At 38.3% G+C, this 288,358-nt stretch overlaps 1 protein-coding gene and 4 long non-coding RNA genes across 5 annotated transcripts; 1 reads left to right on the top strand and 4 right to left on the bottom strand.

Annotated features, from left to right (window-relative positions):
• Positions 1-6,800: 6,800 nt before the first annotated feature.
• LOC113997871 lies at positions 6,801-10,469 on the bottom strand. Its single transcript, XR_005562344.1, has 4 exons — positions 10,391-10,469; positions 9,504-9,549; positions 9,118-9,223; positions 6,801-6,926 (listed from the first exon to the last, which is right to left on the bottom strand). It is a non-coding gene; the product is annotated as an uncharacterized LOC113997871 (long non-coding RNA).
• A 35,830-nt stretch (positions 10,470-46,299) lies between these two features.
• Positions 46,300-190,051, bottom strand: GBE1 (1,4-alpha-glucan branching enzyme 1). Its single transcript, XM_027740075.2, has 16 exons — positions 189,931-190,051; positions 156,485-156,654; positions 147,765-147,880; positions 130,598-130,723; positions 128,513-128,648; positions 125,945-126,035; positions 124,965-125,174; positions 101,850-101,965; positions 100,177-100,304; positions 96,404-96,502; positions 93,738-93,848; positions 90,663-90,834; positions 63,805-63,989; positions 62,576-62,706; positions 56,577-56,694; positions 46,300-48,304 (listed from the first exon to the last, which is right to left on the bottom strand). Exons 1-16 carry the CDS (start codon positions 190,020-190,022, stop codon positions 48,248-48,250), a joined length of 2,058 nt encoding a protein of 685 aa, XP_027595876.1. The 5' UTR covers positions 190,023-190,051; the 3' UTR covers positions 46,300-48,247.
• On the top strand, positions 189,787-200,982 carry LOC113997870. The gene is made up of 3 exons (XR_003544243.2): positions 189,787-189,962; positions 199,413-199,544; positions 200,774-200,982. It is a non-coding gene; the product is annotated as an uncharacterized LOC113997870 (long non-coding RNA).
• Positions 200,983-218,659: 17,677 nt separating this feature from the next.
• LOC120322570 lies at positions 218,660-232,803 on the bottom strand. Its single transcript, XR_005562346.1, has 3 exons — positions 232,729-232,803; positions 229,623-229,709; positions 218,660-221,073 (listed from the first exon to the last, which is right to left on the bottom strand). It is a non-coding gene; the product is annotated as an uncharacterized LOC120322570 (long non-coding RNA).
• A 1,188-nt stretch (positions 232,804-233,991) lies between these two features.
• LOC120322569 lies at positions 233,992-253,368 on the bottom strand. The gene is made up of 3 exons (XR_005562345.1): positions 253,176-253,368; positions 238,780-239,035; positions 233,992-234,111 (listed from the first exon to the last, which is right to left on the bottom strand). It is a non-coding gene; the product is annotated as an uncharacterized LOC120322569 (long non-coding RNA).
• Positions 253,369-288,358: the final 34,990 nt, after the last annotated feature.

Here is a 288,358-nt window from a genome sequence, read left to right as displayed (position 1 = left end):
TCGACCCCTGTGTGTGCACCAGAGAGATGTGATTTTTACTACAGGGCCACGATTGGGCAGGTCACACACACTCTGCAAATTCCTCCATGACCACAGGAAGAGAAGTCTCTGCAAAGGCAGGTAATTATAAAGCTACATAAAGCTCTGTGTGGAGTCCTACAGTCCTTACCATCCACAAAGGGAACAGAAGCTAACAAAAAGAATGATTAGAAGTGAGAAAGAGTAGACCCAGCTAAGAAACAAAAAATCCTATGAAGTTTTATCCCCCTTTAGTCATTCTGCATGCAAGAATCACAGTAGAATGAGTACCTATAATGTCAGATTCAGGGGTATTTCATATTCAGCCTTTCAGTGTGCAGGGATTTACATGTAGATCTATAGGAGTGAAAATCAGGACAAGAACGACTATTCAGACCTTGTGTGGAAGCCAGCCAAATGTAATTATAAATGGAATTAAGAAGAGTCATCTACTTCTACCCATCTATTCTAGGATTTTTTTTGGTGGAAAAAATGGTCCAGAATATAACAAGCATGCTGAGAATCTGTTAGGCATTTCTACACATCTTCTACTCTGTACTAGATTTTTTTAAAAGCTTTTCTTTCAATACTGCCTATCTGAAAGAACAAATTTTTTCTATCTTTCTTTTTAAAAACAACAGTGTATAGTTAGTTCTCAAAGGGTTAGAAAAGTCAAACCAGAAATTATAGGGAAATGAACTATTTACTACAATGTAGCAATTAGAAGGCTGAGGTTTCTCCTTCTTGCCACTCTGCACACATATGGGGATCCCAAATGATCAGCCTGTATTTTCAAAAGCCACACAAAGTGAATTTCCAGCAGGGCTGTAAAAAGACTGGGAAAAATCACTTTGCAAGTCAGTTCACTTTATTTTTGAAAGCTCACCAAGGTCACAGGCCCAAGGAAAGCTTAATTAAAGTCGATGGAAGATGCAGAAGCGAGGCAGAAAGAATAAGATGGCAAGAAAAATCATTTTTTAAAACATATTAGATTATGTGAAGCCAGAGAGGCTTGACACCATCGATTTCAGAAATGGGTTAAAGATAAGGAACCAAGTATTGTAGGAATTACAATGAGGCAAAGCAGGCTGGGAACATCTGCTGCACACATCCACTTTCTCATTCCAAGGGATACAATAAAGGCTAACACTTAAGGGTGTGTAAACCCAAAAGACTTTCATTTGGAGCCACATAATTAACTCACAGGGCTACAAGGAGAAAAAAAACCAGGCCAGTCGTGTTGCTGAGCAAATATTTTAGTTTAGTCTCTTGTTGATTGCTAGGAAAACCCACAATATTTTTCCCCCATACATCTATATTTTACACAGCCCATTTTACCCACACCACCATTACTCCTGGGAAGCGTGTAATCTGAAACATTTCCTGTTCAAGACAACAAACAGCTTTCCAGCAAGCTGAGAAGCTGCCTCAGTAAAGAACAGAAAATGAAACAACCCACAAAGCTCAGCTAGCACTTATTATGCATAAAAATATTGGCAACACACGATTCTTTCATGCAGCTTCTCCTCCTCCTCGTTGTTTAACAACCGAAAACCTCTCCACAGGTAATATGGAGTTACGTATAAAGCACTTTTATACAACTGCATCTTGTACTGAGTTGAAAGACATAAGGTCAATGCTTGAAGGTGTAATCCCTGTCAACAGAGTAATTTTCACTATCTGGGTGAAGAGTTTGCATCTTAACCTCTAAGACACTTGACTCCTCTCAGCACTCACTGTCCCCCAGTGTGCTCTGCTGCAGGGAGCAACACCACGGAGGTGAAAAGCCACATGCAAAATAAGGAATGGAAGCTCCCTCCACGCCGTGTGCCAGCCACAGGCAACGAGGCCAATTACAAACTTCAGAAACCAGCACAAGGAAAAGCTTTCTGAGGGTCTGTGCAGAAACACAGAGGTGTATGGGAGCCCGAGTGCCACTGAACCCAATGGTCAGGGGCACTGCAGAATCAAGATGGGGAAGGGTCCTCATTCAAGGAACTTCCCAAAATCTCCTAGGAAGTTTTTAGCTGAAAAATTAATATGATTATTCCCTTGCTTTTTAAATAGAAAAATAGTGATCTTTTTGCAAAGCATTTGAAAATACATTGAACTGTTTTATAATGCAGAGCTAGAGTCCCTTTGTGAAGCAGAAGAGCTGTCTGATTTTAATATGATAAATGCTTTTTAGCACGAGGCAGTGGTGGCTACAGTAATATTAGATTTGTAATCAATTTTACTAGCCCCGTGTTGTTTTCATACATGTTTATTGATTATTAGTTTCAAACAGTAATATTTAGTCTGAATAAAACATAAGTAGTCAAGAATCACACAAAGATTTAATTATTAAAAAAGAAAAACAACAAAGGATAAGTTAAATGGCTGTATGTATACCAACAACTACCATACCTTGACATACCATGTTGCTTCCCTTCCTGAGAATGTGATGATTGCTCAGTGGTCAGATGAAATAAATGAAGAAACCACATCCACCTAAAAATTCTAGAGGATTCTGGAGTTGCCTGATTGCTCTTGGAATTACCTATCTGATTGCTAGCCAAGAAAAGAATCTGACCAAATACCAATGTTGTAATATGTTCAATATTACTACATTTATGAAACCCATTTTCCCTGCTAATTTGACCACACTCTCTTCTCTTGTGCACCATCAGTCAAGGTACTGTCATTACTACTGAAGGAAACCATTGCCTATTAAGTAACACATGAACTATACATCTGCCTCTGCCATTTGTCCTATTTATAATCTATGTAGAACAAATAAATGAATTTATTGTTCACAAAGATACTTTCACTTTTCTGAATACTGTTGCAGTCTGTAATTATTTGGAGATCTTATGTCAGCAACATTTGCCCAATGACATGCTTGAAAATTCTGTTTAGAGAATTAATATTGCTGTTTGTAGTAGGTAACCTTGGGATATGTTTCTGCTCTTCCCTTTTCTTGATGGTACACTTCATTATATTTAAACACATTCATGGAGGAGACAGACTGAAGCAAAGGCAGTTATGGGAAGACAGGTTAACAGATTAAAAAGTTTGAGTGTTTGGGAGTTTTCTTTTTAACATATTGCAAAACTTGTGCGTTTCTGAGCACCTCTAAATAACTCTGGCCAGATATTTTGGATCATTTTAAGAAAGTTAGCTACAAAACCTAATGGCCAGACTTTCCCTCATGGCTGTGTGCCATGGAATCCAGCCTGCCTCAAAGGTTTCTGGTTCAGCTGTCCTCCTCGCAGACCCCTCTGTCAGCATAGTTCTTTGCTTGCTTACGAAGAGCAGGCATGAATATTTTGGTCTTCATAATCCTACTGTTAGCACTACAAGAATAATATCTTCTTGCTGAACCTTTGGAAGAGTGTGTTTCAGCAAAGATTTGCTTGTTTCAAAGAAGTCTCAGTACATCTTCCTAATTCAGTGGCAGATATCACCTGCACAGAGGTGAGAGACAACAGCAAGGGCAGCAGGATGTGCAGGAAGAAGGAGGAAATTCCTTTGATCAGGTCTCCCTAGATTTTGTTTAGAACTTCAAGGACAAGATTCAAATTGTTTTCAAAAGCATGTCCTTCTCAGGGTGGTTCTAATTAGGAAGAAGTGTATAACTGATTGGGAAGAAGTTTGTAGCGGACAGACAGAAAGAGAGAGAAAAAACCAATTCAGATAGAGCAACAGTCACCCCAGGGTGAGGTATAAAAGAATGTTTACAATGTGGCTGTTAAAGATTATTCTATCGTGATTCTAAAAAGCAAAATATTACAGAGTTTCATTATTGGAGATACTGAATTGTTCTACTGAGTGTTGAATTTGTATTTGGAGCTAGATAACAGCAGCACCTGGGACAGCAAGGAACTGGGTCATTTAGAGTCATAGAATCATTTAGGTTGAAAAAGACCTCTAAGACCACTGAGTCAAACCATTAACCCATCACTACAAAGTTCACCTCTAAATCATGATACTAAACTAAGTGTCATGCCTATACATCTTTTAAATACCTCCAGGGATGGTGATTCCATCGCTTTCCTGACCACCCTTTCGGTGGAGGCATGTTTTCTGATATCATGAGCCATTCCTACTCTGAGTGCTTCCTAGGGAAGAGAGAGGGGAAAAGGGGAGAGAGAAAAAAGAGCCTTCTGACAAATTTAAAACCAGAAATCTATTACTTTCACTTTGACCTGAAATGGATTTGGTATACTACCAAACTGATTTCAGCCTACAACCTGAAAGTCTATTTCTCAAACTTTGGTACAAATAAAATTTCACTCACATGAATACAAATATTTCTGGAGAGATGAACATAAAAATCAATAGGACATGGTCAGGTGTTTCCCTTTCAACATAAATCCAAATATTTTTGATTTATTTTTTCCTATTATTTGCCCAGCTTTAAGTTGAACCTAAAGCCTAACTATTCACAGCCTTTAGGGGAAAACCCAAGAGTTCTCTTCAGGTGGGATACAGCAGTGCTCTGTCTACTTGGAAAAAAAAATAGAAATTATACCATTTAGTTTGTTGAGCTTTAAATCCTTACTCTACTCTAAACACTGCACCTTCACTAAAACACATAACCTTTTAAAAGTCACCTTAATTTTTCTTCTAAATATTCAGCTGGCCGAGTAGATAGAAAACTTTGGCTTTTTATATTTTTCATGGGACAGTATTTAAAATGTCCTATGTCAGGCTTTGGCAGTCCTCACAGTATTTCAAAATGTGGAAATTTGCCACTGGACACTGCCCTTACTACTGTAACTCTTAATGGTGGTGATTAAATGAGAGGGAAAAGCCACTTCTACTTTGTCTTTAGTTTTCAAAGGATAATGGCTACAGTGCAATCTTAGTGTAAACCAGAGATGCAAAGAAAGGTTTGACCCTGAAAGTGCTGGAAATGGATGCTTTTTGGAATAATGCCCAGTGAACTGCAACTTTCACAAAGTGAAGAGACTGTCCTATTAAATCTAAAAAGTTGGTTTGACTAGTATACAATAGATATAGATAGTAAATAGATAGATAGTAAAGTCAAAGAACAAAAGTCAGATTGACTTGCTGAGGCATTTCTCTGCTGGAATGATAATCCACCTTTCACCATGTTCTGCTAAACTACCACAGTCCTAATCAAACCTTTATGCCCATAGAGGTATGTGAGCAACACAAGGCAAATGTCAAGTGTCAACCCTGAGATCCTAAGGCACATGACAGAATTATTGACACCTATTTTTCCCCTTTTAAGAAAAAAAGGGGCATATATTGTTTAAACACTTGACAGGAATATCCTTTTCTTTCCAGGACTGATATTTTTGCTGCGTGACCTGTTCCTCTCTCTTATATGAAGCTTCCTGCTCTGTTATCCGTGGGGATTCATGGGGAAGAAGGCAGGACACGGTCTGAATTCTACCAAAACTCAAGATATACTTCCATAAAGAGAGGAAATGAGTTGTTATGAAACAAGTTACCGGTTTTTGAGCGACTGCTCAGGGCTCAGTCTCTTAGCAGAAACCCCACCAATAATGCTGTTTCTCTGCATTCTGATGGCTAAGTCTAAAGGGGCTTTGTTTGCCCCAAATAAGAAGCTTGACTCTAGAACATCCTAACTCTCTTCTGAGGAAAGAAGCCAAATGCTTTCTCTCCCTACCCCTTGTGTTTCTACCTGACAACTTGCAAACAGGACAAGAGCCGCATAACAGCTGAGCTGGTGACAGAAAGCTCAGGTTGCACCGGGGAGTGTGCTCAAAGCTCATATTAAACAAAAATTATTGGACTTGATCTTCTTCTCTCCACTAAACACACGTGGCTAGCATCTCACAGAACTAATGGTTGCAGAGCCAGGTATTGCCCTTACTTGTAGTCAGCACAGAATGCTGTCGTGTGATTTCACAGATATGCTTGAGGTGCCACTTAGCCAACTCCATCATCATTTCCCTTCAGCCTCAGGCTGAAAATGAGAATGAAACTGAAACAGGAAATTAGCCCTTTGGTCACAAGTACGAACATGTGAATGGGACCTGTGTCACCAGTGCAAATGGCTTATTTCTGCTCTTCCTTGGAAACAGGCAGGAAAAGCAGTGTCAGACTCCAAAACCCTGTTCTCAGTTTTAATGAGCATGAGAGAATAACACTGAGAGGACTCACATGTTTCAAGCTGCAATATATCAGGCTGTCAAAAACACTGGGATGCTACACATTGTAATCTTTTCTCACTCACCGTTGCACAGTCAGTACAATTATCTTGTTGTGGCAAATTGGGGGGAAAAAAGTATCAAGAGTAAATTAGTGTTTAAAAGCTATGAAATCTGTATTGCAGGTTTTCCCACTTCCTATTAAAAATAAACAGAGGAATATTATGAAAGCATTAAATCAGGATGTGTTTTTTTTTTTAACAAGCTTATTTCTCCTTTCCACAGCATTGCAAATACTTTTGGTGCCCAGTCATGACACAATCTTTAATACTATTGGTGACAATGAAAAAAAAATTAAAACTGGACGAGACGTGTAATTTTAGAAGCAATACATAACAGCGAACAAATCTGATGGAAAATGCCATGAGTAGTAATTGTTGGCTTGCAAAAATATGAAGGTCAGGAACAACACCGGATAAAGTTTAAAAGATAAGAATACATCGTGGGAGAAAACAAGAAATTGTTTTTCATGCAGATGCTTTTCTCAGTCAGCATAAGATTTTCATTGCATCTTTAAAATGCTAAGTGTACTCTTCACTAAAAAATAATTAATGGTAAATAATTTGAAAAACTTTACCTCTTTTCAGGTTCCTGGTGTTTATTGCACTTCAAAACTGCCAGGATGAATTATCCACCTCTGCTTGCTCACAGAAGTTCAAAAACCACATGCAGTACTTGGATACTCCATCACCAAAATTCCCATATCACATCAGAGGTACAGACCTAAAAGGGCCATGGACAAACAGAAATAAATGAGGTAATACCCTATCTGGTCTTATTATTATTAAGAGAAGAAAAGTAAGAAGAAAATATTAGAAAAATCAGGTTGAGATTACATATTTGAAATTCGTCAATTGTGAAAAAATAAATAGGCTTCCTTTTGTCAGCAATGGAATATTATTTTGGAAGCTGTGAGGTGTGTATGTCTGCTTCACAACTGGGCTCTTAGGGGGTGTTGCAATACATAAATATTCCAAAACATGTATTGCCAAGGAATGATCCCTAAATTCAGTTGTCCCAAGTTTCTATCTCGGAAAAGTTTTGGAATTTGTTTTCATTTTGGTCCTGAAGGACTTTGCAGTGAGCAATGAATGCTGAGCTCCTAATGATCCTCCAAGGCTGCAGCCTGGTGCAGCTCTGCAATAGATGATACAGTTAATGCCTCTAAACATATTGGTCTTCACTGTTGCCTTGTTTTGGACTCTGGTTGTACTTCTAGTCAGTCCAGTGGACTTCCAGTAAATACACATTAACTAATTCTATTGTAAAAACTAACCTCCTGATGGTGCTTTTGCAGCTGCAGTGATTAAAGGATGCAAGATAGATGGATTTTTTTAGGATTAATATTATCCCTCTTTGGTCCAATCAAGTAATCTACACACCATTATTTCCTCCAGCACCATTTTTCCATAGAGAAGCTGGTGTGAAACTGGCATTATCAACTTTGTGTTTCTCCTTGGTGTAAAGTCAGAGGACTCTTGAGTAAATCACACTTTTTTTTTTTTTTTTTCTTGGCTGGATGTTGAGCTGTCACAGACTACTGTGGCTGAGGCACATAACAGGAGGCACAGGACATCTCGATGCCATGTTGTTGTTTCCCAACTCTACAGGCAAGTTTATGTGGATAAGTTATGCACAGAGAGGCATTTCTCTACTGTGGTAATGGGAGCCATAAAAGACCTAAAACCATTTGCTTCTGTAATTAAATCATCCATCTCAGGACAACCAAGAAAAAAACCTGCAAATGGAGACTTTTCAAATTAAGAAAAAAATATGTGGGAAATAAATGTTTAAAAACCACACAGGTTAAATGGGTTTTCCTCTAATAGACTGAATATCTTGTTGTTATAAAAACACCCAAACCAAAAAGAAACAACCACCACAATAACCCATGAAAGCTGAAGTTATTCACTAAGTACTCACTTGGTCTATTCTGTCTGACTTAGAATATGAAGTTAAGGGATTTCAAAACAGATTTGAATGGGGTTTTTAAATTATTACTGATCAGTTTTCTTCTATCTTATGAAAGCCCACCAACAGATGAATGACAAGTAGCCATTTCATATTTAGAGCTGTTGGTACATGTTCTATACATTCTATACATGTATAGAAAATTTAACAGTTGTTTGTTGTTGTTCTTGCCCTTTTAAAGAAGTCTAAAGGGGTTTTTGTTACTTCGCCCTGGTACCCTCCTTCACTTGAAAACATCTTTTCCATTTAGATAAGGCTTCATTTTTTATTTTTTTTTTAATATGCCATCACACCACTGTGCAGATTAAGGGAGACATTTGATTATATTGGTGAACCCTGCACAAGGGGCTGCCTTCAATATCAGCGTTTAATCGATTTTATAGACACAAACAATGAAGCCCTTGAAAACCAAATTCATACTTGAAGTGGCTAAGCCTTTTCTGTACATCCCTCTAACTCCAGCATTCAATTCTAGCTAAGAAAGATCACATTCTTCCTGAAGTATTTTTCTCCACACATTTTTTGGTGATTAGCAATAGAAAGGAGTAAAATGCCTGATGTACCACATTAAGAAGGATGCTAAGCGGTTTACAAATCTCAGTAATTAATGACTATTTTTATCACAGAGAATATAGACGACTTTCTTATATCTATCTGAAACTCAATATAAGCCTCTATAAGCCTCCAGGCTGCATAATTGGTGCAATAGAGCTGAAAATGAGATGGAGGATATAATACAGCTCAAGTAATCCTGCCTTTAGCTGAAATGGAACAGTGGAGGCTCTGAGCATCCAGAAATGTTGTTTCCACTAAGATTTAAAGCCAGCCAGCTGTCGGCTGCTGCAGTGAAAATTGTAGTGTTATTTACTTTCTTTAGTATACTTCGAATATTTAAAGTGACACAACCATATTTATGGGTATTTTTTTATCTCTAGCAACTTACACAATGTGTATGTTCACATTTTTTCTTGTTCGGGGACAAATGAGTGTGTATTCTTCACAGAAGTTTCAATTCAAGCACTCTGGATATTATCTCAAGTTACAGCACCCTGGAAAAGAAAAATTTGGTTTTACCTCCACTATGCAGTAGCTGTGAGGAATAAAATCTTTTTAAAATTATAATGGTTTTATAAAAGGTTTAGAGAACGGGAGGGAACATAGAAAAGGTTTATGCAGCGGTGACATTTAAAGATTGAAAAAGAGTGCTTGTTATACAGAGACCTGTCTAAATCTGTCAGGTTGGGATTTACTGTTTAGCACATTCACCTCAGATGTGAAATAGAAAAAAGTTTAAAAAAGTAAAATTAAAAAATCCCACATCAATCTCACCTTCTCTTTCGTTTACAGTTTGCCTCGGAGAGAAGATCTGAATGGACTGATGACAATAAGGACAAAATCATTAGTATAAGTTCCTGTGATTTGTTATGTAACTTATTAGTAAATTATCTCCTTTTTGTGTGAGAGCACTGGAAAAACTCCCTAAATGCAGTGTCCTGGCTGAAATACACCTATCAGTTTAGTTATTTTTTTAAAATTTTTTTCCCCATGGAAATCCTTGTTATTTTAAAGTTATAACAGATGAAATGCAGTCTATAACCTTAGGTTTTGGTTAAGGATTATGCCTTTTTTTAATTGTGTGCAAGGAGCCTAGCAGAACAGAGCCCTGAGGCACTGCTGTATGACAATCATTAAATAACATTAAGCCTGTGGCAGGGGAGGAGGAATCAGTACAATCATTGTACATCATTCCTCCCAGATCCACTCTCAGCCTGGAGTGTAGTCCTTGGTCTGCTGGAAATGCCATCTTTTGATTACCACAGAAAAATCCCATTAAAGTTTCTGCCATTACCCCAGTCCTACTGCGTTTGTCCTTGTGACAGACACATTACCACGTTCTGCCTCATCATCTGCATCACTAAAATAAGGACACTGATTTTCTGTCTCAGGGATACGTCGTGGATCTTGACACTGCTGGACTGAAAATGATGTGGAACAGCAGAACGTTGTTATTACTGCTTAATAATGTTGAACAATACTTGGGAGCTTCTTCAGACTCCCAAGTCCTGCTCAGAAAGTGCAGCCACCTCTCAGAAGAGAGGACTGGTAGGCAGTCACTAGGCACTGTGCTCCATCCAGATAGGCAATGGAAATAACCTCTTGTAACACTTCTGTGGGAACTGCTCTTGTGCTACAAACCATCCCCCACCATCACTTACTGAACACTGGAAACACTGGGACTGTGAGCAGAGACTGTTGGAAGGAGAAGCTTGAAGAGCTGGTGGTACATGGTCAGTCATTATCACCTCCCTACAAGAGAACACAGACACTTCTCAGTGCCTTTAACCCAAGAATGGATAGGTTAATAAGAACTTGTTCATCCCAGAGACCTTGAAATTCTGTGTTCTGTTGATCGTGGCCCAGCCAAAGCATCACTTAGAGTGACAAGAATTTAATTTCAAAACTGCAAGGATGAGGCATTCTGGCTTTTGTGGGTGGACAGAAGTTATTTGAATGTGCTTCCCCACATGGCACAGCTTGGAGCTCAAAAGGAAATCTATGCCCTCAATTTATTTTTCTTTGTACTGCATCTTTTATGTATTATTTTGCCTTAATGGATCACACTGCCAAAGATCTGCTAGGTATTATGCAAAGAGATAATATAGAATGTTATGCTAAAAACTGCTTTATCACACTTACTTTAAGCCAGTGTTATCAAATATGTTTTGGTATTCACCGTGGCATATAGAAATGCTTCTCCCTTTTTTATGTTAAACTTTCACACTTTTACCAGCATCAGATTTGAACAGCTTTGCCTGACTGATTTCTTGGAAAACTGGGTAAACGAGGAGGAGGGGGGAAATACATTAAGCTGGAGATGTTGTGAACCTCACATTATTTTTTTTGGTCCCCAAAGAAAGACTGTATGAGCACTTACTCCAGGAATATAAGGCCACTCTTTCTGAGAGGCAACTCCACCATTAAGAGACAGGCTTATGGGCCACAGAAAGTTTTGATGATGTTTCTGGAGCTATACACATGACCAAGGCAACAGTGGGTTGGTTGAAAAGTTTGCAATATTGCCAGAGAAAAAACTTCAACTAAAAGAAAAAAAAAGCGAGGAAGCAGGACTGAAAATTCACTCTAATAGAAAAAGTAAGAGCTGTCCTTATGAGGATCACGTTCTCTATTCATGTCTCGAAAGAACTAATCAAAGTTTTGATTTTACTGCTCAAATCTCCTCTATTTTTTTCCACAGGTTTTCATATGTTTCAAATTTGCATTTGCAAATACAATCATTACCTTTCTAGTCCCACCTCTTTCTGTGGTCTGCTCATGAACACTATCTTAGAATCACACAATTCATTTTTCTGTTTCCTTCTCAGTGTTTTCCCTTTCATTCCTCACCATATTGACCCATTTTTCAGGAACAGTTTCTCATATTGTCAGAGTTTGAATCCAGCAGGATACACATTAGAATTAAGTTTTAAAAATCAACCTACAGGGTAAAGGGACACAAACCCTCTACCTGTCACACTTTCCCTTCCCTGCAACAACAGCTCAAGATGACAATATTGCTGTCTGGGTATACACACACACACAGAGATTGCCCAAAGTCTAACAGACTTGTGTCACAGGGCAGATGTTCTGTTAACAGCAACTTTTAAAGTTTAGTTTATAGAATTTAGTCTTGCAGATAAATCCAGTGTGGTTCCTAAGCCTCAATAATACTGGATAGCACAACGAGTTATCTACTTCTTAATGCTACAGGAACACTAAAGTTGAAAATTGTGCCACTTACCTAAAGACAATGTGTAGCCTAAACTTTTGAAGCAGACTGCTTGCAAACCTCCATCACCAAAGACATATTTAACACATCAGGGCGGATGTAGGAAGAGGAATAAAAAAAAAAGAAAAAGAAAAAATATCTATCTGCAGTTGGGAAATAATTATGGGAGGATAGTTATGATATATTATATAATATATTATTAAAGCCATAGAATTGTTGTCTGCTGAGCCTTCTGGGATTTAGGTGCCATATAAACTGTGAAAGGGTGGCAGTCCAGGCACAGTGTGAATAATCTGACCAGGTAGCTGAGGGAAGCCAATCCAAGAGGCTCAAAAAAGTGGAAGGCTTTTGGGAGAAAAAAAAAGAATTTGTTTTCCTGTAAGATTATCATCAGGTCCAGCTTGGTGCATTAAATCTCCTGGGATCCCATAAAATCCCTCTATCATACTGAAGGACAAGAAGCTCTCACACTGCATGCAGAAGCCCAAAGAGGAGTGTTTATATCTCCCCTCATTTGACCTTGATACGTCCACGGTATCAAACCTGACCTGTGGGAATGGCAGTCTGCATCTGCCTAACGTGGCCATCCCCCACTGCCACGAGCCCTGTCCAGGGCCATCCCCCACTGACAGCTCTGTTCTCCCTCCCCTGGGAATAAACTGGTGACACAGAACCCATCGGGGAGCTAATGTGCACTGCCCAGGGAGCAGGCAACTTTCAGTCCAGTGGGGCTGCAGCCCCATAGGCCAAGGGAAGAAAGCTGACAAGTTTGTGCTGTTTCCCAAATCAGTTCTGTCAGTCTAGCACTATATACATATGTGTATATATGTATATATATGTGCATACATGTGTAAAGGGACATGGTGCATCTGTGTGTGTGCATCTGCACAGCAGACTAGTGCAGAGGAGCTGGGGCCAGCTCTGCCATTACAGCACTGCATAGCTCAGGAACAGCCATTTAAACTCCAGCCCTGTTGTTAAGGAACCTTCCCAGTGTGACCATCCCCGAGACTCTCAGGCAGTCACACTCCAAGCACCACAGACTTTCACTGCTGGGACTGAGGTCCTTTCACAGCAGTGGCTCCAGTGACCCAACAGGTCCCCTCTTGACTCCCTGCACACCCCACTTACACAGTTCTCCTTGGTTCCTCATCAGTTTGACTACGAGCTTCCCATATTAGTGTGTCAGACGACTCATTCCATAAAGCAATTTATTCATGGTGCAGTAACACAGAAACAGCTCGAGTTGGTGCCTCTGAGGAGGGTCTCTGAACAAAGGAATCCCTGGGCTTTTTTTCTCTCCTAGTCCAGGTATGTCAGACTCGCTCTTCTTCCCGAGTCATGGGCTCCTGCCTTGTCTCTGGGTGCCCCTCACCTGGCTGTGCCACAGGTGGTCCCTGTGCCTTTTGTCATGCAAAGGGTTGGCAGTTCACAGCCTCTTGTCTTGGGCTCCCACCCAGAGCTCAACATGCACCCCTGAGCCACCTGCACTGAATGTATTCCTCAGCACTGTCATCACATCCCCGGGGGAATACAGCACCTGGGACATCTCCACAGAGCTCTGGAAGGACATACTGTGACATCCAAGTTCAGCTCTGACCCCGCTTGGTGCATCAGCTGAGCCCCAAGCTTCCCTTCAGCCGCTCGGGGACCGCGGTGCTGTCTTTGTGGGTTTGCTCAAGAAGGATGTTTCTGTATAGCCTGAACTGGACATAATAACTTCTCCTTTGCTGTCTGAGGTTTAAAACAGAAGTAAACAGAGCTTTGATGAGCGTGAGGGATGAATTGTGAAACAGGTAATGAGCAATCCTCTCTCAAAGGGAGAGAACTGAGCTCTCTCCTCCTCTCTCTGTGGATGCCGTGAGGAGCCTGGTTGCACTTACCATGGCTGCTGAGCAGCAGGCCTAGTCACTGTCTGCACACTGACAGGAAAAAAGTAAGCCAAAAAAGTAAACAACTAGTATTTATTTGTGTAATTAAAGATGACTAAAATATGATAGAAATATCTAATCACCACAAGAAATCCTGTAACCAATTTCCAACGTGATTAAACTCCCATTGTTGCAAAATAAAGTAATCTAATCAACAGCCTGTGTTCTAATTACATCTACCTGATCTCGAAACATTTCTGAGCTTGTTTATATCCCCAAGCCTTTTTATCTTGACGTACTGTAAAATCGTTTCTAAAATGAATCAAGTAATGTGTTTTTCTTTCCGCGGCAGGTACAGCAGTGTGAGCACGGGGAGGTTCAGGGAACACTGCCATGAAGTGATGATTGAAAATCTCAGGCAAGTGGGGGGAGCAACGGAGAGAGAAATGAGAGTGCTCAAGGGGAAGAAACTGCTGGAAAAGGGAGGAAAATACCCTGTATACAAATGAGGGTTATAACAGACCAACAAGGGTGAGAAGAAACTAAACAGAGAAGGAAAAGAAGGGAGAGCAGAGAGATGAAGGCAGGGTGACCAGAGGCACTTAGAAGTAGGATGGAGGAAGCGGAGAGAATTCAAGACTTTAAATTACCATCAATTAAGTTTTAAAATTTCATATTTCTACCTCTTTCTCACATTTATTCATCTAAGCATTTCCTCAAACCTGATCTTTGCTCTTGTAACCACAGGAGTTCAAACAGTTGATGATGGTTGGTGGAGGAGGAGACAGATGGATGGAAGGTGATACATATATATACATATGCACATAGCTAAATAGTTAATATTGTAAGAAATATATTAAGTTACCTCCAAAAGATGGCGAAGGATAGGGACTTTGGAGACTGGAAAAATGATGTCTTCCTGTTTTGCTGTACAGTAAAGTGCATTAAGAGGTTTTGATCATGTTATTTGCTTCTGGATGCTACAGCAACAAGTAGAATTAAAAAGCACGGCATGGCAGGGGGAAAAGGCAACATGCTCACAATTAGAAAGACTAGAGATAGGAGCATAAATACTTTTAGCAGCAGACTAACCACACAAATGATGAAGAGGGAAAAAGAAACTTTAAAGGTTTTATTTTCTATTATAAATTCTTTCACTACTCAAACTACTCGAAAAACCTTTCCCCCCCACACATACACATTTTACTTCCAGTGTTATGATTTAAATCAAGCTTGCTGAAAATCAAAAGGACATGTAGCACACAGGCAGAGTCCCAATTAAAAAAACTCCAGAGAAAACACTGCACAGTGTTGCCCCTCAATTCTCTGACAATGGGGACTTACCTTGGTTAGTTACTTTCAATCTATGTGACAACAGTAAGACCATTTGGACAGGGGAAAAGGCAGAGGAGACAACTTTCAAATAAGCAATATTCAACTCTTATAGAAAGAGGAAAAATTATGGTGCTCCTTTAACATTCCTGAAGAATTCAGGGCTTTGGTGTGAAACATCAGCTCTCCTGCTTTCTTGCTTCTGTGGGTAACCAGAAGGATACAATAATTCAGAAGAATAACGAAGAGGATAAAATAATTCCTTGTTTAACATACATGGAGTAAAATTTGCCATGTGAAAGCTTTTTGCTTCTCATCTTTTTCATTTTAGATCCCTGAGATTTAATGCCTTTCCCATTGTTAGTCACTATTAATGAAAAAACTCTATTATGGAGCTCAGTGTCTGAGAGATACTGAGGTCTGTCCTCTTTGAGAAACAGCAGGGTCGTGAAATTTTAGCAGGCTTCCTCTGAAGCACATCTAGAGACCCCTCAGTGCAAACAGGTACTCAAAGAGGCAGCACCTGGAAAACTGAAGAGATAATTAATATTTTGATAATGACCTCCATATCCAAATTAAAAAAAAAAAAGAATAGAAACCTGACAAGAGCTGTCACCAGAAAATGTCATGGATGCAGCTTCAGATTCAGAAGAGAGGATAAGCTTGGTTCAGACTTTCACATTTACTTTGTACAAGACAGGACCATGCAGTAAGGTTAAAACAATTTTTCTCTATGGAGAAATTGGCTTTGTTGAGAACCCAGTGTGTGACACGTGTCCCAGAGGAGATTTTTCCCAAGATCTGAAGGGTCTTGGGTGCCCAGTCCAAAGGCAAAGCAAGGAAGGGGCTTGGAGAACAATTTATTGCAGGGGAATGCCAGCAGATCAAACACTCCTCAACAAGTAAGAGGTAGAACAAAAATGAGAGCAAACCAAAACACGCAACAACAGCAACAACAACAAAATTGCCTAGGTTAAAAAAATAAAAAAACCCCACAAATTCAGAACAAGGTTAGCAATTCCCACAAGTCCTCACAAAACCTACATGGCTTTTGTTCAGCTATACCAGTGCCTATAATACACCACAGAGACACTCAGGCCACTTTATAATAGGGCAGGACTGGTTGTAGGGAAAACCCTAACTTATTTTTTTTTCTCACCTTTTCTCCTCTGGCTGCAATGTTTATATTACTTAAAGTGCTCAAGTTTCACTTATTTGTGTACTCCCCCTTTAAGAAGGCTTCTGAGCTTCTGGGGCTTTACTGTTCCTCCTAAAACAGAGAGACAAAGAGGAAAATTATAGACTTCCAATTATGCAAAAAGTTAGTGTAGTTGCTGATGATTTATACTTTGTTTCATCTTTTATAGGTCATCTTAAAAGTTAACATTTAAATTATTTGAGAAATTCTGACTCTTAAATTGCCTGTTTCAATAACATTATTGCTGCTGGTTCCCTCGAGTGCTTGTGCTCTTAGTTTCCTGATTTTAATTATTAATCCACCACCACATGTTGTGTTTTTCTCTGTAGCAGCAGAAAGGTTAATATTCATAACCAGTGTTTAAGGCTATTTTCAAAGGTAGGTTAGGAACAGCGCAGGGGAAGACGGAGGAGGAAATCAAGTTTTAATTACTTGTTAATATCCGTATCTAGGTTGTGGAGCTGATTGCAGCTCTGCTCCTTCCCAGGCCCTTTCCATGCACTTCCAGAAGCACAATTCCATCCAAGGGTGACCATCACTCCCTGCCCCTCTGGCATTACCTCTGTGCCAGCTGCTTTCGGGAACCTCTGACCATCAGCTTTTGTAATGCTGATCTGCTGAAATGAGGGAGAAATATTAGAGAACTTTTCATAAAACCAGAAAGCCTGTGCACACATGTAATCTCCTCCACCCTCATGCTGCACTGCAATCCAAATAACACATATTGGCTTCTTTCTTTGGTTAGGAAGGACCAAACCCAACTGGATACCTGAGCTTCTCTCTGCCTTATTCCTCAGTGTCTCAGACTGCTTTTTCTCCTGACAGAAGTCTAGATTGAAACAACCATCACAATTTATTCCCTGCTGCCTATTTCTGAGACTCCCGAAAGCGTAAAATCTTCTTTTCTTTTTTTTTTTTTTTTCCTCTACAAAGCCACCCTCAGAAATCTTCTTTTATATCAGCTAGGATTTCTATCACAGACTCGACTCCACTTTTATTATCAGAATGCAATATTTGATCCCTTCTCAATAACGGGTGCACTCAACTACATCATTTAGATTGAAGCCAAAGTGAGAAAGAAAAGAGGAAATGAAGAAAATCCTTTCATAATCAATCTTCTCCCCATTTCTATTCCTCATGAGAAGGTGAAAGCAGTTCACAATTAGTCACCTCAAACTTGAATCAAAGCTCAGAACTGCCCAAGACAGATTTCTACATGTCCCTGCATAACATCTCTGTGTTGGAACAGGGAGGGTCCTGCTGGGATTACTTGCTTCAATTCTACCCTAAAAATAAAGATTAAAATGGACCAAATTTCTGCCTTACAGTCTTTTAAACATAAAAAGGAAATTGAGACACACACCCTTTTGTGCCATTTTAAATTCTCAGCCCATTCAATAGAGAACCAGAGGTCCCTTCCTTCCATTTCCCAGTCTCTCCTTCTCTTCCTCTCAGAAATGAACCATCAGGAGTTACAAGGTATAAATTCAAGTCTTCCCAGAAAATGGAATTTTCCCCCCATGTGTTCTCATCAGAAAACTTCAATTTAAAAGGCAGCCCAGCAGATACTTATGGAAGACAGAGTAGGATACATGCTATAATATTCATTTTCCCCCTCTCACCCAGAGGTTCAGGATTGTCTTTGTAACAGGAAACCCCTGGATCAACAGCATTAGTGAGTTCAAACCCAAAAGATAATGTTTACTTGACACTCCTCCTCTTTCTGATCCTGTGAAACGTGTTCCAAAGCCCATTTTCCCAGGTTCTAAGGCAGTAACACAACTACAGTGCTGCCACATAAATTAAATGCCAAAGACATAAATGACAAAGACCTCACATATTTAACTGACGAAGAATTAAATTAAGGATTATATATATTTTAGTGGAAAGTAAAAAAAAAGTGGACTTGACCATGTTTTTTCTTGTAGGGTTGTTACAGAATGAACCTCATGGACACTATTAATGCTACTCTATTTTTTTTTGTTTTCTTTGCTTTCAAAATTACGATGCTTTGTTTCACTGCTTGTTAAGACACAGGCAGGCCTAGGAACAAAAATCATTCCTCACGTTTTAGATAGTTTCACTCATCTATATTCACTAGAAGACATTTACCTATTCCTCCTTACTGTAAAGATGATGCAAATATTTACTATGCACCACCACTTGAAAAGCCTTTTTTATGTTCTACGTCAAAAAGATGAAGTGAATGAAAACTGAAAGTCTTGCTGCATACAGAGAAGATAAAAATTCTAACCTCTTAAGTGCACACCATTTTAAATTGCTTTTTCTCATCAAAAAAATGATGAGACTAACCTCAGTTCATTCCCTGTCACCAGCACACCTGCCCATGGTTTCATGCAGAAAGCTGAGTTTTAACTAAGATTATGCACAGTTAAGGCAAAATACTTACAGAGATACTGTATTGATGTTTCTCTGAAGACACTGAAGTGTTATTTCTGCTCTGCCAAAGTCCTCTAGATGGCATCCTTTGGTAAACTTTAATGATTGTGCACATTTTGGCCTCAGTGCAATTTACAGTGTTTTCACTAATGTTTTTAAGTTAATCTGTTGTAATGATTGTCAATTTAATGAGTTATTAGAAGACATTCGTGCTTTTTTAGTGCAAAGTGTAAGAAAAATAGAATAAATAACATCTAATTTATTACAAGATATCATAGAATAAAATATATTTTTGTCTGCAATGTGTTGCAGGCTATAGGGAAAATAAAAGAAACAGTATTTTCAAGCAATAAAATATCTTCTGGAACAGAACATGTGCCTGCAAATAGTGTAGTAACCCATCTTCCTCCTGAAGTAAGGTCTTTAAAAATGAGAACTTCACTAAGTTTGAAGAGGTTATCTGGTAGGGATTTTCTGAAGGCAAGAACAGTTTTACAAGCAGAGCACCTGGTGAATAGAATGAAAACCTGCTGCTGGGTTCCCTGCTTAGCCTTACCTCGGGATGCTGCATTCATTTGTAGCAGACCCACAAGTGTCAGTCTCTGGATAGCACAAGCCCTCTGTTACTGCTGCATGGAGCCCCATAACTTTGCAGAAGTAGATCCCCAGCCCTAAGGCAATCTGTCTGGAAAAGGACAAGTCAAGGAGATGCCGACTGTCAGTGCCAGCAAACAAGGTGATAATGTCCCACTGTGGATACAGACACACACGTGAACTGAGACCCTTCCACGCCGAGTCAGCACACAAAAACTGGACCCAAACAGTGTGGTTACTGAACAGTTCACTTCCCTTTTATCCAAGGCTATGAGCTACCTGAGGAATCCTGACTCACAGAAAATCAGCGCTAGCACAGGCTCTCCAGGGCATGGAGTGGGCACATCCTTGTGCCCACTCAGATTCCCTGCTGAGCAGTGCCAGCTGTGTGCTGGGTCCCTGGACTGAGGGCTGCAGGCAACAACGTGCTGACTGTTCCCAGACCACCACTGCACAACTTGCCTTCTCCGTGGACACCTGCTGCTTTCTCACCTCCACTTGATTTAGGGCCCCTTCCCGAGTCACCTCTTGCACTCCTTTCTTTCAGCTGCCACGCTCCTCCCGTCCTCTTCTTTTCCTTCCTCTTCTTGCCCGGGTCCTAAATGCTTGGAAAAAAGTACAACAGAGAAAGCCTTTCCACCTCCCTCCCAGGCAGCACCCGAATATTGAGCTGGATTATAGATCCTGATCCACACAAAGCTACCTAGAAATAATTGCTCTGGGGCACGTCTGCAACCCTACATTCTTTGATAGGGAATGTAGGTGTTTCAAGCAGACTTGAGAACCTAAACTCTAAACCTGAATCATTAGTCACTTATGTTTAATTCAATAAGTACATAGGTGTTTCATTTACTTTTTTAACACCCCAAATTAAGCCATATATTCCCTCTTGTCTGTATGGCAGCAGGTGGACACTACTGCTTGCCTTATGCAGAATACCATAGGAAAAAAAGAGATGAATAAATGCTATACAAAACAAGCCCAAGCCAAAAATACCCTGAGGTTACTTCAAATACCAGCAGAATTTTGCAGTTGTTCTGGACTTCAACAGCACTGTGAGACTTTTTCATTCATGTTCTGCTGGCTTCCTGGAAAACAACACTGATGTGAATATCCAATCTATAGGAAAAAAAGCCCAATGTACATTTCAAAAAGAGAACTGGCCTTATATCCCAAGGATTATTACAGAGCTGTGTTCATAAACTGTGCCTAGGCATCTCAGGCATGTTGATCTATTCAAGCATAGACAGAGCCAAAATTATTTATAGTTCTATTGTGTCATATTGGATGTTGCAATTGGACAAATAATAGGGCCCAAGGTGACATACTTTAACATTAATAGAGGAGCAGAGTGGGAAATTACAAAACTGAAGAGCTTGGATACCTACAACCTATAGCAAGAACAGACAATGTCATAAGAAAGTCATTCCTGACTAAGACCACATGGATTCAGGTTCCTTTTGATCATTTTGTCTAGTTGTGTACTCTGTTTTATGATGGTTTAATTGTAGCTGTACTTCAAATGCAGTGCTCTGATGGGGGACAGCATGGGAGCATTAGGCATAAAATTTAACTGCAAAGCTCAATGCAATCCTAATTATTGTGCTGCTGTGACACCTCCATAATTACTCATTCTTATCCACTGGCTCTACTAAAATAATTCACAAGAAAAAAAAGCAAGCCGAGAATGCCAGCATTGTCACTGCAGCCAGGACTAAAACATGGTGATGCTTGGCTTTTTGACACCCACATCCCTCCACAGAATTTAAAGAAGCCCTATTTTAAGCACTCAGTTTCTGTATAATTCAGAGATCATCTTAACTAACCAGTAGGAAATGTGAAAAAGTGCATAAAATTTCATGTTCCTCAGGTGTCTCTACGCAATCAGTGTTAGTTGTTTTTATTCAGTCAGGATCCACAGCCCTGCAGGACTCAGAAACACTTTTAACACAGGCAGACAACTTACACTTTCCTTTAAAAACATAGAAACTTGTCGAAATAGAAGTGGAAGTTTTTGCTGCTATTTTTCTTCTTATAACAACCTCGGAGCAGTGCATTTCATTCATGGACAAAGCAAATAAGCATTGCCATGCCTTTGTCCCTCTCTACACCAGGAATGCAGTGACAGGACTGACATCCTCAACTTGCTTCTTGTCTCGTGAAACACTGAGTGGAGAGAGTGGAGAGGGAAGAGTGATGATAAATGTGTCATAGCAGAGTAGTAATTAGGATTCCACTGGGTTTTGCACTTGATACGGGGAGCATGGATCAATCTCCAGCCCTCTCCTTGCCCAGGGAATGCCCTTATCATGGGATTACAGGGACAATCCTTCACTCTTTTTAAAGACTGGCCAATCCAGCCTCCAGCTTTACAATTAGGATACTTTGATGGGAAAAGACAAGCAAGGGTCTGCATTTTCAGTTAGAGAATTAATTAAAACTTGGACCCTCACAGGGGATATGTTTTGGGTCTGGGGAACCCCCTTCCATTTCCTCCAGACATGTTTATAATGCAGTGGAAGCTAAATCAAGACTAGACAAATAAATACTTTTTCAAAAAGATAGAGATCCTGGCTACACTATTGAAAAAAACCTCAATTTTAGCCACCCTGACTAGTCCACTAAAATAATACAGGTATTACACAGGTATTCATAGTCCTTTCAGTATCAAGAGAGTTGTTCTGTACCCTGCACTCTTGTACTTGTGCCCCATTTTACATGCTTTATTTTTTTATACTATATGTCTCAAAGTCTCATCAGAGCTGGAGGAGCTACATAACTCCTGATAACCTGTGACACACACTCTGGGATGTGCAAAACAACAGGAACCTCTTCTGTCACAAAAAGGTGAAAGAGCACCTGTTTTGGCTGTGCAGGAAAGGTTGAGGACAATAACCAAAACTCTCCTTGCTGCATTTCAGTGTTTCTGTCCTCTAATTTTAAAGCAGCATAAGCTGGGTAAAAAAATCATTTATTGGATCATGACAGAAGAGTTCTTTAAATTTTCAGAAGGCTAACAACAGAGATACAGGTTTCCTCTAGTGCTAATAAGTTCAAGTCGTATATAAAAAAATTCAAACGCTTTGAAATAAAAAGCTTTGGAGATCTTTTGAAACAGTGGACAAACAAGCCATTGTTTTAAGTTTTTCCCTTTAAAAGTGAACACTAAAACAAACAAAACCAGATAAAACCACAAACACAAAAACCCCCTCCAAAACAAACCTAAACACAGGTTCTGTAACAACATAAAAGTCTGAAACTAAAATAGGACACCACTTACTGCAAGAACTTCGAATAAGCAGTGACTTTGCAACACTGTCCCAGCTCAGCTCATTCATTTACTGAGTGCAAGGTCGGCTGATAGGTACTGACAACAAATGTTAGATCAACTTCCCAATCTGCTGGAGGTGTTTAAAGGATTACTACCAAGGGACTTAATAGTATTGAAACTACTCGATTCTCTCTGCTGTTCCAGGCTATAATAGGGAGCTTCTTCCCTCTGCCTACACCACAGGAAAATGTCTAATCAAAGGTAAAATCAGGTACATTTTTTCCTTTCCTGGTTATTCCGTGGCCGATTTCTGAAGACTGAGACCCATTTCACTGAATCAAACTTGTGAAGCAACGTGTACTCATAAGGCACAACAGCCCATCCAGATATTTGAGGCTTAGGGTAACAAAACCAGAATGTGTGTTGTTGACTATAAAAGTGAACTATGTGTTTGTTTCACAGTGATCGTGTTTAAAGTGACCAAAATATTCTTTCCTACCTCAAATTTTTGCTTAGAAACCATCTAGACCCGTGCTTCTGTTATATCAGAATATACATATGTATACACACAAATACATGCATGTAATGAGACACCATTAGTGTCCCCTGAATTGTTTTCTAAATGTAACTCGAAATTCAAAGCTTTCTCTTCATGCACACTGACAAAGCAAGGGAAAGGAAGTTTCAGTGCTTCGCTCCCCTGGAATCAGATTAGGAGTCATCTGCCTGCCTACCAAAAATGCATCTATAATGTAGATGGAAATGTGAGTGTACAGACTTTTATTATAGTCGGCACAGAAATGGAGGTTTATTCAGAGTGTGCCTGATTGCACCTGAAGGTAAAGGTCTAGGTGAGACTAGAGGTCTAAAAATCTGGTGAGATTTTAGCCCATTTGCTGATCCATTCCAGAGTATGAAAAATAACAGCAGATTTCCATTACAGGAAACAATTAAAAATCAAACGTCTTCAGAACACGTACCTAAAAAATGCTCTGGATTCAAATCCAACTTGCTTTTTTCTTAGCATCTAAAAATCAAATACTACATCATCCATTAAATTGCATATTTGCAGCTCTTCTGATTCAAAACATATAGAGAAACCGAAGCTAACTAAATTTTCTTTAATCTCAGAAATATAATTTCGGATCTGAAGCCTAACATGGAACTTGGCAAACCAGAAGGGACCTGGCTGAGGAAGCTGTGGAAAATTTAGGTGAGAATGGTTAATGAAACACAGTCCTAAATACAGTCATACTGCATCAGCACAATATGAACATTTCAAAACCAAAGATATCACGAAGGAGGATTTCAAAAATATACATATTTATAATGGAAAAATTTCCAAAGACACATATTATACATGAATTATTTTCCTTTCCCCACCCAGAGCAGTCTGGAAAATATCCACCTAGTGCCTGTTATCTCTTGTAAGCCTAGCTGGGAAGGAGTGGATAAGCGAACACACCTTGCAAATGGGATTGCAAGGGAGAGGTTACAGATTCAGGAATTAAAAAGATAGGAAAGGTTTTTTCCACAAAATGAATGACATCCGTGTTTCCTGTAAAGTGTTCTTTTTCACTATTAGTCATTCACAAAGAAAAGGTAAAGTGCACATGAGAAAACTGTTAAATCTGAGTTGTTTTGGTAATACAGAGCAGAAACACGTGTCTAAATCTCTGTATGTCATTTCTTTAGTGGAACAAATCTTCCTTCCTACTGTGAATATGCTCATATATACATATAGGAAAATGGGTAATTATGGTGGTGACCTCTGTTATTCATTTAAGAAAATTAGATGCACAATAAAAAAGTACATTTTGTCTTTTCTGTAGGAACAAATCATCCTTCTTAGCCTGTAACAATTCATCACAACTTTTTTGCCACAAGCTCAAACCACCAGCTGAGAGGATTTTGCTAATTAACTACAAGTTGCGTGGTACAAAATCCATCCATCAGTTTGTTTCTTCTTCTTCTAAAAAATAACATATTCAGAACATTCAAATGCTCCTGTTGGCTTTATCTTATATTCTTAAGTCAAACAGAGTTATTTAAGAACTAGAATAAATATTAAGACTATTAACTAGTAAAAGCTAATGGATGATAGAGGTCCCACGATGCTAAAAGTGAATGCCAAAATGCTCCAGCAAACTAGGCCATTAGATTTTCCACCCACTAGGCTGCCAATAAGGCAAATACAATGATTTCATTTATCTAAATAACTGCTGCTAGTCACAGATAATGGCAGCTTAAGCTACTCAGTGTGCAGGAGGCCACTTGGAGAAGCCAAACAAAAATAAAGCAGGCTGCAGAGGACTAAAACAACCCTGCAGTTGCGTGCCTAGGCTTTTATGGGGAGTGCCCATTATTTGTGGTTAGCAGAGGGAGCACACAGGTGACCAGATAACTGCTCGGATAGACAAATGTTCACAGCACAACTCAGACACCGCAAAACTGGCCCGCAGACCAAACGTGCACGACCTTGAGCATAAGTAGCCTCTTCTTTTTTTTTTTTTCCTCTCTTTATCATGCCTGCATGTACCAGATAAACTCGCACTACTCACAGCCAGCCACCAGAACAAATGAGCTCCTTCAAAGTGGTGTTGTGAGGCGCTCTCTCACCGCACAACCAAGGGCCATTTTTCCTTTGCGCGCTCAGTGCCATCCCTAATCCAAAGCAATTGCCCTGAGGTGCCAGACACATACAGAATGAGGCAGCCAGGAACACCAAGCAGCATTAATCTGTCTCCTCCAGATACTAAATGCTGCTGGACAGAAAGCTCATGCTCCATTCTGCATGTGCCCACCATTCCAGGAGAAGTCGTAATAATCTCAGCTGCTGCCCCTCAAATCACCGCAGTAATTCTGTAACGAATGTGCCACTGAGGAGAGAAAAGCCATATAAATTCATTCAGCAAAGAATACAAAGAGGGGGGTTTAATTACAAGCAGGATGTTTTATTTTTGGACAGTTCACAGTTATTTTTTTTTTACCCTGCCGTCGCAGCAAAGATGTTTTAGCTGATAAGCAAGCAGACCTTGAACAGCCATTATTCAGAGAACTTCAGTGTAAATTGAAGAAGTTGCTGATTTATGCCCCTGCAGCTGAGGCAGTAACTTCCTCAGCTACATTATGCAAGGCTTCCCATGGTCATGTAGAAACCCTGGGGATGAAGTTAAAAGAAGTGTCTAGAGAGATTATCAATAAACATTTCTAGAATCAATTGTTTGCCAGAAGATGGTGTAACTCATATGCCATGCTTTGAAGTGGGCAGAAAAATTAAAAAACCAGTGAATGAACTGGATTTTTTTTTTTTCTCAGTCTGCATGTCAAAGGACTCTGAAGCCTCACTAGTACTTCCCTTCTCTAGAGAAATTAAACATTACCAAAAATTCAAACATGTTACAGCAGAAAAAACTGAGGCAAGAAAAATGGCTTATTGGTAGCTTGAACCACCTTTGATGAGCAGGTACTCTGGCCTCCAGAAAATGTAAGATGAACCTTGGATATTCTCTCAAAGAGCTCTCAATAGGCTCTTTTTTTTAATCTCTTCCTGGGACGCTGATATTGTCAGTGATACAGCGAATGAAATTAAAATTAAGAAGCCTGTTGAAGAAAAATTAGCATTTAGGATTATCGGTATTCCCATAACATAAGGCTTAGGAGGACAATGGTAAAACACAAAATTATCAGACAACTATTCTGTGCTACTGAGGAAATACCATTTCACCAGAAGAAGCCACCACACAAGACCAATGAAGCATTTTCCACTCTCTGAAACAGGATGGTTTTCTCCCAACAGTAGCAGCGTAAAGATAATTTAGATTAAGTAACTGGAGAGAATTTTTTTTTTTTTTTTGTAATAGAAAGCCAATTAAGAAAGGACTGTTCCTCTAAAGGCCAAAGTGCAGCTGAACAGAGCCCTTGTAACTGCTGTTTGTTGGAGGGTCAGGAGCACCCAGGCGTGGAGGGAGGCCACCACCAGGGCCCACATCCTGGGCTTCTACCTGATAGCAGGAAAATCCTCTCTCATCCCATCAGCAACTTTGGGACCTGAGTATCAGCTCATGGAAGAAACATCGGTGCAGTTTCACTGATTGCTCTGAATTTATCTCAGGAAAGGTGTTCTGCCCAAATCTTGTACTTTTTTGAAGCAGAAGAGGCCGTGACCAGCTCTGCTGCCACGCCAGCAAAGTGCTGAAGGGCTCACCTGTGCTTAACACAGGAGGGACCAGAAATCAGCATCAGTGGGCGAGACCAAAGCAGAGCTGCCTTTTTCTTCCAAAAAAGCACCTGATTTCAGTCATCAATTTGATCTCTGCCATTAGCTGTGACTTTGAAAATGTCACTCGTTCCCTTCCCTCCTTTGCCTTCCCACCTGTAAAGCATCTTGAGAGCTGCTGCTTATAGAAGGCTTAGGGTTGGAAGGGACCTTAAAGATATAGTAATGTTTTATGTACTGGTGTAATCTAAAACCTGCAAATCATTCTTTTAACCTGTAATTTGTCATAATTAAATTTGATGGATTCAATTTTGATTCAAACCCCCGTATTTTACATCTTTCACATATTTCAGTAGAAGTATAGCTCTTATTTTTTTTTCAAGAAACACTTGACTTTTTTGTTATTAACTGTACAAGATGTATCTGTTCCCCACTAATATCTCTATAACGTAGAATTTAATTTACTTTCCACCATTTTAGCTTTAATTACTGCAAGACTCCCAAGCAATAAACTGAAGCAACATATTGATGGGACAAGCCTTTTAAATGATGAGGCGTAATAATTATTAATTACAACTTAAAAGTCCCTAGCAGCATTTTTTTGCTATAAATACTGGCTGGCTTCAAAAGCTGGAAAAGACTAGTATTGTGCAACAGTCAATTAATTAGATATACTGCAGATACCTTTGTTAATGAATTTGATTATTAATAGCACAACTCTCAGATTGAAATATTGACTCAAGTATTCGCAGCCATACATTTTTTCCAAGGAGAAATATATTAGCATGCACGGGCCACCTAATTTAATTGCAAATTATTTTCTCTACTATCGTGGACTGTGTAGTGTCTTTGGAGTTCACATTATTACACTTATTCAAACGACTGTGTTTGGTGGCAAAACTTTTAAATCATCCATAAAGACAAACAATCTCTTTGCATTTCTTTGTTCTGTTACTTTGTGTGGAACACGACTGAATTTTATTGTTAGCTTGAATAAGGGAACAGCATTGTAAAATTGCATGCCTGTCACAAGTAAATCAAGAGTGTCCCTCTTAAAGATATGAATATGCTTAGCAAGTTTGTTTTAATCCCAGGCATGTCTGGGAACTGGTAATTTCTTTTCAGAAGGTATGTCTCCACAGGAAGGGAAGTCACTTTGTCAGTTCTGTGGAAGAGCTTTTAATTACCTGCGTTTAATTGAGTCTTATACATACACATTGGGAAACAATTTATGAGGTTTTCTGAGTCTACAGCATAGCTCACATAACAAATCATTCCTTTCCGTGTTTACTTACCCCACACCTCCTCTCTTTGAGACATGGCTTGTTTTTGTTTTGGGTTTTTATCTTTTCAAGGAAAATGAAAAGCACAGAGAAACGGTCTTTTGGTGCCAGTAGAAGTGGCATGGGCCAGGGTTTAGCAGAACAGGATAACTCAGTTTTCTTCTCAGCTGTGCCAGTTAAAACACGAGGAGACTGGACAAGCCACGTCACCCTCAGTCTGGCATTTGCATCGGTGTGGAGACAAGTATTTTTCCCCATTTCTGTTGCAGTTCTTTTGAGAACTGAAAATTCCCCCACAGGAATAAAATACCCTGTGACTGCTTTGTGGAAGACCAAACACCAACTCATGCTAGGATAAAATTAAGCACGCATTTTCTAATTTCTTTCTATTTGCAAATTGGATTAACTTAAGCAAAATCCAGTAATTTCTGATGGTGGTCACAACTTCCTGCAAAGGTAATGGGAAGAAAGATGACTAATTGCTTGACAAAAAATCCAAATATTTGAATGGCAGCAGGACCCAGAAGTCCCAGGTAATACCAGCCTCTGTTCTGACGTGCTCCTCTCAGGGATAGGATGGGGGAAAGGAGTAGCTCTAGTATTATTTAGCTAATTAGTATCTTAGTTTGCTCTTTGTTTTACACAAGACATGGAAGATTTTCTGTGGACGAGTCAGACCACAGAACACACTAAGAAGAAAGTGTTAAACACACAAACAACCTGACTGCACTGGCTGCTACTGTGGGCTCCAATATTTTCATAACTGAGAAGAGTGACCCTGCAGTGAGGAACACTTTGGTTGCATTATGTTCGTGAAGAGAAATGTCACTCAGAAGTACATGTGATGCTAAAAGCAAAATGACATGGTAATATCCATTTCTGCATGCAAAGCCATGGCAAACATTGACCACATACCCTTGACAGATCCTTCCCCCTGTTCCTTAGCTCTTGGCCCTGTGAAATTTTGATACAAAGATTAAAACAAGTATATATAACAAATGATGGAAAAAAGTTCACAAAGCTGATAGAAGAGTGTGGTACTAACTGTAAAGGTAATATCAATCTCCTGAATAACTGTATTTTAAAAGTGTCTTTAACTCCTTATGAAAATTTTATGGCATTCTCCTTGGGAAAAAAAATCCTATTGAGACAGAGAGACTCCTAATCATATTTTGTCTAAGTTCTTCTCCCTAGTCCTAATCAGCTGGAGATATTTGCACTGAAACAATCTCTTTTTCTCCTTCATTCATTTGATCAACTGCTTATCCCTCACCTGGAGCCATAATCTCTTGTCTGTAGCTTCATAATCTTCTGCACTGCTGAAAGGATTAGGTATCCAGGTGAAGCAGGAACAGATGATCACACAGGAAACAAGCACTGCTCTGATTTTTTCAGATGCCACTTTTCCCCTCTGGTAATTAGGCAAAAAGAAACCCTAACCATCACCACCTCTTGGAAAGCAAAGAAAGAACCCAGCAAACAAAGAGAAGGAAAAAAATCCCCGACCCAAACCTTAAGCCTTAGGTTTTTAAATAACATTTCCCCAAATTAAAACGGCACGAAACTACAAAATGAGTATCATTAAAAGTGAATAAGCAGATTGAACAAAAGAAAAAAAAGGGAGAGATTATTCTGATGCTTTAACAAAATTGTTGCAATTTTTACAATGCAAATATTTTGCACTCTGAACCCAGATGTCATTTTCTCTGGGCTTCCTGAAACACTGACGGAGCTGAACTGGGGGTGGGAAGATTACATTTTCCGTCTCTGGTTTTCACTGGGGAAGACTGAGTCTGCCTCTTTACAGCCCATGCTCACAGGCCTTTTTCTTTCATAAAGTTATAGGGCATTTCTTGCATCTGACTTGTCTTAAAGCCAGAACATCTATTGAAGTAAAGCACATAAAGTGTAAAAGGCTAAAGTGTTGCCATGATCTTCTACCGTGAGTGCAAATCATTCTGATTACCCGTGCTCATTAAAAATGTGTGAGAGAAAATTTTGTAAAATTCAACATGCTTTCCAGAACTGTAAGATCTAAATCCACCCAACTCATACCCTTTTTGACACGCCCGATATTTCAATGTTTTCTTTTGTTATTTACCATTTCGCTCTTTTCCAACTAGATTTCTAACATTAAAGGCAAATATGGCCCTCACTAACACACTGTACAACTGGAAAATCTCCAGTAACTACTTTGATTGTCTAAAGTTGTGAGAAAAGAAAAAATTATTTTGATGTGCATTAAGCTCTTCCATTAAGTCCGGGTATACAATAAGTGTTACAGAAACCAAACAATGGCAAATGAATACAACTTTTTTGATTATTCAGCTGTGTTTGTATGTGGGAATTGTATAGCCTCTCCCAGAAGCTGCCAGCATCACCTGGAAAATGAAGCCACCGGAGAAGCAAAAAGGAAAATGCTATTAAAGCTATTAAAAAACATATATATCTTCATACTCCCCTCTCCAGTTAAAGTTACAAGGTGCTCCTACTTAATTATTTACCAATATTGTCCAAAGCCTAACAAAGTGTTGGTTCCTTCCCTCACAGTTTAATGAGCAATAGATCTGCTCCTCTCCATCACCAGCCTACGGAGATTTACAGTAAGTAAAGCAAGCAAGCCAAAGCCCATTCCCAACAAGTGAACAATCCCTTTCATCAATTAGAATAGATTTCAGCAAGCCAGTGGATGTAATAGATGAGGCACGAGGTTGTAAAGGTTGCTGGAGATCTGCACAAATTCCAGTCAAATACAGATTGAGTTAACACAGTCCTACTGATCGAGCCGGTCCCTCCTGAACTCCTGCTGACAGCACACAGGCAGCACCTGGAGAGCTGGCAAAGGGCTGAGCAGACAAAAATGCACACCTGAGCCTGGGGAGCTGATATTTGCCTATGCCTACATCTCTTCTGAACAGTTATTCAAAGCCTCATCACTTAGCAAACCCCACTGAAATGTAACAGCCAAACAAATTCAAACGCCACAGACAACTGCACGCCCTCGTAAAGCTCAGTCCAGAACAAAAATGCAACACACTAAGTTGAATCGAACTATGAAAAGAATGCAAAAGGGTGATCACCGGGGGATTTTTTTTTTTTGCCTTTCCCCCCCCCCCCCTGTGAAAACACTACAAGTTTTCCAGGACGTGCATCACTGAGTGGAAGTTTACAGGAAAAGTTACCCCGTTTAAGCTGTTTGCTGTGATCTGAAAAGCCCCTCTCAGCTCCAGCTGTGGTCAGAGGCACAGGGACAGCTGTGAATAGGGTTTGCCACACAGGCAGCCACAGTGCTGGGCTCGTTCCCCTCATTCCCCTGAGCAGCCTCAGGCCATTGACCTTCCAGAGAAGGCTGCAAGGCTCGTCTCTTCCCTTGCCTCATGGAAGTGGAAAAATGACTTAAAAGGCAAGAGCTGAGACTAAAAAAAGCTGTGATATGGAACAGGCTGATTTTTTTTTTTCCTCCTTCACATTTATATTCATTACTTTAATCACAGTATACACTAGAAAAGCCTAGAATCTAGGACAGGTGCTTTAAATGCCACATACAACTCCAAACCACTAAATATCTCAGAAAATTGGAATATCATCAGTGATTGCTCAGGAACTAATTAACAAGGAAGGACAAAAAAAAAATCACTGAAAATGTGCTATTTGGCCAAGAATTGACTAAAATAGGTATATGTTAATGGAATAGGCAACATTTAAAGGCTACAGGTACCTAAGGAGGAGGAAAATTTATACTTTCTCAGACAGCCCTAAATAAAAATAAAAGCTACACAAATTTAGAGTTCATTATTAAATTATGATTAAAAAAAAAAATCACTCTTATTTTGAGTAGGAAAGCTTTAAAAATATTTGTATATAAACACCAAAGAGTTAAGGTGTGATTACGGAAGAAAGAATTTTAAGTAGTGCTTTTTACTAAATATTAATTGTTCAAAACTAAATTCACCATCTATGCTACTCAACCAAAAAAATGTTAGAGAAGGATATGTCAGATATGTGACTTGAAAAGTGCTGTTGCCCAAGCACTTGTAAGTTGCTGAGCATAAGGATCTTCTACAGGTTGAACACATCTTTACATTTTTTGAGCACATATACAATTCTCTTAATGCTAACCTACAACATTTAACAGCCACATAAGGTTTACAAACATAGCAAACAGTAAAAACAGAACAGGCAGTCCTTAACAAAAGTTTAATAACTTATTAGTTGGAATATAACAAAGAAAAAAAAATAGAATACACTAAGGAAAAAATGAAACTATAGTGTGACAATTTGACTTTGATATTGAACACCTGCACAAGATAAATTTACTGAAAGCTATCAGATTTATGTTTTTAGAGAGTGGATATTTGGTACTATCCTGATTGTTGAACATCAAGTAATCTTTCTTAGTAAAGAAGAAAGAAACAGTGTTCTTATTGAATCCCAATTGATTTGTGCTATGTTGCTGCCAACACAGGCAAACACAAGAGGTTAGTAAAGGGGAAAGTGCTTATTTTATATATATATATCAGGATAAAATGTGATCTATCATCCATGAAAGCAGACATTGTGTATCTCAGCTAAAACTGCTCCTTGCAGCCGTCTGGCCCAGACTATGACCTGCTCAGTCTGGGCAGGTTTGGTGCCTCAGCAGGTTTTCTGATGCCTTTTAAGTGCTGTTTGGGAATTGCCTGGCTTTGTTTTGGTGCACAGTCAGGGAAACTTGGCTCAGACACAGGTGGAAACAGAGAAATGTGTATGCACGAGGCTGCACGAGGGGGAGAATAGGGTGGCTGAAAGCAATGTGAGAAAAAACAACACAGGCACTGGGGAAAGCAGCAGGAATTCTTCAGGGTATGGAGTCACAATCCTTCCTCTTTCAAGAACTCCAGATGATCTGCCCAAGTTTATTTAGCCCTGTCCTCAGGTGTTTTTTGGGTTTTGTGTGGTTATTTTTTAATTTTTACAAACAATACGATAGAAGATTTTTACCTTTAACTTCGGTAAGTTTTATACCCGACTTGTCGCTAGTTCAGAAAGAATCCTCCTTTCCTTTTTCTGATTCATTCACAGTCCTAAGTGCAGTCCAGAGTTTCATCAACATTTTTGTAGCCAGGGTTAAGCCAGTTTGTCTTCAGCTCCTACCATTTTCCACCAGCATTCATTGTGCTGGAGTGCTTTGAACGTCCACGTGTGTTCCAGGTGTGAGCTCATGGGGAAGGGATCATGATCTGAGCTGAAGCACTTGCCTTTCAAAACACAGGCCTAGGTTCAGTTCAGGGGCTCAGTACCAGGGAAATTTTAATATTTCCAATCACTCTATTGGTTTTTTTTCCTTTCCTTTGCCTTTTCTTTTTTTTTTTTTACTCTAATTGCTCTGCATTTGCTGCAAGCTGCATGTTAGGTTCTCATTGCAGCTGTAAAAGTAATATCTTAACTCTACACTAAATAATATAACTGCCCTACAAGGATTGTTAACTCTGACCTAGCCTAGTTTATTCTGAGAGCACAACAACAGGCTGAAAGTGAGATAAAAACATGCACTGAGAACGCCTTTGTTGAGATGTAACAACATTGATAAGTTTGCATAGAACTAATATTTTATGAGGATTGAGGAAGATACAATGGTAAGATTTGAAGAAAGAACTAAACAGCTCAGGGGAAAAAAAAAAAGAAATGCACTGAGAAATGTGCCAGGAAATAGAGGCTGAAATAGCCAAAAACCTTCCTGTCAACAACAGAACCTTGAGCCTGTAAATAGTAACTCAAGGGAAAGGCCTACCAGCAACAGTTCATGTCTACTCTAGATGGAGTAGGTGAACCAAATACTCAATTTCCAGCATTTTAAATCAAGGCACTGGAAAGCTGAATTTCTAGTTTATTATATGAAGGTTATATCGCTTGTTAGTTCAAGTGTTTAAGCTCTTTTTATTTTTAGTTCAAAAATGCTAACTTTTGTAGTCCATCAATCCAACCATCTCAGAGCTGTTACTGGAGCTAGAAAACCTCAGAAGAGAAAAAAATTAAAAACAAATTAATGTGGGGAGATAAATCAAGTAGTGAAGTCAAGAGTAAATTATCAAAAGATCTTTTATCGAATATGAATAAGTTTTTCTACTTCAAGTGTAACCCATTAATTTTATTCCCCCACTCCATCCCTTAGCATGATTGTAGTTCAAGCAGCATAATATAAAAATAGGCTTATTAAGATATGAAATGTGTTTAACTCTCATCATAAGCACCACAGCCCTTCAAAATTTAATTTAAAAATATATATAAATCTGGAGAGCATAAAAGCGTTTGCACTTGACAATAATTAAGGGGGAAAAAAGCATTTATAATTGACAAATGATAAGCAAAAGGGAGCCAGAAAATAAATGGCATGGTTTGGATTTGGCAACCACTAACAGTACTGTGAGTGCTTTCATTGACCTTAAATGAGTTTTGCAGCATTCCCTACAGAGTAATTCCATTTTTTTTTCCCAGAAGCAAAATGTGGGAAGTCCAGCGTGATTTAATGTAAATCAGAGTGATTTCTTGCATATATGTATCTCAGTTCTACATGATACTGAGGTCTCCAGACCAGAAATAAAAAGAGCACAAAACGAGAACCATACCACATGTAACTCAGCTTTAAGGGTTTTATCTCACCAGCACCCCTCAGTCAAGCAGATGCTTAAATTGCTGTCTAGACTGGCCAAAGAGAATAAAGACTTCTTCATTTGGTTCATTCCCTTCTGCATGATCCTGTGCATCCCTCTCCCCATTCCTCTCATGGAGTAATTCCCAGGTGAGAAAGCACGATGTACAGATGTATACATCAGGAACTGTAGGAACCCAAATTCTGTTTCATAATTCATATGCAGCCTGATTAAGCAGGCAGAATTTTAATGCTATTTTTTACAATATTAAAACACCCCTGCAAATTTAGTATGCTCAGCCTGGAATCCTACCTTCCACTTCATGTCATTCTGACCCTGAGGTATCAGTTGTAACTGCATCTCTGTGTTACAAAGACAAAACCACAGCTTTAAGGAGGAAATACAATAATTCCCACCAACAAAGAGTTTGTGATCCCAGAACTTTCCCGATGGACTCCTTTCACTTGCTTAAGTGAAGCCAGTTCAGTGAAAGATTCAAAGAGAAGTACTGAACAAACAGCTTTGAAGCTACTTAATCAAGAGCATTCAGGATTACACAGACGCCAAGGCTGCTTTAGCAAGTTGTCAGGACAACAGTTTCACTTAATATTTAAATAAATATACTTAACGTGAAAGAAATATACAGGCACGTGGTATTTGCCTGTCTGTGTATTTTCCTTAATGAGTGCAGAGCCTATAAAAAAAAAAAAGGCTTATTAGCAGAATTCCACAAGAGAAAGATGAGACTTTTCATCCTGTTCCTGAAAAAAACCCAACTTTGTAAATGATCAGTCTGATGGCACGTTAAGAAAGTTTTCATTATCTATTTGTTAGGCAGAAATTTCTGGGAATTTCTTAAGTAAACTGAAGCTTTGGTGTTAGGTTTGTTCAGGTACACAAACATAAGCTGTTCCTGACCCTGAAAAGGACGAAATCTAATAAGTAGCAATGCAATTTGCAGTCAAATAGAAAAATTAGAGATACATATTTGTGTGCACATACATATGCCACACATACATTCATGTACGTGGGTTCACACGACATTAACACCAAGAACTCTAAAAATGGTGATTGAACACACGTGAAGTGTTTCAAGTATTACAGAACACTGTGTTTCGCCTCGGTAACAAAAGAAAAAAAATCTGTTAATATTTGTACCTTAAATAAAATCCTTTGATATTTGTACCTTATTGGTGTGCTGAAAAAAACCCCAATAAATTAAGTTATTCACCCAAAGAGACACTGAGATTAGATGGAGAAATCCATTTTAGTTATTGCTGGATTCTTATGGAAACTGAAAGATGAATTTTCCTGGAGGACTGAAATACTTGAATAGTTTTGCTTAGCCCTCTTAAAAATTTTTCAAGATGATTTTTTTTAAGCTCTAATGGAAGTTAAACTGCATTTATAAATAATTTTTGCTTTCTATGATATCAAATGAATACATAAACAGGGATTACTCAATAAGCAACAAATCTATTTGAAGTTAGTATTTCTCAACTTCTATGCTGCAATCTATACTCAGCAAGGCCAGAACCTGACACTATATTGGACAATTTTGTGCCTGGGATTCCTCACAACAACCACAAACATGAATTACTGCACGGCTGTTATTGAGCCAGGGTCCCTCTATAAGCATCAGATTCATTGGAGCACTGTAACTACCACAGTACTGATGCCTGTGTGAGGTTTTCCAGTGAAAAATAAGACTAATGTTTCCTCCTGTAGGTCCTTCCATAATCTTGATTTTAGTCCCTGGCACAGAGCTACAACCACCAAAAAAAAAAAAAAAAAAAAAAAAAGAGACATTTGAATAATCTTAATGATTTAATTTATAATTAAATTAATTTTTGCTTATATTGACTACTATTTGGAAATAAAGGTATATTTGGTTTCAGGACAGTGCATGGATGTCTTCAGTAGGCACATTGAGTGTAGTTACCTAGAAAAAAAATGTTAATTTAAGGGAAATCAAACAAGGTCTCATATGCAGAGCCAGGGAACAGTAGCTATACACCCCAGTGTATACAGCAAACACATCCTTTGAATAGGATATTTACTTATATATACACATATATATGAGCTTTTTTCCTTACTGCAATTAAATAAAGAAGAATTTAGTAAGAGAAATGCATTGCAAGGTCTGAAAGCAGTGAATCCTCGTACGAGCAAATACTGCAATGAATATCCTGAAATACATCCTTTATGTGACAGATCCTTATCTGTCAGCTGGGCCTATATCACTTTTACTTCTCCCGAGCTTTTGTTGAGGATGCAAATCATCCCCCACAATCCCTTATGCGAACAGAATCTGGAGGGGTTTGGGTTGGAAGGGACCTTAAAGATCACCCAGTTCTAACCCCCCTGCCATGGGCAGGGACACCTTCCACTAGCCCAGGGTGCTCAGAGCCCCATCCAACCTGGCCTTGGACACTGCCAGGGATCCAGGGGCAGCCACAGCTTCTCTGGGCAACCTGTGCCAGGGCCTCCCCACCCTCACAGTAAAGAACATTTTTTCTAATATCTAATACAAACCTCCTCTCTTCCAGTTTAAAGCCATCCCCCCTTGTCCTGTCACTACCTGCTCCTGTAAAAAGTCCCTCTCCATCTTTCTCGTAGGTTCCCTTCAGGTAGTGTTTGTGGCACGAGGAAGCACAAAACCCAACAAAACTGAGAACCAATTCCTGATTTGGAACTTATGGCCAATACCAATGGGAATGGAAACCCTCAGGTGCAGCAGACTGCAAATCAAAGAGGGGACTTAACTGTTTTAACTGAATTAACTGTTTCACCGTGTGCTGGTAAATAAATTAAAAACCACCTCACATAAAAACTGCAACATAAAACTTGTTAAGTTTTAAAAATCTTCTGGCACACGAAGACAAATTAGTCTCAGCTAAAAAAACCTCCCAAACCAAATTACAGCTGCCATCCAAATATCCTGTTGGTAATGATTTTGTTCACTGAAATATTACATATACTACTTCAATTTATAAATCTGCATTTCAGATGAAAAAGTGCAAAGTAAGGTCTAGGAAATTAGATATTAAAGATTTTGCTACTGCCTGCAGTTTCTGTTGCATTAGACAAGGACATTATTTGCCTTAGCAGGCAGAAAAACAATGACTTAAAGCTTTTATTACGCCATAACAGCTACATTAAGATAACTGTAAAAATAATTGTAGATTCACAACATCAGTTCTGTGTAAACATTTCCAGAAACAATTCTGTACCCTTAATTTGGTTTTCAGCATTACATAAAGAACAGGGCTTAAGCAAAGGAATATGGATTGACAATAGTGAAGTCCTGCAAATTTAGAAATTAGGTTATTATGCTCCTTCTATATTAGCAAATATTTTAGGACCGGGTCAAAGTGGCTGCTGAGCTCCTCACACTTCTATTCCATGTGTTTGGGGCAGTATACTGTGGATTAGAGGTGCTCTTATCTCCTGTGTTGAAGATTCCTGACAGGAAGAGTTATTAGATGCACATGGGAAGTCCTTGCAGTTTACAGAGGCCAGGCATGGAAATATCGGGGGTCGAAGCAAAACACACCAGGGGATGTTCAGAGTGCCTTTGGAGAAGAGGCCGTTGTTTATCTCCACCTCTGAAAAATCTTCATTTTTTTGGCCCCAGACCCCTCTGGGAACTGAGTTAGCACACGGTAAGTGGAGGCCATCAGGGGACTCACTTCAAAAGTGCACATTCACCTCTCTGATCTGGACCAGACTTGCAGAGCTACCAAACCATTTGCAGCACATTTATCATTCTGAACTCTACTGCCACTCTTCTGTTATCACTTTAAGAGGTTCAGGCCTTTTAGGTAACACTTCTAGAAAAATGTCATGTAGTATTATTACACATCACTTGGTTAATTAAGCAGTGTAATTTGCAGAAATATTGTGCAACAGTAGGTTACTGTTGCTAATGATGCAACTCAGAAATGCAAAAAGAAACAGAAGTGGGTACAAAATACAGCAGGATGTGTATTTAAAAAATAAGGCCCAATTACTCATGTTTCTGTGAGATATATCAACAGGAGATTTAAAACAGAAACATATCAGAGATATCTAGATATTTAGTCCCTCCCTGTTCTACAAAGATTCCTCTATCATGGGCCCTTCATCCCCAGAAAAACCTGCTTTCCCCAGAAGCTGGATTATCACATAGATACCTGCTGCTGGCTGCTTGTGTCTTTTCACAGCAGCAGTCACTGTGAAAGACGAGACAAGCACAGGATCAATTCTAGTAAGGACTGGAAGAGAGTTAACAAACAGTAAACTCTGGGTGTATGTGTTGTGTGCTTGAGGTTTCATATCCTTGTCTGCCTTGGTCATGCTGTCATCTGACTTCTTGACACTGTGCCTCTAATCCCTACACACTGGTATGGATATGACCAAGCCCCCTGCAGGAGATGGGAAGAGGGTGGATTTGATTGTACCAATCCAGCACTTTGCAGCAGGATTCACATCAAGTCTGACTCATACTCTGGGCATCAGAGCAACCTCAGCAGGTGATGTGTCATCACAAGCCCCTCACATCTTCCTACTTTGCTTTGCTTCCCCCAGTGCAAAAGGCCGTACCTGGTGAGTTTTGGAGCAATTCTCTCACATTCTGGGCAAGTCACCTGCCACATATTGGCTTTTCAGAGCTAACATGTGGGGCACAAAGGAAATGGACTTGCTCAGACTTACAGTTTTTCCTCATGGGGAGAATTCCCAAACCATAACACGCAAACATTGCTCAGCAGATGACACGAAGGAATAAATTTAAGAAGCTGAAGATGGTTCATTTGCACATCTCTGATTGCAGCTTACATCTGTGCTGTTATAGTAATTGCTGTGAAAGCAACAGCTGAAACACTATTAACTGATCCTGAAAGGTCAGGGACAGCCCTGAAAAGGGGCCCCCAGACCAGAGTGACACAACCTGTAAAATCTGGGGAAGTTAGGAGTTAGAAGCTGGGCCTCTCGTGACCAAAGGATAAAGTAGAACATCGGCCAACACATTTATTCCTGCTGCAGTCCCCTTTGTCTCCAAGCACCTGAGAGATTTGGCCTTAATAAATCTGCTGATGGGCACAAACCCTTGCAAGTACCTGCACATCAACATACTCAGCCTGCTGGGAGGGAGACAGAGAAATAGGAAGGGATAAGGACACAAAGGCTGCTCAGAAGATCCATATGGCTGGATGCAGTAGACTGTAAATAGCTAGAGGCATGTAGGGCTCACCATGGCATAGTCCTGCGAGGAGTCAGGACTCTGTAGAGAGCACAAGCACACCAGACACCTGCTAACATCATCCAAAATAAACAGGAAGGTTCACAAGCTCTGTTCAGAAAAAAAAAAAATTAAAAGCAGACAAGACAAGTTGAAAGCTTTGCCTGGCAAAGCATACCATGGGTTGAAAACCATCAAAGATGTCAACACTAAAGGTCAGTGTATTTAATTAGTCACAGGAATGCCTACCTGTGAGTTGCTGCCAATGAAAAATCAGCAATTACCTTTCATGTTTAAACAACCTTGCACAGTGTTTTACATAACAAGGTGTGTATCACCACTCAAGTTTAAATGGGACTATTACAATCAACCACTATAATAAGCAGCAGTGCAAGGCAAGAAATTCCTGATTAGAACTTCCATAGCAGATGCATAACTCCAGGATATTTGCTCCCTTCACGTTTTGTACCAGCTCTACTCAGTGAGGCAAACCACGTTCAACTTGTTTTAAATACTTAATCAACCTACTCAATGATTCCTTGGGGAATCACTGCCATGAAGGACATGTGTCCACTGTGTTAATCCATGAATACGGGGTATTGTATTGCACTTGTCTGATAAGTTTGAGGAATAGGGGGTGGTATATCCAGAAGGTTATTGAAAAACAGAAGGAAGAGTTATTTCTGTTTAATAGCCAGCTTTTACACAGCACAACTAGAACAAACACACATATTGGATGCAGCAATGCAGTGGTCCCCATTGATAAGCTGCAGGAAGACTGAGATCTCTCAGCTGTAAAGAGTCCATTTTCCTTCTAAAGCTACATGTCTTGGCAGCTTATGCCGCTAAAGAGAGCTACATTTCCCCAAAATCACTTTTCCAGTCCAGTTCATCACGTGGCATCACCAGCATTTGTGCCAGGACCACCACCAGGACAGAAAGAAGATGCCAAGGCAGCAGCCTGGCCAAACCACTGCCTGCCAAGCCTACCCAACAGGCACCAGGACGAAGTTACCTAGCTGATCTGAACTTTAGAAGCCCAAGGAGGCCTGTGGAAAGCCAACCCAACAGCCCCATCACTTTACACACTCATTAAAAACTAAGTCACTTATCTTCAGAAGGATGGTGCAGGAATTCACTCACACAATGAATTTAATGAAAGCCCCTCCATGCAGCCACTTACACCAACAGTGTTAGAGCTGTGAGTGTCCATGCTTTGCCTACTGTGTAAGCACTGATGTTGCTTTGTATTCTTACTTTCATAGAACTGTTCTAGGAGAGTTTTTGACAAATATAATTCTAGGAAAATGCTCACTTGTAATAATCCAACATTTTTCATGGAAAAAAAATATAACATTTTAAATATTGGAATATTTTTTTACCTTCAGAAAGCAGGTTTTGCACAAAAAGCTATTCTCTGTGCCATACAGTCTACTGCTTCATTTCATGAAGTGATCAACACTAGGTCCTTTAGATAAACAAACGTGAACAGAAAAACACATTTCATTTTCACGATGTGTTTACATAATTGGCTTTCTTATGCTAGTCTAAAGACATGATTTTTTTGGTGCTGGACAGGGCTAGCTGTTTTCTGACAAAAAACTTGCCATAGTCAAAGACTTAAAATGATTAGTGGAATTGCAAAGGCAGGAATTTAAGTGGCATTTAAAAAAAGGCAATACACATCTTCAGCTTCCCCTCTTACCCTAGAAACCCCCAAACCAAAGCTAACCCCAGCTTATGACTGAAAACTGTGATTGCCTCAAACATTCATGAGTATGAATTTGTTCATACTTGAATTTGTACATAACCTTGTTACACAGGTTTCAGAACCCAGAAAGACTCAAAGTGCTGCATTTGGTCTGATACCACTGTTATGAACAAAGGAAGAAAAAAACAACAAACAGAATAGCAGTCAATACCTGAAAGGAGTTTTGTGCAAAAACAATAGTAAAAATGCCATATATTCTAAAGTTCAGGTTTTTATTAAAGTTAATTTTCTGTATCTTTACTGTACCAGAGGGTAGTCTTTTGATAGAAGCTTCTCCTCCTCTCCTCTTTTAATAGTGAATGAACTTTTATAAAGGATTTTACATTAGAAAGCACTTATATTCTGAAGTAGAGAAGTATTTTTATACTTTTCTACAGGGATAATCATGTGCTTCTACTGCAAATGAACAGGTCTGAGAAATTTTAGCATGTAATATACTGAATACATAGACTTTGTCTGTTCCTTCACACAGGTGATACTTTAACAGCAGGAAAATTAACCTACTCCATTTATCTTACTCTATAACACAAGACACACACTCAATGTTTTGTGAAAGGCAACTAAGGAAGGTTGGGATTTATCCCCTATCTTTTCCCTTCAAAGGACTTTCAGGTGACTTCACCAACTTTCATCTTGACAGCCAAGTTCCTTCTGAGGTGAAGAGCTCACTCGTTTTTTGCTGGAGGTGGTGGGTTGATCCCAGTAAACAGATAAAACACCCTCACAAGTTGCTCTCCCACTCCTCCCTCCCTCCAGGTCGGGGAAGAAACAGAAGTGAGGGAAGAAGATTTGTGGATGAAGATAATACTTTAACAGGGAGAGCAAGAGGTGCACGTGCAAGCAAAGTAGAAGTACGAATTTGTTCATGACTTCCCATCATCAGGAAGATGTCCAGCCACTTCCTGGGTCAGAGTAGGGGATAGAAAGCCTTCACACTGTGCAAGTACCATTCAGCACCAGCCAAAATGCTTGTGTTTTATCAACACACTATTTTAGGCACAAACCTACACCACCAGACCCAGTACCCCAGGACAGCTGCTTGCCCCCCAGTCGCTCTGTGCTGGGCTTGGCTGGGGTAGAGACCATTTTCTTCAAAGTGGCTGGTAAGGGGTTGTGTTCTAGATTTGTGCTGAACACAGGGTTGATAATATAGAGATGTTTTTGTTATTGCAGAGCAGGGCTTACACAGAGCCAAGGGCTTTCCTGCTTTTCTAACTGCCATGCTGGTGAGGAGGCTGGGAGTGCCTGGGGAACTGGGAGGAGACACAGCTGGGACAGGTGACCCCAGCTGAGCAAAGGGATATTCCAGACTGTATGACATCACACTCAGTAAATAAAGTGGGGAAGGAAGAAGGAGGAAGGGGGGGACATTTGGAATCATCTCGGTGGTCTTCCCAAGTCACTGCTACACACGTGATGGGGCCCTGCTTTCCTGGAGGTGGCTCAGCACCTACCTCCCTGTGGGAGGCAGTGAACAAATTCCTTGCTTTGCTTGTGTGCATGGCTTTTGCTTTCCCTATTAAACTGTCTCTATCTCAACCACAAGTTTTCTCACTTTTACCCTAAGCTGATTCTCTCCCCTCAATCCTGCTGGTGGGGGAGTGAGTGTCTGTGTGGGGCTTGGCTGCTGGCGGGGGTTAAACACTCTCTCTCCAGTAGAGAACAGAAAACAGACCAGAGTTGGTTTCTTTTTTATAAAAGACTAAGACTGCTACTGGAAAGTAGCACAACAAAAAAATGACCACGGGGAAAATGCTACAACATTACAGCATTTGCATCTTAGTGTTTGCAGTTCAGTGTTTGAAGACATTGCAGACAGACTTTCTTTCTAAGAAGGGAAGAGGGTTTTTTGTCATAAACCTCGTATCATTAGCAGAGATTGAATATTCCATGCATTAAATTTCCATCATTCTGTCACAGACTGTCCTTGTTCTACACATTAAAATTATAATCTGCAAGGCATAGTCAGAAGAAACAAGTAAGTTTAGAGAGAGTTCCCTCTTAGCTTTTAACAATGCTGAAGATTATCTCGGAGTCAAATGGTATGGGTGATTAGTGCTGCATCCATCTCCTAATATTGAGAAAGCACTGTGTTTGTCTTACCTTTACAAGACAGTTTTCAGGCCTAGTTCAATTAAACACTTAAGTCTTTTTTCAGTGTTCAGAATAGCTATGTAAATGTGCAAAAACATCAGCGGAGACTTACTTCAGTACATACCTGTTCTTACATTTTCTCCTTATTTTTTTTAGGCTTTACTTTATCATGAATATCCAAGACCTATTTATATTTACAGGGTATATATTGTACTCACAGGCATGAAAAATACAATTTGTCTCATCCAGTGAGTCACCATTAGCTTTTGTTTTTACCTTTCTATAAGCGGATATTTTTAACGTAATCAACGGGAGTTATTTTTACCCAACAATTTATGTAATTGTTTTTAATAAGATCACTCATATGTCAGACCATCACTATTACTAAAGTTTATTTTCAGATAAATCAAAAATGGAAAAGCCTACATAAAGGAAACACTGCATGAAGAAGAAAATACTTCTCTCCATATAAGGGCAAAATGACCAAAACTTTTGCATTTTCTCTTTTTTTTTTTTTTTTCTCCCAATGCTCATGAGGCTTTCAGAAAGATGCTGCTTTTCTCCTAAAGAATTTAAAACCAACTCTGCATAATCTGGAAACTTAAACAGAATTAAAAAATAAGTTTGGTAAAAAAGCCAGTGCTCCATCAGAGCAAAAAACCCTCACCCTCAACCCCTTCAGAAGACTTGCACCATATACTATGAGGCTTGAACACACACACATCCTTGGTAAAAAAACTTCTAATTAATTGTTACAAAGATGCCACTTGTAGGCTGATTTTTATGAAATTCAGATCTTAGATAGGGTATGATGTATGAAAATATGTAAAATACTGGTTCGTCTCTGTAGCAGTACTTCAATGATGACAACACGCCCAGTTTGGAAACATCAGTCAAAGATAAAACTCTTAAATGCTGAATACTTAAATTCCTCAGAAAGGGAGTAATTTATGAAACAGAAGACAGACAAATCATACACCTTTAACCATTATTGAGCCATTAAGTTCTTCCTTTAACCATTATTGAGCCATTAAGAACCTGGAGTCATAAAAAAAAAGAAAAGGGAAAACCAGAACTATTTCAAGCTGCTTAAAACATCATTTGAAAGCAGAACTGTGACTGACAGATTAACACAGAAAAATATCACCTTCCATTGTCTGCTTACCCAGTTTGTTGTCTTACAGCTAGTCTCCTTTTGGCAGAGTATCAGATACACCCCATTCCTGTCTTTCAGAGCACATAGTTAACAAACTTCTCACTAAATTTAATATAAAAAGCAGGAAAAATTTCCTAGGGAAAAAAAAAACAAACCCAGAAAGCTCAAACAGGTTTTTTTCCACTAAAATCGGTTTTCCTGAAGTACTCACCAAGCTGAAATAACCACTTCATTCTTCATCTTCAAAATAAACCCCAGGATAGTAAGGCTTGAATTGTGGGAGGAGGAGAAAACAGCAGGGAAATCAAAACTTATTGCTCACAGAATACACCAGTCTAGTGGGTGCCTTCCTGTTATCTCAATAACCACCTGGTTCAGAGAATAACTTGAATTATTAAGTACAAAGAACCATTCAGCACACACAAAGCAAGATGGAAGGAAGGTCAGCCTGAATCTTCAGATAAACTGGCAGGTGGAGACGAGCTTGAGCTCTCATTGACTGTGAGAGAGACTGTGGAGCAACAACTTCTGGGGACAGAGCTACCAAGTATTACCAGTACTCTTACAGGTGACAGGGAAGTACATATCTCTAAATGTTGAATTATAAATCCTTACCAGCCTTTTCAACCAAGAGAGGCTAACTTTAAAGGGGATTCTTTCATTACATCGAAATATCCGTGGAGAGTGTTGTACCCTGGGATATATCACCATGGGCCACTTAATTTACTCCTGTGACACAGCCAAAGAGGACTGATTTGAGGTGTACCCAAGCAGATAAAGCTCTGGAGCTCATGTGCTTCTCAGAAGGAATCTGAGGCTTCAACCAGTCATGGTGACAGGCAGCTACAAACCTCAGTGCATGATGGCAAGGAAGGACCTTGGTTGCAATCTGAGTGGCACCAGACACAAGGTGAAAGCTGAATTTTTCTTCGTAATCCATCAAAATTCAAAGAGCAGGAGCAAGAAATTGGCTTTCCGTGGGTATTACAAGGAAAAATATTCCAGTCTTGCAAGACAGGCAGGAGTACTCTCACCACTGAAATGTAGAGGTGGATTCCAAAAAAGCCCTAATTATTATATTTCTTTTATTTACATGTTCAGCTTACACATTTTGTAGTTTGCTTTCATTAATCTATCACTATATCAAAGAAAATGAGCACAGGACAAATATTCTACCAGTTTCAGAGTATTTATGGCCAGGATAAGTTCCTGATTTCAAGACAGAGTAAAATCTAATCTGTCTTCCAGTGTTAAGACTACTGTACAATTGTTTTACAATACAAGCAATGAAACCGTATATGAATTTATTTTCTCCTCCTCAGAGTTTATTTTGCATGTAATTTTACAGTTTATACTTCACATCATACATTTATTCCTTCTCTTGAAAAAAGGTTTGACACAGACGCTTGCCTTGCATTACATTTTGAAACCTGGAACTGGTGCCAGTAAAAAAAACAAACCACCCCATAAAACATATTAGATCAATACAATGTAAATATAACATGTATTAGAAGTTGCTCGTTATTTCACTACAAGGAAAACAATCTGGGGGAAAAAAAAACCCAAAGATAATCAGTTCCAGTTGCTAAAACAGTTCTGTATATTTTATTTAAAGTCATAGCGTAACAGGAATGCTTTTATTAGCCCACAACCAAACAATGATCAAACTGGTGTAGAGGAAAATGAAGCACGATCCTATGGTACTCAACTGCAAGATAAGATTCTCTGTCACACAGAACATATCAGACTGGGGATGTTCACAAAGTCCTTTCAGTGTGAACTCTGCAAAAGACTGTTTTCCATCATGCTGCATTATTCCATCCCTTATTTTGCTTAAGAAGTAAGCCACAAGTAAGCATTCCAAGAACTGTGGATAGATTTTCAGTGTTGGCACAACTATTCAGTAATTTACACAATGGTTCACAAAGGAAACTGGGTAAAATTATGACTGGGAAATGGTCACGGACATCTTCCTCTTTGGCTATTTTAAAAGTTAGAAAATTCAGATTTGTACAAAAGACATTCATTTCAGAACCAATTCAAATTTTTAAATTAATGGAACAAAATAAAGCGTGTCTCGTTAATTTGGTATTAATTTTCCAGAATACTCTGCAACATTTTCAAATATACAAAATCTTACTCTTTACAAAAAAAGTTGTAGCTCATGAAGGAACTCACTTGAATTATCTTAGCAGCACTCCAATAATTAACTATCTTAATTTTAATCAAAAAAACACCTTAATTTGATCACTGTATTTTGAGACTGCTTCTTCATGAGAAGCAATGTTTCAAAAGTCATAAAAGTGCAAGAACATCATCATGTTCCAAGCTGAAAGGCAGCTTCTGGAAGCAGTGAAATCAGTGTTGCAAGGTCCTGATGTCAGTGGAATAAACCCAGTGGGAAGAACTACACTTTAAATACATCTTCCAGTGCGGTATCATTGCAGTAAGAACAAAACACACTTCTCACTGAACATTTAAGTGATCTAAATGAAATAGTTGTGTGAATTTTTGTCCAGCTGTAGCAAGTGAGATGGACAAACTAAGTGATTTCAGTGGGAGCAAATAAGCAACACACACAAGAGCATCAGCCGGGTCGCCAGTCGATCGGCCGGCTCGTTTTGCTGTTCAGCATTATTTGTGCATTTTTAATTACATAAAAAATGGCAAAGTACGATACTCTCAGAGGACCTTCTCATCCATTTGGATAAACGTTTCTAATTCCATGCTGGACCTCATTGAAGAAGAGGAGCCTCAAATTAGGTCCCACAAACCATTAAGGCTGCCTTTTAGCCAAAAACTTCTGTTTTATTTAAGCAAACTACTTACTTTTAGTAAGAAGAATTCATATATAATGAACATTTGAATTCACTATCAAAATGAGGATCACAAGAAATTACCAACTTTGGAGCAGGATCACTCTTATTATTCCTGATAAAATTCTGTAAACAACAGTTTAATTGAGAATACCTGCTGCTCTGCAACACCTTAAGTGTAATTTTGTACTACTAGAACTACAAACCCAACATTTTCCTTTCTGCCTCTTTGTAGAGTTTCCTCAAAAGAGGATCTAGCAAGTCAAGAGCTCTGCAATTATATGTGAATATTAATCTTACATTTTAAACACCTAATATTACTATACTCAGTTTCAGAAAGCCTCCTTAGAGCAAGTTTTGTTATACTTAGTACTAGCACAGTGTTTCAGCACTTCTATGACTTGCTTCTTCAGTGGTAGTTACAGAGAACTTCATTTTGGGATATCCATATTCTGAAGCACAAGAGCCACTCTGCTTGGAATGTACACCTGGTGAAAATATGACAAGAACAAGAATAGCTGAAAAAAGCATAAACCTTTACAGGAGACAACTTCGAAATAACAGTTTGTTTAAAAAAAAATAAAATTAACTGCTCAAAATCTGTCATTTGTGCAGTGTTGTGGGTCATCACATTTTTAAAGAACGACTGCTTAGTCCCCAGCAGTTGAATTACACAAGATAACCTAAAAATTTAAAAGACAGCTTGATTGCAACCTCTTTTCCTTTTTTTTTTTTTTTTAAATGCACGTATTTTACCTCGATCTATTTTAGGTGGCTACCAGTAGAGGGCCTCATTGACTCACAATGACCAGTTTCAAAAACCCGAGGACGTGTGGGTCAATAGACCGTACGATGACAAATGACAAAAGTTTCACAACACCCTTCTGCTGTGAATTAAAGCTGCCCCAAGGTCTGTGATGTCATTTCATACAGGTAAATACCAGCAACATGACACAGCAGCATATTCTTCTCACTCTTGGCACCTATGGAATGTCAGGGTCCGAGCAATAAAACTCACTTTCAAGACCGGACAGAATCAAAATTAACCATTTAAATTATCACATTTTCTTGCCCTTTTTCCTGGATACCGTGAAGAAAACCCAAACACATATAATCAAAAAACTCCTCATAGATCACACAGAAGAACTTGTGGCAATATATTTTACATGACATTCCTTCCAAGCAGAGTAGAGTCACAATCTGCAAACAAGACCGATATGTACTATCTCCCAATTACCTTGATATATGGTACTCCATCAATTGTCAAGTCTATGAATGTGTTCTCTGAATAAGTCAATAAAAATGCAATTATAAAAGGTAACACAAGATTGAAGATTATTGGTTTCATTCTGACAACGTCCTCTTTCAGGCTACCCTTCATCCCTGTGGAATGCCTAATATTCTGCAATTCCAGCTATGTTATCTGCTAACTAGAGCCTGATGGCATGAAAGGCTTTCATTGTTTTCAAAACAGAATAAAGCAATGAAGCAAAAAGCTTTAGGAAAAGGAGAAAAAGGAAAAGAACAGCTGATCTTCATTGAACCAGACAGAGCTACGGCCAGTGCTTCTTGAAAGGCAGAGAACATAATGATTTCCCCCTATGGTTTCAGTGATAAATAGCTTCTATAAATCTGTGCAGGAGAGGAAATACTTAATGAAGTCAACTACCTCAAAACATATAGATAAAGGAGAGATTTTGAAATTGTGTACTGAGAAATTCAGCGCTCTGGGTTTGGATAATGAAGGGAGAAGGAACAAACAGAAATAAGTTTTCTAACGGAGAATTTGCAAAATGTTACTTCAGTTAAGGGAATAAAAATTAACATTAATACAGGACACAGCAATTCTCAATTATATTCTGGTCAATAATATGTCAGATCTTCGGAGGAGTAAATTAGCCCAGCTCCTTTAAAGTCAATTTACATCAGCTGAGAGAGAATCTGGGAGCAGTGTGGAAGCATCCCACTCCAACCACTTCACTGCCAATCAGAATTTTAAGACTGGCTTAAGCACAATTTCAGAACTTGTGCAGATGACTGTATTTAGACTAACGACAGATATGTTTTCCATTTGCCATGAAGGTATGTATCTGCCAGCTTATTACTTTAGTCACCTGTTTCTTCCTGACCTAGGCAAATTCAATATGCATTTTAGTGTCTTTTTTTGTCTTGGTGGTCCTCCTTGCTAAATCATAGAATAGCTACATATGGCACTATCTCCTAATCTCAACTTATTTCGTTGATCAGTGCAACCATCTCCAAGGCTGTTTACTACAAAAAGCAACAATTAAGGCATGAACAATGAATAAACATTAATTATTGATTAATAATCACAAATAAGATGATTAATTATTCATTACACTGGTGTAAATTTTTTTAGAAAGGAAAAATACTACACAAGTATTTGGTAATTCCTGTTACAAATATATAGGTAGTATTTCTCCTTCCCAGCCCACTGGTATTTCAAGAAATACAACAGTGAATGTGCTCTGGGCTTTATTATTTATTTGAACAGACAGAACTCAGAACATTTGTGTAATGGACTGAGGGAGATACAGATCTATCTATAAATAGATTAGTAAAAGTATATAGAGGTGTCCTGATTAAAACCATTATAGGAAATCTCAGTATTCATCAGCAAGAGACATTATGAGAGATGTGCAATTTTTGACTTCTCCCATACCCTGGGAAGAGGGTCTCAGAAGTTCATTTTGTTGCTGAATTATATACTTTCAATTACCTGCTTCAGTTCTATTGATTTCTGCTCTTCTAACCTGCTGCTTCTGATCACAAGGTTTTTCTCATTCACGTCTCCTTCACCACTTCACAAGGCTCACTTGATGAACGTGGACAGAAGTGAAAGCCCAAAGAACAGAGTACTAAAGAGAATGTAATCTCAACTAACCCATGTCTTGACTATCATTCAATCAAACCACCCTCACAGTCTCTCTTCTGTTTCAAGCTGTCAGTGCATCTTGAACATCCTTCTCAGTGCTTTCCTCCCCTTCAGGCTCACCCATGCTGGAAAGAGCTTCAGGAGGCCCAGATTCCTTGAGCTCTGAAGTCAAACCAGGTTATTCAGGGCTTGAGATATCTCAGTGAATCATCTCTCTGCTTTCTGTACCGATTGCTTAATTATTACCTCAAGTCCTCTAAGGTGTTACGTAAAATCTGCTATTTTAGGAAGCCATAAAGACATCTAAAACCACACATATGAAGCCTCATAAGGCCTTTTCTGATAGGGGACTAGAATATGGAGACTGGAAAACATCAGGTCTGTTTGGGACAGTTAGGATGACTCAGCTTTAAAGATGAAGTTTTTGACAAAGTTAACGTTCAAACATTTAGCCATCAAATAATATTGAAATATTCTTTTTTCCTCAATGGAATATTTGGCAGGAATGAAGTAGAGTAACTGTGGTTGACTTCACCAGCAGATGTGCTGCCAGAGAGGATGGTGGAGGAGAGGAATCTTGTTTATAAGTCAAATACAAAACTGTTTTTTGTTATCCCCTTTGACCTTTTTTTATACTGCATGTCCATTTAGGCTATAGGTAAGTTACACTGTCTGAAACTAGGCAAACCCCACAAAGATTAAGGCTTCTGGCACCAAAATAGCATAGCCACATACAGAGGCAAAACAAAAAAAAACCAAAAAGAGGTTTATTATAATCAACCTGTTTTCCACCAACACACATATGGAGTTCTATTAAGATCATAGTCTATTCATGATGGCTAATTCAAAAACAGGGAAAAAAACCTGCTACTACTACTGGCCAGAAAAATAAGATGCTTTTCAGCCAAATGATTACTTATATTTTTTTTCCCTATGAATATCCAGATAATTTCAAGAAAAAAAAGCAATTAGAAAAGCTAAGAAGAATGCAGGAACACCACGTGTAGGGAGCACTTGTGAACAGCAGCGACTAGAAGCAGAAACCTCACCTTACATATTCTAGGAGAGGACTAAAAGACACAGCAATGTCCAAATGTATCTAAAACCCCACGAGCAAGAGGTTCTGCAAACGACAATTGCAACTTTCAGATCTGTCAGACTAATTCAGGACCAGCTGCAAGCACAACTGAAACTGGCTGGAACTCCAACGAACTCCTCTTCACCCTACTTTCAGGACTGGAAAACACCAAGTCCTAAAAATAATTTCAAGGTCATTTTGTAACAGATGGGAGAATTACTAGAACTCAGAGCTAGATCAGGCACTGCAGAAAAGTATTTGATAGCACATATTGCAGCTGGTAGATGCAGAAGGCAATGTCACAAGAGTCTGTGCCAACACTATTCCAAACTTTTTAATTAAAATGAGGGCTTTAGATAATCTCATGTCTCTGTATCACTACTAATTGTCAGACACTGACACTATTCTGAGAATATAATTAACCATCAATGAATAAAATAGACGGTAGCTTTTGCTTTTTGACTATAATTTACTATACAAAACCTCAGACATTTTGGTTATCATTTTGCTAGGTATTGCACATGACAAAGGAGGTATGCTTAAAATAAGGTAAAGTTCTGCCTTTCAATTTGTTTTTTCAATTTTACAGCTGAGCAGAATGAATATGCAGAAAATAATTTCTTAGACTGTCTTGCTTCATTTATGTAAAAGAAGACCATATACTGCACAGGCTTCATCTCAGAATTTCTCCTCTATTATCTTCTGCACTCTTTTTCCAGTTTATGAAAGGGTACTTTAAAAAAGAGAAGGAAAACCCCTGACAAACGAGTGGACTGAAAAATAAGATAGGATGAAACAAAATCACCAACAGAGTAACTTTGGAATCATTGCATTTGCTGGTGGTTTTAAGAAGCCAAACGATCAATGAAGATGAGCAAATGAATCTATAAGTCTTAATCATCAAGAGGTAAAAAATAACAAAAGACCTTTCTGGTAATAAAGTCTTGCTGATTCCCTCAGTTAGAACAGTTAAGTTTCTAGCTACAAACATTCTTTCATTTAATCTGTATATCTGTGCATGGCAGGGGAGAAAACAGTTAAAGATTACATCAGTCCCTTAAAATTCAATACATAAATCCTTATCATGAAAGTTATTCAAATGAGTTTTCAAAGCTAAGGTCACTAAAAGCTTTTAGATCATTTCACTCTATGTGAGTACTTTAATCTGTCAATAGACTCAAGGAAGCAGGAAGTTGCACTTTGACCTTGAATAGTATACATTAAAGTCAAGGTTAAAAACCCAACCCTGTAATAAAGATACTCTTAAAATAAACTATATAATTTCAATTTCATTTAATGTGATAAGATTATATCAGTGAATTCCAAAAATAATCAGAAAAAAGACAGCACTGGAGACAGGAGAAAAAGAATACTTTGACCATCTATTTGTTTTTTTAACTAATTGAAATGAACGACAGAAAAAGTAAACCTAAAAGTTGAACTATGTTAAACAATTATATTTCTTGATAAACCATATACTACTTTTCCAATGACAAACATACTCTGTAATATTCCATTTAATCTGCTTATTACTCAAGTCTGTTGGTCCATGAAGTACAAACCTCACTATTTTCACATAAATCCTAACTTCTGGTGTGATCCAAAAAAAAATTTACTAGGACACACATTGATATCTAGTTCTTTTTTACAGCAAAATTCAGTCAAGTTGGAGACTTCAGAAAAAAACAACAAAATATTTGGAATGACATGTGTTATAAAAAATTATTACTTTTCATCCCCCTGCCCCAAATCTAAGTTTCACATCCAACTATAAAAGCAAAGTAACTAAACAAATTACTTCATCCCTAAAGGGGCATTAGGATCTGACTGGAGTTGAAATGTGTGTGCAGCACTTAATCTACATCTTACAAAGAGATGATAAGACATAAAAAACAGAAGCCTTGAAAAAAGCACACATCTTTTATAAAACGTACCCCAAAAAGCTATTATGAGAATAACACAGTGGACATGTAAACAGAAATAAAGCTGTGCTAAAAAGAATCTATTCTTACAGTGACAAAATGGTTCACAGCTTATTAGAAAGTTTGATAATGTGGAAAGTTATGCACATTTCATACATTTGTTAATAACCAAGAACAGAACAAGCAGTGAAATGGAAAAAAAATTATAATAATTATTTACATAAGTCATATAACAAAGAACTTTTTCATGCGTTTTTCTATGCAGTTTTCAAGGTTTGTCTGATGACTTTGAAATCTGGCCCTTTAGAGTTTCACTAAAGAAGCCTGAAAATTGTACAGAGAAAGGCCTAGCAGTGCTTACAAAGCTTCCTCTTCATCCAGGGTTCTTTGCACCGAGAATTTCACATCTCTCTTTTCTGATTTTGCTATGTCACCTTGAATATTTCTTTTATTAGGTGATGTTTCCAGAATGAATCCTGTCACATTTCATCTTCTATTTTCGTAACACATTTGTGTGCTATTTAAGCTTGACTTGAGAAGCAGAATTATTGCGTGTGATTTCATTTTGTCACAACCCTCTGGGCATGTTTTGCTGACAGTGTTTACTTACACACCTTAAGGGAGGTGTATCTGGCATTAAAAAATTACTTCTTTGAAGTTTGTGGTAGAGGAAGAACTAGAATTTTTGAAGCAATAAACTAAAGTCTCATGTATTGTGTAAAGAGAATAAAATAATTGTTAAACAGCAGGAAAAGAACTCCTATGAGTTTATTGGGGTGGCATCATATGCTTTTTGAAAAGAAATTGGAAGGGAAGACTTCTACTTGGATTTTAGAAACTGCTATTAAGACTAAAGCAACTCCCAAGCAGGACAAATTACCCAAGAACTCGGATGCAAATAGCTATTTAAAATAAAACATCTCTGTTTTACTGCAAAGCAGCTGCTGGAGGCATTTACTGTAACCTTTGCTCTCTCTTAGTTGAAGATCTATCCTGCTGAATTTAGCCCAGTTTTCCAGATTTTTTTCAACTCGCTTACTTTTACTCTGTGTCCTTTTGTGAGTATTTTACCTTTATTTGGTGCCATCCTCTGGGGGGGTCGCTGGAGGTGGTCTGTGAATTGAATTGCTGAAGGACACAAGAGAAAGTTTACCTGACCCACACTGCTGGCTTTCTTTCTAACCTACAGGTTGCCATTGCCATGCCACAGCTTATGCTGCAAAAGTGCATTTGCTGCTTTGTCTGTCACATGCCTCATCTTCCACATGCTCCTGGCAAACTGCATCTTCACATTTGTTTTTTCCCCCTGTCTTCAACGACTTGCACTCACCATCTAACAGACTAAATGTGAAATGAACATTCCAAATTCCGGTTAATTGGCTGGCAAAAGTTCAGTTAGTGGTAGATAATTAAGATGCTCTCCAACCACCAAGGCAAGGTATTTGAATTGGACACATGAAGCAAGAACTCTGGAGGCATTAATTTGCTGCATAACCTCACGTTTCTTTGCCTGCAAATTAGCACAAATACTTACCCACACTTTGAGGGCATTGTCACATGCATACACTTGAAAAAAAAGAACAAACACCCCAAAATATTCCCAAGATCCTTTACACCAAGCACAACGAAAGCACAAGAATTCTTTCATGTAATGAAACTATATTTTAAATCAAGCAAATGAAAGAAATGCCAATATTCTGAATGCAATGAAAGAAAGAGAGAGATTAAAAGTGACAATAATTCTCAGGAGTTTAGATCTTATGAGAAACGTTAAGAAGTGACACTAGAAATTCATGTCTCCATTCTGTCATGGAAGAGGAGTGGCTCTCACAAATCATTTTTGTAGGCTAAGATTACAAGTGTAAGTTATTTATAAGTGTTTATATGTATCAATATACCCATGCATGGAGACACACACCCCTTTACTCATATATATGTTTTAGACATAAACATTTTCTCAGTGATATATGCATTTTCAGAATATTTTCACTGATCTCTTGCCTTAATTCACAGCCTTTTTGCATCTTATTTTCTTGTGCATGTGAACATACAACCACATACACATATGTGAGAACTTATAAAGAGTGGGAAAGACGTGCATATATGTATGCATATATAAAGAATAGGAAAAAAGACATTTTAAAATTGTTAATTGCGGTGATTGATTTCAAGAGTAGTTAAGAAAGGTGGAGTTTTATTAGTGATCATCTCAGCTAACAGAAATTGTATGCAAGGATGTGCTTCCCACTCCACCTCAAGTGATTTGTGGGAAAGTCTTTATCCATTATTCATATCACTTTAGGACTGGAAAGTCTTAAAATTCTTGATGTGAACCAAGAAATCCCGTTTCATTTTGCAAGGTTTTTCTGTAAACTGAGGAGGAGAAATGCATGATTTGCTCAAACTTGTATTTGTGGAGTTAAGAACATGACTTTAAGAAAGCCAAGCAAGATTCAGTTTCTACAGAGCTTTAAATCAAAAGCAAGCATGAAGATGGAGTTTCTTAGGCATGAAAATAAAGCAAATTATAATAATAAAAATGGCAACTCAAAAGCATATCAGTAGGCTTCCATGCATGTTGGTAAGGAGCACTGTGTGCCAGACACTAAAAGAGTGCACAGAAATTTAAAAGTAGTGTTGAAAAAGAAAAATCAGTTAACAGTGTTAGTTATAATCAAACCATAACATTGTTATCTCTCCTGTATTTACACAAAGGTTGACTTCAGAAAATAAATTAAAACTACAGCCCCCCCCAAAATACTAGAATAGACTCCATATTCGTGAAAAACAAACAAACAAACAAACAAAAAAGCAAAACTTACACAGGTGAAAGTAGAACTAAAAAAAAAATAAATCTTGCTTACCATAATTGAATGAGGTCGATAATTGTGAGGAAATTCTTCAGAGAAGTACTCTGTATTGTGGTCCAGCCTTTGATGCCCTCCATATTCTCCAGCATCAGAATCCAGAAGGATTTTATACTTAAAAAAAAACTGTTAAGGAACTATGCCAAGTTACTTTAAATTGGGAAGGAAATCAAAGCAAAAAATCTAGAAGAACTGCAGTAACTAATATAACTAATATACTCAATATAAAGCATAAACAATAATAAAATTTAAGAAAAGAGTGGAAAACAAAAAAAAAAATATAGAAGTTGTATCACATTTTGTCCTGAAAATTTAATTTTAGTATAGTAACTCATATTAAAGAAAGTACCTTCCAGTCTCTTCTGCAATCTGCCATTACAGCAGCTCTGCCCAGCACTTCAGGTGAAGAACTAGACAAAAAATGTTCCATTAAACAAAACGATGCATTTGAGTTGCATTTAAGAAGCAACATAATTGTGACTGGATTCAGCAACGTTTTATGGTCTGTCAGAATCTGATCAATGAGAAAAACATAATTTTACATAAGAAAACCCCATAACTCCTTTGAGAGTTTTCTGGAAAAGAGTTTGAGTTCTTATAGCACAGAGGAACAAAAAGAAAGTATATTTAATAGAAGACTTTTTAAGAGATAAACATTCTGACTGCAGTTGTTACAATGGTGTGAACTATTTAACAAAGTGTAACAGTGAGTTGAAATATCTGTACAGATACTTAAAAGGATTCAAACAGATTTAGCAAATAATAAAAGATAAAGTTGAAAGAATAAAATCAGAAAGCGTAAGGGAATAAATGAGGAGACAAAGAGCTAACTCACATTCAAAAGTGAATTTCTTCTTATTTAGAACAACAACAAATAGAATATTTCAATTTTACGATTATTTCAGTGCCTTTTAGTTTCTTGATTGGGCATAATTAAAGCATCCTTTTCCCTCCTGAAGTTACAACAGAAAGCAATCTCTACTCCCCACCACCCAAAAAAGAGAGGGAAATAACAGTGCTCCAAAATCCACAATCTGCTTCCTCAATTCTAAGCCATGGAAGAATCTTATTTTCCTACAGCTTGTATTTAATAGGATTAGGCATGAAGGAAGGAACAGTCCTTTAAAGTCAGTGGTTCTTAAACTGCTCTTGCCCTTCTGCGTTTGCTCAACCTGATTGAACATAGGCCTGCTCAAAACTGTGATATTAACAGAATTGTTTTTCAGTCTTTTTACACAACTCACTCTCAGATGAGCTGGGAAATTTCCCAGCCACCAGCCTTACTGACTGAAATCTCCAGTGACAAGGGAGACTGAAGCATGACATAACACAAAAGTAACTGCAAATTTACTCTGAGACACTTGAGTATAAAAGATTGCACAGGTTTTGCTGACAAAGGCAACAAAGAAAAACAGATGCACAGGAGGGAAAAAAGCAAAGCTGTCAATTAGCTACCAGATCACTAATGGTAACTAATCCCTTCCCCACAAGTGTTTGCAGCACAATGAGAGAAGGGTCCAAAACTGCTAAGTTAGTTTCTGATTTCTACAGGGCAGGTGCCCAAAGATCACCACATTCTCTGGCAAAATCTTCATGATTGTTACCTTTTTTAAAAAAAAAAAAACAACATAAGTTAGGAAAATTCTACTCTGCCAATGGCTTTTTTAGATGCACTTCTGCCCTCTATTTTATAAACACATTCAAATTACCATTCATTTTGTTGTAATGCACAACATAGAAAACCACAAGCTACAACTTCTAGTCACTCTCTTCAGTGTCCTTTTAACATCAGCAATGTCTGCTACTATTCCTATATATATTTAAAATGATATTCTGTATATTTTATTAACATGGCAAGAGAATATCTCTGTCAAGCATTTCACTCCTTGCTTCTGTGACCGACACTGTACATTAAATTTAATAATTTATCAATGTTGCAGATAGCCCTGACATGTTTAATGATTCCCTTAAAACTAGTTACAGCAAATGCCATTGTTATGGCTACAGTATTTTAAAAACAATTTATAAAATTGTGTCTGTATTTCTAGAGAGCTGAAGTTAATATCACTGTGTCTTCACACATGTATAGCATATTTCGTGTAAATACTGTTAACCAGATCCTGAACAGAGGATTTTAAGATCCTCACAAATTGGGTATTTTGCTGGAAAAAGAATTAACTAGTTTGGTAAACATGCCCATTTGCCTTCCAACTTAAAACCTCACAAAAAAGTCACTTTTCACATTTCAGAATTTTACAAGCATCTGGTTTTCTGAAGACTACTTTCACTAAAACATTAAACAATAGTTGTGCATTTTAATTAAGCACATAATAAAAGTATTTCCTTTTGCAGTGAGCTCTCTTGTTTTAGTGACAGACTGTTGGAAATACTAACCTGTGTTCTCATTGGAAAAAAAAAAAAAGCCTGATTTGTGTTCAGTTTGGTGCTCCAACTAAATTTATTGCCCAATACAGGGGAGGAGAGCAGCAAAATCCATGAACTCTTGTATGGATAGAGCTGCAAACAGAAAAGCTGACACATTATCTACCATATTACTTACTAAATTATTATGCTTTTACAATATTTTGAAATAAATATTTCAGTGTAATTTTAACGTAACCTTATGCATGTTTAATAACATATTTGCAGGGTAAATGCAAATCACGAAATAGGGTAATTTGGATTTTGTTCCTCAATCCTTATATTTATAAAACAATCCAAGTGCTATTTGAGGGGGTGATGGTTCAGCTTCATTTAAAGCTTTGCAAAAAAGGAGGTAAGAATTTCTACTGACCAGCTGCAAAATGATGTAAGGTTTATTGACTATTTATAGAGAAACTCCTCATTTCTCTACAGTCTGGTTTGGCTTACCCAAACATCTATCACAAATCAAATACATTCAAATAATATTAAATAGATTGGGTCCTCTGTATTATATGCAACTGCCCTGTTACAGAGATTATCCATCAGCTTAGAAAGCCTGGGCACAACTGAGCAGGACTTAGGAAGATATTAAAAAAGACTACAGGTGATCTTGATTGTTTCATGTCCAGCCTTTCATAATCTGTTTTAAAATCAGGATTAGGAACTGCTGTATATTGTACAATGACATGTGTTGCCTAAATAAGCATCCATATTTCTGTCTTTCTGTGCTTTCCAGACGTGCAACTAGAGCATGGCTGTGTATGTAAATATTTATTTTCTTTTAAATTCACATGTAAATCAGCTCTCATTTTCTCACTGCACTTCAATATACAAAAGATTGCCTAATTAAGATTTCATCTTTATCTCTTGCTACCATTGCTTGGCTAAAAGCAAAGGATATGGTTCTGGCAACAGAGATGGGATGAAGATAAAAGTACAGAGCAAAAAAAGATAAAAAACTGTGCTGAAACATTTAATACAGAAGCTAAAAGGACAAAATGTATGCATTAAGACACATTAAGCAAAGTAAGAACTTGGTCATTAAATGCCCCATAAACACAGGGAAAATGAAGAAAAAGGCACTTTCAAGTAGGACTGTAAAGAGTCCAAAATGGTTAGGCCATTTTGTTTTTAATAATTCTTGAATTTCACTGAAAAAACCCCCAGCATAATTAATTTCAAGACGAAGGGCACCTCTGTTTCTCCTCTCCACACACTGCTAATTTTGGAGAAGACTAATTGACAGAAAGCATTTGAGGATATTTGGCTGAATTTTGCAGTGAAATTAAACACCTTGTCCTGATGAAATTCAGCTCAGAACATTTAGAAGAACTATTTAGCACTCAACTCATGAACATGTACTGAGGAGAAAGGGGGTACTGTAGCTTTTTTCTTCAACAAAATACGGATGCCCTTTGCTTAAACCAAATGCAAATTTAGAGATATGTAAATCCATATTGGTTAGTAATCAAACATGAAATGCAGATTTATTTTTGTGCCAAGATAACAAACCTTGCTTAAAAAGGGGGGAGATATATACATAGAGACTTCCAACAGAGCACAAAAAATGTTCAAGAAAAAACAGTGTGGGACCTTAAGGAAGGAAAAGGAGTAATTTCTGAAGACTTTAAGCCTCTTTCCTGTTCTTTCTCCATCCTTTCAGCCACGTTCCTTTTTAACAGAGGAAAGAAAGTATCCATATTGAATTTTTACTGCAGACTGGCCTTGGAACCCAACCACTACCCTACAGAAAGGCCCTAGTCAGTATTAAAAACATAAAACTGGAAAGTTATGAATGGTTTTCCTTTTAACATTCAAAGTTTTATCTGCAATCAGAGAACTAGACACAGCTGACCTAGATGCTGATTATTCATCTACCTCAAAACTGAAGCAAATTAGGCCAAAATAATTTGTTAGTTCAAGCTGCCTGTTTCTCGTGAAAAGGCTTCTGAAAGAGCATAATTTATGAAGGAAAATTCCAGCACAAGCACAGAAATGTTTTCCTTTTGCCTTCACATAAGGACACAGAAACTGGGCAATAGAAGATGCCACTCTAACATTAGTTACACCGACTCACAGTGCTGCAAACCTGTGCCTTTTCCCGTGCAGATCAAAGATTCATTCCCACATTAGTATGCTGTATTTCTCATTCACACCTATTAACCTTAGGTATCAACTACCTTGATAGAATTTAGCATTTGACTGATCCTAAATTAAGGGGTTTTTTTGTCTCAACGTGCCAGATACCCCCTGAATTCTAACAGGCAGGGACAGTTCCACAACTGCACTTCAAAGCAGTCTGTGAAGCAGCTTCTCTGCCTTCAGCAATTGCACGCCAGTGACTCATTTAAGTGACCTTACGTGCTCATTAGGAGCTCTAGGTGCATGTTGTAAATGTCAGAGAGCCTGAATTAATGTGTGGTGGGTTTTTTTTTTCCTTAAGTATGTTTTTGCTGCATTTTGATGACAGTATTTGTGATACCCCAAGCCTCGCCTGGCTATTTGCTTATGGACAACTCTGACCTCAAATTATGGAATCAGAATATGGTGAGTTGGAAGAGACCCACGAGGATCAAAGTCCAACTTCTGGCCTTGCACAGGACATCCCAAGAATCACACTGTGTGCCTGAAAGTATTGTCCAAATGCTTGAACTCTGCCAGGCTTAGTGCTGTGATCACTTCCCTGGGGAGTCTGTTCCAGTGTCCAACTTTTTCCTAACCTTTTCCTAATATCTAACCAAGCCTCCCCTTACACAGCTTCACAGTATTCCCTCGGGTCCTGACACTGGTCATTAGAGAGGAAAGATCACTGCCTGAATGTTCTTAAGCACCCTAAATTCAGGGCACTCTGGAGTTCGTTCTCTCTAGGATTAAAATGCTTTGATATGTTACACTATGCAAAAATGGCAATGTGTAACACAAAGAAACCACTTTTCCCCATGACTTTTTTTCTTGCTTTACCAGTATATGACAGGAGTTGGCCTCGATGATCCTTGTGGGTCCCTTCCAATTCAGCATATTCTGTAATTCTGTGAAACAAAATTCTTCCAGCAAATTGGCATTAATTTTTTGAATCTCCCTCAATGCTGAGAATTTGGACACAAATGCAAACCCAGACAATTACTTAAGAGTAATCATTTACTGCTTAGTTGATCCAAGAGCAAATTTTCAGTCCACCCAGTCTTAAAACAGAAACTGTGCAACCTTCCTGATGAAGGTTTACACTGCTGCATTTTCCTGTGTGACTGCGTGTACAGCATCACCTTACTGTGCTCACTCTCTGCACTTCATTTAAGTTTACTTGCTTTTTCATGCCTCAACACAATTCCAGGAAGCAAGGAATCACAAGTCTTCAAACTGCAATTTTTTTACTCATGCTATCTTCAAAAGTATCTCTTATTAAAAAAGATAAATTTCTAAATTACTTTTTTGCTGTAAACAATTAAAGCAAGATTATACTGACAAGTAATTTCTTACCTTTTCACTACAGTTTGCATTAGAAAACAGAAATAAAACCAGCTTTCAACTTCTAAAACTTTTCTGCACGAGCAAAATGGTAAAGAAAAGGATATTTTCCTGGAGTTTCAATACCCACTCTGTAGTCCACGTAACTTTGATATGGATGGAAGTTAAAAATAAAAACAAGCTTTGCTCTCTCAAATGCTATGACCTTATTGCCTTCATGCTTTTCACTCACATAGGCCTGGGAAAGAAAGGAGAAAAAAAAAATAAAACGACAAACCAAACAAAAAAAGTTTAAAATATTTAATTTCTAACAGAATTAACAACAACAAGAACTCCCACTATTTCCATATCTCATTTCAATAACGCACTTAAAGATTCTAAAAACAAAGATATGGATGTTAACACGCAAACCAAAATTGTTTACCTATGCAATGTTGTCTAAAGTTTTTAATTACTCAAGTGTAGCTGACAGTTTTTATAAGGTAATAAAAAATTAGAGGTAGATACCTGGCTGGCATAGAACACTTGACAAATTCTTGCTCAAAGTTCATAACATGGTCTTTTTATCACACTCTCCTTCAGTAACAAAATGGATTCCTTTTATCAAATGAAATATTCAACCTACTTGTTATGGGGATCTGCACCCCACCTACTGTTATTAACTTAGAAAATGAAGGGGTTCTGTTTGTTTTTTTTAGAAATCTGTCAGAAATAGCTTTGCTAAGCCACATTAAACTGCTGCACATACCATCTTTTTTCTATTTCCTAAAGCCATTATTAAATAACTAAATATCAATTTAAAAAAATTATTTAAAGTGGATTATGTGTAATATGAAATAATTAAACACTGAGAAATTACAATAATTGAGTTTCTTTCATAAAAGTTACAGCGTACACTTAAATAAAAAATGCAAATACAAAAAAGGCAAGTTGAAGAGCGGGAGACTATTATTGAAAGTCTTTTCTCAGAACCAGAGTAATTATTTTTATAAAGTGTATTGTCAGAACAACTTACACTTTCCCAAAGCAACACTTGGATTGGATTATGGACAATTTCATTGTCTGCTTTATCCAATCCACAGTTACTAAACAAACACAGGAAAAATAATAGGAAAAGACCTTGCTATGAAGCTAAGAGGAGACTGTTTCACATTTCTATTATCTGTGGAAGATATTTCAGTGCCATGTTTTGACAACTTGAAATACATGGTGAGGCCTTAAGCAACGCATAATGAAGTGCTGTTTAAAACTTCTGCATGCAAATTTGGTATTGCTGTTATTCTGAACATGTACCCAAATGGTGACTAGAACTTATCATGCAGTCAATACAGCTTACCTGGGGAGATGCAAGCCAGCCAAATCTTTCCTCCAATCTATTCATATCTCTATCAAAGGCATTTAGGAATTTATAGCGAAGAAGATCATCCTCAGTAAGATTAAACTGCCTCCTGGCATAGTGGTAGCTCTCATTATTCCCTATTCTGGGGAAGTCAAGCCATTCTGGATGTCCAAATTCGTTACCTGTATTTAAAAATATTAAGGATCTGTGAAATTACACACTAAAAATACACTAAGCCCGCAGAAGTAAAATATATTAATGTATAACTTTCCACAAGTTAGAAATTCCAAACAATATGTTTCTTTATATAAACCGATAATTTTATTATTAATATGTCTCTCAGAACTCGCACATTTGTTAGCAGATTTGTCTTGGCCAGAGCAAAATATCCATGGACTCCAGGGGAAGTAAAAAGTAATGAATAAACTATAAATTCCATGCTATCATGCCATGCTTAAAAATTTCCCATTCCCATCCCTCAACAGAGGCAAGACAAATTCAGTCATTTGGGATACAAATTTTACAGTCACTGTGAAACCTAAACCCATCACTTTAATAGTAAAAATCTGTTGGTTTAGAGTCCAGTTCTGGGCTCCTGAGTACGAGAAAGACATGGAGCTCCTGGAGCAGGTCCAGGGGAGGGCAACAGAGATGATTGAGGGACTGGAGCATCTCTCTCACGGGGAAAGGCTGAGGGAGCTGGGCCTGTTCAGCCTCGAGAAGAGATGACTGAGAAGGGACCTCCCCAAAGGGAGAGTGGCAAGAGGATGGATCAGGCTCTGTTTGGTGGCACTAAGGAATAGAATGAGAGATAACAGCAAAAAACTGAGGCACAGGAAGTTTCATCTGAACATGAGGAAGAACTTCTTGACTGTGCAAGTGAGCACTCACTGGAACAGACTGCCCAGAGAGGGTGTGGAGCCTCCTTTCTGGAGATATTCAGGAACCATCTGGATGCAAACCTGTGCCATGTGCTCTGGGATGACCCTGCTTGAGCAGGGAGGTTGGACCAGATGACCCACTGAGGTCCTTTCCAACCTGACCCATTCCATGATTCTGTGAAATCAGAGCTGCCATTCACATAACCATTGAGAGAGAAACCTCCCACTTTATCCATTGAACTCCAAACAATCAAAAGACCAGTTGCATGCACTTTGACCACCTTTTCAAGACTTTTTATCTTGGCAATGAATCCTTTCATTATATTTTCCAGTGATATAAAAAGTAACTATTAAAAAAGATGACCTGAATCTCAGTTCCTGGCTTTCTAGAAAAATTCAAGAAGACATTCCAGTTCAAGCAGCAGCCTAGGTAGCAGACAGTAAAGCACAATGCTTCACGATGATGCATTTAGTATTTGATACTGAAAACCAGTGACTGAAGGGGTGTGACAATTTGGGGATCCAAGAGTATGTCTCAATTCAGCAACCTTACAAGAGCAGCTCCTTTTCCAAACATAACACACTGCCACGAGCACCAGAGACACATTTCAGGCTGTGATGAGGGATGTTTGAGTGCTGTGTCCCTCTGTGTGCCTATCAGTTAAGGTCCCTTTGCACATGTGTAAATGCCATTATATTTCAATTTGGTTTTTTACAGCACTATGCTTCATAAGTCTCATCCTGATTATCTTGCCCATGCTACTGAGCAGACTTCACTTGAAGACAAAGGTTCATTCAGGCTTGGATTACACTCCTTTAAAAAAGAAGGAAAAAGATTGTCATTTAATCAAGAAAAAGATTAGCTTTTCTTACATAGAACCTCCAAAGCAAATCTCAGCTGTCAAAGCTAAGGATTCACAGCAAGACCTCATTTGGGACTCAGTATTTGAGTGATTTTCATGTATCCAAACTTTTCTTGGTTTATATATTGCCATTATTAAATCTGAGATAAATTCAAATGGATTTGATGATCCTAACTCATGCTGTAACCCGCTGCCTAGCAGACCCTCAGTCATTTTGGACAATTCATTTTACACAGGATCAAAATATGTCAAGTACTTTGAAAGTTAAACGCTCGTTTCAAAACCTATGAACAGCTGGTTCACGAAAACCATTTTGGAGATTACACAACACCTCCTCACCATAAAACAGAGACAATAATGGTGTACCCGGAAACATATGTAAGGAAAAACATTTCTACAAGCTGTTCCTCAAGTTTTATCAACGAACTGGAGGTTTGTGGACCGACAAAGGGCAGGGATGCTGGGGGAAGGCAAGTGTGTCCTGGATGGATACCCTGCATGTGCAGCCCCAATGCTTCTGCTGTCTCACCCAGCCTGCACTGCCTGGAGGGCCTGGAGCAGTGACAGCTATGGACTTCTGCAGTGATTTTTGTGTAATTCCATGCTTCACAGGAACAAAGAAATGGCCAGAGAACAAAAGAGAAAAGCCTCATATATATGTTTAGGAGAATCCTTCAGAGTGGGATCCGCTTTGTAAACGAGCTGACAGGTTGTAAATTAAATTTCTCATTCAAAAGCTAAACCACTAAATTTCATATTCAGCTCAGAACTGGAGACAAATATAAAAGAATCAGAACCACAGCAGGGCTTTCAAAATGACCTTGGAATAATGCTGGACTGAGCTCTTAAACTGTGCTAACAATACGGTTTGGAAAATGAGGAAAGATATTGCTACAAAACAGACACTGTGCCTAACCAAATTCAATATTCTCTGAAGAGCTGGGCAAGGTATTACCTTCTTTCGTGATCTGCACACTATTGAAAAGATACACTACATGAGACAGCTCAGGTAAAGACAGGAAAAAACATCAGAAAGTCAGAGATGATACATATCTTGAAACAACAGCCAAGGAAAGCATACCTATTTGTTCAAGAAAAAAACAAAACAAAGCAAAAACTGGAAGAAATAAGCAACAGAAGATAGCAAATAAATTAGACTAAACTAGCTCATCATTTCCATAGATTATTTCACTGTAAGTACAGCATACTTCCTCCACTGGCTTTGCCTATTTCCCCACCACAGTAACTAGTGGTGTTCCAATGCTGTGTTTTGTTGCCTTGTTTGTTTTTTAAAAAAAACAAAAACAATACAAATGCAGAAAAATCCAAAAAAGCAGTCTTAATTTCCTAACTATTACTAATGGCTATGAAGAAAAAAAAGGGAATTTAGCACAGTGCAACAACTTGACAGAAGACTAAAATACTTGCTGTGGTCAGAAAAGCATGTTGAGGGTCTAAGCACCACACACACTTTGACACTGTTTCTATGGGCAACTTCTGCACCACATACTCATGAGACCTTTGCATAAGCTGCTTGATTTTAAGAGGGCCTTTTGATTTCTCTTTATAGAAAGAAAAACAGAAGCCCACAAATTATAACTGAGTGAAATCAAGTAGGCTATCCTGGTTATGTTTTTAACTGTGGTATAGGGAAAAGGAACTAACATGTAGGATGTAGCAGGCCTATCAATAAACTCCCCAGATGATTCTGCACTTGAGATGCATTAAGGCTATGCATCCTTTAAAAAAAACCCACATCCGACACCTCTTTTTTTTTGTTTGTTATTTTTTTCCCAGTTTAAGTTTATAACAAATTCCAGGAGGGACTAGGGAAGGGAAGGCACAGGTAAGGGACCAGGACTTACTTCTGGAGATAACTACTGGTGGTACCTGTGAAGTGTGCTCTGCGTCCTTCCCCACATTCCACTTCCATTCTTGTCAAAGTCCCTAAGCACAGAAGTACTACTGGGATTTCTTTTCCTCTAATTAATTTACTGTTTGATGTAAAGGTTCAAACTGCAGATTGACAAGGAGCCAGCTGCCACAAATGATGCAAATCAAGACAATGGAACTAATGGGGGGAGGGGGCAGAGAACAAAGCTGAAAATTAGGAAATTTTGATTAGAGAAACAAAACAAAGACAAATCCTTGAAGTGCAATGCATACTAATTTTATCTAGGAATTAATTCAAGTTTGCTATTTCCTGCATATTGTACATACTGGACAACCTTTCTATGTAAAAGATTTCAAGATCACAATTACAACAAATAAATTGTCTACCTATTACCATAATAAAAATTTCTACCATGCCTGTTTATTAGGCTAGAAATGCATTTACACCACAAAGAAGTTACACTGCTGCTGATTGCTCTGAGGTTGTGCCCCACAGGTCATTCAAGTTTTCTTGATCTCTCTTCTTTAGACATCTTCACCAGCAACTCCCTCTCAAAGATTCAGGCTAAGCAGAACTGAAGGGATATTTAAAAGATGGAGCAGGCAGTGTCAAGAGATGTTTGTATTTTTAATTAAATACGACACTTAATTCTTAATTAAGTATGACACTTAAGTATGAATTTAACGTCATTGCCTTTGTGAAAAATGATGACAGTGCAACAATCTGCAGATTATAAATAGAATCAGTGTAAGTCAGATCTAGATAGCATGTGATATTTACTGTTATTTCAAAAAGTAAACACTTCAAACAATGAATCCTCATTTGCCCTAGTTGTGAAGCTCTTGGATTTTAAGTGATTCTGAAACTCTGCATTTCCTCATATTTGTACCAAATCTTCTTAACATTCATTACTACCAAAACCAAATAAGAAACACTATATTGCCTTCAAATGATGAGAGAATGAGCTTCATTGCAGGCATTCATTTAGTCTTGTAATCCATGCAAAATTAAAATAAAGTGAAATTCCAAACGTGCTCCTCCCGAAACACTTGGGCTAGATGACTCCAAGACATTCATATTTTCTTTTAATCCTCTAGCACTTGTATTCAGTGACATATTGGGTCAGAAAAGACAAGCAAAATCAATTTAGGCAAAAAATTCTATTGTAACTCCTGCATAAAGAAGAACCAGACCAGCTACAGAATGAAATCCTGAGGAATTCCATTGGAATGTCTCACTTGTTTCCCTCCCATTCCCACTTCCTATCAAGTTTGGTCTGTCTTCACTCATTTCCTACTGATATTTAAATGTTAGGAGTTTTTGTACCATACAATTTTATAACATGGATAAGAGAGTTCCAAGCTCTTAAAGGAGATAATTTCCCACTTGTCCCAACAAAAATTCCCACCACACTAAATGGCATTGTTCTGTTCTCATATTTCAAACCTACAACTCTCTTTTTTCAGATCAATTACAGAAAAATAAAAAAAAACAAACCAAGTAACAAGAAAAGAGCAATTCTGCTATGATTTACTTTATTTTTCACCAGAAGCTGTGTGTATTTGGTTATGCCAACATGCTTGTAATGCAGGGCTAAGAGCTGGACTCAATGAGCCTCATGGATCTCTTCCAACTCAGCATATTCTGTGATTTACAGAGGAAAAAAAAAATAATTATCTGGAATAAATAATTCCAGATAAATAAAAGAAACCACTATTCAATGAAATAGTAGTAGTGTCACTGACAATGGTACTCAGTTCCTATGGGCAGATGAATGTTTTCCCTTGAATGCTTTACTGAGCAGAGCTCAAGACTTTCTGCAATTCACACAAGAAAAAAAGAGTACCATGAGAGGTTACCTAAACTAGAGGGGACCCTGAGAAGATGGTTATTTTATTCGTTTACTCTTAGAAACTTTCAGTCCTGAAAGTTTACATTTCAGCACCCCTTTCCTAGTGTAGAACACAATATTTCAGATTTTAAATTTACTCCATGCCCTCATAGAGCACTTAAAAAAAAATAAAAGTAGCAATTAAACTATTTGTGGAGCTTTTATGCTGAAACGGTTCCCATTTTGCTGTTTCCTATTAGCTGCAACTTGGTAAAAACAAGAGACCAACTTTGATGCTGTGGCATTTCCACCAGGCTCTGTGTGCATGCACAGTATACATTATTTAGGTAACCACTTCCAAGAGCTCACTAAAATATTAAAGAACAGAAATGTTGCACAACACACTGCAAAGGTTAAAAAAGAATAAAACCAACAAAACCAAAATTCAACAAAAACGTACAAAACCTATGTCAAGAAACTTTCTTGAACAGAAGATGCAGTCAGAGAAGTTTAGCTAAATGTGGTGCATTTCTGGGTGTTGACTGGAACCACAACTAACAGGTTAAAGGGCCTGAAAAGTGAATCTAGGACCAGATTGGAGCGGGATAGAGGTCACACAAAGAAGGATATTCAATAAATAGCAGTTTACTTACTGCTATCAGTAAGTACAGAATTTCATTGTCCAACTTTGAAAGAGCACATAAAGGATGGAGAAAAAAAATGTAAAGTGAAAAAGAAGACCACATAAATAATATTTGATGCATAGGAAAATTAAAGCTTTTCATGTCAAGTAAATAAAAAAATTAAAGTTCAGTATTATTCTGTTCTTGCTATAGGAACAAATCTAGTTACTTCAATAACTATGAGTTTGTTAACAACACAAAATAAGAAAATTTTAAATTAAAGTTTGGGAAAAACTTCTTAAAAAGGAGAGGGGAAAAAAGAAAAAGCATCCTAAAGCAAATGTTAGTAAGCAAAACAGAAAGAGATGGACTGTGAGAAGCCTTGCAGATTGTGGAAAAGTAATTTGAAGGAAAAGAGAGACATGGAGATGGAGAAGAGGGAAGTAGCATAAGACAAAGCAAAGCATCAGATAGACAATGGTTAAATTAAATGGTTTTATCTGGGGTGAGGGAAAGGTAGGGAAGTAGTAAAGTACGTTTGCATAAGGGAGAAGTCATACCCAAAAGATATTTAGTGGTTTCTGTTACTTCTTTTTGCATATGCAGAGACATCTATTGTATCCCTACCAGCCTGACTGGACATGGTATTGTCACCCCAACCCTCACAAAGGTGAGAACAACACACAGAGAGCATCAACTCTCTTGTCTTCAGGCACTACTCATATTCACACAGGGTCCATCTGCAACTGGCATATCATCCATTCTGGGAAACTGGCTTCTTTCTTTTATGTAAATAATTATATGCACTACGAATATTTATATCTACATAACACACACTTCATATACAGCATTGATACAACAAGGAAAAAAAAAGGCAGAAAAAACACTGGTTGAAAACTTATTCCGCTGTCTACACACCAGGCAGGTCATCCTTATGCCAAAGTAGGAAAAAACAAACAAACAAAAGAACTGAAAGGTCTTGTTTTCTTGAAACAGTACAAATCAGCCATCAAAGTATACTTCTGGTTACAGGTCTAAACCTTTTCTTACCTTATGTCCTTATGTACATTCCCAAGATTCTTCCTAGACTCACATATCACTGCTTTGAGAATACATTAAAGCTTCTTTCTGCCAGCTGCCTCCTGCCCTCCATCTGAGGCTGACTTGACCCTGCCATGCTGAGAATGTATTTATAAACTTCCTGAAAACATTTGCTTTAAAAAACATCTTCTCAAGACCTTCACGGTTTTAACCATCTCTCATTTGCTGTTGTTTCCAGTGAACCCGGGTGTTTTCAAAACCAGAATGATGCTTTTACAGTATAGATGTATAGACAAATATATATAAACATAACAGGGAAAAAGGTAATGAAATGGTTTATTTTTGTTTCTAAACACAGTTCGATACAACGGCTGAAATCTTAGGTGTAACTGACATCTAACTGGAGCCAGACTTTAGATATGCGAGGATATTTGCCTAAGAATTACTTGGAACAAACAGAAAAATGGGAAAATCAAGCAGAAAAACAGCTACAGAGCCAGGCACATTGCATGTGAGCTAGTCCTTGTCTGGAATAATTCCAGTGTGCAACATTCTCCCTGCAGAAGACTTCACTACAGCAGAGACCACGCTATCCACACATTTTTCAGCAGTGCACTCACAAGTTGAGTTGTGCTACCTGTCTGCTCACTCCTCAATCTCTTGGTGAAAATATATAGGAGATAGTTAGTTCATGTTGGTAGGTTATCAGTGTCATACATCCAGCACAGTTCTGCTGAGTGTACAATGAACTGACCTGCTGTGGGCAAATACAAACCCTGTATAATCAGGTCTGGACACAGTTTAGTCTCCAAGACTTATCTCTGAGATAATTTGTAAAGCTCAAAGGCCTTCTATGAGTCCTTGCACAAAACAACAACAACAACAACAAATATGCGGAAATCAGCATGGAAAATAAAATTCAATATCCTAATCTCAAAAGTTGAAAGAAAGAAAAGGAATACAAATTTTGATATCAACTTATAGAACTCTCATGCATCTTGAATGTTAGCAGAGAATTTCACCACACTGAAGTGTGAAAAACAGTGAAATGATTCTGAAATAAGTCACACATCATATTTTATAAGAAAATGTGTATATTAAAATTCCTCCAGGTTCCTTATTCATCAACTAAACATCATGGCAACATATGGGAAAGACGTTTTTGACCATAATCACATCTTCCAATTACATACTGTTCAGAAAATAGAGATGGGTCAGATACAGACGTTTTTTCAAAGTGTTCAATTATTGTGGAATTTGACAACATCACTCCAGCATAATGCATGGGGTGCTTGGTCAGTAAACCCAAACTGCTCGTTAAGGAGAAAGGCAAGTGCTGTGACCCAGAATTGCTTATTAGCAATGTTTCAGAATCCAGAAAGCCTTACGGAATGAGAAGAGTTGCAAGCGTTTTTTAAAGTCAGGTTTCTCTTACAGAACGTTCTCAAATAATTTGTTTCAAGAAATAGACTTGCCTCAGTGAGCTGATAAAAAGCACAGCACTGGCAAATCCAGACTTCCTACTGTTCAGCCGTGCATTTTCTCTCTACAATTACTTCAGTTCCACTACTTAGCAGGAAAACATTTAAATTTTTATTGTCCTCCTGCCTTGCAGCAAAAGCATGTAAGAGACTGATGCTAAATAATCATGTACTGAGGATTCAAGGTTAGATCAGGTTAGTTTGTTGTTGTTTAGGTTTTTTTTTTTGTTTGCAGTTTATGCGGTTGTCTTTGTTTTTACCCAACAGATGAAAATAAATGCCAGCTACTGACACTGGAAAAGATTGGTCAACTATTCCTTTTGCATCAGGGCTACTGCTGAGGGATGAATGAAATATTAACCATCTTTAAAATTCAAATGTGCTGGGGAAAATGTAAACACAGAATCCACATTTTGAGAGTCATACACTTTGTTAATAGTTTAAAATAATCCTGAGATATGATATATCAGTTAACTAATCTATTTTTCTATACAGTTATTAAAGTAAATATGATACAGGAGATAAAATTCTTTCCGTGAATCTTTTTACGTGTAGACAAAAGACACTGTGGGCAACAAATAAAACCAAACACCTCATCCTGCCACTTTCAAATGCTCACACTAAACCAGTTTCTGACATCAGTACACTGCAAGGAACTGTAAGAGGTAAAAGGGCCCAAAATATCACCCAGATACAAACGCTTGAGTTGGTGGCTAATTTGTGTGACCGGAGTTATTTAAACCAACAATGGAGTTGGAGGAAAGGAGAAAGTAAAGGGAGAATCAGATCCAGCAGAAATTGGACAACCATGTTTATAAAAAAGCCAAGATGCTGCATCAGAAGGGGTAGAGGCCCTTGCTGAGTTTAGGGTTGAACTACCCTGCCAATCACAGAGATTGAAAGGCCAAAAATCAGTTGAAGCTCTGAGCTGGCATTCACTGCCTCCTATTGCTCATCAGCTGCACTGGGCTTCCTCACAGGGAAAAGATTAACTCTGCTCCAGCCCAGCCCACTTGGACTGCCAGCAGCGAGCAGCAGAAGCTGCTGCAAGTTCTCCAAGCCCAGCTGTTGATAAATGTTGGCACTTTGTCATGCTAAAAACTGCAACAGGCCACTGAAAAAGGAGCAGTGATGTTCTCACTCGTAGCCCACAGTCCCACTTCAAGCAGAGTAACTCTGCATAAGATATTATCCCGGGAAAGAGTGATAACCATGTCTGGTCACTAAGACAAATGTTGGTTTGGTGTTTTCCAGCTCTGTTTAAAGACAGTAGAAACATCAGCCCCAAAGCAGAGCACAACACAGTGTCATGCATTCCTTTTTGGCATTTCCACTCAAACCGACACAGTGCTTCAGGATGCTCTGCTGGGTTTCAGAAGGAATCTTTATCTTTAGAAGGAATCTTTTTTGAACATGTGGCTGTTCAAAAAACCAGTAGTTCAGATAGACTGGAGTTGTTAACAAAGAATGACAGTACCTGAAATCAAAACTGACTATTTAAGCTAGGAAAATACAAGCTTGCCAAAAACCTCCTTGTGCAAGTGTGAATACTTTGAGCAACCTGAGGAGAAAAGAGGTAGCCTTGGAAGTTTCACATTCTCATTTGGCCTGTGCAAAATGAAACAGTACATTTACATCATGATTCATTTTACTTCTGCTTACTAGTAAATAAATACATGAAGCAAGTACCATATAACCAGTTTAAACTCTACCAAGAGGAAATAATTTCCTGATTTTTCCTCTAACAAAAATTCGACTTTTCCTCTTAATCTGGAAAGAAAATTAGCTTTAAAATATACTGTTACTCCGAAGAACAAAACTGCTGCTTTGCACTGTGTTTGAAAAGCAGTGTCCCCAGTGGATGGTCAATATTTATGCTAGTATAAACATAATTAATGTGTGTATCAGAAGAACATTCCCCCTCAATTTACGTACTTTTTGCATTCATTGTTCTGGAGTCTTTTGTTTCCTTCAGCTTGTTCATTTTTAGCTTCAGAGTTTTTGGGTTTTTTTGTTTGTTTTGTTTTGTTTTCTGGGGGATTTTCTCTTTTAAGATACTCTTACATAAGAAATGAAAGATGATGAGTAGTTTATGTAAGCCTCTAACCAGACACTTGAAAGCGATTTTTCTAAGTGATGCTTATTAGTTTTAGCATATTTCAAGACTGCTAGCATAATAATCTTATAGTGACAGCATAATCTGTTGCAAGATCTCTGCTCATTAGAGTCAATCATAACCAGGATGTCTAGGGCAAGATTATTTGTATTGTTGGTGGGGTTTTTGTTTGGTTGGGTTTTTCTATGTGGAAAACATAGAAAGTTTGGGTTTTTTTTCCAGAGAGAACAGTTTTTTCAGAGAGAACAGTTAGAGATCAGGAGTCAGGGTCTTTGGCACTTTGTCATGCTAAAAAAAGGGGCAGGTTTTCAGAAGAGTCTCATCTGCCTGACAATCAACTGAAGTACTGATGACCATCAGGCAGTACATTGAACTGACTAAGGAATTCACTGTTCAGCCCTGAAGCAGAAAATATATAGTTTGCATTGAAATGCCTTGTTTATCTGTAAATGAGATCTATTAATGAAGATGCACAAAAGTTGTGTATTAATGAGAAAAACCTCTGATGATGTAATTCTGACCTGTTCAAGGCATGTCCTGGTGTTCTCTCTCTCCCTCTTACTAGAATAGGGACCAAATCTCATACAGTTTCTGAAGAGTTATTCTGAACTTTCTGCCAGATACTGTGTGTCTGTCAGAGGGTGACTGCACCTGAATGATGTTAAAAATCAGAATTCATTTAAAATCCTTGAGATGTGTTACTCCCACAAAAATACTTAGTCTTGGAATGCTCACTGCTCCTAGATTTGCAATTGCATCATGTGGACATTATGCATATATGTCTTATATGAAAGGAAGTGTTACAAAATTTGATTTTTAAGCAGCTTAAACCTAATCCTTGAGCCATCTTTAGTCACATCTCAGAGCACACGAAGGAAAAGTTAAAATATCATAACAATATAATGCTTGCATATTGTTGAAATATTTTTGTGACTCTTTACAACACCAGAATGGGATAAAGAAAGGTTGTAATTTAGAACCAGCCTTGAAGAGCATCCCTTTCTAATACTAATCTACAATTAGTACATTAGACACCAAAAATTTCTGATGCCATGTTATTTAGGCTATGAAATAAAACCCCCAAACCAAATGGTTTTGCATAACATAGAATTAACAACTTTATGAAGCAGGTCTCTGTTTGGGTAACTGAGGAAGGTGCTTCCAGTCTGAGTGGCCACATGGAGACTGCAACTACAGCAAAGGCTACAGAGACCCTGGCAAGCAAAATGATGAACAAATGGGCTGGATTCACACTGTGAAGATAGTTTTGACTCACCTGGACATTAAATCAGGGTCAACACAACTGAGAAGTGGGTGAAAGAAAAAAAAACAAACACAGGGAAAGATAAAGTAAAGGAGAAAAAAAAATTAGCAGGTATAGATATAGCCTGAAGCAAAACATTGTTCCTCAGATTAAAAAAAGGACTTGAAGAATTGATACTGATGGCACCTTTGTTGCAAATAGCAGGTGAGTTATAAAATAACCACCAAAATCTGATATCTGTAAGATATGAGCACAACTGTCCAGTGAGGCCTTCATCTTTTTGCCTTTTTTTTTGCTTTTTGGCATGTGGGGAGACAGGAAAAAGTAAATCACAATATTGGGAGAGCTGGGTGAAAACAAATTGTTTGTTGAAATTTAAAACATAAAAGAGGGAAACAAACTAGGCTAACTACATGTTACCACAGCCTTTCAAAAATCAGTTGTGGCAGAAAACGCCCTTTCTGCATGTTTAGTTAATCCTTCACACTCTCCTTCCCTTGTACTTCTGAACAGGACATGCCTTACAAAAACTGCTTTAAGAGACATCAGAAGAGCCACAATGTGCTCTGGCTTAAGTGGCATTAGTCCACTCCTCTTCCTTCAGGTAATCATTCTCCCTAGAGCCAGAAAGACTAGAGGAAAGATTTTGGCCATTTGCTCCCCAATAACAGGTCATTTGATCACGGGCTTTTAAGAGGTACTCAGGGTGACATCAGGCCAGTTTTCTATTTCGTCTACCAATCTGCAGGGTTCAGTATAGAAAATTGTTCCAATGACTGGGAAATCCCAAACACCCTAATGCACACTCCAGCATTTCCTGCTGATGGTACATTACCCATGTAACTCCAGATACACATCACCCCATGCATTAAGAATGCTGCTATGAGGCACATGAGCCAAGCAGCAGGGGTTAACAAACAGCAGAGGACACTTGCTAGACTTCAAACCACTGGTGATGGTCTTTGGTTTTTTTTTTTTTTTTTTAATTTGTAAGAGCCTCAGAAGAGTTAAAAAATGCCTAAGAACTTTCTATGACCGAGACACTAAGGGTGACCAAAGTGACTTGCCTAAAGTGATGGGCATATATGCAATAAACCAGGAAAATATGGGTTTTTACAACTCCAGTTTACTTCTTGAACTTGAGAACCAGTCAAACAGGATTTTGTAATAAAAAGGAATCTAACCAACTCCTCCTGGGAAGAGATCAAGTGCTCTTTCTTCCTGGCCCCATGGTGTGGGTGTCAGGAAAAGCTGCATTTTGGATGCTGTGTTCTTGTGACAGCTGGGGAAGAGATGACTCTGAACAAGTGTCTTCATAGATCAGAATGCTAAATTCTGCCTAGAGTTGTTCCCAGATTGCTTATCTGTCTTCACACTCATGGTTTTTTCAAATCACTTTGTTCAATGGAGTTTAGAAAACAAGTAAATAGTTGAAAATGAACAGTCTAGAACTCCGAACCTTTGAGATTCAACTTCAAGAAACAGAGTTGCACCATGAGCTGTCCCCTCTCTTCATTCCATTATCTCATGCCTCTTTATTTGAGGATTAGAGCTATCCCTTCTGGCTTTGAAATGCAACAATTTGCTATATACACAGAGGCAAATATTCATCTTATACTCAAAACATATTTAAGTTAGCTCTAAGACCTGAATCAGCTGAAGGCATAACAAAGCTGTGAGTCTTTCAAGGTATAAGTAACTAATAAGTTTAGATTTCTCTTGTGACACCAAGTTGATAGACACAAAATAAATTTACACTAATAAATGAGAATCAGAGTAGAAATTATTTCTAGATTACATTATGGTTGCTTAAAACATGATAAAATTTTAATTTGTTTTTCAGGTTTTGAAACAAATACTTCTGGATTAGTGCATAAAATAATACAAGCAATGTCATTTAAGTAGCCACCTTCAACTTTTTACTAAGAACATATTTTCATATGTATTTCTCCTTTCCCTACCCCAAAGTTTCACATAACTGCTGGAATTTATTCTGTATGCACGCATTCATTAATTTTTTAAAAATCTTATTTCCAAAAATAGCATTTTATTTCACTGAGATATGCATGCAGTCAAAGTGCTACGCTTCATGCTGTCTTTTCACTGTGTACAAAGAAGTGACACAACTTTCTTAAGGCCTAAGTTGAAAATGTACTGCAGCTCTATTTGGCTTTTTGTGCCTCTGAGAGAAAACTTCTCTGTCAAGGGAAAAAGCAAACTTTGATCTCAGGAAAAAAAAAAAAAACCCAAACCTGCTTCAATGTCTGAAAATCACTGTGTTACAACTGTCTGAGGAAAGCCAAATATGTACAAACACTAAGATGATTTCTCCTCTCCCCCTCCAGCAACGCCGTATGGAAGCTCAAAGTGACAAAAGCAAAACACAAAACAGAGACAAAAAACCATCAGAGATTACTTGCACAAAGACATTTTGAATCTGGCATATGCAATATTTTTCAGTGATGATTTTTTTATTCCTTTGTGGTTTTTTTCTTTAAAAAAAAAATAAACTTGCTCAACTGATAAATGCTTTACATGGATCATCCATAAAAAAAAAAAAAGGGAAAAGAATCCTCTGAAATAAGTAAAATTACACCTTTATCTGCAAAAAATGATTTGCCAATGTCATTACTCATTCTGTTTTGCTCCATTTCATTCCTTTACACAGCCACAGTACGGTGGTAGCTTATTTCAGTACTTGTTTTCTTATTTAGGTCTTAATGGGAATGTTTTCTTGTCAGAAAACAACATATCCTTTGAAAACCTGATACCTCATGGTAACAGCAGGAGGGAGGAACAGAGAGACAGGGCTGTAATGTGTGACTAGCAAAAACTTCTCACGTCCCCGAGCCCCGTCTCTTGGTATCTCGCATCATCCCTTTATAAACCAGCAGAAGAAAAAAAGCCTCCTTACAGAAAGATAGGCTACAACTTCTAAACCAAATATGGTTGCTGCTGCTTTCTACAGGCTTTCCTCAGTACACATTCCTAGCACAAACATTTCCACATTTATACCTTCAGTCACTCATCATCCTGTTTTCCATCCCTTGTTCTAGAGTGCCTGGTCTCTCAAGTGTTCTCAACGTTTTCATATCACAGAAAACAGCACAAATCAAAAACTTACCCAGAGAATATAACATGCAGACAGCTCTTTTACTAAGATAAATTTCACTTATTTCTACAGGCCTCTTCCTGGATTTAAGTTCTCAGAGACAAGCAACAGACTTAGTTCTGAATTCTTATGTGCAGTGTACAAACCAAGCAACAGCCTTCCATGTAGGCAATAAAAACCTAAAAATACAGTCTTTCTGGCCTACAAATATAAAAACAACTAGTAAATACAAAAAGGGACTTTCATAAATTTTCTGAAAACTTCAGCTATGTCTAGGTTGAACTCCAGAAAACGAAGACTGTTTTAAATGAAGATACTTCCCTGATTCATTTTCAGTCGAGACTCCCCATTCCCTCCCACACATAGAAAAGCAGCATATTAATAAATAGCTACTATATTTCTAAGACTAGTCACAGTCAGCACTGTAAGAACCTTAGTGCAATATTGATTTTTCTTTTTTTTCCCTCCCCTTCCAAACAGAACAATAAATTTAACACACTGGAGAAGTCTGCACAAACAAGACAAGTTTTCTTTACATCTATTGAAATTATTATGTCAATAATCTGGCATATTTATCAATTTATGGAGTTTGAATAGTTATAGCATCATTAAGGTTGCCTGCAAAGTCCAACACTAAACCATGTCCCCAAAAGCCACATCCACATGTTTTTTAAACACCTCCAGGGATGATGACTCCCCCACTCCCCTGGGCAGCCTGCTCCAATGCCTGGTCACCCCTTCAGTGAAGAAATTTTTTATTAATATCCAATCCAAACCTCCCCTGGCATAACTTGAGGCCAATTCCTCTTATCTTAGTGCTTGTTACTTGGGAAAAAGAGGCCAAACCTCACCTGGTTACAACCTCCATCCAGGTTGTTGTAGAGAGCAATAAGGCTCCTCCTGAACCTCCTTTTCTCCGGGCTAAACACTCCCAGCTCCCTCAGCCACTCCTCATAAAATGTGTCCTCTCCACCCTTCACATTAAATTTGACAGAAAAAGGCACTGCACAGTTTATAGCATAGCTTCTAAAACTCAGGATAAAACTTGGGGGTGGGAAGGGGAGTAGCAATCCTTGTGCCAACGCCAGAAATAAAACCTAACTTGGAGACTGGTCTGGCTTAACTTCACATTTCTCTGATTGAAAAGCACCCGCAGGCAGGAATAAGAATTATCCCAAATAGCACCTCCATTACTTTAAAAATACATTGAAAAATAGATTTTAAGAATGAACTATTTGCATATTCCAAAAGACAATACAGAGAAGCTGCTTAAGTACAGCTAAATAGTACACAAGGAGGAAAAAAGCACAATGACACAAGTGAAGACATATGGAAAATAGAATATCCATTTACACAGTATTTCGGTATCTATAAATAACTAGCACTTTCACTATGTTACATTAGATGAAAGAAAAAATTTGATTTATGAAAGCCCATTTATGTTCAGATTTCTGCACTTCTCCCTTCAAGCAACACTATCTGCAATTCCTCTCTTGCTAAAATGGTGGCAGCCATTAGGAACTACAATAAATAACAAATCACGAACATAAACGGACGTAAGAACAAAAACGCAGCTCGTACAAAGTTGATTGTTTGTTTTTTAAAAGTCATGTATGCATATTCCCCCGGTCTTGGAGAAAATGCATGCACAAAGGACACATATCCAGAAGTCTAGAGAGAGAAAACCAAAAGAGGTGCTTATAACATATCAATCAGTAAGAAGTACACATCATAATTCTAAAATCTGTGCTTTTCACAACTTAAAAGTGCCTAAGATAAACAGTGGAAAACATGTTGCCAACCCAACACTACGTTAACAGAGGTTAATGGTTTCCTTCAGATATCTTTTTTTCCATTAATACTTTGAAATAAGACCATACATTTCTCCATTATGAAGATAAAGGTTGTGAGCTTAGGCTGCACGAAGAGCTGACCTATAATACAGCCATCCAGATGATCCAGGTTTTCCTGCAGTACTTTGTATTAACAGCTAGCCAGATTAAAAAAAAAAAAAATAAAATATGAGAGGCTTAAGGGAGCTGTTTCACAGTCTATGGACTGACTCTTAAATCAGGAGTGAGTGGATTACCAGATTGCTTTTAAATAATCTCTCTAAAAATACCACTTGAGAAGATATTCAATGGAAATACCTTGCTTGTGGGACCTGCTCTGAATTTCACAAAAAGACGTGAATAATTATCCCAACTGAGTAAAAGTTCTAGGCTTCTGGCTGTAAACAGACTGCAGAAACCCTGAATAATCCTCTGTTCTCCTTAAGATGTTAGTCACCTCTCTTGTTACTCCTCCTGCCCTGCACTTTTCTGTAATACATTAAGACAGAAGTAATGTTTTATATTCAACAAGACCATCCAACTCAGAAGGCACCTGTTATACTTGGAAAAAAGATAAAAATCAAACAAAAAACCCCAACAAAACAAAACAAAAAAACCCCCACAACCAAAAATTAATTTTCTTTTCAGCCAAAATTAATTTTATTGTCTTCCTAAACTCCCTTTCTAATTTACTCCACTAGAAATTCTGCCTCTCCCTTCTCAAAAGCTGAAGAAAATCAGCTCTATATTCATACTCAAGATTAACCTCATAACACTTACTCTGAAGTAAAATTAAAATACCTCATTTTCACTGTATTTTTATCTATTTCCGTGAGCTCACAGAAATAATTTACCCTGACTTATGTAAAGGAACACATCTTTTTAGCCAGAAAGATAAAGAGACTTTCCTGGGTTAATGGAGCCCGCAGCTCCACTCCAATTCCAACTTGATTGTGTCCTTCCTTCACCCCCACATCGTCCTGGTTGGCTTCCTACCTTGCACCCATTTCCTCCCTCCAACACCAATACAGAGCTGCCTCTCTATGACTGATACCATAGAAAAGCCTTTTTCCATTCAATATTTTGCCATATGGGATCACACCAAGTGGGTTAGGGTGCTTTCAGGCTTTTTTTTTTTTTTTGGAAAACTTCCATAAGGTTGTAATAAATTACACCAGAAATGTAACTCCAAATCACAGCACCTGGTCAGTGCTTGCAGTGACACATTCCAGTGACAGTCACTTCCAACCCGAACAATTCTATGTCTCTATGAAATTTCAAACTGAAGATCTCAAAAGAGATCTGAGAAAGACAGGTCAGCATTTATAAAAGATGTTCTGATATGCTTTGCTGTGCAGACTTTACCACTTCTCATGAAAATTTGCTTAGATAATACCTTGCCCCTGGAAGATCAATACAAATTAAACTACGATGTTGTTAAAATTCTTATTCTAGGAAATTCCTCTGTGTGTGTCAGATTGATGGCCTCAAAAAATTAGGACAATGAGAAGATTTTAAGCTAATAAGACCTTGTGAAAATAAGAAGCTCTTGAACTCATAAAGATATCTTTTTTATTATTCCAATGTCATCACAAAGTGTTATCTCAGCTTAAACTACATTGACTGGGGAATTAATGACACTACTGAGATAAACTCATTTCAAATTACCACAACTGCACACATTAAAATCCAAATTGAAATATATGCCTAAGGATCTATTATTCAGACTTTACAAATACAAAATGTCACCTGCTCAGTCATGTCTCAAAACAACAATTCCTTACTGAGTAACATGTGGGGTTTAATTCTATTTGGCTCTGCACTACTCAAAACCAGTCTGGGAAAGAATATGCAGCTAAAGGAAGGGCTGCTGATTAACAGATTCCTCTGCAGCCTCTTACACCAGCTCACTACAGTTTGATGTTGCTAAATTACTTGATTTGGATGTAAGGGAAAAACATGGATTGTGTCACCTCTCTGTCTCTCTTTAAAAGCCAGCCTACAAAGTATAATCAGGAAGAAATTTTTTGCTCTTTGGGAGATGGCTTTGGACAAATAGCTCCATTTTTCTCTCAGTCAGGCAATTGGTGGGCCCTTTCCAGGCTCACCTGGAGTACAGACAGGCTGCAGAAAGTAGAAGTGAAACACAGCAGGGCGTGGTAAGAGGCTGCTGCTGCAGCTTCTTTTTGTCATGGGGGGGGGTCTCACAAATTAAGCAACTCAAAATGAGCACTGACAAATTATCAACATCAAAACTGCATGAAGTACAGTGACCAGTAGGGAGAAAAAGCAAAAGCTTTAACATCGACATCATATTTGAACTGTTTGAACAGGGCATGTCTGGCCTTTTTTCCTGCCCTTACACACAAAGTTCTTGCACAGATTTAGTTTTTATCAGGTGTATCACTTCTGTAGACACCTGGCAGCCAGGAAATGAGTGACCTCCTGCACCAAGCATTTCATTAGTGACACTGAAACTCGGAAATAAACATTACTCCTCTGCTCTGTGATGTGGCAGAAGCCAAGTTTTGTGTGAAAACTACATGTTATTACATGAACACATTGAAGGAGGTACAACAGAGGGAAAACCCTCCAAACAAACCCTCTCTCTCTCTCTCTCTCTCTCAAAAAAGGCAAATTATAATGGAGACCTCAATGATGGACTTTGGTTTTATCTGTAGATCAACTTCACATTTACTTGAAAATCTGAAAATACTTTTTTTATTTAAGTTTTGCATTGTGTTTTCCAACAGGGACCCAGAGAACCAGATATAGCAAGTCTACTCAAGCTGTCATTCTGAACACAGTGACAGACCAAAGCTTCATGTGAATAAGAAAATCACATACATATCCCCAAAAGTGCTCTCTGCTCAGAAGAGAGAACCAGCTAGATCATTTTTCCCCTCTGAAAAGGCATTATGAGTAAAGTCATCTCACAATGGCATTTTTACACACCTTGAAAGGTTGAGTTTCTTCTGAAGCCCTAATGATTAACAAATTGTTCGTAGGGTGAATCAAGCTTTAGAAGATTTTAAAAATAATTATAAGTACGTAACATTTTAAAGCACAAGATTAGGTAAAAAGAAAACACTCAAAGCATTTTGTTTGAATCCAACTTAACCACAGCATTGAACATGAAGATGGCTACACTTGAATGTTTACACACTGAATGAATCATTGAGCAAAGAAACCTCTCTCGTAGATATAAAAGTAAATTTTCAATATATTATCAAATTTACACGAGTTATCAAAATTCCATACTAACAGGCAAGAATATACTGTCCTCTACAAAAATCTTAACTCTGGACAACATCTGAAGACTCATGTATCAATATGTACATTTATATGCCCTCCCAAGAAATTTGAGATACATTTTTATGGCAGAGCTTTTACAGTGCTTACATTCTAAATTAAAATAGCAATAAAACTGAAAGGGAGTAAACCTGTTGCTTTGAAATTTATTTGGATTCCAGGTGAAGAAGTTGAAAGTAAAATATAATTTAGTAAGAATATTGTAATCCTTATATCGATTTTTTCAGAAAAGACAGCTAAGTAAAACTAAATAAATGTCATCTGTAAATAATTCAGTTATAGTTTACTGAAAAGAAATTCTTAATTTTATAGCTATGGAGGGAAAAAAAGTAATTATGAAAGGAGAGAATAACAGCCATGCTCTGTAGAGTTAGAAATCCAGAATATGTGAAAAAAGCATTTCACAATGATATTAACTTTGTCATAATTTCTGTAATAAATTATCATTTTGAAAAACTGAAAAGAGAAAATCCTCAAAAAACCTGTGCTGAAAGTGTAATAATCATAAGATAGACTGTAAAGCTTTAACATAGAGGCCTGTTTCTGTGATTTTTCCTCAAAACAACAATAAAGCAAAAACAAAGGCTGCCAAAGAAGCAGACATGAAACTCTAATAACTCCATCACACCAACTATTACATCAGTAGACCAGGCTTTATGCACTCACACATGGTGACAGAAAAGCTGTTCCAAGCCTCAACTCTGAGCTGCACAAATCACACAACAGATGGAGTCTTAGGAACAAAGCTTGGGACATTAGCAGAAGTTCCAATAACAATATCACCACGGCATAAATGATGGCATAATAATAAATAGAGCATATTAATAAATAAAATACAAATAAAAAATATGAGTCCCATCCATAAAACACAATGTCAGAATGGCTTGATACACTATAAACCTACTCCACTGATGAGTCTGGCATATCTGATACCCAGCACATGTGGGAACAAACTAAGGGAACATCAAGATTACTCTGAAAGACCTTGATTTAGACTCTTCTCCCTCCCATCCTGGAAAATCCCACCTGGATTTCACTCCATGAAGGCAGTGATTGAACTGCTGATTCTTCAGCAGTTCTGAGGATGCTGCTGCCCATGAAGGTTTCTGTTTCGAGGTCCCTGACTTAAGAAGCCACAGTGTGGACACTGACACCATCACATACATAGATTGCTGCTACTGACCTTTTTAGTGATGTATTTAAATAACTTATAGACCTACGGAGCTTTATTCCCTATTCTTTCAGGAAGGATGTACAATCCACTCCCACAAGAATAGTATGTCCTAGTATTTGGACATAATAATTTGTGAAGTGAAGGTGGAATAAGATAGGCTTGCATGTGTGTGGCTTAGTTTCAAACTCTGAGACAGTCTTTCTCTTTAAGTGCTTTTCTCCCAGTCGGTCTAATGTGTTTTGAGCGAGTGTAGAAATGTTTCAATCAACTCTTAATGAACAACAAATATTAACAGCTTGCACTTCTAGACCTTGCAGAAGAAACTCTTGAAGTGATTAATGAAGGCTGATATATATATATATCTGGATTCTTCCTACTGCCACAGTGCACATGGTGTAATACACAACCAAATTGTAGGTGATCTCCCACTAAGTCTTTGACAAACTGTAGGTAAGATTTCAGATTACACACTTCTTGTTTCCTGCCTTAAAATGAACATAATTGTTTTCTGTCAGACTGCCGTGAAATTAAAGCACCCACCAGAACTGGCAGCACGTTTGTCAGCTGCACCAAGTAAACATATTAAGAAGGATGACTTCAACCTGCCTCTCCTAAAGCTGCAGTTTGCACCAACTGAGCTCTTCAAGGTTGTTTATCAGGAGGAGTCGACTGAAGTGAGCAAGTCTGAGGAGCATTTGCTCTTGCCACGTTGCCTTGCAACAGCCTAGGAGAACCAAACTCTCTTAGGTTTAAGCTAATTGTCCTTGTTCTTGAAAAAATTCTTTTTTATCTAGAATAGGCAGCAATAAAAGTTCAGATTCTGTCTAAAGCAACATTCCCATTTATATTGTAAGTTAGGCTGTGTAATTTTTATTTCAGGTTTTAATCGATATTCTTAAAGTAAATAGTACCTTCCTTTCCCTGATATTCGTGCTACTGATACAATTTTTGCACTGTTCCTGTTCTCATTTGTCAATACTTTTTCAAAAGCTGTCTGTTACGAAATCCCTTAGTTTAAAAGTAAATAAATGAAAAAATATCCAAGTTTCTCTCTCTAAAATACTCAGAGGAATATATGATGCATACTTTTAAGAGTAAAGAAAGAACAAGGTCTCATCACACCAAAGCATTAGAGAAGAAACTGTTTTGGTGCATGCTAAGAACCCTGATGACTAGAGAAGGTGGATAAAACTACTGTGTAAATAAACTAGCAAGTGGGAAAGAGGAAGCTTAACAAATCTGATGTTAGTGAAACAGGTAAATGTGAACCCAAACAGTCACACCATCAGTCAATGCTCATGACTGCAGAAAATGTTCTAGTTACTGCAAATAACTTTCTAGCTATATATGGAGATACATATATATACATATATATGTGTATATATATATATAATCTCAAAAATTGTTTTGTAGGGAGGAAGAATTGCTCTCTGGAGTCCTAATTAAGAGTTGTTTTACTATAGAGGAGTAATGAAAAAATAGTGCTAGAGGTTCTTGTAGGAACTAATCCCCATTTAAACCAATAGATACGAGTTTAAGCCAATTTCAAATGAAAATGGAAGCAAGAAAATTCTTGTTAGCAAGCTGAAAAGGAAGACCCTTACAGTGGCATAAAACATTAAGTATTGGTGCTATGAAGGATCCCTAGGACCCAAAATGCTATTTAAGGTCCCTTGGGTTGGATCTTACGTATGTTCAAGCCAAAAAAACTACCACCCTTGCTTGTCTAAATCTAGACAAGCAGATGTATCTTGCAATACATGGAGAGAACTTGGAAACAAGTTCACAGAACTGGCACAGCTTCTTCACATGTCCTGCAGGGCTGAAATGAGGAAGAAAATAGAAAAAGAAAATTTAGAGGAAAGGAACAATTTACAGTTGTCTACAGCTTTTCTTCAGGGGTCAGATAGAAAATGAAGCCAAAGGAAAATGGAAGGATACACACAGAGAGAACAGTTTTGTAGTGGTACGTTCAATATTATTTTCAGGAAATACGTGTGAGCCTTTACCCTGAAGTTAAACATTGTCCAGTGGCTAACAACAGTGGTTGCTTTATTTTCAAGCTGAGATCAGAAGATTCCTGTAATACTGTAGAAATATTATAACAACTTCTATTAGTCCTTGTTTAGCAATCGAGGAATTAAGACTCAAATCTCAAGCCCCTTTGTTATTTTGTAGAGGGCTAAAATTGACAATTAGGAATTTTAGTCAGATACAGGGTTTTCATTCTGGATTTGTTTTCGAATTCTTGATATTAGGGAGGGTAAAAATCTATGCCCCAAATATTTTTCCACGTACTTTTCTGGTTTTAATTTAATTAGATGTATATTGTATTCCAATATCACTACAACTACAAAGAAAAATACTTCAGTAGGAATAGAGTTTTTTTTCATATTATTTACAATTAAAGGATTACTTTCACTATTTAATATGGACACACAGTAACTGCTGAGGTCCTAAGTGTCACCTACGTTCAGACAATCAAATGTGCATTGTCTATGCCGATATCTTCATGGAAAATTAGATGTGAAGAGATAAACCCTTAAAGAAGCAGCACATGTGCTCCTACTAAAATATTGTGCAGAAGAACTTGGAATTTTTGTAACTTCCTAAAGTCCCATGACATCCTCTGACCAGTACTGGGCAGTCTCAGTATTAAAGTCTCTCTTAAAACAAGGGTTGGGTCGAACAATTGACACCTACATTGGGATTGTTGAGCTCTACTTGCTCTGAAAAAAGGGAATCTAGATACGGCATAAGTTTCAAAACAATTGCTAATTTTTTACTATTACTACTGTTTACTATGAAACAAACTGGCCTTCCAGAGTGTTCATTCACTGCAGCAGGATGTTTATCATTGTTATTCTCATTTTCAGCCAAGCATATAGAGTTTTTCCTTCTCTGGGTTAAGTCTTCCATGCCAGATGCACACATGAAGCCCCAGAGATCACTTGTAAAGCTGCACAGAAAACCAAAGCACAGATTGGAGGAAAGAATGCTCCCCAAGGTTTTTGTTACAAGCAAACCAATTTACTGAAACGACAAAACTTTCCTATTCACATTTGAGTTTGCATACATCACTGCTTGCCAATACCAGGATACAAGCAACTGGAAAGAAAAAGAAAAGCCTTGGGTGAAAATTAAACACCTCAAACACGAGAAATAAGAACCACAACTTTCAGGATTTTTGCAGTGGTTTCCTACAAATACATGTAAGAAGGACAGAGAACCACCCAGTGTGGAGAGTGAGAGAGGGGAGAAAGCCACAGTCAGTGCTCGGTGTTCAACGGGGCACAACTTCCCTCAGCAGGGATCTGCACGTGTGTACGAAACACAAATGTTGCTCCAACACAAACTGTAACTAAATATTATTCCAGATTTTCAAAGAGAAGTTCCAGGACACCTTTGAGAACACAAGTTCCCACTCCTGACACAACGTTCTGTAGGTGCAGTTTGGTTTCCCACAAGGCAAGCAAGGCACTGAGAAAGCAGTGCTGCCTTTATTCTCAGAAAAAGAAGGTATAAGACGCTTATGGGAGGACCTAGGGGAGCACAGAGGCACCTGGAATGTCTTCTCCAGGTGTTGTGAAATAAGATTTCTACTTCTTCCCCCACCCTACAGGAGGCTTTTCTTTCTTACCCCCAGCATTGACACAAAACTGGAAGTTAAAGAATTCATTTGTCACTGTATTTGCTTAACTAGGTAGCAGGATGAAACACACATTTTAAGTACACAGGGCTACCAGCATTCTGAATTTATATGCTTCCTCTGCCAACAGTTATTACAATCTTTTCACCCTTACATATAGCAAACTATTAGGTAGTTACTGAAACATTTGCAGTACTCAAAGATACCCAATATTAATTGCTCAATCAACCTGCATTGACACACTGGATTTAACATGCCACATTGAATTACTGATCATTTTTCTAATCTTACCAAGTCAATCTGGGGCAAAAACATCTGCAGTTTAGCTGGAGTATTTTTTAAACACCTGCTTCCTTAACTATTGTAGTATCACTAATTTGAATGGATGCATACACCTCACACCTTGCACGTTTTGGTGCCTGATTGCACACTTCATAAATATTTATTTCATTAACTCTTCGCTCCTGAGAAAAAAATTCGTTATTTTATTGGAAATAATAGTTTTACTAGTGTTGCATGTACTGAATTAATTCGTTCTGTACTGAACTTGCTTCAATTCTTTTTAAGAAAACAAACATGGTATTTTTTCGAGTTTTCTTCTGATACCAAGAAAGAGAACATATACCCCTACAGACGTGCTTAAATCCAGTGTCACCACTGCCATATGTTCTCTAGTTTCTTAATCAGAAAAAGATGTTGTTAAATATACTATCATGGAAGAAGGGCAATATACATTCAACAGTCCACTTTGACTTCATAAAACAAATTGTTTAACAACAAAAGTAGAAGAAAATACCGTGCTAAAATGTCTATACTTTTCAAGTGGTTTATGATCAGAAAACTGAAATGATGATTTTACAGCAGACTTTCAGCCTTTTTTTTTCCCCACGAGACTATCACAACTGCTATACAGAACTTGTCACACCACATGATGAAATCGTGATTTTTAGTATAAAGTAAGAACTATTTTGCAAAGAAATTGAAGGAATGCATATGGTAAAGAGCAGCAAGCATAAATAGCTTCAGAATTTTGGATGAAACTAAGAACAACATTCCACTTTTAAGATGATCACATGGAACTGTAACTGGCTGATTAAATGAGATTAACAACTGAACTTGCTTGTAAAAATTGAGCTTAAGAAGAAAGGCAACAGTTGTGTTTTACAGCTTATGGACAAAAAGAAAGTACTACTAGCTCTTATAATTTCTGTGATTTGATAGGAGAATGTGCCTCCTGTCTCTGTGATTTGTCCTTGCCTACCTCATTAAGCCTCTGCTCTTCACTAAGAAGCAATGAAACACAAGTCAACTGATCCCAGACTGCTTCCTGGCAATTAATAACTGAAATAAACACTATACTAACGAGCTATCTTAAGTAAATTCACTGTGATCCTAAAAAGTTTAGGAAAGTAAAAGAATAGAGGCAAAATACAACCCAGCTGCATGAGCCATGGCTCACCACCTGACAAACTTGCAAAACAACAATTAAAATACCTGAGCTGTAAATAAAAGTGCCCCGAAATAGAGCTTACCGCATTTTTAAAAGTTACTTCTGTTACAGTTAGGAACCATCTTGATTTTATTTTCTTGTCTTACAATACATCTTGCAGACAGAAAGACAACGCATATCACCTTTTGTACTAAATCTGTAAACGCATCTGTGCTCTAAACTTCAGCGTCGTGATAAATACCGGGGATGTAAGATGATGTCAGATCAGTTTATTTCCCTGCCAAGCATTCTGCAGATGAGAAAACGAGGGACTCGCTCCCAAGATGACTTACCCATGAAGTTGAGATAGCTCTCCCCTCCGAGGGCGTGAGTAATGAGACGAATCATTTTATGGAGCTGTATTCCGCGATCGATGACGGGCGTAAGAGGCATGAGCACGCTCATGTTCGTGTACATCTCTGCATCCATCAGGCGAAAAGCCAGGGTCTTATCACCCACAAGAGCCTGGAACAGTTCAAGAAGACAGAAGTGTTTCTAATTTTTTTTTTTTTTGTTTTGTTTTTTTACAGCAAGGACTTGCAAGATGGGTGAGGAGCCAAGGACATGGCTCAGGGTGCATGATCTAGTCCCTGTTCCCAGAGAAACCTTCCTGCCACTGCCTATGATCACCAGGTCACAGCAACCTCACCTTCTAAGTACTGACCCTGTGTGCTGTGTGATGTGCAGTCATGTGAGTGTGATACAGATCTAGGCTGAGGTCAAAAAGAAGAAGGGTCTAAACTGAGGCAGGGATGTCCATGAGCTGAGCCTCAACTGGATGTCAGACTCCAGTGTCTGTTCTAACCCTCCATGTGGTTACTGGGGCTCCCCAGACCAACAGGATAATATATTATCGTTATTATATGATAATAAACAGCTGTCTAACCCCCTCTGATGTCCTACATTTCACCTGATGAGATCAAACTGCATAATTACTTCTAAGAACTTTTTTTTTTTTGCCTACAGATAACAAAATGTGACATGTCAGCATCAACTCAGTAAGTCACAAGTGACCTACCATTTGGGAATTTTTATAGAAAACACAGAAAATGAGAAAGCAAGCACCCCAAGTGAAGTTCCTGGAATGTGGAAATGGAAGGGTATTAGCAAAGCCCCTGATTTAGAGATGCAGAATGAGTATGAAGCATTCATTTATATGCAATCAAGAAGGTGATTGGTTTCCTGTGATTTCACACAAGAGAAAAAACAAACTAGTAATTCTGTCTAAAAGCAGTGACTGAATTACCAACTTGCTAGTGCTTACTGCTACTTGAGAAAGGCCACACAAATGCTGTTCTAATATACCACTGTGCAGGTAGTTGAAAATGTTTTGGAGCAATTACGTGTAAATAGCTAATTTTTGTTCAATTGGCCTAATTTTCATTTTATACTCTTGCATGAAAACTCACTAAATTCCAAAGGGACAGATGAATTGTAAGCAGGTCTGGCTGAAAAGCACAATCATCCTTTAGATTTCCAACTGACAATATAAGAGACAATCTACAGATTATTCCCTTAGGTGAAAAACAGATTTTTAAAACAAAAAAATGAAAAAATTCCTACGTGACAATGACAAGACTGAAGACTGCAATGAACTATTCTCTGGACTCAGAATGTGGCATTTGTTAGTGTCATTTAATATCCCCTAATCTTTCTATTCAAAGAGAAGGTAAATGTTCCCTATTCTTGTTTTCTGTGACAGCCATGATTTTATTAACAGGTGTATTTCCCCCTTCAGTGATCACTTTGCTACCCTGAAGAATCTTACTCTATTTAGTTTTCTTCTGATGAAAACCAGTCCACACCTGCTGACCTTCTTCCCAACTCTCTCACAGCACTTTTTCCAGATATGCTGTATATCCTTGGAGACAAAGGACCAAATCTGCCTCCAACATGCCCACGAACCATGACAGACTCCAGGCGTGCTGACTGTGCCCTTTGTTCTCCCTTCCATTCATAATCATTCCAGGGCTGCATCTGCTTTTTAGACAGCAATTAGCTTCAAGCTGCTATTTTCACACACTTACAACCACAAGCCCTTGTACTCTGACTGGTAATAGTCAGTTCATAGCCCATTATAAAATATAAGAAATTAGAATTGTACCCTCACATGAGTCACTTCCAGCATCTTCAGACTGGATTTTATCTACACTCCCATTTTCTTTCTCTACCCTCCTTTTCATGTATGAACCTGCAATCATTTTTTTAATTAAAAATAAAGAGATTTTTCCCAAGTATGAGATTCTAAACCAAAAACACATAGCGATATAGAAAACAACTTAATTAATAAAAATCAGCATAAAATAAAAGAACAGCAACAGTAATGTTATATGCCATGCTTTAGGATGAAAAACCAGCTTTGATAAAAGCAAATTATCATACAATAATATGGATTTCCAAGTAATTTCTGAAGTTCTCTACCAGGATCATGACTGTCTCATGCCTTAAGTGAACACTGTAAGAGTCTGAGATTAGAATGTAAATAGGTACACAGAAAGAATGTACTGAATGATAAATGCACAATTCTCTTTTTAAAATAAAATATAGACTTTGTTTTGAACACTTCTGTTGACTTTTATTATAGAGGTACAGCAAATAGAACCTCAACTTCTATGTACTGAAAAAGTTGAAGGTAGTTACTTAAGGAAAAAAATATTAATTTCTAATGAAAGGTTTAAATTCCTAATTTTATAATTCTTGACTAATGTTTTCTGACTCTTCAGAAAGAACCGTCAAAAAGATTATGGGAGATGAGTATTATCCAAATCCATCATTGTTTTTTCATTTTTCCATGCACAGAACTATTACTGTTACTGTGTTTTGAACCAAAATGTTATAGAATATTTCTTTTAGGTCTCAAAAGAGGATGTTTGGAATCCTTTTAGAGAGGAAAGATCTTCATGAAGGGAATACAACAGTCACAAACACTGATTCAACGAACAAATTTTCTAAATTGGGATGTTGTTTATGCTTATCATAAACAGTGCTCCAGATTGCTGAATGGAAACAAGATTTTCAAAAGCATGGATTATACACCTTCCTATGTTCCATGACAGACAAAACAAGATGCTACCACTCATTTCTTAAAAACAAAACACAACTGAAAAATCAACATTACCCACCCACTCCAGGTAGGACTCCTTTATTAAAATGAAGGATCAAAACAAAATAAAAAAAAAAAAACAAAACCACAAGATAACCCAACAAAAAATTAAAAAATAGTAAAAAAATGAGCAGTAGTCCACATCTACCTATCTCTGAAATTCTTGCCATCCTTCTCAACTCTTGCCTCATTTTGAAAAAGAAAACCCACCAAACCCATAAACATTATCTTTTACTTCTTATAAATAAGCAAACAGATAACATACCTGGTCATGACTCTCTGCATAAGCAATGTATTTTTCTTCATACCGTCTGTTTGTTAATGTATGCACAATATTGCCCATGTTCCAGTCTTCATCTTTCAGCTCCTTAATTATCTGCAGGAAAACAGAAGAAAGATCCCTGAAAATTTATTGCTGTTTTAACTAAAAGCATGTAGCATTATCTTGGCACAGAAATGTCCAGTGGATTTTGAACTGCAGTAATTCAACTTCTCCTGTTCTGTTTTTGAAGTGATGAGCTTTCTCTGACCATCCAAAGAGACTTTTCTTTTTTCCTTCTCAATTCTACCACATAAATAACTAGAATACTTTGTTTCTCCTATACTTCCATGTGGAAGCATGGACATAACTTGCCCTCTATTGCATGAATCCTCCAGTACAGCAGGTAATGTGATTGATAGGACCTGCAAGAAAGTACTGCACCAAAAACCAGGGGAAAATATGTGGGCACACACCTACCTGGTCCACAATATCAGGAGATGCAACCCCGGCATATGAGAGCTTCCAAATACTTCTTAATCACTGGGCTGTGTGGTGCCTCCTGATTTTCAGCAATTTAAATTAAGTCCCTTTAATAGGATTTTTCTGCCTCATATGACATTATTTCCTCCCTCTTCTAAATCTGGTTTTATTTCAGTGTTAGCCCCTTCTTTTTTTCAATACTACTTTATAGACCTCCATTGATCACTACAACTTAAATATATACACATAAATATATAGACATAAAAATAAAAGTGATAAAAAGGCAGTAACACCAAGATGGCTAATATCATGCTGTAAAATTTAACTTTCTGATTCTAACTGGCCATGTACTCCTGAACAGTCGTGTTTTCCTTTCCTTGTTGTTTTTTTGTTTGTATTTTGGGGTTTTTTTGTTGTTTTTTCTTTCCTGAGTCCATAAGTTCTGGCTCTGAATATATCCAGGTCCTTAAGCAGCACCATATTATGTACTACACATATCTTTAAACTGAGCTAGTACAGTCACTGTTATGACAAACAGTTTATCTTTCTTACTTTTACAGATTCCTCAGAATTAATTCATGGAATCCTTCAGTTTTAAAACTGATTTTAAAAAGTTACCTAGAAAACTTACCATTAACAGGTATACACTTAAAAACTGGAGGGAAATGAGAGCAAGCAGTCTAGGAGAGTGTGATAACAACTGATAGACAACTGGTTCTAAATGTCTCCCTTCCAATCATTTCAGCTTTATTTTTCCCCCTCAAGAAATGTGGTACCAAACTAAGCACATCACCTTTCTTCAACTCCATGGTCTCTATTGTGGCTGCTTATTTGCAGTTTTTACTGCAAATTTAAATTCTGCAAACAGAATTTACTGCATCATAACTATGTTTCCTATCCAAGTATTGCAAATTAAAATAGGCAGACCAGAGCAGAGATTGCTAAATCAGATTATCAATTTTTTTGTACTTGCAAAATTCTAAAGTCTGGGGTTTTTTTTTCCTATGTAATATGAACTTGGCCACTTGCATTTTGCCTACCTGGGAAATTGCTCATCTTTGCCTATCCTGAAGCGTGATAAGGAAGTTGAAGGTGTAAAGAAAAAAACCAACAACGATAAAAAAATTCCCTGCAAACAAACCCCCCCACACTTCGAAACATCACAAAGTATGTCTTGTTGCTACAAAAATCTGAGCCCTCACTGCACTCCAAGATCTAAATATTTAAATACGTAAATTAGACATTCCAAAGTTTAAGGATGCTGCCCCTGCTGGAAAAGCTGCCAAGTTTATCTCCTTAAAAAATTGGTTTGAAATCTGCTTTTTCAATTGGCTCTCCACCTCCTAGTTACAAAATTGAAAGATGCTGAAGATAAGTTAATTTGTTCTTTTATTTTTAGCTACTCACTGTATTTATTGAAGTATTAGGGGTAGTATAAAACATTTATTGCTTTCAGATCATCATGATAGCCCAAGGGATTTCAATGTTATCTTCTATCTAACTGAAAAACCTTCTCCAAAACATCAGATTTGAGATCATTTATTGTTTTTTTTCTTTTTTTGTGATTCTTTGTATTAAGGAAAACGTGATATAAATCCTTGTTGTAGTCAGTGTTTATTAGTATATTATTGTTCTTGAAGAGCACTTACAGATTTTTATTATTCTTTCTGTAGCCCCACTGTACCAATTGCAGGTGTTTGCATAATTCCCTTGGGTTTACTTTGGTTAAAACTTTCAGCTCTGTATTCTATTCCGAGTAACACACACAGTGCCAGAAGGGTTTGTTGCATGTTTTTGGGGTGATTCTTCAATATTTATATGCATATGGTTAACTTATTGTCTAGCTGTTCACATTCCATATAGATTACACATTCTATAGCAGTTGCAAAATACAGGTTATTTCAAACAGATTGAGTTTAAGTGTATTGTATGAAGAAAACAAAAAACAGATGGAATGAAAATACGAGCCCCTGAACTTCCTCACCTGAAAACCTCCATGATATCTGACAGCTCTCGTTTCAGCCATTAATAGCTGTGCTCAAGCTTGTCAGAATTTATTTCAATAGGGCATTAACAGCAGAGAGAGCAACATTTGTCAGCAGGATTCAGAAGTGTCTGTGTGTGTGCACTGACAGAGAAACAAGCTGCTCTGAAGAGCAGAATGTGTTTTGGAAGAAGTTCCTTCTCACCTGTATCCACTTATCCGGGATAGCCATGGCCAGCCGGTAATCAAAGCCCCCTCCTCCCTCTGCCACAGGACGACAAAGTGCTGGCATTCCAGAGACATCCTTAAAGAGATTAAAAAAAAAACCAAAACAAACCCACAGCATAATTTCTATGGCATTTCAATTATTAGCTTGTATTTTCTATCATACTTGTACACAAACGCTCTCTAAACACAACTCTATAAACAGCTTCAGAGACTCACCTGGTTAAGGGAGATTAAAAAAAATAAAAAACAGCCATTACTACACCCAGATTTGTTGTTTGAATGCAAAAGCTACAGGGAAAAGCATTATGACTGCTCATCAAATACTCTACCTCAAAATACTTTAATAGAGCAGATATTTGAAGGGGAAGAGACCTCGGTAGATGCAGAGTTCGAAATAATTAGCTCTCTTGAGCTCCACATAATCAATAAAGTACAAAGTAGTCAACAAAAGACAAATTAAACCTTCATTTTGTTTATTGATATTTTGCATAAAGAATGGCATGAAAAAAAAGGCTAAATATTAAGTACAGTAAGGAAGTAAAATATGATTCCCTACTATTTCCCCACTGTGCAAAAGCAGAATTATTGATCAAGCTAGCCCTGGAAAGTGACGTGCTCTTTGCATAATTTTTCATCCTCATGTTGATGGAAGCTGACCATTCTTAAATTTGTAATTGCAAGCTCTCCAAATATTTATTTCACCATGTTCTGAGGCAATTTTATCGCACAGCATTCTCTCGCTAAAGTTAGCTTATCTGGACAGAAAATGCAAGTCTCCAATAATTACAAAATATCCATCATTACTCGATGTTATTAACTGATGTGGTGGAACGACTTTTCGCTGACAAAGGTTATGGATTATCATACACCTCTCGCATCTACACATGAGAATTTATGGAATTAAATACTGACTAGAACCGGGGCCTAATTAGGAAGCTCATTCTGGTTTTCTGGATTCAATCCAGTTTTCAATCCAATTGCTGCACTGGACTACTGAAAAAGATATTTGCAGTTACACACATACACTGACATAAGTAAGATCAACCACATCACCATGAAGCTCATGGACGGCATGGAAGGCAGGGCTGCCATCCACAGGGACCCTGACTGGCTGGAGGAATCAATCAACAGAAAGCTCAGGAATGTCACCAAGGGCAATTGTCAAATCCTGTCCCTGGGATGGGCGACCTCCTGCATCCAACACAGGCTGGGGAGCAGCTCTGCTGGGAAGGCCCTGGGGCTCTGGGCCAACAGCAAGCTGAGCATGAGCCAGCAGCCTGCCCTGGCCAGCAGCACCCTGGGCTGTGTGAGCAGCAAAGCCAGGAGATCAAAGGAAGGGATTATCCCCCTTTAGTCAGCAGTCATTAGATCACACAGAAAACTGCATCCACATTCCACATGCTGTAAAAACCAAATAATTAAGTGGAAATTCCTTCCAAACTTTTTGATGTGATAAAAGGAAGTTCAATAGCTCTCCTGTATCAGTCAGAAAGGATAAAAACAGACTAATGGTCTCCAAGTTATACAGGGCATGATGATATGAAACAAGAGCCTTTCTCTGTGATGCCATGATGCCTACCTGGACAAGGTCCAAGTCTGAAATTTAAGCAGCTCACATCTATTTGAGTCACAGTTTTGAAAGCCAGGTTTTTAGGAAGTAAAATTCTAAATTTCATACTCCTCCTATGAGGAAAGGCTGAGAGAATTGAGTTTGTTCAGCCTGAAAGAAACAAGGCTTCATGGTGACCTAATTGCAGCCTTTCGGTACCTGAAGGGAGCCTACAAGAAAGATGGGGAGGGACTTTTTGTAAAAGCATGTAGTGATAGGGCAAAGGAGAATGGTTTCAAACTGAAAGAAAATATATTTAGATAAAATATCAGGAAAATGTTCCTTATTGTGAGGGTGGTGAGGCACTGGAACAGGTTGCCCACAGCAGCTGTGGATGCCCCACCCCTGGAAGTGTTCAAGGCCAGGTTGGATGAGGTTTTGAGCAACCTGTTCTGGTGGAAGGTGTCCTTGCCCATGGCAGGGGGGGCTGGGACAAGATGATCTTTTAGGTCCCTTCTAACCCAAGCCATTCTGTGGTGTTACAATTAAACAGCTAATTTCTAAACATTTGTTCAGACCTAAATTTAAAATGAGCTGCATATAAAATCAGAAACCTCAGCAGTAGAAACCACAGGTGATTTTTTGCCTGTTTGCTTTTATAATACTTCAGGCATGATGTAATTTTGCTTAATACTTTTCCTTCTCATTATAAAAAACTTTAATCACAGCTTTATTTGGAAGACCAAAGTGAAAAAAAATAAGCATATAGTCAGTAACACCTAAAAACTTCACAATTACTAAGACAGTGAATAAACAGAATATTAAAAAGCTGTAAAAATCATCAATTATATTAATTAAAGAATATATTATAATTAGTTATGGCTAGAGAAAAACATTTTTCTCACATGGCACTCCTTCCATAGGCAAGCAGACATTCTTCATTGACTTTTGTAATTTTCAATTATGTCAATAGTTTCCCCTTCTGAAATTCTCCTTTAACCATGCAGCACATTGATCAATTCTATGATTTGTGTAGCAACTCCCCGAGGCAGAAAATTATGTATTGAAAAAGAAGCAGCTTTCAACTTACGCAAGAGAAACTGAAGACACATCTTATTAAAAAAAACCCAAAAACCCACAAGAACAAAACCACCAAAACTCTTAAGTCGGGTATTACAAGACAGCTGAACTCAGAATTTCATTGGTAGGAATGTTTATGGTCTAATATCACCTAGAAAATTAACTGATTTCCCTTCAGATAAGCCAATGAAACCATCTCAAGTTTACTTGTAATTGCTCACCAGATGCTGTTTTTGATGGTTTGTCATTTAGCTTTTAGCAGTGGTTGTCTATAATAGAAAACTTTACCATAAGTAAGAAACGAAGTTAAGCTGTATTTTGTTTTCTGAAAATAAATAGGGAACTCTTAAGCAACACAGTAAGTTTTATTAGAAATACAAGTAGTCCCTGCTTTTATCAGATCGATCCAACTTTTTCTTTTAAATAAAATGAATTATTGAAACATAGTAACAGAAAAAAAATCCTCAATGTTTGCGTGTTTTTTCTCTTTTAGATAAAGACAAAATATCCGTGAAAACATACCTATTCATAGAATTTTAATGCTCTGGTGTTTCATACTATAAGTTCCATATGCCAACAATATTTTTCTGTCAAAAGAGTTAATTGATCTCAATCAACTCAAATAATATAGTCTATTAACTCCCTCGGAAACCTGGAGAAACTTAATAGTAAATTTAAATTAGCCTATACATTCCACATTTATAAGTTTATTGCATTTAATTTGAAGGGGAATTGTCAGTTATGCCAATATAACTCAAAATATGCAAAACCACACTAGGGCTGTTAATCTTTAGTACCCTGAAGCACTAGTGACAAATGGCTATCATGCACAAGAAATAAACTAATAAAAACAAATTTTATTACAAGTTCAAGGTGATGAAGGAAAAAAAAAAAAGAAATCACCACATTAATTAATAACCTATTAATGCAGAGAAAATTCCCAAAGCACATATTCAAGTTGTTTTTCCCCACCAGGCAGAGTCTGTCCACTAATTAATAGTTTTCAACTTATGTCAGTTCTTGAGTACCCAAAGTGCAACTTGATAATTAATAAGAAATTCACATCCCAAAGCAAATTAATCAATATTAGTGTCTTTGAGGATGGCAAATTCTGATCTTACCTCTGCTATGGTTATGCATTCTGGATGCAAGGTATTAATCATGTGATTGGCCAGCATCAGATAACACAAAGCATCTTCATCCACATGTAGGCCAAAATACTCATTGTAATCTCCACTGAACCCTGTGCCTAATAAGACAGACAGATTTAAAAGCCACAGTCAGGTTCTTGTTAGGAAACATATTTTGCAATATTCCATTTTATAAGCACCACATTTATTAATGATTTCTGATCTATCTGTAGAGCAGCAAAACAAGCTTTTAGCAAATCTGGATTTTTTTGAGCATTTACAGAACATGCTAAGTTGGAAGGGACCCATAAGGATCACCAAAGTCCAACTCCTGTCCTTGCACAGGACAGCCCCGAGGAACACACCATGCACCTGAGAGCACTATCCAAATGTTTCTTTACTCTGCCAGGCTTGGTGCTGTGACCACTGCCCTGGGGAACCTGTTCCAGCAGCCAACCACTCTCTGGGTGAAGAACCTCTTCCTGATATCCAGCCTAACCCTCTGCTGACACAGCTTCAGGCCATTCCCTCAGGTCCTCTGTCACTGGTCCCCACAGAGCAGAGCTCAGTGCCTGCCCCTCTTCCTCCCCTCACGAGGAAGGTGTAACTGCAGTGAGCTCTCCCCTCAGACTCCTCTCCTCCAGCTGAACACACCAAGTGCCCTCAGCCTCTCCTCACACAGCTTCCCCTCCAGGCCCTTCACCACCTTGGTTGCCCTCCTTTGGACATTCTCTAATAGCTTAGTGTCTTTTTTTATACTGTAGTGACCAAAACTGCACACAGCACTCGAGGTGAGGCCTCCCCAGCTCAGAGCAGAGCGGGACAATCCCCTCCCTTGACTGGCTGGCGATGCTTTGCCTGATGCCCCCAGGACATGGTTGGCCCTCCAGTCTGTCAGGGCATTGCTGACTCATGTTTAACTTTCCATCCTCTAGGACCCACAGGTCCTTTCCTGCAGTGCTGCTTTCCAGCATCTCATTCCCCAGCACATACGTATATCAAGGGTTGTTCTGCCCCAAATGTAGAATCCAGCACTTGTCTTTGTGATCTGGTGATTGCCCAGCACTCCAGTTTGTATCTCTGCAGGGATCTCTTGGCCTCTGAGGGACCCAGCAATCCAGAGGCTCTCAACTGTGCCACTGCCAGCTGTGAGCTCCAGACATTCCAGCCCCTTCCTCACATATACCACCACCCTCCTGCCTCTTCTGCTCTGCCTATCCCTCCTGAAGAGCCTGATATCATCCAACAGGGCACTCTAGGCGCAGGACTCATCCCACCAGGTTTCATTTATGCCAGTGATGTCACATCCCTGGGACCGGGCCAAAGCTCCAAGCTCCTCGTTTGTTCCTCACGCTGAGTGTGTTGGTGTGGAAACACTTCAAATGTGGTTTGTTGTAGCAGACACCTCATGGAGCAGATTGAAGGATCCCACTAGTGCTCAGTTCCTCAAGTTTTGGTGTGCCATCCCATTGCTCATCACTGGCAAGCCTGGTTTTATCCCTTTCCCCCTCTCCTACCTACTTTAAAGCTTATCAATGAGCCCTGCCAGCTCCTGTTCTAAAACCCCTTTTACCCCCTCTGAGAAACAGTGAACTTGACAGCATTATTTCCACAGCAACAGCTGCAACAGGACTGCTGAAATTAGAGTTGATTAAATTACTTACCAATCCCATGATGGTGATACAACATAGATGTAACGCCGTCAAACCGGAACCCGTCAAAGCGATAGTCTTCAATCCACATTCTCAAATTAGACAGAAGGAACCTCAAAACTTCCCAGCTGAAATAACATGAACATACTTTATAAGCTTTAAAAACCTTGGGATCAACTAGAATTCCTTATACCACGTTCCCCACTTGCATATGTAGTACTTCTACTGTGCATTTTACCATTTTAATGGTTTCTTCTCCATTTTTCATTGACCTTTCCCTAAGAAGTTTGTCTTCTTAAGTCTTTGTCTTTTACTGCACATAATTTTAAGAGTGCAGATAGGAGGTTAGGAAGAACTCTCAACTATCTATGTAGACATCTAACAAGGCTAGTGTCTAAACACACGTACTGTATTTTACATACTTGCTGGGATAATTTTCCTTTGCTTCCCCTAAGGAAAAGATGTTACAGAAATGGAAAGAAAATTATAATAGGTAAGATTCTGTCCCCAAGATTTTATGGATTTACCGTAATTTTTAGGAATAAAGAAAGTAAAAAAGCTGTCTTTCCCCACCTCCCTCCCTGATTATTTACAAATCACAAATCACCAGTAGATTACCGAATCACCTGCTATCCTGCAAATTTACACATTTGAAGAGTAAACCAACTTGAGGTTTACTCAGTTGAGGAGATATTTTCTGAAATTCAGAACAACAGGAATGGGGTTTAACACACACACACACACACACACACACACACACACAGAGCAAGCATGGATGTGAAATAAAAAATATAAAAGAGGTTCCAAAGTGAGCAAGCATTGGGAGACATTCGCGAACAGAATTTGATATTAAGGAATAAAACAGTTTCAGGAACAGTTTTCCTACTGTTCTTCACCTCCTCTCCTGAGACACTGATCTCCATAGCTTCAAAGGACCCCCCTATCTTGTTTCTTCTCTCCACCCTCCAGGGCACAACTCTCTGCCCCCCTCAGCACGGGCTGCCTTGGGTGCATCTCCTGCGAGCCACGGCTCAAACGAGTTCCCCCATCTCAACCAGCCAACACATGACACAGGGAAACTTCTTTTGCCAACATCTTCAACACTTGCGAATTCCATGATTCCTCTCTAATTAATTTTCCAGGACAGCACAACTCTGAGCCCACTTCCTACCAAGTTTCTGTTCAGAGAAGAGAGTAAGCTACACAGCGGGACGCAGGGTCGCACCTGCCACTCTCTGGTGGGTGAGGTGGAAGGGGTCACCCAGCACAAAGCACCTCAGTCAGCATCCCTGTTCCAATTTACCTGTGCACACAGTAGGCACAAGGCAGTGAAGGGGACCCTTTCTACATTTCATTTAACAGGCATCAGAAACAGTAAATTCCTGAGGAAATTATGACACAAGGAATATACTCCATTTCGACAAAACAAACCTGCCCAATTTCCTTCCTCCAAAAAACTTCCACCTATGCAGGATGTTTTAAGTCTCGAGGTGGTTGTATTACATGAAAAAAATGTGTGAAAACACTCCCAAACTGGTCAAATCCTCATCTCACCAAATAGCTAATCCTTATTTATTTTCATAGCATTAGAACATTTCTCCTTTTCTTTGCATGCAATGCACACAGATATACAGTAATACATATAAAGACAAAAATATTACCAAACCAAACCCTCCAAATTTAGGAAATGAGAATTCCAGCTGACTGTGAATTGCCTCAGTTCAATACCTTTCCTTGGCATGCATTACATGATAAGATTTTTTTTGTTCCATCTCTGTACTCCCCTTTCCCCAATTCATCCAATTCCCAAGTTAACACTATACGAGGATGATCTCAGGAGCTTGTCTGAAGAACCTTTTATATATTTGTTATTTCTCAGGTGAGATGGTTTGCAATGAATGAACAAGAGAGAGAATGCTCTGACATTAAAAGGAATAGTAAAATATAAAAAGCCCTACGAACTGGCAAACTGGTCACAAAAATACAGCTTTGAGCAAACATTTGCTGTATCTTTTTCTGACCCAGCATGAAATTTGCAGAAAGCTATTTCCTGCAAGCTAAATACTCTGAGAAAAGTCAAAGCAGTAACTGTATTACAACAAAAATAGTATCTCACACAGAATTAAGATAATACATGTACAAAGAGTACATTAATTACTACAAGCACCAGCCAGACTTAAAAGCTATTTCTTCTCATTAGACTGTTTGACTTTAGAACCTTAAAGTCCTTAAGACTGTGAAGAGGATTTTTACATCTGTGAAACACACACAGAAGTCTCAAAACAGATAACAAATGTATTTTCACCGTTGTTGGCACTGAAGATTGAACTTTGGGAAAAGATGGAGAACAGGTTATGAAAATAAATTGTAAAGACTTTTAGATGAAAAAGTGACTACGGATAAGAACAAACAAGATGAATTTGTTGAAACAAAATATTAGGTAGCAAACTGATGAGATCAAAAACCTGAGCAGGAGCAGCAGATGTTTTCCAACCATCTGATTGCACATGGGAGAGAAGATAATAAATAAATAAATAAATATTAACTCTCATTCTAGTGTAAACTTGGAAAAATTCAGGATCATTTTTAGGAAAGATATCAAGTACTAGAAACCATATTGACTTTTAGAGAGAAATACACAGCTCCAAAACACGAGCCAGAATAACAGTTTTTTTGAAACATGCAAATCACACAAACTATACAGAGGTTCATTTTTTCATCCAAGTCAATTTGTTTATGGGAGCAGCAGCATTAGACTTAGAAGTTGACAGATGTAACAAATAGCTTGGCAGAACGCCAGCAGAGGCCAAAATTGAAGAGGCATAATTGAAATACATCCACGGCAGAAGCAATAATTCTGGAACATTTCTAAAACAGCACATGCTTGTAATTTTACAGAAAGATATGGAAACAGGATAGCATTCATTAAGAATGTAATTTCTTTTGGGCAAAAGCCATATCTCAAATTATATCCTAAAAAGTCTCGCATTTTTGCATACCATAAAATTGAGAAAGTTCTTTCATTGCACGCATGATCAAAGAGAGGAAAATATATGCTGTATCATCATTAAGGAACAGAATGATTTACAGCACAAGAAATTTAAGTAATTCAGAATTCACTCAGACATCATTCAAAACAAAGAAGGCCTTTGCAGAGAAGTATTGCTGGGTTTTTTTTTTTCTTCACCCTTGGAGCCCACAGCTCACTTGTTAAAAACAGATTTCTTGTTTGAAAAAGTGAAACGAGCACATCTACCTAGATGACCCGGTTTCACGAGGTGATAAGAAATTTAACAGTTTTCCTATACCAGGTCAGCAGAAAACCTGTGAAATTGCTTACTAGACACACCCATTATTTACTTTTTTCCTCTATACTACTAAAAAGAGCAAAATAACGATTCACCATAAGCATTCTAAATTCCAATCCATGATGAACATGAAATACTTAGATGCGAGCAATGCATTTAAACCAGTTAATTTTCTCACTATGGACAAAAAAAAAAAATATTGGCTGTACCTAATACAGTTTGAAGATGTAATTCTTGAACCACATTAATGCTGACCTTCAGAAATTGCATTTATTATTATGTATTATAGAACTGCTGACCTTATATGAATCGAGACTTTTATGATGATATCCCTGTTTCAGTTCTTAGTGCTTAATTACCTTAACACATAGTACCACTGAATTGCTAAAATACTACTTCTCAAACTATCCCCAAACATTTCAACAGCTGACTGGCTCAAATTCCACCAATGGATTGCTGAACATAAACAAACTGGCATTCAGTCTGATATTGTTAAATTTCAGTGAATCTGGTACAAGTTATTTTATGAACTAAACATCTAGAGCTGATAGAGAGATGGTTTTTTTTTCTTTTTATCACTGCTTACCAGCACAGATCAGTTTGCCTGCTTTTGAGATGCACTTTGTTTAATCAGTTATACAAAGAGGGCAACCGGTCTTATCCTATTTGGAAAACTACAACAGAAACAACAGAACCCTTTGTATTTCAACCTTCTTAATTTACCACGAGTAATTCCTCTCTGTCACAGTATCATTGCCAAATCCCAAATCCTCTCTAGCCACAAGGGATTGAGAAGCTGAAGCAGTGCAGGAGGTGCCTGTGTTTTAACTCCCGCTGCCAGACTGCTCTCCAGACCTGCCCTCCTCATTATTCCCAACAGCATTCCACGGGAATATACATGTCTCTGTCAGTCAATAGAACATGATAAAGCTGTTAACAGACCAAAAGAGCTTTTGCCTGGCAATCCAAACAGCATTATGCCTCCCAAATGGACTGTGCAGATGACAAACAAAAGGAGAGCTCTCCTCTTGGGGCATATGATAACCTGTGAGCAAAAGGGGTCAGCAGCAACATGTCACTTCCCCTCTATCAGTCCCAAGAAGAGACAGAAGCAATGAATTAATTTTTTTCCTCACAGCAACAACCAAAGGCACTGATGCAGAGTGCTAGTTTTTCTGGACTTGGGAATCTTGGAAGTGCATTGCATGACTACCTCCTGTACAGCCAGAAAATAATAATTAAAGAAATCCTCCCCAGGCAATTCTATTTCAGCAATCTTAAGCCAGCTCACATTTCAAAGTTAGTATTAGGACACAGAATAACTTAGGGAAAAAGCTTATTGTGGAAACAATTAATAGTAGTGGCACAGATATAAAAGGTGACAAGTTACAGGAGACTAAAGCTTTCAGTTTAACATGCACTGAATTTTTAACATTAATTTAAAATAAATAGGAGACAGCTAAGAAAAATCTTGAGGACAGTCTCCTGTCTATACTCCAGTTTCTAATTGCAGGAGAGTTTGACTGCTAAAAGCTTTCAGAATGGCTGCAACATGCTTGCAATATTCTTGAATTACTCTTCAGAGTGCTACAGTACTTTGGATGTTATTAAAATAAATTAATATGATGACACTGTTTTTTTAACATTGCCACCATAAGCAACCAATGCAAAAGCTTGGAAAGATGTTATCCATACTGCATGGATTAGAACTGCACTTTCTTGGACAAGTTAATGGGGACAGTTCCCAGTTCTCTAAGTCTCTTGCTGCTACTGGCACAAAACTTCCTTAAAAGGGATTTTGGATCATGAAAGAAGATTATTTCTTTCAGTCATATCATGATAGTCAATTTTTTTCCCTTGTAGCCTGTTATTTATTTTAAAATAAATATTAGATTCAGATCTAGCTCCCTGAGTTTTTTCTCAAATTTATCGAATATCTTAATTACTACCCCACTGTCTTCTCCTTCCCTACTTACTGCTCACAATCAATTGCTTGTCACTTTACCTCTGTTCTCTTAATTGTGAGGTTTTGTTTGTTTGTTTTAAAGAGAAACAGATCCATACCATGACCTCTCTCCTTCACTTGATTAGATTCTGTTTGCTTTGCTACCTGTATAGAATTCATATCCTAAAATTATCAACCGTAAAAGCTGATAATTTATATACTGAGATGCAGCAAAGATGTTGACAGAGTCAAACAAAAGATTTTGTAACCTTTGATCTTTGGTCTGTAAAGAAGCTTTATCTTTTAAAAGACATTTTGAACTCCAAGGTTTCTCTTTCTTTAAGGTCCCATATGACAGTGAAAACTAGAGAAGCTTCAATCACCAATTAGATACCTTAGGTTAAAAATTTCAGTCAACTCTCCTTACAGCTAACAAGGGGTCCTCAATTAGGAAAGCTTGATTGACATTGCAAGTTCTTGGGACCCAACCTTGGAACAAAGAGAATTCACTACTGCAAAATGCATACATCATTGCAAGAGGGTGAAAGGTTTTGACAAACTGCAATTGCTATGCAACAAAAAAAAACCTTTCAAAATTATTTGCCTGCTCAGGTTCATGCATGAGCAAACAGCACTCTGACATCAGTAAGGGAACAAAGATCTACATTAGGGACACATGAAAGAATTCTGAATTATGAGGAAGTAAATGAATAGAGAAAAACACTACACTTCTGAAATAACAGAAGAGAAAAGACAAGCAAAATTGAGTATTAAAATGCAGACATTTGAAAAAATACCAAATCTGAACCTCAGGAGGTAGAGACAACATTGCTCTGAAGAAGCACTAGATTATCTGACTTGCCAAACATTAACCCACTTCTGTCTGTCCTAGGAAATCCCATCCCACTGATTCTCAAAGAAAAGCAGAGTCTGCACCAGAACACAGCAAGTGTTCTAAAGTGGTCTGAAGTAGAGAGTCTACCCTGAGGCCAGAAGGGGATGCAATTCCTATCACAGAAGTCTGAGATACTAAGTCACTAATCAGGATGGAGCCTCAGTATGATCCTGAAAAAAACTTGCCAAGTTTCCCTGTGGCCATCAAGAACGTTTCACTGTCTGAAGAGACAATGAAAAAAAGCTCACGAGTCCTCACGGACTTAAAGCAAACCCCTGGTGACAGTGAGGTGACAAAATGTCACACAAAGTGGATGGGACCTGTTAAAAGTCACTCTCAGCGTGTTTCTTGTCAGGTATTCAAGAATCAAATCCCACATTAAGTCTGCCAGCCGTGAGGAGAACAGTGGGCACAGAAAAACCCAGCCCTTGCTCAGATCAATGTCTGTGAACCCTTCAGACACGCAGTGATTGGCATCCAACTTCCACTGGGAAGAACAGATCCCTCTGCACAGTACCACAAAAGCCCAGGGCTTTTTGCTGTGCTTTTTTTTTTCAACAAAAAGGCTGCTAAAAAGGTAGTAGTGGTCACTGATATCAATTTTCCCAGTAGGAATGGACTTCTGATGAAGTGCTTAAGCAGATTTCCCATCTAGAGCAGCTGGTCATTACACAGTTGATTCTCAGAAAAGTGAAGTTTCCAGCTGGTTTTCTAACTGGAAAACAGACACAAACATTACCAGATGCAGGTCAGCCAGTCAGGTTTTTAAGGAAGTCAAGATGATACCTTTCCATGTTCCAAGATGGTATTAGTTTATCTTGAACACAGTAGTTTCCAGGCACGTACTTCTCACAACTACTAAATGCCTCTCACTCACAGAAAGAACTAAGCTGAAAGATGGATGGCCACAGCAGTGGAAGACCTTTCATCACAGCCTCTTACTCCCAGCTGTTCTGAGCACTCCTACAGAAGGGTACAGATCTTTAAAAAGGGCAGATAGGAAAAAGGTTGCTTTCTCTATTTTTACGGGACATTATTCCATTAAGCTGAACTGTGTATGAGGTAAAATTACTAAAAAAAACCCCAATAAGTGATTAGTGCCTCACTGTCATGAGCATTTGAGACCCTCCATTATTTACAAACCTGTGCTGAAGAGAAATTCTGGAATCTTACATTTGTGAAGTGAAATTAATAGCAAATACATGACCTGGGCACTTCTAAATCCAGGAAGAGGATTTTATTCTTAGCCACAGAAATTGAGGATTTATAAATAGAAAGCCAATGACTATATCAAATGTAATTATAGACTATATCAAATAAGTCACTGAAAGATTAAAAGTTTCCTCTAACAGTTAAAAATAATGGATACTTTTGCCAATAGTTGTGGCAGAAGACATCTTTGTTAAAGTGTTAACATCCCATTCCATGAATTAAAGTGGAAAAGCTCAAAAGCATTTGAGAATTTTAAGGCCAGCCTCCAGGAAAAAAAGTCTTTAATTATTTAAGCGTATTATGAAAAAGTAATGAGAAATCGAAGTGAAAGGACTATTTTCAAATTTGGAAGCATTTGAAGTTCTTTCAAAAACTAAATCATACTGGTTTCTATTAGAGTGAGAAGGTCTCCCGTGAACCTTCTTTTCTCCAAACTAAATAGTCCAAGTCAGTTTTTAGAGAGAGAGAGAGATATAATAATAATGCTAATATATATTATACATAACATAGATTGTGTTTTATGTAGTTGTACTTTTCCATTTAAAAATTCCAATAAGCAGAACACTGGTTGTTACGTAGCTTTTCATGTTTTTCTTTTGAGAGTAAACAAGAGCAGAAGCTTTGAAAACACAGAGGATTTTCTATTTTAATTTAAATTGGAATTCTAGAGAGCCATACCCTTCTGGAACCACTAGTCCTGATCCCCAAAAGTCAACTGTTATGCAAGAAGAAAGCACTTTCATTCAATATGCTGCAAACAATATCATAGCAATATGCATTTATTAGACTTTATAGACTCCTATTCAGCAATTACTTTGGGAAAATGATTTCTTAGAAAGAAGCACATCCTTTATTCATATACAACCAGGAGTTCTGAAGTCTTCAAGAAAGTATTTTAATTTTTTCTCCCCCTCAAAATTCTACTCCATCTGCTGGTGCAAAGCAGTACCATAGAGAGTGAGGTCCTTGAGGAGTTATGGCACAGATGATACAAGACCCAGTTAAATCAGGGGTGACTGAACACGTGCTGGGTAAACAGTGATGAATAGTCTGACATTTTGGCCAGGAAAAGGAGAGATGATAGAGGGTAACTCCTTCTCCTTCTTGCAGGTTCTCCCAGAGTGATCCCAGGGACCACACTGCCGTGTGTCCTTGGCAGCTGATTCCTCCCAAACACGAGTGGAAGGAGCCCCAGTCCCGCATTCACCCGACTTTACTGAAATGCCATTGGCACAAGGAGAAAAATTCCCTCTTCAAAATGAACTATGGACTACATAAGGGTTTAAAATATCAAAGTGAGCAGCAATGTCCTAGGCTTACATTTTTCAGGCTACTCCTGCCTACACTTGGTAAGAGTAAACTAATATCCAATAAAGCATTCAGTTATTTGCCCTATAAATGGAAGCAATAACTCAAATACTACTCAGTAAAGGTTATGTTCTGCAAAACATGAATATAAGAATAGCCTTGGAGGCAAAGCAGGTTGGTACTTATTGTAATGAAATTTAATATTCTTGATGCTTTTTGCTCAGAGGGCTTCCTTAAGTAAATAGAAAAAAAAAAAGTAAGTACCGAAGACAATTACCCGAAGTTTTAAGAGAGCCTGCAGGGCACACACAATTTAAAATAGAGAAAGTATCAAAAATAAAAATTACAAAACTCTTTAAAGTGCTGATAAAGCCTACATGGATTTCAGCTATGATTTGGATAAATTAGCACTAGTACCACTTATGTTCAACCCAAGTAAATTATACACTAACAAAATGAAAATCTTTGAGATCATTTAAAATTCTATTCTCTGAAAATAAGCTTCTTAGAGAATATTAAATTTGTTTAGTCATATAATCAACCCTACAAATTAACAAAAAAAAAAATTGCTATTCTGCAACATGCAACTAAACCACATCTTTCAAGATGTACTGTCAGAATTTGCATACGAGTTTATGCAATTGGTGATTTCCATAATTAACCAGAGATCTCAAGCATTTCACAGTAGTTTACTGTTCAACACTGGGTTTGCTTTCAAATTAAGTCTAAATGTAGTACAGAAATAGACTACGAACTACTACATAGGAGGTGATTTGAGGTTTTAAACAGACCATTATCCTGAACTTTACCCAGAAAACGGTACCAGAGTTGAGAAGGGGATGGTGAAGATTCAAGTGTCAAGAGTTGTTTAACTACTTCGTTGAGAGGTGTTTTTTCTCCCCCAAAATAGTGTCCTATTATATACATGTATAAGAAGAGAAAACAATTATCCTCAACTTCTATATTCCCTCCATAGGAAAAGAAAATTACACTCAAAATCAATTCATTCCATTAGCAGTGACAAAAATACTAACTACCTGGCAAATTGTTAACCTTTTTAAGCCCTACTGTCTCAAAACCATCTTATTAGAAGGCTGAAACAGTGCTTTCTATAAAATAATTTCGTTTATTACTTTAAAATACTGGTTCCTCAATTCCTGCTCACACAAGAGACTCCAAAGGGACACTGGGGTGGTGTTTGGTTCACTGCCTTTCCCTCGGTGTTTCCTACCTGATATCCCATGCCCAGCCTTCTGTCTGAAGAACCAAAACAGAAATGTGGTTGACATTTGCAGCTCAGAAATGCTGCTGTGACCCCTACCCAGGTCAAGGTAGGATTCTGAGCACACTCCACCCCCCTCAAACACCCAGAAACTAAAGCTAGAGCTGACAAAGCACTAGCCCTTCTCTTTGCTGGTGGTAAAGTGCAAGAATGCCAGTCTAAAACCAAATGCACAGACACACTAAAATATTTAAAGCATTAGTATTATGCCTGTACCTTTCAGATGAAGATACAAACTGGTTTAATTTGAATTTGAGCGGATTTTTTTCTAATGCTAATGAATAGAAATAGGTATTTAAGAAGGAAAGAAGTAAAATTCTTCATAAAAGAGAATATCTTGAAAACTCCCAAGTAAAAGCTTTAAAGAAATGAAGCAAGACCAGACCTCTGCCCTTGAGAAAATTCCAACATTAGTACAAACATATCATCAAATACCTGCTTTTGTAAAAGTTAAGTGCACTGATTATTGAGAAGTCTTTTCTGTGTACAGATGACACCAGAACACAGCTGCTGTGGTGGTGTAAGGCTCAAGTTCATATGTACCAATAAGACACTAACAGAACCTTATCAATCTACCATTCAGTGTCCATATGCTATTACAGGTTACCTTTTTTAAGTAATTACCTTGAAAATCCCAAATCAAAATATTATTCCAAAAGCAAAGCATGTCAGCTAATTTTTATGTTAACATGGCAAAACCAAACTCATAAGGAATAATTATTATCACATAAGAAGACTGAAAAGGGGGTGATTCACACATTTTACCATCTTAGGACTTCTACTCGAAAATATGATCTGAATATCCTTTTACTTTAATCCCTCAGAGACTGGCACACTGAACCCCTGAAGACTTACTTGCCTGTCCATATTTTATTGGCCAAAAGACTATCCTTCCTTTCCTCCCAACAAGACAGTTGGTAGCAATGCCAAATCCATGGAAGGAGAAGAAAATTTCAAGATGAGTAGAAGTGTTCATTATCAGTCCTCACCAAGTACAAAGAACACAGGAGGCTTCAGAGATACTGACTCCATGTCCTGAATGGTAATCTACTGAAAGGAAAGCAGGATCTAAGGGAAGTTCACTCTTTATACTAATATTAGCTAATACAAAGCTTAGATTTACCAGCTCTACACAAAATGCAGAGCGAACAAAACAGCCCAGGAGATGTGAAGTAAAGGGTTCATATTAAACAGGAACCCGTTCTCAGGCACAGCACTTCCCTCTTTGCTGCACTTTTTGAAGTGGCATTCTTCAGAAATGTAATTAAAGGTAGCTATTAGCTCAGATTATGCTGTGCCTACAGAGCTGTGAACTTGCAAATACGTTTTCTGTGTGCTTCATAAATGCTTCATCTAAGAGAACTGAAAAACAGGTTTATATTCGAAGACACCTAGTTTTTAATCCCAATTTCCCACTAGATACTGTCATTTCAACTATATAATTTGTGCTTCATGAAGATTAATATGAGGACAATAAGCACATTTATAAGGATTGTTACAGTAGCTTTGTTTAGTAAAATATATAGCAAAGTTATTTGAGTTGTCCCTTGCAAAAATAGCTACAATGTAATTTTTTGTATTGATTCACAGATATACTTTGTTTTATCCATTATTCTGTTTTCCAAGAATTAGACACTTATTTTAAAACCTTCTGTTACCTGAACACATTTTAATATACCCACTATCTTTCTATAGCCAACAAATTTGTAAGCTCCACAAAAGACAGGTGGGAAAGATACGGTGCCAAAACATGTTCAGTTGTATTTCCATCAATTCACTGAAATTAAACTGTGACAATGGAAACCTCTGATATTACTTTGAAAATATTGAGAGAATAATCAGTGTCCTTCTATTAGATATAAATTACAAAAAGCATATTCTACTGTCTACAGTTTATTTGGAAACCTGTTTAAAACCAAAACATTCCTCCACATTTCAAAAAGCTTTGAGTATTGTATTTACATTTTCAAGTCAACAATGGAAAGGAAAGTTTAGATAATTTTAAAATCAACTCATATTTCTCAAAGATATCTGATTAGTGCACTAGAACTTGTATACTAAATCACAGAACCACAGTTTTGAGTTGGAAGAGACCTCAAAGATCATCTAGTTCTGACTCACCTGCCATGGGCAGGTACATCATCAATTCACCATGTTCCTGAGGGACATCACTTGTTACTATCTCCATTTGGATGTATTAATCTACAAGTATAGTTAATATATTGGAAATATGTATTTATTTTTAACAGTAAGGTTTTTTCCTGAAGTTCCATGATTCTTAATTGAAATGAAAGCAACCATTACTACTACAGGTATGTCCTATTTCAGATCATATTTCAGGGCAACTACTACTGATCCTGGCTTAAGAGGGAGCAGAATGATAGCAACTTTTGACTAAAATATAAGCCTGAAGTGGAAACTTCATAACCTTGTAGAAAAACAAATTATCTAGGCCAGGATAAAATACAAAGAAAGCTAAGATTCTCTGAAATAGGTTAAAACAAGCTTGCCTTTGTATATAGTGACAGTTCAGCACTGCAGGCAAATGAGTTGCTCATATCTTGGGCTCCAATCAAATTATTTTGTTTTTCCAACTTTGGGTGAAGATGGCTCTGTGCTAAGAGCAACTGGAGATGCAACCTGCAGAACATTCACTCTTTCCAGTGTACAATTAATTAGGTTATAAGAATGCTATTTCACTCTACTTTCTGCCACTAGCTTTGTAAGCCAATGCTGGATAAGGGTTAGAAAGAACATCCAGCTTAAAGTTGTTTCAATTTATCCATTTCTTGATAGACTTTCGGTTTCCTCCCCACTTAACCCAATGACGAAATAATTACCCTGGAATTTCTTATAACGTAGTCAAAGTAGATTTTCCATCTTTTCCAATGCCCTTATCCAAGAAGGTGGTGGCAAAGGAAGCCTGAAAACAATGTAAATTTTAGTGGTTTGTAGTTCACTTTTTTCTTTCTCAAAAAGCACTCACTTTGTGAATCATCTATGAGATTTAAGCCCCCAGTTAATTTGTAGGAAGAGAAATACAGAATTTCAGATTTCAGGGTAGTGAATAAAGTCTAAAAATCCAGAGTAATAAACACTAAACACTCAAATCCAGAACCAGGGGGAGATATAGCAGTGGAAATCTTTTGGGATGTTTTTTTTTTCCAAAAAATATGTTTGGTTGACTGTTTACTCTAATTCACCAGTTCCTTGAACACAGACACAATCTAGAGAATCTCATGCCAAGAGTTAAATTTCAACAAGAAAAAAGGAACTTCACCTATTCCTGTCGTCCCTAAAATCAACTGCATATTTAGCAATTTGAAAGATTATGCTATTTATTTCCTTAATTTAAACACCAACTTTAAGTACTTGTTTCTGTACAAGTTGAATTAAGTCCAAGCCAAATCCATTTCAAATTAAATAAATTAAAAAAAATCCATTAAATTTAAATTACATGGTTCAGGATAAGAAATATTTTTGGCTTGTAGCTGTGACTACTTTTACAACCTCAAAAGGTCATTCTTTCAGACAAACTTGGCACATGAAGCAATAAAGTATATAGCATATGTCCTTTGAGTGAACAATTCTATTTATTATTATTATTTATTATTCTAATTATTTCCCATTCTGACTAATTCGGTGCTTTAATAAATGAAACAATAACTGAAATGGTTTTTTCCTCCTTTTTTTCTTTTTCCCTTCAGGGGAGAAGAGGGAAGACAAGGGGGAATTTAGCACTGCCTCCACCTGCTTGCAAAAGGTCAGGATATGAAAATGTAACATTGACCAACACAAATATCTCAACGGAATAGTACTCAGAGGGATGATTTTATTTCCAATTGTGGTTTAATAATGAATGGATTCTTTCTTCAGAAGACATCAATTTCTCTTTTACTTACTGTACTAGAGAACTGTCTTTGAAAACTTAGATATAGTGCAACTAATAAGCCTGTGCCAAAATGTGCTCTAAAATCTCACGCCTTGATCAAAGGTATCAAATGAAAATGCCAATCTCTGAATTTTTCTAAGTTAAAAACACAGGCCCTGGGTCTGGCTGAGCTGGATGCTCATTCTGACAGGGTGAAAGGAATATGGCTTTACTCCACATCATGAAGTAACAAATTCTGTGGTGTCTACGTAAATCCCTCCAGCCAAGAAATGTGTTTATTTAATCAGGCAGGTGACAACAGTCATTACTTTACTTTCTTTGCACATCTCAAAAGGAATATAGAATAAAAAATAATGACAGCAAAGAGCATTCTTTTCCTCATTGTGAAGTCCTTTGATAGATAAACTCAGCTAAATAGCCTGAGTGCAATTAATAAATATATTATAGATACAAAAAAATCCATACTTTTACTTAATTCTCCAGTGAGAGAGAATTCTCCATCATTCTCAGCTCTTTGTTTGAACAAATTGAGTCATCTCCTACAAAAGAAAATTACTACAGCATATACTAGTGACTTATTACATGTAGATGTGCTTTTTCATTCTTGTTTATTTGTTCACATATATCTGTCCTTAAAACTACACTTGACAGGATTTACTGCCCAATAATTAAGACTAAGGAAATCAAAAGGAGTAAGGTCTATAAAGTATTCCTTGTACCCTTGCTTCCCTCTCTGAAACAAGAGGGAAGTTCACTGTACTAGAAGAACATAGAAAAACTTCTGTCAACTATCTAACCTAATTAATAATGAGGGCAATGAATTCCTTTTCTTTCTGAAGAAATTTATAGCAATTTTCAAGAGACCACAAAGAATTGTAATACAGACACATACATATAGATCCAATCAGAGAAGAGATACAGGTATGAACCAGGAGAAACAGATGTTTGATTGCAACTGTTGTGGCAAACTAGAGAGAATTCTTTGAAGCTACCTTTTTATAGGGAACTGCCCAAAGAAAATGCATGGGGAAAACAGCCAAGCAAATCTAGTATAGTATGCTTTAAAAAAAAAAAAAAAAAAAGAATTCTTTTTCCAGACCTAGTTTAGAACGATTCACTCTGTTCCCAGGTATAAAGCTTTTAATACAGTGTTTTCCTTATTCATTAAGACACATTTGACATGATACACTATTTCAGTTCTTCAGACTTGTCCTGCTAATTGTATCAGCCAGAACAGAACCTAGAAGAAAGATCAGCAACAGCTGTTCTCTGTCCATCCAGTACTCTTATAATGGGAAGAGTAGAACCAGGTTTTTTTTATCTTCTTTACAATTTCACCAATCATTTCGTAAGTATGAACTCCAATGAAATTTCTCTCAATAACACATCAGTTCCAAAGTCATGTTGGCATTTAAATAATCCCTGCAGAGAACATTCACATACAGCTGAGTGAGTCCTTAAAAATACTCCCTAACTTTCATCAAAGTATCACCACAGTCCCATCCAAAGCTGAACCTCAGTCAGTGACTACAGCTAGGAAGCAATTGGGCAGGACAGAGACAGCCACCACACGAAGCAACAGCCTGGCCAGCTCTGTTGTCTGCACTGATCTCCATCCTCAGCTTCAATCAGCTTCTAGGGACAGGAACTCAGTCCTTATTCTAGCCCATGAAATGGCATTCCTCAAGAAAACATGGCACTCCTTTCAAAACTGTAAGTAATACAACAGGTCAACGTGATTATTTGCAGATTATTTCTGACCTGTTGGCCATGCACACACTACTAACTTTTGGAAATGCCGGAGCATTTTGGTTGTTTGTTGTTTTCTACTTTGTAGACACAGATGTTAACTGTTTTGTTCCCTGTTATGGACTTTCTTTCTCTCTCCAGTGAGCTTTCAAAAGCTGGATTTCCAGTGGTTCTCTACATTATACAACATGCACACACTAGAATCAGGGGAAAAAAACCAAACAATTGTCTTAATGACCCCATCTTCTTTCCCTGCCATGAGCGGTACCACGCCTAATTTTCATCCAGCCTTGAAGTTCTTTGGATGAAACCCTATTAGAAGAAAGTCAACATCCCCCATTTCATTTGTGGATTCTTTAAAACCTCTTCCTCATCTCATACAACCATCACCATTTTCCCCAGCACAATCTTCTATTCACAACAGACACTGCTCGTGTAACCTGCTGCTGTTGCAGTAATCATTTAAGAATGCTGTGAAAGTTGTCAATCAGGTGTGGATTACCAAATGAAAGATCATCATTGCATTAAGACTGATGCAAAATTTTTCTCTGCAGTGTGTTGAATCTCGTCTGATTTCAGATCTTTATCAAAATACCATGATCAATGTCAGGAAAGTGGCTGCATCTATTCAAGATATGATTGGATTTTATTGGCTACAAGTGGTCACCTCTGTATTTCAAAATGTGTGCCTTTCCTTCACATATCAATATATTGCTTTATTGCTATACCACTTTTTGTACAGCTACATTTTTGAAACTTCACACAAAGCTGTGATTGCTACACTGGAGGTTAATATGGGAAACTGGACACTTCAAAGAAAGTTACCCACAGTCTTATAAGAAGTTTTCTGAGTTTTAGAGCAACTACAGATTTAAAAGCCTCCCAGTCTGTTATATAAATCTAAGTGCAGTAAGACAATTCAGCTTCTAGATGAATGTTTAATTAAAAAATTAAAGCAACTCTATAGCAGGTCTAGACTTCATATACTATAAATCACATGCTCATGGCTGGAACTTTTTTTGCACTATTATTTTAATTTTTCCAATTACATTGCAGGAAGTTTCTATATATCATCCCTTCCATTAATGCTTTCAGTACTCATTCCCTTCAAAAAGGTAATTTATTAACTGCATTGGCCCCACATTTGTAAGTGTTTACTTGCTAACGTTCACAACTATTACTTAGAAGAAAACGGAAACAAAGATTTTCAGACTTAAGACCTTCAGGTCTTAAACTTTAAGGTTTAAACTTTACAAAGTACTTTTATGCTCTCACAGTCACCATCAAAGTCCAGTCAGCAGAAGGTGACTGCTAAGGACATAAGCAAGGAACTTTTTTAAAGTCAATCTGTAATCAAAATAATTACATTTATGAGAATTGGGGAAGGAATAAAAGTCTCAGTATTACACTACAAGCAGTGCTTCCTTAAGTCAGTCTTTAAGAAATAATCTTTGCCAGCCAAATCAAATTGCAATGCATATTATGGGGATCTTTAAATACAGAGCTTTCCTAAACTAATTTAGTGGAGGAAGACTGGCAGGAAATGAATTAAAATCAGCATAGCTGAATGTTTTACATCACAAACACAATTTACATCCCTGTTCCTACTGTAATTACCGTAGAGCCAACAATAAACCAAAAAGATATCAAATGTCTGAGAGTCTGGCTCATTGACAACTGCACTGCCTTTAATCCAGGTGGAATTATGGCCAAAGTATCTCTCCAATATTTGTGGCAAACATGGCATGCCACTGGATGTCATTACTAGTGCCCAAACGCAGGTGCAAAAAGGTCACCTGCACCTTACTAAATCCTCAGAAGCTGCACTTCAGCCCTTACACTTTGGGAAGTCAGCTCTTTCCTATATGATTCACTGAATCTTCTGTAATCTTCCCCTGCTGGATTTCCCTCTCCTCTCCCCCCTGTCTAGGGGATCAATTGTGTCCCAAAACCTGCGTAGTTTAAGCCTATAAAGGAAATTGCTTAGTTTGAGAGAAAACTGAAAAAAAAGTCTTTAGATTAGAACTGTCAGAACTCTCAGAACAAGGTAGGAAAGGTAAAGTTACAGACAGACAGGTTTGTTAGGAACTCTAGGATTCAAAAGGGAAAACATGGAAAGGTGCAGAACAGCAAAGAAGATAACCCAGTACCATCAAGGGTCTGCTACAAGTAGTGGCAGCTTCCTTCCTCCCACCTTACTGATGCTTCCTGGCCAGCAGGGTCTCTTCAGGTGTCATTTTGGAAGCAATGAGTGTACTGACAGTTTTTAAATCCTGCTTATTCTTTGTGTGTGTTAATTAAGTTTGTGGTCAAGCGGTACCATCTTTGCACTCTAACACATGCATGAACAAAGTGACCCCGAGACAGATGGTAAGAACACCCATAGCTTGTTATCTGCATTCTGTAACTCATGCTGATGTCCCACTTTGCTTAAATTCAATCTTAGGTTAGGCAAGGCACCTAATAGTGTGGTGCTTCATAGAGCTTATAGCTATTTAAAATGCTAACAGTGCAAGTGATAAAGAATAACAGCATATTCATTTCATCCTGCAAACTGACTGCTACAATCCACGGGGATGCTCCCAAATAAGGCAACAAGCTTTCACTTCCACAGATATTTAGAAGAGGTCATGGTTGAATTGTAGGCTACTTAAAACATAAACACATTCTGGACAGCTATTCTTATAGGAGAATTATGAGCCCAGCCCTGTTGAACAAATACCAAACCCTGAAAGATGTATTTTCCAATTCTTTCCACCTACTAATAACATTTCATCAGCGGCAGATAAAGATTGGGAAAGTTGGCAATCGTAAGAAAGAAAAACAATTCAGGTGAAGAACAGCTGTTTAAGGAGATACTAAACACTGCCCTCAATAGGGGGTGCTGAAGATGTTGGAAGACCGACATGTCTTTAAGGAGTCAGATCCCAAAGCCAAGAGGACATCAGAGGACCTTTTCTCCCCCTTAAAATACAGCATGAGGTCAATGAAGGATTTAAACACTGGGTGGCAGAAGAGGCCAGAGTCTTGGCAACCAAATATAGGAGCACTGTGTCATTCTACATGCAAGAGAGCAGCCAAGATACCCCCATGGGGCCGGGCCACGGGACAGGGAAGAAAAGCCCCAGGTGACCCACACCACCCTCAAATCCATTGCCACACTGGGGAACAGGCCACCTTAGCCAGAACTAACACATGTGCTTCAGCACCTAACAGCTGCCCTACTTCTGCTGCACTGAAAGGGGGGTTAAAAGCACTTTCTGAGCTATGGTACTTTATAACCCACCTTAAGAAAAACTATTAAAAAAAAACCACGACAGAGCTATGATCACCTGTTCCCCCAACAGTTTAGAAGAGTGAGCTGGAGAGAACATCTGGTTAGGCAGCAGGGGACTACCAAGTCATCTGTTGCCCTGATGTAAAAATTGTGGCTTGAGGGACAAAACATTTATACTCTAAACCCATTTCAAAGCACACTTGGCAGGGACATCACTTGACACTTCATAAAACTGAAGGAGGAAGAAAAGGCTAAATAAAAGCAGAGATTTCTCCCACTATATAGCTTAGTTATGATTTTTAAACCCCAAGGTATGGACACAAAATCCAATCTAAAAAAAAGCCTTGAAAGCAAGGCACCAAAAAGCCCCAAAGGAGATGCCAGGACACCTGCTGGCCCCAAAACCTTGCAACCAACATCATCTCTTACTGATCATATTGCTGCACTCAAGAAAGCTGTACTAATCAAAAATAAAACCAGAACATAAATCAACTTCTGACTTTTGTGCCAAATTTACCTCCTAGAATGTGCAAGAACTTAAAATTTTGGCTAAGTGCTCAGTTGAAAAGGGTCACAGTATTAAAAAAAACAAACAAACAAAACAACTAAAAAAACCACCCCCTCCCCCAAAAAACCCCACAAACCAAACAAAATTCAAGGCATCACATGAGTTCTGAGTTTTACTTCTACTACTATTCCTAAAGGCTCACAGAAATATATCAGTGTACCTATTGACATTTATAATTGGATTAGGACAGAATAGGACCTAACAAAGTTTAAGGAGAAAACAGGAAGAGACTTAAAAATAAAAACAATACATTCAGACCTCAGTAAGTCTAGAAAGGCAGCATCATTTAGACATTCTATTTACACAGCACTTGGGGGGAAAAAAAAGCAAACCCTTATCTTTGCTTGTTCTCAATTATTTTTAAATTGTTTTTCCTGATTAGTATTTTAGACACATTTGCTATTTAGAGAAATGAATTTAAATCAAAACACAATCAACCACTCTAGTTGTGATCCCACCTGGTCTCCAGAGTCTACAGCATCCCTTTTAATGAACTTGGCAGCTGAATAACCTTTGAACATTTTAGTAAGAGAAAAAATTGTTATAGTTAGCTTTTGCAAGATTAATTACGAGCAGAATCCTTGCTTAAGGTGGGAGGGTGTTTTGCAGGTATTTTAAGCGAGCTGCCTTAAACAGGAACATAATAGAGACAATTGATTTACTACAAAATTAACTAGACAGTGCCAACTAGAGTACAGGTCCAGAGCCTGTGGTAATTAAAAAAAAAAAAAAAAAGAAATGAAATCAACTGCAATTCTCAGTTAAACTTTGTGATTCTGGTTTTTGGGTTGGTTGCTGAGGGAGGGAGGGGCTGGAGGATGGACACAGACATAGCCAGCAAGGGATGGAGATGAAGGAGACTAAGATTCACCAAAGTGGCATTTGAGGGGAAAAAAAATCCACCCAGGATCCAGATTTTAGAAAAATTCAAAAACGCGCAAAAATTATGGAAATCATGAAAGTAAAAGTTTGTTTCTGTATATTTTGGTTGATTTTAAAGCACAATTTATAGTATTTTTATTGAAAAGAGTTAAGCAAAATATCATCTTTTACTTGTCCATTTATCTTACCTGCAAATTCTCATTTCAATGAAATTGAGGTTTTATTCTCCCGTGACACCATGAACAGCAGATTTTAAGCTGCTGCTCAAAACCTACAGAAAAGCTCCCTGTTTATACACCACTTGTATGAACACAGATTAAAAAAATTAAACACAAAAACATGCTTTCACCTTTTTAAGTAGCACTATAGTGCAAGATACAAAATCCAAGTTGTCCTTTGAACAGTTTTACTGTTGCTTTGCTTAGATCTAACCTCAATTTATATAAAGTTTACTATAAAATAGTATTTAAAATACATCAGGCATATAATACTTTTTTTTTTTTTGCGTGGATATAGATTTTTTTGTCACATTCTGTTACAGTAAGTATTCACAGTCCCTTTTGCAGGCAGCTGAATAATCTTGCAAACGCTGTGAGATAAATTTACTTACATCTTGGCTTTCAAAGAAAATGTAGACAGACTAAACTGATAAAGCAATTGTTCCTTAATCTCTTTCGTGGCAGAGAATTAGTCGCTCTCAATTCCAAAGTGAATTGAGCATTCTTTGCATTTGATGTTTAAGTACCTGTGGATTTAACAGCTCTTCCCACCACAGAAGCAAAGGGATTTAGTACAAGCACTGTACAGGACAGAAGCCTGTATTAGCTCGAGAAATTTCCCTCAGCAAGTAAGCTTTTCTGTAGACCATTCAAGAGACTGTGTTTGGTGTCCTCTATTCTCAGCAAATTTGCAACACCTGCCAGCAGCTTGAGTCTCTCTCAGATTTTTACACTCCCCTCTTCCAGACTAGAGCTGCTCATTCACTGGTGTGGAAATTAGCAGCATGTCAATACAGTCTAAATGGGAAAAAAAATAAATAACATTTGCAATGAAGTGTCAGTTCTGATTCTTTCACAATTTTGTTTGGGACTTGCACACACAAAAACCCAAGGAAAAAAATCAAACTATTTTTTAATCAAGTTTGAGTAACTTAAAATAAACATGATGGTTATACATTTTAAGCCTTAAAATTTTACTATAAACACACACAAAATATTTAGTGTTTCAGATATTACGAGGAAAGAAGCCCTTAATGACTAGAAACAGTTCACAATACAATTTAGTGGAATATGAACTTAAAGATTAACAGGAAGCAACTCAGAAAATTATTAAACATACTAAAATGCATTTTTATAATAATTAAAATCCCAATTCAGAAAGTCCCCCTGAATTATTCTGTTAAATTGTCCCAAGTAAGTAAAGAACAGCTCATCCCATTAACTAATATAGTGCATAGGATGCACTATAGACCACAAAAAGACCACTTTTCACACTGGTCACCTGGTTTATTTGAAACTCAGTTACCCTGCAGGAGTTTCCATTACATGACTGGCCCATGCTATGACTTCTGCAATAGTGCAACGTTAGACATATCCAGTTCATGGCAATTCAATGCAAGAGAGGGAGAAAAATGGGAGAAACTTGCAGCACACAAAACCTAACAAGTGACAGAATAACAGGAGACCAGAACTCCACAGATGCTGAGTGACTGAGCCACTACAGGAGCCACTCCAGTGTAACCTTGAAAGGGTTAAACCAGAACTTTGCAACTGATAAAAAGGTCAAACCAGATTATCATGCATCTCAAGGGAGAAAAAAAATAAGAGAATTTACCATGGAATAAGTGAGTGATGCTGTATAGAATTTATTAAGGCATGCTTTAAGGAGACTGTGAAGTTATGCAAAACTGATTGTGGAATGTTTCAGGGGAGAATCAAAGACAAGGAAAGGGAGGAATCAAGGTGGTTCAGGGATGAACAAACACTTAAAAATGTGAGAAGACTGAAACAAGCTGGTTGCCTGTGTCTGTTTCTCCTTTTAAACCACTGAAATATTCAGCATACAACATCAATCTCCTCAGCCTCAATACCTCAGAGAATACACAGTAAACAATATTAAATGTTAATAATCATCTGGGTTTAATAGGCATATTGACACACGCTATATTTATACCAGGTAATTAAGTGTGTCCAAACTGGGTCTCAAACTGTCTACTGAACATGACCCCTGCTATGTATTAACTGTTGATTGACCTCTGGAAGCTCTTTGGAATGGAGCTAATTGTCCTAGGGGGAAACTTTTCCTATATTTCAACAACCTGACAATCTGACAACAAGTTTCCAGAACTTACAAGTTTTTCTTCAGCTCTTCTCATCCTTTTATTTTTTATATAAAAACATATTACACATAATATGAAAATACAAATCTATTTTATAATGCATAAAGCATACAATTATACTATTATATAATACATATTCATATACATTAAATATTTAAATAGGCATCTATACATATAAATAATGTAAAATAAAAAATATATAATATATACTTACACCATTATGTTATACATACAATGCACATGGTGCATAATATGCACATATTGATGACATAGACGACAGAGGAATAATGAAACCCCAACACTATCATTTAGTGTTAGATTTTAGGTGTTTAGACAAGTAGAGGAATTTAATTCCACATATTGCAACTGTTGAACAACTCAACCGACTTTATTTGGCAAATAGTGTAGTTTTAATAGAACTGGTAAGAAATAATAACCACTACCACAGCTGAAGTGCTGTTTTATACCTACTTTGCATAGTCAAAGAGCCTGCTGTCCCAGAGCTGGTGGTTCCCTCTGTAACCGGAATGGAAGAAGCAGGAATCCGTCCCATCAAACTGGTTGAGCCCATCCTCCGAGTTTTTGGAGGCGTGGCTGTGCACGACGTCCAGCAGCACCGTGATGCCCATGGAGTGAGCAACGTCAATCATCTCCTTCAGGTCATCTGGAGTTCCGTAGCGGCTGCGGCACCAACATGGGACGGGTTATGGATTGTACAAATCGGGACTTACGCTGCCAGTGCCCAACACTAATCAAGCAAACTACATCGAAGTCAGCAGTCCTTCACCACACAGGTTATTTTTTCAGCCTCTTAAAATGTTAGGTTGTAAGTAATAGCTACTGCTTAAGCGATTTTTCATTACAAAAATGTTTTGCGGAAATAGGTTGTTTTATTCTTCCATTTGAATCTGTTAATACATCAAATTCAGTATAAAAACTGATGCAACTTTAAACTTCTATTTAATATCGAACGTGAATTCATGTTTATCAGCACTTTTCACCCAAGGCCTCAAACCTAAGCACAGCCTGTTACAAACCCAGGAAAAAGTTCCTACAGAACACACAGAGCCATGATTTTAATCAAGTGCATTAGGAGCAAGCAGTGTATAGTTCTGTTTGTCAGAAAAGAATGCCCTACACATCCTGTTTGCTACTGCCAAGAATTCCACAGCACAAAACCCATGCATAAAGACTGCTGAAGGTGGATTACCCAGAATATGCTATGACAGCTGCAGTTACTTATAATCTTTTTGTTTGTATCCCATACAAAGTGTTTCACAGAGCAGCTGATCACTGTGCCAAATTGATTTCAGATTTAAGAGTAAGCTTGAGCAAATACCTAAGCCATTACTTTCCATTAAACACTCCCTTGCAAAGACACATACAGAGATACTGATTTCAGTGGATGGGAAAGAAGGTAAAAGAACAGATGCTGAAGTACTTAAACCTACCTTGATGCTGCAAAGAAACTTGTGACCTGATAACCAAAACTGGCATAGTATGCATGTTCCATAATAGCCATCAGCTGAACACAGTTATACCCTATAAAAAAAAAAAATATAACAAAAAAATTATGCCTTAAGGATAATTAAAAGAGGATTCAACACCTGCAACATTCATTTCAGTCTTCTCCCCTTTTAGTTGCCTTTGACTCTAGCGATTTACCACTAAAGATCCAGTAACTTTCAGGAGCCAATTCTACCTAATAGTTTATACTTACATGATCTTCCATTACAAAAGAAACAGTCAATTTGTGAAGTGATCTACACATAACTAGGAATATTGAAACCCCCAGGTGTAGAAAGAAATAAGTGATATGCGAGTATAACCTTTATTTAACTTCAGAATATTAGCTATGCCAATCTGCACGTCCTGAACTGCTTCACTTTTGACACTTGCAGTTTTTGGGTGTGGAGTTATTCACTGGCTGCACATGCTGTGATAGAATCACAGAATAGTTTCTGTTGGAAGGGACCTTAAAAGATCATCCAGTTCAAGTCCTGTGCCATGAGCAGGGACACCTTCCACTAGACCAGGTTGCTCAAACCCCTTCCAGGGATGGGGCATCCCCAACTTCTCAGGGTAACCTGCACCACCCTCACAGTAAAGAATTTTTTCCTAATACCCAAACTAAACATATCCTCCTTCAGTTTAAAGCCATTCCCCCTTGCCCTGTCACTGCATGACCTTCCAGGAAGTCATAGAATCATAGAATCAACCGGGTTGGAAAAGACCTCTGAGATCATCAAGTCCAACCCTTGATCCAACCCTGCCGTGGTTCCCAGACCATGGCGCTGATGCCACATCCAGTCTCATCTTAAAAACCTCCAGGGATGGAGAATCCACCACTTCCCTGGGCAGTCCATTCCAATGGTGTGTACTACCAACAACAGATAACTTCCAGGTTTTATCTACAGGCTGTTAAAACTCATACTGCCACCACTTAGTCTGAACGAAATCTTCATTCTTTAGTTTAGACAAGATGCTGTGGGTTTTTTTATTGTTCTTGGGGTTTTTTTTATAGCTATGACATTTAAAAACAGAGCTACTGTTAGAAGACAGTTGGCATGAGCTCAACAATTTGTCAGATGCATTGCTGGTTTATAATTCAGGCTCATTGTACTTATTCTTATTTACAGCATTTTTATAAATAAACAGCAACACAGCATCAAATTAATCTCATTCAATTTGCTTGCTATTTATTTCACTATTTGTCATGCACATATTTTTACAAACTATTAATATATTACAATTCTTATATAGCAATGCCTTTAAAAACTTATCCTAACAAGTAAGACATTCCAAAACTGAATCTAACAGACCTTAAAAATACCTTTAAAAATACTTAACTCCCACAATGTCTACTTAATGTAAATAAGAAGGAACATTAGCTATCTAATTTTGATACTGTTTTTATTTTGAGGTGTATCAGCCTTTTCATGACATTTCTGTACAAAGAGAAATTCGTAGGTAAAGCAGAATGCTTTCCTAATTCTGTAAATCATATTAACCTCCTGGAACAACTGAAATTCCTTGGCAGTAAGGAGTCACAGATACATAATGCTGAGTCCAAGTTTACTTTTTGTTGAGGGCCCCCAGACATGTAGATGTCCCTCATCCCACCTGCAAGCTTAACTTTATCCAAGGGCAAAAGCCACATTCTGTGAAACACTGATTTAACATGTAAACCTACACGAAAACATATGGCTTATTCAGGGACTCTGATAAATAAAATTAAAAAAAAAAACTCAAGTACAAACACAACCACCATACACAGAGATTTCAACTATGGGTGTCACGTTTATTTTACAGCTGAGTGTAACAAAACATATTTCACCACAAGGCAGTAAAAGCCAGGAAGCTCTAACCCTGTCCACTGCAGACACAGTGCAAAGACACCATGGGAAAAAAATAATCCAAGAGCAATTGAGGAGAACAGTTTTGCTACGCTTCCTGAGATAATGGTGCCAGCTGTTTCATACATCCTCTCCAATATACTACAAGTTTTTTTTTCCTGAAGAATATTTTTCACATTTAAAGTTTCCATGTTCTGATACTTCATAGCTACTGTTCAGGGATTAAAAACAAACAAACAAACAAACGTACATTGCTTATTCTGGCAAAAAAACACAAACAAATAAAAAATCCATGTACTTCTTGCCCTCTCTTTAGAATCAAGCTTTACATTAATAGAGCCATTTTAGAATGTAGTATTTTCTGAAGACTTTTTCACAAAACCAGCTCCTTTTTCAAGTTGAAAAGCATGCTAAAAGCAAACTGCCCTGCAATATTTATCTAGGCTTTAGCAATCACATTTTACTTCAAAACCTGCAAAATGGATTTTGATTCACATATCCTATTTCAGTCTCTGTTTCTTCTCCATAGATTTCACTTGTTTCTAACTTTTGCTCACCTAAGAATCTATTTTTATAGTATGTGTAATCAGAAAATGCAACTGTAAATACTTGACAGTTATCTTTTCTAATAAGAACACAAGCACATAAATCTCTGTTACTTACCAAGATCCTTTATTCTAGGTAGTACATTGTATGTGAAGTTTTTATAAGAAGCTACTTTCCCTTCTGGGGAAGCAATCCCCACGTGAGATTCATAGATTCTTAGGCTTTTTAATCTCTTGGGGGAAGGATGCTTATGCTATAAGGAGAGAAAAAAACAAACAAGTTGTCATTAGGAACAGCTTAGGAGTGTTGTCACAATCACACGATTTGCACAAAATGAAAAGCAATTTAAGGTTTCTTTTGTTTTGTTTTTTTTTTCTCTAAGAGAGAAACATTTCAAAAGTAATTAAGCATTTTAAACTGTTAAAGCAAATGTCTCTTTCAAATTAACATTTTTATGAACAAGAAACTGGACATTCCTCATTCAACACTTTTCTTACACCCTTTTTCAATTACACTCAAGTGTACAAACTGATAGTAAACATTGCACTTAAAGTTCTTCTGAATTACTATGAAGCTTGTTTGAAAATAAAAGAGAAAAATAGAAAGATAAGCTTTTATGTTTCAAGCAAACCTGCTTTTTGCAGGTATTTGAAGTTGTCCTGCCTTCTCCAAACTGAAATTTATAAACATTTTATTCCTAAAGAATATAGTTCCATAGCACAGAATCACCTACATTTCAGTTACTTAGGACTAAGAAATAATTAAAAATCCCAAGTCTGTAGAAGAGTACACAGAATTTCCAGATGGGAGAAAATATTTAAAGAATACAGAAGCAATTGAAGTTAATCACAAAATCTCCTCCTTACACTTGAAGAGTTTATACTTGATCAGGATTTTACTTTTTAAGACAAACTGAGAAAGTCTGAGAAACTTTGGAAAACCACTCTGGAAAAGTAATGCTTAAAACTTATTTTTCCCCAGAAGACGTTTCTTTTCCTCCCTCTCACAATTAAGAAAAAATTGCAAGATTTTATATTCTATATGTTAGTTTATTATTCAAGTGAAATTTTGAAAAGGTAGGGGGAAAAAAATTAAAACCATATATATACAAACAGAAATTAAAGGGACAAGGAGAAGAACAAAACTTTTGGTTGAGGTGTGTTGCCTGTGTTTTCCTTCCACTGGGCACCTCCCCTATTTATAAAAGGATTCTTTATTTTTGCAGTAAAGCCTTGTCTGCACCCAAATGTTCTTGCCTCCTTTTCACTCCAGGTCATGTCAATCACTGCATTTCCAATTCCCTCTCCATTCCTTTTCTTACAGAGGATGGAGGTGTCACAAAGCATCACAGACATTGTAGGTCACTACACTGATAAAAACTATACATTTAAATAAGAATTACTGTATATTATGTTTTCTATTTTTTTAAGAAAACATTTGCCATGTGAGTAACCCTTTCTTGGTCAAGCAGCTGGTTCATAATTTGAGGTGGGTGCTCAAATTTAATTCAAAACAGAGGTTGCAGTTTCTCTTACACAGAACTCTGCATACACTTGTAAAAAACATCAAGAATTGTGATATGAAGTAACATCACTTGGATGGTCTGAAGTTTCCAAATGTTCTCTGAGGGTATTTTTCATATATCAGCTAAACAGTTCTCTCTCTTGTAGCAGTACATGAGAAGTAAGAGGGCTTTAAACTCAATAAATGGATTTTCCTGATACCAGCAAACTAGGATTTGACTGGAGCATGAGTTTTTTGACTGGAGCACTTTTGAAAGCTTTTTTTCTGACCTCATACAACATTGACTTATTACTGAGTACTGAACTTAGCATTTGCAGATAGCTAACTCATAAATCCAGTACTGATAATTCCCTGCTCTTCTCCGTACCAGGAAGGGACATCGAGTCATGGAACAGTTGTCAATCTTGCCTAACAAGTGGGAAACCAAGTTTAAAATACTACTTTAACAGGTAACTATTTTTCATATAGTCTACAGAAGAATGAAAAAAAGTAGCTCAAAAACATCCATCATTAAAGTCACCTGTTTCTGTCAAAGCCATGAATAAAACCCCTTCACTTCTCAGGTAGCTACTTTAACTAGTTTGCAATCTCCCTTTTGTGAAATAACTCTTCTTTTCTTCCAAACAGGGATACAAAGATGACATGATACACCTCTTGAAAATAATATTTAAGCCTTACTATATATGACTGTGGTGGATTCCAGTGCACCCAATCATAATTCACTTTGTCTTCTTCACGGACTACGTATCTCGCCCAAGGTGAAATACGATAGAGGAGGGCGCCGCTCTGAGCACGAATCACCACCTATAAAATAACCACAACATATGCATGCAGTCACAGATAACTCACAGAACACCTCCTATGCAAACCAGGGTGGGCAATGAAATAGTGCACCACGCAGAAACTTAATTTAAGGGGTACACAAACACACAATGCAAGTCGAGAGAGGGAAGAATGACTCCGTTCACTGAGGTGATTTGTAAAGGGACAGTAAACCAAACATGCCAGACACAGGAGTGATGTTCATGAGCAAGAGCTGAAAGGTGAGGATATATACAGGCTTTATGTAAGTAATGGGAGAAAAAGCCTTCCCAAATGGATTACTGTTAGGTTCCCTAATTTCCCCTGTCATTGCTATTTCCTTTCTGTGTTCTCATAAATTTAAATAGACATGCAGTATAATGCTATGAAGATGAGAACTGTGATTTGTTTAACTTGGCAAACAATTTAATAAGCCAATTTTAATATCTTAATTTCATCTTCTTTTCTATGCTCTGTGAGTCCTAACCAACGTCATATAGACCAGAACCACAAATAACACAAGAAAGCACAGGACAGCTTTTGGGTCAAAAAGAGGAAAAAGTGAAATTTAAATTGCTGGGTTTCTTCTGCTGCTTTTCGGTGTCTCTGTTATCCTTCATCATTCTAATGCTAAAACAAAGTATTACTGTTGGTTTTACTCTCCATATTTGGTTTCCTCTATTTTATGAGAGGACATGAAAAGGGAGCATTATTTCATTTGAAAGCTCATAAAGCTTCCCTTCACCAGAAAGAGTGACCAAACACAAACTAGGAGCTCTTATGGACTACTTTAATTTTACAACAGAAAAGCAAAATTGAAATAATGATTAGGGTGATGTTGAAGAAGACATTGCACTTGAGGAGGTGATGTTGCTGACTGGAAGAGTGTTGCATATTTAGGAAGTAGGGTCTCAGTGCAGAAGGAACAGCACCACTCTGGTTTTCCTTCGTATCTTGGCTGCCATTATAACAGTAACACAGAAGGTTTGCAAACTTACAACCTAAAAATGTACAAGCAAGTGAAGTCCTGCAATTCTTAATTCTGCTTTTGTCAAGAAATCAATTGCTGGGTTTTTAAAAACAAGTGTCTTGTCTTTGCTCCCAGTTCCTAACACATAGTCTGGAAGAGGACAATTATCAAAGAATAATTGTCACTTGCCTCTGGCAAGTGTCTTTCATTGTTTTGATAATCTGTATCCTTAACCTAACCACAGAAAAAAGCAGAATCACAGTATCATAGAATAGGTCAGTTGGAGGGGACCTTTTTAAGGTCATCTAAAGCAACAAGGAGGAAAATATTTAAGGTCATCTAAAGCAACAAGGAGGAAAATATGCAGAAAGTTGATGGAAGTTGATAGAGTAAGGCAAGGAAGTAGGATTGCTGTGTCTCAGTACGTACTACTACAACAACTCCAATTCAAAATAGGTCTTACAGGAAGGAGTAATTGAGGCTAACCACCTCATCAGAAAAAGCTGAGGAAGTTATTGAAAACACTGTACAGTTGCATGGAAAATTTCTTCTGGTAACTGTGCTAGAAAAGCTGGCCCAAAGAGTATTTCTGAATATTATGTCAGCACTGTTAGGATCCTCCTTGCTGATAGCATTGACAATTTGCAAGTTACTCTTAAAATAATAAAACTTATCTCCTCTTTCTGATAAGATACTTCTGATGATGCTATTGCTTCTTTTATTATTTTCTCCTGATCTACCCATCACAGAAGTAAGATGATTACTAAGTATAAAAACTGTAACTAATTATTCATGTTGGCAATCCTTTTTCTTTAATATTTTAGGGCAATTTATACTTGACAGGTTTATGAGGGGTGGGCACCACTTAAGAAATACGAAGTAATTAATCTACATTCAGAACATTATTTAATTAGATGCAGTACTGGTTTAATCCAAAAATGATCCTGGAGGGGGGGAAAGTTTATTTATTATGATATACAAAACCCAGTCATGCACTGTCTTTAATTTAAACCGTTAAGCAAAGAAAAACAGTTAAGAAAAAGAGAGATTATAAATCCATTTAAATGAGCAGCCAGTTATCTCACTTTTTAAACTCACACTTCTACAGTTATGCTGCACATGTAAAATAACCATAGCTCTGGTATCCCATCCTTCTGACAAGGTATAAGAACTTCTGTTGCTCTGTAGTCGCTCAGCTCAAATTGACCACACTTTCCCTCACTTTTGAGGCATCAGTGCATTTGATTTACCAGCTTTTCAGGAGTCATTTTGTTGAAGTACTAGCTTTGCTTTTATTCGAAACACCTACAAAGTCAAGTTTAATGGCTGGATTTTTTTCAGGAACTGAGAGACTTATAGGGACTCATACAAGTTTCTATCAACTTTCACAGTCAGAATTTTAATAGCTAGAACTAAAACTTCCAAGAAGAAAAGACAAACATTTATTTGTCATATATTATGATAGTAACAATGTCAATATATGAACTGGTGGTGGATATCTACCACTTTCTCTCAAAGTTGGGTTTATACACTTCAACAGTATTAGACTTTAGAGTCTGCTCTATTTTAAGGCTCACAATCTAAATTTTGGGGTTCATTTATTTTAAAACTTTATTTTCAGTTCTATTATGTGAAGATAAGAAAACTTCCATTGCTTAAAGGAAAAGGATATATTTATCCAACAATAGAAGCCACAAAATTTAACCATGCCAACATCAGGGAAAAAAAAAAAATCACTAAAAATGTGGGGGGAGCACTTATTTTAAACAAATTTGTTGCCTTCTTCACAGTGTGGGAGGTGTTAAATATTTTTCAAATATATCCAGTCATGGTTGTAGATTAACCTCACTACAACAGTAGAAACCTCAGTTTTGCTTATGTGTTGCTTTAAGTTTTGAACATCATGGGCTGTGCACAGAGAAAGTAGAGTCAAAAGGAAAATCACTAACACTGAAAAGGAATCCTTACAACACTAAAGCTGGTAAAGTTGAATCCTTTCAGTGTCTGCTTTACAGAAGCATAATCAACACAGCATTCTTAGACCTCAATCAAGTGATCCCAGACAAATTCAATTCTTGATTCCTATGCTTGCTTAACACTTTTTCTAATTTTATGTGAATTTCATTTACAGAATCACTCCTAGGTTTAATTACCAAGCTCTTCACTCAATCAACTTATTCTTCTCTCCTGATACTGTAGAAGGTTGATCTATAAGCTATAAATAGAAAGACTTCAAATAATATTTTCTAAAGTTTAGTGGGACAGAAACTTCATACCATGCCTGGTTGACACATGAGAAAAAAAAAAAAAACAAATTGCAAAAAGCTGAATGGTGCCACAAAACAAAGAGCAATTTGGCCCAAGACTGACAAAAACAACACTAATGAAAACACCCCAACAGCTTTCATTCCCATATTTGCTTTGGCATTTCTTGAAATAATTGCACCCAAGTAAAAGCTGTACTAAAAGGAATAATAATCTAAAACATATACAAAACCAAGACAGATAAAACCTCTTGCTCCACTCACCCCAAACTATTACTTGTGGTCCATTCTATACAGTGTTCAGACATAAAAAGTATCTGCCATGTATACTCTGCATGTGCTGCTATGAGTTTTGTATGTATAAAGAATACTGAATATAGTCACTACACAGCCCTTTTGACAAAGTACCTCTAAGTCTATTTGAAAGATACTGTATTTTTGCTCCAAATTAGTCTGAACTGAGTAAAACCAATTTCAGAAAAGTTGCAGCTTAAGGTAGCTACCATTTAGTCCATCAACACTTTATAGGTGACTTTACATTTTCTAATTAACTCAAGAAAGTGTTCTCTAAAGAACATATATAACATTATGATGTTCTTTAAATTGGCTTCTACAAACTTGCCTTGGGATTTACCTACTTCATTTTCAAGAGCTATGTCTTTGTTCTTTCCCTAAGGTATATGAGGAGGCACACCACACCATTTGATACAAAAACTACTGTTTGTTTAAACTGTTAAAAATACCCAAAACTGGTTAAGAAGAAAGAAATCTGTATCTCAAAAACTGTTACATTTACAAAATGACAGATGTAAAGAACTGGCTACCATATACATTAAACATCTCTTTGTCTGAAGCATAAGATAAAGTAGTATTTTACAGTCAAACTGCATAATAGGATGACAACATAATGGTTATTTTTTCGTGTGTACAGAAGGAAGTCTCTTACAACAGCCAGCCTCTGTTCAGAATTCTATTAAAAAGTCTTTCCCTGACTTGCCCAATCTCCAAGATGTCTCACCCAGCAGAAATTTCTAATAAAATAATGTAGAAGATTCAAAGTTAGTCATGTTGAATTTGCCTACATCAGCTCTACAAATGGCTCACCCTGAGTAGTTTTGGGTTTTTTTCCCCCTCCTCTGGTGGTAAATACATTCACATAATATGTAAAAATGCAAAATCCTTGATGAGACCATTGAAAGTCACATGATTTTGGCTTTGTGTGTTTTGTATTCATTTTCCATTATAGAGATGTTGGGTGTATTTTCAAAATTTCTATCTGAAGTGTTTAGCCCACTTGAAGATTAGCATCCAAACCCACTGTAATTAGAGCAGTGGATTTTGTAGATGAATACACCCAAGATAGCAAAAACATGTGTTGGTACCCTGAGGTTTAAGGCTTCAGTGCTACTGCAGTGATTAATTTTGAAGTAAAAACTTTCTGATCAGAATAAAAATCAGCAGATAATGCATGGTTGCAGTAAAAGGAAATCCATGACCCACAAAGACTGGCTTTGAAGGTATGTAAAAACTGGTGTGCAAGAACTACCCAAATGCTGGACTGCTGAAAGACAAGGTAGGACCTAAATCCCATAAGAACATTAGTATAAAAGTCACATTGTCCACTAGAGTATAGGAAACTCATGAAATGGAGAGTTACCTGTAGGATAAAACCAAGTATAGAGGTTATGGGTCTGTTTGGATGATCTTTAAAACTCTCAAAAGGAGTTTATTACAGTTAAGGGGAAAACATCACTCTGAGGGCAGCCCAGTGCCATTAAGAAAAAGGCAATAACACATTTGGAGCAATTCAGAAGCTGAAATAGGCTTCATTTAATGTAATGGTGCTGCCAATGCAGAACGAGCAAGATTCAGGGGCCTTGAGTTTTCTGACATTTGAGACTCTTGGGTATCCCACTATTCTGCCCTCCCAAAACAGCACAGGTCTTCCATATCACCTCCACTACATCTGACAACCCCTTCTGGATGTCTCAGGGCATTTAAAGGAAAACTCTGCACATACAGCCAGGCAACTTTCAACTTGCTGTGACTCAGGGAAATTTGCTGGCTATTTATAAACAGAAGCCACACATTTTTTCTTACACTATCTACAAGGATAAGTCTGAAAGTTTTGCAACACTTTAAAAGTTCTCTCACAAATGTAGGTAAAAAGTAAAACTATGTGTAAAACGGAGTTTAATATTGCCATGTTATTAATGACAGAGACATTGTTGTTTTCACAGATGAAACTGTGCAGAAACAGGCCACAAACCACTGCATTTAAACTGCATTTAAAATTCAAATGCCTATGAATAACCCTTTTTTCTTTTTGTGTTTGCCTACCTTCATCTTCTCTTCACATCAGCTCCATTTGGCTACCTCAACTTCCAGTCTACACACACACACAGATCTTCAGAACAGGGTGAGAGAATAATTCAAGTGACAGTTACACAAAAGATTGGGTAATTTCTCTGCTCAGCTACCATTTCTTTAGTTGTCAGTTCCTGCATTTAAAGCAGACTTCAATTCCACACATGAGCATTTTATTTGATTATGATGTGTGCTCCCATAAGGTGTCTGCCTCTGTTTCTACTGACTAGAATATAGGGTCAAACAATAGAAATAAAAAGCCCTGTTGCCTTGATGATTCCTTATTTTTCAGACACCTATTTTCATTTAAAACTATCATCTGGTGAGGTTTGTTTTTTTGGTTTTTTTTTTTTTTTTAAGACAAAAGAATAAAGAATTTAGACATATTTCTGCTGTGTGAGAAATTTGTTATACAGTGGTTTGTCATTTATACTCAAGTTGAGGAAAGGAAAATGAGGAACTGATAACTAGATAACTGGAATATATGCAAGCCAATAAACTGCTCTGAAACACTGTATTATTATTTCATTACTTTAATAGCTTGAAAGCAGTTGGAATGATTGTTGGTGTATGTGGCTTTTAATACAACGATGAAATTAAATCAGCCATCAAACCAACAATAGCTAATATAATGAGAGAACGGACTAGCTTTACTATAAATATGGAAATGTCAGTGACTTGTTATTTATATAAGGGCAATAAGCTATTATTTCAGTATTTTACAATCTATAGCATTTCATTAGCTTCAGATCTATTCATTTCTGAGCCAAGATTATCCAAATTTGAAAGCCACAGGAACACAGGTGGAAACACCGCCTCATCTCAGGAATATGCATCTGATTTAAAAGCAAGTTCAGCCCCAAATCTAAAAGGTGGACAGGATAAGCTGTTAAGAGACTCTCCAGGAAGTTTGTTAGGTGCCATAACAACATAACCAAATTTTTCTACAGCATGAAATGCAGTAGAAATTTAATATCACGGTATTTCCCTCCCTCAGTCGTTCTATAAGTGCAAGGAGAAGGAAAACCACTGCTTGTACACAAAGATGGTTTTTAGTATAATGTGCACTGTAGACAAATAAAGACTACATTTTGACTTTTGCAAAAATAAGGTAGACAAGAGAAAGCACTAATAATTTACAAGAATACAAAAGATTCTGACCCAATATACTTCAGACACATTGCTGCTGTAAGAAAACCTGGTCTTAAATTTTATTTCCTAAATGCTGTTGAGTTTCAAAGACAGTTCCTGCATTCTAGACACTGATACAATCCTACTGTAAGATCATTTATCTTTTTCTTAAAATTGTTGATCCTTTTCTCAACTCCCTCCAGTTGCTACAGAAACAGAGAATCACAGAATTGTTGAGGTTGGAAAAGATCACTGAGTCCAGCATCACTGTGTTTACCACTAAATTATGTCCCCAGTTGCCATATCCACATGTTTTCTAGAACACTTACAGGGATGGCATTCCCCCACTTCCCTGGGCAGCTTGTTCCAATGCCTAACCACCCTTTCAGTGAAGAAATTTTTCCTAATATCCAATCCACATGTCCCCAGGCTTAACGTGGGGATTTCCTCTCATCCTGTCACTTGTTACCTGGGAGAAGAGACCGACCCCCACCTTGCTACAACCCAACAGCTCAAAGTGCCTTTCCCTGCACACCTCAGCCATCACCTTTTCTTCCACAAAGCAAACCCAATCTTGAGTTTAGCCCCTAGGATACAACACACAGTTCTGACAAGCTTTTGCCAGTGGATGATGTAAATTGAGCCCATTGACAAGAGCAGCTGAAATCACATCACCACCCCACCCTCCTCACACACAGAGACGAAGGTGGAAGAGGGCAACTATTACCAGTCTCTTTCTACAGATCTGCACTGGTTTGGGAGAGAAGCACTACAGTCTAGAGGGTATGTTTGGCTCTTAATACATGGCACCACAGCAGAACACTGTCTGCTACTGCAATGCAACCAGCTGCAGAACCCAGGGCCAGAATTTAAAGTTTCTTGGTTGACAGTTTGCTTCAAAGAAGGTTTAGATAAAAATGCAAAAGCCTGAAAAAAAATTGGGATCTAACAGCACTGTTGAGAGCATTATTCTGTAATTGTCTCACTCTACCTGACAGATTTTTAGAGACCAGATAAAACATTTCTCTCTCTAATAGCCTCAGAAATAGAAGGCAAGGAGTGAAGAAGCAAACACAGCATCACTAGTGCCTCGCTCTTCCTGCTACTGCACAGCCCTTCCTAACAAAGCTCGGGAGAGGCAGCAAGGAGGAAAAGGAATCAGAAGCTGTTCAACACTTCAGCTTCCCCTAGTCAGGAGCACCTTTCCAAATGGACCCTCCACCCAAAGTGGTGGGGCAAGACACATGGTAAATGGGAGATCTTCCAGAACTCAGCTTCCTCTGAAAAGCTTTACCATACTCCATTCCTGCCCTTCCCAACAACCAAGAAATCAAGCGGATCTGTCAAGGTGCTTGCAGTCACTGAAGTTATTTCCTAACAGAGAATTGAGTACAAACCTTGAAATTAAGTTTTGCAAAGAATGGACAGCATGTTGCTTCTTCCAGGCTGTTCTCCTTCCTAAATTGCAAAATCAGTTACACCGGAAAGGAAAAGTAATAGAACACCAGGCACATGAATCAGAGTCTCCCTTTCTCCAGCTTTATTTTCCTTATCAATTTACAGTTACTGTCAAAACTAAGTCAGCTGATACAAAGCTCTCTGGTTTGTTCTTTTTCTTCCAAGCAATTTTCTGGCAATTAAAATCAGCTAAAGGGGCAAGCATTCAAATCAAATATTGAAAAAATATTCCTTAGTTATCAGACACAAAATAGTGCTTTTGAGCTGGTTTACATGTTTAACAAAGTTCTGCAGATGAATTTGTGTAGTTCAGAAATCACTAGAGAGAGATTTATTTGCTGTGCAAACTATTTTTCTGTAAATATATCATGACATCAGTTTTCATAATCTAAACTTATTAGGGATATTAAATATTTGTTCACAATTCCCCCTTCTTTCAGCTTGCCTTCCCCCCCAGGGAAAGAAAACAAATTAAAGTACAATCAAGATACAAGAGAGGCAAAAGCCTATCTTCTAAGCCAAGTAACTAAGTCATGCCTTGACTTTCCAAAAGAGGGAGATATAGCTCCATTTGTGATTTAAGTATTTCTATTGCTTTCAAGAACTTATGAACATGTTTACCTGGTTTACTAGATCAGATTAAAATGGAAAGCTTTTGCTCTTTTTTTTTATTTCCATGTTTCTCTTAGAAAACTGAGGAAAATTAGTAAATGGTAACAAAAAAAAAAAAACCAACCTAGAAAATACTATATTATCTGTTTGAATATAAAACTAACTCAAAAGATGAAGCCAATAACCCAGTATTATAAAATATCTATATATAGAGAGACAAAAACAACATAGGAAAATCAAACTGTTAAAATCCGGGAAACCATAGGAGAGATGTTAAAAATGAAAGCAACCTCACACAGAAACATTCCCAATTGATTTTAACAGGCACAAGTGTAGGGACAATGCTTCACTTAATCATCCAGGTACATGGATTTGTAATTGTTAGCTACACAAAGGTGGCATCATTAGGTATGAGGGACAACCAGTTTATTTTTATGAAGGAATAACACACATTTGTGCTGAGGGATAGCATTCAAACTTTTCTTTCAGTCTAGAATCCAAACTTTGAAAACTTTTTCCAAAATAAAAATCAATAAATCAAAGGAAAACTGGAATCTCTAAAACACAGTTCAAAAAATACTTTTTCTGCCACTATGACTTAACCAGAATCAAGTTACCATAACAACAGTGGTGTAGCTCAAATACTATTCAAATTCGTAGGCATGATATAAAAACATTCCTACACGTATTATGTTAGCCCCTTAATTAAGATGCTTGGGGTACAAAAGCATGGTTTGAAAAGCAACCATAATAAAGCACATTACACATAATAAGTGTAAATTATTAGAGTTGCTTCAAGCCATGTCAAGCAGAGAAGAAGTTGAGGAAGTGTGTAACAGGGGCACCCAAGCACCCACTCACCCTCACAGCTATGAAGAATTTGTACAAAGGACAACTGCTGCATAATGCACCTTGCAACTGGGTGCTTGTGGCATGGTGGGTTTACTTTTTGATTCTCCATTCACAGCTGTTTCAAACTGACAGTGAAACATCTTTTGGAGATGAGGCAGGTCATGCTCAACACCTCTGCTTCCTGTCACATACTCCCACAGTGCCTTATGAACTGGGATAGCCTACAGCCCCCAATGGTGCTTCCACTGTCCTCTCTCTCCTGTTGCTGTTGTCTCCCTGTCCAACAATTCAGGAGACCTTAGGTCACACATTCTTTGCTGGATAATAAAGAAGTGCAGTGAATGGTGGTGGGTTTCCTCCATGCTGAGCTCACCTGATTCTCCCCACACATCGTTAAGTGCTTTAACTCAACTGCTTTCCAATACTCTAAAGCAGCATACCTTGAATATTTTATCATAATGCCTCAGAGGAGCTCCCCTCAAACAGCTCCAGTGTTGGCTGTGTTGCCAGTATGGATTCCATCTGGCAAGACTTGGGCATCCAAGGTGTGGAGTAAGTCCACTAGAATACCAAAGTTTATCTTCGACTTTCTCCTTGACCTATAATCTTCTCTGAACATTAGACACAAATACAGCTGAAAGTCAGGAAGTACTTGCCAGTAAGTCACACTGAAGGGAATGTCAGGAGCTTCACCTAATTAGTGGCCATATCCTCAAAACAAAAACAATTCCCACAAGAATCTATATATACCTCATACGGACTCTCAAATTCCATTTCAAGACCTCTTCTTCTTTAAGATCTCTTCACCTTTTCCTCAAAAAAAACCCCACATTTTGCTTTAACATACACCTAATAGCAATTGAAACAATTAGTCTGTATGGATGAACTAAAAGCAAAGTATTTCTAAGTAGCAAAACCTCCTACCAGAGAATTGTGCAACCTTCAAGTCACAGGAGAACTGAGCCTGCCAAAACAACTGAACAAGAATATTTAAAAGTGCTGAGCTCAGTCTGCTAAAAAGGCTCCAAAGAGCAACAGTCCACTGCTTTACAATGGTTCATTGCTCCTACAACCTCTCCTATGAGTCCACCAGTAGTTGCACATTGTTTACTAAATCCAAACAGGCAATGTCAAGAGACCATTTACCTCCCAATGAGTTAACAACTCTTCCTGCCAGCAAACCCAATCTGTAACCCAGAAAAGTCCACAACAACTTGCTGAAGGGTCATGGCTCACAATCAAGCAATGAAACATGAATATTGCCACTGATTTAGCAAATGTTTTACTTCCATTCAGCACTGCTGTTATCTAGAAACACATGTGCTGATGACTTTAGACCTGTTTCACAAAGTTCAAAATCCCAGGAATGCCATGTCTGCTGCTTCTTGCACATGGGTTATACACCATGATGCTGCAGAACACTTGTTTCATTCCCTGTTCAACTTTGCAGACATGGAATTTATTTTTTTTTTTAATTTGCACCCTACACACCATTTAAGACATGAAATTTAAGTGATATGGAACTTAGCAAATTGAGCAAGGATATTCCCTTTACCCCCCCAGCTAAGGTGAAAACCAGACCAATAAGAAGTGTTTACCTTTGTACATGAAAGGAAACAGCAAACACTTTATCAGGAAGCTTCCCATTGAAATCAAGTTTAATATCTCTGCTCAGGGTACCTGAGGCTCCCTTTGCAAAAGCTGTCTCACTGCACATAACCTATTTCACCATGAGAACAGTCTCCCCAGGGAAGTGCTGGATTCCCCAGTGTTGGACAGGATGCTGGGCCATCATGACTAGACCACGCTCTTACCAAGAAAGGTGGCACCAGATGATCCCTTCCAACCCAGTATTCCACGTTTCTATTTGCATCTTACATTACTGAAAGCCCATCACATCTTTATCAATTTTACACCTAGCATCCTAACCACCAGCCCGTTATCCCATTATTAAAAACTTTCCTGGGTTTTCACACTCATTAAAAACACCTTCACATTTTTGGCTGCAGACTGCTTGAAGTGCATGAGGCCTGAACTCAGTGCTGGTCTGATATTTTACTGCTGGACCTCCTGATCAGGAGGGTCAGCTGCAACACCATCTATTTCATCAGTGACAGTAATTACACTTGATGAATTTTACTAACAGTGGTTCCCTGACACTGATTAACCTACCTGCTCACTATACTTGATTTCTTTTCAAGGTTTACAAGTTAGACACAGAGCATGCAGATCTACTACAAAGTATAGCTTACAGTAGCAAAAACTGGAAGAATTAGGTTTTTAAAATATTCTTCACAACTAACTTTCCTCTACCCAGTACCTCCTGAATACAAATGTATTTTCAGATACTTTTAGTCATGATTAATAAACTGTTAGTGTTCTGACTCTTAAGTTCCTCCTTTGCCCACTTGAATATTAAAAAGTGTAACACGTTTGGACTGGAGAACTCAAACCCAATAATAGTGAACTTTTTAAGCATTCTGTACAAACTGATGAAAAAATTGTGACTGTTGTATGTGCCTGCCCCAATTTTGTATTGGACTTGGCACATATAACTATTGTTCAGCAGTCACTGAAACCACTCACACATGTAAGAGTGGAATATCAGTAGAAGAATGTTGTGTTAACAAGTGCACAAGATGTCAAGTCTGATCACCTCATTACAGTACAAGATACTCCCTCAAAAAATTATAAACTTCACCATTTAAATACATAGATATGGATACATATACAGATGAGTGTGAAGGAGAAAAGGATACAGACTTAGCAAATAATGGAATGCAGTTTTTAAAAAAGTTTCTACCATTTTCTGAATGAACTTTCCAGGAGAAAACATATGTTATTTGTTTCCTGAGCTGTATATATTATTAGTTCTGTCAGCATACATAGAGTAATGATGCAGGTTACAATGGTACACAGAAATTATCTGTTAAAAAACCAACTAAAATTAACTAAATTAACTATAAAACAGGGGTGAGGTTTTGGTTTTTTGGGGTTTGTTTGGTTTTGGGTTTTTTGGGTTTTTTTTATCTATCAATTAGATAAATGTTAACTACAAAAGGGTAGCTTTCTCACATAACTCATAGGGGTTCAAAAATGTAATAAAAAACCCCAACAAACTTAGTCACAGATATTTTACAGACAACTTCCCAATCTTTACCTGGTTCTTGGTAAAAGCTGTATTATGGAGGCATGTCAGCCATCCTGCCTCTTACCTCCATATCAGAAACAAGCCAGAATCACACTGAGCTAGATTTCATGAATACATGTGATGTTTAGCTGCAATACAGAGTTTTGTGCACCTACCCAATACATTGTCAGATAACGTGCCAGACGAGTTTATTAGTATATAAAATTCTTGTTGACAATAATGTCAGAAATTGCAGATCTACTGTCATTACTAAAAAGTGGAATAATTCAAATTGGTTTAGTATATCCTCTTCAGTTCACAAAAGAAAACTTAGTACAGATCTATTCCTATGCAATGTTCCAGGGCAGCAGGTAGCTCAATCATAATTGCCAATATATTTCAAGTACTGGTCTTGCCATCTCTTCTTATTTAACTGTGTGAAGATATTTTAGAGCTTGATCATCAGCCATGAATTTGGAAATTATTTTCATCTAAGATTCAATTTGCTAATTTTTCTGCATTTTCTATTTTGTTCCTTGGCCTTCTTATAAATAATATTAAACAAATTCCCCAATGCAGATACTAAGATCTCAATTTTTACTGATGCTACCCCCACCCCTAAACTCCACTGACTATTTTAAAATTAGGATCTTGCCAACTACAGTTAATTTACAGGTACTTTTAAGCAGTTGGAAAAATCATTTATAAATAAACAGCAAAAGAACAAAGTGAATCCCTGATTAAACTCCTGCATACGTATGACAACACATGACATGACTTGCTATAGAAGTCTATCCATGTTAATTTTTCTAAAAGCTTGCTGTATCTTGTAAAAAGGTCATTAAAAGCACTAAAAATGAAGAAAAAGATTCAGTCATTGTCAACCATGAAAGAAGATAAGAACACTTGCACCCCAGCTGCCATCACTGCAGAATGACAAACATTCTAACACTTAAGGAAAAAATCTTTCTAACTACCCCATTACAAATAAAGAGAGGTAAAGAGGGTTCCTTTATTAAAGCATAAAGTTTGGTTTTGGGCTTTAATCTGTGCTCAGCCTCTGACATCTGCCAGAAGTTTAAAAGCAAACACCACACAACCACAACAGCAACTATATTTGTTCACTTAACTCATTCTGAGCTCCCAATTGATCCACAGGAGAAAGAACAAAAAGAAAAAAAATGTCCTTTTCTAGCAGGTAACCTTATTTTGTAGATGGGTGTCATAATCCACAAGGGAGTCACTCAACTGTCATAAGCATCCTTCTCTTCAAACTGAAGAAAATGAGTCATTAAAAACCCTGCTGTAAGTCTTCTGACACTTTTCAGTGTTTGTATTTTCTCATGAGAAGACTGCCTCAAGAGCTACAGGAGGCAGCCTACTACTACTGGAAACAGGCAAATGCTTGACCTCTGCTCCTCACTTATTTTCCTACAAAAATATTTTGTGACCTGATCTAAATTAGTGTCACCAGCTACACTCCATCCCTTTCCCATTCTGGTTTAGATATTACTTATTTAAAAGGAGTGACCTTGTTACTATTTCAGAATTTGGCATTCGCCTGTGTAGAACTGAGGATGAAAACAGTGCAGACAGAAGCTAAAGACCTTCTGGAGGAGACTTTCCCCTCGTAACAGATTAATCCCCACATAAATCTCTAAAGTTGACTATTTTAACTTAAGTATTTAAAATCATATTGGTAAAAGAAACTGTAAAACCTGCAATTCTCTTAAGCTTCTTTAGCAAAGAAAAACAGGGATTGCTTTCATTACTAAAAAAGAGTTTCTGTTACCTAGTTCAGTGCAGACATGAGTGCCTGTGGATTTAAACATTACCTCTGCAACCTGCATAGCGATTTCCATCTACAGACAACCCAATATTCTCAGCTTCTTTGTGAACAAAGGACTGCAAAACTATGCTCTAACACACAAGTCCTCAAGTTGCCAAAAACACGTATGTTTATGAACAACCATAATCTAACAGTTCAAAGAAAATTCACAGAAAAGCAGTTTTCTGAACCCATTAGTGGAATGAGAGAGAATAAGATGATCAGCTGTAGCATGAGAGTAAGGTACCTGCCTACCATGTGAATATTCCAACCTCATTCCAGCTTTTGGGACAGAAAAACCATTTTTGAACGATGTTAACTGGAGCTTTTGTTTAAATCATCTAACTCCATCACAAGTACACGTTGTGATGTGTTAGATCCAGTTGTGCAGGCACCACGGAACAAAAACTGTCAGGAAAGCTTATTAGCAAAGTTACAGAGGAGGCTGGGAGTAGTTTCCTGTAGATGAAGTTATCAATTATGACTGTGTACAATTGTGAATGAAGTTTCTAAATCTTTGGTTTTGTTTTGTTGTTTTTTGTTTTTTTTTTCCTTGAGGAATACACTCAAAAGCAAACCTATTTCCCAGTCCTGCTTCACAAGCATGTTGGACCATCACATATTTTGAGAGTCAGTGACAATCACACATCTGTTTAAAACTGACCATGGCAAAACACAATTAAAGTGGCAGGGTAAAAAAAAGCCTAAAAATTAAAAAAAAACAAAAACAAAAAAACCCAAAAAACAACAAAAAAAAACCCAAACCAACAAAAAAAATAACAACAAAACCAAACAAAAAAACCACACCCAACTTACATTCTACTCTGCCAGCAGGTATCTTACAGCTTTTTCAGAAGGCTCAGAGCAACTACAGAGCCACAGGAATTCATCTTACTAGGGCATCAGCACCAAGGGCAATCAGTAGTCAAAAATTCTGCATACTAAACAAATTATGTACAATGCAATCTTTGCTTTATGGAGTTTATATTTCAAAGAAAATGCTGAATAGGGAAAAAGTACTATCAAGACCTGTACTTCAAAAATAGGTGATTATATAGGAAGAAAGACAACAAAGTAATCTCAAATTGCTCCAAATGCATTTAAGAATCTATGGTTTATTCTGTTAATAATTATCAACACTTATCACTCACATCTCTTATCTCTACACAGAGCACAGGATATTCTACAGTAGATGAGGTCAATAGTTTTGTAGATAAAATACAGAAGGTAAATTGAGCAACAGTGAAAGAAATCTAACCTCCTTACATCTCAAAAGCATGGAAAATATTAAATAACCATTCTGCACTCTCACACATTACTGCATAATCACTGCACTTCTGAGCTGAAGACAACTGTTTTCTTTCCTGCTCCATAAAATAAAAACAGCTTTCTCGTCCTTGAATGATTATTCCTAAATTTCAATTTATCCCTATTTAATACTGGGATGATTTCATAAGCCATAACAAAAAGCAGAGAGATAAGCACACGCATTGAGTAAGCATTTCTATACATATTTTTGTTTTAACTGATTTCTTGTTTCCCTAAGCTGATTTTCAGCACAAAAATGAGGATTTTTTTCAATATGTTAGTTTTGTTGATGGGAGCCCTGAAAATGTACTAGTATTATACAAATGCTTCCAGTTTCTTGATTTTTCTAATCTTTAGATAATTCCAGTACATTTCTTTCCTTAACTACTGATTACTGTCCCCCATTAGCATCCACTGCCTCTGGAATTCAAGCTCTGACTGCAACAAAGTAAATCTCCAATTTAAATCAATATTCACTAACAAATAACCAACTCTGCTGATAGTTGTCATTATGTATATCTGCACTAACCATAACAATTGTGGCATTTGACAGCTCAAAGAAATTTTCCATTACTTTCTGGAAGAAAGCATTTTATCCTCACGTATACTCCTGAAATACAGTTATATTCAGTTTAACTTACTTAAGCCTACTGCTCTTAATTCCTTAATTCCTAAAGGATAGGTACAAGTTTGACAAATCTGCATGTACCATTAAAGCAATGCAAAGAGATCACCTGAAAAGCCATAGCTAAAAGAAGCACAAGAATTATCAAGGTACTGAGATCTGAATGTGATCTTGAACTCAAGGAGTTGCAACAACAATAGAAAGAATTTTTCTGCACATTACTTTTTATTTTTCAAGTTATCAACATGTAAATAGTTTTCATCCTGTAACATGATCCAATACACTATTATCCACATTTCAGCCACATATGCCTGTTCCTAAAAATTTTACTCTGTTTGTGATGCTTAATGTTTCACTCCTTGAGATCACTTTGCACCATAAGTAGCTAAACTGATCCTGCTTCTTCAAACAATTAAAAGATAAAGTTACTTAAAAGAAAACCGAAAGTACAACTGAGTAAGAAAGGTTGCAAGAATTAGAGTAAGTCTAGAACCAACACCTTTAGCTTTGATCCATGGGGCACAGCAGGACAACCATCTTCTCCAGGTGGAATGAACAACTCCCACTTCCCATACTCCAACTTCTTATATGGATGGGAAAATGGATTCCAGCCATCTGCAATATAAGAAATAACCTTAAGTATTTATCTTAAAATGTGTCCAATTACAATTCAAAAGTATAACACTATGTTCCATCTTTTTCAGAGTTCACTTCAGCGAAAAGCAGACAAATATTTTTATATCTGATACTATCACACACATTCAAAAGAGGTAAAATGAAGTGTGTAAGAGTTTCACTGTGAAACCACACTCCAAATCTACTTTAACAATGATTAAATTATTTCTATTTCCTTGTCTTTCATCAAAGTCAACACAACCTTCTCCTTCCCCAAAAAGCCTATTGATTTTAATACCACAAAATCATGGTGGTATGAAAACTAGTGGCTGAAAAGTAAGGCTTAAGGTGGATTTCAAACCAAAAACCTCACCTCTCCTAAACAAGTCAGCAGAAATCCTTGTAACACAGCTATGGAAAAAAACTAATGAGCAAATATTGGTTGTGGAGAGGGGAGGTGGACAAAATGTAGGCAAAACCAGCTTCCATAAATTGAGTACTCAGACCAGGCTCAGACACACACACTGCTCACTGCCTCTATTTTGACAAGCTGATGTATAAAATAAAAGTGTCTAAAGTAGGACAAATACGGGGAAAACTGCAGACAAAACTTGGCAGCAATGGCTAGAATACCAGACAATAACAACACAGCCAGGAAATGTGGCCTGAAATGCCAGTTTTAAGTCTTGAGGAAGATTACTTTTTCATTAAATTTTTGTTGAGGCAAGCTTAGATCCCATAATTCCAGATCCTTTGTTCCGTTTGGATTTCCTGAGCACTGGACACGGGCGAGGTTGGTCATTATGACACACCCAAGTGAACAGACATCTGCCAAGGTGGGTTTGTGTGTTTGTAGGCACGCCCAAGGTTAACTCATACAACTGAGAGTGAAGATATTGCTTCTCAACTGACACACTGTGGCAATGGAATCATTTCTAGAAGGAAATAGCAAGCTAAGTTTGAAAATTACCTTTTTTTTTTTTTGCCTTGGAATATGTCTATCCCACATAGTTCAAGGCAATAGACTCCTAAGCTAAAAAGCAACCAGTTGACACAGAAAATTGTATTACAAGACATTAAAGCAACCCATGCTAATCTTCCTTCATGGTAATTTATTTGCATGCTATGGCTTGTTGTAATAAAAAAAAAAAAAAAACAAACCAAAAACCACACCTCAGTGAAAGAAGAATAAGCAGCCTCCAATTTAAGAGTATTAATCTAAGCTCATATAAAACAACATTGCAACTAAACATGGTAGTCAAGGTTAAAAGCAATTAAATGAAAAAAAAAAAATGGACATGCGACCATAGAAATCAACAGGGGAAGTAGACACAGGAAGGAGTCACAGTCAAATCAACATGTATATTTTCTTAAACGTCAGTAACCAAAAATATTGTCTGCCGTGCAACAAAAAGATAATCTTCTCTAACAAGATATGGATGTCTTGAGTTTCAGAAAAAGACTAGGCTGCTTTCCAAGATGCTCCTCGCACTTCTGCAGCTGTTTAAAACCTGAGAACTGCCAGTCTTTAAAGAAAGCTGAGAGGTACAAATCAAACGGGCCAGACAATGTGACCAAAATAACTAGGCAAGATAAATCTTCTAGTACCTATTCATTTTACTAGTAGAGAGCAATGTCAAAAGCAATAAAGAGATTTTTATTATAAAACATTTCCCGTGCTCAAAAACACAAACGCAATTAATTCAGTTCTCCATTTAGATGATAGTTTTTATCACGATTAAAGTATTTGGATAGTGCAGACAAATTGCACATATTAGCAGAAAGAATGTATTTACTAAACTGTTGCTTGATTAACAGCAGAAGAGCTTGTGTATTAGTAAGATTTAGATGGGCCCTCCTCATTGGTTTTATTCTGAAGTTCCAATCAAGAAAAATACTGAAATTAACACTACTAATATCTACAAAGACCAACATCAAACAAACAACACCTTAGCAATAAAGCAATACTCCTGAACAGAATGTCTAAATTGCAAAGTATAGACAGTATTTATACACTATAATACATTTATTTATGTATTTCTGGGCAGGGCAAAAGAATGTAGAATACATGATTGGATTTGGTGACTTAAAAGAAAAGGTTAAATTATTAATTTTTATGCTATAACAGTTAGACTGTCTGAAATAAACATTTCAGGCAAAAATGAGAAAACAGAAGAAAGATGAAAAAAACGTAACAATGTTAAAAAGTTTCAAGAAGACAGTTTTAAAGAACTGGTTAGGATTTCTGATAATCAAGACCCATCTTATGGGATTTACTCCTAATTCTTTCAATCCTGTCCCCCCAGATATCTGATCATCTTTATTGCTTCTCACGAAACTCTTCCCAGTTGAGCTGTACCTCTTGACTAAAATGCACAAACTGAACCAAGTATGCCAGGCCATGACTTGCTAATATTGAGTAAAATAAAATATGTTACAGCAAAAAAAAAAGAAGTCTCAGGCCCAGTTTCTATAAAACTCACTCTGGGGAATCTGCATGGAGTTTGTTATTTACACCAAACCCACTGAATTCATACATTGCTAAAAAAATTCTCATGGCTGCTGTTAAAACCACGGCTCTTCCCTCCCTCAGAGGGGGAATGGTTGCATCTCTCTACCTATTTAAAATCTCTGCTCTCCCCAGGCAGATTGGATAATTCTGCCCAAGTTGCTTAAACTTTCCCCTCCACCTGCCAGCAATAGCAGATGCTCCTATTAATCCCTCCTGTTCCCAGCCACAGTCCTTCCTGATTGAGTGTCCGTGGTTCATGACTCAAGAAGAGATGCAAAGCAACCACCATCTGCCCCAGATGGTCCTACTTAAACCTCTGTTTGCTACTTACCCCTGGACAGGAACTCACTTTGGAAGGTTATAACAAAAAAATATTGATTTGTGTTAAGGCAAGAGGCATAAAGAACTTAAAACACCTTGAAAACTGAAGGCTTCCTTCCAAGAGGAAGTGGCTCAGGCTTCTCAGTTTTACTGCTTAGTTTTCAGATTTTTCAGCAAAACTTAGCCCAGAATGCCTTAGGGGACAACAGAAAAAAAACAAACCCAACCAACCAGCAACTGATTAACAGATTTATGAAGCTGAAAAAAAAGAAGTCAAAAGAAACATTTTTGATTGAGAACAGGGACTTCAAAGACTCTGCCAATAGCTACAAACAGAAAAAGGCTGAGAAGATTACCAGGAGAAGTTCAAATAATCAGCTCGAATAGAACTTAGGAAAAAAATAGGACACCATCATGGAATATCCATAAGCCACACAAAAAGACAAAAGCTTTGTGCAAAAGTTCAGGCCCCAGATACATCTTAATCCAACACAGGAAACATCTTCAATAGCCTGATACTTTCATTTTCTCTCATCTCTGTGATAACGTCTTCCAAATTGAACCAATTATTTAAACATTACATCCCATCTCAGCAACGAGGCACAATGGAACTTTTGCTCAGAACTGCACCCTTAGCATGCCAAACAATCATGAGCTGAGCTTTAATCTGGAACTGAATTCAAGGCTATAATGGTTTGGGCACTACCATTTGTCATGAAACTCAATTTAAATGCAATACTTAAATGCAATACAAAGCTACATCATCACTTAAGTGACTTCTTGTTCAATCTCCTGACTGTTTTCACACGGACAAGTATGTAGCTATACAGCTCCGAGTCTCATGGCTTAAACTGGGAGTTCACACTAAAAAATAAACACTTCTCTTGCTTCTCATAGAGGAAAGCAGTGCTTCTTGCTTTTTAACCAAACCATTGCCTTTTTCCATTCAAGAGCTGGTACATCAGTGCAATGCTGTACCTATTTTTTTAAAAGTGAAAAGACTTCATACTCTGAGGTTGAATTCTCAAGTGAAATAAACCCATCTCTTACAGCGATTATATGTCCACATTCCACTTTTTGGTCAACTGAAAGATGCCTAAAGAGAATACAGAGTCCAGCAAGCATTCACACAGTGACCTTGAGGAAAGGATATCAGACAAGCAGAAGTTCAGACAAGGGAAGTGACATCAAAATCCTACTATCCCAACAAGATACCTTTATTGTACTTGATTAGAATATGAAATCAGAACATAAATGGAGAGGTTCTCCAAGGACACTATACTGTTCTACACAGTGGCCAATTAGGTCTTCTCCCACACTGCCTTATTTCCAACAGCTCGACAGCAGATCATTAACATAATCTGCTTAAAAAGTCATTAAACAGCTGAAACACTGACATAAAAACAAGTGTCATCACTTCTCAGAAGGGATGTTTCCCTGGATATTAACATCAGCTTATACTCCAGCCTACTGCCTTCTGTAGGCACAGAAGTTTTGCTATTTGACTTTACTCATCAAATCTGGGTATTTTTCTATAAAAACCTTTGAAGGAAGCAGTAAGAAGTTCAGTATGATATTATACTGGTATCTAGAAGCCATTTTGGTAAAAGTCTGGGAAAAAAAAAGCCCAAAACAATCTGATATGAAGAGTTCCCTGTCAGCTGTCAGATATCCAAATTATGAAGGCTGGTGGCTTAAGCTCTCCTTTCTTCACTCTGAAGGAGGCCTGTCAGAGTTTAAATTATAAATAAACATCCACCCCAAACTTGTCAGCCCACCTTCCCTCCACTCCCAGCAGAAGACTCCCCCACTAGTGCAAGAAAGAGGAAGCAAAAACCAAACAGACATTCTACAGTGATCAACATTTCAGACCTCATGTTAGCTAGGAAGGAGGGTAAAGAGGGCACATAAAAGAAAAAAAAGGGGAAAAAAAAGAACAGAAATCACAAATATGACGATATTTTATACCAAATACTGACTTCCAAATTAACATATGCATACTTACTCTTTCAACCATTTTTTTTTTTAATTAAAGTATTGTTTATAGATAACCTACTGAGTCTCTGCATGGCCAAATACAATTTTGAGTGTTCTAATCCCCAAATAAATTCCTTGGGTTAGCCTCAAAACTTGCAGTCCTCTGAGTTATTTTGAAATAGTCAATTGTAAAGTGGCAATAAATTTCCAGCAGTCACCACGTTCCTCAGCAATACAGCACATGGATGAAATATTCAGTGTTATCACTGAGAGCTTTTAAGGGACCCATAATGTTGATTCTGCCTCTGGTATGGGGAATTCAGCTGACTAATTGCCTCATACACTTGATTTACTGAGATGCTGAAAGCACTAATTGACAAATCTTAATGGTTTTGGATGTTCATCTACTCAGAGTAAAGCATCATACTAGAATACCAACACATATAATACTTTTTTTTTTTCTCTCCAGTTATGGAGTTTTAAAAAGACAAAACCAACTCAGTCTTTTCTTGAATTCATGTTTTCCCATTCTCCCATCAAAATACAGATTTGTGTGCTACTACTAGTTTCAGTGATACTAAGAATTTTTCTATTGCTCATTACAAGTTTCTCAGAACAAAGTACGAAAATACCATTATTTGAGTCAAAATACCTTAATAGCAAAGTTTTATTGTCTGCTATAAGGCATAAAAGTCATTCACAAGAAACTTAACGGGATCAAGGCTTCATGGGTATATAATTACTGAAATAAATTATTCATGTTTATCTGAAGCACAATTCATAAAAAGCTATTATCAACTATCAGCCTAATTAAAAATTTTGAAAGAAGTTCAAGGTCTCTGTATCATACTTGCCACTATAATTTTTACCAGTTTTTGATTCTCAAAAGCACAAGATGAAATAGCAGGGACTAATATTTTGTTTGATGGAAAGACACAAAAAGAGACACATCCAAGAGATTTGCAGACAATACCCTGTTAAGGAAAACCCTGAGAACTCACTGCTATCCATCTCCAAAACCAGAGCATGGATGGACAGTTTTCATATTACATACAACCACAGTTCAAAACCCAAAGAGCTCCTGTCATCTAAAGTTCAAGGTTTATTCCTTGGTACAAGATCTCCAGCTTTCCCCCCTGTGGTTCCACTACAGTTGTCTTGCAAAAAAGTTCTATTTAAAAAAAAAAAAAATTATTAAAAGCAATCCCAATATCCAATTTAAACACAATATAAACGTAAATTTAGTTTGAGACTTTAACCTGCTTGAAAACTTAAATAAAGGTTAAAAGGATTCAGTTTTAATTAAACATATCTGTAGCAAATTGATCTAAGTCTTGGGGTTTTGCAGTGCAATTTCTCATCAGAATATTATTAAAGCTCATCTGAGTTGAATGACAATCTTTCATTCCTCCAGGTTTTCCAAGTACACTTTCATCCCCTTTTGGAATGAACACTTTACTATGATTTTTATTATTACTATTATTATTTATTATGATTATTATTATTATACTTCACCGATTAATATGATTAATATATAGGAGAAACAGTTTTTCCACATTAAAGTGAATTTCTTTTCAGTTTTTTTGACTTCTAACACCTTTCACTAGTGACTAGATAAAACTACTCTAAGATAATAGTCCTAAAGTTTTGCTTCATATGATGTATTACATCAAATCTTTTGAATGAAGTAGAGTTTAGAAAGTCATTCCAGTTTTTAGCTACTGTATTCTGGTATACACACACTTCCTCCCCCCAGTCTGATAAGCTAATTTATAAGTTATAACCTCTATTTAAAATATTAAACATTTCATTACAAGTCTGGTTTTAAAATTACCATCTATTAAAGTACATGTTTAAAATTACTGCATTCTAGCCTTCAACTGCATTGAGTAATTTAAAGATATTACACCCATCACAGCACAGGAAAACCTTGAGCAATGGGTGGGGCTGCAGCAAGTAGAGGAGATGTAAGGAGGAGAATTTTCTGCATCTTTATACATATAAAGTCAAGCTCTTAAAATAACCTCATCTACGTGTCTTGCAGTTGGTATTGATAACTAAAATCACTTATCTAGCAGTAGGTGAACTAGACACGATTCATTATTCAGTTTTGAATCAGAGGACATATCTGACTCCAATATTAAAATTCAAGTACTGCACTAACCTATATTATAAATGTCTATTCCAATAAAATGACCAGGAGTACTTCAAGGAAAGCTACTCTACCATTCACTAGGTTCACCATATCAAACAGGGTCATGGCTGAAAACAGTGTTGCACTAACTTGACTGTTCGTTCATCTTTTGCATCAAAAACAGAAGATTTTTTTTTAATAATTTTTTTTTTAATAATCACCATGAATAGGGGACCCTCTCCCAATTTAAACAGACGCATTATATTGCTCTGTTCAGAAAACAAAGCATAACATGAATATTTCAATGCTTTCTTTTGTTTATTTTGTTTATAAATGTATTGATCTTGGGACTGGGGAAAACCACTGAAAAACTTCTTAACAATGGATCTGAAAACCACTTTTTATTTGATTTATTTCTTTATTACTACACACAGTTTCACAGAAGTTTAACCACAGTACTTTAGAGAGCACCACCAGATACTACAAATAATGGCAAATGCAGTTAATCTTACTCTAAAGTCATCTAAATATGTACAATTTTAAGTTCATGACTGCCTTCCTCAAATACAGTTTGTCCTTTCAAGTTTCCTCAAGGACATGAAAGGAAGAAGGAATACTCAACATTTAACTTTTTTTTTAAGCACAAGGACTAACTGCCTCAAACTGGCAATTTATATACCATTTTGTAATATAAATACATAAATTGAACACTCCCCCCAGTCAGTATTTTGGCAAAATCAAAGTTGGATAAATAACACTGCATGCTTCTGAAATGCAGTTAAATGAACAAAATAATTTCACAGCCAAAATCCCTGTTCAGTAAGTACCAGCAAGGAAAGACCAAGTACCTTGATGGACTAACATCTAACCCTGAAGAGAGAGACTAGAGATGTGAAAAGGAAAAACAGAACAAGGCTCAAAAACCCCAAGCAAAAAAGAGATAGAAACTAGTATTGCAGGATTTAAGACCAATGATGGACATGCCTTTTATTTAAGAGTTTGCAGAACAGGATTTAGCCTTCCAAAGAAGCAGCAAATTCCCATTTTTATTTCAAATTCAAAGGGAATAGTCTTCCTGGTTTTCAGAGCAAGCAATGCAATTCCTCCATGTAATCCTGCCACCTTCCCATTCTGCTAACACCCTTCCTTCTCCCCTCAAAACAGAATAACTACTCTTTCCTTACTATTTTGGTTTGATTTCAGGCTAACATTTTCCAGCAGAACTTTTGCCTACACTTTCAGGATGGGTGAGAATTCTCAAAGGCCTTGGTCCTTTAGACAACACCATTGCTGATCAGTAAAAGAAGATAAAGCAAATTATTCCACTGTTATTTTTGCTTCTCTGCAGACAGTTTTATAAAAGCCTAACTACAGAGCTTTAAAAAGAACTTCTGATAGTTTAGACACAGCCTAAAGTACCAATGTGATGCAGTGTGACACAAATTATGGGTATTAAGAAAAAACACGTATAAAACTGATGATACAACAAACACATACCTTCATAGGCTACTGCAACATAAAGGAAAATATTATTTATTTTAGCCATTATATATTTTTACAGTCAGAATTCCATCACTGCTACAAAACTGTCTTTAAAGGAAGAGGATATTTGATGTAAAACACAGTGCAGGGGAGAAGAAATATTCCTGAGAATACTTACTGAAGTCACCTGCAAGAAACACCGCTTCTGCTCCTGGTGCCCACTCTCTACAGTATATTCCACCTTCTGGAAGCTGGTTAACTCCAAAGCTTTTGTAACTCTTTGTAAATTTATCAAGGCCTCCTTCACATTCCTCAATGTTCTTCAAGTGGTTATAAAAGAGAGAGTACCTTTCAAAGAAAATAGAGAACATTTTTTTAGAAAGTTTAGTAAGCGCCTTTCTTACATTAACAAGTGTAAAAACCTAAAAAAAATTAAGTGAAACACACTGACACACTATAACATCAGAGTTGTTGTCTACAGAAGTAGGAAAAAACCCATCAAATACAAACCATACAATTTTTCCCTGGTTGTTACATAGTCCAAAGTTGCAATCTTCACATTTGTTGGCACTTTCTCTACTTTATGGAACAGTTTGCACTTTCAATCTAAGACTCCAGCTCCTGATTGGCAGCCAAGAAATCCCAGTATTACCACACAGCAGGAGAACTTCACACTCTGAACAAGCCCAGCACTTTTTCCTCCACCTTATTAATATCAGACACAAGCCTCCCAGGGAGAGCTGTAGAGCCCTGCTACATCTCTCACAGCCAGTTTTAATGGACAGACAACCTCAGGACACTGAAAAGTTTGCAGTTCAGCACAGAAGTAGGGACAAACTAGTCTGGCCCTTGCAGAAAGCAGTTCATTAGGCAACCTCTTTACAGAGGCAACCAGCAGGACTCTGCAGTCCCCGACACTGCAAAGGTTTGGAAAAAAATTAGTTTCATAGAAGTAATTATTTGGACCATAACCTACTTACACCAGGAGGACTTGAAATGCCATAAAGTTCTAACATAAAACTTCGCTAGTACCAGTTTAGAGGGTTTTGACATACCTTGCTCTGTTTTCTCAAAGTGTGTTTTTGGAATCCGTGGTAACATCAGGTGTACAATATAAAGAGTCAGCTTGGACTCCTCAAGTGTGAGCTGTTATGTTTAGATGTGCAGAAGCACATCTAAAAGCTGCAGTTGGGCATTTAATTAAGGCAACCTGTACAACTTTTTCTCTTTTGTTTTAAATAAGACACTCCTGTGTTAAATTAGAAATGTGTTTCTGTTTTCCATAAATGGTGAGGAATCTTCTGAAGGGTGTAAAACCTAATAAGAGCCCCAGCAAAAAAAGTGTATTTTGAAAAAGGAAAGAGAAACAGTAACAAATATTATCTATGAGATAATACTTCTCTTAGAGGATAAAAGCAGCAGCCTGTTTGCAGTGTCAGGGCTTAAGACAGAGCTCTGTGATTTGTTCTAAAATTTTGATTTAGCATTGGTCCTTAATTAGTTCAAAGTAGAAGATTAAGGTGTCTAATTACTAGTTAAAGTAAATAGCATTACCTATATTAATTTAGAGTATTATGAATACTTTCAAGGTTAATCTCCCAGCAGGTTTTTATTATGAAGACTGATGCTCATCTTTAAAGAGAGCAAGATTTGAAAATGTCTCCAGGATAAACTATAGCAAATACACTCAACTTTTTTGCCCATCCACCCGCACCATTCCCTTAACATTTGCTCATGGGTATAATCCTCAGAAGAGCATTACTAACTCCTCCTGCTCTGATAATCAATTTTATTTAAAGTGCTTGAGGGAGAACGTTTTGTCAGATTTCTGACTACAAGTGTATTATACACATATACAAACTCAGCTGACTGACTCCCATTTCAACCAACTGCAACCACAAATATTTGCATCAAGTTTAAATACAGAAACAGAGCAAGTCACAAATAGCCTCAAAAGCTCAACATATATCATTTAATAAAGTCACATCACTCCATTATTACTGAAGGGTTCTCCCTAGGGAAAATAAAAAAACAGAATGGCATTGCAATATTAAATCTTTCTTTAAAATATGTGGGTTATATGATACAAGAAGTATAATTATATATATACACATATATATACACACACACAAGAAGTGTATCTCCTTGATAAAGGAAAAAATATATATAAAAAGAGGTATATTTGCAGTGTCATCTACAAATCCCCATTTCTCTACCATACATACACGTCCTGCATTGTTTTCACCTCACTCCACTGCAGCTGAAGCAAGACCTGCTATGCTATAGGTAGCTACTGTAACTCCAGAGAAGATCTGACTGAAGTAACGAGTTTGACACAGGTAAAATAGAAAGGGTGTTGTGGAATGTTATCTAATTAAAATTAATCTTCCCCCCCCCATTCTTGCCACAAATACAATTTCACAGCTTTAAGAACACCTTTGGTTGAATGTGATATTTCCCACGTTCAGGAAAGAGGGAGAGAAGTGATTAGTATCTTTAAAAAAAAGTCAGTCACAAACCCTTGAAAGCTGAAGAAGAGGCAAATTATACATTTATTACCAGAGAAGAACAGCAGGGCAAAGAGAAGGACTGAAAGCTCTGTGCAGAAAAGGCTGATACCCTTCACATCATCTCCCTTTTCCATGGCATACTCCTCTTCCTCAGGGTGAGCCCTCCCTGGCAAAGAGGAACCAAGCCCATTCATCTCATTGCAAGGAAATAAGCAGCAAAGAAATTCAGAATTTGAGCGTGGGCAGGATGAAAATGGACTTTCAGAAAGCAATTATATGATTCTGTATCTTTGGGAAAAATCACAGACAGTAATACACACAATATACACTCTGGATTCTTGTTACAGAGGCACTAAGAGTACATCCACTGCTTCAATTTTTGTCTTTCAGTTTAAGCAAACAAAGAGACCATGGCATTCAATATGTGAAATGATCGTGACTATTAGTGAAAAAAAGACTCTGCTCACTTTGGAGTATAGGAGAGCAAGACTACACACTCAATAACATAATTTATTTTGAAGGTAGGAGGTGGGGGGGGCAAGAAGGGAAACAGAAGGATTCTTGATCAGGGGTATATAACATTTTTACAATAGCTTTTTACATAGGACAGATTTTGAGCAGCTCCTTCAATTTGCACACAAGCACACTGTGATAGACCAAGTTAATTCAGATGTTACTGTTCTATCATCATGGCAGAAATCAAGATTTTTGAAGCAATTACTGTTCTCCCTAATTGCTTTTAAATTATAATCTGGAAACCCTCCAGGTTTGTTTGGTTTTTTTTTTAACTATCTCCTGAGATTATCAAATAAAGAATTGTAGTTTGCTCAAAGTTAACAAAAAACCCCATCAGCTTCTGAAGTGGATCAATTACCTGTGCTGTGAACCACTCTATAAAACTCATCTCAGGAGACGAAACGCATCTGGACACGGAACAATGTTACTTGTCCTAGAAGGTTTTGTAAAACAGCAGAAAGGTCTTGTAAAGCAGCAACTGCAGCCTGTTGTTGCTTTAAAGGAAAGGACTGAGTTAAGTACATGCTCATGTCCATATTTAGGGAACTTGAAGGTTTTGCTTTCACAGAAATTTCAGCATTCATTTCTACACTACTGAAGCTTATTCAACTTTCTTTTTTTAATCTTCCAAGCCAAAGTCCCAGGATTACACACAAAGTGACAGGAAAGTTTTTTGCCAACTAATTCCAAACATTTATTTTGTTCACTACTAGAATACAAGTCTTAAAACTGGAGAGGTAAACATTATATTGATAAGACAAGATTTTGTGATCCCCTCAACACTGGGGGTTGTGCCACGTTCAGTTATGCATATATACACATCTGACATATGACCCTGGACACATTTCATAGGTGAGAACCTCAACATTCTGGACCTGGGAACAGAGTCAACAACAGCACTCAGACCTACAAGTCACAACAGAAGGCTGACTTCTGCCTTCATACTTTTCAAGTTCTCACAGCTCAATGACTGACTGCGAAGTCTCTTAAGACTTTTCAATTTCCTGGCACTACAGCTGACACTGAAGAGGATTACAAGGTAAAAACTGTACCCAAGTATGACTTAGAGTACAACCATTACTTTGGGACAAAAAAACTAAACAGAGAAGCAATAGGATCTACAGAACTTCAGGTACAGAGGGTCTGTAATAACTGGAAGTAGCTGTACATGAAGTCCTTTACTACAGCCAGGTACAGCCCCACACATCTGACAAGTGCACATCTGACAGGAGGGGCCTGCTTTTGGTGCATTCCTTGCTCCCAGAGTTCTTACAAAAAAGCAAGCTTTCCAAGTCCCATATTCATTTATATCAATTCTGTTAATAGGTCAGTGTTTTTTAAAACTGAAATACTGAAATTAAGCGTTTTCTTCAGACTTAACTGGAAAGACAGACCAGTCTTGGAATTTCTCCAAGACCACATACACCTAAATTGAAACAAAGTACTTTCCTGCCACCAAATGCTCCTACACCAGCATTTCCCCCCTCCCCACCACTGTTTCCTTGTGAAATACTGGTAATCATAAATATCATTTGAAACAGGGTCACAACAGTTCTTTTCCTACTGTTACATTCATAATTTCTAACACAGCATTGCTTTAAATTCCATGCTTTATATGCAGCTCTGTTTAAAGCCTTACAATAGAAGTGTAGGAATTGGCTGACTTTCCACTGAAGCAGGATTAAAACATCAAACATGAATTAGTATAATGGCTATTCAGAAAAGCAAGTATCTTGCCAATAAAATAACCTTCATAGAGAACAAGTAAAGACAATATTAAATCAGTAGTCGCTTCAAAGATTGACATTTCAGGTGAGCACTTACTCTTCACACTTCTATCACTAAAACACCCTCAAATATTCTGTCTTATGGACACCTATAGATCTAAAACTTTTACAGTAGAGGTACACACTTCTCAGAGTTTGATGCAAAACTACACAGCCCTTATACAAAAAATAGTGTTCTATTTATTTGGTAGCCCTGATATACTAAACACTCCTGGTGGTGCAGTTCCTATAACCACTGACTCAATCCAACTATAAATCCCATTAAAAGTTCCTGGCATGTGTTAGAAGCTTCAACATGGAGAGTAAGAATACAAAAAGCCAAGCCTCCCCTTCTTCCTCAAAGTCAGCTATTTTAGTGAAATAAGACTTCTGGCAGAGCACTGAAGAAGTCTGATGGTAAGTCAAAACACTGAATTAGAGCCCCACATAAAGCTTTCAGGTCTTTATTCTTCCAAGCAGCCAGGGGTACTAACTCCTCCTGGCTGCCTCGTAAAACAACAAAGAGGTATTGTAGTATTTTAAACTTCTATATTTAATCAGATTAGCTTTAGTTTCTTAGGCATCACAGTAATCCAAACAGAAACTAATATAACCAGAAAGGCCTTGGCAGCAAACAAGATACCCTCATTTAAACAGGCTGGTTCTGAACTCCAAGATGGATGCAAAACTTCAAGACATTTTTATGTCCATTCTCAAACTTTTTTATAAAGCTGTTACTGCAATTTACAGAACAGTGAGTCAGCTTATTTTAAGACCTGTGGCGCCAACACCAAAATTAGTGATTTTAGCCCCTCTTCTGCTTATGATGCTGATTTTAGTAGCTATTCATCCTTTACATTTTTTTTGTTGTTGATACCAGCTTTTTTGTCAGAGTTTATTTCTACAGCATTGGCCCAGTATTAATGCTAATCTATTCAAAAAATGAAAGCAAGTAGGAGAGATGTTGATAAGGGTATCTGGTAACCACATGGAAAGCCCAATTTCGCAGACGCTGAAGGGAAGAGGATGTGAAAGAAAACATCCAGTAAGGTACTCCCTGCAGCCAAGTTCTCCATTTTCCAGCAAATACAAACATTTACAGTAATGACAGTGTTAAAAATAAAAACACAGTCCATAGCTTTATGAGGCTGTTCCCAAATTACCTTTTTCTAATATTGCTGCTATCACTTTGAAGATGCAGTTACACTTTCACTGACACCAAAGCCAGTGCAGAGTCCCTGATTCTCATCTTCCCCTTTCTCTGTAGCTAGTTATTCCCTCGAACTCTTGTCATTCAGCTGCTTAGAAGAGGATGGATTGAAGAAAGACAGAAGTAGGATAGATGAGGCTCTTCCTAAAGCAAATTTCTGCAGTCCAGCAAATCAAAGGTATCAGACCTGAACTAGAATTACGTGATATAGTCTTATGTTTCTATTTGCAATAGGAGTAAATTCCTGTTGGCTGCTGCTTCTTCTACTTCATTTGTCACTAGTGAAAAATAAACCAAAACAGAACCCTTGGATTCTACTTCATTCTTTCCTCCATCTCCTGTTATAAACTTTTCATTTGGCTCTTCAGAGTAGTACACAAAGTAATCACACTTAAGGAAAATTGTATGTAAAGGCACAGGAAATCTCAGGTAGGTATGACTACATCAGAACAGCAGATTTACTGTATTTTTACCTTATATCAATTTTATAATTGTAGATGATTGACTTACACTTTCTGCATAGATGAGTCCTATCCCACTCAGGTCATCTTTTTAATACACATTTAAACAGATTAAGGAACATCTGAACACATGCAACCTTTGAAGTGTGAGAACAATTCTGAGAGATATGCCTTAGAAGTACAGAAAGTAATGGCTGATGATTACAGAGATCCAGAAGATGACCATTTAATTTTGCTTTTCTGCAGGTTAAAAGTAAAGACGTTACGTGATTCTGAAATCATGATCTTAAGAAGTCTCTCTGTAGCTAAATCTGAATTTCCCAGAGGTTCTAATTCCTCCATTCAGAAAATTATTCCCTACACAAGTAATTTGCCTCTCTTCCAAGTCGGGGGCGATTTAACACACATTTTCAGCTGAAAAATAAGGATTCTGCAGGTTGGCCAATGATATTAAGTTCCTTTCAGGTGTAATAAAATTAACTGTCATTCAAACGAATCGAGGAGACAGTTATTCCAATAAGGAACTTACACAGTTAAACCATTTTATGTTGCAATTCCTACCCAAGAAGGGCTTTATTATTAACTAGTAAAAAACCATCCAGCAGAGAACTCATACAAGCGAGCAAGAACTTCAAAAATAACTTTCCCAATTCTGCTCTACTGGGCAGATAATGAATAACTCCCAACTCTCTTTGGATGTTCCATGATTTCAGTATGGATAGATGAAGCATTTGTGCACGGAGGGATAGTGTAGTTTTTGCATCTCCAACTAAATGCAGCGTTATAAAAATTACGAAATCTTTTCTTGGGGGTGTATAATGCACAATCACTCGCTCTGTTGAAAGGTGACTGATTCAGAATCAGCTCTTTCCAAACTAACTTAAAGTGTCACTGCATGTGCAAGTCAAGCCACAACAGCAACATACAGTCCAGTACACGGGAGCATGACAAAAAAACAGCAGAAGAAGAGAAACCACAGTTTTTCTTGACATGCTACCAGCAGAGGATGCTTCTCTTCTAACAGAGATGGTAAAGACCTATAAGCTGTGAAGCCTAATAAATACCCTTCCATAGTATTTTAGCAAGAAGATCATTTGCTGACTGAAGTTCTGGCACTGCTTTGTGCACAGTACAGGACACCAGCAGCACCTTCCCTGCTTTAACCATTAAAGCAACTCAGTAGCTTCACCAGCATTTGACAACTGTAATGTTTTGGCCATCAGCTACATAACAAACACACACAGTTCTCAGTTGGGAACCAAATGCAGGGGTAATTACAAGGTGTATCAAACGCAAACTTAATGCAATCATTTAGTAATAATTACTCCAGTGATTTATCTAAACCAATCCCACTCCTAAGAACAACCCTCCCCACAGCATCGAGAGGCTCTCTTACACATATCCCTGCATGTTTGTTCATCTATCACCCACTTCAGTTTATTAGAAACACATGGATGCACCTCGCAGGGTAAGTGTAACAAATTACTGGTGTTTAGAAGGAGCAAGAGGCAATTTCTTTCCATCAGAAGCCCAGCAAACTACTTAGAGGCACCAATTCCAGCCGGAGAGAAGTGTATACACAAGTATCAACACTTGCTACAAGAAAGCCATTTTCTTTTACCCTCTAATGATTTAAAAGGTATACGGTTACTTTTTTAAAATAACTAAAACACACACTCCCCAAGGTAAAAAACAAACAAAACAAACCCCAAACACCATACAGCCAGCCCCAAAAATCCTTATGATACTACACTGTGTTACAACCTCCCAGAACGGCACAGCACTCAAGACAGCTTCCCTTTCATTAGGAAACAGTCTAAATAAAACAGCAATTTCAAAATAATGACAGTTCTATATATTTCTCTGCATATAAGGAAACAAAGTTACCAGTAGTGCATACTTTATTTAGTTTTACACTTTAGAACATTTAGGAAAGCAACACTTTAGGTATAAGATTTCTCCATTTAATAGCCAGTTTCACTATCCCTCTGCTAAGCATTCTTTATTATGCATGAACTGTAGACTAAAGCCCCTCTTTTAGCTATAATAATTTGGTGCTCTGTTGTGATGATATCTGAAGCAAGTTGATGGAGCTCTTTTTGAATTAACATAACCACAGAGAAACTCCATCCCATCTGAGCAGAGAGCTGCAGAAACGCAGCGACAGATTGTCTCAAAACCAGCAGACTAAGACTGTGTTAGCTCATGTTTCATATTACACAAGAGAAAATAAACTGAAAGGTCAGTTGAACAGTTACAGCATTGCCCTTTTCCAAGGTAATCAGCAGAGCATGTAGCAGAGACATGAACACAAGCGTGACTGGAAAGACAGTAGCTGATAAAGAGGCTCTTGCTGCCAAAAGTATGTGGGACAAGATACTGCTCTCAGTGACTGTCCACGAGCGTGGCATCCTGCAGGCCCTACTCCACTAACTCTGATTTATTGCTTCAATTTGAAACCGTGCTCCTGTTAAACATTCAGATTTCCGTATTGCCAAAACACACTAGAATATGTAATACCGAACATTAATCACATTCACAGGTAACCTACAGGAACAATATAATTATTAATGTGTTGTAAGAGGGACACAACACAGTCAAAAAATCATCTGGTTTACTAACACATTTTTATTTTAAGTTCAAAAACTCTTCATGTTATTCAGTACATTTAGCTGGAAACCATGCGTTAGACTTTTCTCCCCATACTAAAATCAGTTTATTGTTCCTTTTATAATCATGTATTTATTAATGGAACATTCCAACTGTTTCTATTCATCAGATCAACATATGCTTAAAAACACCTTAATCTGGAAAGAACTCAAATGTTTTATTTACCAGAATTCATTTTAATGAAGCTGTAGACGACAGCTTATCAATTCCCATTTAATTCCACTGCCAACTATTGCCAACAGACTGTCTTTGTGTTAATAGAAATCAAGGCCTAGTTTGGGGGAAAGAGTCCATGATTCCTACAACACCAGTAAAAAGTTGTAATCAACAGACAAAGAAGCTACACAAGAGAGTTAGGGGAAAAAAAAAACCCACAGAATTTCTTAAAAAGAATTTATGATTTCCCTCTTGGTGGACAGGTGTTTTTACCTCTTGTAGGACTTCAGTAACCTGCAAACACCAGTTAGTACCATTTCTAAAGTTATTTTTTGTATGGTGAGAGCCAACTCACACACCTCCTACGGGTTGTAAAAGCCTTGCACATACTGACAAAATAGTCCAGACTTCAGTCACTCTTTAATTTTGTTTTAAAAGCTATTTTGTATATTGTGGGTTTGTGTTTTTTTTTTTTTTTTTTTTTTTTTTTTTTTTTTTTTTTTTTTTTTTTTTTTTTTTTTTTTTTTTTTTTTTTTTTTTTTTTTTTTTTTTTGTTTTTTTTTAAATTAGCTTGCCAGAGCAGTAAACATAAGCAGGTATCTGTTTCTTTTCAAACTTGGATTTCAAGACTGCTCCATCAGTTCAGCTCCTACATTCTTAGTAAAGCTGCAAGTAACAGTAACTGCAATAAATGAAGCTCAACACAGCACTAAGACTTACCTTTCTAAATAAATACACAAGAAATTAAGAATTGAAAGCTTAATTTGTCTACCAAACAGGGAAAAGCTTTTAAATCACAAGTCAGAACTCCAAGTTATTTCAAATAAAACACCAGCTATTCCTCACTGCCTTTGCCACCTATCCCACTTTGGTGGGAACATGCTGGAGTATGAATTGTTATTTGAACTCCATAGCAGGAAAGAGCACAGCTGCTCTGGCTACATTTCACTGCTAGTTTCCACAAGTCTTACTTCACCTCCTTTTAGACTATGTTGCACAAATTAAAAACGAAGTCGTGATTTAATGGATCAGGTGAACAGTTTGTATATTCCAGCAGGTCACTATTTGAAAGGTATGTTAAAAATTATCAAGGATGAGAAAATTAAGTTATCAAAAAAAATCGCCCTTACTATAGGACTGTTTCTTTGTCAAAATTTAAACAGATTTAAATGGACAGCCATCTTAAGAGGCTGTCAAAAAGGTAGCTGGAGAAAAGGTACCCACAGCAACAGCCAGATTCTCTACTACCTCACCAAACCTTTCTCCATGTAGCAATTATCCTCTCCATAAACCTACAGTATTCCACCAAATAAAATTACCCTTTAAAGCCTATTAGTTTAGCCTAAATGTTGGGTTGTGCATGTAGTCATACACCACCTAAATCAAGTGGTTTGTTTTCCCTTTATCACGAACACAGATATACTTCCAGTGCCTGTTTCTTCTTGGCCTTTAAATATTTGTCATCCACTTTTCAATTACCTCTCTATTTTATTGCAACAAACAAAACTTCCCCGTACTCCAGGAAAGAAAAACATGTGTGAGACTTTTACATATAGAATTGTAGTTAGAAAAACAAGTATTAAACATGGAATGAGAAGGAAGGACTTTTGATTTTATTGCTGACCACCGTGCCACTTTTGATCAGGCATTGTTGGTTTGATCAAGGAGTGTTTTCTCTGTAGGCTCAGCAGCTGAGTGGGGCTGTTCACACAGACCACACATTCAACTCCCCAAGTCTGGTGTGCTCTCTGGGTTTCCTGAAACGCCTATGAAAAGCAGCCCTTTTAGAGGACAGTTCTGAGGAAGAAAAAGTTACCACCAGTGATTGGAAAATAAGATCTGGAGGGATTCGGGGTGGAGGGAGGAACACCAGTATCACACCAGCTTCAGGCACCTCAGCAGAAGCACCACATTTGCTTCACAGCACAAGCTTGTCTAAATTTAATTCTTAACTGCTTTTACTGCAGACAGGGCCAGCAAGGGAAGCCAAGCACTCAAACATTTATACAGCCCACAATGCAGAGTCTTTGTAATTTAGTGTCAATGTACTAGAACTACAATTAGAACTTGTGTACTTAAACATCTGTAACTAGTCCGAGGCAATCAAGTTTATTCCCACAGAAGAGGAGCAAGTAAAAATCATGTCTTGTCGTTGTATACAACAGTTTCTGTCATTCATGGCCAAGCATTTTCAAGGTGCAGTCTAAAAGTCGCTTTTTCCAGACTTCAGTTAGAATGAACACCAACGTATCAAATACCAATCGTTTGTTTGCACCATCACCCAAAAAAAGCATAAACATCAAATTCTTGAAGTTGTTACACTGAATAGTCAAACCATTACAGAAAACAGAAGACTGCAGATTTTACATAGTCTGGCTGATTTTCTGAAACATTAAGCTACTGTATCTTCTCCACACAATCTCTAATCTGACTACAACTGTATGAATTCCTGCATGCCAAAAATTTGTTAAGCACTTAACTGCAGAAAGAACACTGCTCAGCAGCTGTTGGATTCATCCCAACCACATACCCACTTTCACATGATTTAAGCTCCTAAGTACATATGACATAACTTCCAAGGCACCTGCCTTCTGATGGGATTGCAGCTGTATTTGATATTAGTAGGGACAGCTCAATAATCTTAGACGTTATCATTACTTTGCAGCCTCGAAGCACATGAGTCATTTATCATTTGTGATTTGTCTGTCACAATATTAGAAAGCTTATGATTCAAGTTTTGAATTGATATGACTAAAGGAAAATTGCAAACAAAAGAGAGGGGAGTGTATTAACTAACACTGCATTACTGTGCAAGACTCAAATCACTGAACTCGAGACACAGCGAGACAGCGAAGTTTACATCAGAATTTTAAATATCTGAAGTGATGAAATAACTTGGGACACAGAAAAGCACTTGCAACAGTTCAGGGTGTGGGGGAGAAAGAGGAAGCAAAACTCTACAAACAGAGAGAGCCAGGAATTGCCAGGGTTAGTCATCCTGATATGTTGCACATAAAAGTCTAACTGTGGTCTTACTATAAAGTACTACTGGGAAAACTTCAGAGATCATGGAATAAACATTTGTTTAATATTAGGAGTTAGGAAATATAAGATGGACAAGCTATCTGCTGCACAGATGAAACCATTCTGTTTTTTACAATTTCAGATTTATCACTTCTGCTTTCAGTCTATATGCACCTTCTAAATCAACTACTAGAGATGTCTTTCATGTTAAATTTTGACATAACCTTTATTCACACAGAACCTTTAATGCAGAAAATTAATATCTTCAGCACTCACTTCAAATGGATAAACTTAAACAGCAAAAAGGTTGAGCAATGTAGTAATGGATTATATGTTGGAAAGAATTTCTCTTTTTAGTAATTTGCACTCACTATAACATTCCTATGACCACTTTAGTATGTTTTTTTTTCTTTATAGAGGAACTTCGACAATTCACACTGGCTGACCTGCTTGAAAAGTTGTATTTTGAAGTGCTTGTCTATCTCTAAAGTACAAAATAGAAAGTGCACTACAGTCTTGACTGATAAATATAAATATGTATATGATTATCAGCAAATCTGGGTGTTTACATCCCCTCTTCCACCTGAAACTCAGAACATAAAAATAATCTCTCTTTACTGGAACTAAGCCTAGAAAATACTACTAGTTCCAACTCCCAACCTGAAGAGCTGCCAAAGAAAAGCCTACAAACTGAAGACAAGCAGGACAACAGGTTAGTCCCAAAGCTTCAGTCAGCACAGTCTCCTTATTTGAGGTCAGCTTGGTATGCACCAGCACAAGTGAATAACACAGGAGGAAAACCATCAGCCAAAACTTTAGGTAATCACAGTTTGTTAGGAAATTAACTTCTTCATTTATGAAGAATATTACGTATTAAGAATAAAGCTGGTGAAAGAATAGTATTGTTAGGTACACAAAGAATTATTGTGTGCATTTTTCATCACAATGTGTTCATTGCATCAGAGTAGCTTGGCTATTTATTATTCCATAAACAAATCTGTAACCTGTAAACTGTATGTAATACCCTCAAGTAATTCATACTTAAACCTTTTCTTCTACTCCTGGAGAGCTTGAACTCACAGTCAGCTCCTACAAGGCTACACATACATTAGCATCTATAGGCATATTCTTTCCTTCCTAACACATAATTTGTGTACTGCCAGTTAGAAGCCTTTTTCAATTGTCATCTGAACTGGGACAAGATGAAAGATTTGAGAGTAAAACATATGTAAAAAATGACAGGGGGTGCCAGCTAGACAGAAGAAAATAAATGTTCTCTTAGGACTAAGGCTCCAGAGAGGGTACAGAATCTCTATTCTGTCTACACCCAAGAAAACAAAATCCTAAACAATGCAGTCCCAATTCAACAGTAACCTGAGGCTGAGCAGGAGGCTGAGACATAAACAGCATTCAGAGGTCCCCTTCGACCAGAATTGTTCTGTGAATATTTAGTACTTTACACCTACTGAAGCTAGCCAGTTCTGCTTAAAAACAAAAAAACAAACAACACCCAAAACAACCCCAACACCACAAAAAAAAAAAACCACAAAAAAGTCACACCACAAAGAACATGATAATATATATAAAACCAGCAATGCACGTAATGACAGAAATACAACAAGCACTGCAATGCCAAAGCATTCTAATATATCTTAGATTACTGGCAATTACACACACCTCCCCTAAGCCTGCATTAATTTTCTTTGTGTATTTATGCACACAAATAAAGGAATTCCACAATGCTAAAACATACAAAACCACAGACAAAACAGCCCAACTGCTACTTTGGAAGGAGTTGAACATGCCTGTCTTCCTTTGCAGAAGACAAATCAACATACCTCTGCATCAGCAGGGAGGGAATGGGGCAGTTTGATTCACTAGAATTAGTTTCATGCCCACACATGTAGTCTCTTAGACAGCAAAGAGCTATAAGGATGTATCTGCCTTAGTTTTCGATCTGAAGGAAGACTGAATTCTTATAGTCTACCATTCATTTACTCTAAGAAAAATTCATAATTACTCTCACATTTTTCTGAGCTGAGCATTTAGTGCCTTTAAGGAGGTGCACACTAAATGAACTCTTGGATTTCTTTGAAATGTTAAGCCACAGCCCATCAGTGGGTGACTGTGTGACCAAGTTCACAGACACCTTTGTTCCAAAAGCCCTGGTGTGCCGTTCCAGTGTGTCACATCACACAACACACTGGCATTGGGCTGGGACAAAAAGCTTTCAGCAACACACCAGACAGACAGGAGACTCAGGCAGAAAGGCCCTTCTTGCTACCAGTCCCTTAGTACAGGTCAGACATGCAAACACAGGCCACAACCACAAACTCCAAACTATCACCCAGCTCATGTGGTCACATTTCAGGTCCCACGTGGAGTCACAGCAGCAGAACCAGCTCATTCCAGGTCATCAGCACAAGATGTACATACCATGGAAGCGTGAGCAGGAGAACAATAAGCAAGTTTCAAGTCTAAACATTTGTTTTTCCTTCGCAGGCATCCCTACACATGACAAGGGGGTTGGAACTACATGATGTTTAAGGTCCTTTCCAACCCAAACCATTTGATGATTTTAAGAAAAACAGCTGAATAAAACAAATTTTCAACTTGCCAGACAACTCCTTGAGAGAATCTTTTTAAGTTTATCAATTCTTCCTAATTAAGCATAAATATTCAGATTGCTTACTGAGGTAAAATCCATAATAAAAACGAGATTTTGAAGGCACATCAGTATATGCAATGAACAGCATGAACAAAAATTGATCTGGACAATATTAAAGAGTGCAAACCAGTAATTCATCCCTCTCTTGCAGTGTTAAAGAGTTGCTAGGACTGCACTGCAATTATATAACACCTGAATTTGGGAGCAGGGGGAGAGGGGGTCTCACATCAGATAATACAGACTTCAACTTGCACTTATTTCACACCACCATTCTTTTAGAGCCTGTAACAGCACACAGGACCGACTCAGCTCGTTGGCAGAGAAGGCTCCCAGCACTTCCAAACTCCAGGGCAAGCGACAAGCAGGGACAGCCAGGACCTGACCTGCTCTTTGGCCCCAACCTTCCCTGTTAGCAGGACCTTGCCCCTGCTCTCCACCTCAGCTTGGGGCAGAGCCAGGCTTTGAACTCCCCGAGGAACAGGGCTACATTTCTCCACGCAGTTCCCAAGACAAAGACAAGTGTCCACGATACAATTTCATGAATCTGATTATTTCAAAGCCAAGACACACAGGAAAAAAAAGCTATAAAAACTGAACAAAATCCATTCTGCTAAAAGCTTAAGGTAGCATGAAGAGAAAACATGTTCCTTACTTAGTTCATTATTTACATATTAAGTTATTGGGCAAAACAGGTAAGCCCTTGCAAAATATGTATTTTGGCAGAGGTAGATGCAAACTAAAATGAGTGACAGTGAATGTGACGGAAACTTTTTACTGAAATGATCTTGTCTCACTGCTGGTCAACCAGCTCTTTCTAAACCAAATTTCAGTGTCAGGCACCCTCTCTATTTCCTTTAAGAATAAATTCTAAGTAGCAACTAATTGTCAAAGTGTTTTGTGGGGGTTTTTGATGGAATTTCTTTTTTGGGAGGGAGGGAGAGGGCAGTGGGTGGGGAGTGAAAGCAACAGAAACTACTCCATCTTACTTGGTTATTGATTTCCCAATTTTGTTTGTTCTCCCAGAAACAAAAGTAAACCTAAAACTAGGTTTATCTTGCACCAAGGACAGCTATTCTAAGACCATTCAGTGAACTTCAAAGTTTGCTGACTGCTAGAGTCCAGAAAATCCTCACTGCTTGGACGGTTCACAGAGAAATTCAGAGAACAAAAACCCAAAGCAAAACAAAACTCCATTCCCCCCCAAAAAAGTCACCAAAAACACACATACAAACAGTGGCCCTCCACCAAACCCACAGATAACACACCTTGAACAGAGTGGAACAGCCAAATTAACCTCATTTCGTTAACAACTTTGAAGACTGAAGAACAAACACTGTCATAATTTAACTTGCACTTGTAATTTCCATTATACCTGATCAGTATATGATCATGATTCCATGCCACCAGCTCCATCCAAACTGACAATACCCTCTACTCCCTCAGCCCTGACAGCACTCATGGAAACTCAGGAGCACTCCTGAAAAGTTGCAGTGGTATGCAGCAGGTTTCAATTGATTTACTTAATAACACTGAAATATTAAGAGTTATGGCAATGACACAGAATCAAACCAATTTTTCTTTTGTTCTGAAAGTTTACAAATCAGATGCAGTGCAGACATGACAGGAACAATAAAAAAATACCTTCTAGATTACTACCAAGTACTTGGGTATTTGATTATTACACTTCCATCTTTCTAAAATATTATTCTTTCTTTTGTAACTAATGCTCTGAAGTGAATTTCCTCCACTACACCTTGCAAGTTACCCAAGTTCTGTACTTTGCAAAGAAAGATTTATTATCAGCCTCAGAACCCCAAATTTCCCAAAGGCTATGAAGTGCTGGCTTGCACACCCACAATACATACTCCAGATTGCTCCCTGTGTAAAAAGTACACAATAAATGTTTACAAGAAAATGGTTCTGGTGGCAGGCAAAAGCATTAATGAGGTTGCTAATGTAACTAGCAAACAGAAGATGCAATGCAGAATATCTGTTAAAATGTGAAAACACACAAAAAGTCTGTGTATTTCATAATATTTAGTTAAATTCAAGACATCTTTGCAATAATCACAAGGGTTTTGTATTGTCAGAAATGTATCATGACATGTTTACACCCTACACAAGCCAAGCTAAACAAGAAATATTTCCCATAATATACAGCATTCAATGCAGTACTGACATGATCGTATCCAATACAAATTGCACCATGAATAATGCAGAAGGTATTCTTTTAAGTCATCTGAATTCCCAGAAATTTAACAAAAAGCAGTTACGTGATTCCACCTACTAATAAAAACTTCTTAGCAACATCTAGTCAGGACATCAGAACACTAAGAATTAGTGAGGACTCACTGAAATATGCCACTATTCTACCTGAAGGTTGACAGCCATCATGCTCCCAGGCATGATACAATGATGCAATTATGTAAGCTCCATGCATTTGACCATCTCTCTCATCAGCTATCACAGCAGAGCACAAAGGAACGAGCCAGCAGAGGCAACAGCCCACCACAAAAGTTCCTGAGATTTCCTGTGAGCTGCAATTACAACCTGTTTGTTCCAGTCATCTCACAACCACCCTAACTATTATTAAAAAAATCCTACCCTGACAGCTCCCACACCACACACTTTCAACTTCATAGCTGGAGAACAGAACACAGCAAAGTCTGGTACTTTCTGAGAGGGAGGTAACCCAAGGTTTCATCACAGCCTTTAGAGATGGTCTGCAAATCTGCATTTCCTATTTCCTTTTCCTTCTGCTACCAAGTTTGCCTTGGTTCTCACACCATCCACGCCTTTTCATTCTTTCTGTTCAGGCAATGAAGTTTATCAAAAGTTCTAAAATGGAATTATTCGACAGGACAGGAATTCAATGTTATATTATAACAGCCACTGCATGTGTAGGAAAACGCACTGGATTCATCCAATCCACAATTTGCTTTGGCTATATTATGAAAGGTAGAAGTAGTAAAGTATGCTAGAATCTTATGATAAGTTGCACAACAGTATCCCACTATCTTATCCTTATCAGTTCACCACCTACCCTGGATTTCAAGTCAATAATTAACCCTCAACACTAAATTTATAATTTGATATACTACAGTAGTCTAACAGACCAGCTTGCTTGCTAGGCTAGGGATACATACAATTTCAATAATGTTTATTTAATATCTCTGTCATTCAATTAAGGTCATACATGTAATCTATATTAGGCAAGGCCTATCACTGTAAAGGCTCTAAATTCAATTTCCATAATTTTGATACCTGGAGTAAAGATTAGAGAAGCAACAATAAAGTCAACAAAACCCATTCTGCTTATGCAGGATAAAGCACACAAATCAAGAAATACTAGAACAGATTACTTTTCTCTCACCAACTAGCAAGTTCTTTAAATGTGCTCACCAAGAGGGGGGAAAAGCACACCTTGCACAGCCTGTCAAACACCGAGTAAGTAGTTAAGTTACAAACACTTATTTAAAGCTATTACAGCCTTCAAAGCTTCACCTGATTTCCCCTCTGAAGTCTGTAGTTTCTCATACCACGTGCACAGAAGTAACTACAAGCCCCCTGGTTATGTTCCCCACTTTACTGCATATCAACGGAACCTTTCCTGAGTTCATCTGCCACAATTTTCTCTTCACATCAATCTCCCTCTGGGTTCTTTTATAATTTACAAGTGGATCAGTTGATGAAAGAGTATCAATAGAAATAGCAGGGAAAAAGAAAATCTTAAGCCTAAGCTTTTAGTCTAACAAATGATGCATTCATTGCCAAAGCACATGCACAACACCAATGCCATCTCTACTGTTTTCTAGATGCCTCTTTACATCTTACACACTATTAGATTTTTACCAGGTAAAAGCTTGTACCCCACTGAATTTTAAGTTTTCTACAATGCCTCTTTTTCTTCCAAAGGAAAAAGCAAAGCAGAGCAGGAACATCACCTTGATGAAGCACAGCAAGACCCAGAGAACTCTCAACCATCACTTTTCACTTCCTTCCTATCTTCTCCAGCAGAGCTGCCCATGAAGCATCAAGTCTTGGTCAGCCTATTCTGCACAAAGCCTTAGAAAGCCAGAGGAGTAATTCACAAGCTGCAGGGGATGGAGTACTTTCTTTGCTTTGGCATTTGAGAATCAAAAACTTCAGCAACACAGACTGGGAAAGCTAATCTACTATAGACAGATTTAAAAAAAAAAATAAAAATAAAACCACACCCCCCCAACACCCCATACCTCCACAAAACCCCAAAACTTTCTGGTTTAAAATAAAAATACCCACTCATCTGAAAATCTTGCATTGAAGTACACCACTACAAAGTATGAAAGACATTACAAAGCAGACACAAATTGCTGTTTATTCCTACTTTCCTGTTACAGTTTCTCTGCCACAAGAACTGTGATCCTTAAAACAAACAAACAAACAACCTTATCCTTATTTTTCTGGTAAACATAACTTATATGCTTTTGCATGACCAGAAACACCAGAGCTGGGGTTTGGAGCCATCATACCAAAATTATGTTTCTCTGTGCCAGAAGGAAGCAAGTGTTAGCTTCCAACCACTCCAATAAGGTGGTAAAAAAGTTGATTTAGGGATTTTAAGGCTTTATGCCATTGTTTCTCTGATACAAACGTGTCTGATCTTGCCCTAACTAGCAACACTCACTGGAAATACCAGAAGTAATGCTACAAAAAAAAAAAAAATTCCCTACAAACACCAAAAACACAGCACAAGCCATTTCTAGCCTTTATTCTCCTGCTGCTTCTTCGACTAGTTGCCATCTCCATGGAAATTTATGGAATACCAAGTGATAAAACATCTACCCACTCACCTCAACAACATCTGTGCATTGTGTCTGTATTAAACACTAACAGACATGACTGTAAGCACCACGTGTCTGACACCTATCGTGGAGTAACATGAACAGAATGAATGCCAGAAAAGGTTCCAGAGGCTCTTTGACAAAACCCTGGATTTCTTACAGTTCCTGGCAGGCAACCCACTGAGCCTAGGAAAGAGAATCAAGATAAACTTAGAAAACAGAATAAAGCGACAGCATAAAAGAATCTTGACTTTCTTAGCACATCTGTTCTTTTGAACAAGCAAGGACTGGATAGACAAACCTTAGTTTGGAAAAAAGATGCAGAAAAAAATACAAAAGTCGCCACAGTTTACTACTGTCCCATTGCTTTTCTTCACGCAGACTAAACATGGCTTGTATTAGACAAATGTCATGAAGCATTTAAAGAAAACCCATCTGTGGAGAAACTTCAGTGGCATTTTTACAGTTATTTAAACAAGCAGTTACATATATGCCCTGCTGACAAGAGTCAACACCACCAAGAACAGCCTCTGAAACTGATAACCTACAGTGATCAGTGGAGCCAAAAATCTGCAGTTCAATCAGCTTCCTCTTGGTAAAGTCCACAAGTTGCACAAGTGTGATGTCAAACTTGGTACTTCAGTCACACCCAGCACCCTCTGCAGGACTTAGGCAAGCCTACCTAGAAGCCATCTCTAACCTTTCCAAAAGTGAAGACTATTGTTCTAAAACCAGGCTTACATTAGAAATGCTTGTCAATGTATTAGCAAACACTATTGGTGAGCAATATGATTTTGCTGCAGAAGTCCTTAGTGGAGATGCCATTACACGAAGGTATTCATCACTACAGGTTTTGTCTGGGTTGGACTGGGCACCAGCAACAATTTGTATTATTGTATTTGTAAGCATGCTCTTGCACCTATAAACTGTACTCACTGCTGTATTGGCAACATCTTTCTGTGGACTTTCTACTTCAATACCTCCCTTTTTGTTTCCTTGTCAAAGAATGCAATGATTTTCCAACTTACATCCCAGAGCTGACTACGCATTTTTGAGAAATCACTGTTAAAATTGAACAACAATAACTGACAGGTAGTGGGTTTGCAGCAAACTCCACTTATCTCCACTGCATAAGGACCAACAAGCTGATCAGAGGGATATCTGGGGGGAAAAAAAAATAAAAAATAGTACCTTGACAGACTTGGCATTTCCTACCTCTGCAGTGCTTGGGAGATGTTTCTGGCAGAAGTCATTATGGCCAAAGTGGTTCACAATGACACTTAATGGACATAACTGCCACTCACAGCTACCTCCATTTTAAGCTGGAAACCACTCAGAGTGAACCACAACATTGCTGAAAGCTCAATCTGATGTGTACTTCGAGGGCAATACATTATTTAAGATATTAGGGAAGGTCGTGTCTTACTTCTTGTCCTGCAAACTCAAAGGTTCACATCTCAGATGAAGTATCTGCTTCTGCTGTTAAAGAAAGTGTGTTTATGCAGTCGTTTATACTTCTCACTGCCAGGCAAAAAGCCAAATCACTTGGCCAAAATACATCATGGCTGATAGTCCCACTCAAAGACATGGCTTGTTATCTTATAATACTCAGTCCATAACTTCATGGTCCAGAAGAGATCCTATTCAGAAGGCAGAGACACTTTAATCCAGTCATTGTTATTGTGCAGTAACAACATTCCTGGTTTACTGGCTGTGCTAAAATAGTTGACATCCAAGTCAGGTCCAAACTTGATAAATTTTCAAGTGAGAATATTCATTAGTTCTATTTAGGTACCTAATCTTTTTAGTGAAGCTTTTCACATCCTTCCAGAATTCACAAGCTGTAGCTGAAAGACACACATCTCCATACATAAAATGGAAGTGCCCTTAATTTTACTCATTTGGAACCTGCAAACACCTTCTACCAGCTAAAGGTGTAAAAGATTAGATTAACTTCTGCACTATGAACACTACTTTTTCATCCTGTTATCAGTTCATGGAAACAGCAGCAGATTGCTTTCCTCAGTTGAAAACGTGTATTTTTGAACTGTCAGATTTATGGATTGATTTATTGATTTCACTGCAATTAAGAACTTTATCATCATCAAGGAAAATTAAGTAGTTTATGTTTAAACAATCCATGCTTGAAATGTGTACCAGGAGCCTTGCACAAGAGGAGCTGGTGACATCTGCTGTGTTTGGCACTTAGGGATTGAGGAGGCTGAAGGTTAGAGCCTGAGTAGCCAGTCCCTGCCTGGGAAGTGGCTGGAGGGCCACTCTGAGGACAAAATGAATTTTAAATTAGCTCATGTGCCATCTTCAGTCTTATGTGCCATGCTCAGACCTGTCTCTGGAAAAAAATACCTTCAAATCAGAGAAAAGACAAGTTCACATTGCAAATCAGCATTTATTGCACGGCAAATTCTGGGGATAGAAGGGCAGAATTTATATACAAGTAACACAGCTAAATTTCCCCACATAATGTCAGTACATGGCAATATTACTCCACAGATTAAGTCTGGTAGTTAAACTTCTCCCCAAGTCTTACCCTCCCGCAAACTTGAGCTTTTCAACCCTGGTCTACCTCAGCAACATGAAAAAAAACAAAAAAACACATTTAATACAATACATTTTTAGACACTGATATAATCCAAGGCCCCTTTCTCAAAAGAAATAAATAAAAACCAGCATCATGCCACAGTCAATATTGTTTTGAACTTTTGAGGAAAGTTCTACATAAACCTACCATCAACTATGTGGCAGCTAAAACTGAGGGCACAGGAGGGGAATGAAGGGGTACTCTTCATCTTTGAGATGTTAATTTACAGTGTTTAAGGCAAGTAATAAATAATCTGATTTATGAACTGATACATTTTGTTATTTTACCACAAGCAAGTAGTAGCCAGAAAAGGTTTTTCTGTCCAGAATTTTTTGATGATACCAAGAAAATGCAAAGAAGTTCAGCAAATAAATCTAACTGCTAACATGTCTTATTTATAATTTTTTGTCTTAAAGAACTAATCACTATAATCACATTCAAATTACACTGCAATAGCAAGAAAATTTTTTAATAGTAGTACTGCTATTTAAAGAAAAGACTGTTAGGAACCTATTTTTTCCCCCTTAAATGCCTTCCAATTGTTGTAAACAGGATTAAAATAGAGCATCAATATTTCGAAAAAACCTTCCAGATGTTTATAAAATTAAGCATTACAGAACTCTTGTTAGAAAATGCATTTCAAATATGCTGTAGATTAAATCAATAAGTTCTATAAGCCATAGCTAAACTTGCCAGTGAACTCCAGTGGAAGTTGGATTTATACACGGGCTAGCCAAAAACTTCAAAAAAAAGGTCTGTGTGTGTACATACACTTATGCTTTAAGTACGTAAAGTGCAATTAATAAAGATATTTTTATGGCCTTTTGGGGAAAATGCATGGAAAGCTGTACAGCAAGCAAAGGAAAAGCCAGTTTTCACACTCATATCAAAAAACTTCAGACCACTGAAAGCTGAGAGACAACTGCCTTGAATTTTGCACAGACTAAACCCAGCTTTAGAGATCCCCTAAAAAAAAAAAAAGGGAACAGAGAAGGGTGAGATGTGGGAGGGGTTGCATGTGCCGGCAGGGCAGGGAGGAGACCTTTCTGACACTGTCACCAGTACCGAACTCCTGCCTTAATCGACCTTTTTAAGCCCTTTATCACTTCAGCCTTTCCCCCGCGCTGCCTTACAAAGCAGCGGTAACGCCTCTTTTGATTTCCTTTCTCCAAGCAAGGGAAAAAGCTGCTTGGAGAAGGGACACAGCCCGAAGTGTGTAACCCAAACGCTGGGCTTCGCTCAAGCGTCTCTCCCATCACTTCGGAGTTTGCCAATGGAGAGGTTATTTCTCTACTTGTGCTACATGCTGAGAGTAGTTCAGCATCCCACAGGCACCTTCTGTTGTTCAAAACAATTGCTAACCGGCTCCAAGAATGTAGCCAAGGGCTGAAGAAAGACAGAAGCACAGGGACAAGGAGCATCCCAACTAAAAAGAGCATGGGCAAATCGGTACAACTATTTAAGCCTCCTAAACGTTCCCCAAAAGGGAGAAGCACCATGCTGCTTGCAAGATGAAAGATTTAAAGATATTCCTACACTGTTCTGTTCTGGTGGTTTTTTTAAAGCTGTATTTTTCTAAATAATATCCTCTTTAAGAGAGAATAAAAAAATTTACAGAGCACATCTGATCCCTGTAGAAAGAAATGAAAATGAAAACCCTGTACCAACAGACTGTGTTTCACTGGAAAACCTCACACACACGTTCACAGATCCATGCCATTGGCAGAACTGGACACATACTGTTTACCCTCCAAAAGTGAAATATATTATTAAAAACAATATCCATCTATTCAACTTGAAAGATATGGTTATCCGTGAGCTTTTCAAAGATTAAGTTGAAGCTTGGGAGTTCATGTCAGCTGAGAGAGAGGATTCATTTGTTCAGACAGCAGATTTGAATCACCTGGCTCATTCAGCATGAAGAAGCTTTACCTTGTCCTCCACTGCTTCAACATTCTCAAAAAAAGCTGTAGCCTAAACAGACCCAGAAGTTGTAAAGCTTGTCTTTTTTCAGCTCTGGTCCTTCCCTCTTACCAAGGAGGGATTTTCCCCCATTTCTCCTAGGGATGTTTAGGGTTTTCGGGGGCAATTGTAGAAGGGTGGGACAGAGGAGGTAACACAAGATGACAAATCTCATCAAAATACAAACTGAGGAAGTACTCGAGAACTGACACAAAGTATTTATTTGCCTGAGGTCTTACCTTGACGTACAAAGTACGTAGATTTTTCTCTAATTTCTACTTCTCAGAAAGATAGATTTTAGCTCTAAGCTCTGGAGAGCCCCTGCACCAGGCTCCTGTCCCAGAGCATCACATCTGCTCTTTCACAAATGCTTCCATGGAGTCATTGCCACTGCTTGTGTAACAATACAGACCTATTGTGCAAGTATTTACATGCTGCCCAAATTTCCTCAAAAAAGCTGGCAACTAAATAGAAATATCAAGTGTTGCATACTGCTTAAGCTTCAACAACCTCCTAAAGAAGTAGGATTTGTCAGGAAGAGCTGTTTATTCCGGACAAATTAAACCTTCCTGAAAGGATCAAAAGATTCATCATTTCTTATGACGGAAATTGAAGTTTTTTTCTTAGAATGAAAAGCATCCACAAACTCACAGCTTACCAATCCTATCAAACCAGGCACGTTTATACCGTGGATGTATACTACAAAAGGTATCAAACAATTATGTTAACTGTTAACAGGTATCTAACAATGACAAAAAAATGTAACAGACTTGCTAGCATACAAGCAGGGATGTCCAAGGGCCTTTTAGACAGCATAAAATACACAAGGTATCTGCTTAAGCCTGACACATAAGAGAGAATTTATTAAACTCTCTGTTTTTTTGCTGGGATAGCAGGTACGGTACAATCAGGATGCCCCCTAAAGCTGCTAAAATGAGCTGCTGACTCCTATGTTCATGCAGTGAATACATTCTAGATGGGCAATTACCAAACAGTTGTAGTAGTGCAGTGTGTTTTCATTTAAAATACACAGTAACTCAGCATGATTTTAATAGGAGTCTTTCAGACAATTCCCCCTGGCCCTCCTGCCTTTCCTCCAAATCATCTCATCAAATGGTTATACAACCAGAAGCTTGGATCTGATGATGACAAGGCATTCACATGTGACCATGGGGAACGCCTGGAAGCACATATTCTGTACATAAATGTAGCCTGCCTAGCAGGGACACATCAGGAAAAAAGAAAGTGCCCTCAAAACACAGGTCTGACCTGCACACACAGTTGGCACACAGTTCAGTCACCATCTAATACATTGTTTTCTAAAAAAAAAAAAAAAAAAAGAAAGAAAAATCCCCACACTCATTGTAATAAACTACCTACATCTGTGATGAGCACTAAAAGTTTATTTTTCACTTGACCCAACACAGTGTCTTCTGAAGAGCCTTCTCTAGTTCTCTAGCAGCTCCCTCTTGAAGAGGAGGATGAGAACAAGTGAAGATCAGACTCTAAAACACTGCCCATGTGCTAAAGAAAGTCTCGAGTTTCTATAAGTTTTTGAATAGGAGTTTATTACATGGTAAAAGCAAGCAGCCAGCTGGGTGACAGAAATGGGGACAAGTTTCCCAAATCTGCACACCTACTACAGGGTACATTCGGCATTTATCTTAGCTACTTCATGCATATTAATTATGTCATATACATATACATTTTACAGTTTTTTGCTAAGAATTTAATATCTGAGTTTTCTTATAGCTAAAGCTAAATGGTTATCGCTACAACTGGTCATAAAAGATTTAAAGTTCTACCATATTTTATTCTTAGGATAGTAGGGAGGTTTAGGGCCCCTTGACCTTGCAAGGGTCTGTTTTATTTCTTTATGGGGGTGTAATTAAGTTTTACAATCCGTTTGTTTTATTTTGATGTAATCACCCATTTGTTTCACGAATCACAATTATTTATCACAGCCCAGAAATAGGGAACTGGTTCTCTTCAAGTCACACAGATTTGCAGCCACCCTTCATGATCTTTGTTGGCTTATCAACATTTCTAGAGGTCTTTTCTTGACAAGAAAAGGTGGGGTATGGTTTTGAACTGAAGGAATTAAAGAAGAAACACTAATAAGCTTGAAGTCCACACTCTGCTAAAGTATTACTTTGGCAGGATTCCTCCAGTTTTCTATTCCTACCATAAAGGATATCATCTTTAGTTTGGCCTATCATACCAGCACCATTTGTAAGTGGGGAATTCACATCCCAACTGCGCTTTAAAGACTGTGGAACACACAAATCACTCCATGAATGCAAGACCAGTTCATATGACAAGGACCAAAACTCACATTTCCCATTCCACGAACTATACACATCACAGTTAATTTGGTGTGATTGAACATCCCTCAATTCCTTTTGTAGAAGCAGGCTACATTTTTTTAAACTTGGCATAACCTTTCACCAGCAGTACTCCTACTCTGGAGAGAATAAGCCCACCCTTACTGGAACTTCATGCTCTACTCTGAAATTATTTTCTCTACCACTAAGCACAAGGGCAGACATACCAGCAGTAAGAGAGGCAGCACAGTGAGGATACAAGGGAACCAAAGTACATCATGCCTGAACAACAGCTCCAAAAGAAAAAAAAAAGGAGGGTGTCAAGCATAAAGCATTAGAGCTACCTCCACGTTCAAGTAACACCAGTCAACAGAATCAGTAAGTAACTGTCAGTAACTGCTTTTTTGTTGTTGTTTTCAGTATATCAAGAGCATAGGTTAAAATAAGTTTGGCACTAGAAATATCCAAGATTAACGGAACGATTTCAACATGTTCACACAAGGGAACTAATCGACTTGGGTCCTTTCACGGGTCCTCAGACATCTATTTTGTCAAGGGCCTATCCTAACACTGAATGGTAAATAATGTCCAGACAACATTCATTGGTAAGGTGCTTCCAAGAGCAGCATCTCAGAGGCCTATTCTTTGCAGTATGGCCAGGAATCATCCCCAATAACTGACCTTCAACTTCTTAACATGAGTTGCTGTAAGAATATCAAACTGTCAGATACTTGGGGAAGAGGGAGCCATATTCTACAAAGAAACTATTTTTTGCTGAATAATTTTTTTTCCAGATGAAAACTCATGTTTTAAACATTTTAAACCCGATCTTGTTGCACTTGACACTTTGCCTCGAGACATTATTTTCTTTTTAACCTAATGAATAACTGTCTGAAGCAAAGTTTCAGAAGTACATAGCAAACGGAAGCATGAGTGAGAGGTTTTAGATCTCTGACACTGCACAAGTGAAAAGGAGCTTCTTTTGTGGGAGACAGAAGATGAAGGAACTGCTAAGATTAGAAGGCATAGTGGGAGTAAATAAAAGGTAACAGGGAGGCTGGGAAGAAATAAGTGTCTATACATAAATACTGAAATTGAACAGAGGGGAAAAAAGCACCTTACTGAGATAGGATGTCAATTTAAGACAGTCCTCCATAATAAGAATGCCTTCTTTACAGCTTTGAAGTAGTAAAGAAACATGCCTAAGTACCTGACTTTAAAGTATTCAGCAAGACAAAGCTTTTTCCTCGCTATTACAGTGAGATAGCAATCAGGTTCCTGGTCACAGAATATAACATTTTAAAATTCCAGGCAAATTCTCAGAGCCCATCCAACATGCTCAGACATGCTAACACTACATAACAGAGCTGAGGGGGCTTCAACTCTTTTTTTGCAGACAGTACTAAGTTTTAATTTGTATACAGAGGCAACTGCTTCGCTAACAAAATGCAATACCTACATCTTAATATTTTGCTGCCTTTTTATAAAGTAGGCAGCTATTAAGACAATTGGCAACTTGAATCTTTTGATGAGGACTACACTCAGACACACATACACCAGATGTACATTGGCCTACGTAACTACTTCCTCACAGACTTAAAAGTTAAGGTCATCAGTGATGTAGTCAGCTGTGCTTGTCAGGGTTAGCAACCAGAATGCACATGAGCATTCTAGAGAGTACCATAATGCAGGATATATTCCAATAAATTGTCAGGGTTCTAGAATCAACAGAAGTCTACTGAACTTACGAGATGACACCAAAAACAATAAAAACACAGCAATGTATACGACGTTGTTTTTCATAAACGTTTAGTTCTGCACACCCAAAACAACAGCCTGTATGAGACAAAACAGAAAAGGAAAATCCAGTTTTTCCTGAGTTGATAGCTTGGTTCCCTACACTGATGATACATAGTGGTTGTGTTCATTTGTGACAGATCACACTCCAGTCCTTCTCCCCTCCCCATCTTCATCTAAAACTAGGATTCCAGCTGTGTCATTCTTCAACTCCATTCCCAAACTTGCTAGAACCCAACAGCTGCCTTCCTACTCAGCCCTATCAAACCCAACCCGACACCTCTTCATTTTCAATACCTCAGTCAAGTACCCACCACTCTGCTCCTTTAAAATAGACAAAAAAATACAGAGCCATAAAGCAGCATTAATCTGATATTAAGCACACACACAATGAGAGATACAACTGGAAGGACAGAAAGTACTTCCCTTTTGTAAGAGTGGAGGGATGTAAGAACAATACTAGAAACCTCTGAACCAAATGACAGACATCTTGGTAATTCATACAGCTACAAAAGCCACTGAGAAGATGTTCCTGTCTTCACCGACACTTCAGAAGCAATGGAACCTTCTCTCTCTCAATCCATACATATGATCAAGCACTAGGGGAAGCATTTTATCTAACTGAACAAATCAGTGTTGTTTGAACATAGAGACTGAAGCTATGTATTGGTAAAATTTTTCTCATCTATTCTATAAATTGAACTACTCAAAAAAAAGCTTTCACCAAGGACTACATAGTCAGGAGATTAGAGGCAGTTGCAGGGACTGGTAAAATATCATAAGCCATGCACATTGTTATAGCAGAAAATTCTAATGGGCAGCACTTTCTAACACCAGTTTGTAATTCCATAAAATGCAATTACACCACAGGCATTAATGGCTTTAATTGAACCAATTATGCTCTAAGAGGTAAAAGACTAAAAATACATACTAAATTACACAAAGTCTTTAGTATAAATAACACTTGGGAGTTAACAAAATACTTGTGGGGAGACATATCACAGATGGTCAAACAATGTAGCACAGTGATATCCTACACAAACACTATCACTTGGTGATTTTTGTTTGTTTGTTTGTTTTAAGTAGATTCTTGTTTAGAGTTCTGAATAGTGTGTATTTGGGTCAAGGCTGAATGTTTCACTATTTATACATCAGTTTTCTCCTTCCCCAGAGAAAATGCTCCCTCCTCAACTCAGGGTCAAATTCAGACATCCGGAGAAAGGAAAAATTACGGATTTCTATTTTCCCCATGAACACCATTTGCAATAACATGCCCAGGCATGACAAAGTATTGAAAAGGGAATGTGACCAGAGGTCTCTTTCTTCCTATCTCATTTAACTGTGTCAGTCCATACTCCATAACTAGGTCCTACCATCACATCTTAGGCATTACATCTTTAGAGAAGCCCTTTGTTCCCATCAAAGCACTCATTCAGTGTTTCTCAAGGCTTTATGAAAAAGAGAGAAAACAGTCAGCTGCCTAAAGCAATAAGTTACACTTTAAGAGAGGTTAAAGGCAACAGTCCTTGAAAGCCAAAGGAAAATTTTCAAACCTTGAGGCAACATCATGATTCATTTCATCATGAATCTGGCAACTCTCAAGGTGAATCAGTATAATCACACTACTGCTGAACCCAGGCTGATGTGACTGAGGCCCGTCCATCCTTCAGCAATCCCCTCCCTCCAAGAAAAAGGAATAACAAAACAAGGCTCAAAGATGTCATGAAGACATGGTCACCATCCTGAGGGTGAAGGAGCACAGCACAGGGCAGGAGAGGCAGATGTGAACCTCATCAGGAGAGGCCTGCACTTCTCAAGGCATAGACAGGCAAGGACACACCATGGCCTCTGTATAAAGGCAGCTTCTTATTCCTGGCCTGTCTTCTCCTACCTCTGGCACACAGGTAGGGCCCCAGGGATGGGTTTCCTCAGATTAGGTATGAAAAAGCTAACCTGAGGAGGCATGGGTTGCTGATATCTATCTATCTATAATTTTAATCTAAAGGGACAGGTGGGGGGAGTGCCTAAAGAAAAGAATAAGCCAGGCTGTATTCCAAAGTACAAAGGGGAAAAAAGATTAGAAGCAACAAAGTTGCAGCAAGGGAAGTTACAGTATTTAAAAAAAGAATTTGTCACAATGAGTGTAGCCAAGCACAGGGAGAGGCTGCCCAAGGAAGCACACCCCCAGACACAGCACAAACCAACAAGGTCCTGAGCAATCCAATCCAACAACAGAAATGGTCTGGCTTTGGCTGTGAGAATAAACCATCACCACCAAATTAGCTGTGCATTATACAACAGCCAGGCACACACAGCTATAAAGTTTTCCACTAACAACAACAGGCCATGCTAATACAGTGCTATGGATAGAAGAGCAGAAAGACTCAAGCCTAAAGGGCAAGTCAGCAACTTGCTGATGTCACTGCCAAAAATAAACCCCAAGTCTTTTATTTTCCTCTCACTTCTACAGAAGAACTGTTACTGAGCAAGACAAAGGGAGGACGATTTCACATGTTTCTGCACAAGGCATAATACAAGGATCTTCACAGACAAGTGTTTAAAAAGCTTTGATTCTCAAGCATCCTTAATCCTCTGTCAGTCAATCAGCCCTTAACACCCAATTGCTCGACAGCACAGAGCATGTTCCTGGTTGCTTCATGACAGCCTTTTCCTACACCATGTATGGTGTAGGAAACCAGATCCACTGAGTTACTTCACAACAGTCCCATACCACAGTGATGGGTCACACAACCACCAGTCAAACACATCAAGACCCTTCAGCCTGGAATAAAGAGCATGAAGCACTAGTAATGGCCAGTACACTGCTCAGGATTTCACAGACAGTGCACAGAGTTGTGCAGGGCTGTTCACCACCTCCCCCAGCACAGGAACTGGACATAAATAAGAAAGTCTCACATACTGAAGGCCCCAATGAACTGGCTCCTCACACAAGCATCAATTAGGCTGCAAAAATCCTTTCTCCTGGGCACTCTTGATGAAAGGCCTCCAGATAAAAAACACCTGAAGCTATTAAATACAGACTGAGTCACAATTCATAGCACCTGGAACGAGCATTACATGGAGACACCAACAGGTATTTTCCTGTGCTTACAACTCCTTCTCCTTGGCACTCTCTACCATCGACAAGATGCACTACTTGTTTGGGCTTAGAACAAGACATCTAATTTCCCACAGGTTGCCACAAAAGTTTTCCCTAATGTTTTTAAACATGACACATTTCCACAATATTTCTATGGCAAGGGACCAGTGGGAAGTTCAGAAGCCAGAAAGTGACAAGATACAGACTGGACCAGTTCAATGCTCCAGGTGTACAAACCTGAGAAGTACACAAACATTTTGCAAACTCACTCTGTTCAGTACAGCTACCCTATCCTCAGAAACACAAATATCATTATCCACAATCACTTAGATGGCAGGCACATTTGGGAAGCCCAAGTGTTTTAATGAATGGTTTTATTAAGAGCCAGACCTGCCCACTTATTAATTCCTACACCCTGGCACCCCACTGAAAGAATTAGGTATTTTACAACACTGCATGCGTGACTAGAAGCTTGCCAGGAACCATTGTTTAAAACACTCAGTTGTTCTGCCATTAAGAGATTACTACATACACTGCAAGTCAGCCTCATAGTTTACTTAATCCTTAATCCCATTTTAACAAGATCTAGCCTTACCACTATTCAATACCAGAACCCCAGAGGACAGACACCTAGTAATGCTAAACCATGTAGAATACAGTAACAGAAAAAAATCCCCACCAGACTTTGGGGGGAGGGAATCAAATTCCTTCTTGCATCCCTTCCACAGACACAGACTTTTCCACACTTCTGAGCTACAGGGCACTATTACAATTATTTTGATTATCAGAGGACTGCTAGTGAAACAAGACATAAATGTGTTGCACAAAAGCTCCCAATCACTCTGTTCTTTTGGCCAGGGAGGCTACAGCAGCTTTTTCAGGCCTGCAGCCTGGCTGTGCAGGACACAGGCCGCCTCTGCCCGAGCTGCTGCTGGCAGGCTTTCGCCCAGGCCCCGGTCAGAGGGTTGGTGTCACAGTTCCCATCGAGAGGCACAAAAAGAGGGATACTCAGACCGACAACCTGGCACCAACCTAACGCATGCTCTGGTACTTCACCCACCGCAGGTCTGCTGAACAGCTGAGCTGGCGGTTCGGGGCTATCTCAAAACACACGCCTGCAGGAAAATTCTCCAGAAAGACGAGATTCAGGAGCAGTTTCTTTACAGATTACCACAGCTAGACTGAAAAACACCTTTATTAGCAACAGCGGCTCGGCACACCACCCTCGTGTACTGACTGCATCCAGCTCTGGGTGCAATCCCCTCCCCAACACAGGAGGGGCATCGACCCGTTCCAGCAAGTCCAGAGGAGGCCACCAAGTTGATCAGAGTGATGGAGTATCTCTTCTATGAGGAAAGCCTGAATTAGGATTGCTCAGCCTAGGAAAGAGAAAGCTTCAGCGCGACCTAATTGTGTCCTTCCAGTACCTGAAGAGAACTTACAGGGAAGGTGGAGATGGACTATTTGCAAGAGTGCGTAATGACGGGACAAGGGGGAACAGACTCAAACTGAAAGAGAGCATGTTTTGATTAGACACTGGAAAAAAATTCTTTACTGTGAGAGCAGAGAGGCACTGGAACAGATTCCCCAGGGAAGCTACGGATGCCCCATGCCTGGAAGCGTTCGAGGCCAGCCTGGATGTAAACTCTGAGCAACTCAGTCTTGGGGGGAGGGGGTGTTGAAAAACAGATGATCTCTACAGGTCTCTTCCAGCCCCGGCTACTCTGTGATTCCACGATTCTCGCAGGGTGCCCCAGCTGCGCCCCACGGGGCCCGGCTCACGGGGACCCGCCGCCGCCCCACCGGCGCAGCCGGGAGGGCCCGCGGGGCGCAGCGCGGACACCCCGGGCCGGGACGTGCCGGGACGTGCCGGGACCCGCCGGCCCCGCGGCCGAGGCCTCCCCGCAGCTGCCAGCCCGGTCGAGGCCCCGGCGGCGGCTCCGCCCGCACCGGAAGGGCAGCGGAGCCGCCCCGGCCGAGGGGAGGGGACAGCGGGGCGGGCGGGCGGCTCTTCGCGGCGCTCCCCCCACGGCGGTACCTGCGCTGGAAGTCGGTCCGGAAGGGCGTCAGGTAAGGGTCCCGCTCCAGCAGCCGCTGCAGCTGCGGGGGCTCCGTGCAGGCGGCGGCCATGTCGCCGCCGCGAGCCCCGCCTGCTCCGCGCCGCCGCTAAATACCCGCGGGGAGGGGGCCGGGGCCGGGCCCGGGCCCGCCGGCCCTGCCGCTCCTGCCCGTCCCCGCCCGGCGCCGCCCCCTGCCCGGGGCCGCCCCGCCCCGCACGGCCCTGCCGGGTTTGGCAGCCCCGGTGTCCCGGAGCGAGCGACACCAAGGGAAATAAAAAAAACCTGCGGCTAAAAAATAAAAAAAAACAAAATAAAAAAAAAAAAGGGGCCATCTGCCCGAGCCGACCCATCTCAGGAGGAGGAGGCGGGATGGCGGAGGGAGGGGGGGTCTGCCTGCCGCCGGTCCGCGGTTCCCCCGATTTGTTTTCTTAGTGGCGCTTTGATGTGGTTTTTTTTTCCAGCGTGTCAGCGGCAGGGTGAACTCTGCGTTCCCACACACACACACACAACACCCACCCCGCAGCCAACAGCAGCACCACCACCGCCGCCCCCAAAAGTGATTTGGCATCATCGTGAGCGCCGGAATAAATTTCTCGGCTGGCGTGCTCACAGACAGCTCAGCAAAACAAGACTCGGGGCATCCGTGAGTTTATCTCGTAAACACCCCTGTCTGTACAGCAAAAATGTCTCTTTACCGGACGCATAAACCAAATCCTGAACAAAGTAAGATTAATTCAACTGATCCCAGCGCGGCTCTAAATGCTGAGCAGCACAGGTAGTTTTTGGTAGCTGTGGAAGTTTTTGACCTCATATCAGCATGTCTCGTTTTTTGGATAGGCCACCGAATATCCAAGGCAACTAATCACCAGCCCGACCATGCCTCTAGGCCAGCATTGAGCACTTTTATTTAAGGTCCAGCAATTTTGCTTTGTTTAGACATGTAGTGAGAAAGTTTATTTAGAGGCCTCTTTTGAATGCTTTTCAGCCATGGTTAATAAACTTTTCAGGTCCTAGATACCTTACTCGTTTCCACAACCATCCCCATAATTTTTATCCTCGGTTTGTAACTCATCCCCCCTATCTTGGCTTTCTTGCATTTAAGTGCTGCTTCCCCTTCCTGTCTGCCAGATAAATAACAGGACAGTGTGTGTTGAACAATTCATTTATTACATTACCCAAAATTGGCTACAGTGAAAATTTCTGTATTGATTTCTTTCCTCAACAGTGTGTGTACATCTAACTACGCTGTATTTCCTTGCAGCAGTCCCTATCTACATAGGCAAACATCCAAGTATTTATGTCCTTTTTTCCTTGTGGATGGAGTGCAACAAGTGTTCTCTGTCCCAGGAATATGTAGGGCAATAGTCATACTGTTTACTAGAACAGTTGCCCCAGCAGGAGGCCCAAGCAGTTTTGGTTTGCTTATTGTGGAAGTAGTATCTATGCTGTAGAACTACCTGTCAGATCCAGCTCTGATAGATCAGGGTTTCTTTTTTCTTTAGTGGCCACCATTTCTTCAGTCTCCCTGGAGACTGAAAAACTGTTGTTAAAATTGCCTTTCTGTATGGCAGTGATTTCAGTGCATGTGCTAAAACAAAGTTTAAGAAGTCTTATCCCTCTAGCTTCTTGTCTCATGATATGTGCATGGTGTTCTTTTGCAAATGGGTCACCCTCATTCTCACAGTTAACTAGTTTTGCAGACTAAAAGGAGAGAAATTCCAGCTGATTAGCAAGAGCCAGGAAATTGTTGGGTTTTTGGTTTGTTTTGTTGTTTGTTTGTTTGTTTGTTTGTTTTACAATAGTTGCATGTTACCTGTGCTGCTGCTTTGAAGCTTCTGGGTTTTTGGTACTGGAGAGGTCACCTGCTGTTGAAGTGGATGTGGGAGAGCAATTCCTGCAGTCTTTGAATGCACAAGTGCTGGAAACAGAAGCTTCACTCTTAGCACGGTCTCTTTGGTTTTATTAATTGTCAGGAAGCTCAAGCAGGTTCACAGCAGCGTTATCAGCTGTTTGGCATAAATACAAGAGAGAGATTTAGAAATTAGCAGTTTGTGCAGGAATCTATCCGTGACTTGCACCTCCCTGAAGACAGGGACCCCTTTTTAACCTTCATTTGGAAGTTTTTAAGTAGAAATGACACAGTATCCAGCCTCATATACAAGCAACATTGTACTTCAGGAAGTTAAGTCCTGCAAATAGCCCATGTCCCTACAACAGACAAAGCCCAAGTGCTATATTTAACACTCTGTGAGCTGGGAAATGGATAACCATACCGGTTTTGTCTACTCATGTTTCATTTTACAACTTGGGCGTGATTTTATCTGCCTGCTTTATCAAAAAGTAACTCAAAAACACTAAGGCATACATTGTTGTGATCATCTATTACACCATGAACCTGCTGAGACTCAAAGGCCGAGGCTGACTCTCAGAACACTGCCATTTAGTCCTCTACCTGGAGGCAAAAACAGCAGTTCAGACAATTAGTGTTGTCCCAACAGCTGAATGTGTCTTTGTGCATTTGTCAGAGGTGGATACAAAGCTGCCAGCTGCTGCTGCCAGTAGAAATAGGAAGAGGAGGACTGTTGGGTATAACTGCTCTTTTGTGGGGACAGCAGTATAGGAGTGGTGTCTAAGTTGTGTGTCTGGCACCCAGTTTCCGGTAGGGCTGGACTTTATCAATTACTCTTAACTAGTCTTTCAAAGGATACTCATGCTTAAGTTATGTATACTTGAAAATTTTGCGTAGCAATATTGAGCAGTAACTGTGCAGTTACAATTATTATAACATCAATTTAGATGAATATGAAAAGATCAAACAGAAATCAGAGGTTTGGATTAAAAGCCACCGAAGATCTTAAAAGCATTGAAGAGAAAAATGTCTACCCCTGTCACGCAGTACCTCCATTTTGATGCACTAATATTTTGCACTTACTTTACAAAAGATGACAAAGATGCTGAACTTGAGGAAAAAATTAGGAAAAAAATCCTTTTTTTTCACTAAGGCACTGATTCAGATTCTCCCTCATCAGTAATGTCTGTTCTTATCTCAGCCAGAATGGATCTGTGCAGTCTCTGGCCTTGACTGGCTCTTGCAGAACCAGTTCCTGAGTTTCAGGTTCTTCTAAACCTTCTAAGTGGCTTAGAGCAGCCCTGGTCCCTGGTCCTGGCCTGGCTCTGTAAGATGCTTCTAAGCCTGTCAGAGTCGTCTTTGGTGTACAGGCTTCTGTTCTGCAGCTGTCATGGATGATTCCTAATTTATAGACTGCCCAATCCCACAGTTCAATCTGTCTGAGGAGAGATGGCAGGTACCAAAGACAGCAGGCTATTTTTTAACTCTTGTGTTGAGAACATTTAAGAATTGCTAATCTCTCCAAGTGACAAGTTACAAGGCATGTCCTTTGTATGTTTAAATTCAAGATACTTAAAAGCTATATCGAACATTTGTCATCATTTCAGTCTAGGCAGAACTCCTCCCAGCTCCCTTTCCTGGAAGTCTTTTTACATGTAGTTATGATTGGCCCACTTTGTTTGCTTGCATATGAGGAGATTAATGCATTTTTTTATTGCTATTGCACCTTCCTTGAAGGTGTCTTTAAGATGAGAGGTAGTCCATGAGAAACAGGAACACAAGCTATCACTTGTGCCTATACTGGATCTCACAATGTGCACTATCAAGAAAAAGTGTTCCTGTGGACAGAGACAGCTGTTCAAAAAGATTCATGTTTCAGTATTCCAGAAGAATGGATTCTTGAAGGATCCCTTGTGTGCTTTATACAGGTGTCAAGCATCTGAGCGTGTTATGGTACTCATTGCAGCTTCCCACTTTTGGGCTGGCTTCTGCACATTCAGTACATAACACAAAATGGAGTTCAGAATTTGAAAGAAAATTAGCTTGCTTTGCCACATTGGCCAGCCATACTTCTCCCTGTTATTTGTCCAAGGATCCATAAGAAATTAATTGCGCAGTTGGCATCCAGATCCAATGCAAATGCCCCCCTTAAAAAAAAAATAAAATTATCCTTTATCTCGATAGTCTTCCCAGACACATCAAACATTGGTCATGGAGATTTAGCTCATTGCAGGGAGGTTGGAGTAGGTGACCTTTAGAGGTCCCCTCCAACCCAAACTGTTCTATGACACGTATCCCTATCTTTGGATTCGCCAAGGTGAGACACATTGGAGAAAAGAACAGGCCAGTGTTGCACAGCTGCTGGCAAACATCATGTCACAGTTCCATAATTAACACTGTACTTCAAGCAAAGAGTCAGCTGTTGGATTACATAGGGAGAACAAAGCACATATCCTTGAAAGTCGCAGCAAACATTCCAAGTGTCTGTTGCTATATCATTTATAGGTTGGGGTTTCATAAGAAATGTAGGGTATTGATATTATATTATAAGGTTTTACCTTTGCCCTGTCATGGTATCAGGAGCTTTATACAACAACATGTCTTCAAAGATCCAAACTAAAGTACAATCTGAAATACTAAAAAGCCACATTTAGTGTTGTGACATTCCGGTAAGCACAGTCGGTGGGAATGCTGAGCAAAATAAAAACCATTCTGAGCAAAATAAAAACACATTCCAACAACTTGAAAGTCCTAAGTAATGATTGCTTTCACGCTATTACAGTGTTATTATGATTTGGTGTCCTCATTTTATACAACAGAATATCAAAAAACGTAAATATTTTTCAAAGTTTTTTACGCATTAATCAAGACACTTCAAAAAGTGATGCCAATTTAAAAATATCAGCAGATGCAGAAAATATTTGTTGTGCAAATGCCTGATTCTTACTAAAAAATCAAATAAGAATTTGTGAAACACTTTACAGATACAAAACACAAGCAAACTTAAGGAATATAATGATATTTTTTGGATGTTGTGTATACCCTGTTGTTTGTATGCCTTCTATATCTATTTCTCAAAAGTAATTACTGCCAATAGTAACAACCTTCTACAACTCCCAGTACTGCTGTTTCTTGTTGTTTGCATATGTGTTTATGTTTTGGGGGAAGAACAAAAAACTTTCAGATTCTCTCCTTAACTCCATACCCACAATACTTGGCAATGTGCCAATGTATGTTTAACACTTAAAAAATAAGTAGCTCAGGGATAGTTGTCCCAGAGGAACATTCTTGCTATTATTGCAGTGGGACTCTGTACCAATATATTACTCTTAAACAAGCAACTTGTTAACAGTAGCCAAACATTGCGTGCTTTGTATCCAATACACTTGGAATTAGGAATGAAATACCACAGCTTTAGCACCAATTTTGCTTTCTTGTTGTTCATTGTCAGGTCTTTCCTAAAATCCCAGAGAAATGTTTTTACCTAGGGTGTTTCTCGAAGGCTGGCTGCATTGTCTCACATTCCTGCCCGAAGCACTACAGACGTTTAGGCTGCCTGGCCTTTTACTCAGACAAGAAAGTGAGGTTGCCAGATAATCGTTCAGAGGGTAACACATCTAATCCTTCGGGAGGTCAAGTGGGATGAGGAGAAAGGAGGAGATGCACAGTGCTAATGCTCTGGCAGCTCTGTCAATAGAAATTCATTAGTATATGTAGAACTATTTTAGTTTTCAAAAAGCAGAATAGTACCCAAGTTGCATTCGTGAATTTGTGTACTGAGCTCACTGCAGGGGGGTGGGGAAAAGCAGGCGAATCTGGTGCAAACTGTGTGTGAAGGGCAGAACTTTTGGAAGTTCAAAATCCTTTCCACAGGCAGTCTTTTAGATCTTGACAGCATCAGTTCTGGTTTACTTTTTAGTGGCAGTCGGTGGCAGTTGACCCAGTCGGTTTTTAGGTGTGACCAGTAGTGTTTTGAATGAACAGAAAGATGGGACAGTTCTTTAGTGCTACACTCAAAATCTTGCTCTAGTCAGAAGAGAACACCATACATGGAACTAAGAATTTGCTGTTAGTCCAGTGAATATTTAACAGTTTCATTGTCCAAGAGGTCTGATTAACTTAGGGGCTAGGGTAGGAGGTGGGGGGAAACCCAAAAAACAAACTAATAGTGCAATTTAACTTGTTATACAGAAAAATTTTTAGCACTATAATTTTTTCCTGTGTGGTCTTTTGTGATGATAACACTTTAGAGTCTGAGGCTATAATGATGTATAACCACTGAGCAACTAAAATTACAACTATGGCGTGTGATATTCATGTTTCTGTAGATGTCGGAGACCACAGTCTTGCTTTTAAAGTAATGGTGTAATTTGCACCTTTGCATTGCATAGATGCCTGTCATACACTCTGAGAGAGTGCACAGTGATTTCTGAATGTATATGAACATAACTGGACCCTCCATAGGTAATGACACAATGACTGGAACTATTTCATACTTGCACCTTGGTCAAATTCTGACCTAAGCAATTGTCAAAATGTGGAAAACTATAATCCTTACATGTGTAGCACATGCCTTGAGCCATGCTTTTCCAGAATCTGCCTAAACAGACTGTGAAGAACATCAGTTCCGTTCAGTAATCCATCTTCATAAATGCACGTCTCTCATCTCAGCAATGCTATACCTATAAATCTCCAAAGTTACCTGAATTAGCTGAACAATCATGCAAGGTTGTGTATTATAAACTTAAGTCACTTTTCAATACCCTGTCAGCTTAAGGACCCATGATTTCCACTATTTTCTACATGTCTTAAAAGACCCCCAGTACAATAATTAAAGGTGCAGTCCTCACAATCCCAGTGGTACAGAGCTATTCTTACAAGTATGCAGTCCATTGCCATAGGTGATTGTATTGCATGCAATACAGCTTTCCACAGGAAATATTTTATACCTGGGTGATTCCCCTTTTCTTCTTAGAACACTCAAAATTCTGTATTTTTAAAAATACAGAAAGCTTCCTCCAAGACAAACACATACACACAGACATTTTTGTTAGGAACATTGATATTCATGGATTTGAAAGAACTAATCTGTCTTCACATCAAGAAACAGGTTTTCTCTTGCTTAGAGATAAATCCTTTAGCTTGGATCCTTGGTCTCCTATTACTCAGGTTTATATCATGCTCTTGTTTTTAAAATCAGCCATAGCATTTGAGTTAAAAGTGGTATGGCTTTCAGTTTTCCTGTATGCATGTAGCTTAATAAAATTATACAGTAAAGAAAAATAAGTGATATGCAGCTTAGAGTGTGAATACATTTGGAAGGGATTGTTTATACTGTGCTGTGGAAACTAAAATGAGCAAATATTATTAATAGTTATCTAAGTTAGCCAGGCTAAAGCATTTCCCTCAGTATGAGTTTGTGAGGATATCCAGGATTATTAGCTGCATTTCTGTTTTGTGAACACTTTACATTGAAGTACATACTACTGCAAGAACTACTTAGTAAGAAAATTTACTTCACATTATTAGATATGTTAATTAATCCTCCACCTGTTTTTGTTTTCATTTGATTCCAGCTCTTCTTTGCAGCAAACAGCTAAATATGTATTTTTTAATCCAAATAGCAATTTCCACTTGCAAGATATTAACTACCATCCTGTGTTATATGGGTAACTTGGTTTTCCAAGTTAATCCAACCCCAGCTCCATTAGAGTAGTTTAAGCACAGATGGATTTCAGTCAGTTTTCCTCAGTTCAAAACACTTTTCCTTTTTGATATCTCTTTGCACCTTCCGTTTCTCTCTCAAAACTCCCCCTGGATATCTGCTTGAATATCCAGCTTCTTTGTTTCTTAGCACTTCATTCTCCTCCTCTGCCCGCTTGACCAGCATAGCCCTCTCAATTGTGCAGGTCACAGCCTGTGCCAGGGGTTCAATCTTTTTGCATCATATTGTCTTCTCAGGCAGCACCCAGGCTTGTCCCACAGTTCCACCAGGACAGCAGGCTATCCCCAGGGATCAGGCTGTTCTTTGCTGTCTGTAAAGCTGAGGCATAAGCAATCAGTTCCCTTTATCCTTTTGCCAATCTGGTAGGGGCCTTGTTGGAAACATTGTCCCAGTGTCACCTCTCTTTCACAGTTTTCCCATGTTGTTTTTGTCTGTGTTTGTTCTAGGTCCGACTGTTTCCTTACTATAGTATTTCCTACCACTGCATATGCACATGGACGACTTTTCCACTTCTGTTCACTTTGTCATCCCCTTTTTGCCACTTTTACCAAAGAAGAATATTTGACAGCAAATGCTGACCAAAAAAAAAAAAAAAAAAAAAAAAGGCAGTTTTTACAGCTTCTGAGCCATCCATGCTCATGATTTTGTTTGTTTGTTTGTTTGTTTTGTTTACCATTATTTATTGTCCCCTAAGTCACTTCTTCTCTCATACGGGTTGCCAGCTCTTTCTGTACTATGCCAGTGTGTATAGGCCCTAAAATTAAATGCATTTTTGTGTCTAGGACATCCACTACAAGATCTTAAAATGCACTCTAGTCCTAATTCAAGGTCTGTCTGTCTCTGCTATCCACAAAACTTTGAACAGAGGCTGACAGCTTTTTCTTCTTCTAATACATCTCTGCTTTCTTTTGGCTTGTGATCAGTTACCAGGTGATACAATCTTTCAAATTCTGCTCCTCCTTTTAAAGCTCATGCCGTGTTACACACCCACTCACAGTTGCTGCTGCAGGAACTGGCTGATTTGGACAAATGTGTACCTCAAAGACCTAGTCCCTGCTGAATATGCCATTCCCTCAGCTCAGCTGTTTCTTCTAAAAGGGAGAGGAGGGCAGATATTTCTAGGGGCAGAGTGGACATGTCAAGTGAGAAGTCAGATTAGGTTTTCTCTGTGATTCCCCTGTCAGTTTGCCTGGTTTTGTCCTTTATAGGTAACCATAATAAAACCACTCTGGACTCAGCTGCATCACGAGAAAGGAATGGAGATCTCTGATCACATAGGACTGTGATTAGAGGCTTTTAAAGCAACAACCAGCAAACTTTGGGCTTCCATTCAGTGTCCACCTGTCACCATCTTGCTCTGACTGCCTTCTATTTTCTCCTCTTCCTCTCAGATCTTCAGCAAACTAGCATTATCCATCACAAAGACTGCCACTTAGCCAGGCAAAGTTTGCCTGGAGTGAGTCACAGCCAGATCATAGAGTGATGTAACTACTGTTTCTCTGCTTTCCCTGGATCATTAGCAATCCTGGAGTACCTGGGTTGCCCAGAATTCATCTGTTTTACAGCAAATGAGGTAACTGCCTGAAGACAGGACTGCACACCTGCTCTATTCATTCCCAGTTTTCTATGGTGACTGTAGGCTTCCACCTACAAAAGTTTTGGCAGAGGCTTGGTTGCTCACCAACGTACTGGAATTGTTCACAAACAGGTTTGCCCATGTTTTTCACCGATTTCTTACACTCAAAATCTTGTGTACTACACCATATACACAGTGCTAAGAGTTTACCATAGTCCAGTAAATATTCTAACAGTCTAAATTGTCTGATTATTGCAGAAAAGCCTCACTTTTCTGATGCTGTAGTCACCTTTCCACAATGTGCCTCTAGGTCCTGAGCTTGGCAGTCTTCCTGATGCAGATGAGAGAGGGGGCTTGCTTTAGGACAAGTCTTCAGCCCCTGAGGTCTTCATGAGAAGAACAGTGATGTTGCTGTTGCAGGATTAAAATTCCTCAGTCTGGGGTACGTTTGGTTTTATCTTTAAACTTTTTCCTTGCACCATCTGCTCCCATCTCATTGATTCACAGCTAGTTCCCATATTCCACAATATCTTTACTCCAGGGCTCTCAGGAGATATCTGCCATCCTCTGTAATTTTACTCCACTATTATACAAACATTTACTCTACTAAAATCAGTAGTTTCAGCAATATAAAACTGTAATTCTTAGAGGAGAATCCAAGAGACAGGTAAGAGACAGGTTGATTTTTCAAATTCGCAGTAGTTTTGCTGAAGTGCGTAGTCAGCAAAGCTGTATAAAACTGGAGGTCATTGCATTGTTAAGTTCAGATTTGTCATTTAGCTACTCAGTTAAAGCATCTATAAATGGAAGACATCACGAATATTTATAATGATGCAATATAAAAGTCTCTTTTACAGCCTGTCTGCAATTTAGTAGTTTGTCAATATAGAATATAAAAAACATAAACCCAGTAACTCTTCCAGTTTGTTCTGTTTTTGTAGAATTTGCCAAATTTATGTTAAAATCCCAGCAGACATTACAAAAAGCCTTATATCTGTGACTGTTAAGGCCATGAGCAAATATGCTAGTTGTGCACTACTCTATTACATTAGCCAACTGTTGATAAATATACTGTAGAAATACTGAAATATTCAAAATGCTCTGTTCTGGGGAAACTTAACAACTATTTTTATGTTGTCCTTTGTTCCAGCTCTTTTTCCTCAAAGAATTTGGAATATTAATAATTGTGGACAGATAAATGATAATTATAATATAAGGTTATATAATATATATTATTTTATTATATTATTATTATATGATAGATTTTCATGTATTGTTAAATATATATATTGATATAGATATAAATTTTTGCCTTAACATCAAACTTTTATAAATTTAACATTTTTTTTAAACAGTGATACAGTTCACTGTCTCTGGCCAATCAGGTTGATAGTAGTCAAAAAGTAGCCATAATAGTACACTATAGTAGGAATAGTACACTATAAAGTAAAAATCTTTTCAAAGGTCTTTGATGTCTTACTGCCATTAAAGCTTAGTCTCATAAACCACACCAAGTCCTCTCCTGACACATTTCTGTTGGTCATTATCTGGTCCTTTTTCTATTTACAGTTAAGGCATTAATTTATGCAAATAAAGAGATTTCTTCATTCATAAGCTAATTGTCCTCACTGCCAGAATTTTTTGTTCTATTTCCTCCTTCTGTTGTTTCAGCTGCACACAGTTAAAATACTGAACAACTCTTAAAATCCATGGTTTCTCTTTTGCTCCCTGACCTATGGAGTCCTTCAGCTCTCTCCTCAGTAACTCCTGTGTTGTCATCTGATTCAACACGTGTACAAGGAAAACTGAAAGAATGAGCTGAGTCATTCTCTAAATCGGGACCATCCTCCTCTGAACACAAAACCTTCCTCTGCAGCACTTAAGGGCAAGTATTACCTATGTGATTTTACACACAGTGTTTTAGCTTCTCTTACTTTGTGTCTACCTGAAAAGCACATAGTTTAGCTGTATCCACCAAAATTTTCTTTGTGTCTGTATCATTTGTGTTACATAATGCCAAAAACTTATTCATCCTTCTCACTCCTACGTTCTATTTCCTTTGTTTTTTTTTTTTTCATTTCAAAATAGACTCACATCTTCACTGGATTGTTTTTCATACATATATGTAATATCTGTGAACTGTGACTACTTTGCAGTCATTCAGGAACCCTCGAGTCTCAAGGAACATAAACCTTCTGTACAATCACATCATTATTCCAATCATTCCATTAAAAGATGCTCACAGTGAATATCAATCTAGCTTAAGTCATCCCTTATACCTAACATTTGAATAACTGACTAATGAGGACATACATTAGACACCCTGAAAGGGAGGAAAAAGCAAGACCAAGTGCTTATGTCTTATTATTTTCTTAGCACTATAAAATACCTTACACGTTCTTTGCATTTTTAAATGAATGGACTTGCTTTTAGTCTTGTCTCTGTGCCTGCCAAAAATGTATGCTCTGGTAGGTTGAAACCACTCTAGCACTACTACAAGTGATTAGAACTATGATTTTTTCATGTTTATGTCCAAGTTGCTGGGTTACTTGCAGCTCTGAGTGAGATTTACAGAGAATTCCTAAGAGCTCTGTATCTGAGTTGTATTACATTGCTTGAAATAAAACTTTTCAGCACATTTTTCTAATATAATTCTTTTCACTTTTGAGGAATTTTCATGCTAGCTCTGTTATTATAAATACTGCCTTTATGAAATTTTTAATATCCTAAATTAGTACTTTTTCTTTTTTATTTTTTTTCCTGATTCATGTGCTTGTATATTTATCTTTTGCGTATCGCAGGTTTGGTTTTTTTTTTTTGGTTTATCATTGATTATTTTTTCTCTTTCTTTTTTACAGTAGGTCATGTGGCATTGATATGCTTAAGGAATTTAAAGTTGCAAGGAAGAAAATTGAGCCACATGTCGATGGATGAGATTGGCTTTATGGTTTCTTCATGACCTCATTGCATGTTGGTGAAGGGACAGGACTGTGAAATATGAGATGCAAGTGTCATCAAAATGTGTCCCTGGTATTGCAAGGAGTTGCACAAGGAGCCATTCCTTTTCTGCAAAATGAAACATGAGCATTCATAACTGTAAAAACCAAAACCACTGCCATTATGTTTCCTGTTTTTCTAATGTCCTTTCTATAGCATGAAGTATAGATATTCCTATTAACAATTAAAAAAAAAAAACAAAAGTTTAAAAAACCCAAACCAATACAAGCTATCACCTCTTGTCTCTGTTTTTCTTAAATATAGAAATGTTTTGCAAATTTAACTTAATATATTAGTCAAGTGCCTTGCCCTGATTTTTCATTTTTAGAATAAACTGAAGTATTTCAGCTTTTAGTGTCTATCCTGCTTGTTCCCGTTTGTATGTTAGGGATCAGCTTTTCAGAAACATCAAGACCTCTTTCAACACTGACACAGCAGGGAACTGAGGTGGGTTCTGTTGTGTTTCTGTAGCAAATTAAATTCGTTTTATTACCTGTTCAATACTCTGAAACGTGAAAACAAGCATTTTTCTAAGTTTGAATCAGGTACATTGTGCCTTTCAGGTTAATGTATTTTAAGTACTGCTTTGAGTCAAGTTTGCACATTAACTGAATGAGGTTTGATTGGTTGTATTCTTTTCATTCTTTTCAAGAAAAGTCTTTTGCATTTTATATTAGCTCTGTCACTAAAAAGTATAAAATCTTCTCTGATAACTTTCCATTGTGTTAGAGAAGATTCAACAAAGCCTTTAATTTCTTTTGTCTTACCTTGTAAACCGGGATAGTTAAGGGGGAAAACAAAAAGTCTTCCAAGGATATGGTATCTGCCTGTAAAAATAATACTGTCATCCATGGTTAGAGATAACATGCAGAGGTTATAGCTGTGTGAGCTATTTAAAAATCAAAAGCAGCACAGTCAGAGCATAGTTGTGTTTCGAGGGGCAGTACATAAAAGTTGTCCCTCAGGAACATATCGTTCTAAAGGGTGACCAAATATAATTATTTCATGTGGTGCCACATAATTGAGATGACTTGGAATTCCCCCTCTTGTAACACTTTTGATCTATCTGCTGAGTTTGACAGGGTAAGGTTAAATCTCCTTCTGCTATCATGTATTGGAAAATACTTCTGGTACCAAGAATAGCTCATTAAAGGTGGATGGAAAGTCTCCTTTTCTAATGTACATATTAATTACCATAACCCTCAGTGAATTTATCTTTGCTGGCAGAATATCATACCTTGCTGCTGTACCTAAGAAACTTGAGTTTCTTGTTGATTAAAACTGTCACTTGCCTGGAATAACTAGATCCAATAAAGTAAAAACATGGGAAGTGGAGCAAGATTTTTTTTAAATATACATTTCTGTTCTAAGGAAATCAGCTTTGTTTTTAGAGAGAATTGGAACTGAACACAGGACTTTTGAGTCAGTAAGCTCAGATGATACAATCCACTGTTCTTTTGGACCTCTTATTCCCTCTGCTGAATTATTGGTTTGCAGCAATGTCACTCATGGCAGAAAACATGTTAGTAGGTAAACTTACTTCAATCTTAGAATTTAAAGTGAGTGATACCAGAGACATCTGTGGCCTGGAGGCAGAGGCAAAATGCTCCTTTCTCCCTACAATACTCATGGAGAACTCCTGGTAAGGAAGAAGAGCTGGGGAATATATACATCACCAGTCTGTATGTACATCACCGGATCTGTGTCTCTCTGTTTCCACAGGAGCTCCCTTACCTTTTTGCTTGTTCTCTGCCCCAGCACAAGGAAAATCACTGTGTAACCACAGTTTGAGATGTGTGCTACAGGGCCTTCTTCTACAATCATCTACAATGACTCTTTGCCTCACCTCTCAGAGTGCAGTGGGGGGCGAGTAAAAATATCACGGAACGGGGCAGGTTGGAAGGGACCACAGTGGGTCATGCGGCCCAACCTCCCTGCTCAGGCAGGCTCATGCCAGAGCACATTGCACAGGATTGCATCCAGGCTGTTCTTGAACACATGACACAGGATTGCATCCAGACTGTTCTTGAATACCTCCAGCGAGGGGGACTCCACACCCTCTCTGAGCAATCTGTTCCAGGGCATGATCACCGGCACGGTGGAAAAGTTCTTCGTGTGCATCGGTTTCTGCCCATTGCCTCTTGTCCTATTACTTGGTACCACCGAGAAGAGCCTGGCTCCATCCTCTTGGCACCTCTAAATATAACCCTAAAGAATTAGTAACATATGCTGCCTTGTTTGGCTTTCCTTTCAGCTGCTGAAATAAGATACTGGTTTTCTCTAAGTGTATGTAGATGGATGTCTGGAGCTTGTGAACCACCAAATGTGGGACTTGTGGGATAACTGTCAGAGCTGCAAGGCAAACAAGAAGCTGCAGAGCACTGGGTAGTGACAGTGCTTGTCTAAAATTCAGTTAAGGATCCACTGCTCTTAATGGGAAGGGCAATCCATCTGCAGAGTTTCCAGTAGACTGGGCATCTCCATCACATACATCATCATCACAAAGTGACAAAGTATAGAAGAAAGATCTCAGTACACCTTCAAAGCACATGGCACTAGAGGAAAAATTGCAAAATAAAATTCGCCCTATCTTATTAGAGCTTGGCCAATTTTTTAGCAGAAAACTAACAACTACTGCATAATTATTTAAATACTTAACTGTGTCCACTCTGGGATTGAAAGCATTAATTCTTTTAGAAACTTTTTCCCTAGTTGTTTAAACTCTTTTCTGTGAATTTGAAATCTTGTCTGTGCATTATTTTTGATTTGTAGGTAATCCACAGCTAATCCTAGAATGGCCTGGGTTGGAAGGGACTTTAATAATCTGAGACTAGAATTCATATCTTGAAAATTGAGTGCCTTTTTTCGACTGAACTTGCGTGATATTCCTATTACCTGTGGATATCTAGCACACCACCACTGCTAGACATTTTGGCATGACTAGTTCAAATGCTATTTTGAGTTATTTTTCTCTGATGGTCATTTAAATTTTTTTTTGTTTTCGTAAGGCTGTGATCATCAAAACCCAAAAGGAACATCAGATCACTGAGCATGTTCTTTTACCAATTTGCCAAAATATTCCCAGAAATGTTTTTAAGCATTCACTGACTGGCAGAGAGCAATGCCTTTACATCCAATATCACTGTCTCCCGTGGGATCAGCACAGTTGCTGGACCTTGCCTCTGCCTAATCTCCTCAGTGCACAGTCTCTCTGAGTGGCAGGGCTCTGCTGTAGGTTCTGCTATAGCAGAACTCCCCTGAGATGCTCCCCTTTGAACCTGTTCAGCCTACAGCATCCCATATTCTTTATTTCTGAATATAAAGCTCCTTCTCATAAGGGCTTCCCTTAAATGTCTGGATTTCAGTACGTTTAATTCTTCCAAGTTCGAGTGTTTTACACCTACCACTTTTTGTTGGAGCCCAAAGAGGCACCTCTGTTTCTAGACTCATTAACACAGCAAGCCAAGGGATGATTTGCCTCCAAGTGGCACTTCTCTCCAGCCTGCAGTGATTTGCACTGTCTTACAGAAGAAAGCAAAATGTTTCTCCATCTGTGGCTTGGTGTAGAGTTTATCCACTCCAATACATGAAGTAAGTCATCTTGCCAACAGTATGCCAAGCAGTATTGCCAGGAGTCACAGGTCCCCTCCTTGGGAACCATTGTGTTTGTCACTGCTGCTCTGGGGAGGCAGCCACCAGTCTCTTTCCCAGGCTGGGTTCACCCTGAGTTTGGGTTGTAAAACTTAAAACTGGAAAGCAGGGCTGTAAACTGGAGAAAGGCAAAGTAAGTCATTCCTCAGCGAACAATCCCACCACTTCTCTTTTCATAGCTCGTAAGAAAGTCCTGGAAATATTGCCAATCACATTGCAAATCAGCCTGCTTCCTCGGTTCTTTAATAAATTTCAAGCAAATTCATCAGGAAAATATTAAGCAGTTGAAGTGAGATATGTGTAACATTCATGAAACAGTTATTCCCCCATGTTCTAGGAAAGTCAGAGGCATTTACCCTGCTGATGAGCTTTTACTCGGCATAAGGAATGATCCAATTATGACCCTTTACTAGTAGTTAGAGAAACCTAAGGCTGTTTATTTTAACTACTGCACTAACCAAACATGATTGTTTTTATTGGAATGATTCTTGGTAGTATAATAGAAGGCAAAAAGGGATTTTTTTTTTGGCAGACCTGATCCTTTAGCCACCCTAGGTAGGCATCTTATGTTCATCTTTCTCAAAGAAACATCTGTAGGAGAAGTGGTGGCAATCTGAGGCCTCAGAAGAATTCTCAAGGCACAGCTCACAGATAAGCCAGTTTACTGTAGTTCATTTCCTATCTACTTCATGCCACTCTACAGCATTGTTCACTTTTCTCACCCTCAGGACTTCAATTTTTTTTCAACCTGCCCTACCGAAAGGCAGATTACAGACCTTATTTAATCCTGAAGAGCGAGGATGTTAATTGGGTTGAAAATGGTAATGATGCATCTAATTCAGTCTTATCTGTGCTGCTCATCCTGCTCTCAGGACACCTGAGTGCACCTGCATCCCAGAACAGAGCCCTGAACGTGTATTTTTCTGTGTTACACCCAGCTCCTCCTTTGACCCACTATCAATGGCACATTACCTAGTGCATCAAAAGGGAATCTCACAATATTTCTTCTCGTTCTGTTTCTGAGTAAGAGCAGGTATGTGGTCAAGACATTTTTTATATTTACTGCCTCAGTTAAAGCATAATTAGTTCCATGAAAAGGAAGGGGATTAGCCACCTCCACTTTAGCTAAAACCTCTGTCACCTTTACATTTCAGACTTTTTCAACTATTTCAATTACCAGTCAAGGAGGGGTTTAAGTCTGCAGTGTAATAATACTTGCAATTACTAGTAAATAGCATTTTACAGCATTAACTAGTCTGTCCTTACCACATCCATTTTCAGGCAGGCAAATAAATGTTATTATCCTCATTTTACAAACACATTGATTAAGTGACTTACCTAAAGGCCACACATCAGTTTCGATGTCAGTGCCAAGATTAGCACAGAGAAACTTCTGCATTGCAGACACAAAAAAGCGATCTGTATTATCAAGCCCACCCCTGACCCCCCCCCAGAAACAAACAATCCATTCTTGCTGTGCAATCTAGAGAGCAATTACCCTCCTCACATCCCCCAGGGGCTTTGTCCACCTGGGAAGCTGCTCCTCGCTGATGGCTCAAAATGGTTTCCCAAGTACTTCTCTACCACGGGAAGCTTTTCCATCTGCCTCCTGCCTTTAACACAAGGGTTGGAAGGCACTGCCTGGAGAACCTTTGAAACTCCCACGTTGGTGCCTGAGCTTGTGGAGGCAGAGGGGGAGGGAAGGGAAAGGGGCTCGTGCTGCTCGACAAAGGCAAAGCGAAGATGAGAAATGACATGAGGAAGCAGCAGGGCCAGGATTTATCAGAAATTAGGATGATCTTTTAAGATCTCATTTTAAGAGATTTTTTTTGCCTCTCCAACCAAGAAAATTTTCAATTTAAAGTTGTCTATAACAGGTACAATAGAAGTAGAAATCTTTTCTATTGCTGCTGTAGCTGCTGTTTGAAAACTGTGGTAGGTGCAATGGTAACGCTGGAAGTTGGATCTTCAGCTCTAAAATGCAGCAGCATCTCTAGCCCTCAGTCTGCTGAGCTATTCGGTACATTGCTGTATTTTAAAGCTCCTGCTTTTAAATTTGGAAGGAGTTTTGGATTTGACCTCCATTGCCTGGTTTAGACAGACAGACAGACCTAAGTGATGAGTAACAGACCTTACTGTGTGCATGAATGTAGAGCAAGTAACACCACAGCATGCAAAAACCTATTAAACAATACCGAGTTTCTAATGGTAAAAATCTACTCTGCTTATGGGCAGTTATTTCTGAGGAAGAATGTATGTTGGCTGTATTTGTTTCCCATCCAGAATAAGTCTCCCTGCCTGGAAAAACAAACCAGAGATACTAGGGACAGCACTTTTAACAGCTAATTAAGGCCATCTATGTGTAAGGGTGGCAATGTTTTGTTCTGATTTAGGTACAGGTCGAGAGATCTTCTTGACCCGACTTCTAAATGTGACAGGAAATCAAAATAATCATAAATCTTTTGACCAGCAGTACTATAGTCCATCAGCAGGTAAACAAATCTGCCAGGAAAGCCCCCGGTGTCATCTGCCAACACCTGAATTTGACCTAGTCATCCAAGCTGACACTGTGCCAATGATCTGAAAGCAGATACACTGCAAAACTGTCGAGCATCTATGATGGATACTGGTATTTCAGACCAGAGTGCCAGGCGATGAATTATATTCCTAAAAAGCATACATGACAAAGTTAAATTTAGAAGTAGAATTTGGACTAGTTGCCAAGTTTTACTGAAGGTCATTTGTGCCTTTTTTTTTTTTTTAAACTCATGTAGCCACTCAGAGGAAATATGTGAACTTACCTTCAAAATACCTCAAATATTAACCATATGAATTATACATTTGCCTTTTTCTGTCTTTTAAAAGATTATTTCTTGCATAAAAATAACATCATTCAATTTATTGCTTGCGAGTCACCTGTACGTTGCAGTATCAGGATTATTCAGTAGGTTTATACCTGTCAGAATTTTATATTAGCTCCATTATTCACTAACAGCAAAAAATAAAGCATCTTTCTAAATGAATGCTTAAGCATGTGTGTTTTCTTGTCACTTCGTTGGCTTGTCTTCTGTGCAACTTTAGTCCTTACTCTTCCACCTCAGAAATATTAAGGTGTCACTTACAGAATTGATAAATTTAGCTGCATTAAACTGTGATAGAGGGTTAACCTTGTGTGTGGGAAAAAGCAAAACATGGCTGGATGGCCAAAGATGTGATTATGTGTTCTGAAGCCTGATAAATATTGTATCATGCCATCATTTAAGAAGCTCAAGGGCTTCACAGCCTTAATTGCATTTTAATCATGGCAACTCTGTTCAATTATGTACTCTGGCTTCTTCAAAAATAAAAGCACTTCAGTCTTTAAAAAGATATTGTGGTACCTCTCACCTGCAGGGCTGCTCCCCTTTTGTCTTCAGTGGTGGTTCTGGGTGCCATGAAATGCAAAACCAAAAGCTTCTGCATGGGGAAAAAATGCCAACATAACTGAAAAATGCAATCAAGAATGAAACAAGGGGAAGTATATACAACAGCCAATAAAATAATGAAAGACAGTGCCTTCATGAAAATGACACCTTCTCTTTAGCATGCATGTTCTGCAGAGCCAGTGGCATTTAATGCTTCCTGAGGTGCATTACACTGCACAGTGGGCACCTCATTTGAGGTTGATCCTCTGCTAACACCACTGTCGAAAAAAAGCTTTCTTATGGTTCCTTCTGTTTTGTAATTTATTTTACTGAACTTCTCATAAACTCTGTGCTACCTCCTCGCTAAAAGAAATTAATGATTTTGACTAGGCACTTCAATGTCAATCTACTAAAGCACTTAGAGGATTGCCTATGCCTGTCTTCTGAAACTTTTAACAGTCTCATTGCCTTTGGTGAAACTTCTCATATTATTAGAGTCACAGGCATGTTTTAGTGTTTCACTGGATTAAGTCTTTAGCCATTTTTCCTTTCTTTGCATTTATTTCTACGATGTAGCTTCTTAAATCTCTAGTGGGTCGATGATACTTCAGCATTTTATCGTGTTTTTTTGGCTAGTTTTCATATTAAAAGTTCACAGATAGTTCCTCTCATTCATTCATTTCCAGAATCCACTCATGATTTTAACAAATATCTCAAGTCATAGTGTATAATGAAATAAACAGCAGTGCTTTCAAAAGAAGTTAAAATTACCTAGTGAACATAAAGTCTGGGGCAGAAAGACTTAACATTCACTTTCAGGAGCCCTTACAAACGAAAGTATTGTGTTTGTCCAGAAAAACAACTTGTGCAGGAGCTGTGGGTGAAATTCTCTTTGCTTCCCATGTGTGAGAAGTTGAGTTAGCTGGTCAAAACACTCCCTTGTGACCTTAAAATCTCTGGTGAATATTGAAGCATCAGATCAATGATATGTTATCTTTGTTTCAAAAGAACAATCCCCTGTGATCATTACTGCTGTGCTGGCTGATCTTTTTAAATTAACACAACACAAAACAATTTCACAAAATCAATTCATATTTTTGTCTCCAAAGTTCCAATTTTAAGCATAGAAACAGTGGAGTCAGAAAACGAGCATTTGCAGGAAAATGGTGTCTTATATTTCCCAAACAATAAGTCTGCTGTGGGTTGACCTGGCTGGATTCCAGGTGCACACCAAAGCTGCTCTATCACTCCCCTCCTCAGCTGGGAAGGGGTGAGAAAGTGTAACTAAAAGTTCGTGGGTTGGGATGAGGGCAGGGCGAGATCACTCACCAATTACCATCAGGGGCAAAACAGACTCAGTTTGGGGAAATTGGTTTGATTTATTGCCAGTCAAATTAGAGTAGGAAATAATCTTAAAACACGCTCCCCCCCACCCCTCCCTCTTCCCAGGCTCAATTTCACTCCTCATTTTCTCTACCTCCTTCTCCCCAGTGGTGCAGGGGGATGGGGAATGGGGGCTGAAGGCAGTTCATCACACCTTGTCTCTTCCACTCCTTTCTCCCTGGGGGCAGGACTCCTCACACTCTCCCCCTGCTCCAGTGTGAGGTCCCTCCCACAGGAGACAGTCCTCCCCAAGCTTCTCCAATGTGGATCCTTCCCATGGGCTGCAGTTCTTCATGAACTGTTCCAGTGTGGGTCCTTCCCATGGGGTGCAATCCTTCAGGAATAAGCTGCTCCAGCGTGGGTCCCCTGCAGGGTCACAAGTCCTGCCAGCAAACCTGCTCCAGTGTGGGCTCCTCTCTCCACAGGTCCCTGCCAGGAGCCTGCTCCAGTGTGGGTTTCCCATGGAGTCACAGTCTCCTCCAGGCACCCTCCTGCTCCAAGGTGGGGTCCTCCACAGGCTGCAGGTGGATCTCTGCTCCCCCATGGACCTCAGCGGGCTGCAGGGGCACAGTTTGCACCCTGGGCTGCAGGGGAATCTCAGCTTTGGCACCTGGAGCACCTCCTGCCTCTCCTTGGCTGACTGGGGTCTCTGCAGGGCTGTTCCTCTCACATATTCCCACTCCCCTCTCTGGCTGTCACTGCACATGACCACTGTCACTGATGGCATCGCCCTTGGCCAGTGGTGAGTCCGTCCTGGAGCCATCTGGCATTGGCTCTGTTGGACATGCAGGAAGCTTCCAGCAGCTTCCAGCAGAAGCCACCCCTGCTACCATGCAAACCCAATACACCTTCCATTATCTCTTGGTGCTTTTCAAATAAATGACTTCATGTAACTCACAACTTTTAGGGGGATTTGAAGGTTATTGCATTCCATTCTTTTCCAAGTAGATTGGATACTAAAAATAAAAAGTAATGACTCAGAGCTTACCTTTCCTGAATCTGGAGCTGAAATGGTAAATATTTAATAAGGGAAACTCTCTTCCCCAAAGTTTTGTTCTTCTTTGCCTTTCTCTGCAATAAAAAGCAAAATTAGCTTCCAAGCACATTGCTGTCCAGGTACCACATTCATGGATAATCATGTTTCCATAATATAGATGCACGAAAAAAGCACGTGAGGATTTTTACTGATGATAATACCCCCACTAAAGACAGCGAGAAAATAATTGAAGAGGTATTTTTCGCTGTTGAAAAAAATCACCCAGATATACAACCTTTCCCTTCATGCAATGCAATGGCTAAATGGACTGAAAAAGCCTGTTACCACATACTTTACTGTCTTGATATCACTGGAACATCTGCAAACATGATGTACATGTGTGTATTATGCAGATTACAGTGGATATTGAAAAAATATGCATAATATATATATATAGAATTACCATTCATACACTTGAGAGCAGTGGGCACAGTGCAGCATTTGTCCTTTAGCCTGCTTTTCAAACAGGGAAAAAGACAAAGGCATAAGCCTTTCTTTGCAAGGTCTGAATAGCTGAATATAATTTGTTTCTAATTCCAATTGTTAAAAGACATTTAGCTAGAAGAAAAAACCTATTAGGAGGAAACAGATGATGCTTTGTGCTTAACCAAGTGAACAAAAGAATCTTTTTACCATCATCCCAAGGAGACGCTGGAGCTCCTTCAGAAAATATCTCTCAGAATAGCACAATATCTTTGGCTCAAGGTAAGAGATAAATAAGGGTGTGCCAGCAGGGAAAAATGTGAATAGGGAGTACAAGGGAGGAAGTAGGAATAAAATTGCCAAGCTGGATATTTCAGCTCCCTCTCCAGTCATCTTCCCACACTGTCAGATCCACACAGGCCTCGGCTCAGATCCTCGGTCTCTGAATGATTTCAAAGACACTTTTTTTTTTTCCCCTTAAGATGGGAAAATAATAATTTGTAGAAACTAGCTGGCATAGAAACAGCAAGTCTCCACAAGTCTTTATCGATCCTAATGGCTCCCTGCCAAAAGCAAATGCACATACTGTGGACACCACAAGTCCAAAGGAATTCTTAAAACAACTCACATACAGGGAATGTGAACACACAGCAAGGGTGTTCTCTAAGCCTCACCTCTCCACTGGGAGCTAACGTGAGCTGGGTTGAGGGTAATCTCGATTCAGCAGCCCCTAGGGCTCAGATTACCTCCCCTGCTTCTCACCTGGCCTTCCCATGGCAGCACAGCTGCGAGGTGGAGCCTTGGAATGGAAAGTGTGCTCGGATTGCTTGGTGAACGCACACAGCTCAGCGGCCCAGGGTGCCCGTCGTGTGCTAATCCAGCTTGCTGCTCTCAACAAAATCAAGAAAACCAAAGCGTACCTTGAACATCCTCGCTGCAATATAAACTGATTTTCCCTTGTGCTCCGTGCCTGCTGTAAGAAGACGTTATCATTATCCTTTTGCTCTGCAAAGTACAAGAAAATGCTTTCCGCTGGGAGCATTAAGACAGAGATTTCTATCTTTTGAAAAGCAGCTAACAGAGTACATCAGTAGCAAAAGACACAGCACAGTCCACATATATGTTTACATGGCCACCATGTGACATATTGAAGATGGTTTTAAATTAACTCAGGTAGCTACTGCTGAGTGACTGCTGAAGGCACCACGAAGATCAGCGCGGTGCAAAACTCACTTTGGCATCCGGTTTGATAACCAGAGATAGCTGATGTTCAGCTCCTGAAGCTGAATTCCCAGGGTAACCTACTTTAAATCTATCTTAAGAACATCTGTACTCACCTGCAGTTCATGTATCTTAGAGGTATGTTATGGATGATGCCACAGCTACTCTTCAGATTTTTAATTTTTTCCCCTATAGCATGCTAGAACTGGGATTGTAATGATCTGCTCTGGTTCAGACCTGTTCTAAACAGGCAAATTTTCCTCCAGGATTAGATTTTGGTTTAAAATCTACAACAGGTAGACAACCCATGAAGTTCATGAAGAGATCTGGATTTCCTTAAAGCTCACATATGATCGAACAGTTCAGAGATTATTTCTAGTTCAAATCCAGGGGTACTTCCTAGAAAATTCTTGTACCTGAAAAATGCAATTTCTCAATAACTTGCACTGCAAGCATTCTTTACATTTTGCTTTCCAAACCTTGGTAAGGTGAAACAAACATGAAAAAACTCTTCATAAAGAAATAAAACATAATTTTTTTCTCAAAAAAAACATTTGCGCCATGACGCTCAGGTTGCCTTGGGAAGGCTGAGTGGACGAAAGCTGCTATTTTTAATTAGCTGGCTGCTTTTACAGGAAGGAAAAGGAGATGTTTACATGCTTTACTTTTCTGACATGTGTTTCTCTGCATTTTGGGGAGGGCAAGAAGAAGCTTAGAGAGTGTTAGAAGGACCCAAGAGGAGCAGTCTTAATAGAGCAGTTATAGCTTCATTTTACCCATCAAATGGTGCCAGCCTAGGTTATATCTGTTGGATCTGAATTCCTTGGCTAGGAATCTAACATTTAATTTCTTTAATCTCTCCCATGACAGGGTAATGATGTTACCAAACCCTTTCAAACCTTGTGAACTACTCACAACAATATTATTAGCGTTATTACTTTTACTCTTCCTTACAAAAAAAATGGGTGATTTGGGAGTCCAGGCATGAAAGTCAAAGTGTCAGAGGTACTCAGGGGTACTGCTATCTCTTTCCTTCTGCAGGCTCAACAGCCACTCCTCGAGCTGAATAGAAGACTGGGTTTTGTATTCCCAGACTGAAAACTTTCAGTGGTGCTAATTAAATAGTGTGCATGGCTCCAGGTTACAGCAAGTCACATATCACTCATGGTCTGGTCTTGGGGGTTGTTTTTATTGTTTAGCTGTTTGAAATTCTGTGCGTGTAAGACAGATGTAACAATTTTTGGAAGGCCCTTCTGCATCAGCAGTCGTACTTACCACTTTACCTCCTCAAGGAAGCAATGCCCTGTCTCGTTATGTCCTTGTGCAAAATCAGAGCAAAAAGGCAAAATTACTTTTGTGAAATTGCGCCACAGAACAAGGAGAGAACACAATCCCGCCTCCCTCCCAGCAGCTTCCCACTTGCCCTGTCTTCTGGACCAACTTGAGGACAAGTTGGGTGACTACACTCCTGCTGAAGTGCGTTTGTTTGTGTTGTCTTGTCAGGAATTTAATTTCCCAACATCCCATGCTACCAGCACAAGCGTGTCATTGCAATTTAACAAGCATTTTGTTGGTGTGTTCTATATCTCATTAAAGTCTCATCTCCTTAGCCAATACCACATGCTACTCATCTGTAGCAAAGCTCTTAAATGTAATGAAAAAGGTATAATCACAATTGAGGAAGCAACCGTTGACCAGCAACCTACAGATACCCCGATGCCTGGAAGAAACAACGCTGCAAGAACAACCCTTTTAAAAGTTCTGGCATCACTGTGTGACAGGAAAATAGTGTTGGGAGTGGAGGTGCTCCTCAGTCATTCCTGAGCTGCTCGGTGCCATTACAGGATTCTCAGATCACCAGACAATGCTGTGTCAAAGCACAGGGCAAAAACCAGTTTAATTTTTTTCAACTGAAAAGGAAGTTACGCCATACTGGACAACTTCTGTTTTCAAAAATACTAATTAAGATATTCTGAAGACGTTTTGAGAATATTAAGCCACCATCTTAAACTTGTTGTTGATGGGGTTTTTTTCTCCCGGATTTTTATTGCTTTTGAGTCACAATAGGAATTTTAACTTTTTTTTTTCTTACCGTAGGTAAATGCATGGATGTTTTTTTAAAGCGTGATACCTTTAAAGAAATAATATTTTAGTCATTAAAAATTATATTTAATCGTTATAAAACAAAAATAAAAGACCTGGTTGTGGTTAGAAGCACAGTGACAGGACCAGGGAGGATGGGAGCACTTGCTCTAGGGAAGAGAGGAGCTGGGCAAGGGCTGTGAGCAAGAGGAATCCTATGTACCTGCAGCTGCCTTCCCTACCCATGACAAATAAGCCCAGACAGGGTTTTTATAAGCAGTGTTGGTGCTGATAGGTCACCAGTAGGAACTGTGACAAGTAGGAATTTGTCACACATGCACAGGTGTCTGTCACCTTGCTGACAAGGGCACCAATTCTGTCCCAGACACTGGTTTGAGAGTCCATGGTGGCTACAGACACCTAACCCAAAAGTCAAATTTTCATGGGTCACTCTCAAATGGGAGGTCCAATCAAACAGAGGTAACTTTTATCCCTGCAGGATTAACAACAGCTTCTTGAAACCATTATCCTGACTCCAGTCCATCTCTAATTAAATCTAAATTAAATTTCGCCAAGCAGAATTACCAGGGCCTGGTTTTTAGAGTCTCTGGTAAATCCAGCTTCCTGATGGTGACTGTCTATTTACTGGAGACAAAGATCCACTGAAGAACAAATGATTTTGGCCTTTCTGGGTGTATCAACTCACATCTCAAGAATTAAGCCGGTAAATTTCTCCGTATAAGTAGTATAATGTACATTTGCATTTAGGCACACATTTTAATTATACAGTCCATAAAATATATCTGGAACTGAATCAGAGTTCTCAACGTGAGAAAATAGCCATATATTCAAAATCTAAACTTTTCTATGTTTCTTTGGTGGACAGCTTCTTTAAAGTACTTTCTTTCAATAGATCTTCCCCTATCCAAGCTCTATAAATGTGCTAATGGTTACTTTATTAGTGGTTGCCTTGGTCTCACTGAAGTTTTTTCTTTCTTTCTGTGAGCATAATTTATCCTATGCATGCCTTCCATCTGGAAAGAAATTGCACTGAACTAGATGGACCTTTATAAAAGAGCACAACTTAATGTTAAGTTTTAATTAATCAGTCTTATTCATTCATTATTTTTTATCCTAAGAGGCTCTAAATCATAGTCTGTTTCTGCCTGAATGTACATAGATTACTGCCTTATTTTATCTTTATATTTATATATTCACTTTGAACGAACTTAGATGAAGCTTAAAAAGTTTCTGAGGATCACCTATAAATTATTTTCCATATGCCCCTTTCCTTCCATCTGTAAACACTGAATGAATAAAATAATTTTGTGAATCGAGCCCTCTAATTTTCAGTAGCAAAACCAATTACCATTTCATTAATCATTGACGACCAATTAGTACTGTGAAAACAAAATGGCTGCATTCTTATGAAAATGCCACTTTCTCTGTAAAATTTAGAAGATGACTGATAATTTTATGTGCCTCACCTTCTGAATGCCCAGCTTAGACCTGGAAGGCCCAGAGCACCAGATGGAAAACAAGATTGTCGAGGTGTAGTGGACGGTTCTGTCTAATTTGTGCCTTGTGTTGTATTGAGGTGTGTGGTGATGCTTCCAGTTCCTGCCACAATAAAAGGTCACTTCCCTGCTTTGCTTATTATTATCAGCCTTCCTTCTGGTCTGTTTAAAGCATCTGCCTGTGCTTTGTCCAGGCTGTCGAGTAGTCTGAAGTCCTTAAGCAATCCTACCTATTAATGCTTAACAGTTATTCTGGATCTATTACCTAAAATGGCTAAGGAATTTATATTCCAGATGTTTACACAAAGCTGTTTCCCATGAATGATGCTACCGACAAAAAAAGGACTGAATTAATTCCACACATCTTTCATAAACAGCAAGAAATTGATTCTTAAATAAAGATGCTTACATCTGCCTCTTGCTCCAGATGGTGCAATTTAGCTGCCTATGTTACTCATGAGTTGGTTTTGGTTTTGAACAAACACTTAACCCAGCGGTTGTCACGTGAAGAATTCTCCATTTCTCACAACTGAAACCTAAACTGCACTGCTGCTTTAATTCTCAGAGCTTCATGTCTCACAGGTCAAAAGCACAAGGAAAAAAAAAAATATCTTTTTAATATTTCAGCACATCAGCCACACTTGTAAAACTGCCTGATACTGTACCCTCCTGTTTCCAGCAAAAATTCAGGCAGCAGACTTAATCTAAAATTCCCGTGAGGTCTGACAGCAGGACAGACTTTGAAACACCTTTTTTTTTTTTTTTCCCCTTTTTCTGCCACATCACCTGGTCATTGAGTTTACATTTATGGTCCAGCCCCTGGGAGCATCAGTTCCAGCTTACAGCAAATCCTTCAAAATATCCAACAATGCTGTGTCCTTGCCCTAAAACCTGCCCAGGAGGAGGCAGTGAGCAGGCTGGAGCTCTCTGCCAAGACACACAGGTGCTGGATTCTGGTTTTCTAGTTGAGAACCACAGTGCAATGGTGCAGCTTCTCCTGGGAAAACTAGAAAAAACCCCAGTATGTGTGGGATGTCCTGTAGGAATGTAAAAACCACAGAATATGTAGTTTGACAAGGTCCTAGCAAAGTTATGGCCCAGATCCACCCTATGACTGGATTTTATAGAGATTTTTGGATGAAGTTCACCTCTCTGCTGGCACAATAAGCAAGACTGTCTGAGATATCCCTCTGCTATCCTATGCTGTAACTGCAATTTTTGCCTTCAAGCTTTATCACCAAAAATCAGATTTTGAAACAATACTAAATTTTAAAAAGTTACAGAAATATTTTACTTTCATTTTGTAAAATCATAGTCTTATGGAATCAAAGCCTTAGACTGATTCTAAAACTTGCAGTGGTCTTGGGACTTTCTTAATAAAATCAATGTATATTTTGAATGAACCCCTTCAGATCAGAAACAGATTACTAGCTAAATTAAAAATAGAGTAAATGAATGCTTTTCCAATTATTATGTTAAGAAAATGATTGGAAATCTCTGGTTTAAGAAGCTTGGGGAAAAATAAACGCTACTGATTTCCACTACTTAAATGAAATACTTAGATCTACTTAACTGAATTTTAATTGTGGAATAATTTTGAAGGCAGAAATAGTTTGAAAAGTAAAATTTAAATAAAGAAAATTTTTTATTTATGATTTCTTTGTATCCTTCTTTACTATTGAGGGTTTGGATTTATTTTAAATTTTTTTTAATTGTTTTTGTCTGGTTTGTGTTTTTTGTTTGGTTTTTTTTGTGTTGTTTTTTTTTTTGTTTTGTTTTGGTTTTTTTTTAAATTAAGATAAGAAAAACACTTGAAATAGCTTAAATCTGATTTGATGTACTATTTCTTTACCTAGGATGATAGGTACCTTCATTATGAAACTTTCTTGAAGATAAAGATCTCTTTATTCTCATGTGTCCTGGAAAAATAGCATGATGAAGAGGGTATCCACAGCTATCTAATCTTCTGAGTGTGTGCTGAGCACCCAGAGGTTTTTATTTTAGTGGACATTATCTGGATTTTGATCTGATAGTAACTGAAGTTACTGACATAACTGTTTCAAACAGGAGTAGGCCCACGAGCAGAGCTGATACCTGAAGAATATCCACGTAAAAGTCATGTCATTAGAGGCAACCAGAGAGCAGGAGATTTGGGGTCACATCTGAGACCTAGATGATCAAAACTTAGGTGTATTTTAAGCAATTTTCCTACAGATAAAACATCTAACCAGAACTACTGAAATGCTTTAGTGAAAATCCAGTAATTCTTTGGGCTGGTAGCCAGCCAAAACCAAGTCCTAAGCAGCTCCCTGTTTGAACAGGTGGTGCAAGACAAGGGATACTTAAAGAAACTCTTCCTGGTCACCTCTTGGCTCTAAGTATCTTTTTTTCCACCTTCCACCTGGCTGTAGGACTGTACTTTTGGGAATGGAGAACTAGCACTGCTGTGGGTGTGAAATGGCAGGTAAGAGCACCCCACGTCAGCTCAGAGGCTCCAGTCAGCTGCACAAGAGCTCTTCTTGGAGAAGGGGCCTGGGTCTCCCTGGGAAGTAATCCACAGCTCCCACTGGGGAGGTTTGCAAAATTCTTTGCTGGGGGCAGCATTTTAACTCACTGACACTGACAGACACCTGTGCCCATGTGCCTCGGATAATAAACTCAGAATGCCTAAACCCGAGTCTAAAAGTCTTTTCAAAAACAGCTTAAGCTAAAATCGTGCTTTCCCTGGGCTCTTTATGCAGCTAATAAAGAAATGCAGGCTGAATTGCCTTCTGGAGAAATATAAGGCATGAGCTGCTTCCTAACAGTTCTCTTGCTGCATGTGCTACAATTCAGAAAATTTGACTCCCAAATTCTGTTCTCAACTAGGCATCTGAACACAGGATGAGGGAATTTGTAGCCACATCTCATGTTGAATTCAAGTTTTAGCAAATAACTGAATAATATTCCACTGTTAACCTTCAGGCTGTTAAGAGTCCTCTACTGCTTGGCATCTGTTATTAGGGGTACTTTCATTAGTGTGATGTTCCACAACAACCAGTGCAGAATTAAAGGTGGGAAATTGCCACCCTTTTGTGAGATTGAGGAGTCACATCACCAGAACAAAACTACATTTAGCAAAACACTACCCTACTCGGTTCAGTATGTGCATGCAACACCAAGATATCATTTGCTTGATATACAGTTTTTATAAATCTGTTAAGCTATTGCTAAGCTGTCAGCTCAGACTGTTTCCTCTAGAGCTCAAAGATCCATGACTGAAAATTATGGGGGTTTTGACTCTATATTTTCCAACAGTGGGTCCCAACCATTTTTCCTTCTGATGCACTTTAGTCCCTTTTATAGTCAGTGAATGATTATCTGAAGGTACTGTGCAGTACCAAAATCTTCCCAGATACAAATAGCCAATTATAAAATGCAACTCAAGGTTGAATAAATTCTTTACTGACCCCGTAGGTGAAAAAGTGATGGCCAGAGGTGGGGGTTTCATTATCCAAATCATTATCACAGCTCATATGACTCCCATGCTAATGCCCAGCAATTAGTCTGCTCAGATTTTCTATGAGAAATTTTCTGTATGAACCTAACAAACTATATCCTGATCACTTTGTTCCAGCTTTCCCAGACAGAGACATAAACCCTCTGAGTGACCATATATCTATCGATTATGAGCTTGGACAGACTTAACACCCACACAATAATAAGAATGTCCAAATAAGCATTAGGATCCAAGGCAGATCAAGCATGCAGCAATTGTACCTATCAGCCTCATTAGCTACCCCTGACCATCCTTCATGCTTCACAGAAGTGCCTTCTGCATTTTAAAATATTGTTAATGGGGAAAAAACGTGTTTGGGATCTCAAATTATTGCTTCTGTGTAATGTTTTTCTAATGTGTTTCCATGAGCATTGGAACAAGCTGTTCATATACAATTTGGGCTGCCCTTCTAAACCATCAGACCCACTCCTAAACAGCACAATGCTGTACCAGGTATGTCTTATACAAAATAAAAAGTGCAACAGAGAAATGCCTAGAGATAACAACTTTTAGAAGTTTTATAAGTTGCACTGTTTGTCTTCCTCCACCAGAGGATGCCTTCCATTTATTCTTGCCTCCCCCCCCCCCCATGGAATTCCCACCATTACCATCCCTTCCAAGAGTCCATATGTGAAAAAGATGAGTACTTCCCTGTAGTCCTTGTGCTTTGATAACTGAGGAGTCTTCAGGGGCAGAGTTTGTCTCTGTTGTCCATGAGCCTGTTTGAGAGTGCAAATGGAAAATGACCCTTATAACGGATCAAGAGACAGCAATCACTTTAAAATTCCAATGTTTTGACACTTAGCTTTTCATCACACTAAAACAAGAAGCAAACTTATCAAGAAAATGATACAAAATAGTGTGTGTGTGTATTGAAATACTTTCTTTCTTGTTTTAGGAAGTATTCATTAAGACAACAGATCCTGCCACGTACTGGTCAGCATACTGTGTCCCAGGATGTACAAAAGTAGCATGCAGAGAGATGGTTTTACTTTGTTGTTGTTATTTTATACACACACACACACACACACACACACAAATATATAAAATACATACATTTATTTATGAGTGCACATGTGTGTGTATCTCTTTCTCTCTCTTTCTATATATATATCTCCCCAGGAACATTTTTACCAGATCAAGAACTTCTAAACCTCAGGCCTCTGCAGTAGTTGCCAGGCTACAGATCACCAGAGTCCTTAACTTTCACTGTACCCATTTCAGCTCCTACAAAACAATATACTGCAACAACATGAAGGGGAACATTTTTCAACAAAATTTCAGCTACCTTTAACAGAATAGCTTCTGTATCTTTCTAGATATTGCCATAGAATACGAGAACCTAAATACAATAGAAAGTGTTTCTGACATTACAAGACCATAAACAGGACAGTGCAGCATGAGGAATGATGCCCTAAACCAGAAATCAGACTATTATTTTAGGTATTATACATGGAAGTATCCCTTCTGGTCTACCTCCATTTGTAAAAATGAACTATTCCAATGCCTGCTTTCAACCTGTGATCCTGCCTTTGTGCCTATTGAAGAGCTATAATTTGGCAGGTCCTTTAAACTGGGATCCTAACTGGCCGTGCTTTATGGCTGCTCCCTTCAAGAGGCAGCTCCAAAAGGAAGAGGAGAGAGGAGCCTGTCAGTGAAATACACTTATGGCTAGATCTGGGATACTCTGTGATATAAGTTTACTGAAAAATGAAAACAATCTCACAGAATATCATTGAGCACAGCAAATGAGCCATGAGAGATTTGGTAGGTAGAATGAAAGGTAATACAGTGCTATAATAACTCCAACAGCTTAAGGACAGCCTGTGAACTGAAAGTACATAACAGCTTTAGTAAACACAAAGTTTGGATGTCAGGAGAGGTCTAAACTGCAGTCCTTTGAAACAAAGGCATGCTTCATCTTTTATTAAAAGTTTGATCTCCAGCAGCAGACTTCAACTTTCAGAACTGTTGCTGATGGTGAAAATAAAAAAAAAAATGAATTACTTTACACATTCACAGAAGCCAACACCCCTCCCCCAGTTTTCCTCTTTCATTGTTGCTCAATATATTTGACTATCAAAAACATCAGGATGCCTTCTGCTTGAGAAAGACTCACTATTGACTAACTGTCTTTACTTAATGCCTACCACACGTACACAGCAAGAGAAAAAGATTCACTTAAAGAGAAACAGTATCATGCCCCACTCCACTGTGCTGTGTCTCCAGTGACTAAACTGAATACTGGCACATGCTCTGAGGTCCACTTTTTTTGTAAAATGCTGAGGGCAAGCACCATTTTTTTCCACAGACAGATACTGTATATTGTCTTTTTCCTCTCCCTTTCCCACTAACAAGCAGAAGACACCCTGGGAAAACATTCTAATTCTGAATACCAGAAGTCAATGAAGTAATTTCAAATTTATTTCAGAACTAGAAAAGGATAAAGGAGGGCTACACACCATCTGAAAACGAGGACAGGTACTGTCAACATCACCCCCCCCTAAAATAAGTCAGGTTTGAAAAAGTACTTGCAAACAAATAACTGCATATTACTTGCTGGACTAGTGGTTTCTAGAGGTGTTCCCAGTCTGCTCCCCTTAATCCAAGCGCAGAAAAAAGTAAAAATAAAACATTTTCTAAAGCTCAGTTATAAATTAGGAGCTTTCAGACAGCTTAGAAGGGCCTGTTTGCAGAAACTCATCTCTCATAAAAGGCTTGTTGCAGCTCTAGGGAGGAGTAAAATAGCTGCTGATGACATTCAAATCATGATCTGTCTTCTCAGTCATTAATTTTAAATATGATTCATACTCCATTATGCTCTGGAAACCAAAGAAATTATCCTTTATTGTGTCTAGCCATTTTTCATCACTATGTACTCATAATGACCAATTTTACTCTTCCCTTCTGGTATGTGCTCGAAAATGTGCAAAAATTAACCCCGATATTTACATTTGCCTCTAATTCAGCTTCATAAGGTTTTCACAGTGTAAATACATATTTATACAATAGAACAGGATTATTAGCATCCAACATCTATAAACAACATTAGCCTTTAAATTGCTTAAATATTAGGGTTCATAAATTAGAAACAAGTCTGGGTCAAACCTAGGGGAACAAGCACTACTGAGCTTTTTCCTAGTTAAACACAAATACATATAAAAATATACATTTGAATGGCTGTCTAAATCCGTGTGCATTTTAATAATCCCAGAAGTGAAGTCATATAATGGATGGGTTTGTCATCCTCCTTTGCAATATCAGTGAATTTTTAGTCTTGGTTTGATTTGGGTGGGTTGTTTTTTTTTGGAAAGATAGATCACAGACAGTGATTCTGAATTTTAAGTTTTCGAAAATCCAAATGCAATTCTTTGTTTCAGCTGCGTGACTTTGGACAAAGCACTTACTCTGTGGCTCAAAATGCCACCCGTAAAAAGGAGGTTTTCATTATGCATTTCCAAACAAAATAGATGTGCTGCATAAAGCTGAGGCACCACTTTCTTCACGTTTAAGAGACAGGGTACGTGCTGTGCATCCTCCTACCAGCACCCAAGTCGAGGCAAAGTTCTTCCTCCAGAGCCTGTATGAGGTGACATTACTCTGCTGTATCTCTCATTAATCTTTATTCACAGGGTGCATGGTAGTGGAATACTGTTTTTAATGTGCCTCCCTCTTTTCCCTGTCCCAAATTCACTGAGGAACCACAACTGGGAAGCACAACTCTCTCTCACTACAGTATTACTCAAATAAATAATGAGATAAGATCACTGAGTTAAGTCTCACAGCACAGAGTCTAGTTTGATAACTATCTGATGGATTAGGATGGAGAACTAAATAATACTTATATTCACTATTCATTAAATAGTAGTTGAATAAAAGCAGTAGGCAAGGCATGACATGCAGCGTCCTCAAAGACAATGTAATTTTCATTCCCACCTGTCCAGCATAAGAGTTCATGGGTATCAGAGCTTGAGCCAATTGTTTATTATGTTTATTAAAAAAAAAAGGAAAAAAAAAAAGGCAAGCCTCATCACTCTTAAGATAATGGTGATGAGTGGTGGTCATAACAAAGCTTATAAACTCCTGGGGTTTTTTCTAGAGTAAGGAGAATAAGGAGTTATCCCGACCAGTGAAGAAGGATAGTAAATGATATTATGCAGCTCATACAGCTTGTCACACGTGAAGCAAATTCCCCACCTCCCATGAGTACGAGCTTCAAAGAGCACATTTTCACTTAATCACTAAGATTCAATGTTAAATTAGGTTATTGATGGATTGCAAGTAAATGTGAGATTTGAAGTGGAAAAGCCAGCAGCATCTGCAAAACCTTGAAAGTACTCCAAGAAAAGAGGGATGAAATGTGGGGTGTCTGTGTCAAGGTGTTGGCAGCATGGGGGGGCTGCTCCTCTGTGAGAAAAGTTTAGGGGCTACCCTGTCCTGGACACAGCCAGACCCACACTGGATCTGTCATGGGACACAGCTGAGCCCATCAGCCAGACTGGTGGCACTGCTGGGAAAGCACAGTAAAGAAAGAGGAGAAAATGCTAGATAGGGAGAAAAGGGAACAAAAATGGTGTGAGAAACAGCCCCGTGAGCCCCAAGGTGAGAGAAGGAGGAGGTGCTCCAGGAGCAGCCTGCGGAGCAGATCGACACACTGCAACCATGGAGGACCCTGTGGTGGAGCAGGTGGGTGTGAACCAAAGGAACTGTGGCCTGAAGGAACTGAAGCAGGTTTATCCTGACAGATTGCAGGCTGTGGGAAGGACCCATGCTGGAGCTGGGGAAAACAGAAGGAGCAGCAGAGAGGAGCTCTTTTGAATCCACCGCAACACCCATTCCCCATCCCTCTTCCATGGCTCAGTAGGAGAAAGCAGAGCAGCAGAGAATGAAGTGCCTGGGAATAAGGGATGGGGCAGGTGTTTTTGTTGTTGTCTTTATTTCTCACCATCCAAATCCAATTTAATTGGCCAAAAAAAAAAAAAAAAATTCCCCAAGCTGAGTCTGTTTTGCCTGTGGCCAATTGATGGATGGTCTGTTCTTACCCTGACCCACGAGCTTTGCCACTCTTCCTCCTCCCCCTGTCCTGCTGAGAGGGGGAAGTGAGAGAGTGGCTGGGTGGGTGTTTGTCCCTTAGCCAAGGTCAGTCCATCACAGCAGACAACTAAGTTTTAAAATTGATCCTGTGTAAAGTCCCGAAAGATCTACACAAATTCTGAATGTGAAGGATACACGGAACACTAACACCTATAGGATCAGGTGAGGGAGCTCATGAAAAAAAGGCAGGAATTCTTAGAATCATTACAAAGGTTATTTAATTAGCCTGCTCTCTATTCAGCTTTTTCAAAATGTATTTGACAAGATCCCTCATTGGCAATAAAGTGATTCTAAGTCATTAATTGGTTCAAAGTTTCGTTGCCAAGAGAAAGAGATAATAAGACTAAGAAGATGTACTCAAGAGAGAAAGATGTTGCTGGCACTGTGGAAAAAGCAGTTCTGACAGCATGACATTTGGCATAATTTATAAATTTTCACTCTTAAGCTCAAAATTACTCAATAAAGCAAGTTGTTTCATAATTCAGTTTAAATTTCATCAGTACTTCAAAATTGATGAATTTTGTCATTTAACCATTATACCATTTATTTTGAAAAACAGAAAACAAACTCCTGAAATAGTCATTTTGAAGCAAAACTAAATTATAATTTCATTCCAAGAATGTTTCCATGCTATTGACATTGTTCTCCCTAATTTTCCTCCCATGTATGTGTTTGTTCCATCACAAATCTACTTAAATTCAATAAGCATGCCACACCCTTTCATCCAAGTTTAGTTGAGTCTAGGCAATTGCAGTTCTTCTAACAATAAATTTAAGAACAGAAGGCTACTGTATGAGGCTGCAAGTTTGTTAGAAATTAGGAGCAAGGACCAAGGAATTATTTTAAGATAGTCTGCAAATACAAAAGTCAGCATACTAATAACTAGAAGTGCATTAACAACTGCATGAAGCAACCAGAAATAAGGAGAAGGACAGAAGAAACAAGCAGCTTGAATCACTCCAGCAAAGTTAAGGAGTAGACAATTCAATGGAAAAGCCTGAATTTTGTTCCTATTATGTTCAGCTTCCTCTGCATTATTATAGATTACACTCGTTTATATCAGAAGATGACTGATCCATAGTGCATTATCCTAATGGAAATACAAAGGCATCAAATACTGGCTACTTAATAAAGGAAAAGAAAGGTAAAACCATGTAGTTTTCTATGGCAGTCGTTCTAATGAGTTTACGTGATGCTGGCCAGTACAATAATTAATTCCCATTCAATCTTTCATTTACCCTTGCCACATTTCTCACAATTTTGTTTTTAAAAAGGTGCTTCCAGCATTTGAAGGAAAACATATTTTAAGGAAAATATTGTGTTGAATATATCTTAAATAAATAATCCAAATCTTCACTTAAAATTGTTCCCATTTTGACCTCTGACTTGTCAGACAATGACTAATAAGCAGACAAGCCATCTGTGCTGCCCAAGTAATTGGCTGGCACCTAAAAGTCCCCCATCCTTTCCCATCCTACTGTGACATCTAACTTGCTTAAAGTCAAAAAGCTTGGCCTCCTGAACACTTTGTGCATTAAATCAATAAAAAAAACACTACCAGAACAATAAGCAGCAACCTGTAGAAACAAATAAAGACAAGTTAATTGCTGAGTAGAATTTCTGAGATGGAAAAACAGTATGAAAATTTTGTATACACAGTCTCATAATCATTTCAAGAGGTAGAGACAAACTGAAAAGCAAACAATCAATGTACTGTATAGTCACTTTCCCCTCATCCTTTTTTTTTGTCTTGTCTCAAAATGACTGATAAAATTAAAACGAACACAATTAAAGCAACACAACGTGAACCCATGAAACTTAATATCCTAAAAACAATTCAGCATGTCCGAACAAGAAAACAGTAAAGGCTAAAAGTTAATCTAATTATAACCCTTATGACCATTAAGTTATAGATATTTGCTGTGGTTCTTTACAAAGCTTTAAACGTGTAATTTAAGAAAGTATTTTTTTTTCCTGGAAAATGGCTGAGAAGACTGGTGATAAGAAATTAAAATGAACTATATAGAAGTGAAGGTATGGTATCATTTGATGCAATTCAGCTATTGAAATTGCCTTAGTATTGGTAGCAGTTAAAAACCACTTTTCTTAAATGATCAACACGTATTTCCAGAACTATTTTGGGTAATATGCACAGTTAAGAATAATGCTGAAATTCTTCTGTGAAGCAAGTCAGGAAAAAAATATCGGGATAGTCATTTCCTAAGTGTCAGCAGGGTCTTGGCTGATTAGAAGGCTGCACACTGCAAAAATTGTCGTGTACAGAAACTGTAAATGGGGCTCCAGTTCCCAGAAACTGTAACCAGAGAACCAAATTCTGCACTGGTTTGCATTCAGTAGATTATACGGCAGAAACATAAGACAGAATATCTATATATGCAATACACTAAACCTGTTACAAGTTTCTTGTACTTTATTCTTCCCTTTTATACTGTTCTTTGACAATGACCACTTTTGAAACAATATTTAATTTGTGAAGCACACAGCTCTGTAAAAACAATGTCACTGGTTTGATTTTGGATCAAACTAGTGAGATAATCCTACCTCAACCTTGAGCTGGCCCTGTTCCTGTTCATTGTATACTCAGCTTTGGCTTAACTCTACCTACTTTCATATTAATGGAAGTTTATCCATGTCAACAAACAAAAACAGATCTTTTTGCTTCACATGACTTACTAACAAAAAACCCTAAAAGAACCCCCAACCAAACTAAACCAACCAACCAAACAAAAGCACCAGAAAAACCCAAATAAAAAAGGCTGCTAAATTCTCTGTACTTACAGTATTTCTCATGCTGTTACTACCATGTACTGGAAACTTTTGAAATGGCTAAAAAAGACTTTTTTTTTTCAGGAAAAATATTATATATAATCTTGAAAAAAACCCCTATGGGTAGCATAGAGGAAAAGCCCTCTATTTTTTTTTTTAAATATATTATTGTGGTTGATTGGCTCTATTTGTAGTTTATTTTGATTCCTGTAAAAAGGGCTTAAACTGACTTCAAAACATTTCTGCACTTCATCTGCACTGAGGTCATACAGAATCCTCTGTAGTGCTTAAATTGAAGCATTTTCATGTGGGTTTTCACCATTATGTACTTTACTGAGTGGGGAGTTTGTTGTACAAGAAATTGAGGAGTTTTTTCCTAGGCCGTTGTTCAGGTTCTCTCCCTTTGACAGGGACTGTAGAAGGGCCTCAGCATAATGGATATTAAGACAGAGCTATTTTCTGATGAGTCTCCTACACACACTAAGGAAGAGCAGTCATTTTCTATATATATTTGGTTTGTATATCCTGGAATTTTCTTACCAGACTTCTCCATCATAAAAGAGATAAAGGAGGTGATTGTCCCGCTCTGCTCTGCACTGGTGCATCCTCACCTTGAGTACTGTGGGCAGTTTTGGTACCACAACACAGAAAAGGCATGAAGCCTTTGGAAAGTGTCCAAAGGAGAGCCATGAAGGTGGTGAAGAGTCTGGAGGGAAAACTGTTGGAAGGGTGGCTGAGGGCACTTGATCTGTTCAGCCTGGAGAAGAGGAGGCTGAGGGGAAACCTCACTGCAGTCTTCAACATCCTCATCAGGGGAAGCAGAGGAGCAGGTAGCAACCTCTTCACTCTTGTGACCAGTGACAGGAATCCAGGCTGGAGCTGAGCCAGGGGAGGTTTAGGTCGTTTATCAGGAAAATATTTTCACCCAGGGGGTGGTTGGGCACTGGAACAGGCTCCCCAGGGAAGCGGTCACAGCACCAAGGCCGACAGAGTTCAAGAGGCCTTTGGACAACATTCTCAGGCACATGGTTTGAGTGTAGAGGATGGTCCTGTGCAGGGCCAGGAGATGAACTCGATGATCCTGGTAGGTCCCTTTCAACTCAGCGTATTCTGTGATTCTATGAAAATTTTGCCACTCATAAATACATATTTCAACTCGCACGAGGGAGCCACCAAAAGTTTTGCCACGTGACAGTGTCTTCAGAACTAAATAAGTGTCTGGGTTTAGTGTTAAGAGACATCTGTATTACTGTAAGCACGGTGTGGTGAAGGCCACAGTTCTGAGGGGGCCCCTGGTGCCTTGTGCCTGCCACCTTTGGTGTGCTCCCTGCCACAGGTCCTGTGGATCAGCTCCCAGTCACACCTCCCACCTCCACACCTCTATTACCTTCTGATGGAGACAACTGGCACACTCTCATCTTCCCAAATGCTGATGCAAGTCCTCCTTGCCCTTGCTTCTTATGCATGCAGACAGCTGTACATCGGAATGAGAATACCATAAAGATACATACATTACATACACAGGTATATAAATGTAATCTCTGTAAAAGCAGTGGTGCAATTGCCTTTTATTTGGCTTTAAACGGGAATTCTGTAATGTAGTTGCAAATCTACCGCTCTTGGCAGTGCTAAAAATATGTCATTTGGATTAAGTAGTTTCAAGTAGAACATTTTATAACTTAAATAATATTATTTTTATTCAAGATCCCATTTGGTTTAATGCAATTTGTCTGAGATCATGCACTAATTTCTGTTCTTAGCATAGCCTTGGGGAGATAAAAATATTAAATACAGCTCTTTGTGGGTTTAAAAAAAAATTGTCTTGCCATACATAGAATGGATTATCACCACCCAGTGAGCTTATAGCATTCATGATTATATGTGCAAGAAAAATACCAAAAGTATCATGTAACAGGCTAGACTATATTCTGTATAAGTAGCTATTGAACTGTAGCCAGTATCCCAAAATATTGCCAGGTGCTCATTTTCTTAACAGCTGGAGTCTTTTGGTCAAGCAAGTTGCTTTCTTACATCTAGCAAAAGTTATTGCAGTAAGTTGTGAAATTGAAAGTTTAATTTGAGTCACTAAATTGAAAAGCTCTATTAATTCAAAGTGTAAAATACAGAGTAGTCCAAAGGTAAGAATGAGGAGTCAACTGCACACAAAAGGACTGTCAAGTTAGGAACTTGCATGGATAGTTTGATGTTTACAAATTGGATCTTAATATAATATGCAATTTTGCCTTCATTTTCCATCTTTGTTGCCTTCATGTGAAAGTAGTGACTGGATTCCTAGTGTTATAAATGCAAGCCAAATACCTTCTGGAGAACTTATTTTTGACAAATTTATATAAAACCTGTTGAAAAATTATCTCAAATCTCCACCTTCTGTTTAGCCCTCTGTTTAACATTTCTACCTCTAGTGAAACTTAACAGCAGAAAGAGTATTGGTAATTCTTCCTGCCAATCCATCAGAGTCTTGGGTTTCCTCTATAGAATGAAAATACCAGGCTTATTGCACAGTTTCCAAACATATTAGACTGACTCCATGTCTTTTATGAGTTTCCTGTTTGCTTCTGACTGGTAAAATCCAAAACAAACTGACTTTTAATTGTAGCCTTGAAACTTAGAAATGGAAGGTAGAAAAATAAGTGAAAAAAATCATCTACTGAAGAAAGCTGAGGGCAGTTCTAAAGTTCAAGAAGCTTTTCAAAAAGGTAAAATGAATGTAATCTTTATGAGAAATAGCAATTTTATTCTGGGCAACTGCAGTTAAAACATGAGGGGTTTAGCTGGAAGAGTTAAGAGCCATATGCTAAAAAAATTGTAAGAAGAAAATAGTAATATAGGGAAAGGTTAACATCTTGACATTAAATTATGGGCTTCAATAAAAATTATGATATATTTTTACATGATCAGGCATAACTGACTACTATGGCAGGTAATGAAGTTAAAATGAAAAGACTTGTTTCATCTGTCAGTATCTGGTTGCAGCAGAGCTCTGCAAGAAACTTAATCGTGTGGGTCTTTGAACTGAGTTAAACTGCTGAGTGAAATAAACCATTTTTGCTTTTAAAGTCTCTGTTCTAGAGATAAAAGTATCATGTTCAGACTGGTTTGTTTGGTTCAGTAGGACAAAAAAATTTATTCCGAGTTTCAGAATAAACTTCATTTTTTATGACCTCTTCTACAGGTTTTTTAATTTTGTGTTTTCATTACTGAAATTATCAAATTCATATATGATTAAGTGCAATGCAGTCCTTAAACCACATAAGTCAATCTTCTATGAGTTGCAGTTTAGACCACTTTTACCTTGGAAAAATGGTTTTCTAGAAAAATATGGCATTAGTGTAACCATTAACAGTAATTTTATAGATTTTTTTTTTGTTAAGTCTTTAAAACAGCCTTTTTTTTTTTTTTCCCAGAATTGACTAAACAGATTAAGCCATGGGAGCTAAATTCCTAACTTGTTAAAGATCCTTGAAAATCTCTGTTGGTGTTCCTCAGAATCATTATACACTTAAATTCCTTTGGGAATCTGAATAATTCTTTCTACAAATATCTATACATGATTGATTTGATGTAGAGGAAAAGTCTCAGTGCAGTTTCTGTACAAAGTTGTTTTCACAAGCCTGTTTGGCAAAAGCTACGCCTTCCAAATCTCCTGTATTTTTAAAAATTGTCCCTCAGCTTTCTTGTTGCTGGGAAATTGTTACGAAGAAGCTTTGTACTAGTGAAGCTCATTTTTCCATTGTCAGGGAAATAACTATATACTGGTATTAGGCATATTGCTTCCACTTAGCAGATTTCCTGTTTATATTACTGAATCCGCAGTCAAGATCTTGTTTTTAATAAACACTTAGAAAACTAGAATGCAAAACTATTTTTCCCTGTGCATCATACATGTAAAATATACCCTATATATATACAAATATAAAAATATATACTTCTTCTTGTAACAGATCAGTGAACCAAGTTCTTGTCTCTAGTTTTGCAACATTACGATATCATGAAGACTTTCACTCAGGGAAAAAAGAAAGGAGTGATTTGACTTTACATGTATATTTGTGGCCTGTTAAACCATGTTTGCCAATCCGTTCTTATTGAATAATTATTAAGTACATTTTAATCATTGACAATGGTCTTATCACAACATATGCATTAGACATACACTTATGGTATCATATCACATCTTCAGTAGGAATTAATTCTGATATGCCAAAATGTTTTCCCATAGGACTAGTATCTGTGAGTTTTCAACATTTTGTTCAAATAATACTTGTATTGGCTTTTATGAAACTTAAAATAAATCCTTTTTTTTTGCAGTATTGTCCTGTATTTTTCAACTGGGCTTGACTTGCTTAAGGTCTGAAAGTATCTTTTCTGCTAGCTGCAAAAATTGATGCTAAGGCTTAAGGAGCAGAACTCTAGGAAAGGTGAAGAGGAAAGCAGAGCTAGAAGTCAGCTGAATCCTTTTTTTTCCAGATACTTACAGATAAGGAAGGAGATGGGTGAGACGCCTCCAAAAAAATGTATCCTAATGTCTATTTCGAATTATCAAATAATCCATTCTGTCGTTACCTGCAATGCTGTGGAAACACAAGAAAGGAAGGACTGGTGATGATGACAAGCACACCCTGTGAATAAGTTGCTCTCTGAGTGTTCTGCCAAGCTCCAAAAAGGGCCAGATTGCGGGAGCTGCAGGCTGTCTGCTTTGTAGGTGACAGGTACCCTGAAGAGGACAAAGTCAAACACTGCAGCACATGTAGGCCAGAGGTGTGACATTGCTGGAGATGTTGTATGCATTTTGTGACTCTGACAATCTCAGTGACAGCAGGCTGGAGAACAGAAGTTATAGGTTTGGGGAAAATTTCCAGCAACAGTCACTCATATTTAATAAGGCGATAATTCTACTTACTGTAGAGGTCTCTCTTCTCCATTTTACAAAGAACTAGTAATTCTATGTTTGTATAATTTTTCTTTCCAGCCATATGATACGTAAAAGGGAATTATTTCTTTATATATTTTTGTTTGCTAAAACAAACAAAAAAAAGTTTGAGTTTTACAGGTTTGAAAAATAACCCCCCTAAAAGAAAAATATTAAATGTCTCGATTAACTGCAGGATGATAAATAATTTTTATGTCAGAAGATATTTCTATCCAAAACATCTTCTGAGAAATAACTTTTTGAAAAGAAAAAAATACTAGGAAGTGCTAGGACAACATAATCAAAATGCTCCAAGTTCTTTATGATCATACTGATTATACAGAGGTGATGATCAGCATTCAAGAATTAGCAGAGGAAGCTAAAGAATAAAACAAGACTTTGTTATGCCCTGCTATTTTTGCATTATTTATTGTTGGAATCAAGAGAAAGATAATCATAAATGGGCATAACCCATTTGAATGACCTTCACTTTGCTGATGACATTAATCAGTAGCAGAAATGCCTGGTTTTGTTAAAAAAGGCAAAAGAAATACATGCCTGTTAATATTCCAGGAATACTGCTTTAAACACATCAAGTCTTTTTACTTACCAAGAAAATTATAGGTGCTATAATAGTGACATCAGACATAAGATGGTCTTTAAGAATGAATGTCCTTCAAGAGCTTGAAATATTTTTGGCTGCAGAAGCATGATCAACCCTGACACAATAAAAACAATTTCTAACACCCCCTCTCCTTTAGAGATATTTCTGAAACACCACAACAGTGAGGAAATTTCCTAGAATGCATTGCTCTTACCAGGAATCACAATAAATTGGAAAGAATGTACTCTGTCTTCTGGAAAGAAGTCTGAGGAGTGCAGACAAGCTGAACCCATCAGATGTGAAACATGAACACAGTTAGACAGCAGCTTCCACAACAGCTTCAGCCTAAAAAGAAAACAATAGGGAAGTTTACTGAAATCACAGAGAGAAGAGTAAGGAAAAAGCCTTCATCATCATCAGGAGGATCAGAAGTCCAAGCCCAGAATACTCAGTGACATGTGGTGAATAGTTTTGAGGGAGCACAAGGTAAAGACAGATATATTAAAAGCATTGCAAGCATTTTTGTTTTCAACAGGAGAAAAAGAGGTCTCTCCAGTGTGGATCACATTTTTACTTTCGAATGTTGATCTCTTCTCACAGTGTGAACAAGAACAGAGGTTAAAAAAATAACACCTCTAATATCACAAATAAAGGGTGACAGTTTGTTAATTACTGAACAGTACAAATGAATGCATGCAATAAGAATCACAGAATAAGATGGTTGTTTTGAAGTCTGAAATTGTCAACAGGATTTTGGAGGTTATTTTCTCAAATAATCAATAGCAAACCAAATGTTCCTGTGACAACTATCATGTTTCAGCCGCAGTACTTTGTATAATCTTTGGGTTAAGTGAACTTTCTTAGTACACATTCAGTTTAAAAGTCTCTTCACTACCTTATCACTCTCTAAAAAACTTTTTGATCTGTAGTGCAGAAAGCATTTGGTAATAAAGGTTAGATACAATTTTTTGCAGCAACTATCCTATCACGTGGTGTGATTTATTTCCTAATTAGTTTACAACCCTGTAGCTCGTCCATCTTACAAACAATTAGCTGAGAGACTTTCTTAGCCTGGCATTTGATATGAGTCCAATAATTTCTATCTTTTCTTGCTCCTGTTCTCTTCCTTTCTTCCCCCTCCTGTTTGCAGCTTAAGAACAAAACCTAAAAGGTAAAAACATCCCAAGTTCTGGAACGGTGTTAAAGAACACAGATTACCAAATAGTAACCCTGTTCTCCAAAGTGGGTTAGCACTATTATGTCTCAGGTTACAACATCTGTGATTGATGCATATTATACAAGTAGATTTTGTGCAGATATAAAATTTATAGTGCTAATAATGGAAAAAATCTGATTCAGTACTTTGTGTGGGTCTGAGAGACATAAAGAACAGCATTACATTCTAATGCTAAATTAATCTCTTCCACTGTTCTATCATCAATAGTTCACTGACATCTCAAAATCACATAGTCTACCTTTTAATGGTATTGTACTGCGTGTGTTGTACAACAGATGTTTGGCAGTATTTAAGGAGAGAAACATTTCTGCAAACACATACATATAAGACATCACAAAATAAACTTTCAGAAGCAATTGCTTTAGGCTGAAACCTGACACAGGGAAATAAACTTACCCACAGTAAAACAAATTTAGTAGGCATTTCACTCGAGATAAATTTGGTCTTATGTTTTAAGATGAGAGCAAGAGTTACTTTAAGTTAAAAATTAAATACAGCTCTTGACAGAATATACAAAAGTGAGAATACAGATGCTTTGTGATGACTTCTTTTGCCAAAACACACTCAAGAGGGAATAGGCACTCTCTGTGACGTGCCAACTGCTGCTGATGTAGGCAAAGACTAAGTACAAGGCAGTCATAAGCTTCCACACCCAAGGTCACAATTTAATTTCTGTTCAGAACTGACTGGCATCATCAGAAGTACACACTGTCCAATCAAGTGCCTTAAAAATATATTGTTCTGATCAAGAAGAAAAAAAATTTATGGAAGAGAACTAACAAAATCATGAAACGAGAACAGCTTTTAAAGCTACTGATAATTATTCAGATATATTTTGGGACAGAGATAAAAATAAAACTTGGGCACAATCGCTGATGTAATTTTGTAATTAGAGTTTCTTCATCTTCACTAAAAGACTTTTCCTGATACATCCTGAAGAATCATTTGTGGGTTTATTTCATAAAACCTCATTAGAAACATACTATCAGCCTGTGATCAAAGTTCATTATTATTAGGTGCAAATCATGTTTTGTGAGTCAGGGTTGGCTACAAAACAGAAATTCCAAGTTTAAACTAGTCCTCCTGCATGTTGGCTATTGCCAATAACTCTACCAAAAACATTGTGACTACAGATGATATTGAAATAAAGAAAAACAGCTTGTGGGTTCTCTAATTAATGGACTGATTTTGTGTTGATTCACTATTATTTATAGTGCAACTCATTGTGCACCTCTTGGTTGCAGAAAGTTCTTAAGAAAATAGTTCCCTCATCTTTAAGCAAAAATAGCAGAGTATATGGATTTTGTGCAGATATATATAAACACATACAGACAGGGATTATAGTGGTTAAAAATTTATCAGAAATCTTTAAGAAAATGCTTTCTTTTAGTTACTCCTCTCTTGAAAAGATAAATGAGCCACTACAGCCAATATCTTAACAGATGGCAACTTTCATTTTAGCTTGAGCTAAAATACACCTTTGGATACACTCTGCAAAATATTTTAAGTTACAAGTGGCCAGTAAAATCACAATTCCTACTACATGATACACTGTAACATCTCCCTTGGAGTTCTGCAATCTGCTATGTCAATAACCTCTAAATAAGGTGTTTAATCTGATTAGAAGCAGATTAAGAAAGCACTGACATGACAGAATTAGTCTAGCCTCTTATTATCCATGTATTATGGCATTTGTCTTTCCAAAGTAGTATTATAAGTAAATGTGAATGTATTAAGGAAACAGGTAACTCCTAAGCAAAGCAAAGTTGCACTGCACAGTGTTATCACCTCCATGTAGAGTTCTATGACAGTAAAATAATGCTACTAGCACAATCAAATCACTGGTAACCAAAAGAAAGGCACAGATAGATAAACTAGGAATTTAAGCAGAGCTTGGAGGAAGAGGCAGCACACAAACCTTAACAGTAGAGAAGTGACCTTAAGAGGCAATTATAACAAGAATGAGGCTTAACACAACTTTTTCTCTATTTCTGCCTTCTCTGCCCCCAGGAGAAATGATAGCAATGTGCAGGAAGGTCAGATCTTGTGTTGTTATTTTTTACCATTCTTCAAATCTACCACTGATTATCATTTACCTCCTTTTCAGGTGAAAACCCAATCAGAACATTCTCTTTCTCAGGCAGAAGTTAATCCCAGAAAACTGAACGCTTACAGTGAAAGAATCCCATGCTATAAATAAGGTTTGTTAAACTGAAGCTCAGATTATCCCCCAGCTGGCAAAAGGGTCATATTTATATAGTTCATAGTGCCTAATTAAGTGAAAGCCTGAAGGGAATTATTCATCTATAAGGGGAGAATTCTTATTCCTATTCTACTTACCAAAGTCAGAACATAAGGATTCCAACAGTATAACCTTTACTTACTTAAACTAGTGAAAAACACAAAGTTAGGCCATTTAACACAGTGAACATATCATTATAAGTTGTGCTGTGGAGAAAAATCTGGGTCTGTAACTCTAGTTCTGCTCTTGCTTGGCCCAAGTATGCTCTCTTTTTTTGGCTGCTTATAAATGTGCACTGGCAAGTGCTTATCTTTTGCAGACTGAAAATCAAAAAGACAATTTTTACCCTGAAATAAAAATAAATCATGTCTTCTGTTCCAGATTTGACAGCCTTCTCTATAAAGAGACATAGAAAATTGAGAGTTGTTTTAGCCACATCCCACGAATCATCTTGCATTCTCAAATGCCAAGCTGTATTTCACATGAGTCACTGACTATCTGGATTTCTTTGGTGATGTTTTTCTCCAGCCTGATTTGTATCCAAAGTCCATGCACTTTTTCTTCTACTGCGTGAGAAACCTTTCCTCTCTCATGCAAACTCTATGGGAAAAACTAGTTTAAAAATAAAAACCAAACAAGCAACTGAAAAAAATCCACACAAGCCCTGTGAAGTAGCAAATTTGAGAAAGAATTGCCTCATTTATAAATACTGACACATGGTATCTGCATGCTTAGTTGGATACCAGATACCCCAGTGACACCATTCATCCACGGAGCTGGAAGACATCCACTTCTCCTCAAATATGTGAGGAAAGCACAATCCAAGTTTGTACTATTTCTACATTTCCCTCTTCCCTGAGTCTCTTGGCTAGTCTGATCCTTCTTGGCACCTTGATGTTGGCAAGACACCTACAGTCTGTGTACTTCAGGAGCTGAAAAACTTGAGCTAACGTGAAGTCAGTCCCCCCATTCCTTAACCTAGTTACTCAGTGATACAGGAGTGGGAGGGCTCAGCACCAGACTGTCCCCCTTTTGGGACACTATCAACTGGTACAGTTTATCACAGTGGCTATGACAAGGCCAAAGCTGGTGTGTAGTCAGCCAGATAATTAGGCAGCTCCCTGGGAAGCCCACACTCCTCCTTTTGCTGTTCCTGACGGAACATGGGTGTAGCAGAAAATGCAGGCTCACGTTTTCCGTGCTGTTTGAATACAGTCACTGGCAACATTTAAATCTGTGCCTATTTCTAGCTCGTTGGTAAAGCTTAAAAAAACGATATAGCCACCTCAGGAGAACACTTTTACTGTGCTATCTCCTGAACCAAGCAGTTTCAGCTCATTGAGATTCAAGCAATTAAATGCTCGAGCAACCCGTGCAACTCTAGATGAGAATGCATGGATACACAATCAAGTACAAAGTGAGCAAGGAAGATACTGCTCCAACTTCTGCTCTTTCCCATCTGATAGTCAGTTTGGTCATTCTTTACTGCCCACTTGAGATAGCTACTATCAGAGAGGGAACACTGATGAATCACCTTTGTCTGGCAGTGCTGTTGGAACAGATCAGACAGATCGTCATTTTTTTGCTTCAGCAAACTTAATCCACGGTCCAGGGAAATACTGCTGAAGTTACAGTGGCATAAGACAAAGCTTTTGGGCTCTCCAATGAGTTGGAATCTGTGAATTATTTGCCACAGAAGGATACATCTTGGCGCCATCACTTGATCTAAACGTTGAAAAGCAAGGCTGAACGTATATTTTCACGAGTCCTTTAAAGGTTGAAATGTGTTTCTAAGACAGAGAGAAGAGAAAAAGAGAACACGATAGTTTTAAAAATGAGAATTTTTCAGTACACTTTTTATTTTCAGGTGTTTCAAAATATAACTTTTTCTTTTTTTTCCAGTCAAAATCATGAGACATACCACCAGAATCAATTGTTGCTAGAAAATTCTTACAAAGGGTGTTGTATTTTAAATATATCTTCCTCAAGCTCGGATACAAAAGGCCATATTTAGACACTTGTTTGCCTTGAAGTGTGATGAACAACCAGCCTCTCAACATGGTTTGTTGTAGGTGTCTTGCACTACAGAAAAGCAGACAGATGCCTAATTACAGCCTAGGGAGCTCCTCTTAGGTTACTTCTTTAGCAAGTCTTGGCCTTCATCCCTTCCTGCAGGTTAGAAATCTAGTCCTTTTCTATATTAGTTTAGAAAGATTCACTCTTTCTCTTCCCACTTTTCCTGCCAAGATTAATATATACATATGCCATTAAGTAAAGCAAATGTTCTTTTTAAAAAATTATATATATGCCGTAGTAAAATAATACATAGTACATATATAATATTAATATTAGGTATGATTAGGGTTGTATGCACACTACAGCAGACAAGCCTTCCTTTTCTCATAGAGATTGTTACAGCTAAAGGAAATTGCAAAATATGCTTTCCCACATCCCAGTGTTCCCAACCACCAGTCTGGAGACACATGTAGACGTGACAAATTTAACCTCTGTGACCATCTATTCTTGGTACTGATTAACAAATGCCTGTTGATCTAACATTCAGTAAATACCAAGAGCACAGGTTTTTGTACCACTCATTTTTTTCCCTGTTTCCCAGGTGAAGTATTGTTTCACTGGAAAGTAATGTTTCAGTTAACTTGGTAATTTGTGTCACTCTGTCCCCAGCTCTCCACTAAGTTTGGCATGAATGTAGGAGGAGTTCCAGTGTGTACTTGCAGTTATATCAGAAATGTTTAAGTGAGGTAGCTTTAAATTGATCCTTATGATACTTATGCTGAGTCACTCAGGCCTGGATATAACATACAGATTTTTAAAGACTAAAGATGAATGCAGATCCTCTAACATTTGCCAGTGTCCTGGTCCTTTTTGAACTCATTTGCGTGCAGACAACCCACAGAAATATGTGACAATGCTCACCCCAATTTATACTTAGCAAAAAACCACATAAAGAAGCATACACTGAGCAAATCTACTACTTAGCTTGGATCAACATTGTTTCTTGACACTGTTATCTAATTGTTCACCACAGAAACCATCTCTACAGTCTGCTTGGTATCACCATGTTTAACTTTCCAAGTCACCCTTTTCTCCAAGTTGAAAATATGTTTACATGTAAAGCACTCTAAGTCCCAAACAGATGACCTGGGGCTTCATTGATAATGAAGTTCCATTATAAAGCTTAATCTCCTAATGATTTATCAGCCAGCAAAGACACCTCCTATTGATAATTTCCTGTTTTTCAGTAAGCCCTCTGTTTCAGGGCTATTTTACATAAGTAGGTAAATGACACTGACTGTATCACCTGTGTCTGTCACGTGGAGGGAGAAATGGCTTCCTCTTACAAAAAAACTATTCACTTTCATTTACTGCATCATATTTATTCATGGGTCTGCTAATTAATTCTCTTCATTTTATAGCTCCTACCAATTTTATTCTCATGGAAATCTGATTTACTTGTTTATATTAACTAGGATTGCTTTGGAGCTCTTCTAAGAAGTTTTTATCCTACTTACCACTTTCTTTCCTCGGGTGCTGAGGACGACACAAAGAATATATTGCAAACCACAGTTAGCAGTTCACCAGTTTCATATTCATGGGTGAATGGCACCTGGCCCTGGCAATTCATTCCTATTCACTTTTTAAATTTGTTTTAAAACCTTTTTAGCGAGGTTTCATCTCAAGACAGTTTCTCTCCCCAGCCCCTGTAATGAGAGGCTCCTTGTGCCGTGGAGCTCCTGATCTGTGACACAAGCTGCCTTGAGCTGTGACAGCTGTATTATCTACACATGAAGCAGAGGTTTCTAACTTAGCAGAAGCTGGGAGCTGCTGTCTTCCTGAGGCCACCTGTTTGGCAGCATCCTGCCTTTGTGGTGGGTTGACTCTGGCCAGCAGCTAAGCCCCCAACCAGATATTCACTCATTTCCACACCTCCAGTGGGATGAGGGGAAAAGTCCAAGAATAAATGCTGAATACTCATAGGCTGAGATAAAGACAGTTTTGTGAGTAAAACACCACAGGCTGTTATGGAGAAAATCAACTCCATCCCAACCAGGCATGGCACAGTTTTGTGAATTCAACACAAAACACCAAACAGGTGTTCATTGTCACTGTTGGGCAGTGAGACTTGGGGGTCTGTCCATGAGTCCTTGTCCCCCAGAGCAGGCACAGAACCCCGGGGTGACTGAACTGAAACAAAGCCTGCTACTCATGGTGGCACGGAGCAGGGAGCCCCCAGCAAGAAAACTGAGACTACCTCCTTTCTTCCTCCCTTTTGTTTTCCTCACTAACTAGGAAAACCAGGAGGAAAAAAAAAGTTATGTAGTCCTCTTGTGCTTGGTCCTGAGGACAAAAGGAATAAGCAGCAGGAATTCTGAGCCCCTACCTTACACAGAGACAAGGCACATGTTTGTTCTGGTGACAGCAGCTCATTTCACTTCTGTGGGAACTCAGGCAGAGCAGGAGCCAGTGTTCTTTCCAGAAACATGTCACCACAGAGGGGATAAGCATGGGATCAGCAGCAAGACACAAATTTCCACCTCTCATTGCATCCAGTATCATATTCTGACCCCACATATCCATGGATTGACAAGGACTAACTTTTTATGCTGATTCTTTGGTCATTCATAACTCCCATCAAAAAGGTACCAACAAACAATAAAAGCAGAATCCAAGCACTATTGCAGCAAATAAATTAAGAAATATAACACATTTCTTGCACAGCTATTGTTAACCCTCTCCCCTTGTAGCAGGGAAAAATCCAGCTTTCAAAATTGTGATGCATGCATGTTGCCAATATAATGATCTTCTTACATGCAAAAAAGAGGCCAGGAAATGATTTAAAATGCCATAAACTTCTTCAGAACAGGTTTCCTGCTGATATGCCTTTCTCCCTGAAGTGCTCCCCATGCTCATTCTGAAATATTCATTGCCCTAATGATTTCTTCAGGCACTGCTCCTGTACATAAAGATTAGTTCCTCCTATCAGGAGAGAAGCAATTCCAGGGGAACTGTTATGGAAGAAATCCACAGGATCCAAAAATATATGCAAAAAATGTTTGCTTTTCTTCCTTTGCACCTTTTTTTAATCTTTATTTTCAGATGTCAAACCGTTACTGTTATCCGTGTGTTTACAAGTAGAAAAACCTATTTCTGACTTCTTTTTTTGTTTTCTAGAGCTGTCGCACGTCTCTATTTTACCCATGATCTTCCTTATTTCATGCACCTGTACTGTGCCCTTGCAACACTGCGGGGCAAGATGCTCTGGAATTCACAGGATCATCCATTCTCTGGGCACTTCTGCAGCTCTCAAAGCAATCAAAATCATGTTTAATCTGTTAAACTGAACCCTTTACCCCCCTCCCCAAGGTTTGCTTTCAAGCTCATTGTGTTTTTAGGAAGTCTTTCCTTAAGTCCTGACACCTTTAACACGTGGTAGCTGATTTGCAGTATAGCTTGATAGGAAAGAGAACCATTTCTCCAGAGTTATGCTGTATATCATTAGTAGTCTTTTGAGCATCTCTTAAAAAAACCACAAATCACTGAAATTCCATACAGGACCAGGGACCTCATTTAGCTATACTCAAGGAATAGAAATATGAAGGATAAGTAAAAGCTAAACAAACATAGATTTCATATCAAAAGATGACAGTATATCCAAAATAAACTGAAAAGTGTATGAAGAAAAATAACAGGCAGGTATAAACAACAACAAAAAAATACTAAACCCCTGGAAATTACTAACACCTACCTCCATCCCAGACTGAGCAGATTAATTCCATTAAAATTTTAATTAGTTAAAACCCTAATTCCCACTGAAAATACAGATATTAAATATTTGATCAATCATTGTTTTTGATAAAATTATATTGACCACAAATCAATGCATTAATTTGAAAATATATTTCACTTTTTTTTGCTATATTAACATAAAGTTAATTTTAAACCCTTAGTTTTAGAAAACAATAACAAAGTTTACAGCCCTAGGTAAAAATCAGAAACAAACCCTGTAACCAACATGAAACAAAGAAAAAGATATAACTTTTGTATATCAGGAAGAGGAAAAAAACATTCAGTGAGAAATTAGGCCCTTATTAACCACAGACAAAAAAATCAGAAGTAGTGGTAAATATATATACACCTCTCAATTTTCAATTGTATTTGGTACAAACCAAGAGGAGGTTTCCACATGTAATAAAATGTTATGCCAAGAACACCAAGTTTAATACAAGGATGGAAAAAAAAATCATTAACATAATGAGAGAATATGATATAGTAACAGTATCTGTACCCTTTTAAAAATACTATGTTTTAACCTGACTGGAGTGGATGTTTTTGAGGAAATTGAAGAATTTCCGAAGAGTTTTGAAGAGTTCATCCTGCAAACAAGGGACCTTGACTTGAATCAAAGATGTGAATTTCAGTTTAAAAACTGAAAAAGTTTTTAAAGATCAAAATTTGGAGATTAGAAAAGGTTTCTGACAAACAGATTGCTGGGGGTACTAAACTAACACTGTCTTGATTCAAACCTTACACAAAAAATAAAAGCCAGTTCCCTCAAGATTCTATGGCATCAAAACAAGACAATTTAATGCTAGTCATGAGAAGTGGTTCTTATTTAAAGATACAGTTCTGTTATCTCTTTCTGGGCATGATAACATGCCTAGTTTAGATGGCAATGCCATCAATGGAATATAACAACATTTCTTAAAAGCATTTAACCTCTTTCTAACTTCTTCTTGGCAAGATTTTTAACAAAAAATTAAAGGCACAATAAGTGGAATAAGAGCTGAATCACTGGCAGGTCTCTAAAAATCATAATTCATTATAGAGTGTAAATGCATTATTAGCAAAGTCTAGTAAGGATAAATCTATCATCCAAAATTATTCAATAATTTTATCAGCAGTCTAGGTGATGCCTAGTGATGTTTGCAGATAGCATGAAGGTTACAGTATAGTAAGGAATAATAACCCACCCCCCCAATTCTCTGCTACAGAAAGGTATGAATTGACTTCTTAGGATGTTGTTAAAGCAACAGTGTGTGTTAATATGGTAAACCACAAGGAAATAAGCTTGGTAATAAAGAAGGAAGTGGGATTTTAGTGGAGTTCTAAGAAGATCGCCAAAATAACTGAGAAAGGCATGCCATAAATTCATTCTGGTTTGTTTATTATGGAGAAGAATAAAGGTAAACCTTTCCAGAGTGTGGCCCTTCAGTGCACCAGAGTTTGCTCCAGAAAACTTCAATCAAAGTAAGTCTGTTGAGTCTTTGCAGGGAACGACTTGGACTTGAACTCTGGTGTCAAGGATGCAGTTAAATGGATTAGTCATTCCTTGGTTATATATAAAGTTTATACACATATTATGCTAATCTGAGCTTTCCTGGAAAACTGCAGCACATACATATTGTTTAGGAATTGCATGCACATTGAATCCAGCACTTTTTGGAAACCTCACAGCACACCACTATAAGTGCAGCCTGTATCTCTGTAGCCTATACACAGATTTATATACACCATATATATATATGTATATATACAGCCTATACACCCCATTTTAGTAACAGGTTTGCTCTGCATCTTTTTTTTCCATCCACAACACGCACCCCCTGCATATGCCTCAGATTTCTATACATGTGGTAGGTGTTATGGCTTTCTGCACATACCCCATAACCCACTTCCAATCATGGCTGAAACACTCAATCCATTTAGGATAGAGCTAACACGTGCCTGGAAATCCTTGCCAAAAGAACAGGTTCTCAAAACTGACAGGACAAGACTTCCAGGTGGAAAAAGAGCATATAACTGGAGGAACAAAATGAAAATCAATACCTGGCTTCCTCACACCCAGTAAGCTGTAGAACCTGGGAGGCATAAAAAAGTGAAACGACATTAGGAACGTGGTTTTGCCTCTGAGGACAGGATGTCTACAGGTGGTAGGAGGTGAACATGTCCAATCATTCGGCGCCTGTGCTCCAAGGTGAGATTTTAGTAGTGTTCTAAGAAGATCCCCAAAATAACTGAGAAAGGCGTGCCATAAATTCAGTCTGGTTTGTTTACTATGGGGAAGAATAAGGGTAACCCTTTCTAGAGCATGCAAAGTACCTATACTTTAAAGTAACCTGAATATCTTCAGTATTAGAATTCACCCACAATACCTGAGGTGAAATAGCTAAAAATTTAGTAAATTCAGCATCCAAATAAGGAGCAATTTCCATATACTGAGAGCTAATAACAATTTAGCTTAGAAGACAACAGACTCACTCTTGCTTGAAGTATTTAAAATAAAGTTTAATATACTGTAATGTATCTTTTGAAGATGGTTGTGTGGTGTGTGTATAAGGAAGCTCAGACTGCTGACAACTTTATTGGATTAAATAACTCAACTAGCATGTAATATGAACCATGCAGTATCATAAGGCCCAAATTCAGAACTTTCCTGATAAAAAGCTGTGCTTTCAGTAATGACTTCTTTGTTGTGTCCTTAATATTTCAAGCATTCTGTGACAGGAAGGAATCTAAGGCAACCCTCAATTTAATGGTAAAGGCACATTTCAATTACCCCAGTAGATTTGGCAGCACTGAGGGTTGTTAACCATTTTCATGACCACGATATTACAAAATCAAACTCTCTCCTAGCTGACAAGTAAAAAGAGTGACTGGTAATAAACCATGGCGCTGCTCAAAATGATGAGCTGGTTCTTCCATTGCAATAAATCAACATCAATTCATTGGCAAATGAAGTCTTTTAGATTTATGCCAGGTAAGGGTCTGACTAGCAGCCAGTGTTCTGAAATCTGGAGAAAACATTTTTCTCGGTTGCACTGTGTCTCATTCGTCATAAAAACACAGTAAAACATTCAGGAAGATTACTTAACACATTGTCAAAGTGAATGCATCTCTGTAAATCAGAGTCAGCGTGGCTATGTCTCAGATACCAGTGTTGCTAAGGTAACTACTAATTTCCACCCCAGGGTAAATAGTTACATAAAGCTGACAGTTTATTCAATTTTCTGTGTTAGACTCTGGGCCAGAGCACGTCTTTTATTTCCTCCTGTGATATTGACCCTGGTTCACTCGTGCACCCTCTTGGCTGCTCAAAATCCTTTATCCTTTAACCTATATTGCCTGCCAAAAAAGGTATCAAGGTAACAGCCAGCAAATCTGCTCCCTCTGGCCTGCCACTTTCTCATATCCTTTGCTTTTTATTTCGTGTCAGATTATGAGTCAAATTTCTTGACTCACACGCTGAAGCTTTAGAAACAGCATCTCTAAAATATTGTGTAGCTGGTTTCTAAGTAAAGGCAACGGGTTGCTAACAACCCAGTCTTCCCACTTAATTTCAATCTCTGATAAGTAAACCTGCTTGTTTTTCCTTTTACACTTGTTGGACTCTGGTGGGCAGCTGTTAGCATCTTGTTGGAAAAAGCACTCTTGTGTGTTTATTGGAACTCCTCTAAAGCTGTTGTTTCAGATGTAAATCGTTCAGTGGCAACAGCAGCTTAAACTATTCCTTCCCCTGTCTTATGGTGTACTTTGCTTTCTACTGTGCTGGCACTGTCGTTTGCTAGTCTGTGCTACATTTTCTGATTAGGATTCTCTCTTAAAAATGAAAAAGCCTTCCCTGACTGCTTTTTTTGTTGGCCCAAATCAATTCCTTGATCGGGTTGAAAGAATGGCCCTATAAACAGGCATCCTAATAAAACTGAGGATGTTTGTCTGCATGGCAACAGGAAAACAGGCACATAAGGGGAGAGGGGCAAGGAAAATCAAATCTAACATTTGAGTTTTACTACGCTTACACTTAGGTATCTCAAACCCACAACAAATATTTTTGAATTCTTCCTCGCTTAAGAAGATGCTAGGCTGCAGCTTTCATATTTAGGTCTTGCCTCAGCTTTTGATTACATGGTCTGAATATGCCTAGAATGCATATTCGGAATGTGCTATTCTGATATAACTCATCTGTAGCTAAATTCAGACATACCCTTGAGTTGCAAAGAGTGGCATCAGTTTAAATCAGCAGGTAAACTGACTTAAGAGGATGCAACTTAGTAGGGCAACCACCACCTGCCCACCTGTCAGGCCTGTTCAAAGAAATGCTGAATAGTCACTGGCCTATAGCTGATACATGAAATTACTTTTGGATACAATCAGTTTATGCTATAACAGGTTTAATCTCACTTGGAAATGCAGGGCAAAGGAAAAAAAACTAAGCCCGAGTTTACAAGAAAAAAACTTCATGTCATTTGCAAAAAATAAGTTTCTGAAATACTGATAAATTTGCACACGCTGTGACTGACAGGAAAAAACCAAAAGCTTCTTTTTTTGTTTAGATTAGTGGGAAACGAAATAAAACTAGATAATTATCCAGGTATGGAGTTAAGCTGACCTAAATTCCTGAATTTCATACCCGCTTTTTAACATGGTTGCACGAAAGAGGCTTGAACTAGTCATTTATATGCCCGTGTCCATACATTTATCACTATCATGCTGATTATTCAGAGAGCAAAAGACATGGGATGTGTACTAAAAGATATGGCTTCGACAGCTTGTCAGGTGTCTTGTTTTCCGCTGAAACGGGGAACTAAGGATTGTCTCACACCAAATATGTAATCCTATAAACATCAAATTGCAGCTGTGGGAATCAGGGATTGAAAAACTTTTTCGTGAGATTCAGAAAAATGTTTAAGTTCTGTATCAGAAAATTATTGCCTTTGGGAGAGACAGATCCCCAATTCCAACCTCACAGTGATTCAATCAGTGATTGAATGCAACATCTTTATGTTTGTGGGGAAATATCAGGGACTCTCTCAAGGAAAACAGCCCAGCAAACTGTTTTGTTTATCAGGAGTGGCTGAGGTCTGTGAACCAAAGCTCCTGGGAGATGGGAAAAATGTGTTTATTCGCTCAACCCCACAACCCAAACGGTTGTTTTCTGTGCCTGTTTAGTCTTTGAAATCCGAACCAATAACAGAGATGATTTTATTGGGCAGACGGATGCCCTTAACAAACCAGACTGGAATCATCATTCCCTTTGACGTAAATTTATGGAGCAGTTGTCAGATGTAATGACTTCCAGTCATCACCACGTCGAATTTGAGGCTGTGAATTGTGTAATAATAGACTCAGTGTTACATTACCAGTTTCCTGAGCCATGGAGTGTCCTGCATCCATCTTGGAAAGAAGAGATCTCAATAATCCTAACAAAATGTTAGAAAATTAGGATTCTCCTTTCAGTGTCCATTTAATGGGTACAGACTGAACGATCAATTAAGATTCCTGCAGTCATGTTTGACTTTTAAAGAGAAACTTTCAACATAAATCCTCCTTCTTTAGTTATTTTTGTGATTATCACAGTTAAAATATCCCTTTAAAACCAAAACCAACAAAATCCCAAAGGTTTAGAGCATTGATTTTCATCTCTGCAAAGTGAGTAGAATCAAGGCAAGACGTGGCAGAAACAGTTCTTCAAAAAAAAAAAGGCTTTTATGAATTCCTTAGGCTTAAAGCTGTAATGCCAGAAAGAAAATGGATACAGATATTTGCATCATGTGCTGAATTTTCTCAAAAATTATTCAAATAAATAGATTGTTATTTCTTGAAGGAAAAAAATGAAAAGGAATATATTTAACTCTAACTTCATCTTATAGAGCAAGTTAGTGCATGTACAGCCAATGATTTTATGCAGTATTGACCTATAATACTATAGTATTGGCATAAACAAGAAATTTTTATTAATATAATGTCTTCTAAATTAACTTATTTTGCAACTGCACATTGATGTTCATGTCTTGTGGTACGCCCTAAAGAGTGATGCTAAGGGACAAATCACCATAAATACCCATCACTGCAAAATTATCACCTATTAGCTCCCTGTCTGGTTTTGCTTCAGAGCCTGGAAAAAGCTACATGTGTTAACCCCAAGTGGACAATGCCAATGCACAAACTTGTATAAAACCACCCTGCCAAGTGCACATTGCTATTAATCAGCAGGGCAGCTTCATCCTTCAGGGAGCCAAGGAGTTGGCCAACCAGAGCAAGAGCAGGACGTAATGCTTGGTCTGCATGACCACACAGAATACAGAAATAAGGGTGATAGTAAAGTAATCAAGGGACCAAACCACAAATCACTCCTTGGCACAGCAGGAGGTGAGTCTATACGAGCATATTTTGGCTCCTGAAGATGTGCTTCTCTGCCAGAACATTCTCCATACATGTACATTTCAATTACACACACTGCTATCACACGAGTTAAAAGAGGAAGAAATTCGGTGACTACACCAAACATAGGTGCTCTCCCATACAGTAAGGCACGGGAAATCATACCAAAATCACAAGGAGTATGTCACGGCATGAAACAAAATTATCACCATAATTATAAATACATCCTAAATTCTTTGAAATTACTGAAGTCTTTCCTCTTTCCTTAGGATGACCACAGTTTTACTAACGCCTGAAACAGATCTTAAAACTCTGATTTTCTTACTCCCATCTATGACAAGAAAACCTGTATCAGTGACATGAACAGCATACAGGAGGTTAGCATTAAGCTATTCAGAAGATAACTATGCCTGAAAGTCAAATGTAAGAAACTATCTATATCTGATCAAAGTCAGCATCACTACACATTGGTTAACTACTACACAGAACAAGAATTGCTCCAATGTATCTTTAGAGATAACTGTGACCCTTACAAGAAAGTATTTGAAAACATTTGAAAACATTTGCTAATATTCCAGGACAGAAGATTTGAGAAATTTCAATGACAGGAGTCACTAGTAAACTTGTGCAGTTTTCAGCCAGTAAATGGGTTACTGATGCTTCCTACCCAAGTCCTTCCAAAGGTCCAGATTCTATTTTATCTGCAGGACATAAATTAGGGTAAGCTTCATTCTCAGTTTTGCTGCAAATAAAGCTAAGCTATGTGTGTGGCTTGCTGCTTTGCTACAATTTGTCCTTCAAAGATTGAAAGTGTAGAGTGTCAAAAGACACTCTCCAATGTTTTTTTGGAGGACAGTAACTGTGCTACTTCCTGGCCTCCATTCACACAAACAGAAAAGTCTAAATGACACCTCCCCTATGTCTGTATCAAGCAATTATATCTTTTTTTTTTATTTTTAGTTGGTAAATGATAGACTTGACCATCTAACAGGCCTTTTCTAACATTATAAACTCAGATCCTAGAATTCTGTGATCACCAGTCTCGTCCTCACGGTATTATTAAATATGTCAGGTTGGAAAGACTTTGTGAGTCATCTGTATCCAACTCCCATCCCAATGTAGGGATAATTCAAATGTAACTTTTTCTGGAAACGGAGAATCCAAAACTCTCTGGGCAACGAGGTCCAGTGTTAAACCATTCTCACAGTGAGGAATTTTTTATCTGAGATCTAATTACAATTTTCCTTCCCTCAGCCTCTGTTCATTGCCTCTTGCCCTTTTGCTGTGAAACTCTGACAGAAGCCTAGCTCCATCTTCTCTATAAATCCTTTTTAAGAAGTTGAAAGTGACATTTAGATCTTTCCCCTAGCCTTATGTTCTTCAGTCTGCCACTACTGAGCTCCATGACATTTCTGTCAACCCGTTTCTTGAGGTTATTGGAGTATCTCTGAATGACAGTCCTTCCCTCCAACTTATTCATTGGCCCCTGCATTGGTGTCATCTGCAATCTTGATGAGGATTTATCATCGTTCCCACCACTCCACTCATTAATAGAGACATTAATCAGCATTTGTCTCCGTATCATCTGCTGAGGAATGCCACTAATAATCACATGCCAGTAGGACTCCACACCACTGATCATAATCTTTTGGCAGCACAGCAAGTTTTCCATCTGTCCAGCCTATTTTTACCACTTTGGCTGCAGAAATACTACTATGGGAGACCGTGGCCAAGGCTCTGTTGCCATCAGAATAAACAATATCCTCTGCTCTCCTCTCGTCCACCAAGCCAGTCATCTCATCCCTGAAGACAACCAGAGGTTGGTCAGACACAATTTTCCCAAACTGAATGCAAAGTATCCACTACAACCACCATGTTGGGGGATTTTTTTTTTGTGTCCCTATAAACAACAACTCAATAGAATTTGCTCCATAACCTTATTCAGGACCAAATCTGGACTGAGTGGCCTATAGTTCTCAGAATCCTTCCCCTTGCTTTAATGAATGTAGGTTGGTTTGCCATTTTCTAGTAATTTGGGACATCATCAAATGGCTACAGCCTCTCAGAGATAACAGAAAGCAGCCTTGCAATACATTCAGACTGTTCCCTCAGCATCCTTGAACATATCCAGTGCCACAGGCTTATGCTTCTCCTGTTTGCTTAAGCTATCCCTTCCCTGGTCTTCCTCTACCATCAGTCACCTGCATTCCCAGAGACTCACACTGGACACAGGATATGTCAGAGACAGGAAACCAATCTTGCCACAGTAAAGACTGAGCCAAAGAAGGCACAGAGTCTTTGTATATCCTTTGTCACTACGTTGCCTCTCCCAGCTCACTTGTTCCTTCTTTATCTTCTAATAAATTGAAGAAAAACCAATTATGTCCTTTGCTAATATATTTAACCAAATAATATATAAACATTTTTATTGTATTTACACACTGGCCGGGAATGAAACTGAATTGCTGCAGTAAACAAGTTCATTGTGCAATTTTCACTGACATAGTATTTCAACATATGTAATTAATCCTTTTTTTGGTATCCCTCCTTTGCTGTCTGCAGCCTTACCAGGTAACCCCTGGCCTCTTCTAATTTAGGAAATATAACCACCTTTGATACACTATGACTTTCAAATGTTTAGTTTCGCTGCACAGATATTTTACCCTATACATTTACTGTTCAAGCTTCGGCAGAAACAAAAATAAATTGCCCCGAGATTACTTAAACAGAAAGTTCTTAAGCTAAAGAGATCTATCCAGACAGCAAATCAACCACTGGTAAAATAGCAATTTTCTTATTCAGGCAGGTCAGTAGTTTTGTGTTTAGTGTGAGGCTGGGAATAACAGCTTCATACCAGGCTTTGACCTTAGGTCTCTTTGCCAAGTTTTCTTCAAAGATCTATAAGGTGAGTTGCTATGGTCAGAAAGATGTACTTATAAGTCACTCCAGACACAGTTATACCGAGTGAAAACAAAAATCCCCTTTTTTTAAAGAATATTAATGTTTCAAAATCAAACTTTAAAAACAAACAAACAAACAAACAAACAAACCAAACAAAAAAACCCCAGGAAAACACCATTTGCAACTGCCTCGGGAACTTTTAATGGACACTTTAAATCGGCATGCTATGACTGTGCTTACAGGCTGGCTTTAGCACTCCGATTTTCCTTTTCCCTACAATACTAGTGCCATTCAGGGTGCACAATAGTACTTTGGAGTACCTTACTCTTCATAACAAGTAGTCAACTTTCTTTATTTCTCCTCAGGATAAGTCCTTTTGTTCAGGCTTTATTTACTCTGCACTCTATAAATCTGCTCTGATTAGCATCACACAAGGACTCTGTGAGGGAGGAAGAAAGAAAAGTGCATTCTCCCTGGCACCTTTCAATCACTTCAGAATGCAAGTCCTGCAAACACAAACCTTTTCACAATGCATCTTCCAAACTATCCACCTAAACAACACTGGAATACATAATCCTCTCTATGCACAACCTTCCCTTCAAAAACTAGCTTATTTCCAGAACAAAAAATTCCACATTTTAATCTCTGAAATAGGGAGGGTGAGTGGTAGGAGACAAACAAGAACACAATCATTTGTGCAACAAGGAAAAGGAAAAAGGCAAAATAAAATGTCAAGTGGCTCCTGAGCAGTTATTTTGTTCACCTCAACCCAAGTATCTTATCTTGCCATATCCATTTACCCCCTGTGGTACAAGCCAAAATCAATTCCCCATACCTCTGTCTCCTCACCTGATGTTGGTGTCCCCACAATTTCTTTTTCCTTTTGGTAGCATCAGACTTCCTGCCTGTAGGTCTGTAGTCTCCCTCACACCCTCAAGTTTTTGCCATTCTCTTTGGTCAGCTTCCCAAAATCTTGGTCCTCTGTGCTTCAACTGTTATCCTCCCAGCAGTCAGACCAGTTAGCACCTCTCTTTGGAGCTGTGGGGGCTGTAAAAAGTTAAGGGAGGTATTTAGTGCACAGGAAGGACAATTTTCCTTCTTTGACAGATTTCCAACTAGAGCAGGACATCAAAGCAACAGCCCAGAACTAGAATTGTGAGAAAAATGACAAAAAAAAAAAAAAAAAGATACCTCTTTTCACCTCAACTCTCCACCTAACTATGGCTTCAAAGTCCAGAAAGAGAGCTGCAAAGCCTCACCGATTTTGCCAAATTTTGTTCATTGCAGCCATTTTGCAGACAGTTTTCCAGCCATTTCAAAGTCAACCTGAATTTCCATGGAGTCAACAAAGACTGCACATCAGGTATAAGCCATCAAATTCTCCCTTCCAGCAAAGGTGGATCTCATGTTTCAAAGCATGGTGGTTATTCACTCCCACGACTTCGAAAGACAGGAAAAAGAACATTTCCTCCAACCTCATGGTCAAAAAGGCTGAAATCTTCACCTTTCCTTGTTTCCAAAATCCTGAGCCTGAAGATGACATGCTAAAAGGTTACATTTGTATTGCATGAGGAGAGAGGAGTGAATGAAGTGCTACAGCTCCTGTCTTAGTCTCACCAGGCATGTGGCACATACCACATAACATTTTGGTGTCATCATTTCATGCTCATTCAGCTCCAGCCAGGATGGAAAACTCCAACTGGATAGAAAATTTCAAGCTGAATGCACAGAAGTAGAAAATAAGATTATAGAAAGGCTGATAGAGAAAAAAACCCCCACGTAATTCTTCAAGAGGATGACAGTCAAGAATGACCACATCACCCATTTGTCCAGTTCTCCAATCTGCAGACCTAATGTTCCTTGCAGTGGAGGATTGCCTATTTTAAGCCAAAGGATTGTATATGTAAAAATCCACAAAGGTCTGCATGTCGCTTACTGTTCAGACAGTTCATTTATTTTCATGTGTCCTACTCTGGGCAGCAGGATCAAAATCTGATCCCACTGAAGTGGGAGTTTTGCCATTGACACGAACAGATAAGAGAACTTGCCTAGCTCTAGGTAAAAATTAGAAGGTATAGCTCTATCTTGAATATGTAATTGCCAGGAAAGGAATTGACCCTTTGTCTGTGCTTAGATATTGTGTAACACATTTTGAGTGCCAGTTTGGTAGAAAGAGTGGTAAGTACCAGAAGAAATAAAATATTAATTCTAAAACATACATCCTTTATTTCTTGAACTACTCATAACTATATATGTAACATATCATACAGCTTATCTGTATACATGTAAATTACTTTAAATGTAGCATGTATCTACACATATATGCACTTAGGTCATACATGCTACGTGTATACAGTTACAGTCTACAAGGAAAACAAAGCATTTTCTTATATATTAAGGTTTTGTCAATTCTGGTCATTATTTTCACACTCCTTCCTGACCTTTAGATACAAGGTAGTTCCTAAGCAATCTGGATTTCTGTCTCCTTCTTCCAGACTTCAGGGGGAGGGGGAAATAATTTTTGTTTCTTCAGCTCAAACCTCCTGTGTGAAGAGGTTGGGCTAAACGTTTATAACACAAGTTCTTAGCTTGTCTAATTGTTGGGGGAGATGGAATCACTCAGTGTGAAATGTAGTTGAAAAGTATTGCATTCCCAGGACAAGAAAGTGAAGATGTCTCTGTGCTGTCCGGGAGGGAACCAGCAAATGAAATTTCCCTGTGGCCAGAATTACAGATTGCAACGAAAGTTAAAATTTGAGCCACGTATTTTTCAAGTATAACGTGACATTTAAGCAAAGAGCTGCACTGAGAAGGTCTGAATATCCTACAAGAACAGACACCAACTTTCATGGTACAACGGATGGAAACAAGCAAATTCCTTTTCTGCTACCTCTGTGTTGCTGGGTCTTTGTCAGTCTCATTAATGCAAATAAGGGCCTCTCACCTTCTGACAATCCATCCTACATGAAGACTGGCCAGTAGAACGATTTCGACTGATCAAGGGATGTAAAGGTCAGAGGGCTACCAAAAGATGAGAAAGTGATTTAGTCATTGGAGGAAACTGAGAGCAGCTGTAAAAAGCTTTGGGCTGACTCAGTCATTCTGTTGTAAAACAGCGAAAAAGAGAGAGAAAAAAGGTGATAGAGCACTGATGACACACACCCCAAAGCATCACCTGCACATTGATTTTCTGCAGCCTATTTTTTATCAGAATTACTCAAGTGAGTTCACCAGGACACTGGTGGACATTCCAGTCTCTGTGGGTTTAACTGCACAAGGCAGAGTCTTATATGCCATGTCATTGTTCTGGGGGATCTCTCTTTTGCAGGGACAAAAATAATTCATGAATAGAAAATGGCTGCAGATTGCTGGCCAGATGTTCAGGTAGAGGATCTTTTTGGTGTACAGCAGTATTGCAGGAATGCAGTGGGCACTGTAGATTAGCTTAGGAGAAAAAAAAAATATTGCCTGAAAATGTTACACTCCTTTCACATGTTCCTGGTTTTAGATACAGCAAGTGATGTTGATCTAGTTGCTAAATAATTTGTTCCATTCATCCATGCTTAGAAACATGCCATATATTTATAACCTCTAGTGGAAATAGAGGTGTCTCATTATGCTACTTATTTTTGTTTATGCAATATTATTAAGGTATTTTTACTTACAATATTCAAAAACCTGAACTCGTTCTTTTTTTTCAAGAAAGGTCCACAAAGCATTTTTATACTAAAAGAGATACATTGAAAGGAACATCTCTTTAAGTAAGTACAGCTAGTTTTCAAGCTCATTCATGATTAAAATGAAGGAGGATTGTTTCCTTCAATGCAAATTTTGAGATATTTATTTTCCCAGACCTGTGCATAGAAGGTGGTTAACTCCATTTTGATTTTGTAGGGCAAATATTGACTTGTTCACTTATTACTTAAAATGTGATGCATGTCTGACATTTCATTTCTGCTCTGGATTTTGTTATAAACTTAAACATAATTCTTTCCCATTTTTTCTCAAAAGATCTGTATTATTAGAGTTAACAGTAGACTTAGCATCATGGAGTTTAGGAAATATGTCCCTCTGAATTGTTCCTATTTCATGTACTCCTTTTAATTATTTTTATTTAGAGGGCACCATAAAATACTCTACAGAATATTTGACAACCTGACCTTTCTGCACTACATGAGGTATTTTTTATTTCTAATGGTCAATTGCATAAATTAACATCAAATCTTTTTATTCCGTATATAGATTTAAAAGTATATTAAAAGATCAACATAAATTTTATAATTTCATGTAATGTAATGGAATTATTGCTTTTAATTAAATGAAGTGTTTTCAGGACTGGATTGCCATCTATATTTTTAGTAATATCAAAGTCAAGTTACCGATGCATGAAAAAAAATCAAAACCTATGATATTTGGAAACCCAAACTGTTAGTAATTAGTAAATATTAGTTCCCTCAGCATTTTGGATAGGTCATTGACAATGGTAATTAGATTTCTTGCCCTCATAATTAGGATACATTTGAGCTTCCAAAATTTAAAAATTCTCCTTTGTCATAGCTGTGCTATATCCAGTAAATGTTAATCCCCTATTGTGATTTCAGAGGTGCTTTTCTTCTTAACCAGCTAAAGAAAATATAACCCTAAGCAATGAGCTGCGAGAGCTTTAAAACTGCAGACATTATCAGCAGATGAACTGTTACTTAGATAATGGGGTTAATGTTTTTTGCATATGTGACCCAAAATAACTGGATTCAGATGTGATATATATATATATATATATATATATATATATATATGGTGTACCCCATCAAATGAGCAGCTGATAGAACCTGTTAAGCAGAAAGTGTTACCTGAAGGAGCCAAAGGAATAGAAAGTACAGGCAGCCTGGACACTGCTGGAGAAAGGGCTGAAAATCACATGAAATGTCATGTTATCTGCCAGAGATAAGGTCCAAAAGCTGATCAGAGGCCACAAAGAGTCCTAATGGAAGTGGGTCTGCTGATGAGTTTTTATACTGAGAAAAAGAATGGTTATTTTGCTGGCATGCCTCGGGGATGGCTGTGCCAGGTGGAGGACTACGGTGAGTACATAATGTTAAGTGATATTTTAATGCCCATAGATGAAGACCAAGACGTGTAAGACAAAAATAATTTGGAATTTTTTGGAATGTTCTACCAGCAGAAGACATACAGATATTGTTCAAAAGAGGGACTCACTTGAGTGTACAGGTGCTGTGCTGGTGGAAGGATCAAGATGTAAACTAAGCCTGAAGATGAGTTATTTGAGACACAGAGATCAAGTTTTGAAAGGAAACGTGTTATATTTAGAGCTAAAATATTCTGAAGTTAAAAAAAAAACCAACCTGGTAGGACTGATGAAAATTAAACCTATAGTGTTTGAGTTTCTATAGAAGACTAGAAATATAGTATGAAAAACAATGGCTATTTTTATAAATAATGCATAATCACTCAGTGCTGCCCCTCTTTCACAGCTCACGTGTGATGGTTGCCTCTCTTCTGACCCCATTAATTTAAAGCAAACTCTGATCTGGGGAAAAATACGCAATGACACATCTACTTCCATGCAGCAAGCAATGTTTTGCTGTAATCTGCATTTCATTTCGCTATTTCTAGATCAAAATCCTGACACCAGTGCTCAGGTCCTTCTGATTTTCTCCCTGTTCACGCTTCATCTACAGATCACCACATCGCCTCCTTTGCATCACCCATCTCATTGTGCTGAAAGGCCCAGGGGTTATATTCTTGTGAGACCACTCACTTTTCCCCCAGATGATGTTAGTCACTATTTTCTCCCTTCCATTTTGCCTTTCTGTTTCTGCTCAGTAGGCCAATGTGTACTTCAAAACTCTGCCCCGGGTTTCTGCCCTAAACTCACCATTCAGGTGGCTTCACTTGTCCATCTCCTGGTTTTTTGCCTTCACCTCCTCTTATGCTGCACTAATTCTGGGACCACTCCACTCACACTAAAATTAGCAGTAGTTATTCTTTACTCTGCTATTATAAGGCTGTCTAGGGGGCACTTATCAGAGCAGTGAAGCAGATTGCAGGTTCCTAACTTTTTAGATGCAGCTATGAGGAAACAGTTGCATATCCTCAACCTCTGGCACAAGCACACATTGTTAATTCCTGGCTGTCAGCTTGAAACCAAAAGGAAACGGAATTCCACTCAGAAAAAATGACGTGCATCCAGCCCCCTGACTGAGGAGATGCCTTCCCTTGTTATTCCACCTGCATTGCCCTGCACTGAGTGTATAAGAAACAAGATACTGTTACTTGTGTCCTGTGTAATTCTGAACATTGCCAATGCACGCCTGTTCCCAGGGCCATGACCTTTGTGCCTCCCCACTTACCCACTTCTGTGCTCCTCTTTCTTCTGTCCATTTTCTTCTTCTCCTTTATCCATACAGGCTTGTAAATCTGACAGAGAAATATGGCTCCACATAGGACTTTGGAAAACATCTTCCTTGGTTTATAAGCCTCCTCATTACAAGGTACACAAAGATAGCAACGACGCTCACAGAGGAGAAGGAAAGTAATTTTAATTCTATCAAGACTCCTAATTCAAACTGCTGCAAATGTTAATAGATTTCCAGTGCAATACCAGCTAATCCTACACTACCAATTTTTATAGTGGGAGAATCACCTGCCCTGACACGTTTAATGTGCTTTTTGTAACCAACCACCTTGAGCTGCGATCTCATCAGTTCTCATTAGGCAAACGAAGTGGAGGCAGGTCAGCCTGCGGACGGCAGTCCTCCGGGGACAGCTGGATGCTGGAGAGCGCTCCCGGCAGGAAATACGTTCAGCCATGAAGAAAGTGGCACCGCAGCAGCCCCTGCCATCCCGCTCAGCCCGTGTCCTGCCACAGGCTCCCCGGGACAGCCGGCAAACCTCCGCACCTCCCTCTCTCCTCCCTGTCACCCTCCTCCGAGCAGGGAGCAGATGCAGCCACGGCCCCTTGCCACAGGAGGTGACACTCGCCCCTGCGGGTCCCTATTAAACTAACATTGCACTGAGTGGCAGAAGACACTCTGCTAATAGAGGTCTTGTCCTCGGGATGAGAAATAAAGCGTTATCTGACTCACGGTCATTAAAAATCCCCCTGGCACTTTTCAGCGGGCCGGGGTTTAGCACCCGTGTCCTGATCATATTCCACCGCGGGTAATTGCATTTCACCTACTTAAATTCCCCTGATGCACCAGCTGAATTCTCCTATTCACCTCCTGAGCTGAAATCAGCAGCACCAGCAACGCAAAGGTTGCTACTACACGCTGCCCTGCTGATGGCTGTGTTTTAGCAAAGAGCATCGCTTCCTACACACGGAGCAATTCAAATTCTTTGCAGAGCACCTTGATGCATGTGAATGGGGCTATATACACAGACAAAATAACCAGTCGATAACGGGAAAATTGTGCAGCATTAAAGGATTTCAAAATAAATTAGGCTACTCTCTCCCCACAAATCATTAACTTTTAAAAAAAAAAAATCGGACAACATGGCATATAGAAATTAATATCTCGGTCAGGTAAAGAAGTAAACATTTCTCTAATATAACTGAGAGTATAGATATTGATTTCTGAGCAGATAGGATACTGCAGCCTCTAGCAATCCTATGATTAAATCACTAGCTTCAGCTCTGGCATCAGTGTTTCCTGCAGTTGAAAAAAAAAAAAAAATTAAAATATATATGCAGAGGATATCTCCAGATCCCCAGAGCCATTCTTCTGAGTAAACTGGCAAAATGTAAATATTTCCCTCAGAGATTCTGATCTAGTGCTAGATTATGTGACTGAAGCTCATAATTTTAGTACTTTGAACCGGGAAGTAGTTTCTGCCTTTCAGACTTGATTTGTTAAAGCTCTGAATGGAAATAAATTAGAAACTGCAACCAGCCTCTACGACAGGGCTTTCTGAGCACTCTGCAGGCAAACAGATTTGCTGCTCTCACAGGTTCTGACCTGAGTCTCCAGAAAGTTAACACCACTCTTTCCTTTGGTTTTACTGGACTTAAACCAAGGCTTCCCACTTGGAGGCAGCAGGCACTGTTAAAATACAATACTCCCACTGCCAGAAATTGAGGGTTTCATATAACCCAACAGCATTAGCCACAACTGTGAAAAGCAGAGATCTTTTAAACCCTGCAACCTGTCACCAGAGCAATCTGTGCCATAAACTGTGTGAGAAGAGAACGGATAAAAAAACCCCAAACCACTGAAGTCAGTGAGCTGGGTTAATTTAGAAGGAAAGCAAAACCTACAGATACCTTGGTAAGGCAAAGTTTGCTTATTATTGATCATTACATTTCTAATAGATTCAACACTCAGCTCAAGAAAATTTATCATCTTACCCATCTTGTCTGCTTCATCTCATGGAATAACACAGAAAAAAAAAAAAAGTTTTATAAAAAGATTTCTTTAAAGCTGCCTTAAGTGGCTTAGATGTTCAGTGGTATACAAAGGGACATATTTTCCATCTTAATTTAAAACAATGAGAAGCTAGAACATTAAAACTATTGATTTTTTTATGTATAAATTAAATGAGGAACTGAAATGACAAGGCCAAGAATGAAGCACTATTAGAACAGCAGCCCCAAGGGGAATGGTCTGCTAAAAAGGGGTAGAGAAGAAACTCTCTAAATATTAATAAAAAAGAGAAGCTACTGGAAATCATGCTTCTTAAGTGAACACCATTTATTCCTTAGAAATATTTGCTATTTAAGGCCTAATATGCATTAAATATTTATGAAATCTTTATTAAAGGAATTTCACAGTGGCACAATAATTTTTGAATTGCTGAAACAATAGGACAAAGAAGTCCTACCTTGGCAGATTTGGTTGCTAAGAGATTAACAGTCCGTAGGGAGTTCCTTCCAGACCTACAAATCCAAGCCATTTGTGCCCCATGGCCTGGTTACTCCTGACCAGTGGAGGGCTGTGCCATGGGAACATGGAAAGGGTCACAGGCAATGCTGCCTGAAACACTTGATTCCTGCCAAGACATGTTTGGTCACTCCAAGAAACAAAAATCTGTTAGTGCGATTATTACTGACACTGTGCTGTAGTAAACAGACTGTAGAACAAAAAACCTTACACTATAGGGAGCTTGTGCTACATGAAGACTCTCTCCCTGGCAGGAATATTTCATCAAGAAAATATTGTTCATACCACCTCTCCCTCATTGCTTCATTTGAGGAGGTAGCCATAGTTATAAAATGTATAAATGTGCCCTTATTTTACATCTTTCCCTTCATTCCTTCCACCTTCCCTTTCTTCCCAGCATGATTTTATATCTCTTCATGACAGTGATACTGTCCCAAAGGGACAGTGTTTTCGCTTGCCAATCATATTATCAATATTGAAAATATTGATAACAATAGTAACAAATGATTACCAATCATTTAAGGTAAACTCTTTTTATTAAACTTGGAAGTATTTTTATTTAAATAATGAAAAATGGATACTATTTGTCTTATACAAGCGTAAAGGTAATATGATTTGGCAATCAGCAGCATCTATTATTTTCATTTTTCTGAGCTCTAACAAGCTCCATTTTATTATGTTTCAAAACCAGTAGTCAGAATGGTTTGGTTACTCCTAAATACCCGTAAGCACTTCTTAAGCATCTTTCAAACAAGCACAAAATCATAGCCAACTGAAAGCATGGCAGCAATCTTAAATTTGGAATTTCAAGAAACATTTCTATTTATGAACCAAGAGACATAAGTGGAGTAATGTGGCTCGTTGTTTATTAGATTTAGTGTGTTCTTGCCTTGCAGGCTCTGCAGTGGAATAATGCAACAGAACTTAGCAAATGCTTAAATCACTTCTGCTATTGACCCTGTCCTGCCATCATCCATCACAGGGAAAGTTTTTCTTTTGATGTACATCTCCTAAGCTTGTCTTCAATTTCCAGCAACATATTGAGAAAATGAAGGAAAACGGAAGAGTAACAGCAAATGCAACAGCGTTATTTTTCCCTTTTGAAATTTCCTGAGCTGCACTTTGCTTTCAGGGCAGTAAGCAAGCTTTCCGGGCGTATTTTAGAAAATAACAGGGGATTCGTACCCATAGCTTCAGAAACAGGTTTCCTCATTTTGGGTTAGCCATACAAACGTGATGCCTGCGTTTTATACTTACTCAGCAACGCTCTCTATTCCGTCCCTCGTGGCCACCCGACGAGCGGGATTATGTAAAATGCACGCAGGGGGAACAGAGCCCTGCGGCCTCGCCACGGGGGGGATGAGGGAGCATTTTGCTTCAGTCATTAGGTTGAAGTGTGTTTTGTCCTGCTCAGTTGAGGTTGCTCCGTGTGTCAGAGCATTTCAGCCTGAGAAAAGAAGGTGAACCTCACCGGCTCCACTCCCATTTCATACAATGTCTCCTCTAGGGAAGATATTCACTGAATTTAGCTGTTTATTACTGCCAGTGAAAAAACTTTTCCTGACACTGTCAAACTCCCTCTGAAAGCAAAAACTGCTCTTTCCTCTGACCCGAAGAGCCTCCATACTTAAGGCAAAACCCACGTTTAGTTTTACAGAGCAGAATTTTAAATTTCAACAAACTATTTTTCAGTCCTTAGGCTCTCATCTCCATGGCAACCAGGGACATTGGGGAAAATCTTGAAACTGTGAGTAGACACACACTTTATATTTTATTAATGTAATATTTCCTAAAAGAAAGTCCAGGTGACTGTGAAACCCTTCTTTTCTCTATATCTATCTTGGCCTTACTGTCTAGTGTTTTCTTGCTCCAACCTCAGCACAATTAAAACAACGTCTCATCTTTTTCCTTCTCTAAACATCTTTCTGTTAGTCCAGTCTGAGATTCAGGACAACCCTAGCTTTTCTCCATCTCAGTTACACAACTTACAATTATTTTTTTAGTTGTCCATCCATATGATCTCATCCAACATGATTTAGATCTTGAAGGTTCTTCAGACACAAGACATATAATAAAACTTGGGCTGTCCAGAATGAGAAGAGAAAGAGGTTTTCACCCAAGCCTTCATTCTTGTGTGTCTCAGCTGCTGCAGTTTCCACCCCTCTGGCCTAAATGCCATATGTCTTCACTTTTATCTGTTCACATTTTTCTGCCAAAGTAACTGTTTTGGCTCATACATCTCTGGCACCATCTCCCTCATTTATCTTTGCAAACTCCTTCCTGACTAGAAGAGATTTCATGGCTTAGCCATTTTATGGGTACAATTGTCAGCAGTATCAGTGCTAAAGGTGGGATGGTAAAACTGACTATTTGAATAATATGAAGGAGAACAGCAGCACCGTTTTCTAATGCATACAACCATACTCACTCCTCCAGCTTCTGTTTTGCTCAGAATCAAGATGCAGCTGCTGATGAGGCAGCAGTTCTCTGTTGCTTTTCACCTTTTTCCCCTCCTCATACCTCTGAGCACCTCACAGGTACAAGGCAGTTTATGTGCTGTCACCCCAGCTTCAAATATTTTTTTTTTCAGAAATTATTTCACTCCCACCTTATTCTTCCTTCCTTACTTTGACATAGCAATTATCTCTCATAATATCTATACTGGAAGTTCTGCAGAACAAGATTTTTTTTCTTTTTCTTGCTATGCTTTTGTATGACAATTGTACAGACCATGATGCAGCTGTAAAACTGGAATCCTTGGATGCTACTAGAGGTAAACAGTTATCTCTAACTGAGAGAGATTTGCATCACATAGAACTCATGCTAGGGAGAGTGGATCCTGCAAGACAAAATATCATTTATTCTGTTGCTCCTTGGTATTCCAGTGACCACAGAACAGCTGTTGGTTTTTAACCGATGTAATTTTTTGAGGTTTGGGGTTTTTTTTGGGGTTTGGTTTGGTTTTTTCTCCTCTGTATATTTGATTTCCCTGCTGAGGACAAGGAATCATGCCTGGGAATAATATTCTGCTTTTTAACCCATTCATGATACAACAGTTGGAAAAAAAAAGAAAAAGAAAATCACTCTGAGATAAAGAAAATTACAAGAACAGTGGACCATAAACATCCTATTTTTTTCATAGATCTGGAGTGCAGCTCTGCAATACTGCTTGGGGCTTTCAGCACTAACTGATGTTTCATGTGATTGCATTAGTTACCTTCTTTTTTAAAAATAAAATTTAATATATTTTTGTTAGTGCACCATCAGATAGCTAATAAGGTATAAAAAAAGTCATTAGCTTAACCTCAGAAAGATATCTTCACTAGTGAACTGTAAAATTCTGAGCTCTTTTAAGCATCACCTGGACAACTAGGAGGCATCTTGCCTCTCTTTAATTCACAAATCTAAAATTGAATATCCTGCATACTTGAATAAGCAAGTAATGAGCGCTGCTTATGCAGTTAGCTCGTAGATGTGGCCACTGCCAGAAAGGGCAAGGAAGAAAAAGCATATGTAAAAAAAAAAAAAAAGAACATATATTAATGAGATTTCAAATGCAAAGTGAAAACCTGAAGACATCATACACTTAAAGTCAAACTAAGGAGTATGGGGGGGTTTTTTGTAATTTTTTTTTTTAATTTCATTTTTTTAATCTAAAGTCATCTAAATACGCCTTTAGATCATCATCTAAAGATGACTTTAGCTAAGGGACTCTGTCATCTCATTAAATAACCCCAGCCAAGAAATTTCATCTGCACAGCTGAAGGTGTGTATCCAAAAAGACTTCCAGGGAAGCCCATGGGATTCCAGAGAGGTTGCAAGAAGAAAGTTACATGATAAATTAATTAATTTTTAAAAATAATCTCTATAACTTCATAATTAGCATTGTTTACATATCTCTATCTCTCCATAGAGGTACATACACAGGTAAAGGCTGGTCATTTGCAACGGTTCTTTGTTAAATATTGAAAGAAAAATCAAATGTTAACAGCAAACACAGTTACATTTCTTTGAATATGGACCTTTTTAAACAGGAGAAACTTGTTCAGAAAAAAACCACTAAGAATCAAGACTCCATGTTTTGAAGTCCAGCTTAGTCTCCTTTGTTTAGTATCATGTGGGAAGCTGCCAAACATAGAGGGATAACAAGTAGCTGAACAATAAATTGCAAGTTCACATACCTTTAGGTATAGCTGGCATTGAAATATAAAATAAAGATGTATTTTCAGAACTCTTGAACGGAGAACTGAGAGATCAGAATTGTAAATTTATTGAAAGATATGGAATAAATTATACCTGATGAGCATTAATATTTGCTTGAATGTGGACCCGTGATTTTGTAACTCAAACTTTTCATTTACTGTCTCTGTCATTTACAATAATTCTTCATTATGAAGGCAAAAATATATCAGAGATGGGGGAAAAAAAGCTATATAAAATCTTTTGTCACATTTACTACAGCAAACCTGTATCATATTTTACAGTCCTTATACAAAAATAGGCAAGGTTTTTCTACTTATCTTCTTAAATAACAGCAGAAATAAGACCAGCTATTTTACTTCCTCTGTTCTTGAATAATCCATTGCTTTCTTGTCCATTTCACCATCACATCTCAGATGAAATCTCAACTTATTCTTCATGCTGCTAACCCATTTTTTTGCTATTGCAATTATCTCTAAGTATATTATATGTACAAGGAAAGGATTAGGGGACTGAATTCTTATGAAAAGATGACACAACAAGAAAAAGCATATTTTAGTCTGTGAGCCAGATTCTCCACCTCACAACAGAGCACAGAATTAAATAATAGCAATGCTGTACAACTGGCAGTATAGTTTGATCTTTCCCCTCTCCTTCTGTTTTCTTCAACGGAACCATCAGCAAGGATAAAATAATATAGGTAATTTTTATGCAAATTGAAAAAACCCCACACAATTCATTAGAATAAGCTACTATTTTTTAAAAACCCCTGTCTCTCTGGATATGAATGCTGTTAAACTAATTATTCCTGCTTCCACCTTTGGACGTAGTCACACATGGTGTGCATTCCTTGCTGTCTGGGTATAGGCACAAAGTTGCTTAAAGAGGAAGGATGCACTTAAATTCTGTGATTTCAGAGCCCTAGGGTGCACATCAGAATTTATGCAGACAGCCCCAATCCCACAGCTTTCCCCTTTTCTGCTTTTCATGGGTTTACATCAGTTGAAAAATACAGTTCAATAACCTACATTTCATTTTCTTCAATCTCAGATGAGTAAGGACCATCTTTCTTATTTCTGAAAGCTGCACTTAGTATTTGAATAGCTTAAGATCAATGCATTTAGTGCTGACAGCTGTTTATCACACCCAGCTGAGTTCAGCTGAAAAGACCCCTCTGATGTAAGAAGAGCTATTAGGTGTCCTAATTGATACAGAAAACTAAACACCTCTACTCTCTATCGTAGGGGCTGGCAGGTTGCCACATCAACAAGGTGGAAAAGAAGAACTAAAAGCTTTTGTTCATAAAAGATTGTGGGACTCCACTCTTCAGTCTTTGACAAAAATATCCTGGAGTGAGTCTGTTGTGCTTGATGGTGAGAACTTGGCCAAACCACCTGTCTGAGAGCAGACTTCAGCTAAACACACACCTATGCAGGTGCTGAATAGAAGCAACCTGATGCATCCAGCCAGAGCGAGCTGAGCTGCAAAGGCATCTGTTGCCATTTTGCCAAAGACCTGGATGTCTGCACCTACCCTGTGGCTTGTGGGTTTTTTTCCCCACAGGGAAGGCATCACCTCTCTAGCCCTGCAGGCAATGCTCTGCCTCATGCAGCCCGGGAAGCTGTTGGCCTTTGGTGCAAGAGTTCATCCTCAGGTCATGGTCAACTTGGTGCCCACCAGAGACCTCAGGTCCTATTCTGACCTGCTGCTGTTCAGCCAGCCAAGCCTCTACCTGTATCAGTGTTCGAGGTTACTCTTCTCCAGATGTGGGACTTTGCATTTCCCTTTGTTTGAAGTTTTCCCCTAACTTGGCTTCACCTGCGGTAAACTATTTAATTAATTTGGAACACAGAGACCTGTGCACAAATGATGAGCTGGGCCTAAGAAACAGCATCACAGCAAATGCAGTTAGAGGGGAGAAAAAGAAAAATTGGAATAGCTTTGCAAAATGACAGTAGGAGTAAGAAGTTGGTACTCAAAAATAGTAGCAGAATATTCTTCATTTAGCTTGTAAACTTCTATCATAAAACTATGCATGTGCCAAAGTAATTGCAGGACACAGGCCTGAAATATTCCTTTTCTTTTGCAAACTTAGCCCCGGAAGTATGCTCAGGTTTTAAAAAACATCAAGGACTTATAAAATATTCACTTTACCAAGTGTGCATTCAAATAGTACATGTATTGTAAGCAGAGCTGACAACAACAGCTGTAAGTAGAGACTACGAACCACTTCCCGTGACAGGACTGTCTCTTCAGCTGATTGTAGTTACACCCTTTTTTAGACCCCAAAGCTGAACATTTTTCTTTATTTTTCTTTTCCTCTTTCCTACGTGATTAGCATATTTCTGCTTCTTCCAAGACAAACTAACTTTGACAAAGGGAGCATCCTGAGAGTATTGAAATGGTTCTGCAATAGAACACCCTCCTCCTCCACTAAGTTAAAAGCTCTAAGAATCTCAATTCACACATAAGCAGTAACAAATTGTTAGAATTTGGATAACATCCAGCATTAGATACCACTCAAAGATGTTCCCTGAAATTAATTCTCTTAGATATGATGACTTTGCTACAGAAAATCAGAAGTGAGAGCAGGGACAATGACAACACAGAAGAGAGAATGAGACCATTTTCCAATGTATAGCACAGCAAAACATTCTTAGACATTGTCCCTTAAAAAGCTTCCTCCTTCCTCTCTTCATATCAGAACTAAGCAGATAAAGGGTATCTGCAGTCATTAAAGAGGTGCTTTTGCACATTTACTGTAGTCACTTTACACCTTTGGGCATTTAAGTGTATTCTGGGAGAAATCAGAATGAATTTCAGTTGCCACCAAGCTCTACAGATTCAGGCCCATTTCAGGAAGCACAAAATCCCACACTGACTTCGGGTACAACAGCAGAATCATCAACAATTGGTTGCAGCTGGTTTATAAGACAGTTATCCTGACAGTCAATACAGAAGTGTCAAATATTGCAAAGTCAACACGCAAAGTAATATGCAAATCTACATGGAAACACACAGGGATTTAAAAACAACAGTAGCAAACAAAACCCCAAACCAAATAAAAAAAATATCAAGCAAGCACTTACAAATTCTCTTCTGAATACCTACAAAACATTTACCCTTTAGAAATTTTCAGTCCTAAGCACTTAAAGATTTTGGCCCAGGCTGGATTCTATCTAGCAATGAGTTTGTTTATAGGCTGAGGCTGGCAGTGGATTCCAACACAGCACCCAATCCCACTGACAAGCTGTAAGGAGACAAGGAACCACAGCATGTGCAGTGTTTTTGCCCTTGTAAACAAGTCCCCTAATTTCCTTTGTGATTATAAGGCAATGAAACAGATGAAACAAAATTATAGTTGGATGCTTGTGAGTTCGTACTTTTGATACTGGCCGACTTAATAAAAATGTTAATCAAAATATTCCACGTGAATCATACTAAAGTTCTAACGCTCACGCCTGAAAGAAAAGCAAGTAGTAGCTACGTATCAGAATGTTAAAGTCCCCATTATCACAACTATCTGTAGGAGAGTTGAAATTACAAGCTCCTACCTAACAAGTAGAACCAACCCTCTACATTCCAGTGAGTTCCACAGGACACACAGCGACACAGCCTACAGGTCTCGATGTATTTCCTGGAGATTGTTTAAAAAGAGACTGCAGCGTGTGTTTCTGGAGGCACAAAACCAAAGAATTGATTTAGAGTGCTTGAAACAGTAGCCTGCCTGCATTTCCCACAAAAACTACGTAATGTTTTGTGTATTAAGTATTTAGGCTGTTGGAGGTTAAGAGCACCTGGAGAAATTACGGCTTATGTCTTAATCGGGATAATTTCCAGGGCAAAATAATCTTGAAATTTAATGAATTAACATAGAAAAGTAGTTTCTTGTTAGAACTCTCTTCAAAGTACTACAGTTGTGAAGAAAAAAAAACACCATCTGCATTGAGACCAGACATGCAGCCGAAAGCAGTTTCCAGCCTCAGGGGAGAAAAAAAAGCACATTAAACAGCGAAATGTAAGAAATAGTTAGAATATAAGAAATAATGGTTAAAAAATTCCTTTTCAATCTAGTTTATATCCAGCTGCTGTCTCTATAAATGCATCTGGGTGCCCAATGTGACTGAAGCATCTGGAAAAAGGTTTTCCCCGAGAAGGGAGACTGAGCCTTTCTGGTAAGAATCTTTCAAGTGACAGACAGCAACAACTTATCTTCAGACAGTTAAAGCAACAGAGAAATATTTGTTCCTGCTAAAATCTGAGTTTTGGCTTCTCTATTGTGAGCATGTTGGGTACAAGCAAAGGCAAGGATCTATCCCCAAAGGTTGTCCAGCACCTCAAAGTGCATCATGCTGACCACCAGCACGACAGGGTAAGCAGAATAAGGCCAGGGACTAACTCATTGTTAGTACCTGGAAATGGAATATAAGGAGAGCCACGGATCACAGACCATGGTATGGATATCAAAACAAATAAGATTACATCCAGGCACTCAGCCCAAGGCCTTAATGACCTAGGAAAAACTACTGCAGCTCCAAGAACCTCATGGACTCCAGCAGCACAGGGAATTAATATTTCCAGATTCATAGGAATGGTCTAAAATTTCTAGAAAAATTCCACATTTCCAGAAATGACCTCTGAGAAATGGTAAACATATATATGGTAGATGAGGGCAGAGAAAATATTTTAATGATTGAAATTCTCCGGAAAGAATAAAGTCTAAAAGGTGGACATATGAACGATTTAAAAGATACATTAACTTAAAAAATAGTTATATTTTATTTTAATTTACAGTCTTTGCTACATTAAAGCTACTATATCTGCTTAGTTGCATAGAAATTATAAAGGATAAAGACCTCAGATTCCAATGAAATCAGGAAGAGCTTCACCTTTGGTTTATTTGTGGTCAGAATTTTACTCACAGGGCTTGAAAGGAGGAATTTCCAGAATGTTCTGCAGTGCAACTAAGGCAGGCAGTCACATCTTCCCAGTCCTCTGCCTCTCATTTCTTACATTATCACTGACGTTTCCACTAAAAGTTTTCCTGAATCAAAGTTTCCTCTAATAACGTGACCCTTCCTGAATATGAAACACATCTAAATAAGATGACATATTTAGCTGGTAGGTAAATCCTTAATGCCAACACAAACAGCTTCAGAGAAGGGAAAATGCCGTAAAAGGAGAGCAAAATACCAACTGATAAACTGGTCAAACAGGGCTTGATCACAATTTATTTCTGACCTTTTAATGTCTTCTGTTCCCAATGATTTTCTGTCATTCCTGCCTAGCTTGGACCCGAGGCATGTCCCAGATGTGTTTAGCTTTTTGTGGCTACTTAACTTTCACCCCCCGTTTCCAGGATTGAAAGATAAGTAACTAATTGTCACCGAGATATCCAAAGGTTTATCAGCTGTCCGGATCTACCAAGCTGGAAAAAGCCCTTACACTTGGAAGCTTTGCTGTACTCATTCTGCACGAAGCAGAGTTTTATATTATAACTTGTTTACAGCCTGCTGCTGTCAGTGGTGTTATGGAGGGCCAGGATGATTCCCTGCCTGCTGTTCTGTTAGGCAGCAATCACTTTGATTTTAAACTCACCACGTCTATCTTGAAGTGGAACAGAAGAGGCTCGCTTAAAAATCCACTAAATATACACAAATATGAACCTCTCTTTTATTACATTCCTCTTGAAGTGAGACTGATTTTTATTCAAGAGACACATTGTGTTTCTGTGTGCCCACCTAGCACACACACAATGCTTGTCCTGTATGGAAAATTTCTCTGCCAGTGTTTATGCTGCTGAGGATTTTATCTTGTATCACTTTGCTTTTTATTTTTCCGTATAATATCTGAGAGGCTGACAAAGCACAGATGCTGCAGGAAGCTAAAAAGAACTAATTTAAACATAATCTTACACCTTTCTGGGCTTTAAAGCAGTCATTTATAAGGAAATATTATACACTGTTGAGAAAAATACCTGTTTGGAAGACAGACAGAAGCCCATGCAGGTACAAGGATTATATCAAGATAACAACAAAATGCTTCAACTGTATGCCCATAGTTTAGAAAAAGAAGGAAAAAAAAAAAAAAAGCCACACATCCATCAAGTCTGTTGTTTATCCAAAGCAGTTATTGCCCTTGAGTTACATTTCTAGACCTTATTGAAGAACAAGCGATACATTGTTAACGTTTAGATCAATAAACAATTATTGTTCTTTGTGAGATGCTGAAAGGGGATTTAGAGACTTTACAGGTAAGAGGCATAATTTACCAGCCGCTGTCAAACAACTGCAGCACGTTCTTTCTCCTCACCCCCCCTTCCCCTTTCCCTGTGCAGGCTCTGGCAGAGCCCACGTCTGATCCCAGCTCGTTACCCCACGGTGTGACACCCTGGGGGATCAGCAGGCTCCCTCAGCCCCTTCCAGTGGCAAGTGGGGCTGTGACAGGGGGTTTGAGCACTTCTTACCTGCAGCTCCCCAACAGCTGTGACTCATCTCAACTATTGCTTCATCAGCTTGTTATGATTCTGGCTTTTAAATAAAATAAGGAGGTCAACTGACAAGTTCGCATCCTTGCAAACACATAAATAATGCTGCATAGTTAGGGGCTTCTTCAAACGGGAAAACAGAACAAGCCCTCCCCTTTCTTTAGAAGTGAAGTAATTAACACTGCCAGCCACAAGCATTTTGTAAATAATGAATGGCCTGAAATCCCAAACACTGTGTCTGTCTCCCTTATGCACACCCACGAGCTCCAGTTTTCGTTCTTGCCCACTTACAATTTGTACAGACAGCTCCTGGAGTGGGACATTTTTTGCCTTTTCTAATAATAAGGTTATTGATCAGCTGAGTTTACTAACCAGCACTGTCATCCTGTTCCTTGCTTCTCATTTTCTCACTTGCTTAAAGAATCTGCTAAAAAACATCCCCTCCCTCTGCCTTGTTATTGCCTTTACAAGGCTTAGTTTGAGCAATTGCATCAAGAATGAAGCTTAGATTCATGAATGTGGTAGGATCTATAAAATAGAGCATAAATTGTTTCTGAAGGAGCTTAGTAATAATAGTTTGCTAACACCTGTTACTACTAAATACTCTCTTGTCTGATTTTTAGAACCACGAGAACGACTGAATCCCAAAAAACCTTAATAACAATGTGTCACCAAAACCAGTTATTGTGAACTGAGTAAAGGATGAGCCTAATTGATGTTTTCTGCAGATCACCGGTGTTATTAAAATAGCAGCCAGTGCCCTCAGACCAGATTCTGCTTTCCCTTGTTCTGATACAACTCAGATGCTCCAGGGCCAATTCATGGGAACAAATCAGAACCGTGTAAACATGCAGCAACTTTCACTTCAAACGGATATCAAAGTGCTGTACAAGCACTAAAAGTCCAGTTAATGGTATGTTTTATGAATAAAGGAACAGAGCAGGAAGCTCATATTTGACTATTGCAAAAGACTTCAGAAAAGCTCCGGATAAAAATCAAGGAACCCTAACTGAGCCCACCCCAACCTCTGAGCACGGGGCTGACAACACCCTCATACTTCATTGCTAGCTAAGAACTACTCACCTTGCAGTTATCTAAATACATTAACACATTATGTCTCATAGCCCACCTTGTGAGATTAAACACATTCCATATGTGTTGTATACGTATGAAACCTTGCGCTCTTTTTTCCTCAGTGTATTTCCTGGGCAGGGAAGTGTGGAGCTGCCAGATGATCTGCCACATCAATACTCACTATCTTTCACAGAAATCTACATGAAACAGTAAAGAGAAGCACACCCTTGAATATACAAACAATAAACTCGTGGTAGGAACTCTCTCACCTTAATAAATAAGTATGCAACAGCATATGAACAGAATTTCTTACCATATATATTTTTAAAGTATCACAGATTAGCATAATTTACCCCAACTCTTCATGATTGTCCCCAGCAGTCAATTAGATTAGCGAGATCAAAAGAAAATAAAAATTAAAGAGGGAATCAATTTTACATTTGGAGTTTAGAACTCCTCCCTTGGATCATCTCAGAGGTTCTGAACAAACAAGAAGAATTCAAACTATGCGATTTCTCAAATGGTCACGAGCGCTCCCAATGCAGTCACTTGATGTGACAAGTGAGATTTTAAGAAGGAACTAAAAGTACTTCTGGATAGGATAAGAAATCTCAAGTGTTACTAATACTACACCAGAGAGTTCTGTCTGGGCAGGCTACAGCTGCTATCCCATTACTGCAGATATGAAATACTAATGATGCACAGACTGGGGGAACTGACCCAGGCTTACTCCTTTGGTAAAGCACATCAGACAGGGAACAATACATCCGGAATAGTCTGAAGAAATTGGATGTTTCCCAGGGCCAGGGCGACTCTCTGTCCATGAGATGTTGCTTCCACTATGTGCTGGTTGTTCCAGGGGAATCACTGCATTCCTCTCCCATTTTCTCCACTCCTCAAAGTGGACCCAGCAAAAAAGAACAGGGCTGCATCACCTACAGTATTCCCATTAATTCAGCAGCACTAATTCAGCTGTAGGAAGAGCAGTCCTTTTTAGTGCTTCTCCTTCTCTGTGTCCCTTACTTTACATAATAAAATATATCACATATATCCTATTGATTGTGTCCCCCCTCCTCCTCACCTTAGTTTCTCCTTTTTTGTCACGTAACTTTAGCTCAGATGGATTTGGGGGTTGAAGGGAGGGTGAGGTTGTCCCAGGATGCTGGTTGATTGCTGACTGTGATCTTTATGAATTGGTACAATATTATTTTTCATTCCTCCCCTCTTCAATTTGTCCTGAGCCATCAGCATTTCCAATCCACCCCTCTTCCATCTCAGTGAAGAGCCAGAGGCATTTTGGAAATATCTTTGAGGTGGATACAAGCACTAGGAGCAGGGATAAAACAAAGTACCTTCCCCAAGAAGTCATGAAAACACAAACAACCTCAGTAGTAGAGTTACTCCACACAACTACTCAAATCAACTCAGGACAGTACCATGGAATGAACCAAAATAAAACAGTCAAGTTCAAGATAGAACATGGAAAAGAACTACATAGTATTCTCTATGGTAGTATGTTTGTACTTCATAATTTACCAATGAAGTTAATTTTTTAATTTTTTTTTACATTTCTGTACAAATGCAGAAAATCTCTGCACTTCCTTATCTTATCTTCCCTACTGAAATTTGTCCTTCTTAATTGATCCTCAGCAACCATTTTAGATTCCCTTGATGAGTGATAAACTACCACACAGGCATTAATTCATTTGACATATTACTACTGAGTGCACAAATGTTTTTGGAAGCACAAAAATAACACAAATCAGAAAAGGATCACTGACAAGCAGATTCAGCTCCACAGGATAACACATAGGATCTCTTTCTCAACAGTCACAGAGAAATTATTTCCAAACTGTGTTTGAGACTGAGACTTGCAACATATCCTGTATTTGTATCAGCAGGTCTCATAGAATATATACCTCACATTCTTACATTTTTTTTTTTTTTAATATTGACACTGTAACAGCAGAATGACTGCATGGACTGCTTCAAAGCGTCATTTATCAAGAGCAATTTTTTTGGCAAATAACCTTTAAATTGCTATTCATCTATTTTTATATTTTACATCATTATTTTACATTTCCATAGTTGTGACATGTAGTTGTTTTGGAAAACTATCTCGACACACATATGTTTCCATAATCTCATCAGGCAGTAGAATTCCTTTCTCTCAGAAAGCAATTCTGACCTTCTCACCCTACTCTTCCCAGCTATTTACATTTGTCCATACTGTTGGAATAAACCAGAAAGCAACCAGATTGAAAGACAGCATTCAGATTTGGGCAGATTAAAGGCTACTTTTTCAGCTTTCGGTGTGTATTTCATATATATTTCAGAGCAGATTTGGAAGTGTATTTCTGCTTCTACCAGGTAATCCTTTAAAACTTTAACAGCTACATTTACTGCTGTGAATGCTGTCAGGTATTTGGTTCTCTGTCAGCTAAGGGGAATATCAAGTCAGGTTTCCTTGCTTCACAATGCTCTGTACCATTTATACTTCGTTTAATTTCTTTTCTACTTGTCAATACGATAAAGTGGGACAAGAGTGAAGGCAGGAGCGTGTGTGCCTGGCGGTTTTTTGCAACAGATAATTCAGAGTATCTTAAACATTTTAGGTGCCTGTAGTACAGCTCGACACGGTGTAACAAAGCTTGCTTAACAAAGAGAATTCGGCAACTCCAAGATGCTTCACTAGTGTGAAAAAACATCTAAGGCTTTTAAATGGCAAACTTTGTATTTCTGTCTGAATGACTTTTGGAAGCATATTCTCCATCCTTTCCTCTCCTTTCTCCCTTTTAAACAAGCTTAGGGAAGCATGACTAGTTTGTTATACTTTATTCACTGCAGGCATAGCTGAAGATAGCATTTCCTCCTGCCTAAACAGAATTCCTTTGGTACCAACATCATACTTCCATTTCCTGAAAGAACAACTACTTCAAAAGACAGACTTTGAATTTATGATTTACTTTTTTTTTTGGGGGGGTTGCTACGCTGTCTCATTTAATATTAAATTCCCGAACTGCTGAAAAAATAATCTCGAAATGGTTTTTACATGTTGCTTTAACACACAACATTTACTGCAAGTGTTTTTCAAGTAACTTCTTTCCTGGCTTTGGACTAAGACCCCTTACAGCCTGTGATGGGTAACCAGTAGGGGACACCGGAGAGAGAGTAAAATGCCAGCTCTGCTGAGACCTCTACCATCGGCTTTAACAAGGGTGTAACATGAGGTCGCCTCAAATAGCTGTCACAGCTGCCCTCCTCCTACTCACAGGCACGTGTAAGGGCACGAAGTCTCCTGACACATTCCCCCCTCTCATTTGAAACAGCGGGGTTTTTGAGTTTCCACTGAATTATCCAAGAAATTCTTTGTGGAGAGGTCTTTGGTTTGCTACTTGTCCTTTTCATTCTTGTTTCTCCGACTTCTTTCCTTATAATAAGACTCGTTGTAACAAAAAACCTGACACCATTGCAGCTGCTGAGAGGTTTGTGACATTTCTTTGCCTCTGCTGGGCCGAGTTAGGAAAGCTTCAAGGTCGTTTTCAAGACAAATCTGATCTTGCCCTGCTTATCATTAACAGAGATGATAACACACTGTGACAGTGAAGCGTCTGTGATAACCCATTGCAAGATAAAATGTCTGCTATATATTTCTTGACAGTATGACATCACAAGGATATACCTACAACAAAACATGCATCGTCACCTTTATGTAATGTCTAAATTTACTCTCTATTCAGATCAATGCCACGGTTTTAAAAACTGTGTCATTAGAGGCAGGATTCCCAACAGAAACGCTTATAAATTACGCTTGTAGAAAACAAAGGTTGTTCTTTTCTATTACTTTTCTCATTTTGGAAGGGAAAAATACATTGAATTATGGCCGTGCCAATATCTGCTATTTATAATGCCCATAGCTTACGAGAATTCAATTTTTCTGACTCTGAAAATTCTGCCTTTCTGGTTGTTTCTATTGTAGGTATATAATTGTACATTCATCAGTAGAACCATCATACTCTTATTTCATGGAGCAGTGGAGACACACTTTGCTGACCTTAAACTCAAAGAAATGGTGCATTTTTCCTCGTGAACTAAGATTAGGCAAGAAGACAAGTGAAAAGCATCAAAATGTCTATCAGTGTAGAGAGAAAAGGACTGAAATAAGATTGAGTTCCCAAGGTTTAGGCCTGTTCTCATTGCACCTCAAATTAATATAACTCTTTTAAAAGAAATAAGAACTGTTGCTAGAAAAAGTACTTTCTTTTTTTCTTTAAGAACATAGGTAGGAATTCAGACAGATGCTTTGGCATTTTCTTAAAAATCAATGGTAGCCTCCCGGACTGGGATTTTTTACAGCTACACATTGGCAGGAGCTTTCTGAATGGTAGAAATCTAAATCGAGTGACAATATATTCTATTACAACTAATACTAATGTAATGACAGCCTATGTGACCAGAAAGAGACATAAAATCTTTTTCTACAGATGAATAAAAAAAAATTCACTTTTCCCCCAGCCTTTTGGTAACTGTATTTGAGCTCCTCATCCCGATTTTCTTTAAAGGAAATTGCAAGAATGAGGGATGTGATTGACCTTGACTTAGGGTAAGCATCTAAAATAAGTCAGACTAATCACAGTCTTCTTCTCTCTAGCATCCAAATAGGCAATCAGGAAAACTAGCTAACAGAATTAACTGATATATTTCAAGCAATTTAAAGGAAAGTAATTTCACTGATGCTTGGAAGTACAGCCTTTTTAACTTGGTAGTTGTGTCAGTCACAGTTTGGGAAGATATTCAAACATCTTCTGAAACTTCTTATGCCTGGACACTCAAGTTCCTCCTACATAATATTGTTGTAGTGCAAAGAAAAGTAAAATATTGAAATTAATATCTGACTGTGGTTTGAGTCCTGCCTAATAGAATGCAGGCAAAGTGTGTCAAGTGATAAACTGAATCTCTACTGCGAAACACAGAATTTCTTGTCACTGAAAAATTAATGGTTATTCCTAATTTAGCATTGGTTTTCAACATCTGCAGAAAACCACCAGGTGAAACAGTCAGCAGCCATACAATGGCCCGCAACATCTAAAGGCTGGGTGTATTCTCCCTGACACGTAGAATCACAGAATGCTCAGGGACAGAAAGGACCTTAAGGATCCTCAAGTTCCAACCCCACCATGATCCCTTACCTTCCACCAAGAGGCTGGAAGAGTGAGCCCATAGTGCTCAGTAGCTGAGTTTGAAACTCAGCCTCAGGATACAAACTTGACTTTTTGGCAGGTGGAGGGAAGAGCTCCAAAAATGTTGCAGGAAGATTCGTGCTCACATGATGGATGCTATGCCCATTTACTCAGTTCATCCTATACTTCACGAATGAATTTTGATTTCTCACTGTAACTAAGTCCTTTGAATTATTATGATTAGTCATTCATTATTATATAATTATTATTATTGTGTTATTACTAGTTTTTATTAGCTACTATTTCCTCCTGTGTAGTAGTCTCAATTCCACTTTGACGAAAAAAAAAAAAAGGCATTTGACCTCTGTTTTGTTTCATCACATATTTATGGTTATATTACAACAATGTGCGGGTGGGTTTGTTAATTTTTTGTATTTAAGAAAGTCACACCTGGGGAAGATCTGTCTGCTGCTGGACACTGTAATTCACCTTCTCAGTGCCACAAACCAATGAATACACATATACTAAAATCTCTCTTCCGCTCTCCACATGAGCAGTAATTGAGATGAGGAGAAGCCTAAGGTGTGAAAAATTTTCAATAGCCTAAGGTATGAAAAATTTTTAATAGCCTGAGGTGTGAAAAATCACCTCCAATTCCAGAATGCAAACCAATGGCTGACAGTCAGGCTCTGCCAGATGAGCCAACCTGACCCGTGCTGAAAACAGTTTCCTTAGGCCCTGAGAAAAGAACTCCTGGATAAAGAAAGGACTCCTTTCCCCTTCAAAACATAACACTTCGCTGCCCATACCTCTTCCTCTGAAGGGACAATGAGATAACAAACAGCATCTGACAGATACTTAGTCACATTGTCTGATGTGTGAAGTCCAGTAAAAGAAAAGTACAGCAATAGGGGTAGCAGAAATAGGACCAGGCAGATATTTCCAGCTTGTTCTCTGAAGCAAAGATCCAGGGGAAAAGAGTGAGAAAAGGGCAAGAAACTGCTTGCAGGGAAGTTTTGTAAAATAACCAATTTTCTAAAAAAATAAAGAATAATAATGCATTTTTTACCTGCACTTAACAATGAGCAAATGACTAAACAGCTTTGAAAATGTTATGCTTTTCTTTAGAGGGCATTCTAAAATGAATGAGACCACGTAAAATCAAAAGGAAAAAAAAACCTAAATCAAAACAACCTCCCCAGTCCACTTCTAAAATTACTTGGCTTTCAACAAACTTCAGAACTAAAATGCTTTAAAGCTACTACAAGACTTTTTCTCTTTAATTTTTGTTTCTCCATAATTGGAGATGTAAAATGGAGGTAAGTTTTTCTTCTCCACAAGAGGCTTTTTACCCCAAATTACAGTTCATTAAATATGCTCAGCTCTGTAAGATGGACAGAAGACCAAAGACAAATTAGTCTTTCCTAGGAACTATTTTTACATTTCTCTCTTACTCCTGGCCAATTACAGACACCAATATTTTAAATATACACAATAATTACAAAGAAAAAAAATGACAAAAGAACAGTGTTAAAGAACAGTATTGTTCTGAGTAATGCACAAACCTGAAAGCAGAAAATTATTACTAAGGTTCTAAATGCACCAAAATTTAGCAAGGTATCCAGCAGACTTTCAGGCTTTTTTTCTTTTGCTGGAATTTTTTCTTACAGAACTAGAGTTACTTCCCCATCTGTAAAAAATAATTAAGGTTGAAGCCTTCCAATAAAACTCACTTTTGATCTACATTTGAAGTTTTTCCTGAACTTTGGTTTCTGGTCTACCTATCCCACAACAAAAATTGAAATTTCTCACGGGAAAAAAAGATACACCCCAAACTTGAGTGTTTTTATCAGTTGGAACATGAAACTTCCTTAACCTGTAGTACCTCTGCAGAATATTTTGGGAATAAGAGCTTTAGCGTGTGGCTCTCTGGGATATTTCCCTAGGATAATTCCTCCACTGAACACGACTTTCCTGGAAGTCCACCCTGAATCCTTCCTGGTTCAGCCCACTGGGCTGCTCCCAGTGTGGAGCAATTTAGCCTTCTAGGTAAGCAAATCACATCAAAGATAGGTCTTTTTTAGATACTTAAAGAAACCCCAAACAAACCAAACCAACAACAAAAAAAAAAAGACACAAAAAAGCCAAAACCCCTCAACTGACCAACTTCCAACTTTTTGCTCTTTCAGGGCTTAAGCATTCCAGCCTTGTAACCTCTTCTGGACTTGGCAGGCTTCCTGGAAAATAAATGTTATTGCCTCACATAAGGCAATATGAGCTGACCAAACCAGGGATCTTTGGACAGATGTGATTTTTTGCAAGGGATGCTCCATCAGAGACCAGCCTTCCCTTGCTCTCTCAGTCAGTGTGGCTGCAGAGGGAACAGGATGCTGCCCCAAAGGACAAGTGGTTTGGCTGGATATACATTTTAGCAGAAGGCAGACAGAGGCAGGAAGATAGAAAGCAAGAGCAATTTGCTTCTCTCTCCTTCCTCATGGCCAACAGGAAGAAATGATTTCTGGCAAGAAGAAAGATCTGGGTTTCATGTTATCTGCTCTTCCTGGAGTATTTCCAGCACCTCAAAGTCGGAATGAAGCAAAGTGGATGAGGCTAGTAAAATGCATTGTGTGCAAAGAGACTCCTTTTCCAGGTAAAATAACCTCATTTTTACTGCTAATTGCAAGAGTCATGGTGAACAGCGTGAAATTGCCCATCAATACCCAGTTTTCCTCCCTCGTGGTTTGTTTTACTGCTACTGTGCTGCAGTTTTATTAGCACAATTCTTGTAACACTGGACACATCATTGCCATGACATTTTAAGCCTGTGTTAAACAAACACACTGAAGCCCTGTTGATGCCAAACACATATCAGTCATTAATTTAGTTCTAAGATGCAAATTCAAAAAGAAAAAACCAGCACCTCATAAAATAATCAGATATTTTTGAGGAGGGACACATACCTATTTTTTGCTGTACCAATAACAGGGATGAAGTTCTTTGCTTTACAATATCTAGAATAAGTGGATTCAAATTCTGCAGCCTTTGGAATATTTAATTGTAATTTTGAACAAAGTGTCAACTACAAGATATTATATAAAGAAACGTGACATGGTAAAAGGAGACGTGGCTGCCAGGGATTACAACACAGCACTGAGTGTCCCGTTTGACTTACTGGCTTTTAATTAGAAATAAGGTGGTGTGAAGTGTCCATGAAGTTAAAATGGAAAAAAAAAAAAAAAAGAAGTCAGTTAGGGGAGCTGACTGAATTTTTTCCAGGGGTATATTTCATATTCAGTATGGTGTTATGAAGCAGCTGAGCCTAGCAACTTAGAGGCAGCAGAAATTACACTCCTCTCTATTCAGTTTGAAAACAAAAAAAGATTGTCTATATAAATGCTGCTCCTCATTATCATGAGGATGATAGCTATTTCAAGAACAAACAGAAACAAACCTGTGTGGGCATCTTACATGGTTATTTAAAATATTCAGAATGTAAGGTATTAAAGAAATCTCAGAGAGCACCATTAAATTAAAAGACGACTATTAATTTCCAGAGCCAACTGTTTTTGTGGGATGTTTTTTTGACACTTCAGTTTTGGGAAAGAATTTAGAAAATGTGAATGCACTTGAAGCACCTTCATTTATGACAGTTCTCTCATTCATGGAATCAAAGAACGAATCCATGGAAGTGCCATCCACATTTACAGCGATACAGTATATTATGAAAGCATAAACCAATTTAGAAAGTCCATACTTTCACCTAGATAACGAGCACAGCAGCTCTTTCTTGACCATGCAGCGTATCAGAAAGCACAAGAGAAGCAAAAGAAAATGAAAGAAATCTGTCATGGTGGTTGTAAGTCATGCAAGAGTAAAGCCTGATGGATGTGAGCGAGTCTCTTTGCAATGACCCTTCCTTAGACCTACTGCCACCACGACTGACGTGACAGTATTCTGTCCCAAGATAAATGACTGTCACTGATAAGATGAAATAAATAGACAATCAACTACCTGATTGAAATTCTCTCTACTTTTTTTTTTTTTTTTTTTTTTTTTGGTGGCACTGTTTAATCACTGATTGATTGACTGATTGACTGACTGGCTGATTTGAAAGCAGGGTCAGTTTGTGCCTTTGCTTTGGGTTATCTTCCTGACAACGGGGGCTCAACCATAGCTGGAAGCATCTGAGGTCTTCTGACCTGTATTAAGATTTGAGAGTCTTGTATTCCTGATTCTCATAATAATGAGCCAGCTAGATACAAACAATGCTCATTTTCTGTATAGATAGATACACTCCACCCTCATTACAAAACTATTTCCAAAAGCCAAGGATATTGAATGCTATAACAGTAATGTCAGCTCTCATGATTTAATCATGAGGCACACGAGTTTTTCGTTTAAATTTGATGTTCTCGTGATCTCAATATTTTTCATGCAAATCTTGTTATTTCTGCATCCTTTCACACTCCAGTTTAAATTGCTTGTCGATTGCATTGCTCTCCTTGAGTGCAGTGCTTCCGAGATTCACTGGGATGATTTTACTCATCTATTTATAACTATTACTTTAGCTTTTTGACTCTTCAAGAAGATGCTATACATCATCCAGAATCTCTTAACTGAGCCAGATGTGTTGGAAGCAATATTTCGTTTCTGCTTGAGGGAAGGCTATTGCAGAAAAAGTTTAATTATCAATATTAAAATTAGCCCAACAATGGTGCTCAGGAGAACTGATGAAAGCAAAAGGACAGCAGAGCAAACAGAAGAGAGAGACAACACAGAGAAAGTTAATAGCAGTGTCATGTTTCAAATATGTCTCATAAGTAGGAGAGGAAAATGCATTTTATCTTTACTACACCTCAAAGCAGGACAGTCTCTGATGCTTAAAACAGCAGTAACTCCTCCAGCTCCTACTTTTGAAAATTCTCTCTCCCTACCCACCCATCCTTCTGCCAGTTAGATTTTGGTTCCTTAACCCTGAAACATCACAGTCTTTCATGTTTGTGAGACTAAGACCATAGCCCATATACCTAAGTCACAGCGGTTGTTTTTCCTCTCTAAACGGGGAGTCATTAAAGGATTGTAAGAATCTCCATGTATGTGCTTATGCTCAGGCTGAGTCTAATTAAAACCAGTTAACTAAAGCTGACCAGAATGGCTCCAAGGGTTCATTCTCCCAGGAAAAACTGACAGGGTTGGAGAGGCCACATCAAGAAACCTGGAGTTTTACGTATTATGAAAAGTACAGTGAAAGAGCACCAGAACAACTAAATGTGAATATTTGATAATTAAAAAGGAAAAGATATCATATATCATATGTTCCACTCCTCTAGTACAGAGTGAAGTTTTATAAGCTACCATGGTTTGCAGTTCAGTGCCTTCTGCAAGGCTTCTGCTGCTGCTATCCCTGTCTGTAGTAAAAAAACTGGGAGTGAGCACAAGATACTCTGTATATTCAGTGGTGCAGTAGTCAAGGATTAGAGACAGTGGGATAGGAGAGGCAGGCAGGGGCTGAGTTTACTGTTGTCACAGAGAGCACACAAGAAGTGGATTTACAAAAGGTGATGATTCTTTAGCTCCCCTACTCACTGAATGACATCTTATTATAAAATAAGTCTGACTTCCACTTGGCCTAGTGTCCCATTCTGAGAAATTTCCACATCATATGCTGTCATACCATAGCAATACTTCCCATCACTTCTGGATAGGAAGGGGTTCACAGAATCACGGAATATGCTGAGTCGGAAGGGACACACAAGGATCATCAAATCCAGCCCCTGGCCCTGCCCAGGACCATCCCCAAGAGTCACACCATGTGCCTGAGAGTATCATCCCAATCCTTCTTGAACTCTGCCAGGCTTGGTACTGTGACCACTTCCCTGTGGAACCTGTTCCAGTGCCCAACCACATTTTGGGTGAAGAACCTTTTTCTAACATCCAACCAAGACCTGCCCTGACACAACTTCAGGCCGTTCCCTCGGCTCCTGTCCCTGGTCACCACAGAGCAGAGATCAGTGCCTGCCCCTCCTCTTCCCCTCACGAGGAAGTTGTAACTACAATGAGGTCTCCCCTCAGCCTCCTCCAGCCTGAACAGACCAAGTGCCCTCAGCTGCCCCTCACACAGCTTCCCCTTGTGGCCCTTCGTTGCCCTCCTTTGGACACTCTCCAATAGCTTAATGTCTATCTGAAATTGTGGTGACCAAAGCTGCCACAGTATTGCAGGTGAGGCCACCCCAGTGCAGAACAGAGGAGGTTGTTCGTATTGCTGCCTATTCGGAAAAAATCAGATTTTAAAGAAAAACAAACCACAGCTCATTTTTTCTCGTATGAAATATCAAGAATAAGCAAACACAGGCTCTGTACCTTTTCATAATTTAAAAAAAACATGCTCTTGTGCAACTAGTGCAGTTCTAAATAAAATTATATGACTGTACAAAATCATCAGCACAGTTCTAGATTAACAAAAAATATAGCTGAAAAGAAACAAGTTTTATATATGTATATACACACACACAAAGCCCCCAACACTGAATCATCCTCTTTCATAGAGTAAACATTTTTTATTAAAAGTGCTCTGAAAGAATTAAATCATTGATGAAAAAGAGGACAGAGCAAAACTAAAAAGCAGTAAAATTGCTGAGCATCAGCAAGACATAAAATATGACTTATTTACATATGGGCCAGAACAATTATTCTGCAGACTCCTTTTAGGCTTGTCTAAACACATTCTTTGTACAGGTAGAGAGAAAGAAAAATGGAATGGTAAATCAAAGCACGTATCACTAACCCCGTTTGGATGCAGGAGAGATTTTTGATTAAGCTTGCCCACTGGATAAACCTAGCAAAAGTTGAGTACATTAAAAAAAAAAAAAAAAATCTTTGTCTCTTATTTCAGTTTTGAAAATAATGAAGGTTAGGAATTATAAACCTGAAGCAGTCAGAGATCTGCTCAGTTTGTGCCTTAGAGGAAGGAAAAGGCACAAAGTCCGAACATATTAACATTTTTTGAATGACTCACATAAAAATAATCTCTTTGGAATAAAGACACCAATGGTCCATCCCGCGGGGCTTCTCACATGTGCAGGCAGAAGTTATTTTTAATGTGTGCACGTGTGCCCAGGGGGCACAGCCCACACTTGGGTAAGACTCATCCCCCCAAAAGAAAGGGAAACTTAGGGGGAAAGAGGAGCAGGTGACTGAGACAAGAGGAGAAAGCTCTCTAAGTGGCAGGATATTTGCTCTGTCCATCACAGGAGCTGCAGTGGGATGAGAAGGGTGACAGCCCTGTCCCTCCTTCCCTCAGCCCCAGTTCTTTCTGTCCATGTAGCAGTGCCAGAAGCCCAAGGCGATGCTGTCCTGGGGTGTGCAAATGACACCTTAGCTGAGGCAGAGGGGTGGCCCTGGAAGCCCCTGGATGTGTGGCTCTCCTCAGGCTCCGCTGGAGGAGAAAGGGAGGTGAAAACAGGGCTGCCTGCATCACCCAGGAAAGAAATAGGACAAAAGCAGAGCGATGTAGCGTGACGAAGAAGGGGTGCCTGCTCAGTGAGCTGGGACAAAGGCTTGTAGAAATCTGTCAGAAGTACCATAAGGAAAAGTATAGAGTTATTACCATTTTTATAGCCCCCAGGATCCTCCGGTGGCAGAACATTTTCAATGATTGTTTCTGTTTGGTGGAATCAATTATCTCCCGATAGATTCTCCTTCCAAGCTTAAGATTGCATTTAAAAACTCATGCTTCTGAATTCTAATTGGGATATGTTTTGAACTGTAGATTTTTGGGTTGAATATTTTGCTTATGAATCTCTTTATATTTCAAAGTGGTTGCCAAACCCATTTACGTGTCTGCATAGTATAAACTGTTCTACATGAAGTATACTTTTTAACTTGGATATCTTGTTTATTAAGCATGGTTTGAGAAACAAAAAGACAAAGCTGAGAAAAATGAAGCTCATTAATGTTTATGTATATTTAAAGTCACACTTGTGCCTTGGAAACTTGATTTATTATTTCAATAGACGTTCAGATATACTAGAAATAGTATTATTACTAATTTTATTTCAGAAAACAAAGTGAAAATGAAGAGGGGAAAAAGGGTAATAAAGCATAAAATTGCCCTTCTTTTTTCATTGTTGAATCAAGCAGTCTTATATGTAGCTGATATTATATGTGCATAATACAACTCCTCCTGAAGGATGCTTAAACGCTTCATGAAAAAAGAATAAATCTCAAATGACATACTAATGCCTTCCTCACTCAAACAAATCACTTGGAAAGTTAGTGGGCATTTGTCCGGTTAATTAGAAAAACAAAAGCTGATCAGGCCCTTATTCTGGATGAGAACATCAGCCTCGGTCTGTTCGTGTAAATACAGGGGTCACAGGAGATGCTGTCACACTCCACCCCAGCAACGCCTGGCCTTGTCAAAGAGCCCTGGCTGAGAGGCAATTTGGAGCCCAGGTGATGCTGCAATTGTGGACAAAGCCTTCCTGCCATCCTCAAACAAAGAGAGAGTTGATTGCCTTTCTCAGCTCCGTGCCTTGCTCTTGTCATCAGCGGCTCTGCTGACTCCCGGGGAATAACAAGAGGCACATCTGGGGGAATCTGCTTCTGAAGGCCGTCTTGAAGCTGGAGTGGGTGCCAGGTGAAGCATCCAGACAGTTTATAGTTCTCATCTGCAAGGAATCTATTATGTGGCACAACCAATCCATAATTAATGTTGGTATGTGCCTTTATCTTGCACCTGCCGATTTTGTGCAAGGACTGAGGTGCTTTAAAGTATAGGTAATGTAGAAGTGAAAAATTAACACGGAGATGGAAAGCAGGCTTGGGGGTTACAATGGGAGGCTGAGGGCACAGCTCGTTTTTCCAGTTCTGTTGATGCAATTGTCCCCTGAGCCACCTGAGCTTATCTTTTCCTATGATGTATTATTAGCAAGCCTTTGAAGAGTTTCAGAAAGATCTGTCCTAGTTGCAATCGCTGTTCTTCTGTGTAATTACTGGCACTGGACCCAACTCTGCTTCTCTGCTCCTACTGGCACTTTCATAATGTTGTCTACTTCCAGGAAACCCCATCCATCTTAGAGGACTACTGCATCTACCTCAGTAGGACCGTGCTCCACCACCATGGCTCTCACACACACAAATAGGTAGGAATGCAATAGAAGGCCCAGTTACCATTTTAAACGTTAAATTTTTGTTGCTTAAAGTTAACCCAAATCTGTAGTCACATTATGTAGAAGTCATCTTCCATTACAAAACTTTTTTTCCCCCCCTCGAGAACATTTCTCCATGCAAGTATTAAGTAGATTATTTGCAAAAGCAAATTCAAAAGGGAAGAAATCATAGCTAAAGCAAATTATTTTATATAACTTTTCTCTGCAATAGCAAGCTGTTTTTCTTTCCAGTGCCTGTCTCTCTTATAGAAACCTTTCCATAGTCCATATTTCAGATGTTATGTCACAATAAACTGTTGCAATTATTGTGTTAAGGGATAGGGGGATTGGTTTGTTTTTCTAAGTCTGTGATTTGAACTGGAAAATATGTTTCCAGATTTTCCAATTTCCCTAACTGAAGCACATTTAGTAAAATTTTTATAAACTAGTGGACTTTTTAACTTTGAGAACCAAGCTTACATTACAGGAAAAAACAAGAACCTATTGTTTAGCAACGCTAACTGAGAACATATCTGAAAAACATTGTGCTCTAGGAACTCTGGAAAACCCCACACTTACAAGGGTTCGGATATTTCACTCTGCTAATTAGTGTGCTGTTTTACAAGAACACTTCCTATTTGGAATCCTGATTTGCTCTTATTTACCAATCTATAGTTGATTGTGTGCTATACCCCTTATACAGTACTTCATCTCAAAATAACAAATAGCATTGATGACACATTTTGTTAGCAAACATCTGATGAAGGAAAAATAATAATTCTTTTCATGCACCAGAGCACTATAATGTTCTGACTCAAAACGTTTCATTTAAAATTAATGTTCAAAAAGCCAAACAAATCAATATTCCAAGCATATCAAAAGGTCAGAAAATGGTTTTTGCCATTTGAATACAACCTTGTCCCTGCTGCATGATATTCCCAGTCCCTCAGACCCCAGAACATTCCCTCACTACTCACTGGTTCCTCTTCAGTGCTCAGGACCAAATTGCACCTAAATCATATGACAGTACAGCTGTTTGCCC

This window comes from Pipra filicauda, unplaced genomic scaffold, assembly GCF_003945595.2.
Source record: "Pipra filicauda isolate LSUMZ 115617 unplaced genomic scaffold, ASM394559v2 scaffold131_size2509542_pilon, whole genome shotgun sequence".
NCBI lineage: Eukaryota > Metazoa > Chordata > Aves > Passeriformes > Pipridae > Pipra > Pipra filicauda.
Note: the sequence above shows the minus strand (reverse complement) of the source record. Positions and strands in the feature narration are given on the sequence as shown.

Excerpts from the sequence above, each read along its gene's own strand:
- GBE1 (XM_027740075.2), bottom strand. The coding sequence starts at position 190,022 with ATGGCCGCCGCCTGCACGGAGCCCCCGCAGCTGCAGCGGCTGCTGGAG. Across the intron at positions 96,503-100,176 it reads AATGCATAACCATAGCAGAG|GATGTCTCTGGAATGCCAGC; the intron begins GTAAGATCAGAA and ends AATCTCTTTAAG. Across the intron at positions 93,849-96,403 it reads TCCCGGATAAGTGGATACAG|ATAATTAAGGAGCTGAAAGA; the intron begins GTGAGAAGGAAC and ends GTTTTCCTGCAG.